The sequence below is a fragment of the Schistocerca gregaria genome, chromosome 2 (genome assembly GCF_023897955.1).
Source record: "Schistocerca gregaria isolate iqSchGreg1 chromosome 2, iqSchGreg1.2, whole genome shotgun sequence".
NCBI lineage: Eukaryota > Metazoa > Arthropoda > Insecta > Orthoptera > Acrididae > Schistocerca > Schistocerca gregaria.
This window is the reverse complement of record NC_064921.1, coordinates 332,448,353-332,736,710: the sequence shown is the minus strand read 5'-3', so window position 1 is coordinate 332,736,710 and position 288,358 is coordinate 332,448,353. Positions and strand designations below refer to the sequence as shown.

Here is a 288,358-nt window from a genome sequence, read left to right as displayed (position 1 = left end):
ACCTCTTGGTCGCATTGACGGCACTTTCGACAGTGCACGTTACATTTTAGATGTCTTACGAACCGTATCTCCACCCTTCATTCGATCCCTGCGAAACCCTACATTTCAGCAGGATAATGCACAACCGCATGTTGTAGGTCCTGTACGGGCCTTTCTGGATACAGAAAATATTCGACTGCTGCCCTGGCCAGCGCATTCTCCAGATCTCTCAGCAATTGAAAACATCTGGTCAATAGTGGCCGAGCAACTGGCTCGTCACAATATGCCAGTCACTATTGTTGATGATCTGTAGTATCGTGTTGAAGCTGCATGGGCTGCTGTACTTGTACACCCCATCCAAGCTCTTTTTGACTCAATGCCCAGGTGTATCAAGGCCGTTATTGCGGCCAGAGGCGGTTGTTCTGGTTACTCATTTCGCAGGATCTATGCACCCAAACTGCATGAAAGTAATCACATGTCTGTTCTAGTATAATATATTTGTCCAATGAATACCCATTTCTCATTTGCATTTCTTGTTGGTGTAGCAGTTTTAGTGGCAAGTAGTGTTGTATCTCATGGAAGCAATTCTCTTTATAAGACTCCTTATACAACGAAATTATTTAGTTTTTTTGCCGAAACATGTTGATTATATTGCATTATACCACTCTTCGCTTGTTTTAAGGACTTATTTGTAAAGGGCGTTCCCCATTTCATGTGACATACTTCCAGATGCTGTAGAGCGGACTAATTCGATCAAGTTTTACATAGGAACTCACGTCCGAAAACGGTTTGTTCCCATGTGGCAATGAAAACATGAGCTACGCAGTCGCGCGCTTGATGTTCCTTATGTAGTTCATCTGCTATGGTAGGTTACCCAAATTTACGCGTGGTTGGATGACATTATGCCATGTGATGCCCTCTGTTTACACCTGGCTTTTTTTATCGTGTTTCCTGGTCGATGCGTCAGTCGACATTACGGTGGAGGGTACTGTAGAAACAGGATGCCTGAGTACGCATTTGCAGAGTACACCGGTATGTTGGTAATTTGCGGCGAGGCTCCCCTAATGGAAGAGGAGCTTAACTGTCTCTACCACGAGTACTTTCCTAATCGTGTGACACCATCTCGGCTGCGGTAAAGTGGGAAATTCACAAGCGACAGAGCAAACTGTGGTGGTCGAAGAAGGTGGCGCACTGCCGTATCGGAAGGGGAAGTGCATCATCAAGTTGAAGAGAACTCAGTCACGAGTACACGTGCTACTGTACATGACTTGTATATGTCGTGTGTTCTGCATGAACAGTAACTCCACTCGTACCACTCCCAGGGGACTTCGTGCTTTGTTTCTGAACCTTTATATGGATTTTCCCCAGTTAACGTGTCGAATTTTGCGACGAACCTCATTTCAACAGGGAAGGTGGTCTGTACGCTCGAAATAGCTACATTTTGGATCAAGAAAATTCCAGCATGAATGTCTGCCCTAGTATCTGCGATGGTCGAGTGACTGGGCCGTACGTCTTTCTTTCCCTCGTAACAGGTGCCAGGTACTTGATCTTCCTGCAACAAATGCTGGCAGAGATTTTGGAAGATGTGCCATTGGACATTCGACACGAATTGTGGTTCCAGCATGACGGCACCGCAGCACATCTTGCAATCCGTGTTCGAAACCATCTGAACGTTGTTTACGGGAACAGGTTGATCGGTCGAGGGGTAGCACATGCTTGTCCTCCAAGATCGGCCATACTGAAGCCATTTAGACTATTATTTGTGTGGCCACGTCAAGAGTCTTGTTCACAAGACCCCTGTCCAGTGGGAGGAAGATCTCGTAGCACGGATCATGGCTGTCGCAGAAGTGGTTGACCACACGCCACGCATGTTGGCAGTGCACCATTTTACTTTGTACAATTGTAGAAAGCTTTGCGGTTTTTCTGAATCAACAAATCGTATGAATGTGTCTTCCATTTCTTAAATGGTGCCTCCGTTATCAAGTGCAACGTCAGAATTGACCCTCTGGTGTCTTTATCTTCACTAAAATTAAAATATCGTCATCTAGCAGATTGTTAATTTTGATTAGCAGCGCACTGAAAATGTAGCACTATCGGGAAAACACAATGACGCAAGTTCCATTTGTACTACGGTATTTGAGACAACACATTTGGTTTAGATGAACTTGAAATACCCCTATTTACGTGAACCCGTACTCTAATTGATTTTCATCATTATTAAAAACCGTGGCATCACCGAATGTGGTGGCTGTTATGAGGGGTGCAACACGGCGTACGAAATTCGGAGCTCTGTTCCTGAAGGTGCCTTGGAAATAGCATCCGGCCCTATAACGAAGGTTGTCATATTTGGGATTTTATATCTTTATTTCTAACTGTGTTTCAGATTCTACAGAGAGAATCACAAGGTTTAATATTGGGAATATCTAAAAAGAATTTTGAATTTCAATTTTATCACCTGTTGTCGGACTCACATTAATATTACCTGGCGTTCTCGTGAATCCGAGAGCAGTCACTGTTGCAATTTCCTTTTGTTTGTGAGGCTAAGTGGTACTTGCCAGTACGCCACTGCCTTTCGATGAAGTCTCGACATTTCATGGTTTCATCATAATGTTTGTCCTCCCCATATGGCTGCAACTCCATTGGAATGTTAATCTAACAGACTTCGTAAGTTGTGGGGAAAGCAGCTGCCGATGTGTGTGGGAGACGTATTGTCGTTATGGTAATCCTGCATCACTTCGTGCACGATAATCTGCAATGATGTGACAGTAGTCATGGGACAGAGAAATGTGCATATACAGATAGCGGTAGTATCGCGTTTTTTTTTCTTTTTTTTTTTTTTTTTTTTTTTTTTCTTCGTCGGGCTACTGACTGGTTTGGATCGGCCCGCCACGAATTCCTTTCCTGCGCTAACCTCTTCATCTCAGAGTAGCACTTGAAACCTACGTCCTCAATTATTTGCTTAACGTATTCCAATCTCTGTCTTCCTCTACACTTTTTGCCCTCTACAGCTCCCTCTAGTACCATGGAAGTCATTCCCTTATGTCTTAGCAGATGTCTTATCATCCTGTCCCTTCTCCTTGTCAGTGTTTTCCACATATTCCTTTCCTCTCCGATTCTGCGTAGAACATCCTCATTCCTTACCTTATCAGTCCACCTAATTTTCAACATTCGTCTATAGCATCACATCTCAAATGCTTCGATTCTCTTCTGTTCCGGTTTTGCCACAGTCCATGTTTCACTACCATACAATGCTGTACTCCAGATGTACATCCTCAGAAATTTCTTCATCAAATTAAGGCCGGTATTTGCTATTAGTAGACTTCTCTTGTCCAGAAATGCCTTTTTTGCCATAGCGGGTCTGATTTTGATGTCCTCCTAGCTCCGTCCGTCATTGGTTATTTTATTGCCTAGGTAGCATAATTCCTTAACTTCATTGACTACGTGACCATCAATCTTAATGTTTAGTTTCTCGCTGTTCTCATTTCTACTACTTCTCATTAAATTTGTCTTTCTCCGATTTACTCTCAAACCATACTGTGTACTCATTAGACTGTTCATTCCGTTCAGCAGATCATTTAATTCTTCTTCACTTTCACTCAGGATAGCGATGTCATCAGCGAATCGTATAATTGATATCCTTTCACCTTGTATTTTAATTCCACTCCTGAACCTTTCTTTTATTTCCAACATTGCTTCCTCGATGTACAGATTGAAGAGTAGGGGCGAAAGGCTACAGCCTTGTCTTTCTCCCTTCTTAATACGAGCACTTCGTTCTTGATCGTCCACTCTTATTATTCCCTCTTGGTTGTTGTACATATTGTATATGACCCATCTCTCCCTATAGCTTATCCTTATTTTTTCAGAATCTCAAACAGCTTGCACCGTTTTATATTGTCGAACGCTTTTTCCAGGTCGACAAATCCTATGAACATGTCTTGATTTTTCTTTAGCCTTGCTTCCATTATTACCCGGAACGTCAGAATTGCCTCTCTCGTTCCTTTACTTTTCCTATAGCCAAACTGATCGTCACCTAGCGCATTCTCAATTTTCTTTTCCATTCTTCTGTATATAAGTCTTGTTAGCAGCTTCGATGCATAAGCTGTTAAGCTGATTGTGTGATAATTCTCGCACTTGTCAGCGCTTGCCGTCTTCGGAATTGTGTGGATGATGCTTTTCCGAAAGTCAGATGGTATGTCGCCAGACTCATATATTCTACACACCAACGTGAATAGTCGTTTCGTTGCCACTTCCCCTAATGATTTTAGAAATTCTGGTGGAATGTTATCTATCCCTTCTGCCTCATTTGACCGTAAGTCCTCCAAAGCTCTTTTAAATTCCGATTCTAATACTGGATCCCCTATCTCTTCTAAATCGACTCCTGTTTCTTCTTCTATCACATCAGACAAATCTTCACCCTCATAGAGGCTTTCAATGTGTTCTTTCCACAAATCTGCTCTCTCTTCTGCATTTAACAGTGGAATTCCCGGCGCACTCTTAATGTTACCACCGTTGCTTTTAATGTCACCAAAGGTTGTTTTGACTTTTCTGTATGCTGAGTCTGTCCTTCCGACAATCGTATCTTTTTCGATGCCTTCACATTTTTCCTGCAGCCATTTTATCTTAGTTTCCCTGCACTTCCTATTTATTTCATTCCGCAGTGACTTGTATTTCTGTATTCCTGATTTTCCCGGAACATGATTGTACTTCCTCCTTTCATCAATCAACTGAAGTATTTCTTCTGTTACCCATGGTTTCTTCGCAGCTACCTTCTTTGTACCTATGTTTTCCTTCCCGACTTCTGTGATGGCCCTTTCTAGATATGTCCATTCCTCTTCAACTGTGCTGCCTACTGCGCTATTCCTTATTGCTGTATCTATAGCATTAGAGAACTCCAAATGTATCTCGTCATTCCTTAGAACTTCCGTATCCCACTTCTTTGCGTAATGATTCTTCCTGACTAATGTCTTGAACTTCAGCCTACTCTTCATCACTACTATATTGTGATCTGAGTCTATATCTGCTTCTGGGTACGCCTTACAATCCAGTATCTGATTTCGGAATCTCTGTCTGACCATGACGTAATCTAATTGAAATCTTCCCGTATCTCCCGGCCTTTCCCAAGTATACCTCCTCCTCTTGTGATTCTTGAACAGGGTATTCGCTATTACTAGCTGAAACTTGTTACAGAACTCAATTTCTCTTTCTCCTGTTTCATTCCTTGTCCCAAGCCCATATTCTCCTGTAACCTTTTCTTCTACTCATTCCGCTACAACTGCATTCCAGTAACCCATGATTATTAGATTTTCGTCTCCCTTTACACACTGCGTTACCCTTTCAATATCCTCATACACTTTCTCTATCTGTTCATCTTAAGCTTGCGACGTCGGCATGTATACCTGAACTATCGTTGTCGTTGTTAGTCTGCTGTCGATTAGAACAACCCGGTCACTGAACTGTTCACAGTAACACACCCTCTGCCCTTCCTTCCTATTCATAACGAATCCTACACCTGTTATACCATTTTCTGCTGCTGTTGATATTTCCCGATACTCATCTGACCAGAAATCCTTGTCTTTCTTCCACTTCACTTCACTGACCCTCTACTATATCTAGACTGAGCCTTTGCATTTCCCTTTTCAGATTTTCTAGTTTCCCTACCACTTTCAAGCTTCTGATATTCCACGCCCCGACTAGTAGAAAATTATCCTTTCGTTGATTATTCAATCTTTTTCTCATGGTAACCCTCCCCCCCCCCCCTCCCTTGGCAGTCCCCTCCCGGAGATCCGATTGGGGGACCATTCCGGAATCTTTTGCCAATGGAGAGATCATCATGACATTTCTTCAACTCCAGGCCACATGTCCTGTGGATACACGTCACGTGTCTTTAATGCAGTGGTTTCCATTGCCTTCTGCATCCTTATGTCGTTGATCATTGCTGATTCTTCCGCCTTTAGGAGCAATTTCCCACCCTTAGGACAAGAGAGTGCCCTGAACCTCTATCCGCTCCTCCGCCCTCTTTGACAAGGCCGTTGGCAGAATGAGGCTGACTTCTTATGCCGGAAGTCTTCGGCCGCTAGTGCTGATTATTTATCAAACTTTACGCAGTGGCGGGGATCGAATCCGAGACCGAAGACGTTTTTGATTATGAACCAAAGACGCTACCCCTAGATCACGGGTACTGGCTAGTATCGCGTACACAAGTTATAAATGGTCAACGCATTGCCGGAACTGTCATTTGTTTTCAGGTAATTCATGTGAAAAGTTTTCTGACGTGATTGTCGCTGCAACAAAGGAATTGAAAGACTTTAAACAATCGAGCTACAAGAATGGGACATTCAATTTCACAAATAGTTAGGGAATTCAATATTTCGAGAACCACAGTGTCAGGAGAGAGTCGAGAATATCAAATTTCAGGCATTACCTCTCACCATGGACAACGCTGCTGTGGACGGCTTTCACTAAACGACCAACAGCAAAAATGGTTCAAATGGCTCTGAACACTATGGGACTTAACTGCTGTGGACACCAGTCCCCTAGAACTTAGAACTACTTAAACTTAACTAACCCAAGGACATTATGCTCGAAGCAGGTTTCGAACCTGCGACCGTAGCGGTGAAGCGGTTCCAGACTGTAGCGCCTACAACCGCCGGCCACTCCAGCCGACCGACCGACAGCAGCAGCGTTTGCGTATAGTTTTCAGTGCTCACAGACAAGCAACACTGCGTGAAATAACAGTAGAAGTCAATACGGGACGTGCGAAGAACGTGTCCGTTAGATCAGTGCTGCAAAATTTGGCGTTAATGAGCTATGGCAGCAGACGACCGACACATATGCTTTTATTAACAGCACGATATCGCCTGCAGTGCCACTCCGGGTTTGGGGACCATATTGATGGACCCTAGACGACTGATAAACCGTGGTCTGGTCGAATAAGTCCCGATTTAAGTTGGTAAGAGTTCATAGTAGCGTTCCAGTGTGGCGCAGACCTGCACGAAGCCATGGATCCAAGTGGCCAGCAAGGCAGTGGGCAAGCTGGTGGCGGCTCCATAATGATGTGGACTGTGTTTACAGAGAAATGAGTGAGTCCTCTCGTTAAACTAAACCGATCATTGACCGGAAATAATTATGTCTGGCTATTTGACGACCATTTGCAACCATACATGTTCCCAAATAACGATGGAACTTTTAGGGATGATAATGCGCCACGTTACTGCCTCATAACCGTTCGTGATTATTTTAAAGAACTTTCTGGACAGTGCGAGCGAATGTCCTAGTCACTAAGATAGCCCGACAGCAATCTCCTCGAACACCTATGGTAGATAATCGAGTGGCCAAGTCGTGCACAAAATCCTGCACCGCCAACACTTCCGGAATTATGGGCGGCTATAGTGGGGGCATGGCTAACGATTTTTGCGGTGGAATTCCAACGACGTGTGCTATACGCCGAGCAGAAGGAAGATCAACACGATATCAGGAGGTTTTCCATGACTTTCTGACCGTCAGTGTATATAACAACATGAGTGTCTCGGGACATACAGAATTACAAAAACGTATTGGACGCTACACGCAGATTACTTACCATACACTCCCAGCGCTTCATAATTAAGTCAAAGGAATCACCAACATGGTGTTTGGGACGTAATGACGTTTAAAGTGGCAGTCTCATGTCGTTGATTCAATACTCTTGCTGCAAGTGACTGTGATATGGTGCATTTTCCAGCACTTGGTAATAAGATAAACTTTCGTGACTAATTACACACATGTAGCGTTGACCCCATATGCATTCGTCAGAAACTCATGTTCTTCTTACAAATTAGTCTCACGATATTAATACATCTTTCAGGTTTTCCCACTAGATCTGAAATAGCTTAATACTGATATAAGTTAAAGAAAATCATATATATAGCACAACGGTGTGGTTTAAGTTGACCAGGTGTACTAAAAAAGGAAATTCAAGTGAAATTTTCAGATATCCACAGATCTATACCTTAATGACATACCTTAACATAAATAAAAGAAATTCTGAGATAAATAGGGGTAAGTACCATAATAAACGGTTTGGGGTAAAAAAAAAAAAAAAAACATCTACACACCTATATCTCCACTCTCTCTGATGGAATAGGGTTGTGAGCGTGAGGGAAACTACCAAATCTATGAATTACTATTTCACCCAGGTAGCGAGTAAACTGCACATGATTCAAAATACGAAAACTAAAACTTGCGAGAAAATGAATCATGTTACAGATTTGCCTCGGAACTATGATTACACGATGTGGTTGACACTTGAGTGTCGTTAAAATAAAAGAAATTCTGAGATAAATAGGGGTAAGTACCATAATAAACGGTTTGGGGTAAAAAAAAAAAACATCTACACACCTATATCTCCACTCTCTCTGATGGAATAGGGTTGTGAGCGTGAGGGAAACTACCAAATCTATGAATTACTATTTCACCCAGGTAGCGAGTAAACTGCACATGATTCAAAATACGAAAACTAAAACTTGCGAGAAAATGAATCATGTTACAGATTTGCCTCGGAACTATGATTACACGATGTGGTTGACACTTGAGTGTCGTTAGAGGTGGACGACTCTAGACGAGTCAGACAGTCATAATGTTATCACGTTATGTCGCGGAAGCGCGGAAGATGCTTTGAATCTTTACGTGTCTTACACGGAATTGTGTGAAAATAAATCTTTCACCATAAGAAAATTGGGAAAGAGTGCAAAATCTATACTAGTCGAATAGGCACACGAACCACCCGGACATGTAGGACTGCACCCCGGATTAACAGAGATTGGAAGACACCGAGAAGAAAGCGACTGTACGAGAAAGATGGGAACAAGATTATTTAAAACCCATTTCAGATAAATGTGGCGGGGCGGTATGCACAGATGAAAATGTGAGTGGTATACTCGGTGAGTTATGTGATGGAATTAAATCAGTGTAAAGGAAGAATTAAAGAAATTCCTGTATTCACATTCTCAGAACTAAATTCATCAAAAGTGAACTAGTGTGACCTAGCACTGTGAAATTTTTATGACACAAAAAGTAAGCTATGAACATATGTCTGCAACTATCCCTCTCAGAAATATCTCGTCAACATCATGGAGAACATATTAAATTATTTCTTTCAGCAAAAATAAATCGGAATCCGTAAAAAATTCCCCAGCAGACCGGTATATAGCTTTGATGGCTGCAACGTCCTTTTTCCATCAGATCCGTGGAACCTCGTTCAGCAGAATACTCATTTTCACGCTGGCGATATCTCGCGTTCGACTAGGAACACAAAACCTCAAACGGCAGCTGAACGGTCAAATTTATCGCATCCAAAAGCGTAAATCGATCTCGCCATTGCGAGAGATACCTCGTCCCACGATTTTCAATCTCGCGAGAAAGGCCTTCATTTACGAAACGTCAGCGAAAGAAGAGTTAGCATTTTATAAAAGTGCTACTGCATTTTACAGAGACGTGCGGCAATATTTCACGTAGCGGCGGCGACCGACGATAAAAAGCAAGAGCTGATGACGTCGTCGTTCTCGTGTCTGTCCACAACGCCTCACTCTACAGGCGCGTCACGTCGTCACCGAGTGATGAAACAGCTGAAAGCCCAGTGGTGACACATCTCAGGGCTACGACGGACACTTTATTGGAAGTATCAACCAGAGAAATGACAGAGAGAAATACGGTAGGAAGTAGCTCCCACGATACTAGTCGAGAAATCAGTGGTCGTTTCGTCGAAGTGGAAAGTTAAACAAATGAAAAAACCATCGGACTGTTCTGTGTGTCAAGTTTGAGCAGACCTACCAAACTGAGGACAATGTTACATGTATTGCTTCAGTTTGGTGCAGCAGGCACATACACTCATGGAAATTGAAATAAGAACACCGTGAATTCATTGTCCCAGGAAGGTGAAACTTTATTGACACATTACTGGGGTCACATACATCACATGATCACACTGACAGAACCACAGGCACATAGACACAGGCAACAGAGCATGCACAATGTCGGCACTAGTACAGTGTATATCCACCTTTCGCTGCAATGCAGGCTGCTATTCTCCCATGGAGACGATCGTAGAGATGCTGGATGTAGTCCTGTGGAATGGCTTGCCATGCCATTTCCACCTGGCGCCTCAGTTGGACCAGCGTTCGTGCTGGACGTGCAGACCGCGTGAGACGGCGCTTCATCCAGTCCCAAACATGCTCAATGGGGGACAGATCCGGAGATCTTGCTGGCCAGGGTAGTTCACTTACACCTTCTAGAGCACGTTGGGTGGCACGGGATACATGCGGACGTGCATTGTCCTGTTGGAACAGCAAGTTCCCTTGCCGGTCTAGCAATGGTAGAACGATGGGTTCGATGACGGTTTGGATGTACCGTGCACTATTCAGTGTCCCTTCGACGATCACCAGAGGTGTACGGCCAGTGTAGGAGATCGCTCCCCACACCATGATGCCGAATGTTGGCCCTGTGTGTCCTCGGTCGTATGCAGTCCTGATTGTGGCGCTCACCTGCACGGCGCCAAACACGCATACGACCATAACTGGCACCAGGGCAGAAGCGACTCTCATCGCTGAAGACGACACGTCTCCATTCGTCCCTCCATTCACGCCTCTCGCGACACCACTGGAGGCGGGCTGCACGATGTTGGGGCGTGAGCGGAAGACGGCCTAACGGTGTGCGGGACCGTATCCCAGCTTCATGGAGACGGTTGAGAATGGTCCTCGCCGATACCCCAGGAGCAACAGTGTCCCTAATTTGCTGGGAAGTGGCGGTGCGGTCCCCTACGGCACTGCGTAGGATCCTACGGTCTTGGCGTGCATCCGTGCGTCGCTGCGGTCCGGTCCCAGGGCGACGGGCACGTGCACCTTTCGCCGACCACTGGCGACAACATCGATGTACTGTGGAGACCTCACGGCCTACGTGTTGAGCAATTCGGTGGTACGTCCACCCGGCCTCCCACATGCCCACTATACGCCCTCGCTCAAAGTTCGTCAACTGCACATACGGTTCACGTCCACGCTGTCGCTGTCGCGGTTCCTGGTGTGTCCGCTATGCCGTGCGTGTGATCATTGCTTGTACAGCCCTCTCGCAGTGTCCGGAGCAAGTATGGTGGGTCTGACACACCGGTGTCAATGTGTTCTTTTTTCCATTTCCAGGAGTGTATTTTAAAATACGAGGGGCGTTCGTTAAGTAAGGCAACACATGTACTCCTTTGCCAGTTCCCGTTGAAAAAAATGTGGAATTTGTTGTGGGACTTCGTGGTATAATCCCGCGAGTGCCTATAGTTTCATGCGGCGCTATACGTACCTTTCGGAATGGCGTCTGTAACTCAGGTGCGTTCCAAGCAGACAGTTGTCACTAACTTTCCTTTTGCGAAAAAGGTCGCTTGCAGAATGTTTACGGAGGCGTGGAAGCGAACAAAAGCACGGTTAATCGTTGGGCGAGGTGCCTGTCATCATCGCAACAGACCTGTCCGATCTTCGGCCTGCTGGCTGGTCGCGCACAGCTGTATTTCCTGCAACGTCGGATCGTACGGACACTCTCATTCGAGGTGATCGACGTATCACAGAGAAACTCCTCGCTGCTCAACTGAACGTCTTTGTTGGCCTTGCTGACACACTCGTACATCAGTTGGGATACTTAAAGGTGTCTGCCCACTGGATTCCTCACCGCCTCACAGGTCATAAAGAGCTACGTCGGACCATCCGTGCGGAATTGCTTGCGCGTTACGATGCTGATCGTGAGAATTTTAAGTCGAACAGCGTCATAGGCGATTAAATTTGGGATCATCTCTTCGTACCGGAAACAAAACGGCCGTCCATTCATTGGCGTCACATCTCTTCTCCACTGAAGAAAATGTCCACTGCCGAATCCTCGGCTGGTAGTCGCGGCGACGGTCTTCCGGGACTGAATGGGTTATTCCATTTGATTTCTGCCGTCATGGTGCAACAATAAACTCTGAAGTGTATCAAGCTACCCTCAGGAAACTGAAGAAATGACTCAGCGTATTCGTTGGCACAAAAATACAAACGAACGTCTCTTTCTTGTCTTTGTCCATGACAACGCAAGGCCTCGCCCAACACTGCTTTCCCGACAGGAATTCACAAAAGTCATTAGAGTGCTTTCGTCATCCATCTTATAGCCCGCATCTCGCACCTTCCGAATTCCGTCTATTTGCCCCAACGAAAGACGACTCTCAGGAAGCAGTACGTCAGTGGCGGGTAGATTATTGATGCACTTGGCTCCGACACCAGCCAGTAGAGTGGTACCATGCGGGCATACTGACCCTCACACTATGGTGACGTAAGTCCGTCTCACTGAACGGATATTTTGTTGACAAATGGAGTTTCGTATCTAGAAGGGTGAAGAGTTATATCTTATATTGCAATACTGAATAAAATCAACTAGTGTTTAGAAAAAAAAGTGTTGCATTACTTATTTAAAATTCTATAATTTCTGGTTTTGGTGACGCTAACTCATGAAACCAGGAGTGCAAATCAAATATGCGTAATTCTAACCAATGAAACGGTGTAATCATTGAGTATGTCACTATATCTCTGCGAAGGGCAACTACATCTGCCTATATCGGACCTTACCAGCTTAATCTTCTGGGTACACAATGTAATAATTTGGGAATCTATTCCGGCAGAGTGTCGTTCTATAAGCTGTAGGATTACATACATGATTTTATTAATGTCCTCAAATGTGAAACGAATAAATTGTACTGAAATGGGGACAAAAATCAACGAAGATGGAAAGACAAGAACTGGTATCATTTACAGATATGAATCGTCAGTGTGACGAGTATGGAAACGGTAAATTGTCTGGTTGTAGTGTTTCGATATCATAAGTGGAAAAATCAGTCATAATGAAAGAATAAGACGTGGAAGCGCGGTCAAACAGCCGGTGGGTAAGGTGACTGTAGGAATGAGAGAGGAGAGGGACAAAATGAATTATGCAATAAATTTCAGCTACTAACAGCGAATACACTGTACAGACATCACAAGAGGAGGAAGTAAACTTGGAAAAGGCCAGGAGATATAGAAAATTCCAGCTGGATTACATCACTGTCAGATTGAGATTTCTAAATCACAAACTGAACTGTAAGGCGTTCGCAAGAGCAAATATACACACCAGTCACAAGTTTGGTAATGATGAAGAGCAGGTGAAATGTAAAAGACTAGTCCGGAAGAATCATTATGCAAACATGTGGGATACAGAAGTACTTAAGGATCTCTACGTCTGTAGATAATACTAAATGAATATCAGAGAAGGCTATTAAGTGCAATTGAAAATATGTCTTTAAAAAGCAATTGCAGGAATTGGGAAGAGTAACATACGTACAACGAAGGTAAATGCAAAGAAACCTTAAGTAACAGAACAAGTAAAAGCAAAATATCTTCAAGGAATTTCAGGAATAGAGAAATACAAGTCATTTACGAGTGAGATAAATACCCTGCACAACACAATTACAGGATAACTCTTTCGAAACTCCTCAGTTGTCTCCGACTGCAGCGAGAAAATTTGAAATTTGGGTCAAAGATGCCTACGACTTTGCTTTGCAATCGTGCAAAATCATGTTGCCTTGCAACAACGCCCTCGAGCTACACGACACTTAGACTGCTACGTGTCAACACTGGCGAAAAAAAGGCCAGAGCTCAGAAGGTTGTGTGAGGTATAAGGCGAGTTAAGGGTGTCACATTAGCATGAAATTTCTCCACATTTCTGTCCAAAGCTATCGTTGCCGTATCATAGGATTGTAAGGTCGTCACACCCTCCTCACCCACGTTTCATCTCTTCTCTTGACGCATCTGCGGCGGAGGTCAGAACCACGATTCACTGAAATCACGTGGTTTTCTTATGGGTGGCCGAGGAAAGCATTTCAGACAAACCGTCGCTCAGAATCGACACGAAATGGCATCAGAGGTTGTATGAATGGTGTCAATGGGGCGACGCACACATTTCGCAATTAGAAACGACATTTCTCCGTGTGATGAGCAAGAGGACCATATTCTTGACAATACTCGGCTCTCCTGACACCCTGGTACAGTTCAGTACGTCTCTAAGGGTATCATGGGTCAGCAACACAATCGAATGTGAACTGACCCCCTTGGAGTGTAGAGTTAACGCAATTTTCCCTCTCAGCCACTAGGAATAGTCCAAACACATGCCACGAAATGCTCCTCGACTGCCTGAAGGCACGCAACCCCTTCAACAAACCCTTCTATTCCGTATGCAAGGCGCTAGTGCAGCAGTGGATAGCCACTACGTTGAAATGGTGCCAAACTGTTTTTACAGGTACCATTTTAATACATTCAATAAAGGACTTGAAGAAGTGCGTTGGCGTAGAGGAACCCTTTGCTGTTCTATTCCTACACTTATCAGTGTTGAACCTCATGTGATAAACGACGGGCAAAGAGATTATAACACCAGAAATGGCTCACTTCAAAACAATGTTTCCCTAAAAGACCATAGTGACCACCAATTTAGACGTTCCTTCAGGCAGAAGGCGTCGCCACAACCGACACACAAAGAGAATAGTCCCACTGCAGGCTACAGCCGATACGGCGGAAGCACACCGAGAAACATTGACAGAATGTTACGTCGACACAAGAGTACCACCTGCTGACCCAGATTATGGGCAATAAATAATCATCTGAGACTCTGACAACCTCGTGTTTGTTACGTGCTGGGCGACTGCGGAAAAAGCATACGACGGAAAATATTTGCAAGAGTGAAGAAACGTGTACTGCCCATAGATGCCACATTACATCTGCAGCAGTTGCTGAACAATGCCTGGAGCCAAATGGCTTCCCACTTTTGGGATACTCTGGAGAACAGATTTCAACAAAAACAGGTTCTGAAACTGTTGCAGAAGCAGCGGAAGAAGTCCTTAACACACTACCTTCAACTAAAAACGCACACCAAACCAGCAACCACCTGCTATCTCAAACACCCATACAACGACTGTTGCAGAATCTGTTTTATACTTACCTTAGTTAATTATTTAAATTTTTTATTTGTTATCAAGTGTTTCAGTTTAACCAAACAATGCTATATTGTTCATTTATTTAATTTTAAACCTAATCTTTTTGCAACGAAACTTACTGTATCAAACCCAAAAAGATGATATTTACCTGTCGAACAAACGCATGTAACAAAGAAAACTAAATGTAGACCTCCTTCGCTGCAAAGCGCAAACTGTACACCTTCTAGCTGTATATCTGCTTCCCCACGACACGCTAGAAAAGTAACATTGTCATGTCAGCTAGTTTAACTCAAAGCTCATGGATTTTTGCACAGTCGAAAATTCTTACTGCAGCTACTAATCAATAAAGATGAATGACCAACAGATTTTGACGCAGCCAGCAGGACAACCATTGTAACACACATTTAGATGAATCACCAGAACTGGAAACAAGCCCACAATCTGTGATGTTGTTAGCTCAGGATAGTATCCCTGGCGAACCCTAAAAATTCGTTCTACCTTGGCAGCTCGTGGAAGGCGAACCGCCTGTATCAGAGACCAGCAGACTACTGGCTGGGGAGAAATGCTAAGCGGACTACTGGCAAACACGGAAGCTACCGTAATACGGAATGTCTGAGCGTGTAAGTCTGCAAGCGAAGCAGAATGACATTGTGGAAGGCCAGAGATACCGCCGTACTGGTGACAAAGCTGAGTTTCGTAAGGAAGGCGAGGTACATCGCAACAATAAGTATTCAGGTGCAAAGACAGCAGAAAAAAGCCTTTGAAAGATGATGTACCGAAAATTTGCAGTCACTAGGAGAGCTGACAGTGAGGTAAAACCAGAAAACATGATATCAAGCCATTCCCACCACCGCGGGGCGCACTGGAAGCGCCAACAAAAGCATTCAGCCCCTTTTAACAAATGTCTCATTGCTGATTGCTGAGTGCTGATTGCCGACTGCCCAGTGCATAGTCTCAGCTAGCTGTGTCAAATCGTCTATGGAATAATGTGTCCAGCTGGAAGGACACAGCTGCTGACAGATGCACTGCCAACTTATAAAGCCATACTGATGGGACGCAGAGGCCACCAACACCCTGCAGGTCTGCTGGATACTTGATCTGCTGTCCGTCGTGTGTCTTCGAGAGTGTGGGCACCATTGCTGCTCATCTCGTATCTGTAGCAGACACAGATGCTGCTCACTCTTGTATCTTAAATGGGGACTGTGAGCCAACCCCACCATGCCAGCGAGAACTTGATTACTAACAGAAATTTATAATCTGTAATAATAATAATATCAACAATAATAATATGTATAATAATAAAATAATGGAGGCATTAAGAATGATACTGATTCATTTGGCAAGTTGGAGACTTAGTTAGTATAAGAAGAAGTGGATGGGACATTGAAAGAGAGGTGGATTAGAATGAAGGTGATAATGATAAGTCTGTAGACAAGGATAGAGAAGAACGGTAGGGGAGGGAGAGTTGATGGGAGTGAGCAGGAAGAAGAGATAGGTGTTTTGATAGAAGGAGGGCCGTTACCTGTCTTTTGAGATAGTAAATGGTTGCAATTTCTATAATATTTTGTATAAGATTCTCCGAGGTCTGTTTCCTGAATCAGAAAGTGATTTAGAGAGCATGGTGGTGTATTGTATAGGATTTATGAGGCTTTCATGTCATATTGGTACATTGGCAATTCAGAAAAATCTAATGGCTCTGAGCACTATGGGACTTAACTGCTGAGGTCATCAGTCCCCTAGAACTTAGAACTACTTAAACCTAACTAACCTAAGAACAGCACACACATCCATGCCCGAGGGAGGATTCGAACCTGTGAGCGTAACGGTAGCGCGGTTCCAGACTGCAGCGCCTAGAACCGCTCGGCCACTATATTGGCAATGTATCGCCCTAGGGATTAGGTTCACATCAAGTTGTATGTGTCACTGTTTGGGCATAATGGTAGAATATCACTGAAATCAAAGATGGACAAGAATGTACCCCTGAAATGTTTTGCTTTTAATGAGCCAGGAAGAAAGTATTTTATGTTTTGGAAAAATACTTGACACACAGCCCTATGATTGTCTTCGTCAAATACTACAACAAGATATCTGAGGAAGTGGAAGGTACTTCTGCGTTGTTTGAATATAAATTAATAAGTCTTTAATGGTCCGGTTTTCCCATGTGCATGATTCTTGGGTCGAGACTCCTGAGTGCGAAACTTCGACGTCCACGAGCGCACTTTGCAGATCGATTTACAGAGCTGGAGGCCACCAGATTCCACTGTTGATGGACGCCTGTAACATAGCAGCCATTACCCATCGCCTCACTATTCAGGACGACTGCAAGCTGGCCATCTGCTGGAGACGAGCTGCTAATCCACTAGCCCAGCTGAAATGTGCCGCTTTCGAAGACAATCTTGCATTACTGCCCAGTAAATATGCTATTGTCAATAATGTTTTCTTGGCACTCTTAAACACGACTACGTTCTCATCACAACATCCTGGGCGGCTCTCCCCTGACAGCTGTAGGAGTCCAACATTGGACTCTTGCATCTGGTGTCAGCAAGTGGTTGCCAGTGGTAGAGATTCGTGGTGCTACATTCACACTTTTAGGATAACACCAGCTGACTGCCTACGCAGCTTCGATGAGAGGTCAACATCTATGAGGTGAACTTCCTAACAGTTCTGTGTGGTGAATGACTACTATTTGTTTGCTTTCTTGTTCAATATTTTCTCAAGGTCATGTTGAAACATAGGGACCTTCACAGTGTCGCTTGTTACGCCACATTAAACTACAGATTTGCCTCTGTTCCTTGGGAACACAAGAGAAATTAACTTTCATTCAGTGAGGTGTCTGTACCGCAATTTATCTGCGTGTGACTAGCTGTGTCAGCAACGTGTAGTACATGTAGAAGGGTTGATCACGAAGCACATCAATTCAAGAAATCTCGTTGGGCTATGATACAACATAAAGATTAAGTTTCGTTTAGTTCCTTTTCTGCCTGTTGTGTGTGCATACAACGGCAAATGGATTTTACACACGTGGCAGAAACGGGAATAGCGACTCTGTATGAAACGGTGGAAGCTTTGAAGAAGCAGTAGCCGCTTTGTTACAAACTACAGCGCAGCAGGGGCAAGAAGCCTTGCGTGGTAGAACACAGCAATGGGAAGCCGGCTGGTACCAAGGACTGCTTGATTCAGGAAAAATAGAAATGTGTTGAGTTTTTCTTGTCATTCCATCGATACCAGAGCAACCAACCTCATAAAGCCATTGTCGTGGAAAGCAACCGAGGATGTACCTATTTTTATTAGCCATCTCAAGGCTGCCATCAGACTGAGATAATGATTGGAAGGAACGTCCTTGAATATGGCTAGATTAAGATTAGCGGGTGACGCTAAGAAGTACACTACGTGCCACGAGAACATCAGTAAGGCCCAAACGTTTGATGAAACAGCTAGCGACCTAATCCATTGCCGCCAGAAACAAAACAGTGATAGGTTCTTTAGGGAAAAACACAATGGACTATTGCAGAAGTACGGCGAATCGGTGCAAACCTTCTCAGACAGTATTACGAAACTGAACTCAAAACCATATGAACTAACTCAGAATGAGGAGGTCGGTAGAGTGATCTGCGAGAGGAAGAGAATAGCGCTCTCGGTGTTTTAAAGTTATTTCTGCTGATATGTCAAGGAGGGGACATGGCAAGGAGGGTCAGAGTGGAGAACCCAAGCGCTGCCAAAAGGATTGCGTCAGTGCGAATGTTACGAATGTTGGAAGGTAGGCAATGAGGCGCGTGATTCTCGGGAAGAAAGCCCAGGATAAGCAATTTACTAACATGGGGCGAGGGGGGGGGGCTCACCTGTCGGACGGAATTCCCAGCAATACATGAGACTGCTGAAACTTATGCAAGGATAAAGTGCATTTGCATTACGTCACAAAGTGAAACATTTACAGGAAAATAATAGAGAAGCAATGGAAACTTTGTTACTGCAGTTCATGGATTTTTTCAGCCTGATGCTCTATTACCAGGAAAGCCACTCACACAATACAGAATACCAACAGGGAATAATGCTCTATGTACAAGTACTCTTTATCAAGTTCCGAAGTGTATGCAATCGATAATGGAAATATTTATCGACTATTAGTTAGCTCACAGGGTGATGGTATTATTGAATGTTGAATGTAGTGATGGTCCCTGGGGGGTGGGGGGAGGAAGAATCCGTCATTATGGTCTCGAGAAAGTAACCAAACGGCACTAAACAATACAGATTTAGCTGGGAATACCGATACCTTAGTGCACTAACGATAAGTGATGCATATACGTTATATAACAGAGACTCAAGACAACTTGGGTCAGTATACCTTTTTCTTCACAATGCACTTAAAGAACTGATATCGTCAAATAGAAGTAGCGCCAGAGATTCTACCGAACACAGCTTTTTCCGGCCCAGGATGTCATTTTCAATATCGGGGAATGTCATTCGATCTCGACAATGCACCCGCCACGTTTCGGCGAGCTTTGGATGGTGTACTTAGGAGACTGAAACCAAAACAAAGGCGAGCACTGACAGCAGGCCCAGTTTTGATATTTCTCAATTTTGAAAAAGAATTTATTCTGTTTTGTGTAGGTAATAAGCCTCTTGGATGTGTCCTAGGACACACAAAATGGTAAAGAGCATCCTGTAGCGTGCACATCCCAAAAACTGTACAAAGCAAAGTCAAATTATTCCACGACTGACAAGATGCTAGCAGTAATGTATGGTATTATATACTTCCTCTTATGTATACGACGAAAAGTCAAAGTTCACGATAATCTCAGTTGATTATTAGGACTGAGGGGCACTTGCAGCAGATTAACAACATGGGTACTAAGTTCGAGTGAATTTGATTACACGGTAATTCACAAACTAGGAAAGAGGTATGCTAGCGCTGACAGGTTAAACAGAAAGAATGCAGTTCTGCAAACACTTTGCAGGAGCCTTGCTAAAATCCAAAAGGACTGTGACAGACCTGCACTTTTAGATACCTGAAATAATTGATTACACTTGATAATAACGCCCCTGTTGTCTGGGAAAAAGTATCGATTCCAAAGAAGAATTTAAATTCAAAAAAATGTATAGTCCGTAATAATTGATCCATTATTGAGCAACTACTTCTACTCAATAGTGATAGAAATAAATGTGGCAAATGATAAAAATTGCAATATAGATAGCGAAATTTCGGTTTAAACTAAATTAATAGGAAACGGTCGCCAACTTACGGTGTGCGCGAGCAATATTATATAGCTGTTAATCAATTTGGAAAAGTATTTATAATAATTAATGCTGGACAATCAAGCTGGAATGGGAACAATAACACTTACTCCATCTCAGATTAAAAGTCGCGGGTAGCAACATAAAATAAATCTAATCATGTATTCAGTAAAGCAAGTTGCATTAAGCATATCCACTTGACTGCTAAATGTTTGCCACTCATGTTGCATATTGAATAGCTTCCATCAACCTGCCATCATGCCAACTCTTAATATATCTGCTGATGTAAATGTTCTTAAATAAATACACTAAAGTGCAAAAGAAACTGGCATAGGTATGCGTATTCAGATATAGCGACATGTAAACGGGCAACGCCTGTACAAGACAGCAAGTGTCTGGCGAAGTTGTCACTGCTGCTACAATGGCAACTTTTCATGATTTAAGTAAGTTTGAACATGGCGTTGGGGGTCAGGGATTTTCTCTGCCTCGTGATGACTGGGTGTTGTGTGCTGGTCTAGGTTAGTTAGGTTTGAGTAGTTCTAAGTTCTAGGGGACTGATGACCATAGATGTTAAGTCCCGTAGTGCTCAGAGCCATTTGAACCATTTGAACATGGTGTTGTAGTCGACACCCTAGCCATGGGACACACCATCACCCGGGTAGCGATAAGTTGGGATTTTGCCGTACGACGATTTCACGAGTGTCGAGTGAATATCAGAAATCCAGTAAAACACCAAATTCCCGACGTCGCTGGTGCCGGGAAAAGATCCTGCAAGAACGGGACCAACGACGGCTGAAGAGAATCGTTCAGCATGACAGAAGTGCAAACCTTCCGCAAATTGCTGCAGATTTCAGTGCTAGGCCATCAACAAGTGCGAACTATTCAACGAAACATCATCGATATGGGCTTCCGGAGCCGAAGGCCCACTCGTGTGTCCTTGGTGAATGCACAACCAAAGCTTTACGCCTCGCCTGGGCCCGTCAGCACAATATTGCGCTGTCAGTGACTGAAAATATGTTGCCTGGTTGGACGAATCTCGTTTCAAATTGTATCGAACGGACGGACGTGCACAGTTATAGAGACAATCTCATGACTCCATGCATCCTGCATGTCATCAAGGGACTGTTAAAGCTGGTGGAGGCTCTGTAATGGTGTGGGGCGTGGAAATATAATTGGAGTGATATGGGACCCCTGGTACATCTAGATACGACTTTGACAGGTGACATGTGAGTAAACATCCTGCCTGATCACCTGTATTCATTCATGTCCATTGTGCATTCCGATGGACTTGGCAAATTCCAGCATGCCAATGCGACACCCTACAAGTCCAGAACTGCTACAGAGTGGTTCCATGAACACTTCGGCTTGGCCATATCTGAGACTGCCTTGCAACGTGCTGAGCAGAAGAGATCTCCACCCCCCATCGTAGCTTTACGGGCAGCCCTGCTGAAATCATGGTGTCAGTTCCCTCCAGCACTAATTCAGACATCAGTATGCGTGCTAGATGGTGCCCTACAAGATATTAGACAGGTGTACCAGTTTCTTTGGCTCTTCAGTGAATTTTCTGTTAAGAAAAATGTGTGTTATTAGCACATACTTCATTAAATAAATACTCATTAAATTTTGCATAACACTGTTTGTACTCTGGAAATTAAAGCAGAAATCACACAAAGAAATAAATCATTTCGATTTACAATAATCTTTAAAGACTCACTGAAATTACTTCATCATAATCATATAATATTAATACTGGTTATTTAAGTGGGGATTTCTATGAGCAGCAAAATCCAGTATCTTTAATTATCGGTCTTATTTATTTTTGAAGTTTATGTAACATTCAGTTTTTTAACAAATTGTCAAAAGTGCATTAGCTCAGCTATTTTAGCCTTCTTATTGTCAACAAGGACACTCGGTTTTAATTAGTAATGACAGTATAGGGCCCTACTTGGGAACTGTTCAAGTTTAAGCACTTGTAACGCAACGTTAACTTCAAGTTGGTAGTTATTTACGAGATGCAGCTACTACGCTGCATAGCCTCGATACACTTGTGAATATTAATGTAGGCCTGGTCTTACTTCAGTAAGTGGTGGCTATAGTTGGAGTCACTAACGACGGCGGTAGAGTTTAGGCGTCACGCATACTGCGACAACCTATGAGCGTTCAGTAGTGTTTTGACCTCTCTGATCTGAATGCCGTAGCTAATGCGAGCATTAAGCATCATCGTAGAGAGTTGCTTAGTAACGTTGTAAATTTCTTGCTAATTGTTATTGTTGATGTTGGTGGTAAGTGATAAATTCTGCATAAACAAGCGAGAGACATAATCTGCAGGATACACGATTCCTTCAAGTGGAAAGCACGCCCATGCGCTTACCGCAACTGTCGCTTGATATCGTCAGCAGTGCCATCCCCGTTCATGCCTCGACGGGCGCGAACCGCACTGCGGTGCAGCGAACCGTAATAATCACCGATAAACGATGGAAAATGGCTCATCTTAGCGTAGCTTTGCAATAAATAGTTCTGAGCACACAGGGTTGTTCCTTCATACTAATTCCTCCTGAGGCTTTCTGCACTGTGTCCCATCAGCACCGTAATCATGCCTGGGCATTACATACAGTTCTTCCATTTTCGTACCTTGCGGTGTGCCGCACTACAAGCCCTAGAAACCACTGCGCCTGAGCGCTTCTGTCAGACTCTACTGCACAAAAAAAAAAAGGTTCAAATGGCTCTGAGCACTATGGGACTCAACTGCTGTGGTCATCAGTCCCCTAGAACTTAGAACTACGTAAACCTAACTATCTTAAGGACATCACACACATCCATGCCCGAGGCAGGATTCGAACCTGCGACCGTAGCAGTCGCACGGTTCCGGATTGCGCGCCTAGAACCGCGAGACCACCGCGGCCGGCCAAAGCCCGTCCAGTTCTTTCCCTATGACTGTAGGAGACAGAGATAAGACTCCTACAGTATTGTACAGTTCCTTGTGGTAAATGTACACAGAATATTCAGTCCATGAATGTAAGGAGTCGGCCGGGATAAAAAACTGTCATCTGCTGTCAATTAACTTGCAGTTAGTCTAAAACAGACTCCAAAGCAAAATAACAGTATATGACCCTCTTGGAACAGTGTTTGAGGATGTACTCCCCATCCAAAGATTATTCCTGTGCTTTGAGTTCTCTGCATGGACACTGCTGTTCCTTTTAAATCTGTGCATCGAGTCAACCACATGTTTCATAAGCAGCTGTACATACTGCTTGCCAAATAAAGATCTATTTGAATTTCGTCAGTTAATCCTGCGAATCAAAGCATGCAAAGTAAACAGATATCGGTGTGTCGCTGCACTGATCCTCTGTAGCAGGTTGTGGACTATATGGGACTCACGAGAATTTTACACTTCCTTATACATTTCCTTTGTTTATTTCTTTCTTTTTTCTTTGAGTACATAGTCTTTCTGCTGGTTTGGTGCTGTCCCCCTTTCTCTCCTACCTTAGGCTAAGGTTATCATTTTTGCTTAACTGCTTCGTTACTGCGTGTATTATATGACAGTAACATAGCTGCCATATTTGAAGCGAAGTCATTAATCAATATCAACGGAAGGAAATTCACAAAATGAACGGTTAGCAATGCGTGTTAAAACGCCGGGTCCGGAACGTGGAGGTGCACCGGCTCCGGATGCGGCTTTTAATGCCGAGGGTCGGTCTGTTGGCCAGGCTGGAGGTGGTTTTCAGGAGATTTCTCACATCCCACTTGGTGAAAACTGGCCTGGTACCCAAGCCCTGCCTCAGTAAGACGATTCGCAAACATCAGAAAAAAAGTTTCTTTCCTTTTCACATGAATAAAACTACGAGGGAACAATTGGGGTAGACTAGTACTGTCCCAGAGAGTAACGGGATGGCGACAGGAAGGACATCCGCCCATCCCTTAAGTTTTCCATGCCAAATTCGTTACTAACCAGGCCGACCTTACGCCGATGCGGGACAAAGTTGCTAGAAAAAGAAGAAGAAGAGAAGGAAATACCTTAATACCGATCTCTAGGGAATCTACATGTTAATGAAATCAAGTGGTTTAAATTATAATCGAGATGCGCTGTTTTAAATCATAGTAATACGCTGCTACGACCACTAACAGTAAAAAAATTGAAACTCTTGTGGCAATGAGGTGTGATTTGAATGTTTTAAAGAGAGATCTGTTGCTGTGTTAGAGCCACTAAATTTATTTTTCCGCTGAACTGTTATTAAAATGTGCTGATTTGGTTTTGCGATTCCGTTTATGGGTCCAACTAGCACATCGTATTCTGAAAATACGATGCAGCGAACGCGCAGTTGTAATGTTTACAGCGCCGATCAAATTTTATGATGTGCCAAACGAATGCGAGTGCCAACAATTTTTAGAGTCCATAAGAGGTCCCAGAAGGCTCTGAGTCACTTTTTTTTTTAATTTGCTTTATCTGCCACAGAGAAGCTACTCCCCAGCTGAAGTACAGTTGTTCCGCGGGCCAGCAAATGTAGCAGCGGAAATTACGCGATGTCTCGTGGAAATGACACGGGCTGTCGGCAGTATCTGCGCACATGCGCAGTGCAATCGTAAGGGTAGCGCCTGTCTCTGCGGCGCGTTATCCGTCACATAAAAAGTCCCTCACCGCTGGCAGTCCGCGATTTAATTCAGAGGAAGGCTGTGAAACCGAAAATGTGCTGGCGCGGAATCAAAAGGAACGGCGCGCGTTATGACGCCATTTGGCAGGTCTGCTGCCACTGCCGACACTGTGCTGCTCGCGGGGGCTGTGTAGGAACGCTTTCGCCTCTTTGTGGGCCAGCGATGGCCAAAGCATTTGTGCGGAAGTACATTCTGGGGCACGAACGTGACGCAGGGTGTATGCCGTAGATTCTTCTAGCTTCTCGTCCGGACCGTTCTATATGCTATGGGGAGCTGCAATTCAGGTAATTGTTTCAGACATTAAGAGAGCTTTCTCACCTCTTTTCATCAATATTTGCACTAGTTTAATGCTCTACTCCAAATACCTCAATTCCTTTTTTTTTCTTTTTTGCATATCTATTTCCTGAACAAAGTGTTATAACGGATGTAACGGGACTTTGAATTTCGCTGCGCTACACTCGTTCCCTCAGACATAAATTATACCGTCGCAGCGGTATGAGCGCTCGACGGCAGAGAAAATACTAAAATTGTAACTCTTTTTTTTTCTGTCCGTTTCTTTATTGTCTCTCGAGAGCGGAAGCTTAATGCAGACGTGATCTGATGAAGACGAAAAAAACTTTTTAATGTATGGACATATTGTGGAAGTTGTTATGACATTTGGAGGAGGGAAACAACGTAAAATAAGTTGTATTTAATATGAAGACGGTTTTGTATACATTAGAAATTCCTGGACAATGAAACTTACTGCAAGATTTCGGAGCAGACTTTTCACGCAGAAATGAAGTAGGAGATTTTTGAAGACCTGGGCGCGGTACGAAAGAAGACATGTTACACATGGTACAGAATGAACTCTAATCTACGCCATTTCCCCCTGCTACTCACATTTATTATTCTCTGTGTTTTTTAAAATAAATTTTGTAGTGGAAATTGGTTTGACTTTTGCTCAGAAACGCCACAAGGACCACCCCAACAATAGCTTTTCCGAATCCCTAAGTCCGATAACTCTTCTGTAATATGGAGTCTGATTTGCATTTCATTCTTTCCCCTTTTCACGGTCATTAACGATTTTAAAATCCTCTTTTTACTCATTATTTCTTCCCACATTTTTAACCTTTTCTTTTCTTCGCTTTTTCTTTTTTATTAACCACTACACTGTGTTAATTAAAAGACCTTTGGTAAATGATACCGTCTAAAACATGTGACTAAAAGAGCTACAGGGTGTTTCAAAAATGACCGGTATATTTGACACGGCAATAAAAAGTAAACGAGTAGCGATAGAAATACACCGTTTTTTGGAATATGCTTGGGACAACAGTACATTTTCAGGCAGACAAACTTTCGAAATTACAGTACTTACAATTGTCAACAACAGATGGCGCTGCGGTTTGGGAAACTCTATAGTACGATATTTTCCACATATCCACCATGCGTAGCAATAATTTGGCGTAGTCTCCCAAGCATATTGCAACAAACGGTGTATTTCTATCGCTGCTCGTTTAGTTTTTAATGCCGTTTCAAATATACCGGTCATTTTTGAAACACCCTGTATGTGTCTAGTTGCAGCCACAATTATTTAAAAAATCAACGACGACGGAAAACCCCTTCCAAACAACAAAAAGTGATGAATATGAGGAACTCCTTTTGAAATTTTAGGAAAACAACGAAATTGAACTTTTTTATACAGTTTTTCTATTTTTCAGAATATGTGTCCTCAGAATTTATACAGTTGTGGATGCATTGAGCCAGTTCTGGAATATTTTCCACTCTAATACTGGTGCTTTAGAAACATGGTTTCATTAGCATTCATAAGCTTCTTGGTGGAAACTGCAATCTTTGCAATTTTTGTCTAACAAAAAATATAAAAAGGAAGTTGTTAGGAACTAAAACAAGCAAAATCAGACATTAATTCAATGTTTTTGTGCATGAAGTAATCAATCGTCCTACCTGTTATGTGACAGCTAGCATATCTTGATGAAGAATGATGTGATGAGCCGTGACAGGGTTGATGGCGGGCGTCGCCGTCCGAATTGCTGGCGCCGCTAGCTCGATCTGTCGTATGATGTCCCTCTGGTTTGAGGCCACTAAGATCTTTGCTCGAGGTTGTTGATGGGGCGGGGGTACGTTGTAGCGTTGCGAGTTGAGGAGGGGCCACGGAGCGAGGAGGACGATACGGAAGTTCCGCCCGGCGAGGAAGACGATCACTTGTGCAAGCGTCTTGGGCACGGATTCCGGCAAATGAGTGATGCGCATATTTGTGGACGGATTTGAATTCGTGGCTGACTTCGAGTGCCGTTTTCGAGCGTAGCCTGGCCAGCGAGCTCTGAGATGTGGCACACAGTTGCGAGAGTTGAAGCCAGTTTAATTTTAGAACTGTCAAACTTCATCTTCGATTCGTGAACTTGAGTTAAGATTTGGATTATGAAGTCTTAACTTTCATTTTCTTACTGATGTCTATAGGTCAGCTGCGATCACTGCGATTTCTTAGCTGACCTATTTCACCGCTAGGTGATTGCTTGAATTGTGGTTGTTATTTGCTTTTCCTGGGTCGATATTGGCCTTCATTGTTTGTTAAAAGAATAATTTAAAGTGTGTGATCCGATGGTGTTTCCTGAGCCGGAGCGGTAATGTGTTTCTCCAATGCTGTGGTTTGAGCCTCACCTAGATGGTTGAGTTTTAGCCGACCTCCCTGCCAAACGTCTTCGAACACCAGATAATTACCTTTCTCTTGCAATATGGCCAGACGCCTTTTCCATGATACCTTCGGGCAATGCAGACATCATCGTTATCTTAATTGTATTGGAACTTCTGAGGTTATGTTATTAGGTTTGGCAGCCTAGATTTCTTTCGGCGTTTTGCCGTCGTTGTAGAGGCGGTATCTTGCAGTAACGCGGGTGTAGAGTTTCGCTACTTTTTATTGCTTTCACGTAATTGACCTTGCTATCTTAATATTTCTTTTACCGGTCTATACCCAACGAAATGGGCCATGGAAGGCCGGTTGTCTCCTTGTAGACTTTCTTGGCCTTCCTGTTTGGTGTAGTCTTGTGCTCCTTACGTATAAGCCTTCTGATGCATCTCTTGTGAGGAGGCAATTGAAACTCTTGGTCACTTAAATGAAGCAGTTGTTCAAGTAGGCCTACCTGTTTTCTGTTTGGTAGTCTTACTTAAAGAAACTAAAGCTTTTATTAAGGGAGGCGTACCTATTTCCTATTTGGTAATTTTACTAACCTGAAGCTATTATTAATGAAAGCCTATATGTTTCTATTTGGTAATTTCGCTTAACTGAATCATTGAAGGCCGTTTGTTTCCTATTTGGTAATTTTACTCAACTTAAGCTGTTATTAAAGAAGGTCTGGCTATTTTCTATTTGGTAATTTTACTTAATTCAAGTTGTTATTAAAAAAAAAGTGTGCCGTGTTCTATTTTGGAAATTTTCCTTAACTGAAGCTGTTATTACTGAAGGCCTGCCTGTTTTCTATTTGTTACTTTTACTCAATTGAAGCTGTTATAATTGAGGCCCTACCTGTTTTCTATTTGGTAATTTTACGTAACTGAAGCTGTTTTTAAAGGCGCGCCTGTTCCCTTTAATTAAACTCAGAGCTATTTCATAATTTGTATTAGCTGAAATTCTTATTAACCTGTTTTAAATTTCTCGATTATTGAGATCTAGTATCTTACTCAATATTTGTTATAATTAACTGAAATTGTCATTGCCAGAGGCTTACCTGTTTCGGAGGTATTTATGACAATAATGTAGTAACAAGTAATGATACATGATGGTACATGGGCCCAAACCTTTCGCCCTATATCCCATATCCATACCTGTGTGTGTCAGTGATGTATTATTTGTTCTTTACCTGATTTCGTAGATGTGTGAAAATATGTTGTCATCATTCACTGCTGTCCACTCACGTGCAGTGAGCTTGAGTTCTGTAATACTTTGGAATTAGTCTCATACCAGTGAAAGGAAAGCTAAATGATATAGTCTCTGAAACTGTTACCGACTATAATATGTACTCTACGTCGCAGTTTCCCCCAGTAGATGACTGTATCTTTCAAGGAAAAGTGCCCATACTCTAACGAAAAAAATGTCCAGGGCGGGTCGAGCAACGAGATGATGAAACAATCAATACACAGACCTTGAGCTATGCAATGACAATAACCTGCATTAGTAAGACTCTAAGACATATTTCGAAGGCTACGACGTTGTTCTCCTTTAGTATCTCGCAGGGACTAGTATCTTTGAGGGGAATGACGTGATATATGAGCACGGAGGTAACGAGATGTCGTTCTGGCATTAATACGCTTAGTCTTCTTGGGTGTATAAGCATTTGTTAAAAGATCCTCGGGCTTTCTCCAGGAGTAACTCCTTGCCTTTAGCTGTCTTTCCTTCCGCCAGTCGGCTTAGCGTGTGGTTGCTTGTTAACTACTTTTTCGTCTTAGTGTTCTAAGGTTCTGACACGGGCGCGAAGGACCCTACTTGTTTTAGCACCCTAAAACAAAATAAACAAACAAACCTGAAAAGTGATTTAGTGACAAAATATAAACAAATCATTCGAAAGCGGCAGTAATACTCATGTATTAAGAGCCTCGTACACAAAAAAATCTTGCGCTACAGTGTTGCAACATGCTTCTGTAGGTGCCTAAACATAATGACAATTACAGGTAAACAACGTTAGAACAATCCATACTGAGTTGATGGAAGTGCAAGGCAATAATGCAACATCAAATGACACGGTGGTTGCGTGGAACGGATGATCTCAGCGTGTTCAAGAAGTCTGTATGCCGCAGAATGAGGTGACAGATAATAGCACTGTGAAAAGCCGGAAATCGCTGCAGAGGTATTCCTGGTACTCGAAAACCGGTGTATTACAATCAAGGTAGTAGTGGAAAAAACAGGACATCTTGCACGACATTTTGAACATGAGAAATGTCATCGCCTCGTGTTGGTTCTGTTAAGAAATGTTGCTGCTGTGTAAGGTCAATGCGTAACTTCAGTTTCAGAATGACTCCGAACAAAGAATTGAAGCAAGCAGTGGAAAAATGTGGATTCTTCACTGACTGAAAAGGGAGAGCCCCAACAATGATCACACAACATCGTTGTTTGCAGCAGCCAAAGTGTAGTGCTAACATATTGTGGACATAGAGAACAAATCCTCACAGGAACATATATTGTAATCCCTTGAATAGGTTACGAAAGGCTGTCAAGACAAAGCGCAGCGGGGATCCGTCCAAGGTGTGCTTTTGCTTGACAACACTCCAGCTCATCCTGCCCAGTCACAAATGCTGCTTCTTTGGCTATCTAATTTTGCCTCTTACTCTTCCCGCCAGAGTAATCTTCCGAGATGCCATTGATAACTTGTTCCTCTTTCCTTTGGTAGATTGCATTCCGTGATTGAAGATGTGGCGATTACCGGGTGGAAACTTTCCTGAACAGAAGAAATGTATTCTACAGGACGGGCCAGATGTCATGATCGAAAAGCATTCAAGTAACTTGACATATGGCCAGTCGAGTGATTTGTCTGACTCTGGGTGAGTAATGGCAACTGCTTGGCAGATCCTACCTGTCTGCACTGACAGTGTGTGGACTGGTAGGTAGTGGTAAAGGCTAGCCAATAGTAGTTCATGTGAAACCATTTCCTCCAGACCACTCACGTAACCATTTAAAGTCACCCCCACATGGCTGAATAGGTCATGGCGGACGAGCTCAATCAGGGGGGGGGGGGGGGGGCGACAACTGGTTGGCCGTATTGTTTTGAATCTTTTTAAGGGTATGTGTGATGAAGCGTTTTTAAGAAAATAAAGTTTTTGTGTTTTGTGCAAGCAACAGTAACTGGTCTTGACCCCTTTCCACAACGATAACCTGATCCGCTCTGTCCGGCGAAACCAGATATAAATATTATCCAGTTGGGACGAAATCGGTAGATGTGATGTACGTGTACGAGCACATACGAAAAAATGATTACAGTTTCAGGAAAGTTGTAGGACTTATTCAGAACAACGACCTTCACAAATTCAACAAGACTATAAGGCGTTGGTCGAGCTCTGGCTCTTATACAAACATCGGCTTGGCACTGATTGATGAAGTGTTACGTGTCTTCCACAAGGATAATGTGAAAAATTCTTTCCAATTGGCTCGATAGATGGTAAAATTCCCGAACTGTTTGAACGGCCTTGCCCATAATGCTGTTAACGTTCTCCATTGGGGAGGGATCCGGCGATATTGCTGGCCAAGGCAACGTTTGGCAAGCACGAAGGCACACAGTAGAAACTCTCGCCGTGTAAGGCAGGCATTATCATGCTAAAATGTGAGCCCAGGATGGCTTGCCTTGAAGAGCAGCAAAAAGGGGTACAGAATATCCTCGACATACCGTTCTGACGTAAGGGTGTAATGGATGACAACCAAAGGGATCCAGCTATGAAACGAAATGGAACGCCAGACCATCGTTCTGGGCTGTCGAGCCCTATGTCGGGCGAGGGTCAGCTTGGTATCCCACCGGTGTCTCACGCGTCACTACAGAGATTGTCGCAGGCTGTTGGGGCTCAGTACGAAGCAGGATAATTGTTGGAAACAATGATACTCCAGTCAGTGGGATTCCAGTCCGAAGATGTGTCTGGAGTCTCCCCGGACAGTGGTAAGCTACCAGCCTGACTGTCAACCACCGGACGGACCGATAACAAGGAGTGATGGTCCAGGATGCAGTTTCTTCTCATAGCAGGGCCTCTTTGCTTGTCATCCCAGACTCACTTAACAGCACAGCGGTGCGTCGACGATATTGCACATCGCATTCGGTTGCCCTTCATGGAAAGCCATCCTGGGCTTATATTTAAGCAAAACAATTTCAGCCCGCACACGGACAGGGTTTCTACTACTTGCCTTTGTGCTTGCCAAACCCTGCCTAGGGCAGCCATGTCTTCTTATCAGTCCCCAATTGACAACATTTAGAGCATTATGAGCATGGACCTCCAGTCAACTCTTGATTATGACGATCTGACGCACCAATGGGACGGAATCTGCCACGATATCCTTCAACATGAATCAAACAACTCTATCAATGTCACGCCGAATACCTGCTTGCGTAAGTGCCACAGGATGACCAGCGCGTTATTAACTTGCTCAATTTGTGTAGCTCTTTCTCTTGAATAAACCGTCCACATTTCTGACATTGTAATAATTTGTTTGTCTGTAAATGTACATCACACCTACCATGTTTGTTTGGTTTCTTATTTACTTCGTGCATCAGTATATCTTCAGTTTCAATTTAAATTAGCAATATTTTACGTTAAGCTACTTCGCCTGGGTGGCAGTAAACCGATTCGTTGATAACAAAGGCATACATAAGTATACACGTTTTGATTAATGTGCTTATCTGTAGTACCATTCGTCTATAGCGATCAACAGGAACATAACAGAAGCACATCTGGACCTCTGCTTGTACAACAGTGTAACAGACAGGTGGTATCCGTAATTCATCAGTCGACCATGTATCTCACTGTGTCGGAACGCTCGTAGGTGGAGTTGGGCTCATTGGAGCTTACGTGCTATTCGTGCATAATACAGACACATCGATTAGAGACACAATGGCTCAAAGAGACGAACACTACGTACAGGAATTTTGCTTTGCTTTTCAAATGAGCACAAAGTTTCCCGTTTTTCTGGTAAAGAGCGTTCTCATGCATTAACAAAAACGTGATGTTTCTTCCAGTATTTTGAGCACAGTAATGTTATTATGACTTGCTGTTGCCTGTAGAGGACAATTTCGCTTGGTCGAAGCAGAAAGTATAAAAATTACGTTATTGGAAGCGAAAACTGTGTCGTATAGTATCACTTGTTGCTGTGTTACAGAAATGAGTGCCTTCGTAACAACTGAAAACAAAATTTGAATTGTATCCAGGACAGTTAGCTAAACTTAATTTCTTTCTCTGAAATGGCTATACATTGATGTTTTGGTTAATTCCAACCTGTTTATCAGCTTTTAATTATATGAACAAAATAGTATAAAGCACTCTTTCGTATTGTGGCATGCATCAGATGAAACTAATGGAAGTTATCTGTATTTTAGTTTCAGATTGAAAGATAGCGTTATTAGGCAGAAAATGATAATTAAATAATGACAGCTGGTATAGCCTGTTTCATTCGCAAAATTATACAATTCACAAAACTATACGAGATCGCTGTTATTTCCTGATCCACAATGCTGCCTTTCCGCAGCTTAGCGTTTTGCCACTTTTAAGTACCTCGTGTGAAGTCCATAAACCGTGAAACAAAATTACGAACCTAAACAACAATTTGCAAAGCTACGTACAATCAAATGACTTTGGTCTGGGCGTAGTTTGTGGTTACATTGTTAGGATGACTTAGTGACTGCTTGTACTGCCACAGAGGATCATTAAAATATGATCTTTCACTGGCTAAGTGTTATGGGATTTGCGGACAGAGCCTTCTACCTCCCATTTATTTTATCCATAATTCCGTAAATAAATTCATTATGTCCAGTCCTTCATGAACAATTACAGTCCACCGTATGGCTGTTGCAACAACCACTTTAATTTAAAACTACTCTGGAATGAATTGTACTTCCATACTCTAAACTAGCTGCTTCAACTGTAGATGAAGCTATTGCAGATGATAGTGGTTCAAATGGCTCTGGGCACTATGCGACTTAACTTCTGAGGTCATCATTCGCCTAGAACGTAGAACTAATTAAACCTAACTAACCTAAGGACATCACACACATTCATGCCCGAGGCAGGATTCGAACCTGCGACCGGAGTGGTTGCTCGGTTCCAGACTGTAGAGATTCCAGATATAGGTGACATCGAAACAAGTTCAGCAGAGTGTCAGTTATCCAGGTGATCTGTGATCGGATCTGATTTGGACAATGAAATATCCGGATCACTGGATAAACCGTTTTTTCAAAGAAAAAGCTTAATTTGTGTACACACGCTGCCGTAATATTAATTTCAGGACCACAAAACAATGTTTAGATTTTGTACATTAATGTATTTAAATACAGTGTCAGTTGTTGAATATGCAGGTCATAATTAGTTGTTTAGCTGACTTCAATCTGTGACCGGATCTGATTTGGACAATGAAATATCCGGATCACTGGATAAACCGTTTCTTCAAAGAAAAAGCTTAATTTGTGTACACATGCTGCCGTAACATTAATTTCAGGACCACAAAACAATGTTTAGATTTTGTACATTACTGTACTTAAATACAGTGTCAGTTGTTGAATATGCAGGTCATAATTAGTTGTTTAGCTGACTTCAATCGTTTTCGTGCTGTTAGGTCTCGCATCCACTTGAAGGTGAGCACCTGTGTGTTGTAACACTCAGACTGGCACTCCATCTGTGTTAGCGCAGCGTTAAGACACGCAAACGCCTCACTAGCTGACGGACCCGCATCTGGTTCCGTAGCAACGTCATCCTGCTGGCCATTAGTTTCTTCTCTCAGACATTGAATGATTTCATCGTCACACACTAAATTGAAACACACACACACAGACATACACACACACACACACACACACACACACACAGAGAGAGAGAGAGAGAGAGAGAGAGAGAGAGAGAGAGAGAGAGACGGAAAGTATAGCAACAAATCAGTGTATTCATTACGGTCCCTACACACAGTGATGTAGACCGCATTGAATGACAGGCACCACATGTAAAACAATGATCGTATTATGCGTATAATAGTGCACTTACTGTATTCATTGTTCCTTGTAAGTGCTTGGCTTTTAATACATTCGCTGCAGATTGATTTTATAACAATAAAGAAGCGTACAGTGTACTGTATACTGTCTAATTATGGACGAAACCAGCAATTCTAGTCGTAGGGTACACATTTTCCCCTCAAAGCCATTCGGATAATTGGTAATTAGAATAGCTCGAGTTCGGATAGTTTCAGATCCACTGTACTGGTGAAAAACTGCAATTATTTTATGCTACTTCAAGCGTTAAGAAGAACTCTGAAACTAAATGTACGTTATTAAAGGAACAAGCATGTACATCAGAATGTAAGGCACAATCTCGGGTAAATTCAAGCTCATGTCACACTGGGTGTCATTGTGCGAGGTGGTCCAGCGGAAAGGCTCTGGATTAGTATTTAGGATGATGGTGGTTCACATCGTAGTCTGGCCATTTGAATTTAGGTTTTTCCTGGTTTCCATAAATCACCTAAGGCAATTCTCAGGATGTTTTCTCTGAAAGGGCATGACGAGTTTCCTTCCTTTCTCTTCGTGAACGTCGTGCTACTAGCTGCTTGTGAATTTACTCGTATATCTGTGCAAGGAAACCCTGATGCAAATTAACCACCTTCGTGACCCACTCACCTCGGCGACTGCAAAGGTGGGCCATACTTCACATTCTTAATTGTTGCGAGTGTGGTGGATGGTTGCAGCAGTGGCTGTAAATTCGGAGTATGTCTCGGCATCTGTGCTTTAAATCAGAGACATTCATCTCTACAGTACTCTGCCACGGCCTGGAGCAAGTCAGCTCTTCGACAGCCCTACAGCAAGTGTGTTGTTGATGGCATCCCTGAAGCAAGTGCGTTGCTGATGGCATTCCTGAAACAAGTGTGTTTGTTGTTGATGGCTTCCCTGAAGCAAGTGTAATTTTCAGTGACTTTCCTGCAAGTGTCGTCTGATTTTACGTTACAGACCTTAGGTGGTTCTGCCAGTGTTGGTACCTCGACAGCCAATTGCAGGAGACCTAGCTAGTTCTGCATGCTCTCATGCATTACGTCATTCTTAAGCATTAATGGTATGATGAGGGAAAGAAAACAAAAAATCACTCCCATTTCATAACAGATATTCCAGCCATAGCCAACCAGAAGCCTTGCTCAAAGGCATGGGCAGGAAAATGCGCCTTCTACCAAAGTAATTACTGTGAGCAAGTCAGAGAACCCCTTTTTCAGATTGTAATTGATATTGCTGCACAGTTAGGCAGCATCGAATGGCTGGTCCTATTGTCTGAAGCTCTGTGTTTAAAACTAGCCTTCGGATTTTATGTAGTAAAAACGATTCCTTTTAGCATCTCACACTGTGCAGTTATTATGAAACACAGTCTACCATCTTCTACACTCCAGAGGTGCTAACGTACGAGGCTGCCAGTTCCCTTTCTATACCTGCATGGCGACAGCTTTAAAAGCACCAAACAATTTTGCAACACTCCGATCCTTCGCAAGGTCCTGTAGGCCGACTAGTTGGTCGACCCCACCAGCTGAGTGGGTCGGCCCAAATCCGTTTGCCTCTGTGTCGGCGATATTACAGTGGTTGTGTCTGTGGTCTAAGTGCATCGTTTGCTGGTGGACCTCAACCTGCTTGCCCTGACCAGTACCCGCCAACTTCCACTTCGTCAGTGAAGGCAGGTAGCGTCCCCCACGCAATAACAGTGTGACCACACATAGTCAGATGGGTCGGCAACCCTCTCAGTTCGAGAGGTCGGCCGACTAGTCAGAGTGCGAATGCAGCTTAATTGTACCTATACATCGGCCAACCAGTTGTCGCCCCCCCCCCTCCCCCCGCCCCTGATTGAGCTCGTCCACCACGACCTATTCAGCCATGTGGGGTTGACTTTAAATGGTTACATGAGTGGTCTGGAGGAACTGGTTTCACATGAACTACTATTGGCTAGCCTTTACCACTACCTACCAGTCCGCACACTGTCGGTGCAGACAGGTAGGATCTGCCAAGCAGTTGCCATTACGCACCCAGAGTCAGACAAATCGGCGAGCACGTCGTTGAGTCAGTCAGTACAGTGGTCAAACTGTGGATGGCTGGCTTAAATTAACTTCCCTGTTGTGAGCCTACTGAAGTAAGCCCCATACATGCAGATATAATAGATCTCTCTCGTCATATTAAAAGGGACGGAGATGAAGAGTTAACTAGCAGTGCACTCATTGGCAGCAGCGAATGCTGTCTGCAATTGTCATACAGTGTTAAAGCGTTGATTTACAATGACTACTGGCGTCTGTGTATCACATTATAGGCTAAGTGACAGTTTGGGCATAAAATCCCATATAACAGACTGTTTCATAAAGCTTGTTGCACTGTTTCAAAAATTCTATAGGAAATTTTATAGATGATGGTTTCTACTAGAGCGTATGCCCGAAAACATGGAAACAAACAAACTATTATGTATCATGCAGTTGTGCAGATGTCTGCTGTGTGCTCAATTGAAGATGCCCTTTTATATGACAAGTACAATGTTCATTATACTGCAGCTGCACAGGAAGTTCTGATGAGCTAGACTAAAGTTACATGTGACGGTATGGTGACTCATAACTGTAAACGGATATAGTAGGAAGATTCCTCTGATGGCAGAAAAAGTCTAAGCAGTCAAGTCTCACGTCCACCTCAATCTGTCTATCATTCTCCTGAAGCTGCGGCGAAATTGCGGATAGCATCACCCTAAAATAACATGTCACCGCAGATGTTCTGAGGAATATCTTCCAAGAACTACAGGAGCATAAATTTCAGGAAAATCAAGTACTGTGAACCATTAGGTGGAGTAAACGATTGCACAGCTCAGACACTTTCCCATATATCTACGCCTTAAGGATGCTAATGTCCATATGAATGTATAGAATGAAGATTTACTTCACCGCATACGGCCGCAATTGGCATTAGACAGATGCATAAGAACATGTGTGATGACTGCCTTGTTTCAGCAACGCTTTTAGCGAGGCAGCTATAAATCCCTCCTAACACATCCTTCGACATGTCAGGCGTAAAGTCATAGTCGATCAATGTTCCGTTGTCGATGCCTCTGAATCTGATAACCTTCTGGAGACAAGAACAGTCATCAACATCTGCAACGATGTTTGTCCTCTTGAAAATGCTTTCGATGTTAGTCGATGTCAGATAACGAAATGATGAGGGGTACAAAGCCTAACTAGCAATTCTGTCATCTGCAGGCGTTGTAGCATGAAACAGCGTTAAACCGTCTGATATATTTCAACTCAGTCCTTGAGTTTACAAGACCTTCTGTTTCCGGCTGCTTTCAGCTCGTAGGATCCTCCAGCTTCGAGGAAGAATCAGCCTTTCCCATGGAATAGGCACTCTAACGTCTGCCCAGAAACACAGTTTACCGAAACGACCGAAGCAAAAACGAATCAGTCCTGCCAGCCTAACTGGGGGTCGTGCGGGACAAATGAAAAGCATTCCGCTGGACAGATGGACTGAGCGTCCAGTTCAGACAATACTATGCGGAATGCTTAACAATATGGAGAGTTATTAACATGCCAAGAAGAATCTGGGCAACCTCTTTTTGAAATTAACGTTTCTCCCTTTTGCTGGACAGCACTCCAAATTCTGATAAATTACCTCTGCTGCGCCTGAAAAACAAAAATATCCACATCAGTTTTCCATGGGAAGGACAGACCGAAAAATACCTAAACTCACAATAAATCCCAGAACTGCCGTGATAACATATTTCGGGCTCGATTCCATTTCTCATTTTGGAGGGACAGGTAGGCCTTTCCAGTGAATGGTCGAATAAAGTGGACAGATGGGGGACAACGAGGTTCAAAGACAAGAGAGGACATTCTCTGAATTAAGACTCATCGAGACTTCTCCATTGGCGCTAGTCTCAGGACTGCTGCGACTTTGATAATCAGATCTGGACTTCGACCTTAAGTTTTATTTAGCAGTTCTCGGAACTTGGGTAAATTTCTCGCGATCACGTCTGAAAATAAGACTGGTCCCGCGGCCGTAGTCAACCCTGTCATACGCCAGCCAGCTGTATACTGTAGCTTCCAGCTGCGCAGGGTACGGTGACGTCACGGAGATTCATTGCAGACACGGTAAGCCTACACTGCAGACACGGTAAGCCTAAACTGCAGAGCGATCCTTCGACGACAGGAATTTTAGTTGTCTTTTCATTTTTATGTTTTCGCATCCTCAAATCTCTCATGGTAATGTGCGCTAAATGCAATGCTTTGCATCTTCCTTTCTTTTCTTTTCATGGTAAATTAGAGAAGAAACCTTAACTAAGCGCTGCTCATGTGTCGCTTTTGAAACGATGAATGATGTCTTGGAGATCATGCTAATAAGATGATTTCCTTTGTCTTATATTAACACAGATGTCGTGTACTGAGCTCACATAATTGTGCTTCTTAATATTTTGAAGAAAGCGTAGTTGAATTAAATTTACTACTTCCAAAAGTAATTTAACGTTATCCCATATAGTTTTTCCAGCAATACTCTGATGACAACTACGAATTGTCGTACTGAATAATTTGCTCTTTGGTTTGTATTATGAAGGCAACGTCTTAGAAATATATTTCCGTCTGTTATTAGTGAATTAATAAATGTATACTATTAGCAGATCAAATTGTTTGATTTAAGTATTTTTTCCACCGTTATAATTAAACTGCCAACGTTCTCTAAACATAAATCACCATTTAAATTAACGCTGCCTGCAAGCACCAAACTTGTATTGATAATCGCTCTAAGTGTTTCACGAGGATGTGCTACCGTATTCTCATTTGCCATGGTAGTACCGGCAACCGATTTTATATACCTGTCCGCGGAGGTTCGTAGCAAGTTACCGGTTGTATTTCCGAATAAGGCCGCCTTTTGGTATACTAGCCCTCTTAAATGGGTGTAGTCTGCACCGAATAGAGTGGATAGAGGTGGATAATTTTTCCATTACGGCTGGTGTTTTCTAGCATTTCCAAAGCAGTGCCTGCTAGAGAAGTTGTGTTAGCGGAAACAAGATAGGCTCAGTGGATAAGAGTGAATTATATTTGCCGAAAATGCTATATGTTTAAAGGCTTTCAGCTCGCGAAATGGAAGAGGAGGCATGCAGTCCTCTGGGGCGAAGGTGGGTCTTTACGTGATGTGAGTCTGATTGTTCGTGATGAGCCAAGTTATTTCCGGCCGTACGGGAAGCCAAGAGAATATCAAATAAAGTGCCCGTTCTCGGACGAGAATTTCAAGTTGGCATGTTGCCATGTAAAGGGTGAGCACATATTCAATAGGCAGAACTTAAAATTACGTTGTGGAGCCAAGTGGCTAGCTGTATGGTGATGGTTGTTATTTCTGACCGGCGGAAGATAATTTGACTAAAATTGATGTCCTTTGCGATTACGTGAAGAGCATAAGTTCTGGGCAACGTGGGAGGAGATTTAGTATCATTAGTGATGCAGGAAGCTCTCATATGGCGAGAGGTGGGAACAAGTGATGCACCCAGGAACATGGTCAAAAATTGTCGTTTTTGGATCCAGACGTGATGGTGTGGGGAAGCAAAACTTTGAATGGGCATGCAGATCTCAAAATCTTTGAACATGCTACACTCCCCAGTGGACGACTTTGTGACAGTATACTCTTTTCAAATGTGAGTCTTTACAGGATTGCATCCGACCATGACTTCATTTTTATGGATGACAATGCGTGGCGAATCGCACAACACGGATGGGGGAGCTCTTCGAAAGAGAGAGTAATGGACGAATGAACTGACCTTCCCGTTACCCAGACGTGCCGGTTGCGTTGGGGAGCTGCATTGCAGTATATCCACACACACCAGCGACCATTCAGAGCTTGTCAATTGTGCTGATGGAGGAGTATAACGCGCTACAACAACAAGTCGTAACCAGCCTTGTGGCCAGCAAGGCTGCACCTGACAGAGCTGGCATTGCCATCCGTGGTGATGGCACACCTATTAAGAACAGTTTCCAGAGGACCGTCATAATTTGCGATGCGATAAATTGCGATTCAGTGTAACTAATGTCTTTAAAAATAATATCAGTTTTATTCGTCTCATAACGCATTTGTTTCAATTAAATTTTATACTGTGCTGTAGCAGTTTTTTCTACGCATGAACCAAGTTTCATCGAGATATGTTACTTGCAAGGGATACGTAATGGGGAAGTCACTTTCGCCATTAAGTTTTGCATTTCATGTACACTCCTGGAAATGGAAAAAAGAACACATTGACACCGGTGTGTCAGACCCACCATACTTGCTCCGGACACTGCGAGAGGGCTGTACAAGCAATGATCACACGCACGGCACAGCGGACACACCAGAAACCGCGGTGTTGGCCGTCGAATGGCGATAGCTGCGCAGCATTTGTGCACCGCCGCCGTCAGTGTCAGCCAGTTTGCCGTGGCATACGGAGCTCCATCGCAGTCTTTAACACTGGTAGCATGCCGCGACAGCGTGGACGTGAACCGTATGTGCAATTGACGGACTTTGAGCGAGGGCGTATAGTGGGCATGCGGGAGGCCGGGTGGACGTACCGACGAATTGCTCAACACGTGGGGTGTGAGGTCTCCACAGTACATCGATGTTGTCGCCAGTGGTCGGCGGAAGGTGCACGTGCCCGTCGACCTGGGACCGGACCGCAGCGACGCAAGGATGCACGCCAAGACCGTAGGATCCTACGCAGTGCCGTAGGGGACCGCACCGCCACTTCCCAGCAAATTAGGGACACTGTTGCTCCTGGTATATCGGCGAGGACCATTCGCAACCGTCTCCATGAAGCTGGGCTACGGTCCCGCACACCGTTAGGCCGTCTTCCGCTCATGCCCCAACATCGTGCAGCCCGCCTCCAGTGGTGTCGCGACAGGCGTGAATGGAGGGACGAATGGAGACGTGTCGTCTTCAGCGATGAGAGTCACTTCTGCCTTGGTGCCAATGATGGTCGTATGCGTCTTTGGCGCGTGCAGGTGAGCGCCACAATCAGGACTGCATACGACCGTGGCACACAGGGCCAACAACCGGCATCATGGTGTGGGGAGCGATCTCCTACACTGGCCGTACACCTCTGGTGATCGTCGAGGGGACACTGAATAGTGCACGGTACATCTAAACCGTCGTCGAACCCATCGTTCTACCATTCCTAGACCGGCAAGGGAACTTGCTGTTCCAACAGAACAATGCACGTCCGCATGTATCCTGTGCCACCCAACGTGCTCTAGAAGGTGTAAGTCAACTACCCGGGCCAGCAAGATCTCCGGATTTGTCCCCCATTGAGCATGTTTGGGACTGGATGAAGCGTCGTCTCACGCGGTCTGCACGTCCAGCACGAACGCTGGTCCAACTGAGGCGCCAGGTGGAAATGGCATGGCAAGCCGTTCCACAGGATACATCCAGCAGCTCTACGATCGTCTCCATGGGAGAATAGCAGCCTGCATTGCTGCGAAAGGTGGATATACACTGTACTAGTGCCGACATTGTGCATGCTCTGTTGCCTGTGTCTATGTGCCTGTGGTTCTGTCAGTGTGATCATGTGATGTATCTGACCCCAGGAATGTGTCAATAAAGTTTCCCCTTCCTGGGACAATGAATTCACGGTGTTCTTATTTCAATTTCCAGGAGTGTATTTCCCAAAGAGTTGAAGGAGAAAATATGTACCTCAGAACTACAGTGGAACAACTCTCCCTGGTAATGTATCATTGAACTGCATTCTGAGGCCTACAAACAATAATTAATGTACACTTAAACTTACTCACAAGTTAATTGCCCAGAGATGTACCAATATTTCTGTACCTATCGTCCACTAAAAGAACAAACAAATTGTGTATTTGATTTTTGTTGCGAGTGACTCACTACAGACACCTTTAGGTCATGTAATCTGTTAACAACCCAATACACTCGTATTTGAAAATTATTGGTTCGGTGCCCAGATATCATGAAAAGGCATGGCATGGCAGGATAGCTACGACATGTATGTTTGTCCACAAAGAGTCTGTAAAAACAGCCACTGTACTTTTGAATTCAAAATGGGAATCTATCTAGTTTTCTTTGAAATATCAGACAGTCCTTCTCCGGACACGAGCAAGGTGGGGCGGTGGTTACCACACTAGACAAATCTTTGGGGAAAAGGTGGTTCGAAACACCGCCAGGCCACCCAGATCTTCGTTTTGCACCTCTTCCGTGAATCACTTAAGGCATATTCTTAATGAATCCTTCAAAGAGAACACGGTCTACTTGCTTTCGCGAATGCAAGTTTGGGTTCTGTCTCTAATGACCTCAATGTTGATGGGAATTCGAACCCTACTTTGCTTTACTTTATTTTCGTTTACGATGCTTCTGTGTTAAACCTTACTTGCTACGTTCCGTCTAAAATATATAATTGTAAGTTTTAAGATCTGTGGAACGCCCAGATTATGATAACAAATTTAAGAAGGACAATGGTACGCAAATACGCAATGCATGAATTGTGTTTATGAAAAATACGGGCAGGATATGGTGTACTGCGATGTTAATTAGGTTTAATAGCCGCCACGGCCAGCAACTGGTACCTTCCTTAAAAAAAGAAAAAAAAAGGTGGGCTTCATGAATTGGGACTGTTAGCGTCTACGACAGCAGCACAAAACTGTTTCTTATTTTTCCTGTCCGTTTCACAGAGAGTGTTGAAACATACCATTAGAATGGCCAGTTCTTTTTTTACGTTTGTAAGACGAAGCCGCATCGATGGTGTCTACCTTGGCCCTTATCTACGACTCCCCTACAGGCCTTACAATAATGACAAAATAATATAGTGTGCACTTTTAATGTGTAGATTATAATCCTTACGTATCACCAAATTATACGAGATTATAACACGTTTCACGCTTACTGCAGCAGCAGTTAACAGCATCCAGTATTCATTCCACATATATTTTCACGCACAAGAGAAATGCTGAATTCTCCAGACATCGCATTAGAGATTCGTTAAGTTGTAGAAGCTGGTTCTTAGTAGGTTCTGCACGTCAAAATCGGTAATATACATTTCCGCTGGGTGGTCGTTTCAATACTACGTCACAATTCGAATGGGAAGTAGTTCACTACACTTCGGCTTCTTTTAACTTGTCGACAGAAAACTTCGAGACATTAGAACGCTGCCGTGTGAAAGTAATATGGGAATGGCATGAAAAAGCTATCGAAATTAATCGGTGGGAGCTGCATATTTGTGTTGTACGAAATTCAGGAGCTCGTAAGACTGTGAAAAGGGACTGTCACTGGGGGCATATTACTTGAGGCAGATTCTGGCAGAAGTTGCCCTCATTAAAATTTATCTGTTTGTGGGGAAATTGTCTGTTCTTAGTTATAGTATGTTTAGGGATATTTTACTATCTTTAACGATAAGGAAGAATTTTTCAGTTAGTTTACACTGCTTTTCTGTCATAGGTTCTCAGACCTCCTTCGTCTGTATTACAGGCCTCTATTGGTGTGGAAATTAAACACGCTGGTCCACGGCCAATAGAAACTGACAAGACTGCCGGGAATTATGGCAGTGTCTAACGATATTTAGGGCCTGATTGGTAATAATGCGCAACGGATTCTTTTGGAGAGATCAATGAAGGACTTTTCCGCCATAGAACGCAGCATACCTATTGGCAGTCTGTGCCACTAATATTTATAACTGTTAAAGGGGTATAGGGTTTGTTCAAGGACAGCATATTGAAGTTATTCTGAATAAATTTGTTTCATTTCTTCCATAGATGTTTCTCCTAATTTATTATAATGTTGGGTGGAAGTGAAGCCTCTTATTATTTTACACAACTGCACGCAACATGTACGCTATTTCTGCAAAAGTTGGGATTCTTAACAGATGGGACTGCATCTCATCAGCCACTAGTAATGTTCCCGTTACTTTAATACTAAAACACATAGGACAGGATTAGACAAAAGCTCAAACTAGCACCTAGTGCACAGATTCAATACTAGCATGCAATAGGGTGAGGACAGAGATCAGCTTGGCATTAGATAATATAGCTTTCTTTTCTATACTGCTTTCCTGTACTGTATTGCAACTTCAGTTAGAATTTAGCCAGTATCAAAGGATACTGCATGTACACGTGGGTTCAAAGTGGCTTTCCACATGCTTCCAAATGCTTACAAGATTTTAATCAAACGGTTGAAACTTCGTAAATGCCTGTACCGCGGGGCGGTAGAGTTTATTTAAATAATCTATTACTTCTACTCGAGTTTCTCTATAGGTGAACGTAGTTGCCTTGTCACTAGTTCGTCACACGTGGAGCACGTGGCCCCTATTTGTTATACACAGAAAACACACATTAAAAAACCAATAAACCCTTCCAAAATTCCTAACACACATAAATAAATTAAAAGTCACACGGTTTGTTACCTAACTTTATCGCATAGATGGACAATTTCACTATCCAATCCTAACTTTGTCTACCACGTGGCGTAAACACAAAGATATACATATATCACTCTTAATACACAAAAATCATACAACAGAAAATAATCCAAATAACCATGAGCGGAATCATTCGTTTCCTATTCAACGCTGTGTTGAAAAAGAGTGGATTAGTCGCAAATGTCTAGTATTCCAATACCTTTTTCGATTACCAACCGAGACAACATGCTGAAGGCATGTCCACTCGCTTACCCTTTATTCGCAGAACAGCCACTTACCATGGCGGGGCTCCTGAGAGCCTCTGGTATTCGGTGGAGGTGTAGCCTGAACAACCTCTCCCCGCTAAACCCTATGTTTTCACATTATCTTTTGCCTGTGGTCGTCTCTGCCACCCAAGCCCAAGGAAACGAAGTTGGCAATACTACAACCTACCAAGAGTTGTCTGCTTCCAAATTTATGGCTAACATCGCTTCAGGAAAGATGGGAATAGGTTGTAAATCTACATCTACATCTCCATTTATACTCCACAAGCCACCCAATGGTATGTGGCGGAGGGCACTATGTGCCACTGTCATTACCTCCCTTTCCTGTTCCAGTCGCGTATGGTTCGCGGGAAGAACGACTGTTTTAAAGCCTCCGTGCACGCTCTAATCTCTCTAATTTTACATTCGTGATCTCCTAGGGAAGTATAGGGGGCATCAATATATTCGATACCTCATCCAGAAACGCACCCTCTCGAAACCTGGCGAGCAAGCTACACCGCGATGCAGAGCACCTCTCTTGCAGAGTCTGCCACTTGAGTTTGTTAAACATCTCCGTAACACTATCACGTTACCAAATAACCCTGTGACGAAACGCGCCGCTCTTCTTTGGATCTTCTCTAACTCCTCCGTCAAACCAATGTGGCACGGATCCCACACTGATGAGCAATACTCAAATATAGGTCGAACGAGTGTTTTGTAAGCCACCTCCTTTGATGGACTACATTTTCTAAGGACTCTCCCAATGAATCTCAACCTGGTACCCGCCTTACCTACAATTAATTTTATATGATCATTCCATTTCGAATCGTTCCGCACGCATACTCCCAGATATTTTACAGAATGACTGCTACCAGTGTTTGTTTCGCTATCATATAATCATACAATAAAGGGTCCTTCTTTCTATGTATTCGCAATACATTACATTTGTCTATGTTAAGGGTCAGTTGCCACTACCTGCACCAAGTGCCTATCCGCTGCAGATCTTCCTGCATTTCGCTACAATTTTCTAATGCTGCAACTTCTCTGCATACTACAGCATCATCCGCTAAAAGCCGCAAGGAACTTCCGACACTATCTACTAGGTCATTTATATATATTGTGAAAAGCAATGGTCCCATTACACTCCCCTGTGGCACGCCAGAGGTTACTTTAACGTCTGTAGACATCTCTCCATTGATAACAACATGCTTTGTTTTGTTTGCTAAAATCTCTTCAATCCAGCCACACAGCTGGTCTGATATTCCGTAGGCTCTTACTTTATCAGGCGACAGTGCGGAACTGTATCGAACGCCTTCCGGAAGTCAAGATAAATAGCATATACCTGGGAGCCTGTATCTAATATTTTCAGGGTCTCATGAAAAAATAAAGCGAGTTGGGTCTCACACGATCGCTGTTTCCGGAATCCATGTTGATTCCTACAGAGTAGATTCTGGGTTTCCAAAAACGACATGATACTCGAGCAAAAAACATGTTCTAAAATTCTACAACAGATCGACGTCAGGGATATAGGTCTATAGTTTTGCGCATCTGCTCGACGACCCTTCTTGAAGACTGTGACTACCTGTGCTCTTTTCCAATCATTTGGAATCTTCCGTTCCTCTAGAGACTTGCGGTACTCGGCTGTTAGAAGGGGGGCAAGTTCTTTCGCGTACTCTGTGTAAAATCGAATTGGTATCCCGTCAGGTCCAGTGGACTTTCCTCTGTTGAGTGATTCCAGTTGCTTTTCTATTCCTTGGACACTTATTTCGATGTCAGCCATTTTTTCGTATGTGCGAGGATTTAGAGAAGGAACTGCAGTGCAGTCTTCCTCTGTGAAACAGCTTTGGAAAAAGGTGTTTATTATTTCAGCTCTACGCGTGTCATCCTCTCTTTCAATGACATCATCATCCCGGAATGTCTGGATATGCTGTTTCGAGCCACTTACTGATTTAACGTAAGACCAGAACTTCACTCGATGCTCTGTCCCTACCACACGTCCTAAACATCTGAGTGTCCCAGTCTATATCTGGTAAATTGAAATCTCCACCTAAGGCTATAACATGCTGAGAAAATTTATGTGAAATGTATTCCAAGTTTTCTCTCAGTTGTTCTGCCACTAATGCTGCTGAGCCGGGAGGTCGGTAAAAGAAGCCAATTATTAACCTAGCTCGGTTGTTGAGTGTTACCTCCACCCATAATAATTCACAGGAACTATCCACTTCTTCTTCACTACAAGATAAACTACTACTAACAGCGACGAACACTCCACCACCAGTTGCATGCACTCTATCCTTTCTAAACACCGTCTGTACCTTTGTAAAAATTTCGGCGGAATTTATCTCTGGCTTCAGCCAGCTTTCTGTGCCTACAACGATTTCAGCTTCGGTGATTTCTATCAGCGCTTGAAGTTCCGGTACTTCACCAGCGCAGCTTCGACAGTTTACAATTACAATTCCGATTGCTGCTTGGTCCCCGCATGTCCTGACTTTGCCCCGCAACCGTTGAGGCTGTTGCCCTTTCTGTACTTGCCCAAGGCCACCTAATCTAAAAAAAACCGCACAGCCCACGCCACACAATCCCTGCTACCCGTGTAGCCGCTTGTTGCGTGCAGTGGACTCCTGACCTATCCAGCGGAACCCGAAACCCCACCATCCTATGGCGCAAGTCGAGGAATCTGCAGCCCACACGGTCACAGAACCGTCGCAGCCTCTGATTCAGACCCTCCACTCGGCTCTATACCAAAGTCCGCAGTCAGTCCTGTCGACGATGCGGCAGATGGTGAGCTCTGCTTTCGTCCCGCTAGCGAAACTGGCAGTCTTCACCAAATCAGATAGCCGCCGGAAGCCAGAGAGGATTTCCTCTGATCCATAGCGACACACATTATTGGTGCCGACATGAGCGACCACCTGCAAATGCGTGCACCCTGTACTCTTCATGGTATCCGGAAGGACCCTTTCCACATCTGGAATGACTCCCCCCGGTATGCACACGGAGTGCACATTGGTTTTCTTCCCCTCTGTTGCTGCCATATCTCTAAGGAGCCCCATTACTCGCCTGACATTGGAGCTCCCAACTACCAGTAAGCCCACCCTCTGCGACCGCCCGGATCTTGCAGACTGAGGGGCAACCTCTGGAATAGGTCAAGCAGCCATGTCTGGCCGAAGATCAGTATCAGCCTGAGACAGAACCTGAAACCGGTTCGTCAGACAAACTGGAGAGGCCTTCCGTTCAGCCCTCCGGAATCTCTTTCGCCCCGTGCCACACCTTGAGATGACCTCCCACTCTACCACAGGTGAGGGATCAGCCTCAATGCGGGCAGTATCCCGGGCAACCACAGTCGTAGTCCGATCGGGGGATGCGTGGGACGAGCTGGCCGTCCCCGACAAAACCCCCATCCGGACCCCCACAGAGTTGCCCATTGGCAACAGCCTCAAGCTGTGTGACCGAAGCCAACACTGCCTGAAGCTGGGAGTGAAGGTATGCCAACTCAGCCTGCATCCGAACACAGCAGTTGCAGTCCCTATCCATGCTAAAAACTGTTGTGCAAAGAACGTCTGAACTAATCTACAGATAGCGTAAACAAATGGACACAACATTTAAACGGTTATTAAAATACAAGATTGTCTAGTAAATGCAGTAATGCTGCTACTTAAGCACTGCTGACACACTGCTAGGCGGCGGAAGGAGACTACGCGATTTTACACTATTCAGGTACTAAAACGCGATGCTACAACTCTCAGATACTATAATACGCCTGAAATTTATGAATGAAACAATACAAGTACCAAAAACACGCAAAGAAATTTAAAATTAAACTATGTAACAAATGAATGAGCTAGGAGTATACGACTTGTTGCAGCAGCTGCTTATCCAACGGCGGCAGGGAGAATATTTCATGTGCGTGAACATATTAACATTAAATAAATATTTTACAACATAATAAACATTCAACATAATAAATCAACGTTCCATCCTACATCATGGGAGTTCCGTGGCGCCCGCGGTGGGGCCGTGTTACGAGAGAGAGAAAATCGGCAAGTGACCGCACTCGTGAATGCCTTTGCGAATTTCATCCCGTTTTCTCAGCAGGGCAGTAACTATGCCTTGTTGACAGGCCCTGAACGATATACACAATATCAGCATTTGAGAGAGGAAGGGCAGTTGAATCTTTTGGCGTTATCGGCGAACTGCTTGACATGTGGACTGGAGCAATACCACTATTCGCAATGTTGGTAGTAATGGATGAACGATGGCCGAACACAGAATCTATAAGGAAGCGTTCGACCTAGACGGCAGAACGAGACATCTGAACAGTCTTCGGAGAGGCACCCATAGTAACGGATACATCATTATCGTCGTCCTGAAGTTCAATTGGTGCTCCAGCGATTACAAGAGCTATTAATAGACGGCTCCCACAAATGGGATGAGCTCACGGGGCCCCTAGCACCGACTACAATTGACCTTAGTACATCAACAAGCCTATCTGCAGCAGTGGTGGGCACATTTGGTCTTGAATCTCATTGATTGTAATAGAATTGTCCTCAACGATGAGTGTCACTTCGAAACGAGTCTGCCTGGGACAGCGGTGTGATACCGCCCTACTGCCCAACAACCAACAGTGATGCTCTGTTGTGCCATTTCATTTCACAACAGGAGCCCTTTGGTTGTTGTCCGCGGCACCCTTACAGCACGACCGTACGTCGACAATATTCTACGCCCCGTTTTGTTGCCATGAACGTACATTTCAGTAGGACAATAGCAGCTCGCACACGGCGAGAGATTTTACTGATAGCCAAACTACATTTGCCAGCAGGATCGCCGGATCTCTCCCCATTTAAAAACGTTTGGAGCATTTTGGCCTGGGGCCTCCAACCAGTTCAGGATTTCGACGATCTAAAGCACCAGTTAGAAGCAATTTTGCACTATATCCCTTAGAAGGAGATCCAAAAACTCTGTCAGTTAATTCCAGGTCGAATAATTGTCTCTATAAGGGCCAGAGGTCTAGTAATTGGTTACTGACCTGCTGCAGAACTTGTCGTCCAGGATACCGGGCAGCATACATAGCACACTGCCGTTGGGCATTTTGATCACAATTGCCCTACATCAATACGATATCGAACTTTTTGCAATTGGTAAACGGTCTATTTTAACACGGGTAATGTATCACGAAGCAAATACCGTCCGCACTGTGGGAATGTTACGTCATACCACGTACTTTTACGAATGTGCCTATCACAGCGCCATCTATCACAAAGAGAAAAAAATGGCCCAACTAAAACATTCATATTTCTTTACGTGCAGCACCAATATGTAATAAAAATCGCGGTTCCTATTTTTTAAAAAAAAAAAAAAAAAAACGTAATTGAAATCAGTTTGACCTATGGCAGCGCCATCTAGCGAGCCAACAAGCTACACAAGTTTCGTTCTGTGTAGTTTTTTCGTTTAACGCTTATTTCGTGAGATATTTCACCCGGTCACGATCAATGGACCACCATGTATGCTAAGTGGTATTTGTTCTTTCGGACATCGGTGACCAAGAAGCTCGTTACTATCTTAGTATATGGAAAACTCTCACTGTTACCGCCATAGGCTTGGAGTTGTTCAGATTTGAGCAAGATGCCAGGACAGGATCAGCGAAGAACCTTCACCTATGCACACTGTATCAGCAAACGCCGACAAAGATGACGAACACTGGTAGACGCTTTGAATATCCGAGATGCAAGCAGGGTGATGATTCAGGCAGGCGTCATAATGCATTCGTCGGCCATTACCACTGACGCGGTCAGGAGGTGCACCATGATGATGCAACTTTGTTACAGTCCCCCAGATCCTCACTGGCACACTTTATGATACAGCTTTGGCGTCTGTATTGGAGGAGATTACGAGTGATGATATTGAGGATTTCCTTGCCAAGGTGGAAATCAGTAAATCACCAGGACCAGACGGTTTTCCGTTGGAATGCTATTTGTGTGAGTGTCTGATGGCAGTGCAGTGGAAGGAGATGTACCAAGAAGTTCTGTCATTAGTGGACCCCATTCCGCCAGCTTTCCTGGAAGATCTCGTTATTTCGGAGCCCAAACCCGCTGCAGGCTCATGGATTGAACATTACCGACAATTCACCCTCCTCAACTGTGATTGAAAGATATTCATGAGAATGTTGGCGAAACATCTTAGGCGAGTATTGCACGAAGTTATCTCATAAGATCAAACACTTTTGGTGGAGGCGGGAACACTAATAGCCAAACAGCCTTCAACGCCTACCGAGATGTCATTTCCCTGCGTTCAGCCTGGTGTTTGTATGGTCCTCTAGTCTCTGCGGCCTTGTTGGCGCATTTGATACAGTGAATCAGTCTTTCCTGGCTGTCATAGTGTATCGGATGGTATTCCCAGCTACTGTTACGCATGTAATTATGTGCATTTCCGACAGTGCCTCGACGAGAGAGATGATTAATCATATGACACATTCCGATCCTACATTCGTTCCAACAGGGCTGTCCTCTCTCAATGATCCTCTATGCAGTAGTGATGGAGACACTTCTGTGTGGGCTTTCTAGTGCCGCGATTATGCAGATGATCTAATCTTTTTCGATCATCTTGAGGTGAAGATCCAAATGGTGATATGACGGACTGAGCAGTATGGGTATGCTTCAGGCAGCAGCGTCAACATGGCCCAGTCTTGTGCCATGGAAGTCGGTAGAGGGCTCCGAGAGGGGAATGAGGCCTGACTGCAGACGATGGACACACTATGGTGTTTGGGCATCGTATTTAAGAAATATGTCCGCCGTAAAAGGCCCTGGACTATAACCACCTTTTAAAAACTCTCCACATGGGCTTCTGAGGCCATCACGAGCAAGCTTTATATTTGGTGCAAAGTGTCCCCTTCATTAACAGCCACATGGCGTTCCAGATACCTCATTTGGCACAAATACTACCAACGCCCCCAATGATGGCACAGGGGATCCATGTGGCCTCTGGCTACTTTGATAGTAATTGACTTCTCTTCAATATATGATGCCCTCACCCTTCTCCCTTGCAGTGGACGTCTAGGAATTATCAGCTTTCGAACATTTGTAGCAGCCCTTTGCATGAGCACCATATCAAGATGTGGACCCATCGTCGACACCATATCACCGGCTTCCTCATTGGCGAACTGGCGCCTCGGTCCTGCCTGCCCTTATTACGCTCTCTCATATCATGCCTGCACTCTCACATCAAAATATTCTTTCTCGGTTGTAGCTATGTGCACACGAGCCTCCCCTGTACCGGGTCTCATAAGGCATGACCAGCAGTGTGGCAAGCAATCCACCAAAAATATTTTAGGACGGAGGTCTGCGTCATCTGGTACCTCGTCATCAACGGAAAGTTACCAAGGCTGCACAACATTGCTGTTGCCGACTCCCCAATGCGCATGCGGTGTCATGCAATAGGCACAGATGAACATCGCATTGAATGTAGACCTTTTGCAGATGTGTGCCTTCAAATTCAGAAGACGCTTACCTTCTATCAGTGAGTGCCACCCCACATTATCGAACCCAGAATGCTGATTCTCCCGATTAACTTCTGCTTTCCCAAATCAAAGACGCGCCCGAATAACTGGACGAAATGACTTTCTATGTACTACCTTTTTCGGGACGATCTCGAAGAGGCACTTGACTTTTGGGCTTTCTTAGAGGAACGACACTATCAATTGCAATACATTTCCAGGTATCGTCGGACCGCTTCTGACAACTTAAACAGTGTATTCAAGGATCTCCATCGTCCACTGCAGAAGGGCAGTACCGGGTAAGAGAAATTGATTCTGGTGGACACTGAACTGAATATCGAAATGGACAATTGAACAGGACTGTATTCCGAAAAGACATTCTTGATTCAGTAATTTTCGTTCTTGTATTGTATCATCGGAAGGATAGACTTAGTGTGATTGTTATCTGTTTCATATTTTTGCTAATAAAGTGCAATGCTGGTCACAAAAAACACTATAATTTAGTAACAAAAGAATCTCTTGTTCGAATCCTCTTAACAGCAAAATTTTTTATCTTTTCTTACTGTCATTGGAATTGCATACTTTTGTCAAATGGATATTATACTAGAAAGAAAAGTCGTAGAGCACTGGACAAGAAAAGGTTTATAGAGCAATTGCAAAAAAAAGAGACTGAGTCGTAGTGTAATGGATAATGCCGTGTTATGTGGTATCACAGGATGTAGGTTCAAGTACTACTACATGTTACTGTTTTTTTATTTCATATTATTAATAAATTCTGGGACTTCTTTATGAACGTAATACAGGTATGCTGTGTAATATTCGATGTTATATAACATTTCCGATAAAGAAGGAAGAAGTAAATAAATAGTTAAAGGGTTATTTCCGAATATGTAGCGATATCTGAGTGTATTCTTAGGCAGGAAGCGAAGAGGACAGTTTTAATTGCTGCGACAGAAACGAGTATCAATAAAATTCATATTCTTTCTTCTCGGAAATATTTGGATCTTTATTTCCGAATATGTGGTGATTTACGAGTATGTGGTTAGGCAGGAACCTAAGAGGACAGCTTAAATTGCCGCTGTAAATTTTCGATTATGTGGCGCTTTACGAGTGTGTGGTTAGACGGGAACCTAAGAGCACAACTTAAAATGCTGCTTCTGAAACAGTTTGCAATAACATTCGTATTCTTGCGTATCACAAATATTTCACGAATTAACACTCATCTAGCAAGACTTCCTGCGAACGAATGGCACTTCCGGTTGGTACATTTCTACCACTAAATACATGTGTCAGCTGTTACTCATGCGCGAAAGGCCCGCATGGAACGCTAACGAAAGTCTACAGCTGTTTCTGCGATTGTCGGTATTGCGTGCGACGTCAAAATTAAGACATGTTTGCAGGAAATGCTGCGAAATGAGTGTTACCCGTGTCTCTTTGGTGACAGAGGTAGGCAATACATCCCTGATTCGAATAATACTTTATTTACAGAACTTTGAAATATATACATATCTTAGCAGTGCATAGCAGATAAAAAGAGTGTTTACATTTATAGACAGTATTACGTAAATTGAAATTTAACATCCAATTTCGCATTTACTTAAAGAAGAACACATAGAATGAAATGAACATTTAAACAAAGTTAGCCAAACGATGCAAAGAATACTATTTGAATCGATCCACATTGAGCTCAAAGCAGAGAATCGTCACGTGTTCTCTCACAGGGTCTGAAGTTTCGTATACAATGCAAGTTCAGATGGTTCAGATGGCTCTGAGCACTATGGGACTTGACATCTGAGGTCATTAGTCCCCTAGAACTTAGATCTACTTGAATCAAACTGACCTAAGGACAAGACATACATCCATGCCCGAGGCAGGATTCGAACCTGTGACCGTAGCGGTGGCAGGGTTCCACACTGAAGTGCCTAGAACCGCTCGGCCACACCGGCCGGCTACAATGCAAGTCATCGGAACTGCAGCGCCATGAAGGCGGCATGCAACAAACGTCAAATTTGCATTACGTATACTACAGGGTTGGATAAATGATCAATATTTCATCGCAACGGCTCGCTTAACTACCTTGAGCATACATAGAAAGATTATGCAGCTCATTTCTGCCTCTGAAATCGCTCTGAATAGTGTCTGAGAGGTAGTCAGTTTATTACGATAGTGAAACATCTACAGGCACGTGGCGCAATTACTGTGGCAATGTCTTGACATATCGAGAGCACAGTTTACCATTCTGTGCTATTGCTGCTTGAGTTACTTGGAGTGAGGACCGCAGGGCTGTGGGGTGGGGATGATCGAAGCGTCAGTGTGATTTAGTAAGCTACGTCTGTCTCCTGGGTGAGCAGTCCGGTGAGATGGTCTGGTTTGGCGAAGCCGGTTTTCCAGGTAAACGCCACCTCTCCTCTGTAACCGTAAGATGTGGACGTGTCCCAGCGACGACCGTAGGGCGAGGCGGTTGAACGTTGTGTGTCACAATGAGTGGGAGTCTTGATCTAGCCATCCAAACTGCAGAGATTGTACAAACGTAAATGAAAGAAAATCTCAGTTACAGTGTTTTCTGCTTGCTGATGTAGTGGATGTCTGTTGAAGTGGAACAATCAACGGGAAATCAACAACGCTGTTTTTGAAACAGTGCATACGGATGTCTCATATGAAGGGGACCATTAGCTGTCCAGTCGCGTTCTCCATGTCTCCATGATTTGCCTTCCCTATCACTACACCGTATCTACCATAGATCTCCATGTAGTATTGGAAGCAGTCGATGAAATGAAGCGTTTTCAGAGCAGATAGTTTCTCATCAGCTCCTACTCCCTTAGTGCCCTACAGACATTTGCAGCAAATGCACCCAACAGTGGAAATGGTCCAGTCGATACAAAATGCTCTTTTCCTGACAGCAGTGGAAGTCAGATATAATCCTTCTGGCTTTGAGAACGCATGATAATTTGGCGAAACTAGCAAGAAGACAAATCAGCCAAACAAAATTGCAGAGGAACAATGTGAATTCCAGTGTCCATTGAAGCTGTCATAATAGGAGTGGCTGGCAGTGAGTTTGGTGAACCTGTATGTTCTAACAATGTTGTTCCTCAAAGCAGTCACTCCGCAGGCAAAAGTGTTACTCTTACTTTTTTTCAAATAGAGGTCTGTGCACTCAATCATAGATTTGATGCTTTGGCGAGATGTTCACCGAGCCTTTCATTCTGTTGCTTAGAACTCAATATAAGGCACATTTTAATTGAGTGCATTTTATATTGCGATGAGAGGGCAGAAGCACATTTGTCGGGGACCTGTCCTGCATTTTGACAGAGGACAAAACAATTGTGTGCTGCATAGGGAGTGGTTCATCCCTTTTATTCAAACGATCAACCAGCCATAGCTGTGTGCAGTACAATTTTTTATTCATTCCGCTGATTTTTTCTTCCATGAGGGCTCCTCTCAACGCTTTGCAAGATCTTAACTGCCCAAAGGGACACAAGCGAAAGAGGAAAGACATGTGGTGTATACCGCCTTTGGAAATCGCCCTTTAGGGCCAAGACTGGCCAGTCGTGCAAGATGTAATGAAGGGAATACTTGTGAACATTAACCGAGATGGAAACATGTAGTGAGTGTTTTGAAGAGACATACGGAACTGTGTCTTCCTTTCAGTTTGGGTGCTGTGTGCCCTGCTCGGAGCGGTTCCTCTTTGCACCAGCAGCAGGGGATGACACGAAGGACGGAAGTGGGGAGTTGTCGCGAGTAGTGCGACCGTTGTCGACGCTCTATGGCTGGTGTGGACGTGGCCTCGATAAGGTTACTGGCGTCGGGACGTAATAGTGGTGTCTGATTCAAGACGTTACGAAAATTCTATCAATTTTGTTTCCTCAGCGTTACCAGTGTGGAAGCGCGACTGAGTCCCAGTACCGGAGTGTTCTCGTCGGAGTGTGCATCAGTCAAAGTAAGACCGATCATACACCTTTGTTTAGCGGTGGTTGACATTGACATTCCGCTAAAACGGTGATTCTGTAACCCGGCCATATTGCTGAAGTTATTCATCGTGACTACTGTTGACTGTTCCTATCAGATGCTTTGGTATTCTCTTCCGTTTCTTCCGCTGTGTGCTGCTGGGATCATTTCAGTGTTAATATTCAGCCCTATGTATTAGAAATGGATTCTTGTTGTCTTGTGGTTGAGTCGTGGTTTGTTAGAATCGATAACCAGGATGTCCCATATCACTTACGACGCACGTCAAGCAACCAAGATAAATGTGACTTAAATTTGCATTTGTGTAACATGGTTCAAATGGCTCTGAGCACTATGGGACTTAACATCTGTGGTCATCAGTCCCCTAGAACTTAGAACTACTTACACCTAACTAACCTAAGGACATCACACACATCCATGCCCGAGGCAGGATTCGAACCTGCGACCTTCGCAGTTGCGCGGTTCCGAACTGAAGCGCCTAGAACCGCTAGACCACCGTGGCCGGCTTGTGTAACATGTTTGTCCTGTTTTCTAAGAGATTTTAGTTCATTAGTAAATTTATTATTTTATACTTTAAATTATGCAAAACTTGTTCCGCCCGTGAAATGAGGCTTTGACATAGGATGTTCTTTTTTTGGGGGGGGGGGGGGGGGAGGGGGCTCTGGTCAAGTCCTCGTTATGTCATATTAAAGGTCTGTTAAGTCTCTCAGCAATCGCAACAGTCATATGGGGTATATCTAATTTATTACTTAGGTTAATTAATAGTAATTTTATTCGGTTCATGCAAGTCCACTCATTTCTTGAGTCACTAGAAGGTCTTCTATTTTCTTTACTTTTATTCTGGAAGTGTGAATCCCCGTAATCTGCAAAGATTTATTTACAGGTCTCTTCCTATATGCCATTACAGTTGCCCGGCACCTGCTGGCTGTTACGATATCTGTCGTCACTTGCTTGTTCTTCGGCCAATGGCTTCAAGTAATGACTTTAGCACCTTTTGGAGATCAATCTTACCCCATCTTTATCTGCCTCAGCATTAGGGAGGGGTTTTATTACTCAAGCTAGCTTTAGGCCAACGCTGGTCCGTTAGGATTCCATTCATCTTATCATAGTTTTATATAGCTCTAGAGAGTAACTTATTGTGGTTGAGTTTATGAAGTTGATTTTACACGGCCAATGTGATCTCAAAGTGATGGTTTTAAGAATGTAACCCCTTTTATATGCTGAATTTTTCAGGGTGAAACACAGTTGTGTTAGAAGCCTGTTTATATATATTTATGATATCTGTAAATTTATAGTGCTATTTCTATGATTTCATGTACATGCCCCTTTTAATGGGTGCTAGATTGAACCTGTCTTATTTAGTGTTTAAGAAACCCTACTGAAATATCTCCCAAATTAAACTAATTGAACTGGTTTCCTATAACACGTGAATTTGCTTAGTTCTCCATGTTCTACAATTTATCTCGACGAAAAGTGTTTCAATGCTATAATGTATACCTGTCAAATCTGAACCAAGTTGATCTGCATTTCAACTTTTTATTCTGTAATTTTCGTGGAATTTAAAATTTATAAATTTGCGAGCCTTAATCTGTTTTTTGTAAACTGTTGTCATTATAGCTGTGACCTACCTGAAACAAGTAATTTTTGGTGTTTTAACTGGTTGTGTTGCAATTAATGCAAACTTAAAGTGACGCTTGTGGGTGATCCATATTCTCCAGTTCGTCATCCTCAGTAATGTTAGGATGAATTTTTTTTTATTAAAGCTTGTGTTAAGATTTTTCGGTGAGTGGCTGGGAGAAAAGAAAAGGAGGCGCTACACATACAGTTGATTGACCGTGCGCGATCGTTCAGTCACCTCATAGAGTTAGGGTTGGGAAACGGACTTGCTTGCGCAAAGTGTGCATAGGGACTTAGCAACGACGTCTGTAGTACCGGAGACTGTTGGGATGAGACCACTATCGCGCCTTCTGTTGACGCCACTGCAGAGAAAGAGAGAAACAGAGAGAGGAAGAGACGCACAGAGCGGAGTGCCTAACGTAAACAATGGACATTGGACTACCAGAGAGCACTGTGTCATCTCTTTAGACGAATTCCGTTCTTCCTAGAGAGCCAGATGTATGTGTGTAGGCAGTTAGGAGATTCACACGTTACCAGATAGCACTAGAGAGAGGATTTTTAAGGTGCAGCACCTTTCCAAAAATATAGCTATTCTCATACATGTTGGTTACTATAAGCATTTGGGGACATGAAGCAAAATAAACATTTTGTTGCCCTTTTTGTAATTTTACTATATTTTGTTCTTTTTGCCTTCTACTTCAAGCTTCAGCATCTTTCATTTTTATCTGTGTATTTAATATATAAGGCAGATTTTTTTCTCTTCTCGAACAGGATTTTAAGACTGTGTTTAATCAGAAGTCAGCAACGATCAACGAATAACAAAATATAATTGATGTAAAGCAACAGTAATTATTCATACCCAGAGCAACAACGGCCAACCTCAGCAAAAACAGTCACAGTACAAATGGACAACTTGCTGCTGTGAAACCAAATAAAGTTCAAATAAGGACGCTGCAACCGTTGAAACCTGAATTTAGTTAGTGCTGGCGTGAATTTATTGGTTCCTATCGGTTCACTATGTACTATCTTGTTGGCCATGTTAGTGTCTTACCAGAAGTAATTTTTCACAACAAAATCGTTATGAAATGGCTCTGAGCACAATAGGACTTAGCTTCTGAGGTCATCAGTCCCCTAGAACCTAGAACTACTTAAACCTAACTAACCTAGGGACATCAGACACATCCATGCCCAAGGCAGGATTCGAACCTGCGACCTTAGCGGTCTCTCGGTTCCCGAGCATAGCGCCTAGAACCGCTCGGCCACCCCGGCCGGCGTTTGAATTACATCCTCGAACATGTGGGAGCCCTTGAATGCACTGCCTTTTATTTTTTTAAACTGTTCTGTTGTTGGTACTTGTATGGCTTCTAGCTGGTTTTGTGTTTTAAATAAGAGTTGTTTTACTCTTGAGGTCTTCAGCCTAGTTTAAGGTATTCTTTCACGTAAGCCCTTTGGCAATTAAAATTTTTTTTGAATTTTTATGTCTTCGACCTTGAGCTGATTTGAATTTAAATTGTTTACGTCAACCTATTGAATTATTAAGTCTTCGGCCTTCAGTCTGTTTGAGTTTCAGTTGTTTGTTCTTAAGGCCTTCAGTCTAAATTAAAAAACTGTTTCATGCAAGAACTTTGGTATTTAAAAAAAAATGTTTGGAGTTTTAAGTGTTCGGCCTTCAGCCGATTTGAATTTAACTTGTTTACTTTAGCCTAACTGAAGAACTGTTTTAAAGATAAGACTTCCCCTTTTGAAATTCTGACTATGCTTGGGTTTTAAGTTATTGGCCGTCAGCTGTTTTTAAATTGAAGTGGTGTTCAGCCGGTAATTAAGTCCCAAAGATGAAATCAGTGTGTTTTAAAAATTTTTTTGGCTCTTGTAACATTTGATCAAATAATAAAGTTGTATGTTCGAGTGTAACTGACAGCATCTTATTTTTGCCCCTTTCCCCTGTTTATTCTATCTGTGCTATCCTGCAGGTTAAGTGGGGCATTTCAGTAATCCATTACAATAGAACCATGTGTAAGTGACTAAGGAAGTAAATGCAGCTGTTTTAAACCCAAAGAAGTGCTCTGATTAGTACCTTTTTCATACCGTTTTTTATATGCCTCGAAAACTTTTTGTTCATTTTCTGACCGTAATTTGCACCTTAAGGGTCGCTGATCTCTCACACGTTAAAACCACTATTCATGTGCTACTTACAAGTCTACCAGTTGCTGGCCACAACTGATGAAGCCGTGGCTCTGAGTTGAGGCAGCTTGGAATGACATACACGAATCTCAATTGGACAGTATACCCTGCACGGCTAGAGCCGTTGTTGATGGCATCTTTGTTACTAAAGTCTGCACCTCGAAACACAGTCATGTATCCTTTGTACCATACTTATACGCACAATAAGCAAACTTTTGTTATTTGCTACCCTTCCTGGTGTTGCAGTTTCATCCGCCAGTATGTGTATTTTAATTTTGGTATTTGCTGCCCTTCCTGGTGTTGCAGTTTCATCCGCCAGTATGTGCATTTTACTTTCGGAACTGGCGGTGCCTTACAGGCGTTTCGGAGCGCCCCCTCAGTCGAGACAGAGCGCGGCGCCGGGCGGCAGGTGCTGCCGGAGCTGCGCGGCGGTGTCCGTGGTGGGCGGCAGGGCGCCGCACGCGGACACGCGCAGGTAGGCTAGTCGCGGCGCGGCGCGGCACGCGGCCTGCAGCGGCTGCGGGCGCAGCTCAGGCGTGCGGCACGCGCTCAGCACGCGCAGCTGCGGCCAGCCGCCGGTGCGGCGCAGCAGCCGCGACAGCCGCTCGGCGGGCAGCCGCGGCGACTCCAGGAACACGCCCTCCACGCGGCTGTGCGCGCCGCCGTCGCCCGCGGCGCTGTCCGGGCCTGCAGCACAACGCATACAAATACGCGTGTGTGTTGTAAAGTACGGTGGTCTGTTCAAGAACAGGAATAATTGACACCATACGGTAACGACAGCCGTAAAGTACACCACTGGCCATTAAAATTGCTACACCAAGGAGAAACGCAGATGACAAACAGGTATTCATTGGACATATTTGTTATACTAGAACTGACATGTCATTACATGTTCACACAGTTTCGGTGTATAGATCCTGAGAAAGCAGTACCCATAACAACCACCGCAGGCCATAATAAAGGCCTTGATACCCCTGGGCATTGAGTCAAAAAGAGCTTGGATGGCGTGTACAGGTACAGCTGCCCATGCAGCTTCAACACGATACCACAGTTCATCAAGAGTAGTGACTGGCGTATTGTGATGAGCCAGTTACTCGGCGACCATTGACCAGACGTTTTTTGTTGGTGAGGGACCTGGAGAATTTGCTGTCCAGGACAGCAGTCGGACATTTTCTGTATCGAGAAAGGCCCGTACAGGACCTGCAACATGCAGTCGTGAATTTTCCTGCTGAAATGTATGGTTTCGCAGGGATCGAATGAAGGGTAGACCCACGGGTTGTAACACATGTGAAATGTAACGCGCACAGTTCAAATTACCGTAAATGCGACCAAGAGGTGACCTCAAATCATCACGCCGGGTGATACGCCAGTAGGGTGATGACGAATACAAGCTTCCAATGTGCGTTCACAGCGAGGTCGCCAAACACCGATGCGACCATCATGATGCTCTAAAGAGAACGTGGATTCATCTGAGAAAATGACGTTTTGCCATTTGTGCACCTACGTTCGTCGTTGAATACACCATCGCAGGCGCTCCTCTCTGTGATGCAGCGTCAATGGTAACCGCAGCCATGGTCTCCGAGCTGATAGCCCATGCTGCTGCAAACGTCGTCGAACTGTGCATATGGTTGTTGTCTTGCAAACGTCTCCATCTGTTCACTCAAGGATCGAGACGTGGCTGCGCGATCCGTTACAACCATGAGGATAAGATGCCTGCCATCTCGACTCCTAGTGATACGAGGCCGTTGCTATCCAGCACGGCGTTCCGTATTACCCTCCTGTATCCACCGATTCCATATTCTGCATCTCGACCAACGGGAGGAGCACTATCGTGATACGGTAAACTGCACCGCGACAGGCTAAATCCGACCTCTATCAATATCGGAAACGTGACGGTACGCATTTCTCCGCATTACATAAGCCATCACAACAACGTATCACCAGGTAACGTCGGTCATCTGCTGTTTGTGTATGACAAAATCGCTTGGAAACTTTCCTCATGTCAGAACGCTGTAGTTGTCGCCACCGGCGCCAACCTAGTGTGAATGCTCTCAAAAGCTAATCATTTGCATATCACAGCAATTTCTTCCTGTTGGTTAAATTTCGCGTCTGTAGCTCGTCATCTTTGTGGTGTAGCAATTGTAATGTCCAGTAGCGTATCTTATCAACAAATGCTCGAGGAAAGATACTCTTAAGAGAAAGAAAAGCACACCACGATGGAATAATCTGAACGAGATGGAAATCGGTATATGTGCTGTGCTTGTACAAGCAAGTTACTACAATTTCATCAAAGTAAATCGTTGATCCGCCTCTGGCCCTTACAGCAACCAGTTACTTGGCTTGGCATCGATCGATAGAGTTGCTGAGCATCTTCTTCTCATCACTGTCTGGGGCGTCTCCAGGCACGTCTTCAGCATGAAAGGTCATTGGCTGGAGTATAAATGTCTTCAGAGATGAGTCCATCTTCGAAATAAGCGTCGATGGCCAGCAAATACGTGTCTGGAGGCTCCCCAGACATTGGCGGGGTACAAACCTGACTACAGCCTGACATCCAGAAGTGACGGTCTGGGGGCCCATTTCATGTCATAGGATGACCCCTTTAGTGGTCATCCGCGGTGCCCTTATCGTACAGCGGGATGTCAGCAATACTGTACGCTCCACTCTGTTGGCCTTCATCGCAAGGAGTTCCTGCTGCTGGTCTTCGTGCTTGCTAATTACCACCTGGGCCAGCGAGGCCGCCAGACCTCTACTCAATTGAGAACGTTTGGAGCACTATGGGCAGGGCCTTCCACCCGTCTCGGGATTCCGACGATCTAATGCGCCAATGGGACAGAATTTGGCACGATATCCTCCGGAGAATATTCAAGTACACTACCAGCGCCAAGATGAATAACTGCTTGCATAAGGGCCAGAGGTGAACCAACACGTTATTGGTTTCCTCAATTTGCGAAGCTCTTCACTTGAGTAAACCATCCTATTTTCTGAAATTGTAATCATTGATTTGTCAGAACATGTACATCACATCTTCCGATTTCCGTCCCATTGGGCTAATTCCTTAGAGGTGCGTCGTTCTTTTTTTTGTCTGTGTATATAATATTATCGTACCATGTGTACCTACACAGTATTAATAATAATTTTGCTGAGATTATTTTTCTGCTCCCTGACAATGTTTTGCTTCACTATCTGTTATATACTGATATCTTCATCTTAGAACAGCACTTATATATTACGTCTGCAATTATTCATTGTGTACATTCTAAACTAGAATATTTCCTACGATATTTGTCCTGTACTGCTCCCTCTACCTCAGCGGAAGTGAGCAATTTCTATTGATACTCTTACAAGTTTCCAGTAATCTATGTCTTTCACAATATTTGCGTTCTATGTCACAGGTGAAATAAGCAGCGGCTATGATCATTCTTACAGCACGTAGTATGAAATAAAATCTTACTTACGACAGAAAAAGTCTGATGGTTTTGCATTTATTCTAATCTCAGTACCACCAGTGAGGAATAGTTTGTTTCAAATAGTTCGTGTCAGTTGTCGTCCGTGATCATAAACATGTACCTCTGCTAATCTAATAAACCATCTATACTGAAAGATGATGTTCTGCAAACAGTGTTTGTGGAACACAGTTCAGGCTTTGATACAGGGATGAAACCAAAAAATTGGCACCCTCATGCTCCGCAAGAATTATATGTTTATTCTCTCACTCCCTGTTATTTGGTCTTTCGGAACTGTTTCACAGCTGCAGACTGGCTACAGTTATTGGATCTGTGTAGAATGGGAGCCTTACATTCACTTTTTAGAAACTATGCTAGCGGAGACAGGGACCATTAGCTAACTGATAATAGATTTCCGAGGAGAAGAGTTTTAGAATTTTTTCTGCAAATTTTTGGTTGGAAAGAATCTAACAGAGTCTTGGCGTTAGCAAAGAGAGTTTTATACGAACTTCCGAGAGAGCAGGGAGGATATAGCTCTGCCGAGGGCACTCTGGTTAGAAGGTTTGCCGAAGTACCTCTCTTTTGATACCTCTGAGAGAAACACGGTGTTCCCCCGACAATCTCTCAACGGCCGGTTACATCTCGGGATTTTCAGCTTACACCACGGTGAGAATCAGCAGCACAGGAGACCGGGTAAGAGAGTTAACAGATGTTGGATTGGCGCGACATTTGAACTGAGCTAGTTTCCGGAATCTTGATCTTTTTGGTTAGATATCCATGGCTCATTAACGTCACAGTTAGCTATGGTAGTTGCTCGTGGCGTCCTAGGCCTTGTGACGAACTCTTTCTTTTGACAGTGATGTGTGAGCTTCCTTGTTCCTGTACTCTTTGGCAGGTGAGGCAAGTATTAGCCTAAATTGCCCTTTGCATACAGGATAAAGATTAATTGTTTCACTTGCTATGTATGTTATTTCTTTCGTATTGTGTATTTATCGATGTTGTGTAATAAATAGACGTAAAAATGGGCCAATATTTTATTTCAGTAGATAGACAAACCCCTTTTCCAAGTGTTCATTAATGTTTTTTGAAAGAACTAACAAACCAGACGGGTTTCTCAGTGCCACCGTTTCCATCAGGTTACACCGTTATGCCACGGTTTTGATTTCCTCAACGCAGTTCGAGGAGAATGAGCTTTTGCTCGGTAGGTTAGGTCGATGCAGATGATTGTGGTTTCCAGAAGGCATACCAAGCTCGGTTGGCGTCTTTACACCTGATATATTATTTTTCGGAATGCTCCTTCTGACATAAGCCGTGGACTTCGGGAAGCTATTGTGCTTCTTGTTAATAGTGGGCAATGCTTCTCTACAACACAATTCCACAGTATGAAATGTCGTGTGAAGAATTTACTTACACTTGATCCAATACATTATTCTAAAATCCCAACGGGAACTAATATTGGGACTTCAACACAATGATTCGGAGTTTTGGATGACATTTCAGTGAAAATTCCCATAATTTTGCTGATCGGTTTCTGGTCCAATTGCAAGATATTTCCGCCGGCCCCATCAGGACGCAAGTTAACAAGAGTTAACGGAAAGTTCCAAGGCCTCTCCAAGGAGATGTAACCAACCTGATAAGTTCTGGTTCATATGCTCACGTTGCAGAGCTTATTGATTGTGGGGTATATGGAAAAAGGTAAGAGAGTTTCAGATATTAAACACAAAAGAAAAATCGATCAAGGTATGGTTCTCTATATAATCCTTCTCCTAGCTTTGATATATATCGAATAAAAAGGGGAAGTTAAGTTTCACAGGTAGTAGCTTCATGAAAGGAGGCTGAAACAGAATGTTCTCAAGCATATTTTTCTCGCAGCTTTACTGTATCATGTACACTAGTGGTTCTGATAGGGTTTCTTGACCAACCCCAACTCAGCGTCTCCCCTCCACATCCCCATCCCTACCCGCTGTCATCAACTCAGATCTAACTAATTAAAACAAACTTATAGTTCACTTTATACACAAATAATAGTGTTCAAAAATTATTTCCATCACCACAGCTGAAAAAAGTTGGTAACTTGTTATACGTAATAGCTTTATATCAGCATAAATTCAGCTTACTTTTGCTCAAAAATATTTCACTGATTGATCCACTAGCCATCTTTTCCTAAAAAATAATTCACAGATGCCATATTACTCGACACATGTTTCCAAAATTTGATATGTTTTACAAATTAGCATTGACTGCGAAAAGGAAAAGTGATATCTTAATTATCTGAATATCAGAAAATAGATGAACAGAAGACATAGTAACACATAAATTCTGATGGAGTACATTCGAGGGAATAAATAATTCAAGCTTCAGTTACTATGTGATATAAACAGAGAACGCAGTAAAACTATGGAAGGTACACAAAAGCTGTAAATTCAATGAAATTTAATAAATAAATAATAATAATAATGTTTGATAGAATATTCAGATTGATTCGTGTGATTAACTGTTGTCTTATACCTGGTCAGCTGATGGCAATTTCGGTATATTTAGATCTATGTTCGTTAACCAAGACTGAAATTACCTTGATCAAATATCTATATTTTGAAACTCGAACTGGGAACCCGAGTTTGTCCCGAGTTGGAAAACCTTATTCAACTTGCATCTCGCTAAGAACTGGCACAACACGCCGAAGACCTTCTCCTCTAAGGTGTTAGCTAGAAATCTCTGAAGAAATTGATCACTTTCAAAGACTGTAGTAGCATATAGTTGAAAGAAGCACCGGCCGGAGTGGCCGAGCGGTTCTAGACGCTTCAGTCTGGAACCGCGGAAAGAAGCCTGTAACTTCGTGGCCATGTTCCATGTCAGTAACCAGTTCTTGCAACGTCCGATGGAATTCTCATACGTCTACTGAAAATGGAATGAGTGTGGTCGTTGGTATTACAGAGGTACGTGTCTCGTAACTTCCATGGTTCGTTGATGTGTGAACAAAGGATAAATCAGCATTGATAGTCTGGCTTCTTCCGATGAATTTCTGGAGGAGTCTAAAGAGTATCGGACTTCAGTTCGACTTACGATGTCTGTGTAAGATTCAGATTTCGTTTGAAGATAGGCATTGTGAAAATGTTGCAGATGGAATCCAAACCAACAATAGGTTTAGCGGACGAAATAACCTCGGCAAGTCTAACAAGAACAAAAATAATTTGGAGGAGGATCACGCAATGTCTCAAACACATTTTGAGCAACTACATGCACTCTTCCATTTCGGTGGTCACAATTCCTCCATTACATTGCTAGAGTAACACCACGCTTCATTGGCTATATTTATCTATTCACAGTTTTGCCATACAGATTTTGTGTTTTTCAAGAAATGCTAAGGCTCTCCTTTCATGTCAAAGACCTTCGAGATAATTATTCTCGAGACTGTGTCTTTTTTCAGAGAAACAAATTTAGTCACAGCACGTGAGCCAGGTGCCGGCATTGCACTCACCACTCTTTTAAAAATGAGCCATACAAATGTGGGCCAGATGGCAAATGATTTCCCCCATTTCACTATTATTGAGACATTGTAGGAAACAAAGACATTGGCTGTGTTTATCAGACTTCGATTTTAGGGCTTGGGAAAATGTAAGGGACTTACCATAATTGGCTGGATGCAACTTTTCGCAGTGACCATTTTACTCTGGAAGGCCTAATACCTTCAGTGGAAAATATTGTGACAAATTAGGTACAACGGTAACTGCCCACATTTAGCCGAGTTAATGTACCCATTTTTCCAATGATTATTCGAATATAGACGGTATTGGTAATGCCTGTGTCTCCTCCTTTCCTAGAGTTTGTCTCGTACTTTTGCGGCCGCTATTTTCGTGATTTGGCGTTTTCTATTTTATTTTAACTTTGTGGCTGGGTGTTCTTCCTGTCGTCACAGTCGTTAGGACGAGACGAAATGTGCGCCATCCAGTGTGTTATCGTACTGTAACTATGCCTAAACACCAGACCCATTTTGGCCTGTGTGTATACTCCCTCATCCCATGGTGGTCCATCGAATATTCGCACAAAGCACACACAACGATGCTTCATTGCTTCTAAATTGGTGGTCCATGCGGAATCACTTTAGGGAATTTCCTTGTCAGATCTTTCGCTGAACGGTTGAGGGAGGTTATATTCAAGTCAGTAACACACTACCAGCTGTGTAAGACTCTTCGGTTATACACGTAATTGTATACAGCCGGTGATGATTACAAGCTCATGTCCTGTTAGCGTGGCGTGGTGTCTACATGAATAGAAGTTCTGGCGTGTTGCGCAGTAGCGAAGTAACGGCTGCCATGGGTGGCACTACGACATCCGCAGCTGCTGCTGCCTTGTCTGCAAAAGCTGATTGTCACGGGCAGGCAGCTCGTCTTCCGCATGGCTTTGCAAACGCGGTGCTGGGGCAGTGGCGAATTGGGCCAGCATGAGCGGCACGGGGCACTGTATCTCAATGTACGCGTGGCGACCAAGGAACTGTCATGAATGGAAAATCACGCAGTATCGAGCCGAATGGCTCGACTGAATGAGACATGTCTTGTACCTGTGTACGCGTAAACTGTGCCTTTTAAGTATTTTGCTCGAGTTGGCGGTGCTGTCACGTCGCATTAGTTACCTCAGCGCTGATACAGCGCAATACATGTCCTCGCGGTGCAACACAGTTGCCAGAGTGATAGCTATGTCATCAGCTCTGAACAAATTCCAGTAATAAACAATGAAAGTAACTTTACATCAGTTTTGCTGTAGTTGTCTTCACTGAGCACTGCACGCAGAAGTTGATGTCTCAGACTGTAACTAGAGCTACACAGCTATGGAGTGACAGTAACAAATCAGTCACCACCCTTAAACAAATGCAGTATATGCATTTGTAATTCATATTAAGAGAATATAAACATACAATTACACTCATGATAACTTACGCACAAAATCCTAAACAAAATCCTATGCCCAGATCAAAAGTTCATTCGAAGGGCGCTGGCAGGCAGGGCTTCGTTCTGGCAGTAAACACCCTTAAACCACTGTAGACAACTCGGAGGCAATTTGAAATCAACTTGAACGCATCGCGACGCAGACTCGAAAGCAGCTCGCTGACACAGGGAAGTGCAGCTCACTAAATACCCCACGAGCAGGATACACGTCACGCTCTATCATAGAAAAGTAGTGTGGCTACGTTGTGTATTACGATTACGCTGTTTACGCCTACCGAGTAGGCTGCCATGCAGGAGGGCACAGTGTCCGTAAGGTTCAGCAGGCTTTAACACTAAAAAGAAAATTGCTTTAGAAAGTGTTTTTGTAGCTGTATGCTCCTTTTAAGTCTCTGGTCTCATTTTTAAATTGAGGGAATCAAAATATATTTTTGTCAGTATTTGGTATCTCGATGATATCTGTTACCACACCGGTATGCACGAACCTAAATTAATGTACTTTTTTGGCAACTATTAAATAAAACAATATTCATCAAAATAAGCATACAAAATAAGCATAACCCTCCATCCAATTGCCCACTACCGCCCCTCCCTATGCCTCATACCCAATGGTTCCAATGGCTCTGAGCACTATTGGACTTAACTGCTGTGGTCATCAGTCCCCTAGAACTTAGAACTACTTAAACCTAACTAATCTAAGGGCATCACACACATCCATGGCCGAGGAAGGATTCAAACCTGCGACCGTAGTGGTCGCGCGGTTCCAGGCTGTAGCGCCTAGAACCGCTCGGCCACTCCGGCCGGCCGCCTCAAACCCACTAGTGGGCGAGAACACCCATGTTGTTCGAGGCAGTGGTTCTTCACTGCCCTAGAGTATAAAGTAAGAAGGCTGTTACCGAACGCGGCGTCCCAGAAGCAAGGCGGCAGCGCGTGGTCCCAGCTGAAGTCATCGCCATCCGCGAAGAAGAGGGTGCGCAGGCGCGGCAGCATCCAACGTGGCCGCGTCAGACAGCCGTGCTGTGCGCACGCGTGCGGAAAGGCCGTGCCGCAACCGCTCAGGAGCAGCCGCTCCAGACGCGGGCAGCGAGCCGTGATCTCGTGCGTGTCCACATTCTCCATCACCTGCCGCAACCACATCCCACTCTTGGGACGACACTTAACACAAAGAGCAAACATGTACGTATGTGCACAACGTCACTGTCTCTGAGATCTGCGAAACAACGTGCTTCACGTTTATGGATATATAGTTATCGATACTAGAGAATCGAAACTTACCGATCTCTGGAACCTGGATCACAAGTGGTATGGGGATGCCCGTTGGCTAGTGAGTGAAAAAGTACTTATCGGTACGCTTGTTGTTGTCTTCATAAACTGTTTAATCTCCAGAACCCTTTTTGATAGTATGTTCATCGAATTAGTTATGTTGAAGGGTGGCAGTAGAGGTCGAGGAAACGTAACCCATTGTAACGTACGCTTAAATGGTGCTAATAGGGGCTAGAAGTGAGATATGCTATACTTTTTTCTTTAAGGCGATCGACAGAAATCATATGGGACAATGGCTGATAAAATGAAAGTTGATAAACGTTAGCTCGACAAAGGAACATATTCATTAACTCAAGACATAATAAACTCAGTGTTAATCATAAACTGTTTAATCTCCAGAACCCTTTTTGATAGTATGTTCATCGAATTAGTTATGTTGAAGGGTGGCAGTAGAGGTCGAGAGGAAACGTAACCCACAGACACGTAGTTGTGGCACAGTGGAACGTATGGCTTGTGAGACGTTTTCCTGCAGTGCTGTCTATAAATAGTCCAATTTCGAATCTATATGAATAGTACGACAACCAACAATTTGAAAAACTTTGAAACAGATGGAATACAAACCTAAGACATCAAAAGTTCCGACTACCCTATCAGTGACCGTTCACCTGATATGTAGGGTCATTAGCCATATCAATAATGCCATCATCCACGCGTTACAAGCCACACCATCTCCTATCGCACCTTTAATCAATCTCTGAATCATACTAAGAATGTTACCCACCATTTGTCAGATGTGTGACATATTTATTTTGTAGTGCGTCCATCACGCATTTGGGAACACGACCGTACCATTCTCAGTACTGACTCATGAGACAGTAGTACGATGATGTCACAAGAGATAACCACAGAGTAGTATTAAGACGAGGAATTAGTTACTTGAAATGTTTAAAAATGGCCTCAAAATGAAAGATATGCAGCATTTCAGAAGAAATTACTCAAGTTTAAATAGGAAGAATGGTCTCAAATTCCGAGAAATTTACGGAAAAGAGCATCTGCCTCTGAACTGACTACACAAAAAACGGCACACACACACTCCTCGCACTTGTTAAAAAGTGGCCAAATATCTTTTCATTCCTCCCTACAAAAACTGTTTATGTCAAAAACTGGGCTGTCTCGTTAGTAACTTCTATCTCACATTTATAAATTTCATTGTGAAATACAGTATATAGCATTTAATATGAGAAAAAATAGACAAGATACTCGCTGTAAATATTTAAAAACCGCCTATAAAACGTAATTAAAAATTAAGAATACGTAATTGCCGAACATGAATTCAATTTTAAATATTTTTCTGTAAAACTCCAAAATGCAAAATAAAAAGTTATTCTTTCTACTCCTGTCGCTTGTCATCACCATCATATGGCAGCATTTGTAGTTTAGTCATCGTAACGTACATCGTGTAAGACATAATGGACCCTTAACTTAATTAATTTTTGTATCTAATTTTCCTATGATACTTGGCAAGTGTTAAAACGTTCTTCCTAAGTTGGAGACATCTGCTAAAATACGCCACAACACAAAAAATACAATGTTTACGTCGTCAGTGATATTTACACACACACACACACACACACATGTTGTTTATATCATGGGATTATAGATTAAGCTGCATTAGTTAACATTCGATGACGGATCTGTGCACCAGACTTGGTGTAGGGGCAATAGAGACTCAAATAAATTACTTTCCACGTATAAATAGTTTTGTAACACATGTCAACTGTCATACTGTTCATTCAGCGTTTGAAATGTTAGCAAAGATACGTCATGAATACAAAAACATGCACTGATAACGTCTTTTTTTTCTAGCCCTTTTTCTACAGTCGCAGTTACACGAAGTGCACAAAACGGCAAAATGGCAGTGGGTCTACAGAACATGAAAATGGAAATTTATTTTGTGTGAGTGAAAGTACTGTGTGCAAAAGCCTAACACATATATAACGAAGAACGTCAGGAATGACGTAAGAAACAGTAACTTTACCATTGAAGATGATTTAAAATAAAACAAAATTGTTTTTGGTCTTATTAAGACTTTTATTAGAGTCACAAAAAAGTTATTCTATTTCAACATTTCTACTCCTCAAGCCACCCAACGGTGTGTGGCGGAGGGCACTTTACGTGCCACTGTCATTACCTCCCTTTCCTGTTCCAGTCTCGTATGGTTCGCGGGAAGAACGACTGTCTGAAAGCCTCCGTGCGCTCTCTAATCTCTCTAATTTTACATTCGTGATCTACTCGGGAGGTATAAGTAGGGGGAAGTAATATATTCGATACCTCATCCAGAAACGCACCCTCCCGAAACCTGGCGAGCAAGCTACACCGCGATCCAGAGCGCGTCTCTTGCAGAGTTTGCCACTTGAGTTTGTTAAACATCTCCGTAACGCTAACACGGTTACCAAATAGCCCTGAGACGAAACGCGCCGCTCTTCTTTGGATCTTCTCTGTCTCCTGCGTCAAGCCGATCTGGTACGGGTCCCACACCGATGAGCAATACTCAAGTATAGGTCGAAAGAGTGTTATGTAAGCCACCTCCTTTGTTGATGGACTACATTTTCTAAGGACTCTCACAATGAATCTCAACCTGGTACCCGCCTTACCAACAATTAATTTTATATGATCATTCCACTTCAAATCGTTCCGCACGCATACTCCCAGATATTTTACAGAAGTGACTGCTACCAGTGTTTGTTCCGCTATCATATAATCATACAATAAAGGGTCCTCCTTTCTATGTATTCGCAATACATTACATTTGTCTATGTTAAGGGTGAGTTGCCACTCCCTGCACCAAGTGCCTATCCGCTGCAGATCTCCTTGCATTTCGCTACAATTTTCTAATGCTGCAACTTCTCTGTATACTACAGCATCATCCGCTAAAAGCTGCATGGAACTTCCGACACTATCTACTAGGTCATAATGTATATAACTAGAAAAAATGAAATGTTTCCAGCAAATATCATAATACTATTTTGCACACATGTATCCATCAAGCTTACGTGTAAAAAATGACAGTGAACCCTAAGGTAAATGTCCCATTGCTATTTCCAATCTAAATAGTCACAATTAACATTGTATTATTAACATTATTAATTAAATGTCAACTAAATATTAATATTATGTAGTAAAAGTAACCTGATGAGGCTTATAATTACAGAACTCACATATTAGTTAAAATACTATGGAAATACATAAACAAATGAGCAGTCTGAATTACTGCCAGCTACTAGAAGGATGTAATTAATTACGGTTTGTAGGCCCACTCTTTGTGTGTGGCGCTTTGTAAATTTAATACTTCGACATTTAAATTGTTATGTGATGATCGCCAGTGTTACAAAGGTATCTCCACGTACGATATACATAAAGAAGGTTGTTATTTCTTTCTGTGGATATGTTATTAGTGGTTCGTCGAATGTATTGTCGTTATTGACGTTTTTGCAAGCTTTTCAGTATGTTTCACATTAACAAGTTCCATTTTGGGGTGATGAATATCATGCATCATATTCTGAATTAGAGGATACAATTGATGTTATTAACACCTTAATTCTGCATTTTATTTGTATGTGAACTAGGTGCAGTAGAGGTTGTACAGATTGTATTTTCTGTAACGAACACAAAATCTAATCAAAATACACACTGTAAAACCACATTCACACACAACACAGCCAAAAGACAAAACGAATTGGCGAAACAAGATATTAGGAAGGAAGGAAGAACGTGTTTTCTTGTGTTTTTGTCGATATCTTACCCTAAAACTGCATCTCTTCAAACGACACGAGCTATATCTGCATACATCAAAACATGGCCAAACTCACTGCTGAAAGAAGAGAGAGAGGAAATACTGCCATAGACCATGTCGCAACAAGACACAGATGCTAGGTCTAAAGCATTACAATGAGATATTGGCAGGAAAATAAAACTATTTATCATTTATTGGGTACCAAGTATACTTAGGTTGCTTACCATATCGTACAAGTTCAATTAAAGATGTCTGTGAACGGATAGTCAGACTTTGCATCAAAATAAACTTGTAGTGTTCCTCAAAATATGATAGATTTCGACCACTAAACACTGATGGCGCAGCTGTCGTCAGTTAATTGTGTTACAGGACAAAAAAGCATGGTTTGCATATTTGCACAACTACTGCAAGACATTACTTAGCGAACACTTGCAGATCACCAGAGCTCGATATCTGTCCCACACTTTGCATACAAAATGGACATTCAAGAAAAGACTTTCCTCGTGCATATTATTTGTATTATTTTTTTAAATATACATGGCTTGCTTATTGGCGCTACTGAATAAATTATAGCTTAGTTGATGAGTTTTCTTTGTTCTTAGTACCACAAATTAAATTTATTAAACTTCAGAAAAACGCAGCAAAACACCACGAATACTACAGCTACTCTAACTTACAGCTCAAAGTGCACCTGTCAACCAGAGTAATAAAGTAAAGATCTTAAACCCACAAATAAATTCGTCAAAAACTCATCTCTAAAACCAAAAGTTAGATATCAGTATCATACTTTGCAAGTATAGTGGCCTCCAACTTAATCATTTCCACATCTAAATTGTTTGCATCACTTATTAAAATACATGGAGTTCACTTGTTGACACTACTGAAGTAAATTATATGTTAGTCGATGACCAAACTTAAAAATTAGAATCATGCAGTAAATCCATCAAAATAGGTTGCCTATGTTGCTTCTTTGAATTTTACAATGAGTATTTTGGGTAGAGTTTGGCGTTATTTGGTAGTTAATCCTGTCTTTAAACGTTTTACAGGGGCTTGGAACCCTAATTCTAACTGATAATTATTGCAGTCTCTCATTAAAGTTCGTTTTGTACTTAATCTCTTCAATCCATAGTTCAAATGCAAATAAAAAGCAACATTGTGCTGTTAACATAATGGACAATATTTTTTAGTGTAAAAAATCTTCCATCTCCTCTACGTTTGTGCTTGTTAAGGTGAAATATTGCCCAAAAATTTCTAAAAACGTCAAGGACATACTATTGTAGCACTGATGACCATTGTAGCACAATTCAGATGTGGAAATATGTATCTGGGGGGGGGGGGGGGGGCACTGTACCTTACAACAAGAGCAGGCACAAAAAATGGAATGAATAAACATTCTTGCAGTAGCTGGAAGTAATTCACACAGCCTATCAATATATGTGTTACTTGGTTAGCATTGTGTTTTAGCTAAGATCAGATTTCTGCAGTTATAAATCAACATAGAACATATTAAAATTTTGTACGTGGCTGGCGCAGCAAACTTTCATTGAAATCTTCTTGTAGAAATAGTGAACAGCCAATCAGTTGCAAAGTGGAAGGACTATTAAAACCCCTTTACCATGGTTTTATAAAAGAAAGGTTTCTTCAGAAGGAAATATTGACAACGTAAGCCAGTTAACAGTGATTTTACTGGTCTGAATAATTCCAAAACCAGGTACGGCTATCGACTATATTACTCTGAATAATATTTTGTACTCAGGATGTGTGTGTGTGTGTGTGTGTGTGTGTGTGTACTATCATACTTTGTTTTGAGTACAAAAATTTATCAGACTAGTAAAATCAATAGCCACACCTGTTTCGAGGATTTCCAACGAAATGTTTATATGTGTGTATACAGAAACCACCTTTCAAACCTGGGCACGGAGTTTTTTTTAAAATTTTGTACATGGCTGGAGCAGTTACTGTAGAATGAAATGTTCTTGTAGAAATAGTGAAGTTTTATTCAAAACCCTTTACAATGGTTCCAAAGTTTAAATAATTTACCTGCCCAAGTCTGAAAGGCTTTTCTACATGTATGGGCATTCCGTCTAAAATTCTCAAAAGAGATATGGCCATCAGTTTTAAGATTTTTTATAGACACTGAAAACATGTAAAAAGGTTTTAATAAAACTTGCATTTTGCAACTGATTGGCTGTTCTCTATTTCTACAACAACTACAGCAACAACATTTTATGGAACACCTTAGACGTGGAAATGTTTAATTTGAGGGTGTATTATGCCTTACACCAAGAGTGAGCCTAACAAAGGGAATTAGTTACATCTGTGCAGTAGCTGGCTGTTATTCAGACTGCCTATTCCTTTGTGTATTTGTCTGCTTAGCGTAGTATTTTAGCTAACGTGTGAACCCTGTAGTTATGGTTCTGCTCGAGTTAGTTTTACTGCATCACTCCTATAGTCCTACCTGAAATGTCAACTGTCTGCTTAGAATGTTATTTGTAATTATTTAACCATTGAAAAACATAGGAACTTTTACTTTAGATTTCGCAATCATATCTTAGGCATCAGTTTGATCCATATTTGTGTGGAAAGTAGGATTATGACGTTTGACTGAGACAGTGAGTTTTTTGTATCGCTGACCAATTTCTGCGGACATTTTAAAAGTTAAGCTACATTACGACACTTTACAAGAATAATAGAACAATTTATATGTGATAATATTCTTCTGGGGTATGCAGCCGGATCATAACGTCTTCATGACACAATATTTCCGCGGTCCAACTGGCCACCATCTTCAGGTGAGAGTGCTGGTGCACGATCTCACCGGAACTGACTTCCCAGCGCAAGCGGCGGCCCCTATATAGGCCGCAGAAGACCCACAACGCGTGCGCGAGAAGGTGCCGTGACCGCCCTCTAGCGCAGTAGACATACCCCGCCGCCAGTGATGGAAAGAGGTGAAATCGAGATATCGCTGTCAAAAATTAAAAAATAAAAATAAATAAATTTTTTTTATTCCGACGATAGAACCACAGACCGTTGTTTTTTAATGTCAGATAACACTGGGTCCCAAGTCCTACTTAAAAGAAAACCCTTGTCTCTATTAATAAGATTGTCAGATAACCGAATCTCTATGGATTCTTTTAAAATACAGTCCCAATAGCGAGATGCAGGGGCAACCATTTGTGTCTCGTCATATAGTATTCTGTGTCCCTCGGTGAGACAGTGTTCCGCCACTGCAGACTTCTCAGGTTGAAGCAGTCTTGTGTGCCGCTGATGCTCAACACATCGCTCCTGAATGGTCCGGATTGTCTGACGAATGTAAGTCTTTCCACAGTGGCAAGGGATCTTGTAAACACCGGGCTTCCTCAAACAATGGAGAAAGCTTGACACAAGAATTGGACCATCTTAAGATTGTGTTCAAGCAGAATGGCTTTACAGATAAACAGATCCGTCGTGCTTTCCAGTTTGGACCTTCGCCTGAACCACCAGAAGATACCTGCAATTCGGTAGCTTTTCTGCCTTTTGCTGGGAGCATTTCCTCGCAGATAGGAAGGATTCTGAAAAGATATCACATCAAAAGTATTTTTCGTCCACCACCCAAGATTAGAGCGCTCCTTGGCTCTGTTAAGGATGACTTGGGTTTGAGGAAGCCCGGTGTTTACAAGATCCCTTGCCACTGTGGAAAGATTTATATTGGTCAGACAATCCGGACCATTCAGGAGCGATGTGTTGAGCATCAGCGGCACACAAGGCTGCTTCAACCTGAGAAGTCTGCAGTGGCGGAACACTGTCTCACCGAGGGACACAGAATACTATATGACGAGACACAAATGGTTGCCCCTGCATCTCTCTATTGGGACTGTATTTTAAAAGAATTCATAGAGATTCGGTTATCTGACAATCTTATTAATAGAGACAAGGGTTTTCTTTTAAGTAGGACTTGGGACCCAGTGTTATCTGACATTAAAAAACAACGGTCTGTGGTTCTATCGTCGGAATAAAAAAAATTTATTTATTTTTATTTTTTAATTTTTGACAGCGATATCTCGATTTCACCTCTTTCCATCACTGGCGGCGGGGTATGTCTACTGCGCTAGAGGGCGGTCACGGCACCTTCTCGCGCACGCGTTGTGGGTCTTCTGCGGCCTATATAGGGGCCGCCGCTTGCGCTGGGAAGTCAGTTCCGGCGAGATCGTGTACCAGCACTCTCACCTGAAGATGGCGGCCAGTTGGACCGCGGAAATATTGTGTCATGAAGACGTTATGATCCGGCTGCATACCCGAGAAGAATATTATCAATTATTACGCCGGGAAAGCCTTCGTAGTCACAATTTATATGTGGTAAATAATGGACTTGTTACGCTGTTGCGTCTTACACCATGTGTGGTACATCGGTCTAAATTTGAATGTTTCAGTAGCACAGCTTAACTTCAGTAAATTCGTCGTATAAACATGGTGTGTGTGTGTGTGTGTGTGTGTGTGTGTGTGTGTGTTCTACTACCGCTCTGTCAAAGCAACCTTTTACTTAGTAATACTAGTGTGCTAGCTGCCACTCATTTTAATGAACTATAGCACTAAAAACAAAAGCAGTAAACAAGTTTTCTGCTGAAGTTTAATATCAGCGCAGATTCCGCTGCAGAGTGAAAATATCATTGTGGAATTTTTCTGCTACTGTGGACTGCATAAATTGTAACATTCAGTTGTATCATACCAACATACATTTTGCTAAGAAAGACTGCTTGTGTCACATACTGAACTTTATTGTTAGTACATTTCATCTCCCATTTGCTAATTGTATTCGTAACTATATGACATTTGCTATAAAGTACGTGTACTAGTATAAATTGCACTTTCCAGAAAAAGTTAAAAACAAGCTTTGCTTATACAAAGTAATTATGAATTACAAATATGAAGTCGCTGAATATAAGTTTCATTTTAAATAGTGTTCCTCAAAGCTTTAAAATGTGGAATAAAATCATCTGCTGCTTTATACGTGTCTTGCTTGTCATTGTCAACAGAGGACACTGTTCATAGATCAGTTTTTGTGCTATACATGGCGCAAGGCACAACAGACCATCAAATCACTTATTTTACACACATAATTAGTTCTGTGATATATGCCAAGTGTCACATTGTTCTTTCGAAAAGTCTTCAGAAGGACATCAACTACAGAGAAAATATAATGTTTCCATGAATGTGTCACAGTTTTACTTTCAACGCACACACACACACACTCTCTCTCTCTCTCTCTCTCTCTCTCTCACACACACACACACACACACACACACACAATGAAGGCAATGGAACACCGCAATCTGACAGCAGTATGAAGGCGGAAGAATAGAAGGAGAGATCTGAAAGGCACTTCGACAATGTAGTCAATAGAGGCTGTTGTCAAGATGGGATTGAGAAAGGATAGCAAAGGAAGCAGGGCTGTGATCTTTTTAAAAAACCATCGTGGCTAGAGTTATGAATTTTCACAGCCTTCGGTAACAGATGTGTGGAAATTGAGGTCCTGTATTTAAAAGAATGAAATCTAAATAACTTCGCCTTCTCTCGGTAGTCTATCATATTATGACTATGCCGTAAATAATTATGTACTCATTTGACTGTCCTAGACCTCGAAACTCAGCAACTGCTAGGTCGCATTTTAGACTTCAGAATGGAACTCATGAAACTGTGCTTCGTAGTGTAAGTGCAGGAACTACACTGAGGTGGTTGTTTGCAGTAAACTGCGTCGTCAAATTGCCGGAACGCAACTGTGTGAGTGGATGCGGTATGTCGTATTTCCTGCCTGTCCGTAAAAGGGTTTCCATACCTGCCAGTAGCAGACAGCCTGCTCTTGGAAGCTGGCACCCCTACTTGCGGACGAGTACGATTTGATGATAGACATGACATGGAAGCTTAAGGTGATCTGGATTTGTGAACGCCATCTAGAGGATGCTGCTCGGAACTAGAGGCGCCAAACTAGTGCTTGTGTGGTGGAGGCCTCTGTAGTACTGTTGTGTGCCTGTTGAGCCATGTACACAATAGTATGAAAGCATATCCACTATAGCAATTATTTTTCTTAACATGGTGCCATTTTAAGGATTTCTGTCGGAGGTTATGTATTTGCTTGTGTGTGTATGTGTGTGTGTTTGTGTGTATATGTATATGGAGTGAGAGAGAGAAAGAGAGAGAGAGAGACTACACGGTTCAGAGCAAAGATCTTTGAACATATCATCATTTTGCGTAAAAATCTAAGTATGACGCCAATTCTAGAGAAACAAGTATTTTTTCGGCAATACTGCGTATATTCGAACTTGGGGCCATTTACGCAATTCAAGTAGTAAACTCCTTGTTTCAGTACTGTACTGAAATGGACTGAGAAAGGAGGATGGGAACGGGAACGGTGAGGGGGTGGCATACAGAGGGAGTGTGGATTGTCACGTGATTATGTTGACGATGATGATGATGAAATGAAATGAAATGATGGTACGGCACTGTTGGCCGGGAGACCCCATGCGGGGTGTTCGGTGGCCGAAATTGAAAGTATTTTTTAGCTGACGCCACTTCCGCGACTAGCGAGTCAGTGATGATGATATTATGATGAAAGACACCCAACACTCAGTCATCACGAGGCAGAGATAATCCCTGACCCCGCCGAGAATCGAACCCGGGACCCCGTGCTCGGGAAGCGAGAACGCTACCGCAAGGCCAGGAGACGAGGACATGATGATGATGATGATGATGGTGATGATGATGTAGTAGTAGTGATATAGGTGATGCCGTCACTGACAACAGTGGTGACACCACTGGTAAGAGTGAAGACATCACTTACAAGGTTGGCAGGCCTTATTGCTTCATAGGATTGCATTTCTTCTATTAGAAAGTGTTTCAAAAAGTTGGTAGCCGTGCTACTAACACGACAACAAGAAAGAGAACAAAAAGCAAAACTGTACCAAATACAAGTTCCTAAAATCGGGAAACGACTGGGTAATTTGCACGCTACGCTTATGTGTGTTCACACTTTTTTCTTACATCAGACCTCTGTCTGGTTTGATGCGGTCTGCCAAGAATTCCTCTCCGTGCCCCTCCCTTCATGAAATACAACCAATGCCCTTAATTGTTTGCTGGATGTATTCCAGTCTCTGTCTGCCTCTACAGTTTTTACTCTCTTTACGTCCCTCTAATAACATGCAAGCTTTTCTTAATGTCTTAACGGGTGTTCTGTCATTCCGTCCCTTCTTGTAGTCAGTGTTTTCCGTAAATGCCTTTCCTCACCGACACCATGGAGACCCTCCTCACTCCATACTTTAAGACTCCACTTAATTTTCAAAATTGCTCTGTAGCACTGCACCTCAGATGCTTCGATTCTCTTCTGTTTTGGTTTTTCCATAATCCATGTCTACCATTCTATTCTGTGCTCCAAATGTAGATTCTCAGAAATCTCTTCTCAGATTTAAGGCTAATGTTTGACACTAGTGCACTTCTCTTGGCCAGGAATGGCCTTCTTGCCAGTGATAGTCTGTTTCTGATGTCTTCCTCCCTCTGTCGGTCAGGGGTTATTTTGGTGCCCAGGTAGTAGAATTTCTTAACTTCATCTACTTCGTCATCACTAATCCTGATCTTAAGCTTCTGTTCTCCTCATTTCTGCTATTTATCATTACTTCCGTCTTTCTTCAATTTCCTCTCTCCATTTCTATACTTCTTATACTACTAGAGACTGTATTTTTTATTCACATTGACTGAAAAAAGCAATGTCATCAAGAAATTTTAGCATCGATAACCTTTCACCTTGAGTTTTAATTACACTCTTTAACCTTTATTTTATTTCTTCATTATTTCTTCGTCGTAATGACTGAAGAGAAGGGGCGAGAAACTAAACTATTACCTTGTCTTACACTCTTTTTAATCCGAGCAATTAGTCCTCGATCTTCCACTCTGATTGTTTCCTCGTGGTTCATCTACATTTGTATATTATCGGTCTTTACATTTAGGTGAGTCCTATTTTTCTCAGTTCGAACAAGTTACACCTTTTGACATTGTCGAACGGTTTTCGCAGGTCGACGAATCCTATGAACGTTTCTTCATTTTTCTTTAGTTGGGTTGTTGGGTTGGGCTGTTTTTGGGGAAGGAGACCAGAGAGCGAGGTCATTGGTCTCATCGGATTAGGGAAGGAAGGGGAAGGAAGTCGGCCGTGCCCTTTGAAAGGAACAATCCCGGCATTTGCCTGGAGCGATTTAGGAAAGTCACGGAAAACCTAAATCAGGATGGCGGGTCGCGGGATTGAACCGTCGTCCTCCCGTATGCGAGTCCAGTATCTAACCACTGCGCCATCTCGCTCGGTTTTTCTTTAATCTTGTTTCCATTATAAATCGCAACGTCAGAACTGCCTCTCTAGTGCCTTTACCTTCCCTGAAGCTACTAACACATCCATAATTTTCTTTTCCATTCTTCTGTATGTTATTCTTGTTAGCAAATTGGATGCATAGGCTATTAATCTGATCATGCGACAGATCTCGTACTTATTCGACAGGAGCACAGGAAAACTCAAAAGATTACTTCATATGTGTCAAAGTAACGAAATTCAGATACATTGCCATTTCATGACATAGTAATGCAATACATATTGTTTGGCGTCCTCTATCTAACAAGAAGTTTGATTTTTATTTTCGCGTCACATACGACTCTCCCTACATATATGCCAATTTCTCCTCCTAGTGGTTATGTTAACCGCTGCCCAGTCTCACTACTCTTGAATCTGTATGAAAAATGTGTCGCGGATTCAAAGGAGAAGAATGAGAAAGAGTTCCCATACCCATGAAAAATCATGGCTGCACATAGGTGCAGTAATTAATTTATTATACGACCTATTTCAGTCATAAACACACCTTTTTCGGATGTGACGTAGCAGTCAGGTCCCTTTACTACTAAAACTGGGTGTGCAACCTGAAAATAATGTGAATCCCCTTAGTATACATCTGTTGGCGGTTTGTGGCAATCGTCAGTGCCAGATCGAAAATGGACCTGCACTATAAGCTCTTAGTGTCCATTGCCTAACACAGACCATCACTAAATTTTACATGTCTACATACGGCGTGTTACGAGTGCAGGAGAAATTATTCCCAGCAAAAACCGCAAAACTTTGTGTTAGTGTTAAATTCTGACATATCTACAGCAAAATCGCTGAGGTTTCGTTAACTTTAAATTGGAATGGGAGACAACATAAAGTTTGAATCAGTCAACGAGAAGCTTTCAAATATTGAGCCATGAAAAGAAACAGAGACAGAGAGTTGGGCAGGCGTCTTGACAAAATCCTTACAACTGGCACCTACAAACAAAGAAATTTGTTGGGAGCTCAGACCAAAGAGTGAACGTTTTGGCCAAAGGTGCCCTAGACGTGCTCAACGGTATTAAGGACAAGTAACATAGTTCTGGATGGTGCTAGTGAATGGAGTGCGCAAACACTCTTACATCCGTAGACTGTTCTTCAAACCATTGTAACACAGATCCAGTGCGATGCAGTGGTGCAGCCTTTTTCTTACGATATAAATTACCTGCGAAGTTAGGTGGACGAAAAAAAGGGTGCTTATCGTTGGACGTCAGAATGCAGTACGTCCGTAGACGGAAGACGGTGGCAGTAAAGCCAAGGACATTTCATCTGATGTAAACATCGCCGAATGAGACAGCCTCTATCGATTGTTTGAGTGGAGTCCTGCTTGTAATCGAAATATAACGCTACAGGTGGCTATCAAGACATTCGTAGCATGTCGTCAGCCTGTACAAACGTGTCCCGGAAAACTTCATTCAGCGTAACCTTTCTCGACGTCTCTAGGACACAAGTCGGACGAGGTGGCGCACTGCTGACACGTTTTGGGCGAACAACTCATCAAATTCTCGTCCGCCCATATACATTTATGTTTCCCCGTTTAATTAAATAGCTTAAGAGAAATGCCACGATGGTTTCTTAAAAAGAACACAGCCCTGTTTCCTTCGCTATCCTTTCTCAACACCATCCTGCCCAGAGGATGGGATTGTGTGTGTGTGTGTGTGTGGGTGGGTGTTTGCGTGTGTGTGTGGTTTAGGCTCTCGGCGCCCACGAAATGGATCTGATTAAATGTAGAAAACGGGATAAAATGAATGAAAAGCGGTCTGAGAAAAAATCGCGTTCACCCTCGCCCAGTCTCATTAATTGCCAACCGCATAGTTACATTAACTCACACAATGTAAGAAAGCGTTAAGAATGGTGAGCGGCTCGAAAACTATTGCTTAAAACAAAAGTAAGACTAAAGGAAAACTGAAATAAATTAGCAGGAGTATGTGACTGGTCGACCACTTACAAAAAGCACGGATGGTCGAGCCATCCGAGAATTACATTTAGATACACACCCTGAAATTTGCAAAAAAACCCCTAGGTCGTCTACACTCTGCTTCAAGACAGCGACGGTTGACGGGGACCCTTCATCAGCACGTAGATTCTTACGACGGCTGCAGTTTTATGAAAATAGAAGTTTTTTGTCACAAAAGCCAGCTACGTTGCAAGCTAGGTATATATTTTAACGTGTGAAATAATTATACTGTATACGGGAATGACAGAAGAGAATTTCTGTTAATAATGTGATGAGAGTCCTGTGAATTACATGCAGTACGATAAGTTGTCGAGACTTAACCACATTCTTGGGCCGTTCCCTTGTTTCCAAATATCATCACGAACAGTACGATTGTTTGCCTGACATCCTAAGATGACTTTTGTAACTAACGCGTCCTAATACATCGGTATCGATGAAAGATGAGGTAGGGAATACGTGAGGAGGTTATTGTCTAATGGTAAACCCATTTAATAATTGAATCTGTGTTCCGATATACTGTCACTTCGTGTATCTTAACGTGAGCAGTTCTCAATCAGTTATAACAAAACGCTTTAAGATAATGTCTTCAGTTGAATCAATGCCATTCATAGAGGTATTTTACCGTTGTTCTGTTCAAATAACAATGCTGAATGAGCCATTAATAAATTGCCCTTAGTCCTACTACATAAATTTGTTATCGGTGAAATCCGATATCCGGTTAAGTTCGGTCGGCCACCCCCAGAGAGAATTAATGGAGTACGTGACGCTGATTTAGAGCGACATTTATATAGTGCGTTGCCAGGAACAGAAAAATTGAAACACAGTGTGGTCCTGCGTTTAATGAAATGACCTTCCGGAATAGGATCCTGTTATCTGTCCTCCCGATCCATTTCAGTACATGGAATAATGGGAAACCGCTTTTAAATGCACAATGACCGCGCCAGTTACGCGTATTCAAGCATAATTTGACCGAGTTACTATGCTGTAATTTATCTAGAGTTACGTCTAGTTTTATATTTTGTATTGCTCAATAAAATTAGTGATAGACATGACGTGGTATGAATTTCATTTAGAAGTGTTCGGTACAGTAAAGAATCGTGAACATACAGGGACTAGTATGGCTCTGTATCTGTTCCGACTAATACTACACTCATCTTTTCTATTTCCAAGTTATTTGAGGTTAGAAAAATACAGATTCTAGGTTGCAGAAACTATAGCGGCAGATTTTCACAGAATCGCTCATCTTTTCGATCACACTCATCATTTATAGAATCTGCTTATCCAGTCGTACGAGGAAGGTAGTTCAATATTTATAATAATATGTTGCTGTATACAGAGGTAACTGATCCCAGCATTAAGTGGCATAAATTAGGTCGTGTAGCGAAAGTCAGAGATTAGCGTTTCCTGTGTCTGAATTACACAGAATACTTCGTGGATTTTATAAAAAAACGCCCATGATTATATTCTTTCGTCCGCTGGAAACTTTTCGGCGAAATACACTGCAGAGCCAAACAAATTGGTGCACCTAATGTCGTGTAAGGCAACCACGACCACTCAGAAGTGACGCAGCACGACGTGCCATGGACTTGACTGATGTATGAAGTAGTGTTGAATGGAGCTGACACCATGAATCCTGCAGGGCTGTCCATGAATCCGTAAGGGAACGAGAGTGTGGAGATCTCTTCTGTATAGCACGTTGCATGGCACCACAGACACGCACAAAAATGTTTATGTGTGGGGAGTTTGGAGGCCAGCGAAATTGTTTAAAATCAGAAGACTGCTCCTGGAGCTACTCTGCAGCAACTCTAGATATGAAGCATCGCATTGTCCTGCTGGAATTGCCCAAGTCCTTCGGAAGGCACATTCGACATGAATGGACGGAGGTAATCACACAGATTGCTTACTTAGGTGTCACCTGTCAGAGTCTTATGTAGAGGTATCAGGGGTCTCGTGTCGCTCCAACTGCACATGCCCCAAACCATTACAGAGTCTCCACCAGCTTGAACAGTCCCTGCTGACACTCAGAGTTCATGTATTCACTGAGTTGTCTCCATAATCGTACACGTCCTTCCGCTCGATACAGTTTTAAACGAGACTCGTTAAAAATGCAGCAATGTGCCGAAGTGTTGTACTTCTGTCACGTTGAACGACGCTCTTCAGTCACCGTTGGTACCGTTCTTGCAGGATCTTTTCCCGGCCACAGCGATATCGGAGATTTGATGTTTTACCGGATTCCTGATGTTTATAGTGCGTTCGTGAGATGGTCGTACGGGAGAATCCTCACTATACCCCTATCTCGGAGATGCTGTGTCCCAAACCTCGTGCACCGACAGTAACACCACGTTCAAACTCACTTAAAACTGGATAACCTGCCGTTGTAGCAGCAGTAATCAATACAACAACTGCGCCATTCACTTGTTGCCTTTTATAAGCGTTGCCGACGGTAGCGCCGTATTCTGCGTGTTCACATATATCTGTATGTGAACGCGCATGCCTATACCATGTTCTTTTGCGCGTCTTCATAAATACAAAAAAAGGATTTCACGATCTGTCTGATGCAGTTCGATACCAAATAACACAAATGGACTGCACATCACTATTTGTGGGCATCTATATGACGTATCTACATATTCCAAACCACAAAGCCGGGTGAGGATGATTGCAGGGTACCTACACAAGGAATTTCCGTGACAGGAAAGAGGACTTCTCGCATTAGCTCAAATACTTCACGACAAATGTCTTGTTTTGTTGTTGTCGTTGTTGTCGTTGTTGTGGTCTTCAATACTGAGACTGGTTTGATGCAGTTCTCCATCCTTCGCTATCCTGTGCAAGTTGCTTCACCTCCCAGTACGTACTACATCCTACATCCTTCTGAATCTGTTTAGTGTATTCATCTCTTGGTCTCCTTCCAATACTAAAATGGTGATCCTCTGATGCCTGCCGGCCGGGGTGGCCGAGCGGTTTTAGGTGCTTCAGTCAAGAACCGCGCGACCGCTACGGTCCTGCCTCAGATATGGATGTGTGTCATGTTTTTTGGTTACTTAGGTTTAAGTAGTTCTAAGTTCTAGGCGAATGATGACCCCAGATGTTAAGTCCCATAGTGCTCAGAGCCATTTCAACCATTTTTGAACCCAATTCTATTCCATACCTCCTCATTAGTTACGTGATCTACCCATATAATCTTCAGCATTCTTCTGTAGATCCACATTTGGCAGGCTTCTATTCTCTTCCTGTCCAAACTATTTACCAGTCTATTTCCTTCAGGCCCTACCTTATGTCTGACGAGACACAGTACCAAGAAAAAAAAATTTAAAAAATGCATAACGATCAGAAGTACAGAGAGGAATAAGAAGAACATGAAGGTCAAAGTACGGTACACATTTTTCCGTAAAACTAATCATAACTGTCAAACAAAATTTTCATCTGCTCCCCCCCTCTCCCCCTTTTTACCGCCAATGTCTCTTCTGTTGTAATGTTAACAAGGATTTCGCATAGTCAGTAACCAAGACTGGTATGAAGAGTTTCAATAGGCAATCTACGTCACAGACCTAGCACACTTCGTCTGACAGCGCGAGAGGCACGGTAGATAGTACAGGCTTATCTTCGGAGCCCTAGTGGCGCAGCTTGAATGGCGACGCGCAGGGGACTTTGTATCGGGTGGCCGACGTGAGCGGTGGCGAGGACAGAGGCCGTGGTGAGGCGAGCGGGAAGCGCCAGTAGTTCGGCGTGCCTGCTGGCCGTTGGGCCTTGTGTTGCGAATCGTACGGTTCATTGCTTATTTGTCTCCCGAAAGTGCTGGCCGTGTTTCCAAAAGTGATGTGGACGAGGCAAGTCAGCTGATCGACGCGGGCACCCTCTGAGGGGAGCAAGTGGGAGGAAGGCGTTGGCTGCACTGCCCGGGCTTCGGACAACACCGGAAATTATTCTAAACTTCTGACTCCTTACAAGATCTTCCCCATGAGTGAGCCTAGGAACTCACAGTTTTCTCGGGGGTAGTTTTACCCGGGGAAGTGTCATTTCTGCGCTGTGAATACGTCTCAAAGTTTAGTGTTCTTAGTATCCATGCAGCTGCGGTAGGAGTCGATGTTTTGGTCATTACTCTATGACTTAGCGAGCTGCATTGCCTCCCAGTTTTTGCTTCCTGTCAGCCTCCTTACTTAGTGGCTGCCACCCTTGTACCGCCTCCAAATCTGTATGTTAATGCCAGATTTACAGCACGGGCCGCTTCTAACCACCTTCCGTTTGGTCACACTGGTGTCTCATTTGCCTTAAAGTGTAATAAGCTATTGTGTGAAGTTTGTTAAATTTTATCGTTTTCCTGTTTACTTGTCTTTTATGTATTATTACTGAAGTGTTGTGTTGTTTCCCAGCCGGGACTGACATGTGTCACGAAACTGAAGTCTCACTCTAGTCTACAGTAATTATCGCGAACCATTAAGTACTGCCGCCCGCGAATAATTTTCTGGTCCAGATTTCCTATAGTATTCACGCACGTGAGCTGAATTCCATTCTGCGTCGTTCTTTCCCGTTCCACGGTACGGCGAAATATTTTATTCGTTTAATGGCTGGAGTTTGAACTTACTCCAGTTTACAGGGATCAAGTGGACCGGGTCCATTCCAACCTGCTAAATTTGTTAGCTCGATTTGAGAGGGTTCCTTGTCAGAAATTACACTGAGTGCATTGACATCAATCTATTTATTAGTATTATTATTATTCTGTTGGTGCTTCCTGCCTAGTGTACAGCCCGAGAGTACTTTTTTGCAATTATTCTATAATTGGTACACGAATTTCCCAATTATCATGGTAGGCTCGGAACAGAATTTCTTTGGGCATTAAGGTACTGTCTGACGCAGCCTTTTCTATTTCCCCATTTTTTTAACCTGTTTAACTATTAATTACAATATGCACACGCATATAGTCAAATGAGTCTACTACGTGTTTTATAGAAAGTGAGAGCCCTAATTTTAAGCCTTCGATTTGTTAATTGTCCTGAGATCGGATCACCAGGCACTGTTGCTCAACTTTCTTTATATTGTTATTTGAAAGAGGATTTGGCAAAATTCTGTTGATTACAGTTGGGTTAAATTGGTCTGGAGACCTTTGCTTTTCTGATTTATAGTTTTGGAACTGATATTATTAGTCCCCAGTTTTTAAAGCTACAAAATGTTTTTGGATATCCTAGTGACAATATTCAGTATTAATTGTTTATGTTATTGGACCTTATTTGCCTTTCTAAACCAATTTAATGTTTTAATAACAAATGTAATGTTTCCTTTTTAAGTGAAATGCCTAAACTACTAGTTAAATTACTTTCACGTTTCAGTATTTATATGTGTTTAACTGTTGTATTAAATTGTCATACCTTGAGTGTTAACCTTAGTACCTGTGTTTCACCATATGTCTTTCGGGGTTAATAAGCGTTGTTTTGTAAACTTATCAGTGTTGCGGGTGACTTTCAATCCCACCCTTTCCCAGTCCTTCTAATTGCATGGAACCAGGCGCGGAACATAGTGCCACACAATAAACTGTAGTCGCCACTTGCATCCTAACTGGTTGTGTCAGTTGTTCTACGCTACATGTCTGATTTTGAATGTCATGTCTAACACTATGTGGTGGTGTCTGAAGATTTACAACTTGTTTTTCATCCAAATAGACCACTATTTCGTTGGAAAGTTATTCTTATAAGAAGTAGGAAAAAATTTGCTTTTCATATTCCGCTAAACCATAGCATATAAAGCACAAGTGGAAATCTAGCTTCGTCATTCGGCACCGGATTTCCTCACACAAATGAATGAAAATAATAAATACTTTTGTTTAAACGTTCTAAAGCCACATGCAGTTCTTAATTTCTTCTTCACTCGTTGTACGATTACGCAATTCTTAGACCACTGGTATACTATAAATACGGAAGCACCATATCTTCATTTTAATAGCCACCAGTTAAATATAAACATAACAGCAAGTCAGGTCGTATGACCAGCTACGATTAATACAGCTCAATTTACAAAAATTCTTCGATGGAACATTTTTCCGTTCAACCGTCTGCACATGTGTACATCTTAATACTAAACATCCGTTTAATAGTACTTGTGTCTTTTGGGATAAAATAAGAAATTTTATTAATTGTTACTTTGCTGGGAATCTGTTAAGGGCTACCTAACGTAAAATTGATCTAATGCCGAATGAATGAGTTAATACTCCTAAGGTCTTCGATGCCCTGATTAATAATGTCGTATGATTAGCAGACAGACATTTCGAATTCTCACGCTAGAAGGCGCTTTTACAACCAATAGCTGTCTGTCGAAGGGAGTTTTTGATCGGCTTGACACCCGAACCCCTCCATAGGATCCCATGGAGGAAGCACCTGTACTCAGTTTTTATTGTCAGCTTTCTCCATATGTTCTTTTCTTTGCCGGTTCTGTGGTAAACATCCTCATTCCTTACTTCCTCAGTTCACCTAATTTTCAACATTCTTCTATATCACGCCATAACAAAACACTTCGATTCTCTTCTGTCCGGTTTTCTCATAGATTACGATTCACTACCATACAGCGCTGTGGTCCAAATTTACATTCTCAGAAAGTTCTTCTTCAAATTAATCCTATGTTTCATACCTGTAGTCTTGGGATGCTCCCTTTCCCAGTGCTGGTCTGCTTTTTATGTCATTGCTTTGTTCGTCACGGGTTATTTTCCTTCCAACGTTGAATAATTCCTGAATCTCGTCTACTTCGTGAGCACCTATTTTGAAGTTTTCTCGCTATTCCCATTTCTACTATTCTCACTACTTTTGTACTCAGTCCGTATTCAGCACTCAATAGGCCGTTCATTCCATTCAGTAGATTATACAGTTACTTTTCACTTTCATTTAGCGTATCTGTGTCATCAGAGAATTTTTTCATTGATATCCTTTCACACATAATTATATTCCCACTCCTGAACCTTTCTTTTATATCCGAAATTGCTAGTTCGATGTATAATTTGAATAGTAGGGGTGAAATAGTATACTCTTGACTTACGCCCTTTCTAATGCGATCACTTCCTTCTTGATCTTCCACTCTCATTGTTTCCTCTCGATCCTAGTACGTATTGTTTACTTACCCTCTTTCTCAATTGGTTGCCACTATTTTTCTTGCACCATTTTGGATTGTCGAACGCTTTTTCCGGGTCGACGGATCTTATGCGTGTAATTTCATTTTCCTTCAGTCTTGCTTCCATTATTAAGCACAGCGTCAGAACTGCCTGTCTGGTGCCTTTACCCTTGGTAAAGGAAAACTTCTCGTCATCTTACAAATCATTAATTTTCTATTCCATTCCTTTGTATATGGTTCTTGTCAGCAAGTTAGATGCATGATCTGTTAAGCTGATTGTCCGATATATTTTTTCCTATAGATTTCGGACATATCTGCACTTCTGAACTGTATGGGAAATATTTCTCCAAAAGTCTGATGGTATGTCGACACTCTCATAGTTTCTATAACCCAACTTGAACTATCCTCTGGTTGGCATTTCCCCGTGCGATTTTAGAAATTCCGATAGCGTATTCTCTGCCTTATTTCATCTCAAGTCTTCCAGAGCTATTTTAAAATGTTTCAAATGGCTCTGAGCACCATGGAACTTAACGTCTGAGGTCATCAGTTCCCTAGAACTTAGAACTACCTAAACCTAACTAAGGACATCACACACACACCCATGCTCGCGGCAGGATTCAAACCTGCGACCGTAGCGGTAGCGCGGTTCCAGACTGTAGCGCCTAGAAACCGCTCGGCCACCTCGGCCGGCAGTTCTTTTAAATACCGACTCTAATAGTGGATCCCTATGTGTACCACATCGATTCCTTCTTCTATCAATTCATCAAACAAGTCTTCCCCGTCATAGAGGACATCAGTGTACTCTTTCCACTTACCCGCTTTATCGTCTGCTTTTAACAATGGAATTCGCATCGCATTTTTTAATGTTTCTAATTTCACTAAAAGTTGTTTTGGCTTTTCTATATGGATGGGCAGTCCTTCCTATCATCAGTTCCTTATCGATTTCTTCACTTCGCTTTAGCTGCCCAGCTCTTACTGTTTACTTCATTCCTAAGAGATTCATATTGTTGTACTCCTGTACTTCCCTTAACATGTTTTTATCTCTCGCAATTAAAGTATCTCCTTTGTTACCCAAGGGCAACGGCCTTGCCGCAGTGTGTACAACGGTTCACGTCAGATCACCGAAGTAAAGCGCTGTCTGGCGTGGCCGGCATTTGGATGGGTGACCATCCGGGCAGCCATGCGCTGTTGCCATTTTTCGGGATGCACTCAGCCTCGTGATGCCAATCAAGGAGCTACTCGATCGAATAGTAGCGGCTCCGGTCAAAGAAAACCATCATAACGACCAGGAGAGCAGTGTGCTGACCACACGCGCCTCCTATCCGCATCCTCAGGTGAGGATGATACGGCGGTCTGACGGTCCCGATGGGCCACTTGTGGCCTCTAGACGGAGTGCTGCTGCTGCTGTGCTGCTTTGTTACCCAAGGTTTTCTCGCAGTTACCTTTCTTGCGCATATGTTTGTGTGTCCAACAACAACGGCTGCTCTACTCTTGATGATTACTAAATTGTAGTTTGTTCGCTATCTGTATCTGGGTAATCATTACAACCTAATATCTGATTTCGGAATCTCTGTGTGATCATGATGTAATTTAGCTGGAATCTTCTCCTGTCTCCCGGTCTTTTCCAAGTATACCTCTTCCTCATTAGATTTTTGAATAGATATTCGCAATCACTATCTGAAGTTTATTGCCCGTATTCTCCTGTAACCCTTTGGTTTATTCCTTCTCCTGCTACCGCGTTTCAACCCTGGATGATTATTACATTTTCATCTGATGTTACACACATAATTACGTGAAAGATATCCTCATATTCCTTTTCTATCACTTCATCTTTTGCTTGCGATATTGTCACGTATACCGTAACTATTTTTGTTGGTCTCAGTTTGCTCTGAATCTGGCGAGAGGAACCCTATCACTGGACTGTTCCAAGTAGCTCACTCTCTGTCACGCTTTCCTCTTCATAAGGAATCGTACTCCCGTTATACAATTTCCTGGTGCTATTGACATTATCCTGTATCTGTCTGACTAAATACCTTTATATTCTTAGCCGCGAGGAGTGGCCCCGCTGTTTGAAGCGCCGGGTCACGGTCTGCGCGGCCCCTCCCGCCGGTGGTTCGAGTCTCCCTCGGGCGTGGGTGTGTGTGTTGTCCTTAGCGTAACTCAGTTTAAGTAGTGTGTAAGTCTAGGGACCGATGAGCTCAGCATTTTGCCCCCCTAGGTATTCACAGACACACACACACACACACACACACACACACGCACGCACACACAAACACACACACCATCTTCTTTCCATTGCACTTGACTGCCCCCACTATATGTACATCGAACCCTTGATTTTATATTTTCAAATTTTCCGCCCTCCCTGCCACTTTCGAACTTCTGACATTCGATCCTCCAGTTCATATAATGGTACCCAGCGTTGGTTATTCCAGATTTTTCACATAATCATCTCCCACTTGGCAGTCCCTTCCCATCTAATCTTTTATCAGTGGAGAGATTACGATGGTCAGTTTTTACAATTAGAGAACACATGTCTGTTGACAGACCTTGCGTGTCTTTAATGTAATGGTTTCCACTGACTTATGCATCCTCATGCCGTTGATCATTGCTGATGCTACCGCCTTTCCGGAGCACTTTCCGACCTCTAATGCTCTGAAAATCTGTCCTCTCCTCCGCCCTCTTCGACAAGACTGTTTGCAGGACAAGGGTTGCTTCTTATACCAGTTGTCTTCGTCTGCCATTACTGTCGGTTTTTATTCCAAATTTAAAGATAGGGCGAGTTCGAATGCGAGAGTCGGAATGTTTTGATCACTTGTCAAAGACGCTAGATTTTCTTTCTTTTACCAGACTCCAGGTAGTTCCGTAAACTAGACAATGGTGTCCCTTTACGTTTACGTACCCAAAATCCTTAGTTCCGTGCATAAAGCTCTCACAGTGACAGCCATATTGCTTACATATAGTCTCCTGATTCAGGAAATTGAAGTCGAAGCTGCCACATTTTATCTGTCGTTGCTACACCTTCACTACGCAGAATATTGAGCCGTGCGCGACTCGCGGTCATGCCGTTTACTGTTCGTCATCTTGTTTTTAAGGTTCTGTCACCTCCTTCTTATTCATTTTTTTAGGGGGCTTCACTAAGTTCCTGATTTGCTTTCCCGTGAGTGGCAGCAGCAGCACTTATCGATAAGTGGAGTGTCGTACTATCTCTGGAGCGACTGTTAGCATTTCCGGGTAGTCGTCTGTCGGGAGTTCAGTCGGGGACGCAGCGCCAGTAAGGCACATACAGCCAGTACTTGCCGACCGCTGTCTACACGCATGAACTGTCTAACGGAAGGAGATTAGAGCGGGAACGACCGCTGGTTGGTCGTTCAGTTGGTCGGCTCACTGAGTGATGTGTATTTGGTCTTTTGACCGTTTTTAAGATTAGGCCTTCAACTGTGTTTTATTTAAAATTCTTGTGGGCACTGTATTTGGGCCTTCAGCCGCGTTTGTTTTAAAATCTGTAGCTTTCAGCCCGTAATGTGTAAATTCATGTCTGTAAGGTTCCTCCTTAATTATCTTGAAATCTTATAATGACCTTCAGCAGTACTGTGTAAATGCTTATCTTAAGGCTTGCCTTTAATTAGTTTGGATAATTATTTAGGCCTTCACCCGTCAAGATATTTGAAGTTTTCTTAAGATTTTTTTCTGTTGTACTGTGTAAATGATTGTCTGTAAAGGTTCCCTTTTGTTACGTTAATATACATTATTGGCCTTTCAGCCGAGGAATTATTTAAATTTTCATTAATATGGCTTTTAGACGAAACTTGTAAATGCTTGCCTTTTAAGAAATTCCTTTGCTGATCTGAAATATTATTTAGGCCCTTAGCTGAAGAGATATTTTACTTTTATTTAAGTAAGGCCTTCAGTCGTTTCTCCAAATCCCTGTGTTTTTAAAGGACTTCTTTAGGCTTCATTATTCAGAAGCTACTTGGGCCCTTAGCAGTTGACTTATCCTTGTTGTTCTAAAGAGAAAATTGTGTATTGGCTTTCGAGGAATAAAGTTGTGATTTTTTCCCCTTTCCACAACCTGAACCGCTCTGTCATGCAAAACAAGATTTCAGATAAACGACCAAAATTTCACACGAAGAACAGTACTGATTGCCGCAGAAACTGATTTAAACGTTTTTCCTTGATGTATTTGTAAGATAACGGATGGAGGACGTACAGATATCAACTCGTTTTAAACTTTCGCGCCGGTCAGGTCGGTATTACACCGTAAAAAATCTTCGACTGATACCTTTCATTAAAGATATGTTAGAAAACGTTTGACAGTGTATTTTTATCATACCTTTTATAAAAGTTAGAGCGTAATAGTTGTTTTTAAAGATCTTTCAAAGAACTTTGGCACTGTAGTACTGGCGTAAGAAGTGATTCTGCTTAGGCCCAGCTCTGGAAGCTAGGTAATCGGCAGCGCGCCGGAGACACTAGATGCGCGGACGATTTCTCTGCTATCAAGACGCGTCACATCTCCAAGAGTGGGACGAAAGCGACTGCATCGTGAGAGCACCCACTGAAATAACATATGTCAGTGACAAAACGTTTGAAATTTGGTGTCACACTATCCAGTGACGCTACATTAATTTCAAAGCTACCTAAGCGTAGCTAATCTAACAGTAGTCACAATGTTTTTGTACGCTAAAAACTACGGGAGCTAGAGGAATATTAATAACTGTTATTTACTCTTATTCCTTTTAGCGATTAACTACGTGAGAATATGATGTGCTACGCCCTCCAGTGAGGTAGAAAATGAAATATATACTTTTATATTGCATCCCATGAATGTCATGCTTCAGTACATAAAATAGTTTTAACGCAGCAACAATAAACAAAATTTCTGTTAACAAGTTACGCTAGAATACGCAGTTCTCGACAATAACCCGTATGATGATGTCAGCACAGTGTAGGCACATCCAGTTCTCATTTCATATCTTAGTAATTATGTCGTATCCAGTACTTAATCACTGAAGCACCAAAGAAACTGGTATACACAAGCGTATTCCAATATAGAGATATGTAAACAGGCAGAATACGGCGATGCGATCGGCGACACCTATATAAGACAACAAGTATCTGGAGCAGTTTTTAGATCGGTTACTGCTGCTACAATTGCAGGTTGAAAAGATTTAAGTGAGTTTGAACGTGGTGTTACAGTTGATGCACGAGCGATGTGATACAGCATCTCCGAGGTAGCTATGAAGAAGAGATTTTCCTGTACGACCATTTCAAGAGTACCGTAAGTATGAGGTTCCGGTAAAACTTCAAATCTCAATCGTTGCGGCCGAAAAAATATCCTGCAAGAACGGGACCAACGACGACTGAAGAGAGTCGTTCAACGTGACAGAAGTGAAACACTTCGGCACATTGGTGCATGTTTCAACGAGTGTCGTTTAAAACTGTATCGAGGGGGAGGACGTGTACGAGTATTGAGACAACTCCATGAATCCATGAACTCTGGGTGTCAGCAGCGACTGTTCAAGCTGGTGGAGACTCTGTAATGGTGAGGGGCGTGTGCAGTTGGAGCGATACGAGACCTCTGATACCTTTATATACGACTCTGACAGGTGACACCTATGTAAGCATCCTGTCTTATTACCTGCGTCCATTCATGTCCATTGTGCATTCCGACGGACTTGGGAAATTCCAGCAGAACAATGCGACGCTGCAAACGTCCAGAATTACTGCAGAGTGGCTCCAGGAACACTCTTCTGCATTTAAACACTTCCGCTGGTCTTCAAACTCCCCAGACGTTAGCACTGTTGGCCGTATCTCGGATGCATTGCAACGTGCTTTTCAGAAGAGATCTCCACCCCTCTTTACCGAGCGAGGTGGCGCAGTGGTTAGACACTGGACTCGCATTCGGGAGGGCGTCGGTTCAATCCCGCGTCCGGCCATCCTGATGTAGGTTTTCCGTGATTTCCCTAAATCACTCCAGGCAAATGCCGGGATGGTTCCTCTGAAAGGGCACGGCCGACTTCCTTCCCCATCCTTCCCTAATCCGATGAGACCGATGACCACGCTGTCTGGTCTCCTTCCCCCAACCAACCAACCAAAATCCACCGCTTAGTTCAAATGGTTCAAATGTTTCTGAGCACTATGGGACTTAACTGCTGAGGTCATCAGTTCCCTAGATCTTAGAACTACTTAAACCTAACTAACCTAAGGACGTCACACAAATCCATTCACGAGGGCCGGATTCGAACCTGCGACTGTAGCGGTGGCGCGGTTCCAGACTGTAGCGCCTAGAACCACTCGGCCACCCTGGCAGGCCTAACCCCTTAGTCCTCTAATGGGTTTATGAATAGCCATGCACGATTTATGGTGACAGTTCCCTTCAGCACTACTTCTCACATTAGTCAAGTCCACGGAACGTCGCTTGCTCACGCTGGTCCTACACTATATTACGCAGGTGTTCCGGTTTCTTTGCCTATTCAGTGTCGTATTAGGTAGGTGTACCAGTTTCCTTGGCCGTTCAACGCAATAGCAATGTTACGGTTGTTTACATCGGTCACCAAAAATTGTGTGGGTGTGGTGCGATTCATGAATATCGTGAGGGAACCAGGGGAAAGGTCTTCGAAAGAAGATTTCATTTTAAGTGATAAACATGATATCTTCATCTATACGAATGATTTTCAAATGTCTTTTATTAAGGAAATGAGAACCGATAGACCTGGAAAGCAGGGTACAATAAATTGAATTGAAGAACAAGAACATTTTTATAGATGAATACTTCTGATGAAGTGAATGTAAAATTTGAACGATGGGCATAAAACTGAAAGCAGGGCGGTGACGGCAGCGAGATGCGCCAATGCTTTGGATCCTTAGACACACATCGACAATGACGGTAGTATCTGAGTCATAGTGGTGATTTATGTGAAGGTTTGGCGTAGGCAGTTCTAGACACAGATTTTGAGCACCAGGACGGCAGCGAGGAGTGAGAAAGGCTATACCGCAGCGAGGTGTTGGTGTTTCATAGTTTGTTGATGATAGCTGCTGGCGGTCTGCTAGAACTTTAAATGTCGATAACTGTTAGACACTCAAATGAGTAGAAAATTTCCTTTTTGCTGAGAGTCGCGATGTGCTGCAGTCTTATAAATAGTGATGCACTGTTTTCCTACAAACTTTTCGCACTAATTAGAAACTAAATAGATATTATCGGACAGGTTTACTTCTGCTACTCAGTGACTATGATGTTCTATAGTTAACCTTAATATCAGATTTTCTTAAACTGAAAGCGCTTTCGTTCTTTGAAATTGAGCGTCCCATTAACTTGATATGACACTTTGCTGTGTGCTGGTCTCATGCATCACTAACATTACTGTCCTCATTTAGGAACCTTGCAGACAAATTGTTACGTCAAAACCACTTTAACTTTATTTCTTTTAATGTGAAGTTAACCTTACAAGCGATTTCAGTTTTATTTCATGAAAGTAAGTTTCTTCAGTTCTCAATCTATCACAAATGTTTATCGTATTCATGGTTCTATCGTATTCCATGGATATTATTTACAAATGATCCTATACTTTGGGGTTCTCACCTACTGCCAAGGCACTCAGTAAAAATTCAACTATTCTATAGTCAACTTGCGCAAAGGGTGGTAAATTTTATGATTTGTAACCGCCCTTAGATATGTTTTCGGGCCATGTTCTTTATCAGGACGCACTTTTAGCGTACCCTTTACTACTCCAAACACAATTTTAACACTAAGCTGCCTCGCAAGAAAAGCACCCAGATGGGGAGGAGCAAACGATATGAAATTTCATGGGTTTAGAGGGTAAATAACGTTATTTCAGTGACTATGTGATTGAGTCAAATTTACAGACAACTAGGTCCTCTGATTGGTTAGAAATGGTGTCATATTGGTGTTGCATATTCTCGTGAGGCAAGCTGGTCCGCAACTATTGTAACAGGTACTTGATAGTCTGGGTACTAACATGGGAAGGAGTTGATATTCGAGCTGGTCCCACACACGCTCTATCGGGGACGGATTTGGGGGTTTGCTGGCTACGGGAGTACCTCCACACCACGAAGACATTTCCTAGGGACACTTACAATGTGTGTACAAGCATTGTGTTGTAAAATCGCACCACGTTACTGTCGCAGGTATCTTGTGAGTGCTCAGGATGTCCGTGACATAATCATTGTGGCGTAAAGTCACTACCAGCAGTGACTGATGCCTCTCTACACCATGACATCAGGACTAACGCCGCTGTGCATTTCCAAAACATTGGAAGAATGCAACCTCTCCCTAGATCGTCGCCATACTCTCTGACCATAGTCATCCGGGTAGCGCAGAACCGCGATTCATCGCTGAACACAATATGACAACGTACACCATCCGTCAATGCTTTACGGTTACGGCATTGCTCCAAACGTAGTCGTTTGTGTTGTTGTGTGAATTGCATCCTAATTACAGGATGGTGCATGGGGTGGCAGTTCCCTTGATCGGGAACTAGTAACCTCAGCCAAAGGTGCACGGTGACACAAAATGTGTTTCTAGGATGGCAGACCTAGATACGGAGGAGTCACAGTGTGTTTGGTGCGCAGTACGGAGATCGTCCCATTTGGTCGTCATACGTGGGCGACCAGAAACTTGACAACGATAGGCCTGCACTGTTTGTTCGCGACCAGTGCAACACGTTGCAGAGAATGTACTATACATCTGGATTCGTCGAGCCGACCAAATGAAGACCCTCAATGAGGCTTCTTTTCAACTCTGTCAGATGCTGGTAATGCTGCCTCACCTGAGTTCTCCGCGTCTCAGAGAATGTGTCCAGAAGAAAGGGATTACTAATTTGTGGTGATTTTAAAGTGAATTTCTTGAAGGGCTGTGACAAGATAAGTGATTTGGAGTTGCTTTTATCCAATTATAACTTGGGTCAGTCATAAACTACAATAACCGTGTGGCTCAAAATAGTAGCAACACTACAGGTAACACAGTCATCAAGAAGCACAAGTTAAAGAGAGACAAGCCTGTCCAGTCTTAAACGGGTTATCAGAGCTCGATTCATTTAGGCACGTTACGTAACTAAGCTCTATGCACTCGCGCAGTTCGTTAACAACTTAAGAAAGGAATAGTTCTCATGAACTACAAGCTATACCTAATATTTTACTGAAAGTTTAAAAAATCTTGAGTCGGGTGAGATCTATAATCAACCTAATGCTAGCTATAAATTCAACACATATATTAATATTCATACTAGTTTTCCCACACAGATAATGAAATGCAATAACGGCACATCATTAAAGAAACCTTTGAACCCTCCAGGTATCAGAGTCTCTTCACACCGAAGAAACCAACTGTACGAAACAGCTAGTACAATTAGTGACTCACAAATACCTTCTTACGGTAAACAGTAAGGTTATATAAAATTGGAAATTCTAAGAAATATCCAGGAGTACGTACATCTTGTCTGAAACACACGTCAGGTAACAAAATCAAATTAGTAAGACAAATTTTTAATAGAAAGAAGGGGAAAAAGCCATAGAAGAGGACACTGTTTCTGTTAAACAGAACTTTGACATTGTACAAAACAGGCGTGTGGCAGATATTTTAATAATATAATCAGTATTTAGTATTGTGAACAAGGAGACAAGGAAAGAAGCCATAGAAGATGGCACTGTTTCGATTAAAGAGAACTGTGACATTCCGAAGAAAATGTGTGAAGCAAATATTTTTCGTAATTACTTTTTAAAAAATAGACGAGAAAACCTGAGCAAGTAGTTCAAACGATAGAGCAAAACAGAACACTGAAGAGGCAATACAGAGGTCACTCAGTGAAACAGAAATTAATTTCACATTCCAGCTGAAATAAGAAAGATCATGACGAATAAAAAAAGTAAAAGTTGATATGAGATGGATAATACGTATCTCCAATATGAATAAAGAGTTGTGGGCCTATTATAAGGTTTCTCGCTTATTTTTGGAATTCGATTAGAGGGATGTAAGTTATCTTTTTCGTGATGAGTCATACTCCATACTTCTACGTCGTTTGTATTATCAGACAGAAGATTCTAACAGTCAATATGTCACGCCACAGAGGTTCTGATTACAAGCAGTATGATCTTTGGCTATTTAGCTTTCATGAATGTTAAGTGGGAGAGCTTGCTCACTCTGCTCAGTGGTCTGGAAATAACTAGCAGAATACTGAGATGGAAACTCAGAGGAAGTTGATTTTGGAAATATTATTTTTAAAGACTGATATTAAAAGTGTCAATATCTTAGCGAAATTTTGTGACTGCATTTCTTGTTCACGTGTAAATTGTGTCGAGATTCTGGAAGGTATATTTCGGTATGATTTTTCTCCACTGATGCATATCGTTTTGTTTGATTCTCTAGAGATGATTAAACAAAATTATCTGCTCACATGGACTGGACTAAGAGCTATAGATTCAACAGTCATTTACCATTTCATTAACATATTTCACGGGAAAGTTATATTTTTTTATATGAGAAATAAAAAAAGATTGTTGTAAGAGAAAAATTTCAGATTTATAATACAGTTTTAAATTCTTCTATATCATTCATGCTTTTCCTTGCATTGCAGGTTTTCTTTAGACAGTTTGCCGTTGCACTGCATTTTAACATTCACCATTTTCGAACTGTACCGAATTTCCTTGCCCAAAGGTGAGTCACTAAAGTTTGTTAGGGTAATTTAACATCATTGTTACACCACGATAAGGTTATTTAGAGTCATCAGGGTCAGCTCGGCTAAAGTTTGATTCAGATCTCATTTCTTTTCTGAGACATCCTTAGTCTTACAGTGCGGTGTTACATGTTCTCGTGCGTGTCATTAAATGTTCCGATTTTTACTTAGTCTGGGTTCACAAAATCTTTCAAATTTCAGTTTCTAATTTCATGTTCGAATTTTTAATTGTCAGTTTTGTGTGTTATAGCTGAAAGACACGTACAGTGACGCAAAGCGTTGTAATACTGTTCCTTGCACTGCACAATACAAAATTTCACATAATTTTTTCAGTATACAGTTTGTTTTCTAATTATAGCGTTTCAGTAAGCACACCACTTGCATTGTTCAGTTGAAAGAACGTTCACATAACAGGACATACACACATGAAAGTTAAGAACAGGAGTCCAGTATACACTAAAGACCAAATAAATCAGTAACACTACAATATATAATGTTATTACTCACTTAAGTAATGCATGATTAATGCAGTGTTACTTCCACGAAAATTGATGTATGCAATTGTTAGTCATCTGTACAAAAGGGTGACTCAACAGATGTCAATAATTACGATCCAGTGTCACGCCACCTTGCCTCATTTTAAAACTTTTTGGAGAAGGTAGAGCCCTCCAGTGTTGTCAGCCTCCACATAATAACAGGACAGTTAGCTAATCACAGCCTGAATTTCGAAAGGGTCATTCTGCTGAGTCCGCAATGCTCAGCGCATAATAAAATATTTACTGATGAAATATCACCATCTATGACATTTTCTGACTTATCAAAGACATCTGATTGTGTCAAATAATATTCTGTTATAGCAGTTAACTTCTTAGGGACTTTATAGTTTAGGAAACGCCTCATTTAGTTCTTATTTATGAAACGGAATGCAGTAAGTTTTCTTAGGCTGTTCGGGTAATACAAAAGGGATGCCACATTATGTGCGTGTGAAAGTCATAATGGAAATCGCGCAGGGTTTGATCATTAGCCCACTGTTGTTCTAGCTTTATGTTACCGATCTGTTACGTCATTTGAGCAGGAAGCATACTTAGTCTTGTATTCTGATTATACAAACATTGCTCTGAATCCGAGCAAAGAAGATTCAACACAGAAAATAGTAAATGGTGTTCCTGTGAAAGTTACTGGATGCTTTGCTCAAATGAGCTATTTTTAAACGTTGGTCAACCCCTTTTGTACTGTAAGAAATATCCTACCACCTATTAATAGAGTATACCAAGAACGAAATTCAGCATAGTAGAATATTCTGTCTTGAGTGTAAATATTGATGGAAACCTAAATAGGAAAAACCATACAGCAGACTTGCTAAAACATTTCGATTCGGCTACTTTTGCCGTAAGAATAGTTGCCAGCTTTGGGCATATAGAACTCAGTAAGTTAACATATTCTGCATATTTTCATTCAGTGATGTCTGGGGCATATTTAGCCAAAACGTATTCATTTTGCGGAAGAAACTAATAAGAATTTTGCGCATAGTATGCACACGTAGATGTTGCTTCTAATCTTTAAGCAGCTTGGAATATTACCAACAGCCTCACAGTACATTTGTTGGCGTATGAGCTTTGTTGGCGACAGTGCACCTAAGTTTGAGAGTAACAGGTATATTCACAAGTACAGGACTGGAAGGAAAAATGATCTGCCTTGCACTTTAATGAATCTAGCTTTTGTATAAGAAGGGGGTGAAATATGCAGCCATAAAACACTTAGTTAAACAACCAATGGGAATATAATGCCCGAAATATAGAAGTAATATTTTCAAATATAAATTAGAGAAGCCTCTTCTTGACAGCTCCTACTATACCAATGAGAAATTCTTCAGCAGTAGTGGTCAATTAAAAAACTATAAATCGCCAACACTTAGTCATATTTATTTTTGTTTTTCCTTAGCTGTACATAAACTGTTCTATGTTTATTGTGTTGAATCGTTGCATTTTATAACTTTTATCGTACATCATATCTATGGAACAAGTAACTAACTAAAGAACTTCGCGGAGATCGCTCGACATCTTACACTTTCAGCATCAAGCCTGGTAACAACACTAAACTCGAACAACACTATTGTCCTCTGGTGGTCATCGTACATGACATGGACAACTGCATTCGTAACCATTTACGTACCTTCTGATGGCGTGTTCATGTACTTAGTTACATTGACATCAAGGCACATTTTCTGGGTGTTTATATTTTTTATTAAGCAATTTTAGTAACGGAAAGGGAGAGGCGAGATCAAAGACTTCAAATTGCTTTCTGTTCCTATTCACGGTCGTTTTACAAATACACAACCATTTCTCCCCATTTCCGCCTGGCTGCACGGAATACACATTTAATTCTGAAGTTATCTACAACTCACTGATATGTGGACCATGGCTGATTCCAAAGTTAACGCAGAGTAGGGCAACAGATGAAATGTACTCTCTTTGCCGCACTATCTTTTACCTCACTTGTTTGCAATTTGATTAGTCATTTAGTTTGGAATGTGGTTAAGCAACATTCCCTTCCATTTAGTTAGTTTCAGTATCTATTAAATTCTACTATTAGCTTAGTGTGAGAAACTGTATACAATGACTGACACCATTCGGATGTATGCGGATTTCAATTGATGACGTCAGATTCCTTTTTGTTGTTGTTGGGCTATGCTGGTGTAAATGATCTTGCGGTATCAGGCATAGATTTTTCCCTATTATGTATATTTAGGAATTTCACAAAGGTCCTGTGAAATAAGAGTTTTGATATTATTACTGTGTCTGTTTTAAAGATGTATTGACCACAATGATACAAAACTTTGGTAAGATTAGTGGATGATAGTATTCCTTTCAAAGAATAAAATTATTTCCTTGAAACTGCACAGTGCAGAAATAAATAAATAATTCTTTTAATCATAATCGGAGGGGAACTACAGCAAGTTTATCGTCGTAAGGAAGGTTCCTTACATGGCTACTTGCGTGATTTCCATAAATGTCCTGACTGGTTTGATGTGGCCCGCCACGTATTGCTCTCCTGCACCAGCCTATTCATTTCAGAGTAGTACTTGCAGCCTATGAACTGAGGAATTAGTTGATGAATGTGTTCCAATCTCAGTCTTCCTTCACAGTTTTACCCTCTACACAGGTCCCGCTACTTAATTTGATGTTATTCCTTGATGCCTTAACAAACATCCGGTCATTTTGACCCTTCTTGTCAGTGTTTTCGGTATTTACTCTTTACGTCATTTCTGCAGAGGGCGCTCTCCTTCCCTATATTAGCAGTCCACTTAATCTTCAGCATCCCTGTGCAGAAACTCACCTCAAACGTTTCGATTTTGTCCTTTTACGAATCTCCCACTGTCTTTTTTTCACTACCAAACAATTCCGTGCTCCAAACGAACCTTCTCGGAAATTTCTTCCTAACGTTAAGGCATATGTCTCATACCAGTAGACTTCCCTTTCACAGGAATACCCTTTTTGTCAGTTTTAGTCTGCGTTTTGTCCTTCTTGCTTCTGCCGTCATGGACTGTTGTGCTTTCAAGGTGCTCTCCAGTTCTGATGTTCAGTTTCTCGCTCTTCTCATTACATTTGCCTTTTTCCAGCTTACTTTCATTTCGTTGTCTGTACTCATAAGTCTGTTCATTTAATTCGAACAGCTCTTGTAACTCAACTTTAGTCTCACTAAAGACAGCAATGTCGTCAGCTTATCTTATCACTGTCATCATTTCTCTTTAAATTTTTATTCCAATTATTTTATGGTGGTCATTCCTTCTTCGATACATACTAACCTATCTTCACTCTCATTCCTAGTGCCTTGCCCCATTCTCCCGCAACCGTCTTCCAATCTCTCATCATTAATTTTCATCTCCGTATACATACTGAATTACCCATTCACTTTCTCGCATATATTTTCTCTACCTCTTCAGCTTCTGCTTGTGACGTTGGCTTCTATACCTGAAGTGACGTTGTAGGCCTCGATTTGCTCTCTTATTTCACGAGAACAACCCTATCATTGAATGGTTCAAAGTACTCTCTCTCCTACTTTCTTATTCATGTCGAATCCTACTCCCGTTGTATCATTTTCTGCTGATTTTGATGTTACCTTATATTCGTCTGAAAAGGAATTTTTATCTTCTTTCCGTTTCACCTCACTGACGCCCACTGTATCAAGACTGCGCCTTTGCTTTTTCTCTTTCTAGGTTTTTCACTGCGTCCAATCTTCTGACATTCCATGCTCCATGTCGTAGGATGTTGTCTGAAAAGTAACTCAACAGACGTTTTTCGAAATATAATAGGGTAGTCATACGCTGGCGACGTTCTACAATTTCAGTCATAATTAAGAAACGTATAGGTATAAAGTGTGGAGGGTTGACATTTTGCCACTATGTATTAATGTTCAACTTCCTGTGCTGGTGAAAATAATATACACATTTGGTGAGAGCAACCAAATATGAAGTTATCTTGTGGGTTTAATGCGTTTCTCTGTGTCTTCTGAAAATAGCAGAAACGGGGAGAATTTTTGTTAGATTTGACTCTTTGTTAAATACTGTAACGTTCTCTGGCAGCACGCATACAAAGTGAAAGTTAAAAGAACATTTCGATGTATGATGCTCACTGAAACAAATATTTTATATGTATTTCTCTTAATTGAAATTCAAAAGGACGCTTAATTTTGTGAGGAAAAATATAATTATAAATTTTGGTATTATAAATGATTATTCAAAGGGCGTGAAATACTATCTGTGGCGGTGGATGTTAAAACCGCCACAGAAGAAACGATATGTAATCAAAATGACAATGACTGTACAAGAATTAGTTAAGATATAAATAGACAATACATTGTAATGGGATCGCTTGTCTTCTGCACGGACTGAATGGGAGAGGAACCCGTGCTGTCGCATTAGGGTCTTAAGTAGTCTTCATTTGTTATAAGTCAATGATCGACGCCATTTGTAGATGGGATTGTAAAAGGTGTGTAAAGATTTTAATTGTTTCTGTTAAAATATATTTATCTAGAAAAATCTGTTTGTCACAATTACTGCGAAGTTCGCACCGGACATTGCCCATTTTATTTAAGAAATTTCAGCATTTTATTGGATATCGCTGGCGGTGCGGAGCAGTCTGCAGCAGCGGCAGATTTAAATATACGATCGCAATAACGACCACATCCTAAAAAGGGTACAGGTAGAGGTGAACGAAAATAATAACGTGTTTCTTTTCACAGCATTCCATACACAGGATAAAAGGAGATTATAGATTTTATCTTGTGCATTCATAGGTGGATACAAGCTGTAGCTTTTTCATTCAAATATGTGATAAATCCTGAAAATATCGTAAAGTGTATTTAAAACTGGATAATTTTCATGAGAGCTTAGCAATATAAAAAAGACAACATTTTCATATGGTAAAGATGGTATTATGCTTCAAAGCTAGTCTGGGTATGTCCAGTTAAACAAAAATCCACTGCAACGTGAAAATGTTTGCTAAGTTCGATGGACCATAATATTTTCATTCTTGCACAAACAGCTTTAGAACTTGAGTAAAAGTAAAACTGGAATCATTATTTTGTAATATTCAAAGAAATTCATTTAAAGATGGCACCCTTATAGGATCAGTTTGTTGTTCATCTGTCTGCCCGTCTGTTAAGACCCTTTTTTCTCAGGAGCAGTTAAATGTATCAAGTTGAAATTTATGTCAAATAGGTCTATGGTCCCTTGTCAACGTAAAATCTTTAAGCTTCTAAGTTAATATAACCGAAATATACGGCTACTTATGTCATATATTTTTATATTCGCAAACTTAGGTAACGAAGCATAACGTTTTTCTAGATCACGTGCTTACTGTCAGATATTTAATAGATTAGCTCATTTGTGAACTTATCAGTCGTTTGTCGCCGTTATATACTTGGGAAATCGATTCTTTAATGAATCGAGAGTGACAGTCAACTAGTATGTGTCTCACAAGGAGACCACACGGTAGTCGATTTATCGGATTTGTGTAGTCTTTTATGTATGTGGTACTGTTGCATGCATTCCGGGAATGTAGCGTCCGTATCGTTATCCAGAGATCTTATGTCAAGTCTGTTAGTGGGCTCTTAATTACCATCATCTTAGCACTAGAAGTACCGGACTTCGCCGAACCCTAGTAGTACCATGCGGGTAATTTTTGACCCACACTAGAAAACAATTGTTTCATTCGTATGCTGGTGGTGTTTTGAGTGTCTTCATATTGACAGTACGTCTCTAAAATGCATACTACACTGTCAAACGTAAATTTTTAATTTAAATTTTACGGAAGAAATTCCACAATCTTTCATAAATCGTCGTTAAAACGAGTAAGTAAAACAATGTTATAATGTTTTCTTTATAAAAAGACTGAGACAGAATCAAGACATATTGTTTATGTGAGTATTAATAGTATTTTTACTTTTAGTGAAAAATAAAGTAAGTACCAAATATTCGTGAAATATTCTAAAATGCTCTGCGTATTTTCTTGCTTACTGCAATCAATGAACTAAAACACAAGAACAAATAACTAGCTAGTGTCTGAAAACCAGTGTTGCTGATATTAAACTGCTTCAAAATAGGTATGGGTCAAAAATGACCCATTTGGTGCTACTGGTATAACAGGTATATTTTTCATAATTCTAGGTGCGCTAGGGGATGAAATTTTGGTGAGTTGTGTTACCCCATAAATGATGAGAAGTCACGGGAGCATTTGGTTTTGCGATGATTATGGAGGCGGCTACGGACCTAAAATGTTAATTACTAGCCACCGCAGAGTTTTGGTCATAGTGCTGGAGCTGGTGGACAGGTGGTATTCGGGCGACTAACAAAGGGCGGGGCTGACTGCCGGCGGTACGGCTGCGTTTGCGAAGGAGCAGCGGGCTGCAGTAGTGGGTGTGGAGCGGCAAGCAGCTGTCAGAACGCTACGTAGGAGCAGCGGGTCGCATGGTGGAATTAGGTTTCGTCGGTTCAGTATGTTCCGTTTTACGGAATATCTTGCAATGTTGAGTCCACACGCCGGTCTGCTTGCTACCACCCTCACCGATGAGCCACTTTATTTGAACGTTAATAGTTGTTCTTCGGTTCTCACCAGCCATGCTTACTATTACAGCGCCCTGTTTCCTTACACGACGTCGACCTAATTGTTATTTCATCTGGCTTTGGTGTGTCCCCTTGTTGTTAGTCCCCTTCTGGATGTCACGTTCTATAGAATTTATTCTTCGCTTCTTATAGTAGGTCATTTTAACTCAGGATCTTCTCCTCTGAACCGAGGCCGACTGGGAAGATTTTGTGTTCACCGTTTCGGTATGGTTGAGAGTAACCTTACAACTCTGAACTTCGTTTAAAATTTGTGAAGTTTTAACCTTCCTTTAAGGGTGGCACAGTGTAGCCTTACTGTTGTCAAATTGTGAATATTTGTTTAAGGTTTGAAAGTTTTAATTTCCCCTAAAATGAGGGTGCAGCGTAACTTTACATTTTGAATATTTGCTTGAGCTTTTGAAAAGCTGTTTTTAAATTTATTTTCACAGGCACCTCAGGTGATTTTTACTGTTTTATGTTCTTGTTAGTGAATGTGTTAAACTTAAGCCTAAGTCTTGATCATTTGATTCACACTACCTTGTTCATCAGCAGACGTAAATGTATGATGTACTAATTAATATTTGGTGAACTCAATCTGTTTGTGTAATATTATTGAAGTTATCGTGCGCGTAGTCCGGTGCTCCGGCGAACTAAGGGGATGAACGTGAGACCACCATGTCGTGCATTGTTCTTAATATTGTGAAATTTTCCTTTTGTCTAATTATTGAGCAAATAGCTGATGACATCGGAGTCTTGTTCTACAACAATTACACTCACGTAAAACTGGTTCTGTGAAAATGCTTCTCACTACCACGTGTTGTTGAATCCTAAGTGAAATCATGGCTCCTGTGTGCATGCATGTGCAATTATCGGAATTTTCTCAATTTGTTTGCACTGAAAAAGTTTTTGTAGTTTTAGATTTCAAATCAAGTGACGTTTTGCTTTAATTAAAGTCTGTCTAGGCATTTTTTCTGACTCTCTGTTTTAGGATTCAGATTGTTAAGCTTGTCTGACAGATCATATTTTGCTTAATCGTTTTATGCATGCTATAAGTATATTCCGTTTTTAGTGCCTTGGCAAAGAAAAAAATATATATATTTTTCATATATCCCCGGCTTGCATTCAGTACTTCCATTCCAGCGGCCAGTATCCTGCTTACCTACCTTATCAGGTACCGGGACATGAAATTCAGAACTCAAATTTAATCTCGCGAAGTCTTTAGATGCTACGCTCAAAAAATCTCAAGAAAATCGACTTCGAAGTTTTCCGACCACCTCAAATATGCTGGTCGAAGGTCGGTTTGTCTCCACAGGCAGCATGGCCCTCTGATAGAATGCTCACCTAGAACGTAGGGGATCTTAGATTCCTGGCCGATGCAAATTTGTAAACAACGGTGCATCTTCTCGTATAATTTCCGTGAAGCATTGTGGCCCTGCGGTTCTAGGCGCTTCAGTCCGGAACCACGCGACTGAAACTGTCGCAGGTTCGACTCCTTGGGCGTAAATGTGTGTGATGTCCTTAGGTTAGTTATGTTTAACTAATTCTGAGTTCTAAGGGACTGATGACCTCAGATGTCAAGTCCCAGAGTGCTCAGAACCATTTGAACTGTGAAGCACAACATACGCTGAGACCGGAAAAAAATCAGTAGCTGTCGAAACTGGTGATCACTGAATCGAGTCTTGTTTCAGTCATTATTTCTTACGTTACTTTCCGTTTCGTTCAAGTACATGCATCACTAAAATATAAAATTCATCATATACATGCTGATTAACATATAGCAAACCATCGTTTTTTTTATGAAAAACGCAGGCCTTCTTATTTACAATAACGCACTGGGCACAAAAATTCCATTGTCATCGCACATATAAATTCTTAATCCCTGAATTTTTGGTAAAGGGTGTTTAAATTAAAAGAGAGTTAAATTTTTTTCATCCTTACGTATTTCGTGCTTCATGGAAATGTTTATGCAAATGCAGAATGGTGTAAAACTTCATCATAGCCACTGATTGAATTTGGGCCACGGACGTGGTAGGCGCGTAGTACACAAGCCTCATCAAAAATAGGACACTGTTGTACGACACTTGTGTCCAACCTGTTAACTACCTGGAGCACAGCCGGCCGAGGTGGCCGAGCGGTTCTAGGCGCTACAGTCCTGAACCACGTGACCGCTACGGTCACAGGTTCGAATCCTGCCTCGGGCATGGATGTGTGTGATGTCCTTAGGTCAGTTAGTTATAAGTTCTAGGGGACTTATGACCACAGCAGTTGAGTCCATCAGTGCTCACAGCCATTTGAGCCAACCTGGAGCACAGCGGAAGAAGACAAGTACATCTAAGTCGCACATAATGTTAGCTGAGGCAAAAAAAAAGAAATAATAACAAGGAACCCTCGTGGACCATTGATAGAATAACATCGTGCGGGGGGAGTTTCAAATTGAAAATACTGACATTATGTTTTATGGAAGTTAGTTTTTTACCGATCGTGTGTTAAATGCTCACTTTATGGTCCGCTTACACCCTGAGCGCCGCGGTTTGGAGAGTCGTGTTCTAGGGTATAAGGCTCGAGCGGAAAACTTGATTTTCTCGAGAATTTCTGGAGTTGCATCTAACTGCTTCGGGTGACTGATACGAGGATCACTCCAAAATAAATGCACACTATTTTGTTTAAATCCATCTTCTATTCTACATGTTTGAAAGTTTTACAGTGTGTAGATACATCCCTTAGGAACAATATTTTTATTTCTCCATGTAATTTCCATTCCTCTCAACTGCCTTACCTCGTCTTGGAACCAGCACCTGTATACCCGCACGGTAAAATGCTGTACAAACCTGTTAGAGCCACTGTTTGGCAGCGTGCACAAGGGAGTCATCATCATCAAATCTTGTTCCACGAAGAGAGTCTTTCCGTTTCTCAAAGAGATGATAGTCACAATTCTTCCAAGAAATTCATCTCCACCATTCTCGTACTGTTCCAAGAGATCGTTGCATACCGTTTTTATTGTTTCTTTATGAGCCACTATCAACATCCTGGGAACCCACCTGGCACAAACCTTTTCCAACGCCAACATTTTCAGCATTCTCCAAACACTTCCTTCCCCTATCCCAACGCAGCATGACAATTCGTTTACTGTGATGCGTCTGTCAGCAGACAACAATTCGTTAACTCTCTGCACATTGTCTGGAAAGTGTGCCACTGCGAGGACAATCCTCAGTATTGCCGTGCCCGCTTTCATCACGTAACCTGCTTCCCCACGGACTAACTGTACTGCGATCGATAGCAGCATTGCCACACACCTTTTTCAACGTCTTGTAGATGTTTCCCACTGTCTCGTTTTCACAGAACAAGAATTTTATGACAGCACGTTGCTTCTGACCGACGTAAAGTATAGCAGCCATCTTGAAGACATGTTGTGACGGCTCCACTGACAAGAACTGGTTGAACTAAGTTTGAAAACAAGCGGGAAGGATGTATCTACACACTGCAAAACTTTCACACAAGCAGAATATAGACTGTATTTTTACAAAAATAGTGTGCATTTCTTTTGGTGCGACTCTCGTATTTGAGTTTTGAACCTCACGTACGACTGAAAAAAAAGTACAAATATCCGATTGGGTTGCAAGCCGAGGAGCAGCCACTGGACTCAACGGAGCGGCGCGGGTGCACTACGCACCTTGAGCTCTAGCGAGACGAGGTGCCGCTGGCCGTGCGCGTCGAGCAGCGGCAGCAGGTCCTGGAAGTCGAGCAGGCTGCGCTCGCCGCTGGTGACGCAGGCGACGCTGAGTTGGCGCACGCGCCGCAGCCGCGCCAGCGCCTCCAGCGCGTCGTGCGGTGTGTCGCTGTCGCAGCGCACGCGCACGCTCTCCGCCTCAGGGCACAGCCGCACCGCCAGCGGCAGCGCGTCCCGTGGCAGAACAGCCTCCGCCGACCACCGGCACCGCGTCTACGGCAGTCACCAGCGAACGTCCTGTCTGTCTGCACACTTAACCGACGACAGTAGCTTGCGGCATTTCTTACATGCTGCCTACAGTGTACACATAAGATAAGCATACACTTTGAACATCCCATACTGAAACAGCAGGACAACTGTATTAGGTCACCAGTAAGCAGAATGACTGTTTACACTACTGGCCATTAAAATTGCTACACCACGAGGATGGCGTGCTACAGACGCGACAGGAAGAAGATGCTCTGATATGCAAATGATTAGCTTTTCAGAGCACTCACACGTGGATGGCGCCGGTGGGGACACCTACAACGTGCTGACATGAGGAAACTTTCCAACTGATTTCTCATACACAAACAACAGTTGACCGCGCGTTGCCTGGTGAAACGTTGTTGTGATGCTTCGTGCAAGGAGGAGAAATGCGTACCACCACGTTTCCGACTTCGATAAAAGTCGGATTGTAGCCTATCGCGATTGCGGTTTATCGTATCGCGACATTTCTGCTCGCGTTGGTCGAGATCTAATGACTGTTAGCAGAATATGGAATGAGTGGGTTCAGGAGGGTAATACGGAACGCCGTGCTGGATCACAACGGCCTCGTATCACTAGCAGTCGAGATGACATGCATCTTATCCGCATGGCTGTAACGGATCGTGCAGCCACGTCTCGATCCCTGAGTCAACAGATGGAGACCTTTGCAAGACGACAACCATCGGCACGAATAGTTCGACTACGTTTGCAGCAGCATGGACTATCAGCTCGGAGACCACGGCTGCGGATACCCTAGACGCTGCATAACAGACAGGAGCGCCTGCGATGGTGTACTCACCGACGAACTTTGGTGCACGAATGACAAAACGTTATTTTTTCGGATGAATCCAGGTTCTGTTTACAGCATCATGATGGTCGCATCCGTGTTTGGCTACATCACAGTGAACGCACACTGGATGCGTGTATTCGTCATCACGATACTGGTCTATCACCCGGCGTGTTGGTATGGGGTGCCATTGGTTACACGTCTCGGTCACCTCTTGTCCGCACTGAGGGCACTTTTAAAGGTAGACGTTACATTTCAGATGTGTTACGACCCATGGCTCTACCCTTCATTCGATCCCTGCGAAACCTTACATTTCAGCACGATAATGCACGACCGCATGTTGCAGGTCCTGTACGGACCTTTCTGGATACAGAAAATGTTCGACTGCTGCCCTGGCCAGGACATTCTCCAGATCTCTCACCAATTGAAAACGTCTGGTCAAGGGATGCCGAGCAACTGGCTCGTCACAATAGTCCAGTGACTACTCTTGATGAACTATGGTATCGTGTTGAAGCTGCATGGGCAGCTGTACCTGTACAATCCATATCAACTCTGTTTGGCTCAATGCCCACGCGTATCAAGGCCGTTATTACGGCCAGAGGTGCTTGTTCTCGGCACTGATTTCTCAGGATCTATGCACCCAAATTGCGTGAAAATGTAATCACTTGTCAGTTCTAGTATAATAAATTTGTCCAATGAATACCCGTTTATCTTCTGCATTTCTTCTTGGTGTAGCAATTTTAACGGTTAGTAGTGTACGTCTCGGTTCTATAGTCAATCATAAGTTGCACACGTATTTACTTTCTAGTTTCTGCATGTTCACGGTCCAGAAACACTGCGTCCGACTACAACGTGCGGTAACCACTCAACAGACGGCTGGTGGTAGCACTACCAGTGGAATGGATACAGTACAGTCGCTGTTGCAGTGTGGAAACGGAGCTATCTTCCTGGCGTCCAAAAATGGTTCTGAGCACTATGGGACTTGACGTCTATGGTCATTAGTCCCCTAGAACGTAGAAATACTTAAACCTAACTAACCTAAGGACATCACACAACACCCAATCATTACTATCTGGCGTCCAAAAGCGCATGATCATTGACGTTTGGGCCAAGGGCGGAAATATTTTCGAAACGACTAAGTAAGTAAACAGTTCACTTGCCGCTGTGATATTGTGCATGGCAAAACGGCGCTATACAATACCGGCGCCAAGGTAACTGCAGTGCATCAAGGGCTATACATGACAGGGGTGAGCGACGTACATGCAAACAGACGCCCAACTGAGCCTCAAACGAACAAATAAGCTACAACAGTGTCTCGTAAAATATCGTTCAGTGAACATTGTTGCCTGTGGGCCCCTGCAGCAGGTGCCTGGTTCATGCACACATACTCATAGGTGACGAAAGTTGGACGTCCACTAAGTGGCGACATGTAGCCATTGCCTGGTACGTTTGCATGGCGTTCCCTGTGGAGCACAAAAGTTCAACGCAAGTACGTCTTTATTCTCCGGGACCAAGTCCACCCCTACATGCACTTCATTTCTTCTGGCATAGTGGCATCTACCAACAGGATAATGCAGCGTCTCACACAGCTCGCAGTGTATGTGTGTGGTTCGAAGACCAGCCAGGATTAGTCTACTGTATTCCCTTGGCCACCAGCCACTACTGCCCTCCCTCCCCACCTTCCTAGGATTTAAACCCAATCGCGAATCTGTGACCACCTTGATCGAACTGTTCGCCTCACGGTTCCTCAGTCGACAGACATAGCGCAACCATGGACTGGAGTCGGCAAGGCTCCACATTCCTGTCGGTACATTCTGAAACCTCACTCTCTACAGAGTGTCTCGCATCAGTCCGAGCTACAAAAGGTGACATGTGGCTGGACTGTATTAGGTATGTGCCTCGTTGAATGTCAACTTTCCCTCGTCCATCTAAATATCTTCTGTCCACCAGGTCAACATTGTTTCTGGTATTCTGTATGTGCAGTCACGAAATGTCACGCAACCATGGCGATTTAAAATGTCATTAAATTATGTGAGAGCCAAGTCATGCCACTCCACTTTGAATGCAAGACGGAATACTGGGGATCAGTAGAACATGATGGACTTGAAGAGACACCAGGACATCCTTTGCTCTGTCGGCGGCTGGCGATACGAGTCTGCTGTCCGAAAGGTGGAGATATGCCACGTTCGGTGCTCTTTTGTGATACAGCAATATATTTCTTGCGGTTCCTGTTGAGCATGAATGTGAGATGTCTTGAGCTGCGTGTGTGCGTGCGCGCTTATATATATATATATATATATATATATATATATATATATATATATATATATATATATATGTGTGTGTGTGTGTGTGTGTGTTTTACACAAAGCGCTCCCGCGGCTGCAGTGCAAATTATTGTTAAGTCTGCCTGCTATACCACTGGTATCATATTTACAGGATAGAGCAGACAATAGAACTGTGTAGTGTATATTGGCAATTACTGTGTGCAAGATTACCTACATTATAACTGCACAGCCATTAAGTGACTTTGTGGGTGTTTGGTTATACTTGGTTCTGAGTTCACAGACTAAAATTACCTTGACCAGTTTATCTGCAGTATTCATTGAACTAATTTGAATATGTTATCAGCGTTGCTTGCGTATATGAGCAATGAAATTGTTATATGGTAAGCTAGGCCTAGTGATAACTTTGATTTCTTGTCATTCTGAACTCTGGCAGGGTCTGTGGACACCATTAACTAGACAAAACCTTCTTGTGTACCTCTTGTATAGCGCGATTTCTTAGCTCTCGCGTTCAGTTTGTTTTAGTTTATTGAGAATCTTGTGTATCATTTTTTATTCAGAGACTTTGTCCGGTTTACATCAATTCACTTGTTTGTAATAAGAAAGGTTATTATTTATTTTATCTCTTGGGACTTGCTTTCTCATCTACGTTTTTAAATATTTTTGTGATGCCTCTCGTCGATTGAGCAAACCTTTTCTTACTACTATATTTTCATGTTGCCACTCTGCTGGTTGCTTCATAATTCTTTTTTTGAAGTTTCCAAGTTTAATACACACATCAAAAAAGTTTTGCATCACCTCGGTTCTCGGAGTTCCGGAACCTGTACAGAAAATTGGAATAGAGATCAACATAAACACCGTTTCCGCCCTTTTTATTTCTCATGAGGACCACACATTTCATCTTGTAACACCATACAGCGAGATCCTCACAGGTGGTGGTCCTGATTTCAGTACACACCGGTACCTCTAATACCTAGCAGCACGTCATTTTGCATTCATGCATGTCTGTATTCGTTGTGACATACTATGCACAAGTTCATTAAGGCACTGTTGATCCAGATTGTCCCACTCTACAACGGCGATTCGGCGTAGATTCCTCAGAGTGGTTGGTGGATCACGTCGTCCATAAACAGTCATTTTCAATCCATCCCAGGAATGGATAGGGTTCATGTCTGTAGAACTTGCTTTCCACTCGATCCGAGCTATGTCGTTATCCTGGAGGAAGTCATTCACGAGATGTCCATGAAGACGAATGCCTCACCAATATGTTGGCGACATGGTTGCACTACCGGTCGGAGGATGGCAATCACGTGTCGTAGGGCACCTTTCATGACCACCAGCGGCGTACGTCGGCCACTCATAATGCCACCACAAAACAGCAGGGAACCTCCACCTTGCTGCTCTCGCTGGACAGTGTGTCAAAGGCGTTTAGCCTGACCGGGTTGCCTCCAAACACGTCTCCGACGATTGTCTAGTTGAAGGCATATGCGACACTCATCGGTGATGAGAAGGTGGTGCCAATGCTGTGCGGTCCATTCGGCATGTTGTTGAGCCCATCTGTACCGCGCTGCATGGTGTCGTGTTGCAAAGATGGACCTAGTCAAGGACGTAGGGAGTGACGGTGCGCATCATGCACCCTATTGCGCACAGTCTGATTCGTAACACGACTTCCTGTGGCTGCACGAAAAGCATTATTCAACATGGTGGCGTTGCTGCCAGGGCTCCTTCGAGCCATAATCCGTAGGTAGTGGTCAACCACTGCAGTAGTAGCCCCTGGTCTCTTGTATTGAGGTAATTTCTCTACAACCTAAGAGTGAAACTGCCACTGTACATGACTTACCTGATCTAAAACCGTACTGCTCCTCAGCAACGGTTGTAATGCTATTTATTTTATGTTCTGTCACTGCTGGTTTGAGTTTAAGAATCGAACTAAGTAGATTTATCCCTCTATAGTTGGATAGGCCTTTCGTATCTTCTTTTTTAATTCATGAGAAATGTGATATGAGTTCTCAATTCGTTTGAAATTTTGCTACTAGCTATAACATTGTTAACAAACTTCAGTAATTGCTCATTAAATGGATATCAACCATACTTCAGCAAATCATTGGGGATCGTAACTTTCCCCGGAGACTTTCTGTTTTTAATAAACCTACAGTTTTTTTAAATCTCCATGTAAAACAGTTACATCTCCGTTGAGTGGTGTACTCATCTCTGATCGTTCTTAGTTTTCTTGTGATTTTTTACCATTAGACAACTCTGTCAAATACTTAACCCGTCATACCACTTTTATGTACTGTATTACACTTTCAACATTTATTTTAATTCTGTCCTCTGGTTTGGATCGTTCTCCGAATTTGCTTCTGCAGCCCATAGGAGCCATTTTCTAAACTATTAGAAAAATTTCACCAACTATTCACTAGTCCTCAGTGAATTTTTTTTTTATTAGGAGGAACACTGGGAAATTTTCTAATAGTTTATAATATGACTTCTGTGTGCTACAGAAACAAATTTGTAATCATCATAAGACTCGTGTTTTGAATGCTTTATATTTCAGATACGCATATCTCTTATTTTTGTACATTTCTTTAATTTCTTCGTGAATTGATGGTGTTCCTTTAGCCTCTGGTGATCCAGCATCCTATTCTACAATGAAGATGCTTTGAAGGCCTGAGGATGGAAAAGGAAAGACTCCCTCGGTTCTCCAAACCTGATATCGTCAGGTTCGAAAGAGGAAGAGTTGGCCAATTAAGGCCGACAGGAAAGCAAAGTATTTCGATAGTGTTGAGCCACAGTCATGCAATACTTTCTAAAACAGTAAACCGCCATTTGACTTTGTATGGCTATATTTATCTTCTATATTATCTAGAGTTCGGCTTTTATGTCTTTATCAAGTACAATGCTAAAAGATGTTAGACAATTCTTAACCGCAAAAGAGCCGAAACAGAAGATAAACTGCTTACTACCAAGAGAGGAGCTCCCTACGGTAAAAAGAAATTTTAAATAACTTGATTAAGACTTAATAATGTTCTACCCAATTATCACAAGTAACGGTTATAGCGGCGAGCAGCCCGTTTCGGAACATCCAAGACGAGTAACCGTCATTAACACAAATCTTGAATTTTCTTATTTCATGTAAACCTAAACAGGACTGAGCTTTGAATGTGCCGCAAGTAACTTCAAGTAATCAATGCAGTAGTCAGTAGCAACACACAACAGACACAATAACGGCCTGAAGGTGGTCTATGATGTTTGGTTTGTGGGATGCTCAACTGCGCGGTCATCCCAATGTTTACACAGTTGAGATCTGTACATAATCCCTTCTACTTAATGCACGAGTGAAGATGATGAAATGACGAGGACAACACAGACATCCAGTACCAGAGCAGAGAAAATCCTCTACCCGGCCGGGAATCGAACCCGGGATCCCATAATCCAGAGGCAGCAACGCTAGCCACTAGACCACGAACTACAGACAAAGTCTGTTTATGTAAGGAACTACATAGCCAGTAAACTGTATCTATTAACACTGTATAGGGGGAAAAGTTAGTGATTTTTATCTTTGGGAGACAGCAACTAAATGAGCATTTTAACACTGGTTACCTCACTCAGACAAATATCAAAGACAATTTCCAATCAAGTAACTACACATTCACAGTAACAGATAACTGCTAGTTGTAAGTTTGAGAAAAGTGAGTGACCCAAATATTTTAAGTAAAAAGCAGGATCGGTTACAGCCATGAAGTAATATACTACTGCTAATGACGCTGTCACTATGACTTCAGTAGATAAGGGCGCCAAGATAATATCACGAACTTGAGGCCTTATTTATAATGCACAACCTTCAAAAGGACACAATATTATGCAACGAAGTCAGATGGAGGAGAACGTTCCTCAATGCAAGAAAGTACTGGCTTCGATAGCAAACACATTTGATAATAATAATAAAATGGCACCTGAGGGTCACACAGTTTAGTCTCATACATCAGTTAGTAATTTAAACGCAATCCTACTCTAACCTACCCTAAACAAACAAGATTAAATAGTAGCAGACGGTACCAAATCATTCACTTTTTGTGGCAGCAGCAACAGATAAATAGCGAAATTCGTGCAATGAGAATGACCACTCGTTTAATATCTTCGCACTAAATGTTACAGTCAGTGGACTAAGGACAAACTGTGTTAGTCACGGTTTTGGTGGTTCAGAAACTTAATGCTGCAACTGCCTGAACCTTGTGACACCAACTACACACACGAAAGGAACAACACAGAACTACTGGAAATTCACAATCGCCACACACATACGCACACAATATAACCGCTCGCTACTATTTTAACAGCAGAAGAATGTAATATATCTCTACATGCCACTAAGAGCTACGCGCCTCCAGTAATCAAAGTACACAATAATGACACATGGCGAAAAGAATGCTGACTCAGTAGAGACCGACTAAGTCTACAGTTCTGTTATTCACCAGAAGGTGGAATGGCGCGTCTGCTCACCGATCCTTAATTCAAACTTGAGAGCCACAACAGACCTCGCAATCCCCAGTCTCGACTCCATACATAGGCGCTGCTCATCGGAACGTACAAACCTCCAGTGCCAAGGTTTACACACGTGGTCGCGGTCCCCTCAGTTACACTACTAATTGCTACACCAAGAAAAATACAGATGATAAACGGGTATTCACAGGACAAATATATTATACTATAACGGACATGTGGTTACATTTTCACGCAATTTGGGTGCATAGATCCTGAGAAATCAGTACCCAGAAGAACCACCTCTGGCCGTAATAACGGCCTTGATACGCCTGGACATTGAGTCAAACAGAGCTTGGATGGCGTGTACAGGTACAGCTGCCCATGCAGCTTCAACACGATACCACAGTTCATCAAGAATAGTGACTGGCGTATTGTGATGAGCCAGTTGCTCGGCCACGATTGACCAGACGTTTTCAATTGGTGAGCTATCTGGAGAATCTGCTGGCCAGGGCAGCAAACTAACATTTTCTGTATCCATAAAGGCCCGTTCAGGACCTGCAACATGCGGTCGTGCATTATCTTGCTGAAAGGTAGGGTTCCGCAGGGATCGAATGAAGCGTGGAGCCACGGGTCGTAAACATCTAAAATGAAGGTCCACTGTTCAAAGTGCCGTCAATGCCAGCAAGAGATGACCCCTTATTATCACACCGTGTGATCCACCAGTATGGCGATGACGAATACATGCTTCCAATGTGCGTTCACCGCGATGTCGCCAAACATGGATTCGACCATCATGATACTGTAAACAGAACCTGGATTCATCAGAAAGAAAGAGGTTTTGCCATTCATGCACCCAGGTTCGTCGTACACAATGGCAGGTGCTCCTGTCTGTGATGCAGCGTCAAGGGTAACCGCTGCAAACGTCGTCGAACTGTTCCTGCAGATGGTTGTTGTTTTGCAAACGTCCCCATCTGTTGACTCAGGGATCGAGACGTGACTGCACGATCCGTTACAGTCACGCAGATAAGATGCCTCTCATCACGACTGCTAGTGGTACGAGGCCGTTGGGATCCTGCACGGCGTTCCGTATCACCCTCCTGAACCCACCGATTCCATATTCTGCTAACAAGTCATTGGATCTTGACCAAAGCGAGCAGTAATGTCGCGATACGATAAACCTCAATCGCGATAGGCTACAATCCGACCTTTATCAAAGTCAGAAACGTGATGGTACGAATTTCAACTCCTTATACGAGGCATCACAACAATGTTTCACCAGGCAACGCCTGTCAACTGCTGTTTGTGTATGAGAAATCGGTTGGAAACATTCCTCATGTCAGCACGTTGTAGATGTCGCCACCGGCGCCAACCTTTTGTGAATGCTCTGAACAGCTAATCATTTGCCAATCACAGCATCTTCCTCTCGGTTGAATTTCGCGTCTGTAGCACGTCATCTTCGTGGTGTAGCAATTTTTATGTCCAGTTGTGTATCTTGACCTGTCGCAGACGGGCATCCGGCACAGACACTCCAACCTGCTGTAATATCGCTACTGGCCTCCAAACACATCGAAACTGCTGGCGCATATCAGAAACGGGTCAGATGTAATTTATAATAACTGGTAGGATCACATCTTCGGCATCTCATTATCGATCCATAACAACTGCATGTCATAAAATGACATAAGTACGGTAATTCGTACTTATACTCTACCATACGTTTTTAGTCATAATCATGTTATAGAATATAGACCATTCTTTGATTTAAATTCTGAGGAAGACACTCATTGCAGTGTTGAAACCCGGTTAATTCGTTTAAATATAGTGACCGAGGGCCGTTTTTCTTTCAATTGTGAAGGTAAAATGTTTTTCTATCACCAAGATGTGAAGGGAATACCGCAGGATGGACGACCTCAAATGGCGTGCCTAGGCGAACCAGCCAGGAGCGGCACGAGCAGTGCTACATAGCCGCTGTCAGTTAGGCGCCGAGGTTGAGCTCCGTTACAGACTCGCTCCCTGGTTGAGCTACTCGAGTGCTCCATTATAAGCGGCTCAGCGGCGCCATCTATCTGCCGGCGGACGCGGCTCCGCGCCGTTGCTCAGTGTCAGGGCACGTGTTATCTATGGGCGCGCATAAGACGACGGCGCTCTCCGGGGGTGACAAGTGCCGCGGATTCCGCCCTCACTCCCTCCCCACGTCCCGGCTAAGGCCTACTCGTTTTATCTCCTTCATTGCCCGCATAAATTTCGCCTATGATGTTTGAACGGGCTACGTTATCAGCATTACATTTCGCCTAAGAAAAATTTATGAAGGTGTTAAGACGCTAGAGGCAATTTTCTGTGACCTTCCATGCAATATTGTGGTGTAACTACGACACTTGTTGAATATTACAGATCTTGAAGTTCAATGCTTAAAAAGTGCTTTATAATTTAAGTTGTCCATAACTGCTTTCACTTGTTCACCTGGACTTATTCTGCATTCAACCATCAAATGTGGCATTTAGTTTTGCTTCATTATTACTATACAAACATTTCGAACATATGACTGATATTTCCAAAGATGCGCCGGATAGTAGACCTTTATATACACTGAACCGCCAAAGAAACAGGTACAGGTATGCATATTAAAACACATGAGATATCTGAACAGGCAGAATACGGCGCTGCAGTCGGTAAAGCCTGTATAAGACAACAAGTGTCTGCCGCAGTTGTTAGATCGGTTACTGCTGCTACAATGGTACGTTGTCAAGATTTAAGTGAGTTTGAAAGTTGTGTATGGTCGGCGCACGAGTGATGGGACAGAGCTTCTCCGAGGTAGTAATAAAGTAAAGATTGTTCCGTACGACCGTTTCACGAGTGTAACCTGAATGTACGAATCCGGTTAAACATCAAATTTCCGATATCTCTGCGGCCGGAAAAAATCCTGCATGAACGGGACCAAAGGCGACTGAAGAAAACAGTTCAACGTGTCAGAAGTACATTCCTTCCTCAAATTGCTTCAGATTTCAATGCTGGACCATCGACAAGTGCCAGAGGACGAACCATTCAGAGACACATCATCGATATGGGCTATCGGAGCCGAATGCCCACTAGTGTACCCTTGATGACTGTACAAAACAACTCCTAGCTCGGCCACATCAATACCGACATTTGGCCGAGCGGTTCTAGGCACTTCAGTCCGGAACCGCGTGACTGCTACGGTCGCACGTTCGAATCCTGCCACTGGCATGGATGTATGTGATGTCCTTAGGTTAGTTAGGTTTAAGTAGTTCTACTTTCTAGGGGACTGATGACCTCAGATGTTGTGTCCCTTAGTGCTCAGAGTCATTTGAGCCAATACCGACATTGTAATGTTAATGTTTGCATACATTTAGCTTGGTTGGACAAGCCTCGTTTCAAATTGTATCGAGCGGATGGGTGTATACGGTTATGAACCCTGTATGTCATCAGGGGATTGTTTAAGCTGTTGGAGGCTCTGTAATGGTGTGTGGTGTGTGCAGCTGAAGTGATATGCGACCTCTGATACGTCTAGATACCACTCTGATAGGTGACATGTACGTAATCATTCTGTCTGATCACCGGAGTCCATTCATGTCTATTTGTGCATTCCGGCGGACTTGGGCAAATCCAGCAGGACAAAGAGACACACCACATGTCCAGAATTGCTACAGTGTGGCTCCAGGAACACTCTTCTTAGTTTAAACACTTCCGCTGGCCTCCGAGCGCCCCAGACATGAACATTATTGAGCATACGTGGGATACCTTCCAACCTGCTGTTATATATGTATCCGTTTTGTTGGTATACACTGCTGTGCCAGTACCTTAGTCTACCTCTGTCTCCTTGATTCGTCTAGAAAAGGAAACCCTTAGGCTCTTTAAAGTGCATGGATTTTTTTATAATTGTGAAACTTAAGATATACCCAATATTCGACTGCGTGCCGAAAAGTAACGCCTTTGAACTTTTTATTCTCTTCGTAGTCTTGGTGAGATATTTACATGTCATTCTTATTACTGGATCGTCTTTCCCGCTCCAGTGACTCAAGATGAACTTTCTCCCTGTAGAGGTCTCAGTATTTTAGCTTGTAATTTGACGGCAACTAACTGAACTTCGTCTGTGCATGGGTGACCCTCAAAACACTGAAACCATGAATTGGAAGAGTTCATCCACACACGAAGTATCCTGTGCTTCATCATGACAATGCGAGACAACACACGAAATCTGGGGCATCTGCAACAATCCGACGCCTTCGGTTCCCTGTCAGAGATCATCCACCATACAACCAACTTTGACCCATTCGATTTTCATCTGTCTCCGTAAGTTAAAGAACGTCTTCGTGGACCGCAATTTCATAGTGATGAAGCAGTTCAAGCAGAGGTGAGGTTTTGGACCCGTCAACAACGACAAGCATTCTAAAGTGACGGTAACAACAAACTTGTCTCTCCTTTGGAGAGAGAACGTCACGAAGGTGACTAAATTGAGACATAAATAAGTAGATGGTGAATAAAGGTGTAGAATGTTAATAAAGGTTGTTTTATTTAAAACGCTTTAAGGGTTTTCACATAAAATACTCAGAGGAATTACTTTTCAAGATGCCTTCGTATCTTTTCGGAAGAATCGAAGGTACTTGGGGTGATGAAATGGGCTTGTAAGCCACATTTCTTTATTACTTTATAATTGTTTTGTGCGCACGTCTAGTGGCTGTCGGCGTCTACAAAGGTGCTCACGACACTAGATCTCAGCCTGTGCTCTTTGAGTCGACATGCGGACAGGCGACAAAAGTAACTTCGGGAGTTCTTGGGGTGAACACAGAGGAAGCGCGAAGCACAAACACGTTGAGCCCCAAAGTCCTGTTCCCTTGTCTGGGAACAAAGAATGCAGACATGAACGGCGTCATATGGACTTTTATTTGACGTGACAGATAGCCATGTTTTGTGTGTGAAATGATATGTTGCAGATAATTTTTGATAATATTACTGACTGCCCTCTTTATTCCAGTGGTTCTGAGCTAATTCACTTTATATATTATTTTTAGAATCAATTAGAAATTTGGTTGGAATGATATAGTGTAGATTGTATAAACGGTTTCTCACGAGATGGCCATACAGGCTAGTGTATCCACACGATACTTGCCCTCCGCGTCTGTGCAGAGTGTTTAGAGGCCACCAGAATTTCAATTTGTTTCTGTTTGTGTATTACAAGAAGTATTAGCTTGAAAATGTTAAAAAGAACTTATAGATGAAATAAAGTTTCTTAACTTTTTTCTCTTCTCTTTGACAGACGGTACTTTGATCATAGTGTGAAGTTTAAACAGTGAACTCCCATACAGTTGATGGCATGTCCACTGCTGATTAGCTCGAGCAGCATCACTGTTCCCTCAGCTAACTTCTTGTTGAAATAAAAAAACTGTTAGATAATTAAATTTTGGTCCACGAGTGACTCCATCGGAATCACAGAGACACCTCCTCATTATCCATTCTCACTGGTCAACCTTGTATATTCTGAGAAACATAGTTTATTATGCTATCCTTTTTTTGTTACAACTGTTCGCGACCGCAAGGTGAAGCTTCTTTTTTTTATGCTTCGTTAAAGGTAAAGACTGGAATTCAGTCAAGGCCTGTAAGAGTAGTCAATAGTGAATTAATACTTGTAGACAGACCAGTGGAGATATATCTATTATCGCTGTCAGATGCGGTTATCTTGTTTCGATTATATTGCAGTTTTCGATCTAATAAATACAGCATAAACGCGTGCTTACCACGGGTTGTCCCTACAAGGATAATCCCTTTTACACTAAAGAGTTTTCTTTTTTTCTTTCTTATGCTTCAATCTTCTGACCTCTCCGGTTGAAATCTCTTCATTACATTGGAGAGCTAGTACCCAACATTCTGTTGGATAGATTCCAGTCAGTAGTAGCTAAATTCTATCTCTTTATCAGCTTTGTGGCCATCAGTTTTGATGTTAAGATTATCGCTAGTCTTATTTCTGCTACTTCAAGGTACATTCTTCGAACTCTGATTACCTTTAATCCATATTCCATGATTTGGAAAACTGTTAATTCCATTTTGTATGTGCTATAATTCTTTCACCGAGGATAGGAATGTCATCAGCCAATATTACCATAGATCTATTCACCCTGAATTTTAATCCCACTCTTGAAACATTCTCTCATTTCCGCTATTACTCCTGTTTTTCTCAGGATTCTGAACGTCTTGCAAGATTTTACACTGTGGAATACTTTTTCCAGGTCGATAAATCATAGGAAACAGTCTTGATTTTGGTTAAATCTTATTTCCAATATCAATCGCAAAGTCAAATTTTTCTCTCTGGTGTCGTTAACTTTCCTAAAGTCAAATAAATCGCCATCTAACAGACCCTCAATTTTGTTTTCCGCGTGAGATGTTAAGCTGATTGTGCGATAGTTCTCGCACTTACGTTTCCTTGTTATCTTCAGGATTGTGTGGTTGATTTTTTTCCAAAAGACTTCTGGTACGTTTGCAGTCTCCGAATACTACACACCAACTTGGTCGTTTCATTACAGCTACCATAAATGATTTTAGAAATTCCGAAGAACTGTTGTTTATGGCTTCCTACTTGTCTGATCACAAGTTCTGAAAATCTCTGTTAAACTCTGACTCTAATACTAGATCTTCTACGTATTCCACATCAATTCCCATTCCTTCTCCCGTCACGTCGTTACACAGTACCTGCCCTCGTAAAGGCTTTCAATGCACTCTTTCCACCTATCCGCGCTTTCCTCTGCCTTTAAGAGTGAAGTTCATCTTGCATTCTTCATTTTATCGCCTTTGGTTTTAATTCCACCGAATGTTACTTTGACCTTTCCATGTTCTTAATCTGCCCTTCCGACAACCATTTAGAGAGTATAATCACGTATTACATGCTTCCAGGGATCAGCCTTTTGAATTAATTAATTTGTTACATTTACACTCTGACTACCCCTAGGTCAGTTCCATTATTAAACCAGAGAGATAGCATGAGAAACAGTTGGGTTTCATTTGAGAACTGTAACTAGAATTTTAAATTAATGAAGAATTTCCACATTCGTGGGAGAACCTTGAGATAGAAATTTCGTCAAAAGAGTCCACCGTAACGAGAAACGTCTTTGCTTAAGTAATTGCCTCCCCAAATCGTCTATCATATACGTGAAAATCCCCTATTTCACAATAACACAAAAAGAGCTACAGTTAATTGGATTCTTTCAATACCGTCCCTGAAACCTATCTGGTAAGGCCCCAGTACGGCACATCGATATCAAATTGCGGACAAACGTACTGTAGATAGTATAATAGACTTGTTGCATCCTCCACGTGTCCTGCCAACAAAGCGCAGTCTTTGATTATCGTTCCACACAACATTCCCGTGCGATGGTTGTAATTCAGGTTTTTCTTAATTGATATCGATAGTGGCTGGTATTTAGTTGAATCGATAACCTTAAAATCAGCTTGACTTATCGTGTGGCCGAAATTTATCAGATGAACACAAAGTCCTTCAACGACGTGGCGATAATGTTCTCAACTTTATTCATAAATTCCCGTCTTGATCGCACATTACTACTCATTTGAAAACGACTGGTTCCGGCTTGAATCCATCGTCCAGTCTGTTACAAAATGAGAATAAAAACAATACTGTAACAATAAACTGTTCAATAGGGTGAACGCCAAGTATAGAGAAAAAAATCTAGAAATGGGAAAAAAGAATAACGTGGCCGAGTGTCACACCCTACCATTAAGTTTATTCTTGCACAATCATCTACGACACATATTTTGTACACGCAGGTAGATGAGCTAGTACTAGCAGTTGCCTGAGGGCGTCCTCTACTGACGCAAATACGAACTGTAGGTGGTAGATGGAGCTAGTGGTGTGGTAACGCAAGTGTCTAGAATCACAGATTCAATAGCTGAAAATACGATAGTCATAGTCATTAATTAAAATGGTTTCACAGTGTAATGTGTGTTTATCAGTATACTGTTAGCTTAGTGCTTGAACATGAAGACGATGCTCTCAGGCCACAGCAACCAATTGCTCATTTACCTGCTATTACAAATGATTTGATGTTTATAGTGATGTCACAATGTTTACATACAATGTTATGTTAGGCAGCCATATTACCCTCTTTATGCACTCTTCGATTTTTTCTGCAGACTTGGCGTTCAGTCAATTGAACCTATTAATTTAAAGTAATGGTTTTTCTATTTTGTTCAAGATAGCATAATAATAGTAAACTGAAGTTGATCATCGTGTAATAATTTACGATGTACACGGGCATTTGTGAATGAAATAACAGAAATTTAAAGTAATTCTTTGTTAATCTTGTGGAGGACCTCACAATTTTTATTATTCAGCATTAGTTGCCACATTTCGCCCCTTAAATATATCCTGTGTATTTCATGTGGCAATTAGTTTTGGAATTCTGATGACTTTACTGAACTGTAAATGACAGTATTATCTTGTGTGGAATGTACCTGGGCTGCTGAGAAAGTCTCCGAAATCGTTTATATAAAGTACAGCAAACAGATTATAATACGACCTTGGGAAACAACTGATTTCACTTCGTTCCTGTTAGATTACTTCCCGCCATTTACAACGGAAGTCACAGTGCCAGTGGCACAACAGGAACGACACTGCATAGGCATACAATTTCATTAGACGTAGCTTTCGAAAAGAGGTATCAAAAGCGTTCTGCCAATCTAGAAATTTGAAAGCCCTTGTCGACATCATTAATTACTTCGTGGGAAGAAAGTGCCAGTTGTGTTTCACACAACTACATTTTCTGACTCTGTGCTGGTAAAGTGCAGATAGTTCGTTTCCTGTTAGGTACATCATAATGTTATGATACAGGGTCACAGTCATAATATATTTCCCTAAATTGTGATCGTGTAAGTGTAAATGTAAAACTGTAAATGAACAACAGCATACTGGGTGATTCAGCTGCCTCTACTGCCGATATTTACGCAACGCGTGGTGGCTTCAAAAACCATGTGCTAGATTTTCAAATTGTCTCACTTCCTACGGAAAATTATTAGGCCACACAAAACGCGAACTAGGCAGTTTTGTAAGAAATTTAATGGATATGTATTTGCTGGAGGCCATGGCTTTAGCATTATTCAAGAAAAGCTTTGTAAGTTTTCATTGATTAATTCGAAAAATAAAGCCTCTAGTACAAAATTTCCTGTTCATTTTTCCTATAGGACTAATACATGATGGGGCAAATACAAGTGGTCGAGTGGATATAATGAGCATCCAGGTCATCTGATCTGTTAGTGTCCCAGAAGTGCCAAGAGATGAATGGTGGTCAGTTTTAACTATAGTCAGGTCAGTATTGATTTCCTTTCTCCGCTGTGTTTCTTGTATCCCGGAACTTTGTTCTGTGGGCACCACCCTGTAGTTTTCATGTAGTGACGGAGAGAATTCGAGAATCTCCCACCTGGTTTTTGAAGGAATTGTGGGTCACATATACCTATTGGTGGGAACAGCTCAATCATCGAGTATATTCCAGAATTATCCAACAAATCAACGTCAGTTGCATGAACCCATAATTCAACAGATTATTTTTTTTTCCTTTCTCGTTTGCTGGTATCCAACCTTTAGGTACGGACTTTTCGTCGACTGTGAGGTTGTATATGAACTGTGAAATTTGTTGCAGCTTCTACAGTAGAATCGTAACGGAAGCTAATTTATTAACCGTCTGGACAGGAAGATTTGTCTTTAATAAGTGATATACTTCCAAAAATCTTGTGACGCAGAAAGTCATGAGATATGCTTAGTGATAGGCTGTGGCAAGTTATTTAACGCCCACCGCGGTGCTACGCTGTAATGTTACCAGCCTTGTCTTGTGCAGGATTTCTCCGCTAGAGAGACTAAATATGTAAACTGTTTGTGAGCTATACTCAGAAGTAATGTTGTTTCTGATTGTAGCTGCTAGACGTTAACAGTTGAAAGTTTTCTCGTAACGTCCTTGCATGCTGCCATGTAAAGCGCTCATTTCTTTTGCTTACACAAACATGGGGTAGGGCTGTTCAGTTTGCTTCACCCTAGACGCTGTGTTAATTCTCTATGGTATTCAATCCCCTAAGAGTAGTAGGCGGCATGGAAGCGATATCGTCTCCCGTGGCAGACGCTTTTTACTTAACTGTAGCATCATAATTGATACCTTGTCGTAGGAATAGTGAACGTTTTGTTTTTTAATTGACCGTAAATTATTTCTCGCCTAGCTATCTTCGTATTGTATATTACTGCTGCTCACTTGGACGTACAAAACACATTTTATCGCTGTGTTACGTGAAGAAATACTGAAGGAATCGATAGAGGTTTGCAGTTGTGAAACAAAAATGGAACCGCACAAAATCGATTTATTTTTGGTTGGGGCACTTTATACACAGGGGCGCCCACTCGATGGTAAAATACAAAAATTATAAAAATTCAGACTGAAAGGACACGTTAATGTAGTGCATTTCAGCATGGACGGTGCGTTACAGCATAATAATAATAATACTCAGATAATACTGTTTATCGTAAATATTGTTTTTTTGTTTAATTTCTTAAATTTTTTTGAAAGGCTAACGCAAATATACGGAACATATCCGAGATTTTAACAAATTTGTCTTCATGTTAATGGCGGCATCTCCTTTAAGCAAGTTGAAGTTTAGTGTTGTGAATACTGTCCAGAGGTGTCTCGCGACGTGTGGCTTGCACTGCTCTAGTTCATATGAGGGGATGACATTTTATCTGGATGTTTGCCATCAGGACTCCTGGGGTATTTACTACTAAAATTTTTCAGTAAACCAGCTATGACAGACCACAATCATGCCCCTCACGTACTCAAGCATTTCGCTCCATTGCTACATTCTGAAATATAGCACGTCTTTGACAAAACAGATAATGACTCCAGATTCAACCAACTTTCAGAGATACATCAGGATTTTTTGAGAGTTCTGATGTAAGGAGCACGTGGCTCAATAGAAAGGCGCCATTTCATTTTGTCACTGCTGCTACTTCTTTCCGTTTACTGTGCAAAAAATTTATGCACATCAGTAAAAATCCATGCTGCACTTTAAACGGACGTGACATTAGTCGTGTGATAGCGATATACACATAGATAGATGGCGGTAGTACCGTCTACACAAGATAGAGAAGGGCAGAGCATTGGTGGACCTGCCATTGGTACTCGGCTGATTCATATGAACAGGTTTACTACATGATTATGGGTGCACGGTGGTAATTAACAGACATTGTAAGCTTAATGACAGTTGGAGCTAGACGCATGGGTTATTCCATTTCGAAGATCGTAACGGAGTTCAGTACTCCGAGATTCACATTAACAAGAATGCGGCGAAAATAAGAAATTTCGGGAATTACCACGGACAAAGCAATGGCTGATGGACGTAACGATCGAGAACAGTAGCGTTTTGGTACAATTTTCAGTGCTAATTGAAAGCAATAATGCGTGAAATAACCACAGGAATCAATGTAGGACGTACGACGAACTTATCCATTAAGACAACGCGGCGAAATTTGGCTTTAATGGATTATGGCAGCTGGAGACCGACGCCAGTGTCTCTATTAATAGCTCGATAACGCCTACAACGGCTCTTCTGGGGTCGTGACAATATCGATTGGGTCTTAGACGACTAAAAGACCACGTCGTAGTCAGATGAGTGAGGTGGGTGAGAGCTAATGCTAGGTTCAGACTGTGCCGCAGACTCCACAGATTCCACTGGTACGTGGCCCCTTTCATACGACCTTGCACAATCCATACCACCAATATTATCAGGACGGAGAACGGGAATGCGAATCATGGTATGCATACTTTGATTTACACATACTTAGCTTATTAATATAAGGTTCATTCAGTTAAGTCGCCACAATCTTCAGTACAATGCATCAATTAATTAGAATAAGTTCTTATTATCAGTTGTCAGAAAGCAACAAGTACAACTATAACATGCATATGAAATCAGTTAAGAAACAACCAGCAAACACAGTATTGCCGTGGCTTCGCTACACGTAACGAAAGCTTACAACTGACAGTACAGTTCCTATCGGAGCGGGCCAGCCACTTAATAGCATTTGATTACTACACGGAACAAACAACACTTGAAACCCACGTGGTTAACCACAATTCACTAGAACATGAATATGTAACGGAAGCAAGAAAGACTGCCATGAAACAAACGCAGATTACTTACGTGATTACACAATGTAACTTACATAGAGAAGTGGCATCGACACAACAGGCACTGTGGACTGTCTATTTCTACAGAAACAGATCACTGCAATTGGCCCAAAATTACGTGACAATCGATAGAGACAATTTAATTACTTTACACCTGCTCTGTCTGCTAACGTTTACTTAGTAGCAAGTTTATATGTAACCCAAAAAAAGCATTTGCTTAAACATCAGAAAATCACAGAAAATCATAATCACATTACAAAACGCGTCGTACCAACCTTGGCGGAAAGGAAACATATGGTAAACTTTGGATATGGGGTCTTCACCCAAAGCAATCCAGCCGTGGGAGGGATACGTAAACACAGCAGGACCTAGGCTGCGGGTTACATCTCACTCCCCGCCAAGGCGTTGACACTTACAGCAGCTTTCACAAACACAGGACAATTGCAAATCTCTCAAACACACACAAAAATACAGGGCGGGGTCCTTGCACCAGACATACGTGTATTAGTCTACAAAAGGTTCCGTCCACAGGAATTCCTGACCTTTAAATTGAAACCATTTAAGGACGGTTCACCGATAATAGTAATATCACTTAGGTGCAGTTTTCAATCACTTAATACCCTTAATAATCAATTAGAGAACAGCCAGTACAGTTATAACTTAGACTTCACTGCGAAGCCAACACTTAACCAGCTCACACGGAGCTCATCCACATACATTTCGATTAACGGCTGTGTAAGTTCCTCAATCATCTACCTAGTGAAACGCCTCTTAACACGTCTCTCAGCCACACACACTAAAAGCCAAATTACTTGATGTTTGCACACAGCACAGCTCAGCGGCTCAAGCAACTTAACCTCTTTACTTCAGGGACCTTTTTATTGATAGAAATCATGAAACTTGGATCTCCGAGCTGCCCCAAAACACAGACTTGCCGACCAACACAACTCCGCGGCACATCACGCTGATAGGGCACACCCGCTCGCAGTCGACACTGCTTTCTAAAGTCTCTCAATGTTTTCTTTTCGAAAGTTGACGGCCAACTCTTGAAGCCAGCCATCCGGAAGAAAGGCAAACGATATCTAGAGATCACATATAATCTCCAAAATCGATCGCAACGATATGACGAGCGTGCCCGGTGCTGGCGCCAGTTCGCCACGACTCATCCACAAAGCCATGGACCCTGGTTCCCAACAAGGCACTGTGCAAGCTGTTGGTGGCTCCGTAATAGGATGGTCTGCATGTAAATCGATTACTGACTGGCAATGTTAATGTTCGGCTACTTAGCAGAGAATTTGCAGTCATTCATGGAATTCATATCCCGAAACAAGGATGGAATCTGAATAGATGACAATGCGCCATGTCATCGGGCTACACTTGTTCGCGATTTGTTTGAAGGACATTGTGGACAGTTCGAGGGAATAATTTGGCCACCCAGATGACATATATTTGAGACGTCAGATCGTCCAAGAAATCCTACACCAGCAACACTTTTTCAGTTATGGACGGATGTAGAGACAGCATGACTTTCAAGGACTTGTCGAGGCCACGCCACGCCGAGCTGCTGCACTACGCCGGCTGCAAGGAGGTCCTACACGATATTAGGAGGTTTTCCATGACTTCTGCCACCTCAGTGTACGTATGATGTGTCTGTGGAGCAAAATTTTCTGTTCGATAACATTAACGCCCTTCACTCTTTATCCACAAGGTTGATTTCTTCCAATGAGAGAACGTAGGGTGGAAATGAAAAATAATGGAAGGATATTGCTCTGCAGAATTTTACACAATTCAAAATTTGTTTCTAAGGCGCGATTTAAATTATTCATAAAAAAGGAAAAACAAGACGTCACTCTTAAGGGTACCAGGACGTGAAAAGATCCATGCGTACTTTATCACTGGTAACATAGTACTAGAAATAATACCCGAAACAGAAATGAGCACTACACAAAGCGGACAGATGGCAAACGATGTTTTGCTAGAGTCAACGGACCATTACCAAGCCACAACACTTTCGTCCATCGAAGGCTATGGTAACACATACGTATTTGACAATTCGACAGAGGAAGTCATGAGACTGACGAATGGTGAACTGACTGAATGGCGCGCTTAATAGACAAAAGGGAAAGAGGATAAGTGTTTAGCGTCCTAACAGCACAGAAGTCTTTAGAAACAGAGCTCAAACTGGAATTTAGGAGGCTTTGGGAACTTGGGTAATATCCATTTCCGTCACCGTACTGAGTGTCCAGTTGTTAACAAAGCTTTCGACACAGTTGATTATGTCTTAATTACCCCCAAAATGGCAATTCGAAGTTCAAGACCTGGTGTAAGGGGGGGGGGGGGGGAAGGGGGAGTGGAGGAGGAAAGCAACTACGCTATCCGGACCGGACAGCTTCCCATTCTTCTTGTAGTGATCACACAAAACCACTGCTACTGGAATAGTACAGAAACATAGAAACGACGTGATAGTCGCATGCTTGATCATATATACAGATCCCAGTTCAAGCCTGCAGGCTACTCTGTTGCATTTAACTACAAACGGCTCCTGTGGAATTTTTTCACCTCGTTGGAAGTAACAGTTGTTGTGAAAAGTGTTCTGTGTTATTGTTAGTACATTATGTTGGAGCTAAGCGAATTCAAACATGGGCAAATTGTTGGTGTTCGTATGGTGAGTGATTCCGTGACCAAAGCAGCCGAAGTGTTTGGTGTTTCAAGAGACATGGTGTCGAAAATCTATGCCGCATACTGCGGAAGCAGAAGAAAGTGTATTCGCTAAGTCACAATGCTAAGGAAAATTGGGGTCATCTTGACGAATGGTCATTCAAGAGTATTTTGACCAAAAATTAGAAGCCGATAGTTTGAAATCCACTGCAGAATTGAATGTCACAGTCACGAACCTTGTCAGCACCAAAACAACACGAAGGGCGCTGTGTGAGTAAGGAACTAAATGGCGATCTGGAATTCCAAAATGACTTACCGGCGACACAAATGCCTGTAACAGAAAACCGCACTGCCAAAGCCATAAAACCTGGAATATGGAGCAATGGATTTGGTCAGATGATTCTTCTTTCACACTGCAGCTTCTGATTTAGTTTACAGCCCAAAAGTTAAACATGGTCTTAGTTCTCTGATATGTGCTGGCGTGTTACATGGACCTCAAGTTTTCTCTATAAGGGCGTATTATGTGACCATTTCGGCTGATCACGTCCATCCGAAGGTACAATGTTTGTTCACCACTTGCGATGCTGTTTTGCGAGACGACAGGTTCCCTGCTCACGCAGCTCGCATCGTTACAGACTTGTTTCTTGAACTTACCACTGCTTCTCAGGAAAAATTATACGAGATTTCAATTACAGCCACGTAGGACCCGTATTTATCCATTCCGAGACGACTGCAAGCTGTTGTGAATGCCAAAGGGTTTCATCCACTATATTTGGCATGGTAAGGTGGTGCGTTTTAGTGTTTCCATGTTTTAGTCCACCTCTTGTATGTTTGCAGAGCTTTTATCTAAAAGGTATTGATATACATAAACGATATTGTTCCCCAGTATATCGATACATCAATATCGAAATGGAAATACCGAGTGCCTACATTTTTATTTTACATTATATTTTTTTCGCTATATTCGGTGAATATTTGATATTGTTCTTTCGAAATTGTAGTAGAATCTAATTTTATTGCACTGTGTGAAAGAGTCTAACTACTTTTTGAGCTTTCGTCACGTCCAGTCCTTCTTTGACTAAATGAAGCAAGTGTAGGTGGCACAAAGAAGATGTCCGATGCGCTGCCGGGTGGCTGTGGGAATGATACAACAAGATAACCAATGTGGAGAAATAGTACTCCAGTTGCGTGAAAAATCATTTTTAACGCAACCAGCATGCTACTTCTTCACAACGCCATTCTTCAGAAACAGTTGCTGAAACTGATGAACAAAAATCTAAGTGACAACATAGGCCTCTCCGGCGGGTGGAGACGTCTTAGGGAAAATGTTGACGTAATCGGCGCTCGACACTACTAACAGAAATCGCAACATTTAAACTCACCACGCAATTTTGACACTATGACTGCTAGGTCGCTGGTCTTCGTGGAAGTGAAGAAAAGACAGAAGTCGACATGAAGTATTCTGAAAAGACCGATATGTGAAGAAACCCAGCGACGGACCTATCGGACGCCTTACATTGTTAGCAAGGTGGTTATCGCCACGCGTAAAGGTGCTTCGTTTTCCTTTCAGTTCTTGCTGTAAGTGCGATAAGCAGACTGATAGCTTACCGATGTACAGAATACCCAATATTATATCAATAGCCGGCAAGGGTGGCCGAGCGGTTCTGGCGCTACAGTCTGCAACCGCGCGACCGCTACGGTCGCAGGTTCGAATCCTGCCTCAGGCATGGATGTGTGTGATGTCCTTAGGTTAGTTAGGTTTACGTAGTTCTAAGGGACTGATGACCTCAGAAGTTAAGTCCAATAGTGCTCAGAGCCATTCAACCATTTTTGAATAAATTAATACTTAATTACACAGCTCTGAAACCAGCAGTATGTTTACAATGTGCAGCTGATATTTTTGTAGGCTGGTACGTCGACATTTTTTCCGTTGATATATCTACATATAAATACTTTTCTTCTACATACCGACAGCTGATATTGATATTTTCTTTGATACCGATGTATCGGATTCCCGATACTTTTAAAAATATCAACAGTCCTACTTAGAACTCGCCCTTCATACCACCATTTGGGACACAGTAATTCAGATGACCGGGTGAGGTAGTGAGACTTTGGTGGCAGTGCTATTCCGTCGCAGGGCCTTACCACGTGGGAGAAGTCGACGTCTAGGTTGGTGAGGCGGTACTGTGGCAGGCGGTCTCCGCGGCGCGCCTGCTCGGCGTGCAGCGCGTGAAGGGCGCGCACCAGCTGGTAGTGGCGCAGCAGGCGCAGCGCGGGCAGGCCCCGCAGTAGCGCCTGCAAGTCCTCCAGCGTCGCCCTGGCCGCCCCCAGGTGCAGCTCGCTCAACGTAGCGCCGTCCGCATGCGGTCGCGGCTCTGGCGGCGGAGGGCGCTGTCTCCACACGTGCAGGCCCCTGCAGTGTCATTCAGAGCGACAGTGTCATTCAGAGCGACAGGTGGATGGAATATAGCCACCAGAAATCATGACTGGGCACAATACTATGTTTTATGCTCACGTCCCTTAAAGTATATACACTACTGGCCATTAGAATTGCTATGCCAAGGAGAAATGCAGATGATAAACGGGTATTCATTGGACAAATACATTATACTAGAACTGACATCTGATTACATTTTCAAGCAATTTGGGTGCATACATCCTGAGAAATCGGTACCCCAGAACAACCACCTCTATCCGTAATAACGGCCTTGATATGCTTGGGCACTGAGTCGGAGCTTCGATGGCTTGTACAGGTACAGCTGCCCACGCAGCTTCAACACGATACGACAGTTCATCAGGAGTAGTGACTGGCGTATTGTGACGAGCCAGTTTCTCGGCAACCATTGACCAGACGTTTTCAGTTGGTAATAGATCTGGAGAATGCTCGCCAGGGCAGAAGTCGAACATTTTCTTTATCCAGAAAGGCCCGTCAGGAAGATGCAACTTGCGGTCGCGCATTATCCTGCTCAAACGTAGGGTTTCGCAGGGATCGAATGAAGGGTAGAGCCACGGGTGGTTATACATCTGAAATGGAACGTCCAGTTTTCAAAGTGCCGCCGTCAATGTTAACAAGAGGTGGCCGAGAGGTGTAACCAATGGCACCCCATACCATCACGCCGTCTGGTACGCCAGTACGGCGATAACGAATACGCGCTTCCAATGTGCGTTCACTGCGATGTCGCCAAACACAGAGGCAACCATCATGATGCTGTAAACAGAGCCTGGATTCATCCGAAAAAATGACGTTTTGCAATTCGTGCACCCAGGTTCGTCGTTCAGTACACCATCGCAGGCGCTCCTCTCTCTGATGCAGCGTCAAGGGTAACCGTAGCCACGGTCTCCGAGCTGATAGTCCATGCTGCTGCGAACGTTGTCGAACTATTCGTGCAGATAGTTGTTGTCGTCTTGCAAACGTCCCCATATGTTGACTCAGGGATCGAGACGTGGCTGCACGATCCGTTACAGCCATGCGGATAAGATGTCTGTCATCTCGACTGCTAGTGATACGAGGCCGTTGAGATCGTGCACGAAGATCCGCATTAGCCTCCTGAATCCACCGATTCAATATTCTGCCAACAGTCAGTGGATCTCGACCAACGCGAGCAGCAATGTCGCGATACGATAAACCGCAATCGCGATAGGCTAATATCCGACCGTTATGAAAGTCTGAAACGTGATGCTACGCATTTCTCCCCCTTACACGAGGCTTTACAACAACGTTCCACCAGGCAACGCTGGTCAACTGCTGTTTGTGTATGAGAAATCGGTTGGAAACTTCCCTCATGTTAGCACGTTGTAGGTGTCGCCACCGGCGCTAACCTTGCGTGAATGCTCTGAAAAGCTAATCATTTGCGTATGACAGCATCCCTTCCTGTCGGTTAAATTTCGCGTCTGTTGCACGTCATCTTCGTCGTGTAGTACTTTTAATGGCCAGTAATGTATTCATATATTATATCCTCTCTAAGATGACACTGGTGGACCAAGAAACAATCGCTCGGACAAGTGGTATAAGTCAGGGATTCAGTCTTTCGCCCTGCAGTTGAAATCTCTACATATAATTGATTAACTTCGATGGGCAGAGAATCCACCTGTTTCAGTACGCACGCTCTATTACGTCTAACCTCTTGTGGGAATCTCCAAGTAGCGGGCATGGAAGACGTGGACAGGAACTGGGGGTACGTAGCGGTAGGTGTGTGTGTGTGTGTCAATCGAGAGGAATGCTGAGATAGCCCGCGTGGCTGCCATAAACACAGTGCCCGGATGGCGCCGTGGTTAACGCAACTGCCCAGAATACACATTTGAAGTTCGGTCTGGCATATATTTGTACTTGACGTCGCTGGTTCTGCATCACGTCACGATGCAACTGACATCAATAATCCATTCCTCTTCATTTACTTTCTCTCTCCCCCTCCACCTTCAGTTTACGTGTAATACGATACACAGAATAAACAAGGACGGAAATGAAAGAAAGGTTTAACAGAGGGATTAAAATTCATGGCGAGAGGAAATCAGCCATTAGATTCGTTGACGACATTGCTATCTGCAGTGGAGGTGAAGGAGAACTGCACAATCTGTAGAACGAGAAGAACAGTCTAATGAATACACAATACGGATTGAGAATAAGTCGAAGAAAGACGAAAGCGATGAGAAGTAGCAGAAATGAGAGTAACTTAACATCAGAATGAGAGATTTGAGCCGGGACGCCATTTAGTTAGTAAACTTTTCAGGTCTGGCGCCACTGGCTGAGGATCGACTAGCCCTCTTACGGCCCCATTGCGAATATCTATGAAGAAGAGCTGGTTTCTGTGGGTTGTGTCCTTAGAAGGTCTTTGCTTGCTGATGGATATACGAGGTTCACTGGCCCGAGAGTCGGACACTAAGTTTGGGGATTGGCAGTAGCGTCGTGACAACAGGTGATCACGAGGTCCGAGCAGCCGAAGTCACGAGCTGCCCAAGGAGGGCCTGCTTAGAGCGAAGATACCGGAGTACTTCACCGGGGCCAGCGTCGACCTCAAGCAGCAAGCCGACATCCCGCTTGTTGGTTGGCAACTTTCGTGTCGGACGACCGCTCGTGGCCTGGCTGCCCTCTTCTACCTGGCTTTCATCGGCACCACTCAGTAGCCGCTGCGACGCACCGTGGATCCATGGAACTGCTTGCTGATAAAGGGGAGTAACAGTCTGTAATCCTCGTGGTGATTTGCTTCATTGTCTACCTGTCTCCTTATTATTTTCTGGTTTGTACTGACCCCCAGAGTTTTACTCTGTCGGCTCTTTGGTCGTGAATATAGGCAGTAGTATTGACCAAGACACTAATGGCCGTCTGAAAATGTGTCCCACTATTATATAGCCTTTCCTCTCTTGTTTGTACCATATCATTAATGTTCTAAGTAATCAGCTCTTTGCCGAAAATAAAGCCGGAAAAATTATACTATGACACAGGTTGCCGTTAAACAAAACAGGGGTCTTGTTGTCAGATTTAGATGCTAACCGGTTCAGTTCTTTGATTGTAATTACATTTCTCAGTCATTAGTTATAATCTGAACAACACGCTGTACTAAGCTGTTCGTTTCTGTGTTTGAAAGACCAGATCATTATTCGTGAATTTTAGCTGGATCTTGTGGTTCCTCGGAGTGAGTTCTCACTCACAAGCAATGTTTTAAGATGTTCCTTCAGAGCTGTCTTAATAACTGACAATCAGTTTAACTTCGGAAATATTAATAGCCAGCTGTCACCGCGGCTTTAATCAAGATAAAATTGTCAAAAGGGACGGGGTGGGATCCAGCTGCACCTTGGTTGCCGATTGAAATTAATAGGCTTGTTGCTTTGAAGTAAGCCTTATGATATTGTTTGCTAATCTATTTAACCTTTAAGCACAGTTGTTCATCTTACCGCCAAACCTTACGACATACAGCTTTCAAATGGAAAGTTAAGTCATCTGTTTTGAGTAACTGAATCACTCTGGTCATTATTGGTGCTTTTGTAGTTTTCATGTGTTGCGGAAAGGCATTTAATAAGACAGACTATGGCCAGCGCGGTAGTAAACACCGTTGTTTCACTCCATTCCGGGTGGGCTGCACGTCCAGCCGTCTTGTAATCAACGTCATATTGCTTGCTGTTTTGAAATACAGCACTTCAGATTCCTTTTTCAAAAATTAAAAGTTTATTCAACTTAAGGTTTAAGATCAAAAGAGTTTCGTAAATTTGTTCATTTCCTTGAAGAAAATTTTATGGTTAAATGATTCGATTATCCGTAAAACACAGTTTGTATATAGCTAAATAAACAGGTTATGTGAAAAGAAAGTTATATTGGTGGGTACTCCCTTCCACGTTTTCCTTAATTTCATTAAGTACCACGTATCACTATTCGATGGACACAGGGTGCTCATGGCCTATATCTCAGTCTGTATGGTTCATTGTCCATGAAATAGCAAACGAACAAGTTGTTACACGACTGAAAGTACAACAAGGACAATATCCAATAACGTTGAATTATATCTCAACACTTGATATCAAGGTTTTGTCTTGTAAAGTATCAGCCTGCCTTTAGCAACTGTTACTTCATGATAATATTTCTCATCGGTAGAGAAGCTTTCAAGGATCCAACTAAGAGACAATGCCAAGAGAGCCAAACCTTTTCATTATTACAAGACGTATGTCTTCTGCCAGTTGACTTCAAATCAGTTTGCCGTGAGTGAAATTTGTGAGTTGCATTAACAGGCTTTCGGCATGTTGCCCAGCTTTAATAAAAAAAAATATTTGTTACAAAAAGGTACTTATAAGCTTTTTTTATGCTGGTGTTAGTGTTATGTACAGGCCTCCCTCATTAGTGAGTGTGGTCTATCCGTTTAGTTTCGTGACACATTATGTTATTTTGTGAAGATTTTTTTTTGGCAGGAAGCTCTATTTGGCAGGTGTATCCCTGTTCTTGTTTTCGTATTTTGTCTGATGCAGTCTTAACAGTTGTCACCATAAAAGAAGGACGCGCTCTACATTGTCCAGTCACATTAATCTGATTACCTGTTAGAAGTCTTAATCACTACATATTGCGACGTTGACCGCTGTGACAAGTGCAGGAAGTCAGGGAGGTTCTGGAAGATACTGACAGGTATGTGGAGCAATGTACTGGCCAGCTGCTCTAGATTTCTAGGCTGAGCATCCATAGAGCGACTACCAGCCATTGAACTCTCTGCGGTCGTATGGATGATGTTCTCCTGAAAGTGGACTGGAAACCAGAAACCGGATAATAGTTTTGATGGTGGGAAGACGGAGGAACTGACTGATCTGGTGCTAAGTGCTAGGCTCATTTCATTCCGCAGCCCAATATAATATATTTTACAATAATGGGGATGTGCTATGAGCCATTTTCAGCTGTTGCGCCTGCTCGGTGATGACGAAAAGGTCGAAACTTATGTAGTTACCTGCTAATACTTACCTATATCTTTGTCGTCTTGTGGCATTCTGGTTGGCGCCTTACGAGGCTGCCACACGCCGTACAGCGCGATACTGCGGGTTGTCGTGACTAGGCGCCTATAGCTCTGCAACAGCCCAGAGTGCCTGTGACAGCCGCTACAATATCTGGAGGCCGGATACATACTAGAGCCACGTGATACTGGAATCTCTGCCTGACGACCTAACCGAGCGTCAAAGCAGCAACTCGCCAGTCAGTGCGAGTTCCTGTTATCGTAATTTAAACTCTTCGCGTGCCGCTGTACTTCAAATGTATCCTGCATGGCAAAACGGTGCTATCCAAAACTAGCGTTGACGCAACTGTGGTGCATCACGAGCCATAGATGTCAGTGGTGAACGAAGGTTGCAGACAGGGGTGATGGCACGTAGACGCGCAACTGCACTGGCGATGACAACGGTTCTACTGCCGAGCGCTGCGATCAGACCGTACTTCCGATGTTGAGTCGAAAAGTCGCTGTCGAAACTGGACTTCGCTCTGACTGGTGTGCTGCTGGGCTGGCACTCGTCAAGGTCGTCCGGCGGAGAAATATTAGGAAGTGATTCCAGTGTCATGTGGCTCGAGACTGTATCCGGCACAAGTGGCGCCTCCAGATATTGCAGCGGCTGTCACAGACACACTGGGCTGTGGTAGAGCTGTAGGCGCCTAGTCAGGACAACCCGCAGTACTGGACCGTGCAGCGTGTGGCTGCCTCGTAAGGCGCCAGCCAGAATGCCTCATTACGACAAAGAAATGGGTTAGTACCAGATTATTAATGAGAAGTATTATATTAGTTTCGACCTTTTCGTCATCATCGAGCAGGCCCAACAACTGCAATGGCTCATAGCACGTCCCCATTATTGTAAAATATATTAAGTAGGGCTGTGGAAAGAAATGAGCCTATCGCTTACCACGAGATCATTCAGTTGCTTCGTCTTCCCTCTGCCAAAACTATTCTCCAGATTTTCGTTTCCACTCCACTTTCAGAAGAACATAATCCCCACGACCGCAGAGATTGGATTGGCTGACTAGATTAACTAAACCGATCAAGCATCACAGTTGCTGAAAAGAATAATATTGAGAATAATAGAAAACAAAATCGGAGATTTGCTAGATGATTATCAGTTTGGCTTTGGGGAAGGTGAAGGCAGCAGAGAGGTAATCCTGACGTTGCGGTTGATAATGAAAGCAATAATTTTAAAAAAATGAAGACATTTTCATAGGAGTTGCCGATCTGCGAAAACCGTTCGACAGTTTGAAATGGTGCAAAATGTTCGAAATTCTCATAAAAATTCGAGTAAGCAATACGGAAAGACGAGTAATATACAATATGTAAAAAAAAGTCAAGAGGGAACAATAAGAGTGGAAGGTAAAGAACCAAGTGCTCGGATTAAAAATGGTGTAACACACGGATGTATTCTATAGCTCCTAATGTTCAGTATATACATCGAAGAAGCAGGGACGGAAATACGACCTAGGTTCAATAATTGGATTAAAAATCAAGGTGAAAGGAAATCAATGATCAGAGTCGATGATGACATTGCTATCCTCAGTGAAAGTGAAGAACGGATACAGGATTTGCTGAATGGAGCGAACAGTAATGAGTGCATAATAGGGACTGAGAGCAAACAGAAGAAACACGAAAGTAATGAGAATTAGCAGAAATGAAAAGACAAAAAGGTTATCAGGGTTGGTATACGCTAAATAGATGAGTTAAGGAATTCTGCTGCCTAGGTTACTAAATAACCCATGACGTCCGCAGCAAGGAGAACATAAAAATAGAGTAGCTCTGGCGGAAACGCCAATCATGTCCAAGTGAAGTCTGCTTAAGCAGACAAAGGCCTACAAAAGCCTTAATCTGAGGAAGAAATTCAGAAAATGTACGTTTGGAGCACAACAATGTAAGGTAGTGAAATACGGACATTGGGAAATCGGAAAGGAAAAGAATCGAGGCCTTCGAGTTGTAGTGCTTCAGAAGAACGTTAAAAATCAAGTGGAGGTAAGGAATGAGAAGGCTTCCCGGTGAAAGAAATATTTGGAAAACACTAACAAGAAGAAGAGACAGGATGGTAGGACATCTGTTACGGCAACTAACTCACCTAACTTCCGGTACTAGAGGGAGTTGTGGAGGATAAATGTGGTACGGGAAAACCGATGTTGAATACATCCTGTAAATAATCGAGGGAGTATTTTGCAAATGCTACTTTCAGAAGGAGAGGTTGGCAAACGAGAGGAACACTTGTCGGGTCACATCAATCAGTTCAGAAGACTGTTGACTGAAAATAAAAGAGATATTGTAAACATGGCACATTACATGAAGTAGCAGAAATTAAGTTATCTTAAAATATTAAAATCGTGAAATGATGGATGTACAACATAAGATATTGAAAGGAAGGCGAAACGTTTCCAATATCTTATGCTGTTTTACTATCATAATGGGAAAATCGACTCACAATGTAGGCTCAAGATTTGTGCTCTTTACGAGGACGACGCAGTAAGGCTGAAGCATGTCAAAAGTGGTTTATTCGATTTCTAGCCGGGAATTTCACCTTAACAGAAAAACCGAAATCTGGACGGCCCACGGTTACAGACGTGGAATGACAATGCTGGTGCTGGCATTGGGTCTCTATGTCGCCGTGCTACTGTAGCCACAAACTTGAAGAAGCTGGGTTACCTAAAAATTCCTTCCTGATGAACTGGCCGAAACGAATTTTATTCAGCCCGGGTCCATCTGTGACTCCTTATTGAGATGCAATCAGAATGCTCGTTTTCTAGAATGGCTCGTATCTGTTGATAACACGTGGATCGTCTACAACGTCCGGAAGAGCAAATCGTGGTGCAAGGCAGGGGAGCCACCACTATAGATCCCAAAACCAGGAGTGCATCCCAGAAAGCTTCTGCTAAGCATCTGGTTGGATTCCAAATACGTCCTGTATTACGAACTTCTTCCGTATAAGACCATCTTTTCCGAGAAATACTGTTCGCACTTGGAATATCTCAAGGCAGCCACTGATGAGAAATTACCGGATTTGGGGTACGATATCGTCTTCACCACGACAGCGCCACACCACATACCTCTATGGTCACTCAACAAAAGCTACGCTCTTTTGAGTGGGAAGTTACCCCCACCGCCGTATACGCCAGACTTTCCCACTTCCATCTATTCCGTTCACTGCAGAATTTCCTAAATGAAAGCGCCACATTTTTTCCAGTGGAGGACTGCTGACTGAACCTTGAAGAGTTCATCAACCGGAAAACCATCACATTGTGGAAGAATAGCATTTATAAGCTAGCAGTGTCAATATATTGGGTATTGCTCTTCCTAGTTAGGGAACAAAATTTTTCCTTACAAAACCGATCCTCCTTATTACTTATACGTATTTTGCGCGACCTTGTATGTGAAGTGTGTAAGCAGACAGGCCGGCAACCTCTCTGTCGTAGCTGTGCTGCCGGGAGGTGTGTTCCCAGGCGTTCTTTGTCATTACACTGTAATGAAAAACGAACGAACTAATGTGACAACCCAGTACCATAAAGGTACAAAACAGTTATATAATTTTAGTTTTGTGCCACTCTTCAAAGAACTATTTAGTGTTAGCGAAATTTACAGTGACCTAGTTAAAAAATTCCGATGGGTTCAAGGTGTGGGAACTTCAGGGTACGTGCGATTATCGAACATCTAGCAGTTCTCGAAACGTTGGAACGTGTTAGATTCGAAGCTCTGCTCGACCCTACGAGGCAGTTGTTCCAGATAAAGTTATTAAGGCGTATTTCGGCCACTGGATTGCTCTTTCTTCCACAGAACGCCGTGCGGGGTAGTCGCGCTGTCGGGGGCAGAGGCGCCTTGTCAAGGTCACGGTCCATGTGGCAATCCCCCACCCCCTTCCCCTCCCCACCCCCGATGGAGGTTCGAGTCCTCCCTCGGGCATGGGTGTGTGTTGTCCTTAGCGTAAGTTTGTTTAAGTTAGATTAAATAGTGCTTAAGCTTAGGGACCGATGTCCTCAGCATTTGGTCGCATAAGACCTTACCACAAATTACCAGAAATTTCCATGCACAGAACATAATGATTATATGAATATCTGACGAATTCATTCTTCTTCGGATTAGTAAATTACTTCATGACAGGCTGATAAACATCGAATAAAATTATGGAGTTCCTTTCCACTCAAAGATGTTGAGTAGCTGATACGCTTCAGACGACCTGCTGGAAGAACAATACGTAAAATAAAATTAGATTCTAGTTGATCATTTCCATGGAAGAAAAACATGATGATAACAAACTTCCTGCCGGCCAGGTTGGCCGAGCTGTTCTAGGTGCTACAGTCTGGAACCGCGCGACCTCAACGGTCACATGTTCGAATCCAGCCTCGGGCATGGATGTGTGTGATGTCCTTAGGTTAGCTGAGTTTAAAGTTCTAACTTCTAGGGGACTGATACCCTCGATGTTAAATCCCATAGTGCTCAGAGCCTTTTGAACCATTTTTAACAAACTTCCTCCTTGCGACAACAATATAAATGTATACATGAGAGAAACACGTTCAAATTCTTTTACATGACACGTAACAAATTTCCTCCTTGCAACAGTAGCATAAATGTATGAACAACAGAATCGTGTTTGACTTCTTTTACACGACAGTTATAATACCGGGACGTTATGAACGTCGTATTGAAATTAACGCACCTTTCGTGGACACTGTAACGCACACAATAGTAACAGTAATAAGTGGTAGCGCCAGATAATGAAGTGGATTTCGTCATAGATACCTCAACAGCGTTTTGCTACACAGAAACCATATAATTATATGTATAAAACTTTAATAAACAGGCTCCGTCACACATCATGCAGTGATCACGGAGGATGTTCCTAATATTGAAACTAATTCCTCCCTTTCCAACGTCCGTAGCAACATGTATACCACAAAGATTTATTTCGCGCTTCTTTTCAATCTACACTCGACAGTCTTCGCTAGAATTAAATTATTTCGTCGTAGATCGCAAGCTCGCGGAAGGACACAGCGATGGCTATCTGATATATAGACTACGTGAGAAGAGAATTGGTAATTTTGGAGCCGCGTCCCACCGTGGCTGCATGGCCCTGGTTAGGCGCCACTTGCAGGCAAGAAGCGTTATAAATTAAAAGATAAGGCGCTCCAGGGATGATTTGTTCCGCCAGATTACCAGTCTGGCCTCGGTTGGTTTGGGCTGTCTGCTCAGAGGACCTGTTGAGCGCACGGCTACACACACACACACACACACACACACACACACACACACACACATACACACATACACACATCTCCTACACCATTGTCCCACGCACCGCTTCATCTGGATTACTGAGGTTCTCTGACTGCCGGACGGCAACAACTTATACTTCCGTAGAAGGTGTGTGTCTCGTGTTTCCTACTGATCCAATGAAGTAAACATAAAAGTCTTGTCCTGTACGGCATGTGAACTTGGATCGAGACAGGTAGTTTGGTAGGAAAAGAGGGATAGCTGCGAGACAAAACAGACTGTTAGCATTTACGAATACAAATTATCTTGTTCCTTCACAAGAAAATTATTATACTTGTAGAGTGTAACACGTATCTCTAAATGTACCTCACCACCTCAGCTGCTGTTTGTAAAATAAACAGCTGAGCTCCACGTACTTTATCACCTGACAAGCACCTATGACCTCATGGAATAATATGGCATAAATAAAATCAGTTTCAGTATGAGTAGACAAATCAACCCCAAGATGCTTATGATCTTTTCGTGACTTTTTCCACCGGAGCACATCCAATAAGGCTAATAACGGTATTTTCTAGACAAGTGCTGACGGTAACTACATTTTATAAAGGACGCCACCTACTTATTCTGAGTGAATAATCTCGAAAAGAACTGTGGACTGTGCTCATTAATATAGACTGTTTCACAGGGAAGTTTTATGTATACGACCTATAAACGTTTCGTGCACATTTGCTGAACAATTACTAGCTAAATTCCGTCACGTCGTTTTTTTGTCTGTATGTGAGAACTAACGACAGAAACTATTGTAGAGATTTTGATACTGTTTTCAGTAGTACAGAGATTGATTCACGACTAAGGTTTATATAATTACAAATATTTAGAGCAAATTAGCTAAACTGTGATAAATTAATTTCCGTCACGTCGCGGGCTTCTTTACATGTGTAAGGCAATCTCAGGAACATCTGTACAGAGTTTGAAATGGTTTTCAGTAATACGTAGGATAATTGACGTGGAATGTTTCTGTATGTAATTTATTACCACTACACCAGACATGTCGTCCGGTTTTAGATAATCCGTGATACCAGCGCAAAGCCGAGATGGATCGGTAGTTTACATGTACTCGTACATTTTGGTACCAACAGCAGTTGCAGCACGAACGTATGGAACATTTAAAAATTTATTTTGCTGTCGCCAATCTAGCATACAGCTTATAGAGGTTGTGTGAGCGAATGTCAATCTGACTTCTTTGCAAAAACAGACATAATGTCTTGTGGGATAACAGCAATCAGTGATTTTATAATGTTACTTAAAAACCGTCTTGATTGCAATTTTTTTGTGAAAACTGCTGTACGGGTTACTCCTGTAACTGAAATATCAGATCTGAAGATGGTTCTGAATGAACAGAAACCGGTAATATAAATAAAAAAAATTGCAATCAAGACGGTTTTTAAGTAACATTATAATCTGACTTCTGTCTAGACTTTACAAATACAACACATAAGTAATTGAAACAGGGAAACAGACAGTTTCGGAGATAGACGGTAAACACGATGTAATGTACTTCCTTTCACGTTGTAGTCGTCTGCGGCAGTAATGAATGTCGAATCCAGAAACTAAAAATATTATGGTCTGTGGCAGTAATGAATGTCGAATCCAGAAATTACAACTATTATAAAAATATGTTTCTGCATGTAAGTTCCGCATCTCCTCGTAAACCGTAGGATTGATCTCTACCAAACGTGGTACACATATAACTTCCCATCTCTAAAGAAATTCTCTGGCAGAGGAACCACTTACTTCCTACTAGGATGGAGACGATTGACCGAGAAGGGTGTGGAACGGACATCAGGAGAGAAAGAGATGGGGAAGGAGGATTTTGAAGCAGATAGGGAAGGATGAGGTGGGGGAAAATTCAGAAAATAGGAGATCATTGGAGAGGAGAATCAGAATACAGAAGGGACAAAGACAGATAGAGAGAGAGAGAGAGAGAGAGAGAGAGAGAGAGAGAGAGAGAGATGGACAGACGGAGGATCAGGAGGAGATCGAAAGAGAGAGGGTGGGAGGAGATGGAAAGAGAATGAGGAGGAATAGCTGGAGGGTGATGGTGGGAGGGGGAGTGGGAAGTTATTATCCAACGGTAACTGGACATAAGAGTACGATGCGCATCCTGGAAAATGTCGGTACTGTTCTCAGTGTAGAGAGGGTAGAGATCGTAAATTATGTCGTTCATCAGTAAATAATATCCTTTTCTCTCGGTTGTTTAGACGAGAGGAAACATACCGATTGATCGTCGACTGTACTTCTCTGCTTTCTTAATTTTTTAAAAATTAAACCACTGTATTCTTTTACTTGTAACTTCTTTACATCAACCGAACGATTGCGACCTGACCATGGAGCTGCGGCAAAAATCCACACACAATGACCATTTCATCTTCATGATATACCTGCGACAATGAAGACAATATAAGAGACTTCATCTGAACAGTAGAGAGTACAGTACGCAACTGAGAGCTATCCACACGATTCGTTTCGCAAATAGTGGCTTCATTTTATATTCGCAAGATTGTCACTTTCATGGTAATGTAATACCCTTGTGGTGCTTCTCATGTTCTCTTCTGTACAACCGCTACAGGACATGTGAGTGTATAATGGCTGCCACGTGGTAAAACATTTGCGTAGACACCCTGGCTTGTGGGAGCCGCAAATTTAAGCGTATCGCTACAGAGTTACTTTCCGCTGAGATTCTTGAACCTGATTGTATATGATAATGCCCTAAACGAGAATCTACGAAAGTTGTCGAATACAAAAGGACCTACACCGAAGACTGTGATACTTTGGAAAGGAAAACTGTCTCTTTTCTCTTAATTGTCTCTTTTCTCTTGATACCGCATTCCTCCTCGGTGACTGAATCCTCACGGCTTCTTAATACGCTAAATCATTAAATTAGTTCCGAAGAAATCACTTTATCCTCTACTCTAGGGTTCTTCCTAGACTCACAAAATTGGTTCAGACATTAAGAACGTCAACTGATACACAAACAAGGATATTGGTAATGCATAATAAACAGCTGCATCCGCAGATTAAAAAAACTGCTTCTCCTAGTTGTGTATATGGAGTGCGGGGTCTTATTAGAATTATTTTAAATCAGGTTTAAGTCGACCAGGAAGCCCAGTTACTGTACTGTAATAAAGGCAATAGTAATCAGTCGCAAATAATGTTCATTGCATATGCGGTTTTTTTGTTTAGTTACGTGTTCTATTGATCAATAGCATTGAAAAACTGTTATGATGTGGAACGTGTCAAATGCACAATAAATGCACACTGGAACAAGTTTTTTTTTACATTATAGCCTTATACCTAAATATTTCTATTATCTATCCCATTCCTTTAAATGGCACAAAATGATATATTATATCTCCACATTTATTTATTCATATTCAAAAATTCATCTGTGGTATAGAAGGAGTTGTCAAGGAGGTATGATTTCATTTTGTTTTTTAAACTATTTCTGCTGTCAGACATTTTATATCATCTGGTAATTTATCAAAAACTTTTATGGTAGCATATTTTACCCCTTTCTGTGCCAAAGATAAGTTAAGTAAGGATAGTGTAGGTCTTTCTGTTTTTCTGGTATTTTAATCATGAATGTCGCTGTTGATTTCAAACTGGTCCATGTTGTTGAGAAAAAAATTCATTACTGAGTAAATGTACTGTGAAGCAGTTCTAATAATTCCTATCGTTTTAAACAGATGCCTACAAGATGTGCGACTATGAACCCCACACATTATTCTAACTACTTTCTTTTGAGCAGTGAATACCTTTTGCCGAGGTGTTGAGTTGCCCCAGATTCCGTATGATATCAGAGACTCGAAGTATGCAAAGTACGTTAGATTACCAATTTCTTATTCTGATTGCAAAAGTATCTGAACCTAGTCACTTTAGGAGATCCAAAATATGAGTTTTCCAATTAAGATTCTCATCTATATGTATACCCAAAAACTTAGTAAGCTCTACCCTGGCTACTGACTACTTTTGATGTGTAATGTTTATTGAAGGAGTTATACTTTTTGCAGTAGAAAATTTGATATGCTGTGTCTTTTCAAAGTTAAGAGCAATCCCTTCACAGAAAACCAATTAATGACTTTTCCACAGACCTTATTTGTATAATTTTCTATCGGAGTTTCTTTTACTGGATTAATAATTACGCTTGTATCATCAGCAAGCAATGTCATTTCAGCACCTTGTTTCACATAAGAAGGGAGGTCATTCACATATATCAAGAACAGGATGGGACCCATGATCGAACCTTGTGGAACACCAGTTAGATGAAGTGGCAAACTCTTTTGAATCACTTGAAGCATATAAATAGACTTTTTTGTACCTGTTATTTAGATATGATTTAAACCACTCACATGCTGTTCCATTTATACCATAGAATTGTAATTTCTCTAACATAATGGCATGGTTCACACAATCAAATGCTTTGGATAAGTCACAGAATATTCCTACTGATGACATTTTACTATTTAAAGACTATTATGTGGGCAGTGAAATTGTATATTGCTGGCTCAGAGGAACAGCATTACTGAAATCTGAACTGTGATTTACTAAGTATTCCATTATTGTTGAGATGGCTAACCACTTTTGAGTACATTACTTTCTCAAAAATTTTAGAAAATCCTGCAAGCAAGGATAATGGCCAGTAACTATTGGCATCTGTGGTTTCCCTGTATTTATAGAGAGGCCTGACAATGGCATATTTTAACCTGTCTGGAAAGATACCCTGAGTCAGTGATGCATTACATATGTGACTCAAAACATCAGCTGTAATTGCTCCACATTGTTTTAATAACTTGTTAGAGATTTCATCTACTTCAATAGAACATTTAATTTTCTAAGATTTAATAATTTTCCTTATTTCACAATAGGTTGTTAGATGAAACTTAATCTGACTAATTTTTTTTAAACTGACTCTTCCATGTACTGCCTGGCTTTTTATTTTGAACTATTCTCACCAATTTTTTCTCCTACACTTAATAAGTGATTGTTAAATAAATTGGATACCTATGTACTGTTCGTTATAATGGTCTCATTCTCTTTAACAGTAATACTACCTACGCCAGTGGTTACATTTCCTGTCTCCCCTCTAACAACATTCCATATTGATTTGATTTTGTTGATGGAGTTGTTAATTTCTTCTCTAACATACATATTTCTTGATTTCCTTACAACTTTTCTCAGTAAGTTACAATAATTTTTATAGTGTAAAAGTACTTATGGTTCTTTACTAGTTCTTGCTGTCTCATACATTTTCTTTTTCTTTCAGAAGACACTATAATACCTGTAGTAATCCAAGGTTTCTTTGAAAAGTTTGTGGTGTTACATTTACTAATGATATTTGGAAAACAATTTATCAAGAAATATGCTCCATTTGTCATTAGCATTTGGCTTATTATATACATCTTCCCAGTTTACATTTCCTAAACTGTCTCAGAAGTGATCTATAGATATCGGGTTGACCACCCTCGTACTTTTACTTAATGGTATCTGAAGTATAGGCCCTGTTAGGTTTTGTAAGTTAATCAGTTGTACATCATGATCAGATAATCTAGTTACCACAGGGGAAGCATGTGTTTGTTCTACATCCTCTTGCTGTACAAATACATTATCTATTAGACTACTACTGTCCTGAGCTACACGTGTAGGGAAATTGATCACTGATTCTAAGTTAAATGTTATTAACAACACTTCTAGTTCACTTTTCCTATCACAATTGCTTAGAAAGTTAACACTGAAATCACCACAGATTAATAATTACTTCTTTTTGTCTGACAGACAGCATAATAGGGAGTCTAACGTTTTTATGAATAGCTCCCAATCTCCTAGTGGAGACCCATACGCTGTTGCTAATATCAACACAACATTATCTAGCTGAATTTCACATGCACAAACCTCAAAGCGGTGATCAAGACAAAGTTTGCTTACTTCAACAGTTGTGTATTTATACCCTTGTTTTATGAAAATGGCAGCTCCTCCTTTATCCATACTAGATCTACAAGTGTCAGATGCTACATTATACCCATGTATACTGACATTTTCCATCCCCACATTTCCGTGGTGCACACACAGACTAAGTATATCAATCTCATTTTTTTTATTTATGAGATCATTTAAGCACTGTCATCTCATCCACTTTATTATTTATTCCCCTGATATTTTGGTGAAGTAAGTTGATACCACCCTTAGCTTTATCCCTGTTTTCTATGCATGAAGTTTCTTTTCTTCTATTTTCATTGGTTGTTGTCTGTTGTTTCGTGTTCCAGTTTGGTAAAAAAGCAGTTGACAGCTGCCCACGTGGCGGTGGTGCTGCCACGGCGTGCCGTACCTGAAGAGCGCCTCAGCCTCTGGCAGCCAGGGCGGCTCCTGTCGCTGGCGGCGGCCCTGCGGCTGCCTGCGGCCGGCCTTGGTCCGCTGCGTCTGCGCATGCGCCTGCGCCTGCAGGTGGTCCAGCAGCAGCGGGCGGCGGCCGCGCATCGCCAGCTCGCCGTCCAGGTCCACCGTGCTCACCGATGCCGGCGTCCACTGCAGCAGCGTCTCCAGCGCCGTCCCAGACTTCCACTGGCTCACCAGCAGCTGCCGCACTGACTGTGCCGTCAAAGATGCCGTTAGCTGACAGTCACACTGAACGCGGGACAAATGATGCTTGAAGTATCCATCCACTCATTCACAAATCGTGTTCTCCAAATCTCACCATGAAGTACAATCTTCAAGAACACTGGACGAGTCAAAATATGTATTGACAGACAAAAGAAATGTCCGGTCGCTTCGTCTGTACATTACCAACAAATTATTGACTGTCTATTTATCGTACAACAGCTATTTGTGTATCAAGGTCCGATCGGTCGCGAAATGGAATCCACAATAAGAATCAGATGAAGCTTTGCAGAAATGTGTTGGGCAGCGTTTCTTGTATTCCCATCGGTCGCATCACGTCTCTCTTGAAAAGGAGATAAGGAATTTTTACTGTCCATAATACAACACACAGTGACAAAAGCAATTAGGAAAGGCTGTAAGGAATTTTTATTGCCTGTAATACAACATACAGTCAACAGTAATCCTTATTTTACAATTGTTATTACCTACTTTGGCCTCTATAGACAGGTCCACTTCAGCATTCAGTTTCTTCTTTCTTCCTGTAGACAAAGTAAAGGGCTTGTCTGGAAGCAATGTACCATAGGGAAGCATAGATAACAGGCCTGTTCTCTCCGCTATACTCTACGTCTTCCACGTGTTTACGTACCACTGCAATGCCTGTGCGATGTGGTTATCGTCGCCGTTGGCGGTGCAGTGTTCCTTTGAAAGCAACAGACATTGACCTTGCTGGCCAATTCAATATCCAGCGTCTTATTGTTGGTCCAACTGTCTTTCGTGGACTGAGAATGCAGTTCACATATGATGTTAGTGCTGTTTTTGGAGGCAGTGCTTGTTTGACCTTGGCTGTGCTATGGGGAAATCATGTAGATTATGGAGGTCTTGAAGCTTTCCCTGAAGCAGGTTTTAAATTGACCCCACTTTTAATGTGTTCTTTTAGTGCTATTGCTGCTAGCTATTAATTGGCATATTACTTTCTGTCAGTATAGACAGTAAGGCTTCGCTGATGGCTTGAAGGACGTGGACTATAGCGGAGAGTACAGGCCTACTAGCTAAGGTTCCCTGTGGTACATTGATTCCAGACAAGCCCTTTAGTTTGTCCACGAGAGGCCAGTGAGCACGTAAAGATGCCTAGAAAGCAGTACCTCCGGCCACGTAAGGGGGCCTGCTGAGAGATTTCGCCAATTTCACGCAATTCCATATTCATGGCAAGTAGCGGTTGCACACTGCAGGGACAATGAAGACGCTCCTGCAGGAAGTGTTCCATCACCCACCTTACAGCCCGGACTCGGCTCTTCCTGACTCATTTCTGCTCAAGTGAACCGCTGGCTGTGAAAAGAATATTTTATCAAAGACAACTAGCAGCAAATTACCTTAGGGAATTGGCGGAGGGTACTCCAAAGTTGGTAAAATGCTACGACAGTGTCTAAGTCGGAGCAGCGACCTTGTAGAGAGCAACTGGAAGGTGTAGCTAACTGTTGCAAGTAAAACAATTTAGCTTTTCACTGTCGTTACCATTTCGCGACCGAATGGAACTTTATTAGCCAGAGAGCCCTCGTATATGGTTCATTGGGCACTGAAACTACTCCAGCAGAGGAGCTTAGAAAAAAACGTACGTGACATTTTATGCGTATTAGGTAAAATACAAATGTAAAACATGCACTACAATGAACAGCAAATAGTAAACCCATAAAATGTAAGGTAGATTACCGTAATTTTGAAATCTGGAATACAGATAGTAATTAAAATAATTATAAAAGAAAATCTATAAAGACTTCAAAATTTAAAGGTATAAAATACAGTCACCTCACAACATCCAAAGGAAGTGCTTTGAGAAAACTACACCGTCAACTGATATGAGTGGCTCGCGTCATGTACATAGAGGCCAGTCTCATGTTACGCATATAATTAACTGTTGGTCTGGTAATCCACACACATTGATATATTTTTAACAATATCTGATATATTGTAGTCAAGAATCTTTTCATATGAGCAATACGACCAGAGGTCTGAAGGAGGGTCGACACACAGTGTCGTACAAATGAATAACAGTGTATGGTATCCCATTTTCCTTACCTTGTGTACTGCGACATTATCTGTGCCCTCACTAATTAAATGTTTGCTTGTCTTTCATGATGTAAAATGCGTCTCAGGTTTCATGTAAGCCTCGATTATTTGTCGACTGTGGTTAGCAGGTTTTAAATTGACCCCACTTTTAATGTGTTCTTTTAGTGCTATTGCTGCTAGCTATTAATTGACATATTACTTTCTGTCAGTATAGACAGTAAGGCTTCGCTGCTTTCCGTGCCGGCCGGAGTGTCCGAGCGGTTCTAGGCGATACAGTCTGGAACCACGCGACCGCTACGGTCGCAGGTTCGAATCCTGCCTCGGGCATGGATGTGTGTGACGTCGTTAGGTTAGTTAGGTTTAAGAAGTTCTACGTTGGAGGGGACTGATGACCTCAGACGTTAAGTCCAATAGTGCTCAGAGCCTTTTTTTTTTTTTTGCCTCCCCTTTTGATAAGTAACGAAAGCTTGTAGATAGGAGTGGCACTTGTGTATGTTCTATTAACTGATGACTATGGCTCGCTGTTCCATGTTACCACTTCCATTTCCCCACTAAATTTAAATCTAGCTTGTCACTCATTTAAAATTAAACTTTCATTGCGCTTTACGGTTTATAAGATAATTTTATATCGCAACTCCACTCAGTTTTACAGCAGTTCTATACCGACCTATTGAATACTCTCCTTTACTACGCACAATGCACTTTTAACTTATTTCGTGTATTTTTATATAATTTTTTAGGTTTTTGTTCTTTTTAAATGTAAACCACTAATTCGAATTGCGAACGGCCTGGCTACTGGCCCTGCGTTCTTCTCTCCGTCAATAGATGGCAGCAGTTTTGCCACTCTGGTTACCAATTTGCTTCCTCGTTCGCATCGGCTACTCGCTGTTGAGCGCTAGGTAGCACACCGCGCCTATCACACGTCCACCGCGGCCCTGAGGGGCCACAGCACATTGTTAGTGTCCTGGTATTTTTTGTATGTTTCCGTACTCAGGCAGTCGCCCGTAGTCCTGTCTAGTGTCACTTCCGCATTGAGATAGGTTTCACAGCACCTAGTCAGACCGGCGGTTTCTACATGGTTTTTAAGAGATTTTAAAACTTTTCTATGAAATGTTGTGTTTTTGTGCGTATTGTGGCGTGTGTAAATTATCTCTCGTGTCTCGACATTTCCAGCACGACCCCTGAAGATGGACTTTCAAGAGCCCGAAACCGGACGTGTTATAATAATAGAAATTTACAACTGAAGCCGTATTTTCAACCTCTGGTATCTTGCGTTTGTACACGTTACTATGAAGAGGAGAAATGGGACAGGTGCGGGGTGTGCTGTACTGCAGGAGGTGGGGCTGTTGCTCGCTGCACTATGTGCTCGTCTGCTTGTTGACAGCGCTCTGCGGTGCTCTCGCTGTGACCGCGCAGGCAGCCAGCAGGCAGCGAGTACACTCGTGGTGTTCACTAGCAGTGCAAATGTCAAGTGGAGTGGAATGCGTTTCTAAAATGTCAAATGTATTTAAATATACAACCCGTGAAAACTCACTGCGGTCAGTTAACGGTTTATAATAGACCTTCCGTTTAACATAAATCTGTAATTCATCATAGATGTCACAGTGTTTTTCCTAATACCGTTGTTAAACAAATGTCATGCACTAATATCCGATTGTATAACATCATCTCTCGACTGATCTTTGATCATACAACTGGTGTGAAAAGATTGCTTTTATTCGGCATGAAAATTTAAATGCTTTCAAAATTTAAATTACCTGAAGTTACTGGGATACAGTAATACTTCACTGCCCAGTCACATTAATGTGACCGAGCGAGGTGGCGCAGTGGTTAGACACTGGACTCGGGAGGACGACCGTTCAATCCCGCGTCCGGCCATCTTGATTTAGGTTTTCCGTGATTTCCCTAAATCGCTCCAGGCAAATGCCGGGATGTTTCCTTTCAAAGGGCATGGCCGACTTCCTTCCCCGTCCTTCCCTAATCCGATGAGACCAATGACCTCGCTGCCTGGTCTCCTTCCCCAAAAACAAAATTAATGTGATCACCTGTCTAAAGCCCTAATAAAAACTTTCCGTGGAGTAGACTACTGCGAAACGTGCAGGAAGAGGGTCAGTGAGTTTTCTGGAACGTATCGACATGTATGTGGAGCAATGACTCCAGTGCTGTGGCCAGCTGCGCTAGGTTTATCGGGTCAGGATCAATGGCGCCAACAGCTCTATAGAGGTGGTCCCACAGATTCTCCATGTGGTTTAAATGTGGGGAGTGTGGTGGCCACGGAAGTAAGGCAAACACATCCTGGTGCTCTTCGAACCAAGTACATACACTATGAGCTGTGTCACACGTAGCATTGTCTTGCTGGTAGATGCCATTGTGCCGAGAAAGAGCAAACTCCATGTAGGGGTGGACATGATCCGCAAGGACAGATGCATTCTTGTGTTCATCCTTTGAGCCTCCCAGAATGACGAGATCACCCAGGAAATGCCGCGAAGACGTTTTCCAAACCATAATGATCTCTCCTCCCAACTGGGGCCCTCCGATGATTGTTGCAGGGTGTTTCCTTTTCCTTCCAGATGAAGCATAAAACGTGATTCATCGGAAAGGTCACTTGTCGCCACTCAGTCGACAGTCAGTTGCGGTACTGACGTGCAAATTCCAGCCTTCGTCGCCGATGAACAACAGTCAGCATGGGTACATCAACCAGGCGCCTGCTGCGAAGGCCCGTATACAGCAACGTTCGTTGAGGAGACACTGATGGAAGCGCCTTGGTTCATCTGGGCGGTGTATTGCTCAACAGCCGCACGTGTTTTCGTCCGCACGCATCCGCGCTGCCGTTAATTTGCCCTTATCGTCCGTGGCCTTTGGCGCACCACGTTGCCTCGGCGCCGATTTTGGATAGCGCCTTTTTACCATTTCGATAATGCTCCCACCCTTGACCCGAAAACCGATGATCATACTGTTTTTGATATTAGATATATTGCTTTATTTCCGGATTGTGGCAAAGACTGCACCTTTCCATCCGGCACACTTATATGTTCTCCTCTGTTAGTGCTGCCACAAGCTGTTCACGAATGTTTACTGCTCGACGTTGAACATAGATGGTAATCACAGTAACGTGACTCGACTCTCTATTTTTAAATTTTTGTTTCTTCTCGACTCAGTCATCCAGCATCAGTAATACAAATTACCTTATTTTTAGACTTTTAAATACAGGTGTTTGTATTTCTGTGACAAAATATTTGCGTATGCGCTTTTCAATTTTACTTAAGTATTGAACGTTTGTGGAACGGAATATGAATAGCTGCTCTAGTTGCATGACTGCTAGGGGATCAGGGTTTATATGGACGACGCCTGTCATTCACATCCATTCACAGTGTGTGACCGAGCGATGTGGCGCAGTGGTTAGACACTGGACTCGCATTCGGGAGGACGACGGTTCAATCCCGCGTCCGGCCATCCTGATTTAGGTTTTCCGTGATTTCCCTAAATCACTCCAGGCCAATACCGGGATGGTTCCTGTGAAAGGGCACGGCCGACTTCCTTCCCTATCCTTCCCTACTCCAATTAGATCGATGACCACGCTGTCTGGTCTTCTTCCCAAAACCAACCAACCAACCAACAATGTGTGACCTGAAGCATCACAGGCTAAGACTGTATGCTGGACTGGGTTAGAATCTGGGACATTTAATCTGGCTGAAGTTTCAAACCAGCCCACAACCCGCTACAAACTAGAAATTAATTCTGGAAGTTCTGATTTTCTCCAAGTACGTGCGGGTAAAGTGCTGGTTTCTTCATTTGGTAAGACATCATGAACAATAAAAGCTTTGATTTTGACGTAAACCATATTACTTCACTTTAAACTTTTAAATTACTTTTATAATTGTCTATATTGTGGATCTGCATATGATGAGTGATGTCCTGAAATGGTATTTCCTTATCGAAATTATTTTTGTGTGCATGGAAAGTAAATATATAAAAAGTATATGAATAGTCACTGACTCCCGCTCAGTTCCCAGCTGACACTATCGTTTCCAGGCCACTTATATCGTGCTCATTTACTCACGTAACGATCCCCACTCAATTATTTCCTTTTAAGTGAAGCAAGTAAGACTCTCCAGTTTATTATCAATATTTCATTTAAGTTTCTCTCATCTTGAGAAGTTGGGTGTAATATTGTCTGCTTCAGATATTTCCTTACTTTTCAACTTTTCCTAAAGATAGTTATAATTATTGTTTTAAAATAAATTCAGTAATAGGATCTACATCTGCCTCGGTTTCGTTTTCAGTTTCACATTAAGATAATTTTTCCGACTCTACAATTTCTCTTTGTAGTATTACCATTTACTAACAGTTTCATCATCCATTAGAGCTATGGCTATTTGATATCAGTATGTAAGCCAGATAATAAAAGACAAATAATTAATTATTCATCAAAACTGTCTGACTATAGTCAATTCTTTCATTAATAGAAAGCATCATGATAAACAGACGTTACACTGCTTTACAAACATGCAGAATCCAGTGCAGCGCAGCTCTAGCGAAATTATAATAAATAAATAATAAATAAGTAAATAAAACAACAAAAATATAAATCTGACGCTTCTATTTTTTTCTCTCACAAAACGATAACTTATAAATGGCTGACACGAGTGCTGTAATTCGAAAATGTTTGGCTCCAGAATCGTGAATTTTTTTTTAAGTTTTGTCTAGCCGCTACCAGGCAGTAGATGCAAGCTAGGCCGACACGCTTACATACGTAGTAAGCCGTTGGGGAGTATTGTTCACATTTCTTTAAAACAGTCCCGACAGACGGGGTTTGCGAAATGGGTCACAGCCTAGGCCCATTGAACTGCTTGCGCTGCAACACAGTAAGAGCAAGAGTGAGGCAATATTTTCTAACTCTGAGCACTTGTGTGCTACCGAGAAACTCACACGTTACAAATTTAACCGTGCCTATCAACCCGTGCTCCATGAAGAGCCAGCTACGAAAAGCTGAGAGGATAAGTATGTGACTAACCCACTCGTCTCCCCCGTCCCTCCCCAGGAGGGAAGCGTAGCTATAAGTACGAGGGCTGTCCAGAAAGTAAGTTACGATTGATCGCGAAATGAAAATCACTGTGAAAATCAGAAATGTTTCATTTGTAACAGTTAGCTACACCTTTCAGCTACTTCTCTACGTAGTCGCCGTTCTGACTCAGACATTCGTCGTAGCGTTGTACCAACTTTCCAATACCCTCATCACAGAAGGCAGCCACCAGTGCTTTCCACCAATTCTCTACGCTGGCCTAAAGCTCGTTTTCTGTGCCAAAATGTTGTCTTCACAGCCAGCGGTTCGATTGGGCAGAGATGAAACTTAGTGGGAGACAATTACGGTCTGTATTGTGGGTAACCAAACATTTCTAATTAAAACGATGCAGGAACATCTTCATTGCCACTGCAGAATGAGACTGAGAATTGTCTTGAAGAAGAAACCGCACGACAGTTATGTAATGTTGGTTACATAGCTTCAGGGGAAAATTCTCACCAGGCAATCGTGCTTGGCGGGAGACACTATTTTCTATAACATCTTAACGCGCTCACTGAGAGCTCAGGAATGAAAAGAGTGACATAATTCTACCTAGAGTCATACTAGAGACGCTGCCCAACACATATTTGCAAAGCTTTATCGGATTTTCATAGTCGTTTCCATTTCGCGACCGATCGTAATTTACTTACTGGACAGCCCTCGTATGTTGTGCTATAGAAGAAAACTGAAGTTTAGGTAGTTAGATCAGGTAAGTAACGAGAAGGTACTGAACAGATATAGGGAGGAAAGAAATTTGTGGCACAACCTGACTAGAAGAAGAAATCGGTTGATGGGACACATTGTGAGACATGAAGGTATTATCAATTTAGTATTGGAAGTTTGGGCGGTATAAATCGTAGAGGGAGACCAAGAGATGAATACAGTAAGCAGATCCGGAAGTGTGAATTACAGTAGTTTTTTTAGGTGAAGAGGCTTCCACAGCATAGAGTAGCATGGAGAGCAGCACCAAACCAGTCTTTGGACTGAAGATCACATCAATAAGATGATGATGTTACGTTTGTGCGGCGCTCAACTGCGCCGCCATCAGCGCCCGTACGAAGTCCCAGTTTTTACTCTCTCCAATTTTTTTACTCAGTCCAATCGAGGCCCTGTCATGAATGACGACGATGATGAAATGATGACAACAGAAACAGCCAGTCCTCGAGCAGAGAAAATCTCCAACCCAGCCGGGAGTCGAACCCGGGACTACGTGATCTAGAGCACGAGAAGCGAACACAACAACAATACGGACGTAAGTAATCTAACTTGGGGGTCTAGGCATTCAGTCGTGCAGCTTTTCTATCTGAGTCTTGAACCGGAGACATTGACGGACTTTTGAGTTTGAGGGTAACCACCGAAATCGTTGGTGATAATCTGCTAACTGACTGCCTGCTGGTTAACTCGTCAAAGTTTCGGCACGGGGCTCACTGTAGCTATGAGTGTGTGTGATTGCGCGACTGTAACGTACAATGGGAGCAGAGTGTGATTTTTGTGCTTTCAGTTCTATTGTTCTTGGCTGGTTCAAAATGGCTCTGAGCACTAAACTTCTGAGGTCATCAGTCCCCTAGAACTTACAACTACTTAAACCTAACTAACTTAAGGACATCACACACATCCATGCCCGAAACAGGATTTGAATCTGAGAGCGTAGCGGTCGCTCGGTTCCAATCTGTAGCGCTTAGAACCGCTGGGCCACTTCGTCCGCCTCTAGGTTGGTGCTCTCTTATACATCACAGAGTGAAGCACATTTATGTTGTGTTTGAACTTTATTGTATACGAAGTGTTTTCTTTATTGTTTCATTATGTTATTGTCACTTTCAGAGATGCATCTGTTCTGGAGAAAATGCTCTTGAATTATCATTAATCATTGTGATTCAATTGATGATACTGTGTTTGTGAGAAAATACATAAGGTTTTAATGAATGCTTACATAAAATTAGCTCACACCTGCACACCCCCAACCTAAAGATTCCTACACTGAAATTTTGCAGCACACATTCTACTATGTTTCCTGGTGACTCTGTGAGTTGTTTCCGCCCTAGAACCGTCCCGCCTCCAAGGAGAAACAGGAGCGATACGTAACTGGACAGCGGGCCGCGACGATCCTGAGGAGGTCGCGCTGCCAGGCGACGACGGCGGTCTCTGAGCGCGGCGTGAGGAAGATGAGCCAGGCGTCCCTCCAGCAGGCGGCGGCGCCGTCCCCCGTGCCCGGCAGCCGGCCGCCGCTCGCCGCGCCCAGGGCGCGCAGCTGCAGCTCCTCGCACAGCCGCGCCCCTGCACAGGCAGCGCTCTAAGCCTCTCAGTGTAGCCAGCAGAATACTTCAATACATCTCAGTATGTACACTTTGACAACAGTAACTAACAAAATTTCGCCATTTATTGTGTATTGCTAAGTTTACAATGAACCATAACACTGACTCAAAGTAGTTTCACTGATAAGTTTGAAAAAAAATCTGCACGAAATTATCAGTGTCATCTTCTGTTAAGAAACAGGTGCCCTCACGAGGAAGACATATCGCAAATAAAGTGGTTCACATTCAAATTTAAACCACGATAAAGGGTTTTCGGAAAATCCAGTTACAAACATCTAGGACTTCTAGAGGCGAGTGAGCACGTAATATTTTGAATAGTAATCAATATCCGGAAACGTAGAATTCCCTACTACAGCCAGTAAAATTGCTACACCACGAAGCTGACGCTCTTTAACCGACAGGAAGAAGATGCTGTGATATGCAAATGATTAGCTTTTCACAGCATTCACACAAGGTTGGCGCCAGTGGCGACACCTACAACGTGCTGACATGAGGAAAGTTACCAACCGATTTCTCATACACAAACAGCAGTTGACTGGCGTTGAGTGGTTAAACGTCGTTGTGATGCCTCGTGTAAGGAGAGAAATGCGTACCATCACGTTTCAGACTTTGATAAAGGTCGGATTGTAGCCTATCGCGATTGCGGTTTATCGTATCGCGACATTGCTGCTCGCGTTCGTCGAGATCCAATGACTGTTAGCAGAAAATGGAATCTGTGGGGGCAGGAGAGTAATATGGAACGCCGTGCTGGATCCCAACGGCCTCGTATCACTAGCAGGCGAGATGATAGGCATCTTTTCTGCATGGCTGTAACGGATCGTGCAACCACGTCTCGATCCCTGAGTCAACAGATGGGGACGTTTGCAAGACAACAACCATCTGCACGAACAGTTCGACGACGTTATCTGCAGCATGGACTATCAGCTCGGAGACCATGGCTGCGATTACCCTTGACGGTGCAGCACAGACAGGAGCGCCTGCGATGGTGTATTCAAAGACGAACCAGGGTGCACGGATGACAGAACATCATTTTTTTCGGTTGAATTCAGGTTCTGTTTACAGAATCATGATACTGGCATCATTGTTTGGCGACATCGTAGTGAACGCACATTGGAAGCGTGTATTCGCCATCGCCATACTGGCGTATTACCCGGCGTGATGGTATGGGTTGCCATTGGTTACACGTCTCGGTCACCTCTTGTTTGCATTGACGGCACTTTGAACGGTGGACGTTACATTTCAGATGTGTTACGACCTGTGGCTCTACCCTACATTCGATCACCGCGAAACCGTAGATATCATCAGGATAATGCACCACCGCATGTTGCAGATCCTGTACGGGCCTTTCTTGATACAGAAAATGTTCGACTGCTGCCCTGGCCAGTACATTCTCTAGATCTCCAACCAACTGAAAACATCTTGTCAATAGTGAGCGAGCATTTGGCTCGTTACAATACGATAGTCACCACCCTTGATGAACTGTGGTATCGTGTTGAAGCTGCATGGGCAGTTGTACCTGTACACGCTATCCTTGCTCTGTTTGACTCAATGCCCAAGAGTATCAAGGCCGTTATTATGGCCAGAGGTGGTTGTTCTAGGTACTGATTTCTAAGGGTCTATGCACCCAAATTGCGTGAAAATGTAATCACATGTCAGTTCTAGTATAATATATTTGCCCAGTTATCATCTGCATTTATTCTTGGTGTAGCAATTTTAATGGCCAGTAGTGTATGTATGATAGGTAGGTACGCAACATGGTAGTTATAGTGACTTGGGGATTCGTCGGATCGGCTGATATCATGCCTACTGACTGGTTCGAGCCTCATTCAGGTGTCTGTAAGTGGTTGACTACACGTTTATTGAATACACTGACATGATCCTTCTGAATGGCGAAGTTCACGGTAATGGAGAAGCTGCTCGTCGCCTTTATCAAGATCTTCTCCAGAGCGTTTGACTCCATCGAATACTCTCTTCGATAGAATTACGCAACGGTTTCGAGAAAGGGTACCTTCACCGTCAACAGACGTGATCGCGATGTTCCAAGGAGACGTCGGACACCCGAATTGCAAGAGGTAATACTATACCACGTTGAATAACACCCGTCGAAGAGTACACGAGCAGTTTCTTTGGCTTCTGAAAGTGGTCGCGTTTCAAGTGGTTGTAGCACGAAAACGGTAAGATTCCGGACATAGATTCCAATTCAGAATATTATCTACTCATTCCCCACTACAAGTTGTAGAAGCTTGTACCGGGAATTTCAAATCACCCTGTGTAAAGACAAGATATAAAAAGCATCTGTTACGAAAGAAATGAGTGACTGTACATTAGTATACGTTTGCCGAATATTTACTGATTGCTACCCATATCCTGAAAAATTGGGAAGAGTCTGTTATTTTGCAAAGAGAAGGCATAGGGCGGAAGTTGGATATACCTGCAGAACTTGAGTTCTTTACACATATGGAACTCAGCGACGGAAATTTACTGAATGACCAACTGCAGCTTCCTGCCAGACAATATGGCTGCACGCTTGTACTGTGCATAAAATCTCCATACGACTCCCTGTAGCGTTTGAGAGTTGCTCACAGACATTATTTGTGCAGACGTGTCCGTTCTCCCGTTTTATATTTTGTAAAGACAGTTATTTTATGCATTCTTGCTACTGTACGTTTTTCACTATACGTTGACCCATTCACTAATCTCTCTTATAGTTTTACTACAGGATGTTCAGGCATTAACTTTGTTGCTGTACGCACGATAATGTACAAGGTTCTATTTCTGAGTCACTAAATTTTAGTTTATAATAGCGTCCCTTAACATTCCTTCTTCTTCACTGTTCTCTCACTGCACCAGCCCCACCCCTCAAGGCAATTCCACTTGCTGGCCGTTTATGTCGCAAGTGTACTTCTAATTCGGTGACCGCGCCAACTGCCTTGTTATCTGGTTTTCACGTTCTCCTTTTTCTGCCAGTCGGCGTGCAACTAATAACATGGCCTGGCGTTTGATTTCAATGGTTTCATTTTGAAATTTTAACTGTTCTTACTTAACAAGTTCAGATCATCGAGACCACCATAATTAATAATGTATAGAACGAGTGCGCTGACGGCATATATCCGTTGGAAAAATGTCACATCGCTTCATTATTTGGTCCCTATTCCAATGTGAAATTTTAATAAGTACTAATTTTTATTCTTTTCGTCATGTTTTATGATATATCTGATTTCCAGCACTTTTGTGGTTATCTAGTCTCAGCATGGCGAGTAATTTTGACGTGTGTTTCCGTGTTCGTAGATATTGCTGTTATATTGTCTATAGGTTATACGTATTTCTGAATAAGACATGTCTACGTCCGTCGAAACCATGTTTAAAGTTTGAATAAAACAATATTTTATGGTAACTGGTTGGCTGCTTTGCGTTCATTTACTTATCTCTAAACGTTGCTACTCTGCAGACATATTCAAGATACATAAGATACTGTATGCTATATTTGCAGCCACTTGAGTATCAGTCAGTTTCATGACATTGATAAAATGTGAAACTTCATTGTGCATGACCATCACCTGTTTATTTTTGTGCTCTGTGCTGCCGGTTTCGAACCGAAGATCATTATTAAGCCGAAGCAAAGCGTAATCAGCTAGTCGACTGCATTTGAAGTGAACAACCTCTCCGTGGACAGAACAACATAGGGTCTGTTATAGCAAATTTAAGGACATGCACGAGACGCTCTCAAGACGATCAGACATTTCAAATTTATTTATTTCATAAAATGCAACTTCAAGCAACTGCTGAATCTGTTCTAAACGTTTCACTCATAGGCCCATTTGATACTCAGATTAGCATCGATCACTGTGGTAGTATTTGCAACGGTAGATACAGTAGCTACATTATCTGCGTCAGTCTCCTGCAAATTCAGGATGTTCTGTGACCTCTTCGCAGCAGTTTATTATACGGTCAGCGAGAACTTGATCTGTCATTGACCCAAACTTCCTCCATGATGTCATTCGTATATATCTAAAAGAAATATTCACGAATGTCTATATAGGTCCTCAATAAGTAAAAACCAACCAATGATGACTAAAAGCACTTCTATCACAAACAACTGTGTACGTAAACTGTTTTTTATCATGTTACACATTTTCACTAATTATCCTACAAGTGCGCTCTCAGCAGGAATAGTTTACATTATTTCAGTGGCTAACATATCGAGATAATTCGTGAAACAGTATTATCTGCAATGTTCATCCTTCAGAAGGAAAATTTCACAGCATATAATCAGTAAACAACAAACAGGAACAAAATTCAAAATTCAAATGCTTCAAATGGCTCTGACCACTATGGGACTTAACATCTGAGGTCATTAGTCCCCTAGAACTTAGATCTACTTAAACCTAACTAACCTAAGGACATCACACACATCCATGCCCGAGGCAGGATTCGAACTTTCCGCCGTAGCGGTCGCGCGGTTCCAGACTGTAGCGCCTAGAACCGCTCGGCCACCCCGGCCGGCTATTCAAAATTCACTACAATTTGTTTGCGTCTATGGACGGCGTGAAAGTATGCATACCACGACTCCCACATTGATTTTCATAATGTAGTAGGTGGTCCTGTGGATTACACATACCGTCAAGACTGAACCTATACGCTAGCTGAACACAAAACCACCTCTAAAGACTGATCCTTCAATGACCCTCGGTAAATATTCATATCCTTACTCACTTGTTCGCTGATGTCTCAAGCTTTCCGACTTAGAAAGATACAGGTAATATTCACTCCAATGAAAGAAACTATTGTGATTATATTAACACTGATGTCTCAAGCTTTCCGACTTAGAAAGATACAGGTGATATTCACTCCAATGAAAGAAACTATTGTGATTATATTAACACAGATAAATATCTGCTTTCAACTCGTCCGCCTACAGTCAGCGTAGTGGCATTGCTACCAGAGCGCCATCTGTGGGGATGCTCATAGATAGAAGCTCAGTGTAAACGTCTCAACTTACCACCTTGGAGGCGACTACTACCACCATCAACACGGCACATGGCTTTGTCACACAGATAGCAGCCTACCTGAACTCACAGAGGCAATTCGACGAATGAGACTTCAGAACGATTTTTGACCACTTCCATCGGATCCTACTGTGTGGAGATCTAACTGTGAAGCATTATGGGCGGAACTCTCGTCGTGACAGCCCAAGGGTAGAGCAACTAGAAGTCCTTGAAAAACCCCTGGGCGCTATTACTTTCAACCGTGATGATCTGACACAGGTTCCACATAAAAGAACCCATCGCCATGATGTTCTTGATGTGGCAAAGATAAAGAATCTCCACCTCCAACACGTCACCGTAGTTGACCTCACCTCGGAGTACCACACAGTCATTGGCGAAATCAGGAACGCCCACATCTGTGGTCACGAACTGAAATCAGTACGCTGAAGACGCTGTTAGACGTCTCCACCACTCATAGGACTAATGTGGCCACGTCAGCTCTAACAGAGAAAACCAAACGAGCATTCTGACAAGCGTCAGTTCGCACTACATACCCACCGCGGCATCATGAGACTTTCTTTCCCTTACCGCAAGATCTCAAGACGCTCAAGAACAAGGCCTGATCTCAAGACGCTCAAGAACAAGGCCTGATAGCGATGGCAACAGTTTTGCAACTGTGCTGATCACAGGGAGATGAAGAGACTGCAAGGGGTGTTTCACATCCGAGCTATCGAACACCGGTTAGAAGTATGGGAGGACATCCGGAGGACATCCTGCTGTATAGGAGCAAGTAGAGCCTCATACAGTCCCTCCTATACCTGCGACCTCCAGAGCCAGCAGGCCAGATTTACCTATCCTTTAAGCAAAGTCGAAATCTTCGAGGCCCAAAATACAATACTTCGTAATGGTGTCGATGAAACGTGGAATGGGCGCGACAAGTGGTGCAGGATATCAGTGACGCTGCTCTTCCAATGCTGCCAGAGCTGATAACACCTGCTGAAATAAATAACCTGACACACAGGTTGAGACACCATTCAGCCCCTGGCAGAGACAGGGTGACTAACATGCGGATCAATCGTGTACGAAGAAAGCAGTTGATATTTGTCACCTATATCATCAAGCAGTGCCTGCTCTAAGATATCAAGACCTTGCAGATCAAACATGTATCAAGAAAGCAGTTGGTACTTGGCAGCCAGAACTGCAACAAGTGCCTGCCCTATTTCCCATCGCAGTGGAGGATCGCTCACGCAATCCCTCTAAAAAAGACTGGCAGAGATGTGGCTCTATCAACCAAAACCAATCAACATGCCATCCACGTTATGAAAACCTCGAACGGCTCATCGTTGTAAGACTGAATCAACCAGTTCTGGACAATACTTTATCAGTGCTCGTCAGGGTTCTTTCCAGCGGAAACTGTCCGCAGAACTCTAGCTTCTATGAGTGACAGAACATATTGCTTTCAACTTTTGAACCGTGAATTTACTTTCAAATTTTTTCTTAAAGAATTTACTTTATTTACTAGCGATTCACCAAGAACATTAACACACTTAATCACAATAGGTGAGCGTGGAAGTACTGGCCAGGAAGTAACAGATGGAAAATAAAATTTCCTTTAACAAATGTGAATTTTATTCCTAAAAGCATATTCAAAAACAGTTTTAACATTACAATCAGAAAGCACCCTCTAAATGTCAAGTTACAATTATTCAGAGGCAGGTTTTTTTTCTATTTTTTTTACAGTAGGAGCCTATGCATCCCGTAAGAGGGATGGAACTGGTACAAACACTCACACTAAGAAATTATTTTCCAACAAACGTGCAATCTTTTTTAAAGGACTCTTACGGTGGTAGGGTGGCAACTTTATAAAGATGACAAAATGAAACCCATGAAATTCACTTACATCAAATGTACAACATGCTCTACATTACACATATACCGCATCGCAAGATGATAGGCAAGATAAAAACGTATTTCAGGAATTAGGTCTTTACCTTAATTCAATAAATTCGTTAACACCGAATCCGACAAACATGACAGAGGCAGCAATTAACGTAGGGCAGACAGACAGACAGACCTACACTAACTGCCTAACAAATGCGGACGACAGACAGACGAGCAATCTGGGGACGAGATACCGACCAAGAAAAGAAGTAGACTTTAACAACTAAATGAAAGAACATATCACGAATCACTTAACTTCTAAAAAAATTGCGATGTCTGGCGAAGACTTGGCGCAGCATCCCCAAACGCACTCCCGAACCGTCCGCTGGCAGCCGCTTCAACGAATGCATGAAGGCGCGCCGTTCTCCCGTCTCACGGCGTCGCAGCTCGCGCCGGCCAGACCGATGTCGTGGGTTGGCTCCTGTTGCTCTCGTGTCGGCCGCGAAGCCACTACCCCTCGCTATACGGCGTGGCCCACTACACTCACGTGGCGACCTCCCATGCGCCGACGCTCCAGGCGGACAAGTCATCTGGTGTCTCAGTGTGCGACCGACCAACTGGTCGATCCAACCGCCAATGCCCACTTCCTGAGCAAACTCGAGCAGACTGGCGGCCTAACACATACTGGCACTCCGGACGACAGACAGACACTGACTGCCCACACTGAGCCGGCAGACCAACTGACTACACTGGCTGAGACTGACTGACCTAGCTGAGATACTGCCTCCGACTGACACCTTAATGTACGGCAGACCGACAGATAGACAGACACTGACTGCCAGACCTGACTGCCAGACATGAGCCGCCTGACCGACTGACTAGACTCAGCTTGACAGACTGACCTGGCTGACCAACTGCCTCTGACTGACTGACATTTTTTTTTCTTTATTGTGATGCGAGGGCACAGGTTAAAAGTCGGCCACAGTAGTAAAGACACTCTGGAAAAACACACTTAAAACCCACTTGGAGCACACATGACGAACAATAAAAGTGCCAGGTGGTACCTGCCGAGGGAAAGGTCGCATACTGAGACACCAGACGACTTGTCCGCCTGGAGCGTCGGCGCATGGGAGGTCACCACATGCGTGTAGTGGGCCACGCCATATAGCGAACCCACTGATGCCCCTCGTCTCTTCAACCCGCCGCTTCCCCAGCTACCCTTGCTCTCTTGGTGGGGAGAGCAAGGGGCAGCTGGGGAAGCGGCGGGTTGAAGAGACGAGGGGCATCAATGGGTTCACAAAGAGGCAGGAGACACGTGGGGTGGGAGAGGAAGAGGGAAGACAGGGCAGGAGGGAGTGCAGAGACAGTGGAAGGAGGCACAAGAGATGGAGGGGGAGTAGGAGGGGGAAGCCGCTCAGGAGGAGGGAGGGGGAAGAAAGGGAGCGCAGAGGAGCAGGCAGGAAAAAGGGGTTAGAGTTGGTAGGAAGGGTAGATGTCAGGGTGAAGCTCATCATCCGGGAGGGGTAGACGGTGGAAGTTGTGTTGGGAAATGAGATGGAGGGTGCAGAGGAGGAGGCAGGAGAAAGGGGTTAGAGTTGGTAGGAAGGGTAGATGTCAGGGTGAAGCTCATCATCCAGGAGGGGTACAAGGTGGAAGTTGTGTTGGGAAATGAGATGGAGGGTGCGGAGATGGAGAGAGGGTGGGACACAACAGTAAAGGCGCGGCAATTGGTTGGAGGTTGAGAGGATGGGAGAAACCAGAGGGGAGGGGGATCAAGATGCCGTACAATATAAAGTGTGCGGATGTGTTTAAGGATAAGGAGAAGGTGGGAGAAGGGGATGAGGTCGTAGAGGATGCGCGTGGGGGATGGAAGGCGGATGCGGAAGGCGAGGCGGAGCGCATGGCGTTCAAAGATTTGGAAGGCTTTATAGAACGTGGGAGAAGCGGAAATCCAAGCGACGCTGGCATAACAGAGAATGGGTCAGATCAAGGATTTGTAGGTGTGAAGGATGGTGGAAGGATGTAGACCCCACGTCCGGCAGGACAGGAGTTTCATGAGGCGGAGGCAGTTGTGAGCTTTGTTTTGGATGGTAAGAAGATGGGGAGTGCAGGTGAGGTGGCAGTGGAGTGTGACGGCAAGGTATTTGAGGGTAAGAGTGAGGTGGATAGGATGGCCATAAATGGTGCGGTAGAAATCATGGAGGTGGCCTATGTTGATCGCCTGGGTATTGGAGGGATTAACATGGAGGAACCACTGCTTGCACCAAGCGGTGAATTGGTCAAGTTGGGTTTGGAGGGCACATTGGAACCGTTGAAGGGTTAGAGTAAAGGGCTAGGAAGGCGTTGTCATCATCGAACTGAAGAAGATGAACAGGAGGGGGAGGTTTGGGCATATCAGCAGTGTACAGGAGATAGAGGAGAGGGGAAAGGACAGAACCTTGGGGCACGCCGGCAGAAGGGTAGAAAGTACCGGAGTTGGAATTGTGGATAGTCACATAGGAGGGACGATGGGAGAGGAAGGAAGCAACGAGTTGGACGAAGTTGATGGGGAGAGCATAGGTCTGAAGTTTGAAGAGGAGCCCGGGATGCCAGACACGGACATAGGCGTTCTGGAGATCAAGGGAAACAAAGATAGCGGAGTGACGGGAGTTAAGTTGGAGGGAAAGTAGATTGGTAAGTTTAAGGAGCTGGTCGTCGGTGGAGAAGGAAAGCTGGAAGCCACATTGGGTAAGAGGAAGGAGGCAGTGCTGGTTAAGATGGCGGTGAATACGGCGAGAGAGGAAGGCCTCGAAGACCTTACTGAACTTGGAGGTGAGGCAGATTGGATGATAGGAAGAGGTATCAGAGTGGGGTTTGTTAGGTTTAGGGAACAGCAGGGCACGGGAAGTCTTCCACAGGTCGGGGTAAAATCCAGTGGAGAGGAGGACATTGTACAGGGTAGCAAGGACAGACAGGAAGGATGGAGAGGATTACTTGAGGTGACGGTAGGTGACGCCATCGTGACCAGGGGCAATGTTGCGTTTGGCGCGGGGGGACAAGTGTGATGTCTTGTGTGGTGATGGGAGTGTTGATGTCTGAGGGGGGCAACTGATCCAAGTACTGGAAGCTAGGGGCGAGTGGGGACAGAGATGTCAATGCGGTCGAGGACAGCGGGGAAGAGGGAGTAATCAAAATGGGGATCGTCAGGAATGGAGAAGACCTCAGATAGGTGGGAAGCAAAATGGTTAGCCTTACTGAGGGTGTCAGGAAAAGTTCGATCGTCATGGAGGATGGGGTAATGTGGGGTAGGATGGCCGCCACTAAAGTTGTGGAAGGCTGACCAGTACTTGGAGGAGTTGACAGGGAGGGTGGAGTTGAGGTGTGTGCATGTCTGGCGCCAGTCCCGGAGTTTCTTTGCTGTAAGAAGTTTCCAGATGTGGCGCTGTAATTGCCGGTGGCGGGTGAGTGTATCCCAGTCCCGGTGGAAGACTCTGCAGGAGAGACGCTCAGTAGCTCGGTACGGGCTTTTGTTAAAGTTTCGAGAACATACCTTCACCGAAGAGTCAAGCAGTATATTGCTCCCTCCTACGTATATCTCGCGAAGAGACCATGAGGATAAAATCAGAGAGATTAGAGCCCACACAGAAGCATACCGACAATCCTTCTTTCCACGTACAATACGAGACTGGAATAGAAGGGAGAACCGATAGAGGTACTCAGGGTACCCTCCGCCACACACCGTCAGGTGGCTTGCGGAGTACGGATGTAGATGTAGATGTAGATGTAGATGAGTGTGCAGGATTCACGCAGAAGAAGGACGGCCTGTGGAGGAAGTGTAGGGCGGTGAGGGTGGATGAGTTTGGTAGGGACATGAGTCCCCACAGCGTCAGTGATGGTCTTCTGAAGGAAGGAAAAGGCATGGGTTATGTCATCAGGGTGGTGAAAGGAGAGGGGGTGGCTTTCGACCTGTAAGGCAATGGATTCCCGGTACGCATCCCAATTGGCTAGGTGGTAGTCATGGACAGACTTTGGAGGGGGAGCTGGGTGGGTGGCTGCAGTGGTCGGACGGGTGGAGGAGATGGTTAGAAGGACAGGAAGATGGTCACTACCGACATGATTGAGGACATCAACGGCGATGCGACCAAGGAGATTGGGGAAAGCGAGGATAACATCAGGGGTGCAGTTACTTTCAGGATGGGTGTGCTGTGGCAGAAGAACAAGGTCACCATGGAGCATGGTAAGGAACTGATGCCACCGCTGAAGGGCGTGGATGTTGAGGTCAGCAGCGATCACATAGGTGGAGAAGGTATGGTCAACATGGGAAATAAAGTCAAAGGGGAGAGGACCTGCGGGGCGGATATAGATAGTGGCCCAGGTGACGGTGCGGGAGGGAAAAAAGTAGGCTGAGTAGAAGGTGTTCGGTCGGTTCATTGCGGAGGGGTTGTGGCCAGAAAGGGAGATGCTGGAGGTGGCCTATAGCGACCCCACCTTGGGCTAGGGGAAGGGGATTGTCAGTGCAGTGAAGGAGATAAGGTAGGTGCGGAAAACATGGTGGGGTTGGAGGAAGGTTTCATTAAGGATGAAGGAGTCAACCTGGTGCTGGGAAAGGGTATGCATGAAGAGGTATTTGTTTGCAGGGAGGGAGCGAATGTTGAGGTAGAGGAGAAGATACTGTTGATGCGCCAGAAGGTTGGAGGTGGGAAGGGTGCGGGAAGGGGAGAGAGGGGCTTAAACGAGGGTGTCGAGGTGGGTGAAGGGAAAGTGCGCCTGGTTGTGGGAGTATGTGGCGAAGGTGTTTAAGTGGAAAGCAGAGCGGTCAGCAAGGGAAATCTACTGGAGTGTGTGGGGGCGCTGGAAGGGGTGGATGTTCTGCAGGACGAGGTTAGGAACCTGATGATGTGAAGAGGAGGGAATTGTTAGGGTGGATGGGTGGATCAATGGGCCGAATGGGGACAGTGAGTTCAGGGTTGGTAGGAGGGGGCTTGGCTTTGCATTTGGAGGAATAGGTGCAGTGAGGTTCATTTCATTGCAAGTGTTGCAGGACGGGGGGGTGGGGGGGTGGGAGGTGAGGTTGGGACACTGTTAAAGGAAGTGGGAGGTTTTACAATGGGGGCAGGTGGGTGGGTTCTTGCGTTTTTGGGTGAGGTGGTCATTGTACAGAAGGCAGTGCTGGCAGCGGCAGGATTGAGGAGGGGAAAGGGGCAGGTCAACTGGGTGGCGGCAGTTGAAAATCAGGGCACCCTGCGTGAGGAGGTGGCCGATGGAAGAGGCGGACTCTGTAAAGATACGCATGAGGAAAGTAGGGCCAGAGGAGTTGTAAATACGGTGGACAGAGCGGACTTCCAGGGCGGGCTGGCATTCAGTTCCGCCAACACCTCAGTCTCCGTAACCACAGGGCTTAGTTTTGTGATGACGGCTGTGCGGGTTGGCGGAAGACGAGGCGGTTGGGACTGACAAGGAGAGGAGGATGGAAGGAAGGGGGTGAGGGATGTATGGGGCCCAAAGGTGATGCAGAGAAGGCGCCGGAGGATATCAGTATGGAAGGAGGGAGAGGGAGACTTAATGAGAACAGAGTCTCTGTGAGGGATAAGTTGGGTGATGGGTGAACTGGGGATGTACTTCCGGATTTCAAGGGTGAGGGTGCAGGCATCCAGCATCCAGGAATTTTGGATCAGGGTTGGCTAGGACAGAAGTATACAGGGAGAGGGCTGGAGAGGAGATAGGTGGGTCCATAGCAGAGTCAGTGGGGGGGGGGGGGGGGGTAGTCAGTGAATTTTTGGATGAGGGGGTAGAGGAGAGGTCGCCACTGGGCCGTTTGGAAGATTTTTTGGCGGGTGTGGCCTAGGAGGAGGGATGAGGGACTGGATAGGTGGTGGAAGGCAGGGCTCTCCTGTGAGGCAGTAGCACGGGATGAGAGGGCAGGGCGCTCTGTAGCAGAGACTATGGCGCTGCAGGCGGTGAATCAGGCAGGGGAAGCATTGGTAGTTGCAGGGGGAGGGGGGAAAGTTGTCTCGGAGGGCAACAGGAGCTGGAGGGGGAGTGGGGGCAGGGGCAGGGCAGAGGCAGGGGCAGGAGCAGCAACAAGTGCAGTAGTAGGGGTACGAGCGGGAGTGACATACAGGTGGGGATACAGTGATGGAGATGAGGTAAATGGGGAGGAGACGGTTAGTAGGGAAGGTGGATGAGACAGGTTAATCCCAGAGGAAGCACTTCACAACGTTACAGTGGGGGCAGGTGAAGGGGAGGTGTAGATAATGGTGGTAGTTGGGGCGTCCATGACTGCAGGCGACATCGTACACCGAGTGACGGCGGCAGAAGAAGCGGCGAGCGAGAGGCGGCGCCACTGCCAGCAACGGAGGGCGACTGCTTCACACTATGCACAGTGGAGAGCTCTTCAAACAGCAAATTTTACCATGGCTCAACCTTAATAAATCAGACTACACCTCCACACTTTCTTGACGTCGAGAAGGCTAATGTTCATGTATGGAAGGAAAAACTACTTTTCAAAATTCGTAACTTGGGAAAAAAGTCACCCATGGTCCGTGGAACTCTTCTATCCCTAACGTTTCGTCCAAAGTTCGTTGGACATCTTCGTAGGTGCTCCTGGTTTTACTGAGTCTTGCTGAACAGCTGAAACATCTGGTTGTGAAAGCCTTAATTGTATGACTGTCATCCATGCCTCTGTCTCATCGACAGCTATCTTCAGCATTTGCAACTCCTAGTTAAGGTCGAAGGGCATCACTCCAGCTAGAAACACCTCACGGACGGTAGTCCTGAGGGATTGGTACTGTCACCATTACTGTTCATCGTGTATATGAACTACTTCAATTGTGGCCCAATTCGCTGATGATACCGCCAACTAACGAGCAGTCGCCAAGTGGCTGTAGTTATTAGGGGTCTCCAGCAACAGTTTCCTGCCACCGAACGATGGGCTGCAGACACTGCAATGACCCTTAACTCTGTCAAGATCAGCGTTGTAACGTTTACATGCTGGCTCCCTGACATGCGCAACAGGTTCACCTTTCACCATAGGGAACCAGAATGGGTCTCCCATATCAAATATTTGGGGATCATCCTGACACCGAACTCCTCTTTAAACAACATGTCCAGGAGAGGAGCGTGCTGATCATTCACCTCACCATACAACTGTACTCACTGTTTGGTACCACTGATTGCAAGTCAACCCGAAATTTCGTCTCGTTCGAGCTACACTCCTCCCAGCGATCTTGTACAGCTTTTCTTCATGACGAGGAGCACTTCCTCCCAATCTCCTATCAAGTCAGCGACTTCAGAATTGGTGCTTGGGTGTGACCTTGGTGGCACCGAAGTGGGCAAGAATCCTAAATCTACCAGCCTACTCCTCAAGAGTTGATCATTTGCACCTCACGCAAGTTGCTGGATAAGGTCGAACTCCTGTATACGCACTCGGGATATCTGGATTACCCGGACTGTCATGCCTCAGCGCAGGCACCTCATTACAGTGTCTCGTGCCATCACTGAATTCCTTCAATAAAGTCAACCACAGTAACCCACATAAGGAGTAAGGACGATGAGATCGCAATCTTTATAATAAATAGATATTGTTACCCTTCCACCTGAGACATGGAAGTCCAGCACTTCAGTTTCACCACAACAAAGAGCGAACGTGTGAAACAATCAGCCAACCATTGCGACGGAAACGCACTCGTGCTTCCTACAGAGAACTGAGCGAGTTTGAAAGAGGTGAAACTGTCGTCTTCCTAGTGGTAGGATGGTCTTTTCATGTAATTTCCACACAACATGAGCTGCTGAGTTGTCTAACTATGCTGGTATCAGTGGTCGCGTGAACATTCTCGCTCCCGTTGACGTGATTCTGGAGATCTAGGCAGCACAGACGCCTGCCAGGATCTTCATATTGTAATGGCAGCTGTGATAGATCGTACATCAGTAGAGATAAGAGGGCTTGTGAGCCCAGACGTGCAATGGGACCAAGAGCAAGTACACTTCTGGGCGGCCACAGCATCGACGTGCACGGCTAGACTGGTGTCGTCAGAGGATGACTTGGAAGATGGAATGGGGCACCATGGTCTTATGTGATGAAAGTAGATTCCGCCTGCATGCAGATGATGTTCGTTTGCGCGTACGTCTCCACGTAGACCTGGTGAGACCTGTCTCGTTAGGCCAGAGGAGGACTGTCTCGTAGACTGCATTCATGAAAGACACACTAGCCACACCCAAGGCCTTCTGGTCTGGGGTGCGATAAGCTACAACTCTCGTTCACCTTTTGTGTTTCTGGAGGAGACGCTAATCAGTGCACAGTATGTACAGAATGTTGTTAGACCCGCTTTTTTTGCCATACTTGCATCAGGAAGGTGATGTGTTGTTCCAACAGGGTAATGCTCCCTCATACACTACATGAAACTTAATATGCCTTGCAAGCAACTTCCCTTACCAGCACAAACTCTGTACTTGTCTAAAGTCGAGCACGTGTGCGACTCGTCAACCAGCAGCTGTTACAGAACTACGAGGAAAGGTCGAACAGGCGTGGCATAGCGTGTCCCAGGAGAGTATTAGCCATCTGTATGAGCGACTGGATGCCATAGTCACCGCCTGCGTCTGCGCCCACGGAGGATACACCACATACTAATAAAGGAGTTTAAGTATTGGTCGATGGGCGGTACCTCAGAACCGCTCGTCCTATTAGCCTGCAAATGTAATCGTTTCACATATTCTTTTTTTTCTTCTTTTGGCAATGTATATATGTGCCTTGTAGTTGTGACAAAGTCACACAGGAAGACTGCGTCCATATTGCTCAACTGCAGTATTGGTCACTAAATAAGATGCCACCCACTCATATACCATTGACTTTGTCTGACGCATTTAGGTAGAAATGATCCTCAGATTCTCCGTAAAAGATACATAAATAGCCAATAACAAAAATGTAACTGGACGAAACATACAACAAAAGTATGGGGATACTTGTAGTTTCATGCTCTTGTATATTCATTGTACAGTTACATTTTTTGTTATTTGCTGTGTACACACCCGAAGATGTGTTCTGACACAAACACGGCATATGAAGTAATTGGATTTTCAGCTGGTGGCTTTTTATTTGGTGGCAAATACAGCAGTTGTGCAATACTGCTGTTGATTGTTGATTATATATTTACCAGTGACACGGAAAGTGTTAAGAAGGTTGGGCCGCACCAGTGGTCGCAGACGACACGGGTTAGGACGGCGAAGCACAAGGAAAATTACGTTACACATAATTAGCTTTCATTAGGAGTCAGTTTTTTTAGAGAGTGACACGCTGTATTTTCTTGTGAAGCAATGCCAAGATTGATGTGCGATAGTTGAGAGTCAGGGTTGTGATGGGAAAATACACATGGTAATGTCATTAAGATTATCGCTTCAGAACCGAAGAGATTAGAACGGAAGAGCGGTTACTTGAACAACGGGAGACATCATGGCAAATTTGCACTGATGCCAGAGTTTTTTAGTAAACCGTTGGAACCAATTCTACTAGGGTAACGGGCTTGTCCGGAAATTGTCTTCCTGAAGACTGTAATGCAAAAATAGAACTGAAAGTGAAGAAAAAGTGGCTGTGTATTTGCGATAAATGTCATGAAAATTTTTTACAGCACTAATCTAAACGTAAATTTCATTATTTTAATACCACAGAATCTATGATAAACAACATCAAAAGGAAATTTAGAAAATTATTGACAATTTTTGTCAAGTAACCGTGAGCGCTGTTGCAAAACTACCGTAGACTACCATAAGTAAGTGTGGAGTACTATAGTTTTGCTAGTAGCTTTGGTCAGTTAAGGTCGTACCTGCGTTACCTGTACAATGGGTGTGTTTCATACATAACGGGTGTTAGCTTATAACAATTACTTACTTTGCATGAACGATTAGTGTCCTACTAGATACCCCTAAATACCAGGAGCTGTGTACCGCCTAGAAACTGATAGGAGATATAAAGCTGTGAGTAACCTACGGAACATTTGTGTTGTACGTAGTTATACTCCTGTCTGCCACTTAAGAATAAACAGTATTTATAGCAAAACTGAGTTCGTCAGTGTTTAATACCGGATTCATTTAAAAATTGTTGATTGGTAACGTGAAACATGAGGGTGTTGTAGTAAAAATAGATAAAACAAAACATATTTTTGATATAGGACTAGGAAACAGAATTTCTCCAACAAGAAGGTAAAATTAAAAGAAGGACAAACAAAACACAAAAAATAAATAAAACTTCACTTACATACTTCGTAGAACTTACATGAAACATGTTTCTGTTATTCATAAACAACTGTTGCATTTATCAATACTACCAGGGAACTATTGCTTTTGATCATGATAAAGATAGTTCTGTTAGGTAGAAAATGACTTTTTTATGTTTGTGCATGCAAACTATACTTGCATCAAAAATAGTTGTTTTGGTTACATAAAAGCGCTGAAGTTACGGGGTCATAATTAGGAAATGCCATTTATATTCTGTAAGGATATGTAATACGCAATGGACTTTCTCTTTTACACGTTCATTTATGTTTGTTTCCCTACCAATTATATCAGCACTACCGGTAATCCTACGATTTACTTCGTCATTTATGCAGTGCACAAAAGCAACCAAACCATAGTTTTGGTAGAGCGCCACTCCAAGCGTAAGGCCTAACAGTTTAATTTGAAGTGAAGTTTTCGAATTATTAAGAAGGGTCATGAATGAATTACTGTCTACCGGACAGCAACAATGAACTGGAGTATCTTAAGAAGGAGGTATACCGTAGTCTTGAAATGGTGGACTCTGAATGCACAGGAGATATTATTCAGCCTGCGGAACTCCGTGACACGCGCGCAGTAAACTGTGTTCCCAACACTACGTGGCGCAGGTGGAAGCAGGAGCGGAACTGCGGCTGTCCCGTCTTGACCCTTTGTTCGCCACGTTGTAAAGAAAGAAACCCATGAATCTCAAAAACACGCCTGTACTGGACTGACAACTTTGCCTCGCCTGCACCACGATGTGCAATTTGCGTAAAACTCGATCTGTGGATCCCGTAACGCTCTTTGATGGTATCTAAGTGGTGCACCTGTTACGCTTATTTCACTAAAATTACTGTACCAAAGCACTTTTACAAGCGTAAAATGTAAGCAACGCTTAAACTGCAGATCAGTTACATCATATAAAATATCTGAGAAGCAGCATCCGGTGCACCAGTCTAATGCGGAATTGACAACTAAATGGTAAGGGTGGCTGACCCATCAGTATAAAAGAGCGCGGGGAGTGTTGTCAGTTGTTTCCTAGCAGCAGTAACAATAAAACAGAACACACTATACCCTTGGGATATCTGACGGAAGGGTCTGAGCTAGCCGAATGCCTGCAGAACGTTACCTGATAGTGCTTACTGTGATGTGTGGAGGAGGTGGTGTTATGATAAGGCGGTGTGTTCCCCTTATTACCCTTAAGGAACCGCTAAATGCGGAAAGGTACGAACGTATTTACGGGACTGTGTCCTGCATATCGGGTTAGAATGACAATGCACTCTGTCTTAAAGGAACATTTGTGAGTCAATGGTTTACAGACAATAACTTCCGTGAAATAGTCTGGCCTGTCAAGAGTACTGACCTTAATCTTATGGAGTACTTTTTGGAGGAGAAAATGTCAATTTCACTTCAAAATCCAGCATCCAATACCACAGGTATCGGCTCTTGGGGAATAATGGTCTGTCAGTTACCTCACTGAAAGCATTTGCACCAGAGTTCAGGAGATTACAATGGCGAAGACTGGCCACATCTCTATTAATTTTCACTAACATATGTTCGAATACTTTCTATCGGATACTATATACCGAGGTGACGCATATGTCGTATCCAACAACAGGAATTTTGAAATATAACAACTGCGCTTCTCTGAGTTACAGTTATGCATGTCTCTTGATTTACGAGTAAAACCACTAAATCGTGGAAAGTGGTAGTGGCTAGTTTCAATAACTGAAGTTAAACAACTTTGCAACTGAAAGTGGCATATTTTACTTGGCACTTGCAGGATTATTCACAGTTACAGATCTTAACTAATATACCTCAAATTGCACCAGGTGAACCAGACCCGAACTGCCACGAAAGTTCAAAGGCTATTTAGGGATGTTTTCTGAGTATTTTGACACAGCATACCCGATGTTCTGTTACAGAATAATAATGAAAATAAGATTTATTCGGTTTCTTACCCGAATTACATTCATTTCCATGAAAATACATTTACAACAATGAAAAGCCACTAATATCCAGTTACCAAATGTACAACACAAAATACGAAGTAATGTAACAGCCCTCAAACGAAATATGAAAGCTTTTAACGTAGTGACTTCAATCTGTTCTTACAGTATATGTTACAGATGTAACAAGTTCAGAATTGATCCTTGGAGGTATCGCTCAAAATGGCGACTACCGTGACCGCAGTGGAGCGTACAACTGTCAGCCATCGACTGAGTCGCGCGTTCAATGGCTCTAGGAGTTTGGATTACAACTTCTGCAGTTTTCACACGCTATGGAAACCATAGCAATCAGAACAAGTGACTATCGAGCAGAGTATAGCGAACTGGGCTCTTCAGATACCCCAGGGAAATACACTGATGCAAAAAATGAAAAAATCGCAGCGCCAAAACATAACAAATGTATAGTAATGAAATTTCGGGAATACATTTCTCTAGGTACAATATTTAAGTGACTAACATTGTCAGTTTACAGGCTAACATAAGCACGAGATAAACCATTGCAAATGTGAAATGCCGGTACGTTAATAACATATCTAACTGCCAAAAGTTTCGATACAAGCGTGCAAACGTGCATCCATTGTGTTGTACAGGTACCGGATGTGAGTTCGTGGGATGGAGTTCCATGTCTGTTGAACTCGGTCAGTCAATACGTGGAGGGTTAGTGCTGTTTGTGGATGACGCTGGAGTGTTGTTGGATGATGTCCCATATGTTCTCGTCTGGAGAAAGGTCCAGTGATCGAGCAAGCCAAGGCAACATGACACTCTGTAGAGCGTGTTGGGTCACAACAGCACTATGTGGGTGAACGTTATCTTGTTGGCAAACACCCCCTAGAATGCAGTACATCAATGGCAGCACAACAGGTCGAATCACCAGATTGGTGTACAAATTTACAGTGAGGATGCACGAGATAACCACGCCCAACACCTTATCTCCAGGTATAGGTCCAGTGTGCGTAGCACACGGGTAATTTGGTTGCAGCCCCTCCTTCTAACCAACACACGTACATCACTGGTTTCAAGGCAGAACCAGCTGGTTTCGGGTCAGTGGAATGCACTCGACGGGGCGTCTGGCCCATGCCGTCCTTGTAGTGATCAATGTTTAAGAGTTCGTTGTCCGCCCCCAGTAGCTGAGTGGTCAGTGCTGCAGAATGTCAATCGATTGACGGCTGGGTCGGAGATTTTCTCCGCTCAAGGACTGCGTGTTGTGTTGTCCTACTCATCCTCACTTCATCCCCCTCGACGCGCAAGTCACCGCCCCAGTCACATGACCCTGATAGCTGCGTTGTCAGCGCAATGGAATGTCATAGCTAACGGCCCGGATTCGATTCTCGGCTGGGTAGGAGATTTTCTCCCTCAGGGACTCGGTGTCGTGTTGTCCTTATCATCATTATTTCATCTCATCGACACGCAAGTCGCCGAAGTGGTGCCAACTCGAAAGTCTTGCACTCAGCGAACGGTCTGTCCGATGGAAGGCCCTAGCCACACGGAATTTCTATTTCCAACAGTTCGTTGTGTCACTGTGGTGCGAACTGCTGCTCAAACTGCTGCTGCAGATGTAGTACAATGCGGTAGAGCCCCATGCTGAACACGATGCTCGTCCCTCTTGGTACTGCCACATGGCGGTCCGGCGCTTGGTCTTTCTCCAATCGTACATTCTTATGGCCACTGCTTTCAGGAGAATCGTACAGTGGCTACTTTCCTCCCAGACCCTCTCCAATATCGTGGAAGATAATGCAGCGTCTCGTAGCCCTGTTACAAGGTCTCATCAAATTCAGAGAGGTGCAGATAATAGCCTCTTTGTTGCCATGACTAACATCAGCCCACACGTTCAATCTCAAAGGTAGTTAAACCTCACGATCGTTACTGTGCGTATTTAAAACAAACTTGATTGGCGACCTCGTAGCACCGCTAATAGAACCATTCTTATTTTAATGGGCAGTATGTTTCAGATGGAGAAACCTTTCGTTTATGTCGCACAACTCCTTCTTGGTGTTGCGATTTTTTTCCATAAGTGTTTACTGGTGTCATGTATAGGCAGATCATGTAAAACACCACTGTGACGAATAGTATGCGCAACGAGCGCTCCGCTACCGACGGGTAACTACTGGTCATTTCTATGATGGAATTTGTCTCTCAGTCCTACCAGAATCATTGGACTTATCCAGATGAGGACGCCAATTGGATCTATCTGTAGAAGTCACCTTTTCGAGGCCATATCAGGACAACTGGTCTATGCTCCAAGCCCTTTCCCTGAGTTACTACCAAGACACAGGATGTCTCCAGCAGCATGGCCGATTCTTACCCAGGGGACAGCGACTCGAACCGGGTGCAAATCAGCCATTGTCCACCAACAGCATTATCTCAGCGTTGTGGGTAGTCATCGACCACGCAGCTCTGAAGTGGTTGTTGGTACGGGAGAACACATCTGGGAGACTGACAACATGGGAGAGTTCGAATACTAAGAGGCATACAAACCAAGGAAGAAGCATGGGGATGCAGAAACATTAAGCAGGAATCTAACTTTGTTGAAGACTCTTGGTCATGGCCTTGTGAAGTGGCGGGCAGCAACATTATTGTAGCAGTACAGGACGCAGTCGCAGTTTAGGATGTGTGATGGACGGTTGTGCAAGCAAACGAGACTAGAGCTGCAGGTAGTAGAAGCAATGAAGTTTAAGTAGGATATTTTACGGGAAGCAGATGATCACCCGTTATCTGCTCACGGAAAATGCAGGGAAACAAACAGAACAGTGTCCAAAGATACTGGTGAAGAGGATGGAAAGAGGTCGTAGACCAACACACGAGAAAAGTGTGCACAGTGAGCTAGGCTCAAACGTAAACACGTACCGTTGCAAAGTCTAACAGAAGCCTCGAAACCATTTTTAGCGTTTGGGAATGATATATTAGGACCGTTCGTTGTTAGCAGGAAAGCGACTCGTGTTAACAATAATACATAACATTTCGAAGTCTCTGCTGGGATCTTCTTCGCAATGTTTCGGTGTCCACTATTGCTAGACACCGTCCTGAAGAAGATCCCAAGAGAGAGGTCGAAACAATGATTATTTTAGAAGCATCCTCATGAAGGTTCCAGCAGAGGAGTAGAAATGTTGATCATTTTAGAAGGAAATATGACGTGGACTAATAACCCAGAATATTTTATCTTAAGTGACAATGGCCATGAAAGACTGCAGACTTACAAAATAATACATAACTTTTCTCAGTACATGCTGCCAAACAGGCATACAGTGACAGTTGCACAAGCAATGATTAACAACAGAATGATTGTCCGGAGTGTCAAGTATGACAATTATGGACCAGGGCACAAATTTCATGTCGGACTTGTTGAAGGAGTTGTATCGGTTATTCCAGATACAGAAGTTAAAAACTAGTACTCTTCATACATGGGCCAACATTAGAACACAAGAGATATATAGAACATTTCGGAAACTGTTAAGCTACTGCGTGAAAAAAAAACATCATATAGACTGGGTTCACATCTATGATATATCGTGTCAGCGTATAGTTCGAAAGTACACATAAATACTGAGTTATCCCCATACGATTTGGCGCATGTTTGAAAAATGCATCATTCTTCGATTTGAAGAAGACAAAGAAATGGCGCACTTCAACTGAGCAGTTAAGCAGCAAGCAGAGCAGTACAGTATGCGAGAAATATGGAAACGAGTACAGAAGGAGGATATGAAGGCGGCAGAGAAGAACGAGAAATCAGTGAGCGTGTGGCAGTATAAAGTAGGACAATGGGTGATGCTATCCAGTCCGTTCCAGTCCGTACACCCCACAATGGCAGACGAAGAAGTTCATCACAAGGTATCTAGACCTCCAACAGGTGGTGGAGATTACTTTGCCAATCAAAGTTAAATTTTAGTTCCCAACAATAGTACATGTTCGGCATTTACGACCTTGTCGAGGCAGTCCAGAGTCGATTCCTGGAGATTCAAGGATGGAGGTGGTAAAGAACGAGAGTCGAAGGAATGAGACGAAGAGAGAGGAAGGTATGGTTCAGCCTGAACATGAAGCACCTTATATGTTAAGATCAAGAAGATTAGGGGTGTTGTCAGGGATTCCTTTAGTTTATATGTTTGCGTTATCTGTAGAACTATAGTGAATTGATGTTTATTAGTGTAGGTACTTTTTCTGTTATTTTGTTGTTGGGGAATGGACTTTTTACTGTCTTAGTATCAACCATTCGAGGAGACAATGGGTGATATGTGGCCCTGTGCTCAGGTTGTGGTACGTCAAGAGCAAGAATGCGAGACGTAGCATTATTCCATTTTGTCGACTGGTCAATACTTGTTGGAGTTACAGACAGCACACGGCCTGAGTTAGACCTAATTATGGAATCCAGCAGACCAACTTACCCTTCACTTACTACGTAGCATCAGTAAAAATGAAAACTGACTGAGGACTGTTGTATTCTATAACTCGACTCCCAGTTTAAGAAGATAAGTTGAAGTCACTCACACGCACCCCTTGAAGTGGGAAGTTTTTGGAAAATTCGTGCAAGTGAGAACTCACGGGATATTATTAATTTAGGATGATAGTAGCAAGCATGGAGTAATGACGGATGAGAAGTTACAAAGAGGGAAAATCAAGCTGCGCCCGACGATGGTAATACGAACCAGCCAGAGCACATGTGCAATGCATGTGTTCTTAACTAGACCAGAGGGACACATTGTTCGAAGATGTTGTGGAATGCAGGTCCCATTTCCAGTAAACAGATTTTCATTGGTTTTACTGCACTTACGACGATAAGGCAGTAGCAGCGACATGTTACTAGCATGGAAAATCTACGGGGGCCCTACTGATTAAACTTAGGGAAGTGGGCTATTAGTGGGACCGTATGAGATGTAACTGAGACAACATCCAATCTACCAGCCACGATTACGGAAATAATGCAAGTGAATAGCCCGCATCCACAGTTGTGCTGGCCACATATACCTTTGGAGCTACTGCCAGCATCAAATACAGCATCTCTGAATCAAGCTCTAGTACCTGAACCAATCCTCTCCAAAGATCGATTTATTGCCTCGCAGGAAGGTCGCATCTCAACTCAGCAGTTATGCAGCAAGCAGAGCACTTCAGAGATGGACAACGACGCGTAACAGTGATTTTGAGCGCAGTAATGCCATGTGTCACAGTGGCTCTAATACTGCTGTGTGTGGATTACATTCTTTTGAGGTGGAAATCCGACCATCTGCATAACCCAACAACAGTCGGGATTGCAGTAGACTAGAGCCCTAGATTGTTAGAGAGAGAGTGTGTGTATAACCTTACTGTGAATGCAGAAAAGATGTAAATTTAAGATTAAGAGTAAAGGACACAACATGACAAGCCGTGAAAGTAGAATTGCCAAAAGCGCAAAACAAGTGAGATAAAAAAATGGTTCAGATAGCTCTGAGCACTATGCGACTTCTGAGGTCATCAGTCGCCTAGAACTTAGAACTAATTAAACCTAACTAACCTAAGGACATCACACACATTCATGTCCGACGCAGGATTCGGATCTGCGACCGGAGCGGTCGCTCGGCTCCAGACTGTAGGACCTAGAACCGCACGATTCCCGGCGGAGTCAGGGATTTTCTCTGCCTCGTGATGACTGGGGGTTGTGTGATGTCCTTAGGTTAGTTAGGTTTAAGTAGTTCTACGTTCTAGGGGACTGATGACCATTGATGTTAAGTAACATGGTGCTCAGAGACATTTGAACAATTTTTTTTTTATTTTTTTTTGAACCGCGTGGCCACTCCTGCCGGCAAGTGAGATAAATAGTCTAATAAGCAGCATAGTATGTAAAGCTGGACGTATTATCTAAACCCGGGTTGGTTATAAATTTTATGTGTATTTTGTACAAACTGGTTTTAACTTTCTTGTTTCGTAGAGGGGGTAATGTATAGCATACCGACCATAAATGGACATATTATTGTGAGCCTTGCATAATCACTTGGAAAAACTCGGTTGGACTGTAAGAACTAAAGAGAAAGGAAAACCTCGTGCTAATCTAAAAACGCCGATTATCCAGTTTTCAATAAATTTAAAACCATAGAAACTCAAAGAAATCTGAAATGTAGTTAATTGAAAAATATATTTAGTTTCGTAACATCTATGTATTGTAATAGAGGGGCCATATTCTTTAAAATATCTGACAATGAATTGTGTCACTAGTGTAAAAGAAGAATGGTCTTCATTCTATTACTTCTGTTCTGGAAGCGAAAATGTATGGACGGATTTTCTTGTAGAGGTCGATGTGTCTAAGCAGCTTATCGCAATATAAATACTAAAACCAACTGTATGTCCATTTCATCTCCCTCTACGTGAGATAATTAAGAAAATAATAACATAAAAATCTCATATGGAAGTTCTTTTGGCCATCTGCCTTTCGTTTGTTGCAGTGGCACACAGGCAACCATTACGTTAAAATTGGAACCGTAGATTATTCACAAGCTTCACTCGAAAAGACATGCGGACGAAATAACTTTAAAGAGTACTGCGTAATATTTGAAAATTATTACATTCAAGCCAGCCTGATTACAATTTGAGTTTAACAAAGAATAAATTTCAAGGCTCTAGCCTGTATCAAGAGTAACAACTTTGCTGAACAATATTGAGATAACAGCTTCCATTAAAAAGTTAAATTCTTTTTCATTAAGTCACTGAAAAGCAATTCACGGTTAAAACCAGTCTTGGAAAGAATATTACTTTTATCATTGCAACAATAAAGCTGCATAGTTGGTTATATCGTCTCTCTCTTCATGGTGTTGTCTTATACCGGCAATATTTATACATTTCTGTTTGACGAGAACCTTGTACAGTATTAGCTGGGAGCGTATTTATCTTCAGAAGCGAACTTCCGCAAAGCACTACTTCAGTCAATTTTTGCGGACAAAGCCCATTTCATTGGTGACATCATATGAAATGAACGTGCGAAAACTCACGCGAACAAGTATCGACAGGAAACAGGATCGACACAAGTAAAGGAGAGATGGCGATGTATCCTGGGTGGTCTACTGCAAAAGTGCTGGCAGCTGACGAGTACGGGGTGTTGTAATATTTCAACAGGGCCAGTGCAGCGAAGTCGGCAGTACTGTACAGACTTGTGCATCAAGGGGCTAGGCACATTTCTACACTGACAGTGGCAGTTCTGTTTTAAAGTATGTGACTAGTATTGGCATATACAGTGATCAGCTGGAACATTATGACCACCTACGTAATAGGCGGTATGTGCACCTTTGGCACGGGTTAACACCGTTCACATGACGTGGCATAGAAGTAATGTAGCCTTGGTAGGTCGCTGGAAGGATTTGGCTTCACATCAGTACCCACAAGTCACTTAATTCCCGTAATGTCGTCCTCTGACGACACGTTCAACCACGTCCAACATGTGTTCAATCGGATGAAGATCTGGTGAGTTTGGGTGCCAGCATATCAACTGGAACTCGCTACTGTGTTCCTCGTACCACTCGATCACACTGCTGATTTTCTGACATGGCACCTTATCTTGTTGAAAATTGCCTCTGCCTTCAGAATACATGGTCTTCATGAAGGACTGTACGCTGTCTGCGACCAGTGTATATACTCCTTGGCCATTATGGTGCCTTGAAAGGGCTCCACTGGACCCATGAATGCTAATGTCGATGTTACCCATATTATAACGGAGTCGCCGCCATCTTGTCTCTGTCCAACAGTACAGGTGTCAAGGAGCTTTTCCTTCGGAGGACAAGAGATTCGTGTCGGGTGTCCACAAACGGTTACAACATGCACCATGTGTGTGTGTGTGTGTGTGTGTGTGTGTGTGTGTGTGTGTGTGTGTCTGACAAGCAGTGATTCCTCGGCAGGTGACGCCGCTGTCGCCTGGACTGGTTTATATTGATAGTAGGTCGCTGGTCATAATGTTCTGGCTGATCAGAGTATGCACAACAAGCGTCTGCTGACGACTCTGAGTAGTGGACATATTTGTAATGGAATTATTTTTAAAGTTGCAGCTCTGCTAAGACGATAGTGATATGCCAGACAAGAACGCCACATAGGTCTGCCAGTAAAAGACACCAGTTTCGGGTTGTGGTGAGGCAACAGCCACAGCGCAATTGGACCAAGTCATCTCCAGCAGTACGGCTGACTCCTGCAAAGGGGACAGCAGACCGCACCCCACACAAGTCAGGCGCCTCGGGCATGGATGTGTGTGATGTCCTTAGGTTGGCTAGGTTTAAGTAGCTCTAAGTTCTAGGGGACTGATGACCACAAATGTTAAGTCCCATAGTGCTCAGAGCCATCTGAACAATTATTTCAGGCGTCGTTAGCCATCGTCGGATGGGCGTATCAGCATGCTGGGCGTCTACCACAATGATGCAGCCGAGCCTAACCCGGGGCTGTAGCAGATACACCATAGCTGACTATGCGCCGTTTGTACAGGGACCGCCCGACCGGTTCACGTAACAAGGGTCACGAGGCTCGAAGGTGTATCTGCATCAACATCATGCGGCATGCAGGCGACCAGGCCAGCATAACTCAGCTGATAGCCAGACACTGACCTGGCGTATCGAGCAGAGCAGATGGATCAATGAAGAACTTTGTAATATTTTCAGATGCCTCTCTCTGGACCCCTCTCGCACTATCATGGCTCATAGACGCCCTGTGCTACATTGGTCCAGCTATAAATTGATGAAAAGTTTACTTAGTTTCCATGTGTCTCGGTTTCGTTTGACTACCTTTCACGGAATTAACTTTCATACTGGAATCATGTACTCAATGCAAATGAGTTTTTTATATCATCCAAAGTAAATGAACGTGTAAGGGAGCTTGCGGTCATGTGATTGAGGTTGCTGTCTATCACATGTAGCCTGGGTTGAATTTCCGGCCGAGTCTGGGATTTTCTCCGCTCAGGACTGGTTGTATATGTGTGTGTTGTCCTCAATATCATTCCATCATCATCGACGCGCAAGTCGCCATAGTTGCGTCAACTAAAAACACGTGGACCGGGAGGCGGAATTCCCCAGAAGTGGGATCCCGGCCATAAATGACATACGCACATTCAATTTCTTAGTGAAAGTATTATCTGGCCTTAGAAAACGTTTATGAGACGCCTTGGAGTAGTTTTCGAAGAGGCAAGCAATATGTACTCTGAACATAGTGTATTTCAACGCAAAAGAGGATCAGTAGTTACCAATGTCTCGGGAAACCTTCGTATGCGATCTCGCGAATGTACGATTTAGTAGTTGCTGAAGTCGAGTGGGGTTATTTCGTGAACTTAGAGTGGTGCTTGAAAAGTGAAGGTAACACTACGCGAACATAGAGTTCAGTATTGCCATTAGCTTGGCTCAAGACTATTTTTTCTAATATCTTACGAGTAAATCGACAGATTAAAAACAATCAGGTCGCATCGTATAATTTCGAAGCCTACATTGTGGTGGCGTTGAGGCCTTCCCACCTGTGATTCCAGCATGCAATGTTATTTGTACGATTGCTACAACCTGCGGTCGATGGAGAAGAAATCCAGTGGAGGCAACAAGATGACTATACAAGATAAGAGGTAAACAAACCTGTCCCAACTCACGCTAGGAGACGATTTGGGGAAAATTCTCTAGTTCTTGTAACGAATTACTCAATGCAGCCCCTGCGTGCAGAAAAAAGTAACTTTCGCTGTTAGCATGTTGGGTGTATTAACATGCCATGGCAGAAGCATTCTGTGTCAGCTTGCCAGATCCAGAATTAAAGTTTTATTAACCCATTTTTGTGATCTGGTTGGTTAGTTTATTAGGAGGAGGGGACTGAACAACAAGGTCATCGTTCCCGTCGTATTAGGAAAGTATGGGGAAGGACGTCTGCCGCGTCCTTTCAAAGAAACCATTCTGGCATTTGCCTGAAGCGATTTAGGGAAATCATGGAAAACCTAAATCGGAATGGCAGGACGTGAGTTTGAACAGTCATCCTCCCCACTGCGCCACGTCTCGCGGTTTCAATAGTTTCGGGATAAATGAGTATTCTTCAGAAGGAAAGGGGTTCGTGAAGTCACATATTGATATAAACGGATGTTGAAACCATCAGGCTCTTTTTCCTACGGCTTCAGCATCCATTTATGTCAGTAAGTGATTTTAGGATTTTATTTTTCTTCTGCTGAAGACAAATTTATATTCGTCAAAACCGTGGTAAAAGGTTTATGAACCTTTAATTCAACAATTGGTTGGCCGTTATTTCCAATCCTATCAAGCAATAAATTCACCGTTGTTTAAGCAGAGCCGTATTTAAACCTGTAAAAATTTTGGAATTAATTATTTAGTTAGAAAGATATAGGATCTGGTACAACAGTGTTGACAACTGATTTTAAAAACGTCTGTATCCAAAAATATCTTATGTTGCTTGCGGACGTTATGGGGTAGTCTTGTTACCAACATACCTATAATTGGAAACATTTTTAAAACTATAGACCGTTTGCTGTGAGTGTGCGTCGCTGTACGTCTGTGCGAAATTATTTTTGGTATGGTGAGAAACTTTTTTATTTTCATCTTTGCTTTCTTCCTTCAGTTTCTTTAAAAATTTCCTGGAGATGCTCTCCTTGTATCCATTAGCTGTCGGTACCGTAACTGTACTAAAATCATTCTCTATTCTTTCAGTGGAAGGTTTACGGTCGTCACACAAACTGATGGATGAAAGAGCCACAGAATGTGAGTCCAGTCCAGAGATTGAACTGAATAAAATCTCACACGAATTAGAACTCTCCCTCCTCACTAGAGACAAAAACAAAGAAAAAGAGAAACAAAAGAGAAGAGCTTCAAATAAACACATTCAGTGAGTCTCACTGTATTTCACTTCTCCTTCCCCCCATTACACATGCTAAAATTTACGGATTTGAATGTTATACAACCCTAGCAGGAGGCGCAAAGTCAACAAACTACCGAAATAGCATTTTTTTTTCATCATTCGCTGCCTTTCTCTTTGATGTTATTATAATTGAATTTCAATGGTTTCTACCGCCGCCTGACACAGCATTGCTAAGTGTTACAATAAAGGAATCGCGTTTCTTACAAGACCATCTGCCTGATGTTAGAAGTTATGCACTCGCTGCAGTAACAGTATCAACGCAGAGAGGGCCTATGTAAGCATGTGCACTGTAACATCTACAGCGAACATCATACTAGAAGCAATATCAGTCCATACCGACATGTGGGGAAAATAACAATATGGAGTATTTATCACGTTATGAATACTTCACTTATCAGGAGATAGAGACACCCCTATCATAATTATATCGCTTTTAATCCTTGAGGGAGCCGCAGTGCTAAGATTGATAGAGAATAGCTGTTAAAACGACTTCATTCAGAATTTTAACTGACCTTACTATAAACAGTAGAACCCCAATACAATTTAATCCCGCCCATGATATCTGCTCTGCTATTTTCAATAAAATGGAGATGTGCAACTGCCTGGTATGAAACCACGACTTCTGCTAGGAAAACACTATTGTGATTGAGGACAATGACGTGACAGTTGGGTTTGAGTGTTTAACATGGATGAGCTCCAATCCAATCGTAGAATAAAGGTATGTAATAAATACATACGGCAAATCACAAATTCAGGCGTGAACTAAGTTGTCAGCAACCACCTAGTATATTTTATAACGTGTTCAGACATACGTCTACGAGAAACTTTTCTATCCACTTTGAGTAAAGAACGTGGCCTTAGCCGGCTGGATCTACAATATACATCCACAAAATGGGTCTTGATTTTGATCTTTAGCAAGACTAAGTTTTTGAAAATCTAACGAACATTATTTACGATATGCTTGACTGTACTCTTTGCCAATCACGTCCGTATGATGTCAATTAACGAATAACTCGCAGAACAGCTACTGTGTGATTTTTAACAACGTTATGCAGTTTGTATACTGTGATAATAAGAAAACACCAAAATAGACTGGGTACAAATAACCCATTCTAATACTTAGCACAGAGAAAAGCTTATAAATCGCGTTCTGTCAGTTTACAATTTTAATTATCTGCCTGTAAACTAATTGGAGAGATTTAATAACCTTTTCATCAAAGATGACGTAGGTATTACAAAGGAATGTTATATTAAATAAGGGAAAACATACTTCCCCCAGGCCGGGATATTATTCTCCACAATATTGATATCACCGAAATAGGACTGGTAAAGAATGAATCTATTGCACCGATTTACATAATTCCCCTTTATAGAAATCACGTCTTTAAATGTAGTTACTGTGGTGTCTATACGAAAAAGAAAACTAGAAATGAAAGAGATCGATGTTAAAAGAACGGAAACTGGACAATATGGCGAAAATATGTCGTAAAGGACGAACATAATCTGCGACTGGGAAAAGAACAAGCTATTACAGGTGTGCAGGCAAGGCGTACATACTGCTTTAATCACTGCGTAATCTGACTACGACTAGCGAATATGAAATACTTGCATTTACTGTTAATAGAACTGATAAGCGGCCATACGTTGGAGTCCGGGCCGAAAGTGATGGATTGGAGCATTTCTGATACGTTAAAGGAAGCACGAAAAATCTGTTAATAAAGCTCCAATGCCATGTGGAACAGCTTACAGGTGATAGCTGTATTGTATCAAAATGTGCGGGACTGGATATTACGTACACAGCAACCACACAACCGCTGGGAGAGCTTAAAGCCAACGGAATAACAGCATTAAATGGCTGCTCATTTGCGGAAGTTGAAAACATAACGTGCTGCAGAAGAGATGGTAGCGTACACCAAGGAAGATGCTAGTTATGTTATACAAGAAATAAAAGGTAAAAGTAAAATTGCCGAATGCTTTCTCCTAGAAGAACTGCTCCAAGGAAGAGAGCTAATTCTCAAAACTATAAAAGAGATAGTTTTCAGGAAAAAACTTAGATATGTATTGAAATTCATACCAGGAAAATTACTGTTTGGAAAAAGAATTGGAAGAGTCCAATGTAGATTTGAATTACAAGTTAAAATTTAAACTAGACATTATTACAAGTACACCAAATGCAAATAAAGAAAGATTTTTTTTTTCTTTGAGTGAATGCACATCCAACAATTACTAAAGTTTGAGAACATATTATGCTTCCTTATTCGCTGCCATGCCAAAAATCCTAAGCAGGCTCCCATTTACGATTATCTATATGTGTGGGAGGTGGGTAGTTGCATGACCTTTAAAAGTAGCTCGAACTAGGTAGCTGAAAGCGGAGAAAGCCCTTGTACACTGAAGAGCGAATGAAACTGCTACACCTGCCTAATATCGTGAAAGATCCCTGCCAGAACGTTGAAATGCGGCGGCACGACGTGGCACGAACTCGACTAACGTCTGAAGCAGTGCCGGAGGGAACCGACACAGTGAATCCTAAAGAGGTGTCCATAAATCCGTAACAGTACGAGGGGGTGAAGACCTCTTCTGAACAGCACACTGCAAGGCGTCCTAGATATGCTCAATAATGTTCATGTCTGGCGAGTCTAGTGGCCAGCAGAAGTGTTTAAACTCAGCAGATTGTCCGTGCAGCCACTCAGTAGCAATTCCGGAAATCTGGTGTGTCGCATTGTGTTGGTATAATTTCTCAAGTCGGTCGGAATGCACAATGGACGTGAATGGATGCAGGTGATCAGACAAGATGCTTACGCACGTGTCACCTGTCAGACTCGTGTCTAGACGTAACACGGGTCCCATACCACTCCAGCTGTACACGCTTCACACCACTACAGACGGTCCATCAGCTTGAACAGTCCCCTGCTGACATGCAGGGTTGTCTCTATACCCCTACATGTCCATCAGCTCAATGCAATTTGAAACGAGACTCATTCGTCCAAGGAACATGTTTCCAGTCATCAATAGTTCATTGTCGGTGTTGACGGGCACAGGCGAGGCATACAGCTCTGTGTCGTGGAGTCATCAAGGATACACAACAGGGCCTTCGGCTCCGAAAGCCCATATTCGTGATGTTTGGTTGAATGGTTCGCACGCTGACATTTCTTGATGGCATAGCATTGAAATTAGCAACAATTTGCGGAAGTGCTGCACTTCTTTCACGCTGAACTATTGTCTTCAGCCTGCGTTGATCCCGTCCTTGCAGCATCTTTTTTTTTTGGCCACAGCGATGTTAAAGATTTGAAGTATCACCAGATTGCTGATATTCACGGTACACTCGTGAAATGTTCGTAAGGGGAAAATTTCCAACTCATCACTACCTCACAGATGCTGTGTCCCATCGCTCGTGCGCCGACTATGCCACCACATTCATACTCACTTAATACTTGATAAGCTGCCAGTATCAGTAACCTTTCTTACAGCAGAACCAGGCACTTATTGTCTTATATAGGCGTTGCAGGCCACAGCGCCGTTTCTGCCTGTTTCCATATCTCTGTATTTGAATACGAATGCTTATACCAGTTTATTTGGATCTTCAGTTGTAGCTACGAGGCCGCACATTTCCAGTTTTTCTTCCTTTTATACATAAAAAAACATAACGGTGCTTAGGGGCTTATAGCTCCAGTATACAGACAGCGTAACACCAACCGTAGGCTGCCCTTTTCTGTTTGCAGAGAAGCTCACCTTTAAAACATGACATCAGGCTGCTATGGAGCACTTCCGAAAACCGGTGTAAGCTGGTATTCCTTCACTCTTAAGCTCTGCGGACGGTTGTTATGTTGTTATCGCCAGATCTTTACTTGCAACTCGTAAGTGTTGTGATAGAACATTTGTAATCCAAATAAAACGTACCATAGAATCTTATAGCTGGGGTACCTGTGCAAGAGACCTTAAGTGTATTATATTAAGCTAGATGTTATTAAAAGTACACCAAATGAAATTAAAGAAAGAATTGTTTTCCTTTCGTGAATGCACATGCAAGAATTAGTAAACCTTAATGACGCTTAAACACCATCTAAAATTATTTACGATGTGCTACGTTGTACTCTGCGTCAGATGCTTCCGCTTGGTGACAGTTAACGTGTAAGTTGCAACAGTCGTTGCTGTTTGTCTACTGGCGTACAGGTCGGGCATTAGCAATCTTCTATTGCATCCGTCTATAATAAGCTACTTTGCCTCTGACAGAAGTGCTATGTTAAACACAAGGGGGGGGGGGGGGGGGGCGAAGGGGGGGGGTAGCTTGTTCTTAGCAATAGCGACAGCAGTACAGTCCGTCCGTATCGGTTTGGTACTCTGCCACACACGAATATATCATTAAATTATTCTATTATATTACATTATTAGTCACCGTAATTTTTATGGGATATGTTAAAACGTCATTAATTTACACACAGTGCGCGTTGTATTCACATAGTGTTCTCACGATACTACTCTAGGAATCCATATGAAGGGAACTACCATGCTTCGGTACTTGTGTCACGTCTTTCTTACGTGGCCTCCAGTTGCAGAGTTGGTTGGCTAATTTGCGGGAGGAGACCAAACAGCGCGATCATCGGTCTCATCGGATAATGGAAGGATGCGAAAGGAAGTCGGCCATGCCTTTCAAAGGAACCATCCCAGCATTTGCCTTAAGTGATTTAGGGAAATCACGGTAAACATAAGATAGGGTGGGCTAAAAATGGCTCTGAGCACTATGGGACTTAACATCTTAGGTCATCAGTTCCCTAGAACTTAGAACTACTTAAACCTAACTAACCTAAGGACACCACACACATCCATGCCCGAGGCAGGATTCGAACCTTCGACCGTAGCAGTCACTCAGTTCCGGACTGAGCGCCTAGAACCGCGAGATCACTGCGACCGGCTAGGTTTGTCGGACGCGGAATTGAACCGTTGCCCTCACGAATGCGAGTCCAGTGTGCTAGCCACTGCGCCATGTCTCTCAGTAATTGCACCTTAAAACTTTTATAATATATTATGCATGTCAAATCACACGCCCAGGAGTACTACACATATTGATAACCACCTTATAGATCTTATAAAGTATCCAGACATGTACCTACACGAAATTTTTTGCGTCTTGTTTCGCTAAAGAACATGGTAGTACCAGGCAGGATACCATTACGGATTGGATCTAGTTGGATCTCTGTGCAAGATTTTTTCGGTAAGCACGCAACTACCCGGTTACGGAATATAATTACATCAAAGTAGTTACTGGTAATTACTCATCACTATTGCTGCCGTAATAACACTATTTTGTCTCCGTTTTCCGTGTATGAACATGTCGATATCTTCGTTTCTGCAAACCGGTATTGTCATGGTTGACACTGCAACTTTCAGGTACAATACGTAGTTATATTTACAGCCATTTTGTTTAAGCTTCGCTTATTGAAAGTTCTAACATGCAAAATGTCGTTGAAGACTTGGTGTTAAGCGTATATTTCAGTTGAGATACTATCATGGGTTAGCAGAATCTCTAACGTCATTTCCGGCTGTGACACACTAAAATTTAGAACACGGCAGTTTAAACATAACTGAATTACTTCAATACGTGTTATGGCATTTGTTTAGCCTATATGTCTTTGGAGGCTGGCTTCAGCCGTATTTCTATGGTTTATTGAGCTTGAAAGGCGTTCGAAATCGAATTTTCGTAGCAATTTCGCTTATATTACAATAAACATGTGTTTTAATGAGTTACACAGACAATTAAGATGCTCAAATATTTAATTTGTGCCGGCCGCGGTGGTCTCGCGGTTAAGGCGCTCAGTCCGGCACCGCGTGACTGCTACGGTCGCAGGTTCGAATCCTGCCTCGGGCATGAATGTGTGTGATGTCCTTAGGTTAGTTGGGTTTAAGTAGTTCGAAGTTCTAGGGGACCGATGACCACAGATGTTAAGTCCCATAGTACTCAGAGCCATTTGAGCCATTTCATTTGTGCTTGCAAAGTGTGAATGCCCTTGCCGTATAAATAGTTTTTCCGAAAAAAGACTCTGACTTTATCTTTAGAAAATTCTCATGTCTCAGTGTTACTGTTATGTGTTTACAAGCTGTTCAAGTTCTTCTACGGTTTAAATGATATTTAGGTGACCATAGCACCTTATTCTACTCTTCCATAATAAGAAAATTGTATTGCGTGTAGCATTTTTGGAGGTGTTGTTGGTTTCAGGACTTCACGTATTAAGAAGGCACTGCAGTGTGGATATCCCACTTTTCACGTCGCTGACATATATTTAGAATATTGAGGGCAATAACAAAAGGCAAATACAGTCTATAAAGCTTTCAGAGACGATCGTGATTGAAACTGCTATTATCTACATGGCTTCCATTAGGCCTGTGTCATTTTTAATAATAGCAGTAACTTTAAGTCAATATCATCGATTATATTTTTTTGTGAAAAATATAAAGCATTACCTCTGTCCCTCCTAAAATGGCCTCCTGCCGGAGGTTCGAGTCCTCCCTACGGCATGGGTGTGTGTTTTGTTCTTAGCACCGATGAAGTCAGAAATTTCGTCCCTTAGGAATTCACACACACACATGGTGGTTTAGAATCATTTAAATGTTGCAATACATATTTCCAGTATGTGCTGTAACTTACAGCAAGAGTAGACCTAGTTTACAGACATTAAGTCTGTGTATTTGCCTGCTTCGGGCAGCGTTTTTTGATTAATGCTAATTTTTCAGCAATTATAAGCCTTGTCATGTTATTTTAACGACATCGACTTATTAGGCCTAGTTTCCAAAATTTTAGATGTTATTTGACATGGATATTTAGCAGCTTTTTACACAGTTTAGCATTTTGGGCGCTAATTTGGTGAATAAGCGTGTATGTGGAAACTAATTTGCGCTCTTTTACGCTGCAGTATTGTGATATCACTTTAACTGATTTGAGTCTTATCATTTTAAGCATTAACTACAACACCGCACTTTTAGAGCTGCAGACGTATTTTGCATGCTTGTCCATGAGAGTAACGGAAGATTTGTTTTGTTTACATTCATCCACAAAATGGCAACAAAAGTGTCCGCAGGATAACTGTTGTTCATGAATTTATCCTGAATGCAGTAGAATTCTAGAACGTGTTCTACATACGGCACATTGACCCTATCCATGGAAACGAGCACTGGCTCCAACGACGTCAACCATGCAAAGTCCAGCACCTGTTCATTGCAAATGATAGCCATAATGCAACGGAGAAAAATATTCAATAGCTTTCAGTTGAGTATGATACAAACATCCACTAAACTTTGCCACACGTTTGTATTGGTGACCTAACCAGGATGTCGCTATGGAAATTTCTGGACACGCAGAATTTACCACTCTCGTAACTAATATAGCTTTCTGTCCCAGAGTACCGTATTGAAATTTTGTACAATGTTATGTATTAATGAGTTTTGGATACTAACAGTTATATTTAGACATTTCGCAGGTGATGTCGATACCTACGACCAAGCGTCTTCCTACTGCAGTATTTTACAGTTACATCTCTAGAAAATGTGAGTTTCGTGGAACTAAAGCTTGCACTGAGCGAAATGTGAAAATGTAATTAAATCTGAACACAGTCTTTATAACCCATAAGTCAATGACTAAGTCATGCTTAGGGACAAACAGTAAGTGAAAAAGTGAACTTCAATGGTCAAGAACAGCGGCACGATTTATGATAGAGTTTCTTGACTGACGAATGTGTGTAGACAGAGTGTTCCTAAAATGTAACTAGATGATAACGAAGAAGTGACATTTATATCATAAGCGTCGAATATTATGCAGCTCCTCAAATACCGTACCATTAGAGGCCATACAGAGAAAACTAACAACAGCTCCCCTCGGTTCATACATATCTGTAACGGAAACTTAATAGATGGCGCAACAAATAAAGCCCCTACTAAACTGTTATCAGTAGGTGTAAGGTCTATACATGTGGACGTATGGCGTGCGGCTGGTTTCCCTGCTACGGTAGCAGCTGCGTAAGCTGCGGGCCCGGCCACGTACGACCTACCTCCCTGCAGGATGCAGATCGTTAGTGACTCGCAGCGTGTGCAAAATTACGAGTGCTGCACGCGCTTAATGATCTCAGACGCGAGCGCGCAACGTATATGGAACTTGCAACCATCAAACGAGTCGAAAAAGAAAGAAAATAATGTGGGAACGAGAAGAAAAGTGGGTGTACCAGTGTTACACCTGCAGCTTTTCCTTATGGTGGAAGCGTGAGGTATGTCACCATTCATACTTCGGTTTTGATACCCAAAAAATGACACGTACATCTAGCACCTTATTTAACAATACGTTGACATTAAACATTTTACCATGGGTTCTTTAATCATTAGAACTCCCACATATACAACGGCTTCAAATGTATGACTGATCTAGAAATGAGTCGATGTGTTAAATATATCATGTTAAGCATAGTTGGTTGGTTGGTTGGTTTTTGGGGAAGGAGACCAGACAGAGTGGTCATCGGTCTCATCGGATTATGGAAGGATTGGGAAGGAAGTCGGCTGTGCCCTTTCAGAGGAACCATCCCGGCATTTGCCTGGAGTGATTTAGGGAAATCACGTAAAACTTAAATCAGGAAGACCGGACGCGGGATGGAACCGTCGTCCTCCCGAATGCGAGTCCAGTGTCTAACCACTGCGCCACCTCGCTCGGTAAGCGTAGTGTGTGTATGTGTGTGTGTGTGTGTGTGTGTGTGTGTGTGTGAATTTCTAAGTGACCAAACTGCTGAGGTCATCTGTCCCTAGACTTACACTCAAACTAACTTACGCTAAGAGCAACACACGCACCCATGCCCGAGGGAGGACTCAAACTTCGGGCGCGAGGGGCCGCGCAGTCCGTGACATGGCGCCTCAAACCACGCAGCCACTCCGCGCGGCTCATGTTATGCACGTAACTGAGAGACTGTTTACAAAAAGTTTTAAATTATGTTTAAAATTTGTTGGACGTCCCTAAGAGCTTTCGTTATGAAATAATGGGTGCGAATACCCGGATAATTTACGGTCTGTTTTAAGTAAAATGTAGTTTCCAACGGATTTCACTGTTTATGACGGGACGTCTGATATGTGTCTCGTGTAGCAGTATAATTTTGCCCGTACGTTCAGTAATATATGTGGACACTTTCTGAAAACTGTGACGAATAGACTTATCAGTAAAGAAGTAGTAGTTTTAAACGTCGTGCCTGATGTACAAGTTTTACTCCCTGACGTAATAATTGATAATCTTTTTTCATTTCATTATTTTGTGAGTGACTTTAGCTAAAAGGATCTTCGTGAAGGTTTGAAATTACGTGTAAGGTTTTTTAGATGTCTTTAAGTGTTCTCAAATATTTGATGAATGTAGTCTGCGTAATTTAAGCGTCATGAGTTAGGCTGTCTCTAGTCATGAACACGCCTTCTGACTATAATGCTTATTAAACCTGTAATATGAGATTACCCAGTTTAATGAGTAGATTATCTCAGCATTTCAAGTTTGTAATTCGGTCATTACTTATATGAAGTAGTGAAAATAAAAAATTTGTAGTTGAAAAATGATAAGAATCATTCGCCTTACGTCACCCCTTGTCTAAAGCAATGATCTCTGTATGAGATCAACCAAATGGTGAGCTACCGTTTACGTGGCAAATATGGCGTTCGGCCATCTGTACCGAACTCATTGCTTAACTCTATTATTATGTAATACGAGAGGATCGCACACAACACTAACAATTCTGAATGTGCGGAGAAGCAAAAAGAGTCCAGCACAATTCGAAAAAAAAATTAATTGAGAGGATCGTGCACAACACTAACCATTCTGAATGTGCGGAGAAGGAAAACGAGTCTAGCACAATTGAAAAAAAAAAAACATTAATTACGAAGTTTATGTTGATTAATAATTAAAGGCGAAACAATCTCACCAACGGAATAAAAATTGTTTATGAATTCAATCACGCAGAGAAAACAATGGCCTTACAGTCTTATTAAATTCCTTTTAACGATCCAGAGTCTCCTAATAGTCGCAAACATATGGATTCAGCTGCGCTGAAGTCAAGCATCACGTGTGAAGCCGAATAACTTCGAACTCCTAATGTGATCTAACTTAGCGAACCTCGTTAACCGAAACTGTCTTCAGACATTTCCACGTTCCCCTGGTAAATAATAGTAGCCAATCGCTGAGAGTTAAAATGCTCAACACGCCGAAATTCTGTTACTTCTGCAACATCGGAAAAATACGCGAAAAAATTATAATCGCAAACAGATGTGCTGAAAAAGTGCGTTTGGTACAGCAGCCGAGTTTCCGCCCAAATAGTGATGCAAAACTCCCTCCTGCCACAAATGACCGAGACATGCCCAAGACAGAATATCACAAACCCAACCGACCACCAAAAGACCACGAGCGTGGTACTGATATACCCTTGGTTACATCCCAACCCTTTTAGTCTCATTCTAAATGTCAAATAAGTTGTCGTTCAGAAATACAAGAATTAAATATGCAACCAACACATGAACAGAGGCAGGGCTGCGATAAACATAACAAAGCTCAAAAACAATAACGAGATTGAACTTTATGAAATCTCAGCCGAAATTCTGAAATATAGAGGTCCGGACATAGCTCATTACTTTACTGGACTGTCGAACACTTGTTGGCCAACAAGACACGTTCCAGAAGACTGGAGACGTGGTATCGTTGCTAAACAAGCGAAGAAAGAAAATGTAATAGTATGCACAAACTGGACAAACTGGAGACGTATGACACTTCTCTCCGCACTAGGCGTCTTTCTTCTAAAAGGGGTACAAGTAACAGTAAGTTAGTGCTAGCTTTCGGAGTGGGAGATCCTGCTACCAACGTATATTTATTCTGCGGAATGTAGCAGACCACTGCATAGAATTCAACAACTGACTACAGCTCATAAATTCTGTTGCGAATATCTTATTTTGCTTTATATATCGGAATCATTGTGCGATATTATAAGCATAAATGTAATTCCTGATCGTCTCATTGATGTTTTCAGCAAACTGCACCAAAACCCGATTTGCCGTGTAAGAATAGAAAATCAAATTCCCCTTTCCTTAGCATTCTAACAGGAGACAGAATCATGCATTTTCTCTCCATTCCTTTTCATATGGGTCGTATGTTTCATAACGAGGCAACTATGAGCATCAGTTGGAATGAGCAGTATAGGCTAACGGATCAGGATTTTGCTGACGACATCGTTTCTCCGGCAGCAGGGCCACAAAGTTTACAATTCAAGCTTCCCATCTGGATTGAATGACCAGTTCTGTAGGTCCAACAATATATTGACAAGACAAAAGCAATTTACATGAAAAGTGGAAATGCATTTATTCAAATTATAGTCCCACGTACGGTAGTGTAACAGGCATATCGATTTCTGCATCTCGATAGCCTTACATGTAATAACGGAGATGTACATACAGTCATCAGCAGTGGACCTGGGAGAACTACTACAGCATTCCAACGAATAAGATGCATATGGCTATAAGATTCTATAAGTACACCCGCGAAACTTTTGGCTGAAATCCTGAATCATCCAACCGATGGCCATATAAATACGTGAGACATGGAAAACTACAGAAAAACCAGCACACAAGCTCAATATTTTCCACCAGCGATGCATCAGGCGTTATCGCGACCACGTTTCAAATGAAGAAGTGCTGAGAAGTATTCTATGCAGCCTACACAAAATCGGTTCTGAAAAAAGACTGGAGCTTACGGGGCGTTTTATATGCATGAATTATGAAAGAATCCCCCAAATCAGCACTGTTGTGAAAGCCAATGGATGGATTCAGACGTAGACAAAGACCTCGTAACATCTGGAAACGAACTTTTGCCAAGGATCATCTACACACGGGCAAAAAGTTGGCGTAAGCTGGAAACCTGCCAATTAGTAATTAGTAGAATTCGCTGGAGAAAACGTGGGGTCCAATATACTGCCTGACACTGAAGGAATGAAGACAAAGTACGCAAGCTTGCAAACTCAGAAACTAAATTATGTTTATTATTTTAGTTACTAAGTTCTTAGTATTTTATGTATTCATCTATACGGTGCCCATAGACTTTGCATTTCTCATACCAATTACAAATGATTTTAATATGCCCATTTTCATAATTCAATTATTTGTTTTTGGGTCATTAGCGTTCTTGCAGGTTTCATGTGGTCGGCCACGACATTCTCTCCTGTGCCAATCTCTTCATCCCAAAGTGGCAATTTCAACGTCTTCGATTATTTGTTGCATATACTCTCGGAAAAAAACCACAACGCTAAGGAGCTGTGCATCATAAACGAAATTTAGTAGTTGTGAGTTTGCAAGATGATATCTCTTCAAATTTCTTGACAGTCGCATAAGAGCGGTGTTATTAGCGTCAATATGAGAATGCAAATTAAGTTTGCTTTAAATATTCGCTGTAACGATCGTGGCGTATTTACCTTTGAGTTTGCACGTGGTTAGTTGATGTTACTCAAGAATGCTTTTATACAACAAAAACACTAGTATCACAAACTCACTGAGTTTCAACGAAGTCGTGTAACAGGGCTACAAGAAGCTGGATGTTCCTTCTGCTTTCTTTCAGAAACGCTTGGCATGAACCCATCTACTGTACATGTTATTGGCAGCGATGGTAACGAGAAAGCATGGTCGCGAGAAAGTCGGGTACTACCAAAAGCAAATACCATCGTGCTCTGAGTATGACTCTGGCGCATCGTACTGCAACTGCAGCAGCAGTTTGAGCAGCAGTTAACACCCCTGTGGCATAACGAACTAATACAAATCGGTTACTTCAACGACAGCTCCGAGCCAGACGCCCAGTTGCGTGCATTCCACTGAAAACCACCACAGACTGCGACTTCAGTGGTGTCAAATGAGACCTTATGTGGGGGAGGGGGGAGGGAAGGGGGCAGGTGTAGGGTCTGTAGTGCTGGATCACCAGATCTGTCTCCTACCTGATGATCCATTATCTTCACTCTTAATACTGACAATACGGCTAGCCCAGTCAAATTTTGTAATCTGGACCTGTGCGAACCTAGGAGAGACACTCTCTGACATAGACTTCCTGATAAAATTGTTGTTGCCATAAAATTATTTTTGCCCCTCATTAATTCACAGGCTCGTGCCATCATCTGGTATAGTACATTCAATTATTTCAATCTGTCGGCACGGGACAGCGACTGCCCAAATTATTACGAAGGACAGCGTGGACTAGGGGATAGCTGGACGGTCTAGCGAGTCTTGTCACGGTCCGCGGGGCTCCCCCCTCCACCCCCCCCCACCACCCGTCGGAGGTTCGATTCCCCCTTCTGGCATAGGTGTGTATGTTGTCCATAGCGTAAGGTAAAGTTAAATTAAATAGTATGTAAACTTAGTGACCGATGACCTGAGCAGTTTAGCCCATAAGATCTCACCACCAATTACGAAGGAAAATCCTCAACAAGCCGTATGGTTTGACAAGTTATTTTATTTAGACAATCAGTTTCGGCACCTCAATAATGCTTCTATGCACTCCATGTACAGATAATTAGATATGTCAATATTTGTATAATTTGAGCCATCAGTATTTGGATTCCGTGAGTTCGTATCTGGCGTGTTTACTTCGAAGACTTGACAACAATTATTCTTGTCAAGGCCTTTAATTAAAGACTCCTCACACTCACTTTCGTCACCTGTAAAACAGAAATAATGCAAGTTTGGATGCTTCCATTAAACATTCTGGCGGTTACGCCAGTTATTAATCTACCAGCAGAATGAATTTTCCACTCTGCAGTGGAGAATGAACTGATGTGATACTTCATGGTAGATAGAAACCATGCACCCGACTGAGACTCGAACTTGGGACCTTAGGCGTGCAAGTGCTTACCGACTGAGTTAAACAAGCAGGACTTAGGACCCATCCTCACAGATATACTTCTTCATGTGAGGGTGGCTCTTAAGTCGTACTTGCGTGGCTTAATCGGTGCCGGCACGGTAGCTCAGCGTGTTCGGTCAGAGGGTTAGCTATCTTCTGTAAGAAAAGAAACTGAGTGAATGGAGAAACTAAGAACATAAACGGGCATCATCGGATGTCCGCCCTGAACAAATTCAACGAACAATATAAAACGGAATGAAAACAACTAAAAAAATTTGTAAGCACTTGCCCACGAAAGGCAGAGGTCCCGAGTTCGAGTCACAGTCAATTAAACATTTTTAAAAAGCCGGGAAGTTGGAATGTACGAGCATTTCACGTTTCCAATGGCTTATCTCGCTTTTATATTAACCTGTGATCCTGCAATGTGAATGACTGGTATTAGAAAATTGTATTTCCAAAATTTCATTACTCTACATTACCTGTTGGTGTTGCGATTTCTTTTCTGTCAGTGTATTTCATTGTTTTCCCCTACTGTTTTACCATACAGTACAATGGAAGATATTCCCAGGTTTCATACCACATGTCTTAAACCCACGCTGTCCATCTTGTCAGTGTTTTCGATATATTCCAACTCTGCAGAGGAGCACCTCATTTCTTTCCTTATGTCTAGATAATTTTCAGAAAACCTACGTAACATCTTAGTCTCAAACTCTTCGTATCTCATCTATTCATGTTTTCCAAAAGTCCATGAATCACTCGCACACAGTTATGTATTTCAAGAGGCCATTATCAGAAATTTATTTCTGAATTTAAGGCCTTTTTTGATACTACTGGACTTGTTTTACCGGAAATGCCCCCTTTATCCGTGCTAACCTGCTTTTTATATTCTCCTTGCTTTGTCTGTCGTGTAGCAGAATTACTTCACTTCGTCTACTTCGTCTACTTCGTAAACCAAAGTAGTATTAAATCAAAATTGAGGATATTTTGATTTAATACTACTTTGGTTTACTCCAATTCCATACTCTGTGCTCATTAGAGCATTTTATTTACCGGGGCCTGTTATTCCTCCTCGCTATCACACAGCAATGGCATTAGGGAATCTTGTCATTGAGATTCCTTTCACCGTGAACATTAGTTCTACTCCTGAAACTTTTTTTATTTTCTTCATTACTTATTCGACGTATAGGTTGAACTTCATTTTAGAATGCACGCATTCTGTCTTAGATTTTATATTTCGAATTCTTTATCATGCTCTTCCAATGAAATATCGACTAAATATATCTTACAGATACGTATCTGAGATGTGCAGATAACGAGATTGTGGGATTACACAGTGCTTTTATCATAATACATATATCTGTGTTCAGAGTTAAGTTTTGGTTCACTTATCATACCTAGAGAAATCAAAATCTACAGTCACGTCGATAATATGTGGACTAAAGACAATAATGTTCACTGCCCCTATCTGTATTGCGTATCTGTTGCACGTATCATTGGTTGTTAAAGTCATTGGTTGTTAAAGTATCTTATCGTGTGCAATAAGCTTTACAATTACAATTCTGAAAACAGGAATAACAGTAACCACAGCATTCAGAACTTTTAATGCAGGAATATCTGCAAATTGCCAATGTGTTCTTCTCATTAAAGTACCTAATTTTGTGTTTTCAGACTTTTTATAACTTCAGTCGATCAACTCTGAAATCATTTTGAAAGTAGCACTATCGCTCTATGTTGGGCTAATGTGTTCATATTAAACCTTAAACATAAATAAAAAAATCAGCGTTAAGGCCTAACACAAGTGCAGAAAAGTTTTAGACTTTGCCAAAGTTTCCAAGATTCTCTGCTCTGCTGGTGGTTGTTGTAAATTATTCGTGTCCTTATTTCAATTAAATAGCTGGTAAGGGAAATACAGTTACCAACATTAAAAGTGTGAAATGATGTGCAATATTTTCTTGTACTATGACTGGTAAACAGCTACATGTACATCAACATCACACGCTACTACCTACTTTGTGGACTGAAGTGAAAGTTGCATCGGGCACGACAGTCGCTATACCCACCCCTGCTCCTTACATGGAAAGACCAGGGGTAATTGTGAGGGCCTGATAACCTAATTTTTCCGACACAGTTATTCCAAAAGATTTATGAGAGATAAAATAAAAAGTTTCTCTCCTGAAATATATGCTCAAGAGATTTTGACGTCAAGTTTCTCCCTATGCAAATTTTTGTAGCATTTGCCACTGCCGCTTATGAACGTGCCCATGACACAAACAAACGTATAACGAAAGATGTAGTTCGATGTTAGATCTTCTCTACCTCTTCTAAGAAACATAGCTTGCAAACATATCTTGTGACAGTCCCAGTCTGAAACACAGTATTCAACAATAGGTCCAACAGGGGCTGTGCAAGCGAACTCTTTCGTACAAGAACTCAGATAGTATTCTTCCAGCAAAACCAAGTTTGTCTCTTACATTCCTCATCGCTTGATATCTTTCGCCGACAAACATTCAGTTGCTCTGGGGAAACGCTCAGAGATACTCGACATTGCCACTGTTTCCAGAACTAATCGCAGATCTCAGTCAGTCGACATCGGTTATCTACTCAATTGCACTACACAACATTTCCTGAATAAACTTTCACTCTGCTACGATGTACGCGCTGATTTAAAACTCATTGGTAGAATGAAATTCTTAAATCGATCCGGACACGAACGCGCAACCTTCCCCTTTCACTGTTAAGTGCTCTACGGCTTAGCTATCCAAGTGGTGTTAAGGTCGGCGCACGAACGATGGGACGCAGCGTCTCCGAGGTAGCGATGAAGTGGTGATTTTCCCGTATGACCGTTTCACGAGTGTGCCGTGAATATCATGAATCAGATCAATCTCCGACATCGGTGCGACTGGAAAAAGATCCTGCAAGAATGGGACCAACGACGACTAAAGAGAATTTGTTCAACGAGACGGAAGTGCAACCTTCCAGCAAATTGTTCAGATAACTTACGGGTTTGATGCCGGGTGACGTCACCCGGCAGCAAACCCGTAAGTTATTTAAACATTCAATTTGCCGGGAAAAGTTAAGGTCTCACCTTTCAGAAAATTGCTGCAGATTTCAATGCTGGACCATCAACAAGTGCCAGCATGCGAGCCATTCTATGAAACATCATCGATATGGGCTTTTGGAGCCGGAGCCCACTCGTGTACTCTTGATGACTTCACGATAAAAGCTTTACGCCTCGCCTGAGCCCTACAACACCAACACTGGACTGTTGATCACTGTAAACATGTTGCCCGATAGGACAAGTCACGTTTCAAATTGAATCGAGCGAATGTGTACGGGTATGGAGGCATGAACATTTTTGAGCATATCTGGGATGCCTTGCAACGAGCTGTTCAGAAGAGATTTCCACCCTCGTGCCCTTACAAAATTATGGACAGCCCTGCAAGATTCATGGTGTCAGTACCCTCCCCGCCTCCACCCCACCCCCACCCAACATCATCCAGCACTACTTCGGACTTTAGTCGAAACCATGCCACGGCGTGTTGCGACGCTCCTGCGTACTTGAGGGAGCCGTACACTATATTAGGAAGGTGTTTCAGTTTCTGTGGCTCTTCAGTGTATAAACTTATGGAAAGTAGGATATTACGGTGAAATGGCTTAGCTACAGCCTTGAATATTGTTCCGTGAAACTGTGTTAGTACTTATACATAGACTGGCGAATTAAAATATAGCTACATGAACTTTTTATGTGACATTTACTTAATATCGAGCTTTGCACCAGGCGATCTTTTGCAGGTGTTTCTATACGCCCCACGAAGTCTCCAGCAGCGTCACCAACCTGCTCACAATGGAGTTTCTGGGTATTATGACGTTACACATTACCAAGTAAAACATTTGTTGCCAGGCATATGTACCCTGATGAGCTAAACCATTATTAGTTTTACAGTTTGTTGCTGCAACTTGCGAGCTCTATACAGCAGCCATTCTACATGGCGTTAGCTCGACAAATCCTTGGTAGGCTTCTGGAAATATGTGGCTCCAGATGCCTACGAATAGGCTCCCAGGACCATAAATTACGGCTCAGTGGTTTATGACTTTGAGCTGGCGCCCAGTAGTGTTCCAGATGTGTTCCATCAATTTCATATAAGGCGATTATAGCATCCGAGACATCAAGAGGTGTTAACTACCGCGCTACGCAAACTACTATAGCACGATTCTGGCTTTGTGGCACAGAAAGTTATCCTGCAGGAATATACCATCACAGTCGAGGAAGACTTGAGGAATGGGTGGGCTGCAATAATGCTCACTTGGTTCAGAGCTTTCAGATGCAACCACAGATCCTTTGGAAGCCCAAGTGAATAGCATAGTAGACTGAGGATATAAAAATCGTGGGCTAGAGATATGCACAGTACAGTGGCGGTAGTATCGCATAAGCAAGGTATAAAAAGGCAGTAAATTGGCGGAAGTGTCAGAGATCAATGTCGGAGTAAGACAAACGTATCCATTAGGACAGTGCGGTGAAATTTGTCATTGTCGTGCTATGGCAGCAGACGACCAACACGAGTGCCTTTGCTAACAACACAAATCGCCTGCAAGGCCTCTCCTAGAACCTAGAGGCTGGAAAACCGTGGTCTGGTCGGATGAGTTCCGATTTCAGTTGGTAAAAGGTGATGGTAGCTTTCGAGGGTGGCGCACACTCCACGAAACCATGGAGCCACTTTGTCAACATGTCACCTTGCTAGCTGGTTGTGACCCCACTTGGGTAGTGCTTACATGAAATATTGACTGGAAATGGTTAGCTGTTCCTGAACGCCATATTCAAAACAACTATGGAATTTTTATGGATGATAATACATCATGTCACAGTGCCACAACTGTTCGCCATTTGCTTGAAGAACATTCTAGACAGTTCAAAAGAATGACGTGGCCACTCTGATCGCCCAACATGAATTCTCGAACATTTAATGGACATAATCAACAGGTCACTTGGTGCATAAAATCCTTGCCCGGCAACACTTTCATAACTATGGACGGCTACAGAGGCAGCATGACTCAATAATTCATGATTTCCAACGACTTGTTGAGTCCATCCAAGGCGAGTTACTCCACTACGTCGGACTATAGAAGGACCGACACGTGTTATGAGGTGTCCCATGTCTGTTGTAACTTCGGTACACTGCATTCGTGGCGCAGAGCACGTTTCGAGCAGCCGTTCACCTTGATGACGTAGTATCTGGACGAAACGATGGACCTTGCGACCTGCTGAACGATTCGACTGGGCCACACGTTTCCATTGTCCTACCGTCCTATGGCGATCGTCCCGTACCCACTACCATCTCAAATGACTCAGTCTTTGACTCAACAGGCCACACGCATGAGTCACCTATGGAGTATCATGATCAATAGTGTGTGCTTGCACCAGCATTGCTTCGTCATGAGACGTGCCACAGCAGGCGAGCCTCCACGTTTCGTGATTAGGCGTTGATGTCCAATACCTTGTCCCCAAGTCGTGCTTCCAAGTTCTTCAAGCAGTCTTTATATAAGCCCACGACAGTAGCTCTCGTGGAGTATATCAGATTCACCGTTTTCCATACTCCGTGCCCAACAGCCTGCCCCTTTTCAAAGTCGTTTGTGTGATTAAAGTTCCCCATTTAAGGCCAACAGCGTCACCGTAATAATTGCCGACTTATTTCTGTTCGCTTATGTTCATCCCTTACTTCGTCACTCGTTTGCTACACTATCAATCTCGCGGTCAGCAGTGTTATAATATTTTGTCTCATCGCCGTGTATCGTGCACAGCAAGTATTCTATCAGCCAAGTTTGAACTTCGCTGGACTCTACAATCGTTCCGACGATACCTCCCCATGCTAGTTGCTGATAAGTCTTCAATCCAGTCTCATATCTTTTTGGATATCCGCATGAAGCACTTCTTATACTAGGTGACGGTGTGAAGCTGTATCGAACCTCTTTGGACATGGAGGAACACGGAAACCACCAGAAATCGATTACGTGCAGATTCCTGGAGCTAGTGAACCTTCGAGGTCAAGTTGTGTTTTACACTATGGCTACTTCCGGAAGCTACGTTCGTTTTTACATAGAGATAGATACCCAGGACAACACGTGCTCCGTAATAATACAACGAGCAAAGAGATAGGTCTGTAGCACTTATAACCATTCACCTTGACTGGTACAATGTGTGTCTTTTGTTGCGTCTCGCGGCTCGCTCCATTGCTGCATTCTTCCATTGTCCTACGAAAACTAATGCTAAAAGAGGGACACTTCATCGGTGTAATCAATGAATAATCTAACGGACACTTATCAGATCCGCACTTATTTCTGTAACCGTCTTTTTCATCTCCGCTGGCGGCCAAATGTTGGAACAGCGTTGTAATCTCCTTCAGAAACTATTACACTTCAGTGTACAATTGGTCATCTTCCGCTTCGCTGCAGCAATGGTCAACAACGAGTTCGAAAGATGGCTTTGATCCATTGATGTAGGACGCTAACTTCAGATTTTTTGTGCTAATGCCTCAGAAGGCGTATACAAAAGAAGAAATGTTCCACCGCAATACATCAATTGCTTCCCGTTTATCGCGACTTACGCTAGATTTGATTTCGTTCGTTCTTGTTTTTTGGCGGTGATCCGAGTTCGTCTGAATCTGATATGTAGTTTCCTCTGCATTCGTACTTTTATTCTAACGCTGCGAATGCACTTTGTTGTGTCCTTCCTATTTAAGATTCTTACTAAGATTTAATTCTCTTATTTAAAGATTTGTTTGTAATTAAATTAATTAACTTGTGTGGGTCAAGTCTGGTTTTATCCGTCTCCTTTTATCGTATTTCAGATAATATGACCATCCTGCTTGGCAACATAATGTTAATGTTACACACACACACACACACACACACACACACACACACACACACACACACATCTCAGCAAAAACGTTATGACCTCTGCCCACCACTACGTGCATGCCGCAGACACCTACGGGGATTCACCCTAGCGAAGATATATAAAATAATCCATTCAGATAAGCGACTTTGAGAAAGGGTAGATTAATATTCTGCAGAAACAGTGAGCGAGTGTCTCAAAAACAGCGATGCTGGTCAAATGTTAACGCACTATTGTCGTTAGCATCTATGAAAAGAGGTAGAAAATCAGTGAAACTACCATTGGGCGTAAATGGTTGGACGTACACTACTATACACAGAACGTGGGGTCCGGACGCTTGTGTGCTCTGTAAAGCAGGATAAATGGTGATCTGTGGCATATCTGCTGAAAGAGCACTTTGCTGTTGCACGTACAAGTGTTTCGGAGAACACCATTCATCGTACATTGTTGAACCTGGAGCTCCACAGCTGTCCACTCTTACATTTTCACATGTCGACCCAATGATGTCGTCAGTTACGATTGCAGTGGGCACGAGACCATCGGGATTCGACTGTTGATCAATGGAAACGTGTCCGTTCCTTGGTTGAATCACATTTTTGCTACACTTGATTGCTGGTTGTCTGCACAAAAGCCCTCATAAAGATGAGCGGTAACTCGAAACGTGCAGCGCGCCATTGGCAATGGTTGGTAGGAGTAGAGCTAATCTATATGAGACATTCTCCTCCACTTGAAAGGGATCTGTGGTAGTGAACCAAGACACTATAACACCTGCGAACAATCTGCATCCCTTCATGCTTGATGTCTTCCACGACGCCGGTGTCATCTTTCAGCAGTATTATTGTCCGTTTCCCCGAACCAGACCCGTGTTACAGTGATTAGAGAGCATTGTAGTCAACTCACGTTGATGTCTCGGCAACCAAATTCGCTTGACGTAAATCCTACGGAACCCATCTGGTTGCTGTCGGGCGCCGTTACTCTTTACGCAAATAAGCGGCCCGTTTTTTACAAATCAGCGGCCCGTTTTTTATGCAAATTACATGACCTGTGCTTTTACCTCTAATGCCACGTGCCTCCAAAAAGCTACCAACAACCTGTCGGATCCCTGATACGTAGAATCAGCGATATATTTAGTTTCATGAACGGACAAACAAGCTATTAAGCAGGTGGTCGTAATGTGCTGGCGCGTCAGTATTTATAAGTAGCGGGCACAGGAAACGGGACTTGCCATGTTTAATGCAGAAGTTCAGTGCGCAGCACATTCACTTTGTTTACGCCATCCTGTTCTATACTAAATTAAATATCCTTCTAAAACACGTTGAAAGTAATTTCCACCGGTGAGTGATTTTTCATAATGTGTTGGAGCTCACGTTTCTAGTGCACCTGTTGAATCTGAGTCAACGTAAAACAACCTCGTTAGGTTCACAAAAGCGTTCTGCTTTGTGGATTACCGAGCGTGGAAGTCATATCAAATTTAATTTACTTCTTGTTAAACTAATTTCCGGAGTGGTCTTTTTGCAAGCCTTTGATTACATTTTGTCTTTCTCTCTCTCTCCTTCTCTATCTCTCTCTCCATTCATTTATTTTTAAATTCCTATAATTCATTGTATGGAGGTGTGGTGATTGTAAATACCCAGATAACGTGGTGTATACTTTAACACGCTGGTCAACTATCTCTCCAAGGAAGCAGCTAACTTTTCCGGTACATCATAAAAGTCCTAAGCTGTCGGTTCTAATATCCAGTAGCTGTCACACAGCTGCTGTCGGATGAACATCTTGTTGCTCTTCTGTATTATGCAACAACACTTTATCGCCTTGTTTAAGCGTACCTCCACTCTGTAAGTAAAAACAGAGCCCTTTAAGGATCACTTTGTCGTCTGTCTGTCTGTCTTTCTGTCTGCCCTTCTTATTAATCCTTCTTAAGAATGGATAGACGAGTGAGGTTGAAATTTATCTCACACACTAAACTCTATAGTCCCTTGGCGAGGTAAGAAATGTAAGCTTATACTTCAGTGCATACAAAATATGCAGCCATTTATGTCACATGTTTTGATGCTAGCAAACTCATTCATCAAAATCGGTAGGCACTTCCCGTTCACCTAACATCATTAAATTTGGAAAGAAGCAGGGTCTGTAAAGTGAAAAATCCTAAAGTTGTTGATATGTAAATTATATCACAAGAAAAAAAATTATTTTTTCATTTGTTATTCGACTGTCTGTCTGTCCGTCTGTTAAGACCTCTTTTCTCAAGAACGGCTGTGCATAAAAGTTGACATTTATGTCACATACTAAGATCCATAGTCCAATTACGGTGTAAAACATATAAGCATCTAAGTCGATTCAATCAGAAGATACGACTATTTATGTTAGAAATTTTGATACTTGTACAGTCTTTCATCAAAACCTACATGGTAGTTTCTGTTGATTCAGGATCATAGAATTTGGCATTAGGCAAGGTTTCTTGCTACAAGTACCGGAAAAATTCTAAAACCGTTAAATTGTAACTACATCATACGAAAACAATTTGTCATTTGTTATTCGACTTGGCGTTAGTCCATGTCCTAAGCCTCCTTTTCCTCAGGTACTGGTGGATGTATCAAGTTGATATTTATGTCACATACTAACGTCTATAGTCCCTTGACATTGTAAAAACTATAACGTTCCAAGTTTTTGCAACCAGAAGGTATGTCTATGGATGTCATATATTTTGGTAATCGCAAACTCACTCATCAAAACCTAAAATTTACTTCAGTTGAACTAGAAATTGGGCAACAAGCAAAGTTTCACAATACAAGTAAAAGAAAAATTTCGAAAATTCTTACTTTTCAACTATATTGTTGTCATTTGTTACCCGTATGTCCGTCACTCCATGTGTTAAAATCCCTTTTCCTCACGAATGATACACGTAACAAGATGAAATTTATATCACATTCTGAAGTCTACGCTACGTTGACTGTGTAAAACATTTAACATTCTACGTCAATGCATTCAAAAGTCAGATTTTGACGTCTTGCCAGTATGGACATCGATAACAGGCAAAAATCGTCGAAATTCTCGATTCCCGGGCAGAAGAACTACGTATATACTTAATTTTGTACGGAACTCTCGTTGTGCGTGTCCTTTCACTTATTCGGATTTTTTACATCATAATTTCTTCCAGTGATTGAGGACTTCTCTGTTTCTTCAATATATATCTCCAGGTCCATCCTGGACACTTTTTAAACAACTGTATTCTTGCTCTGTGTTTTTCGCTGTTTTGCTCCATATTTTTCTTAGCAGCACAGACGAAGCCCCTCCGATCGGAAGTAAAGCCAACAGAAAGCCTATTAAAAGGAGTGCACTGTCCACTTAGAATTGAATATAACTTAACCTTAATGAGGTGGCGCAGCTAGGCAATAATACGTCGGATGCAAGTCAGGTTTCATCCCCGTCCAGCGCTTCTGATTTAAGCTTTCCGTTGTTTCCCAATATCACTTCGGTCTAATGCTGGGCTGGTGCAATTGGAGATGTCCTATATCCCTCCTTAACATCCCCAAACAAGTTCCAGATCCTTCTCTAAAGGCCATTTCTTTAGAATGTGGAGCAAAGAGAAGAGATGTTGGTGAAGAGTAATATGGACGAGAAAAAGGAGCTGCCTGACGTTAAAAATGAGGAGGAAGAAATAAAAAACAAAATCTCATATAGGAAGCCATCTGACACAAGATTTACGAAGCAATGAATGTATCAGAAAAAAGTGGAGTGGCACAGGCGAAGGAGCCTTCTTCTGTAAAGATCTTCACAGGAATTAAATATTTATACGGAAATGAGGAAAAGTTCCATTTATTTAAGACATGATTGTACTGTCATTTTTCACAGCTACACGCTACACGCGAACTGAATAGATTGCTATCGCGAGCGATGATACAGATTACTGCTGCTACGCACGTGGATGAGCTGCCACTATTAGGAAACAGACAGTGAATATGGCCACACAGTACGTCGCTACAGATACACTGGTCGGATGAGGAGCTGAACGGGGTCATAGATGTGGAATATCATCCAACATTGAGGAACGAAATGACTGCTTGTTATGTATCATATATTCAGTATTAGAATCAACTTTTACCATAATTAATACTAGGGGCTGTCGTTAAAGATTCCTTACTATTATTACAATGTACAGTAAAATAAGAGTAATAAGATAAAACTGATGGTGCATGCGCTACCACAAAGTACGGATCCTTCCGAAGCCGTACGAAGTTTTTTGGAGCTCTTGTTTGGCGCAATAGAAGTCAGAAGGCATTAGGAGATACTCTCGGTCTTAACTCCGTGTCAGATTTGCTCTCTGTTTTCATGATTCTAGAAAATCAAGTGTATTGAATTGAGTAATTCTGTTCAGCGTGTTCACCATAATGGCATCCCGGAATATTATTTAAATCGGATTTTCTACGTGCACGTTCAGTCACATCCACATAATTAGAGTGGTTGCTGCTTCGAACATTTTCTATGTCCCATTTTACCTGCTACTTGGAACCGCATCAATGAAGGCACTGCACAGAACAGGTACGACGAAGGCTTCCCGCCGATTCACAGAGCTAATCCAAGGAAGGTTTGTCTTCCCTCCGCAGTATCTGGTTCAAAGGAAAGGTCAGCTTATCAGTTTTACTTTGAAAACCCCTACGAACTCGTGGCTACTCTGAGAGAAATGTATGGTCATTTATTGCACCAGACTAACTTGCACGTTTCTGGAAGGGTAAATGTGAGGCACAGCACTGTAAGGAGTGAAATGTGGACCAGTATAAATGAAGACAAGAAACTGAAAACTTATGAACTGTGATACGATTTAAGAATAATGTGGACAGATAAAAATGATGCGGGTAGTTGGTGAAAGAAATATGTGGAAGACTATTTCCAGTAGAAGGCACAGGGTAATAGGATGTTTGCTACACTATCCAGTTGTAGATAACCTATCTCTGGAAGAAGCAGTAGAGATTGATTGTTGCAGTAGCAGCCACAGATGAGGATACGGAAAACAGTTCATGCAGGAATTGCGTGCAATATTTAAATAGAGATGATAGTAAAAGTTAGATGACAGAGTCAGACCAGTCTGAAGGCTGACGACAGAAAGGAAGAAATAGGAAAAGCAATTCCTACTTAGAGCTACTTCATCTCTGTCGGCTTCGGTGGTGAGACTGATACGAGTACAATTTTGTTTAACGAATTCTAGTTTTTCCAATTCTCCAGGGGCACATTTGTAGCTAGTTCCGCCTCACGTTCCCTTCTCGCAAGTGTAGTAAGACTCCTTAAGAATGTGTACAAAATCCCTTGAGACGAAAATGGCGATTACTAGAATTCTTTCCCTTGTATTGGGAAATAGATACAGTATACATTCGAAAAACAATTAATTTAAGCGCTCTGCGGGTAGACACGAGTTCTTTTTGGATTATTCTTCTGTCATGAGAAATTGGGCGTCAGCTATGGTTTTTCCGTATTCCATCGCAACAGTATAAATTCTGTGACGAAGATTAATACACTATGTGATTAAAAGTATCCGGACACCCGCTATAGCATACGTTTATCGTATTAGGTGCATTGTACTGCCACCTATTGCCAGATACTCCATATCAGCGACCTCAGTAGTCATCGTGAGAGAGCAGAATGGGACGCTTCGTGGAACTCACGGACCTCGAACGTAGTCAGATGACTGGGTGTCATTTGTGTCATTCGTCTGCACGCGAGATTTCCACACTCCTAAACACCCCTAGGTCCACTGTTTCTGATGTGCTAATGAAATAGAAACGTGAAGGGACGCGTACAGCTCAAAAGCGCACAGGCTGCCCTCGTCTGTTGACTGAGAGAGACCGCCGACATTGAAGAGGGTCAGAATGTGTAATAGGCAGACTATAACCAGATCCTCACACAGCACTTTCAAACTTCATCAGGATCCACTGTAAGTACTATGACAGTTAGGCGGGAGGTGAGAAAACTAGGATTTCATGGTCAGGGCGGCTGCTCATAAGCCACACATCACGGCGGTAAATGCGAAACGACGCCTCGTTTCTGTAGGGAGTACAAACATAGGAAGATTGAACAAGGGAGAAATTTTGTTGGAGTGACGAATCACGGTACACAATGTGGCGATCCGGAGTGGGATGTGGGATGCCCGGTAAACGTCATTTGCCAGCGAGTGTAGTATCATCAGTAAAATCCGGAGGTTGTGGTGTTATGGTGTGGTCGTGTTTCCCATGGAGTCGGCTTGCACCCCTTGTTATTTTGCGTGGTACTATCGCAGCACAGGCCTACACTGATGTTCTAACCACCTTCGTGCTTCCCACTGTTGAAGAGCAATTCGGGGATGGCGACTGCATCTTTCAACACGATCGAGCACCTATTCATAACGCACGGCCTGTGTCGGACTGGTTACACGACAATAACATCACTGTATTGGACTGGCCTGCAAAGAATCCTGACGTGAATCCTATACAACACCTTTGGGATGTTTTGGAACGCCGAATTCCTACCAGGTCTCACCGACCGACATCGTTACCTCTCCTCAGTGCAGCACTCCGTGAAACTTGCGCTGCCATTGTGCTTCCAGCACCTGAGTGAACGTATGCCTGTAAGAGTGGAAGCTGTCATCAAGGCAAAGGGCGGGTCAACACCATATTGAAATCCAGCATTACCGATGGAGGGCGCTAAGAACTCGGAAGTATTTTCAGCGAAGTTGGGGGTTGTTTTGGGGAAGAGGCCAAGCAGCGAGTTCATCGGTTCCATCGGATTAGGGAAGGTTGGGGAAGGAAGTCGGCCGTGCCCTTTCAAAGGAACCATCCCAGCATTTGCCTAGAGCGATGTAGGGAAATCACGGAAAACCTAAATCAGGATGGCCTGGCGCGAGAGTGAACCGTCGTCCTCCCGAATGCGAGTCCACTGTGCTACCACTGCGCCACCTTTCAGCGAAGTGTCCGGATACTTTTGATCATATATTGTATGTGTACAATTGACACAGTTGAGAGTTATGACAGTAGAAACAAAAACGGTTAATACGGATCTACAGAAGAGCCGATAGCGAATGGGTTGTTACGATTTACCATTCACTTCAGTAAATTGTCTTAGTAATTAAAAATGTATTTGAAATGTGAATGTCTGGATTAAGTCCCCATCTAACTTTTCTCAGATTTCACCCATGGCCTACCGTAACAAGTCAGGCAGTGCTGCTGCAGCACGTTGTATGTTACAGTTTACTATACACTCGTAGGCATTAAAAAGATGTTTCCTGTGTCGTCCTCCCATATGGATTCAATCCTTCATTTGATTCTGCATTGAGCTCATAAAAATTGACAATAGTGTAGTATTTGTTGCTCTAGCTCTTCAACCGTATCACCAAAAATGCTAAACAATTCACTTTTAAGATGATCCCTGAAATAAAAGTCCACAGGATTGAGGTGAAGTTATATTGGGGGCCAAGGTGGTACATCTTGTATATGTTGTATTAGCGCTTCAAGTGTGGTCGTATATCAGAAGATCGATGTGCCGGTGCCCCATCATTTATGTACCACATTTCCAACAATGTTCAATGGGAAAAATCAGCGTCCAGTCAGATGGAACCTTAATCGAACAACTGAAATTTCAGATAACTTCGAACTTGGGCAACATTTCACGATGAAGTCGTGGTTCGTAAACGCACTCACAGTTATTCTGCAAACGCCTAGTTGGTAAGCCCTTGATTGCTGATACATAAGGAATTGTTTCTAATCGATACCAGCAACAAATCTGTAAACCTGTCGTTTCTGCCTGTTTGAACACGCTTCTCCAAAACCACTTGACGAATTTTCATGAGGTCGTCGCAGGTAACTTGAGCATATCTCGGGCCAAAGCACCGACTTCATTTCATCGAATTCGGATCATAAAATAAAACCGTAATTCTAGTTTCATCCGTACTAATAAATGCGAAAAGATATATGTCTGTTACTTCTTCACGAACAACAAACCGGACCGATTTCGAGTATATCTGGTATGGACGTAGTTTGTATCATAAGGAGGAACACAGGCTACGTTAGTATGCTCCTAGTACAAGATACTTACTGATTTGAAGAAAGTAAGCAAATTTGGATTGGAATAATGAATCTTTCAAATTGCTTTTCACTCTTTGACTTTTTATCTTTATTATATTACTGAAAATCAGCAGTAATGAGTATAATGCTTTCACAATCTTCAGTGTGTTTAATCCATACATACACATTTTTTCGCATAATGTACACGTTGTATAATCTATAGGTGCTTCATGATGCACAAAGGTGCGCTCCAGCCAGTAAGCACTGCTCAGCAGAGCCGCTGTTCATACTGAAGCGCCACGCGGAGAGGCCGCCCGGTTTGATGAGCCATGTCACGGATTGCGTGGCCCTTCCTACAGGAGGGCGTGGGTGTGGGTGTTTTTTTTAGCGTAAGTGCGTTAGCTTAAGTAGTATGTAAGTCTAGAGACCGATGAGCTTAGCAGTTTGGTACATTAGGAATTCACACACACATATACTGACGCATAGTGTGTTGGTACAGCTTGGGAGGGGGAGAGAGGAGCGTACATCACGAAGAGGCAGTCAAGTGAAGGCAGCTGGTGTTATACCACCAACAACGCTTCCTCCCCAGGCTGTCTACTTTGGAGGTTTTGGGATGGGCTTAGCCCTATTTTCTATATGCCGATTTTCATACATTTGCGAGTTAGAAATTTTAAACAGCTTGATTAGAATGTTGGGGTATGTGTTTCTTCCGGCTTTTAAACAGATATCGCCTGTGAATTGACTATGGACACGTGATGACGCAAATACAGTTTGGGTAACTGCTCGTCTTCCATTTACGATTCTTAACAGTCACAGCGATCCTTCTTATTCATCATGTAACATTTCGGCAGTGGATGTATTTCAAACACGGTGTTGTACTTCTGCAATGAACCGTAACGTACTAAAAAAATTCTCAGACTTAAGATAATCTACACACATCACCCCAGTTCCCAGAACTCCAGAAGATAGGTGTTGACTGTGGATATTGGATCACAGACACAGTCCCTTTGTTCAGAGATGTCACTAACTCCGCCCAAAGATCTAAACAACCATGCTTTATAAGCGCCTATTAGACGGAGGGGTTCCCACAGCCGATCAGTTCCAGTCATTCGACGAGGAAGGAGGTACACGGCTTGCGTTGTCTGTAGTTCAACCATGCCTGGACGGTCAATACCGCGGTTCGATCCCGTCCGAATTGTTACTTTCTCCCAGGAAGGTCTCTCCACAAGGGAAGTGTCCACGCATCTCGGAGTGAACCAAAGCGATGTTGTTCGGACATGGAGGAGATACAGAGAGACAGGAACGATCGATTACATCCCTCGCTCAGGCGGCCCAAGCGCTACTGCTGCAGTGGTTGCCGCTACCTACGGATTATGGCTCGAATGAGCCATGACAGCAACGCCACCATGTTGAATAATGCTTTTCGTGCAGCCACAGGAAGTCGTATTACAACTCAAACTGTGCACAACCGGCTGCATGATGCGTAGCTCCACTCCCGACGTCCATGGTGAGATCCACCTTTGCCACCACGGCACCATGCAGCGCCGAACAGATGGGCTCAACAACATGCCAAATGGACCGCTCAGGATTGGTTCAGATGGTTCAAATGGCTCTGAGCACTATGGGACTTAACAGCTGTGGTCATTAGTCCCCTAGAACTTAGAACTACCTAAACATAACTAACCTATGGACATCGCACACATCCATGCCCGAGGCAGGATTGGAACCTGCGACCGTAGCAGTCACGCGGTTCCGGACTGAAGTGCCAAGAACCGCTCGACCACCGCGGCCGGCTCAGGATTGGTAGCACGCTCTCTACCGATGAGTGTCACATATGCCCTCAAGCATACAATCGTCGGATACGTGTAGGGAGGCAACCCGGTCAGGCTGAACGCCTTAGACACACTGTCCAGCGAGTGCAGCAAGGTGGAGGTTTCCTATTGTTTTGCGGTAAATGCAAAAAGGGAAACTGCGATGACGTTTTCACCAAATGCGTCTAAACAGGACCAAAGTGTTGCTATTCTTTAGTTGCCCGACAAAGTTCAAACTCCGGTGGACATCCTTTGGAGAATGAAGAATGTGAATGGGACAGAATCTCTCGAAATACGCCGTAATTGAATAGTGACCCCTGGGATGCTGCCGCTTCATGATAACACAAATGTCGTAACGTAGAAATTACTCTAGCTCATCTGGGAGACGTTCGAGTCTTGATCTCAACACAGCGATTATCATGCGATAGGTCCTTTAAAAAAGGCCTCGAAGGGTCGACGATTCATGTCAGATTATGATGCGAGCTGATAGTTACGGACTCGCGCAGCAGAACAAGGTGATTTGCCAGATGGTTATCTTCAACCTGGTGCGTTAATGGAAGGATTTCCTCTATGCGCACGTGGATTTTGCCTGCTAGGAAAACCGGTTATGGATTGTACAACCTTTGAACGGAAGCTTTTTGTTCGCCCCTTATGTAAATCTTTAAGGGGCATGCATATAATTTAGCAAAATTCTCGATTTCATATAACACACTCGCATGCTCAGAATGCAGTCAAATGGGGGCCACTGCTTTTCACACGTTAATGGTGGCCATCGCTGCGTAATACGGCTTGCTATTCAATACACTGAACGCACCGACTGTATTCAGCATTGCACACTGTATTGAATCACTGGATGTCGGGAGGCTCACCCTAAGCGCCGCCGTGTTCAAGATGGACGGAGGTACCGACAGTGTGGGTAGACAGTTGAAGAATTGCCAGGAACGACGGAGAGACGGCAGAGGTAATTAAAACCTTACGACTATCGTTCTTATTAACACTCATATCAGCTATCGCTATTAATTCTGAATAGTATACAGTAAACAATCACTGTGTGAAAACCGGAAAAGAAGAGAATCGAAATATTTGTGATGTGATGCTACAGACGAATGCTGAAAATTAATTCGACTGATAAGGTAAGTAATAAGGAGGTTCCGCGCTGAATCGGAGAGTAAATGAACATGGGGAAAACACTGACAAGGATAAGGGACAGGATGAGAGAACACTTGTTCAGAGATCAGGGAATGATTTCCATTATACTACAGAGACCTGTAGAGGACAAAAACGATGGGGAAAGACACAGGCTGGAATATGTCCAGCAAATAAATGAGGAAATAGGTTGCAAGTGCTACTCTGAGATGAACATATTGGCACAGGAGAGGACCGCATTAAACCAGTCAGAAGACTTATGACTCAAAAACAATAAAAAAATGTGTATCATAATTAACAGCGAAAACTGATGTGAGTGTTATTAAGAAAGACAGTCATAAGGTTTAAACTACCTCCTCCAAGAAAGGCGCCATCTTTAGGCATCAGTTACGTAGCTTCCTGTCATTCACATAGTGTGCAAGACTCGCCTTCTTTATGCTCGATGCACTGGAGTGAGTACCAGTGCGTACGTTACTGCTCACCTCATATTGGAATTGTTTGATTTATTCAACACAATGGATTCGGGAGGACCTTATCCAACTAGCAGTTTCTTGTAATTAGTATGTCATCATAAACAGTTCAAATTAATAAGGAAGCACCAAACGTGCAAGCAAATACGAATTATCCTTTGTACATCTCATAGTGACGCATAATACTCTTACGAATTATTCATTTTTGTTAACTGCTGGTTAATAACCCGCGTACTAATTCGTGGTATAGCTGTACTACGGCTTCAGAATAGATAACCTGACGGAACAACAGCCACACTTCATTGGTAAGATGGTCAGAAATCGTGTCAATACACGCACGGCGACACCGCAGCGAAAATCATCGCAGCAGGTACTAGACTGGAGGGCAACCAGTACCAGCGTAGCTACAAATAACAGGTAGTGATTTTCCTAGGCAATAAATCAGTGGTTTACGATAAACCTGGTAAAATAAAGGAATACGGTGGAACTGTTATTATTGACTGAAGATTTGCACAGTCAGACGCAAGGGTTGTCGACGGAGAGTAAATAATTTGTTAGTTACGGCTACTTCATGTTTGGAGTGACCAAGTTCGAGAAGAACCGTCACCATTACAACACAAATACGGATAAGTATTTTGTGTATGTGGTGCTGGTTAGCTCTCTTAAATATCAAATTCAGACCATAATGACCCAAAGATAATCTGAATTTGTCTGAAATCGCTAGTGTAAATATTTGGTTACTTTTGTATAATGAGATGCAGTTCTCAAAAAAGGAATAGTGATAGTTACCTATACAGGGTATCGCATAAGGAATGGTAATTATTCAGGGATTTGACAGGACCGACCACTAGAAGTAAAAAGTCTGGTAAACATGGTATCTAAAGTGGATACCTAAAGCTATGAGCATTGTGAGATGCATCTTTTCTACTGAACCAGTGCTCACAGCTCTTAAGGTATGAATCTTACAGCCCATGTTTCTTTGTAAATTTTTTCTTGTTTCGTTCTGTACTATTAACACGCAAAATATGGAAATCATAGAACTTGAGGTAAAAAAGATTGTTTCACAGTATAGCACATGATGAAGTGCCCATAGCTCCTAAGATATGAATTTTAGAGCCCATGTTTACTGGCGATGTGCTGTTTCAAATTAACACTGCTGCCGTATCCCTCAATAGGTATGTAAACGTTTGAGACATGTCAGAGACAGCAAACACCTCATGCGAGCAATCGGCCATAAAAATACTTATATAAGGATTTTCTATATCAGTATCCGCATATGCGCATTAAAATGAATCAGTAGTAAAAGGGTGAATATTTGTGCCGGATCAGATTCGAACCTGAGTCTCACATTCAAAGCGATCGGTTGCCTTAACTTCGTCGGCCAGCAGCGAAAGAAGAGACAACATATATATGGTGGCGTGGACCAAAGACCCATTCCTTCAGTGCAGATTCACGCCAAGAGCTACAGTACACACACCATCAGATTATTTGACTTTTCGCTCTAACGAAGTAGGCAAGTGTCAGCAATATGTCTCAGGGTCTTATCGTGGCGTGTTTATCTTCTGCCGATAGGTTAGGCGATAGAAGTGCGACTTGCACGCTTAGAATAGCAGATTGACGGTGACTAGTTTTAAACAGAACTTGATTAATTTTCACACATATTTATTAAAATAACAACAAGCATAAAATTACTTAACTTGATTCTGGATGCTATTTACAATTGACAATCTCAATTTCCTTTGGTATTGGTAAGTTAATCTTATTCTCATATATATCTCTGATACTTGACAAAAGCTGGCCAGAATGGCCGTGCGGTTCTAGGCGCTAAAGTCTGGAGCCGAGCGACTGCTCCGGTCGCAGGTTCGAACCCTGCCTCGGGTATGGATGTGTGTAATGTCCTTAGGTTAGTTAGGTTAAATTAGTTCTAGGTTCTAGGCGACTGATGACCTCAGAAGTTAGTCGCATAGTGTTCAGAGCCATGTGAACAATTTTACTTGACAAAAGTGTCTATACATTTATCTTCATGTCTATGTAGATGAACATGGTAATCCTGGTCAACTGAAACTTGACTATAGATTGGTACAGACAAACTCGTCCAGACTGGTGCAGACTAATGCAGACTGGTGCAGACAAATGCAGACTGGTACAGACTGGTGCAGACAAATGCAGACTGACTAATCGGAAGTCTGTACACTCTTTATAATACATCGCGCGTTCATGTATCACTGCGCGAGTGTGATCCGCGAGGAGAAAAGGTTCTACGTTAGCAGCAGTCTCATTGGCTGCGTTACATATTAATACGCGGATCGGCGGAAGCTGAATTTGGTCCGTCTCTAAGGCAGCGCCATCTCGTAGTGCGGAGACAGACGAGTGCTGCACCTGCGCTGTTGTGCTTAGCGGGGCGCGCTCTAGTGGGAAAGTTGTGTACGCGCTGACTAAGCGGAACTATGTACACAACAGTAAGATGGGAAAGGTTCTCGGATGTTGAGCACGTTTCCTGGAGCACCTCCTGTAAATTTTCGTCCAAATCCTGTTTCGTAGCAAAACTCTCATAAAAGTTTTCACGTCCTTAAAACCATGTGATCTTTCTCGAAATGGCTTCTGCATGGCAGGCTGACGGCAGCTGTTGCTAGGTTTGCGATCTCGTGTGTACGCCCAGTGCTCTCACGAATGTTGCCTCGCGGCGATAGACGACAAACAGCTGAGACTATCGAGCAGAATTCCCTCGCCTCGTCCTCACGCTGAGCCTCAGTATGTGTGTGTCTATTGTTTCAAAGTCTATTTCTGAAAAGCTCTAGTAAAAAACGCTGCTGGCTTGCGATACAATCCGTCGTGTGTCCGACTCAGCCGTTATCAGGAGGCCCAGTTAAGACAGAAGCTGCCCCGAGGTGTCGGCTGCGCCGTTCGGCAGGTGCGGGCCTCGCTGCGGCGGCGGTTTCGGCGGCCCTCTCCCTGTTGTCCGGCGGACCGCTGCGTCAGTAGCGGCGCGGCGCGGCGCGGACCGGCGTGCGCCCGGGGCTGATTGCGGGATTCCGGCGGCCACGTCGCTAACAACATCACCTGGCGGGATTCCATTTGATCTTGCCGCTAATTAGAGGCAGGGACAGGCCGGCTCAATCCGAGGCCGCCGCCGGCCCTGGCGCGCAGTGCGCCGGCCCCCGGCTCTCTGCCCTGCCCCGCCCAGCTGCTCTGTTCCACTGTGCGCGCTCTCCCGACAGCTGAAACCGTTTGAGCGGAGCGATCGCTTTCACCCCCAGCACTGGACGCGCGCCGACTTCGCCCGCCAATACCGGCTGATAATTGCGAGCCGCTTTAGGTTCCCAAGCAGACAGCACATATAGTTCACCGTGCAAGTGATATGATACCGAACGCAGAATTCAGTGTGTAATAACCCAAATTGGCGCGCAGAGCGAAGCTGAGACACCAGTACTACACAGCTTTGAACAAAGACTTGCAGCAGGTTCCAGCGCATACTTAGCTATTCACATACGTATTTCATGGGCTAAACTACGTTTCTAGCATGTGTGGACTTAGAGAAAGCTTTTGACAATGTTGACTGCAATACTCTCTTTCAAATTCTGGAGGTGACAGGGGTAAAATACACGGAGTGAAAGGCTATTTACAATTTGTACAGAAACCAGATGGCAGTTATAAGAGTCGAGGGACATGAAAGGGAAGCAGTGGGTGAGAAGGGAGTGAGAAAGGGTTGTAGCCTATCCCCGATGTTATTCAATCTGTATAGTGAGCAAGCAGTAAAGGAAACAAAAGAAAAGTTCGGAGTAGGTATTAAAATCCACGGAGAAGAAACAAAAACTTTGAGGTTCGCCGATGACATTGTAATTCTGTCAGAGACAACAAAGGACTTGGAAGAGCAGTTGAACGGAATGAACAGAATCTTGAAAGGTGGGATAAGATGAACATCAACAAAAGCAAAACGAGGATAATGGAATTTAGTCGAAGTAAGTCTGTTGGTGCTGAGGGAATTAGATTAGGAAATGAGACACTTAAAGTAGTAAAGGAGTTCTGCTATTTGGGGAGCAAAATAAGTGATGATGGTCGAAGTAGAGAGGATATAAAATGTAGACTGGCAATGACACGGAAAGCGTTCCTGATGTAGCGATTTTTAGCATCGAGTATAGATTTAAGTGTCAGGGAGTTGTTTCTGGAAGTATTTGTATGGAGTGTAGCCATGTATGGAAGTTAAACATGGACGATAAATAGTTTGCACAAGAAGCGAATAGAAGCTTTTGAAATGTGGTGCTACAGAATAATGCTGAAAATTAGATGGGTATACCACATGACTAATGAGGAAGTATCGAATTGAATTGGGGAGAAGAGGAGTTTGTGGCACAACTTGAGCAGAAGAAGAGATCGGTTGGTAGGACATGTTCTGAGGCATCAAGCAATGACCAGTTTAGTACTGGAGGGCAGCGTGGAGGCCAAGAGATGAATACATTAAGCACATTCTGAAGGATGTAGGGTGCAGGAGGTACTGGGAGATGAAGAAGCTTGCACAGGATAGAGTAGCATGGAGAGCTGTATCAAACTAGTCTCAGGACTGAAGACCACAACAACAATATTTCAAGGGCCTTAAATGCAGCCCAGACAAAATCCATTACCACCTCACTTTTAAGCATACAGCATCACATCTTCAGCCGCAAATTTTTATCTATTTATTATGCACCCCCTTCCGATGTCACATTACATCGTCATCAGACGCCATGACGAAAGTAGACTGGATGAAATCCAGTTGCATGTAATAATTCTAGCAGGCACAATAAGTTACCGGTGTCCGCAGGTCTCTGATACAAATGAAGTGATCGCACAGTACATGTGCCGATAACTCAATGTACGGAATAATCACTTGCTTTGTATCAGAGTTTGCGTACACCGGATATTTTTTTGTGCCTTCTGCAATGAATACATCCAATTGGGTTTTATCCAGTCTACTTTTGTCAATGGGCCTGATGACGATGTGACGTAATATCAAAACTGGTAGCGTAATAATGAGTTACAAAAATGGTTCAAATGCCTCTGAGCACTATGGGACTATGGGACTGAGGTCATCAGTCCCCTAGAACTTAGAACTACTTAAACGTAACTAACCTAAGGACAACACACTCATCCATTCCCGAGGCAGGATTCGAACCTGCGACCTAAGGAGATGGGACAGGTTGGTAGGACATCTGTTAAAACATCGGTTAAATCATCAGGGAACGACTTCCATGGTACAAGAGGGAGCTGTAGAGAGCAAAGGAAGACAGAGATTGGAATACATCCAGAAAATAATTGAGGACGTAGGTCACAAGTGATACTCTGTGATGAAGAGTTTGGCGCATGAAAAGGCATAAAATCTGCTGCAATTTCTAACAGGTGAGTTTCGTTGTATTTGATACTGTCATAAAGATGAATTTAGACAAACGCTAAATGTAAATACAAACTTGCTGCAAGAATCTCAACAAGTAAGATTTTCTTTTTAGTCTTTACTATCATGGGTAATAGTAGAATCAAAACCTCAGAAGGGTGATTTCTCCGATCTGTTGCGGTGATGAAAGGACACAGGAAGATAAATGTAGACGTGTGGCAGACAATGTTTATAATTTAAATGGAAAAATATTAGAATATCGGTGGAAACGGAAATCTCGTTATACCGAATGAGCATTTAACGTTCGTCAAAATCGATCCCTGTCCTACAGAATTCTGCAGAGCTGGCTGACGAAAAAGAAATAAAGGAAGAAGTTTGTAGCTTCCAACAGTCCGAATTTATTAAGATCTTCTAATGTTGTTCATAACGACTTTTTTGGTATCTTCACGTATGCACTGAGCTCCATATGACACACTACGAGATGTACCAGGGAGCAGACTCTTCTTCTAGGGCACCGTCCACCTCGTTTACTGATATATTTTCTGTTATTGTTCCAGTTATGAGCTGGTGCCTCGCGAGTGGCATAGATTTCCAAGAACTGTCTAAGTATGTACCGCACTACAACTCTGACATGGCACAAAGTAGTAGACAATGAAGTTAACATGTTTTTCAACAACACCTTATTGCATATGCTTTTATAAAAACCACACGATTATTTCAGAATGGATTGAGATAAAGCTTCAAAACTTTCAAAGTTTACTAAACAAAATTCGAGGTCTAGGAGCAATCCAAATCTTAATATTACTCATAGTTGCAATGTCTAAAACTTTGATAGAAATTAAGAAACTTAGTAAACTCAACTACAAGCTCGAAGGCGAGGGCAAGGACTGTTCTGGCAGTTCAATAAAATTTATGGGAAGAAATTTTAGCCGGAAGAGTGTCAAACAGTTCACTTGTTTGGAATATAAATTGGAAAATCAATTTTCATCACAAACGCTAAAATTATTTATGTATTAAAAGACACAGTATCAGGATATTATCAGTTTGTCAAAAAAGGAAAAAAACGAACATCTGACGCAGTCTGTCACGTCACCTTTCATGAATCACACGAAGGAAGTCCAGAAGAAGCTAGATCTCATATAACTTCAAACAGATTTCTTGTTAAGGTATGCACTCTCCACTCTCTATGTATCTGGTCCTTCGTGTCCAGAGAAAGTATCCTTAGTCTACACAATACTACGAGCGAAATCATTGTTCTGTTCTACCAGTTTGTGGACGTCTGCCTACCGTGAATGCATCTGAAAAGGAAACAAGGTATTCAAAGCTGAACCACAGCACAAATGTGTTCGAGTGGTTATACCTAATTAAATTATAGTTTCAACATCAATTACGCAATGAATGAAAGTGAATGCCACTCCATCAACATAATACATTGTCCAACCAAGTTAATGTGACAACCTGTCGGAACCCTGAATAACCACCTTTTGTAGTACGGACCGCTGCCAGATAGCAGGTACTGACTCAGTGAGTTACTGGAAAGTACGGACAGGGAAGCATAGCGATGCCGATGACTCCAGTGCCGTGGTGAGGATCCATCATGCCGCGAATAGTCCGATCAAGGTGGTACCACAGATTCTCGACTCGTTTAAATTAGGTGAGTTTGGTGACCAACAGGTGCAGTAAATCCTTCACTGCGAGGTGTGCGACAAGTTGCATTGTCCTGCCGGTAGATGCCATCGAGCCGAGGATAAACAAACCGCGTCTAGAGATAGACTTGGTACCCAACAATAGACGCATACTTGTGTTTACCCACTGTGTCTTCTAGAATAACGAGATCGCCCAGAGAATGTCACAAAAACATTCCCCAGGTCATAACGCTTTCTCCATCGGTCACAACCCTTCGGACGACTGTCGCAATCCGTTTAATTTCAGACGCGTCAACAGTTGTCTTTCCCAACATAAAACGTTGTTCATCTGAAAAGGCCACCGTTGCCATTTACTGGGCGTACAGTTGCGGTACTGCCGTGCTAATTCCAGCCTTTGTCGGCGATGAACAGCAGTTGGGATGAGTGACGAGCCAGGCGCCTGTTGCGGAGGCGCACCAACGTTCGTTGATCGGTCGTTGAGGAGACTGGGCTGTCAGTTACTCGACAGTTGCACGTCTATGCACCTCTATACGTCTCCGCAGGCGTCATTCACTCCTTTCATCAACGGACGGTGGTGCACCACAGTTGACTCGACATGGGTAACGCCATTTGACCACGCGCGGTATATTTTAACCACAGTTTTAAGCTAACAGTTTACAGACCTAGCCGTTTGGGAAATGCTTCCACCTTTGGTCCGAAAGTGCAAGATCATGCCCCATTGGACGTCGGATAAACAGCTCCGTTTCCGCATTACAACAACGACTGCGCTGTTTTCCGCGTCGCTCCGACGCACTTTATACAGGGTGGTCCATTGATCGTGACCGGGCCAAATATCTCACGAAATAAGCATCACACGAAAAAACTAGAAAGAACGAAACTCGTCTAGCTTGAAGGGGGAAACCAGATGGTGCTGTGGTTGGCCCGTTAGATAGCGCTGCCACAGATCAAACGGATATCAACTGCGTTTTTCAAAATATGAACCTTAATTTTTTATTACATATTCGTGTAGTACGTCAAGAAATATGAATGTTTTAGTTGGACCACTTTTTTCGCTTCGTGACAGATGGCACTGTAATAGTCACAAACGTATAAGTACGTGGTATCACGTAAAAATCCGCCAGTGAGGACGGTATTTGCTTCGTGATACATTACCCGTGTTAAAATGGACCGTATACCAATTGCGGGAATGTTGATTCGTGGATTCGTGTTGATGTATGGCTATTGTGATCAAACTGCCCGACGGGTGTGTGCTATATATGTTGCTCGGTATCCTGGACGATACCGGTGTCCGGACGGTTCAGCGGATAGTTACGTTATTGAAGGGAACAGGAAGTGTTCCGCCACGTGTGAAATGTCAACCTGCTGCTGTCGTGGCTAATTGGAACATCAGTGGAAGACAAAACGAGCGAGAATCGGGAATCTCAAAAAATGTTGGTGTTGAGAATGCTACATCAACATCTGTTGCATCCGTACCATATTTCTATGCACCAGGAATTGCAAGGCGACGACTTTGAACTTAGTGTACAGTTCTGCCACTGGGCACAAGAGAAATTACGGGACGATGACAGATTTGTTGCACGCGACTATTTAACGACAAAGCGTCATTTACCAACAGCGGTTACGTAAACCGGCATAGTATGCACTATAGGGCAACGGAAAATCCACGATGGCTGCGAAAAGTGGAACACCAGCAGCCCTGGCGGGTTAATGTATGGTGCAGCGTTATGAGAGGTAGGATAACTGGCCCCCATTTTATCGATGGCAATCTAAATGGTGCGATGTATGCTGATTTCCTACGTAATGTACTACCGATGTTACTACAAGATGTTTCACTGCATGACAGAATGGCGATGTACTTCCAACATGATGGATGTCCGGCACGTAGCTCGCGTGTTGTTGAAGCGGTGTTGAATAGTATACTTCATGACAGGTGGACTGGTAGTCGAACCACCATACGTACCATGGCCCGCATGTTCACCGAATCTGTCACCACCGGATTTTTTTCTGTGGGGAGATTTGAATTATATTTTCTATCGTAATCCACCGACAACGCCTGACAATATGCGTCAGAGCACTGTCAATTCATGTGCGAACATTACGGAAGGCGAACTACTCGCAATGTCGTTACACGTGTTGCCAAATGCATTGAGATTGACGGTCATCCTTTTGAGCATTTATGTCATTAATGTGATATTTACAGGTAATCGCGCTGTAACGGCATGCGTTCTCAGAAATGGTAAGTTCACAAAGGTACATGTATCATATTGGAACAACCGATATAAAATGTTAAAACGTACCTACGTTCTGTATTTTAATTTAAAAAACCTACCTGTTAACAACCGTCCGTCTAAATTTGTGAGCCATGTGTTTGTGACTATTACAGCTCAATCTATCACAAAGCGAAAAAAATGGTCCAACTAAAACATTCATATTTCTATAGGTACTTCACGAATAGGTATTAAAAACGCAGTTGATATCGGTTTTACCCATGGCAGCGCCATCTAGCGGGACAATTATAGCGCCATGTGGTGCCCCCCTTCAAGCTAGACAAGTTTCGTTCTTTGTAGTTTTTTCGTTTGACGTTTATTTCGTGAGATATTTGCCCGGTCACGATCAATGGACCACCATGTATACCCTCCACATGTCTTTTTCTCATCACCCAGTGTTTATATTTATATGGAGTAACGCAGGAAAATTTGCTATGATGGATGTATTTTATATACGATCTAGGATTCTGTAATAGGTAGAAACAATACTTCTTTCAGAGTAGTGACCCAGGCCATATTACCCGCGCAGTGGTGATAAAGTATATGAAATTAGATATACGTCTGACTTATGCAACGAACGCACCCCTTAAGTTTCAGAATACCCCCATCCACCAACATCTACATGAAAATATATAACAAGTACAGCTACGTACTCTAAATATTATGAAGTCCTCTAAAACATATCAATGTATGTACAGGCAGCTACTTGCTGAAAGCGATTCTGTGTGTATTTTCATTCAGTATGTATCACGTAAGACGTACACCCGATTTATTTCGTCAACGGTTCGAGATATCGAAATGAGGATTCCGGCAAATGGTTGTACGCTAAGGGGCATGCGTGTGTAATAGCTACTCTCAACTCTTGCACCGATCGAGATACTGAATCAAGTACTACTTCTTACAGCATTGTACTTTCTCCAACTGCACCCGAAAGCGCTTAAAAATACGACTACAGATATAATGATTGTTAACATTGAGGTTGAAACTCCTCACAAAAGAATACGAGAAATACTGTGAAATTTTAAGACTGATTGGCTGGAACAGGCTATAACGTCGTGAACTCGCTCATGACAGGCAAGCCCTTCAACAGTTTACTTGTTTGCGATGCACTACCATCAACTCTGTTGTCTATAGGCAAGTCACTTATGGTTAATCTTTCTTTGCGTGCAGCTACGCACACGAGTGTGGACAAGTTATAAATGCTATATTTATGCGACGAACGTCTAAGAAATGCTGTCGAATCGATACAGCGGTATAGAGATGCCTATTTTGACTGACGCCATCCGTCGCACAAGAAACTTGCACGAATCATTAGGTGAATAATGCGAACAGTAACCTTCAACGTCAAACAGAGGTTGAGGATGAAGACTGCAACTGACAAAGAATATGAAGAAGCTCCCCAATCTGGCACAAGTCGTATTGCCAAGGAATGCGGAATCAGCCACACGTGTATTTGAATCTTTTATTGACATAGTTTTCGTCTTTATCTGACACTACATTAGGTACTCGGAGAACGTGATTTCGAACGTTGTACCGAACTTTATCGGTTTGCTCTGCACCTCGATTTGCTCTGCACTACATTTTTGTTGTCGTTTACAAATTGTAAAGTACATTAACACAACATGTGCTACTGGTAAGCTGAAAATCAATGCTAGCTTCGTTAGATACAACACCAGTGAACACGGAGTGTAAAAATATGATACAGCATCATGATAAATTCGATGTAGGACCTCACATTTTTCCAGTGTTGTTAAATGGAACTACGTACGCACTCTTTCTTACGAACGTTCTACCTGTTCCTCTACAAGAGATGCAGTCTATCATGGTGCCCCCATAGCTTCAGACAATACGCGATGTCGAATCGCCGCGCAGGCAGTGGCGTATCAACCATCGTACTATTATGTGTTGATCTGTCTCTCGAACTGCTACAGTAAGTCTGCCATTCGGTCGATGGTAAACTGTTTAAGCAAATGGTGAAGTAAGGTTTAAAACTACATTTCGTTAAAAAAAGTATTTAGTCCATGACGAACAATCCTTTCGGAGGAACATCCAAAAGTGAGCGTTAGGTACCAATCAGTCGTAAAGTTCTTTTTATTTAGAACACGGGCGTTTCGGTATATAAGAGCCCGAAACTGTAGTGTTCTAATTGAAGCAGCGTGTGTGTATTGCGTAATAAACCGGGGCCTAGAAACGACCGAGAGGCTTCGTCCCGCCGCAACCCTTAGTGGTTTACAACCCCACTACAGGCCACATCAGTACACCCACCCCACTGCCGCCCCACACCGAACCCAGAGTTATGGTGGACCTCCCCGGGAACGTCTCATACCAAACGAGTGTAGCCCCAAGTGTTTGCGTGGTAAAGTAATTATAGAAGACGCGTACGTGGAAAAGGTGTTTGAGCAGTGTAACAGAGGGGGAATAAGAGGAACCAGCCCGCATTCGCCGATGTAGATGGAAAAGTGCCTTAAAAACCATCCACAGACTGGCCGGCACACCGGACCTCGACATTAATCCGACGGGCGGATTCGTGCCGGGGACCGGTACGCCTTCCTGCTCGGGAAGCAGCGCATTAGACCACGCGACTAGCCGAGCGGGCATATTTAAGCGGTACTTTCAACCTCTGCTATTTATTTTATGAGTGACATGTCGTCAGTCACTCTGAATGAAATATTTATTTTATTTACAGCGTATTCTGTCCGAAGAACGATTTCGAATAGTATCTGTAGACACTTTAATCACAAAGCGGTTTTTTTGTTTTTTAACCTCTAAGAAGAATTGAGGCGTCTCCTGTCAAAGACAGTTTATTTTTTCGTGAATAGGGCTATTTATTACTGTTAAATATGTAAGACTGACATCTCTGTTACGGTTTTGAGAAGGAAGGAGCAATGCGGAGGGTTTAAACTGCCCGACGACACTATAGCTGTTTCCACAAATTTGACGTAGTCTTCCGAAGCCCCACCTTATGCGCCAGAAGCTAGCGTACGCTGCAGTTCATTTACAGACCCTATTTTTATGTCGTAAAGGAAATGAGGTTCCATCTTAGTAGCGTGACTTGGCTTGCTGCACATAACGTCGGAATCAGCCAAGAGAGCTCTGCTTGGCGGGATTTAGTCCGCAGTACCGTCTCTGGCGACACTGATTTCTAATATTAATATATTTCTCGGAGTCTTTTGTTAAAGATTTCACCGTCAACATTAACAAGTGCTATATCATTACGATTGTCTTTTCCAGAGCTGTTGAATGCAGTTAAGACAATTATTCGTTTCAATTAATATAACCATACTTGTTTCAATATTTGTTTAATACTAGAGTTAAGAGAAATATTCAAACAAAATCATATGAGCCCCTCACCACGCTATCAATTGCGTGAAACCTTGTTTTGATATCTGGAACCGTTACCGAAACTGTGTTATGAAGCTCACTCTGTACATGCGATCATGACATAATAAATTGTTATGCTAATGTTGTGTTATCGGTCTATTTATATGTCAGGAGAAATGCATTTGATTTTATATTTTGAAGCTCTATAGTAAAAGGCAATCGTAAATATTACATTCACTAATAATTGGCTTTCAACAAAGACAGTGAAAACTCTGACATGAAAATAGTGAATAGTAAGACGGCTGTGCGTTACATCACAAATATGACCCAACAGAATAATGTCATAGTTCATAAATGCCTTAAGGTTGGAGAACAGAGAAAAAGACGCACGTAATAAATGAAAAAAGTCTCTCACAGGTCTAACGTTTCCTTTGTAGTGGTCATAAAGTATTCGACGCTAGTGACATTCAGAGATTGTGTTCAAACTGCCATGTAATGGACTCTGTTCTAGAAATATTGGTGAAAATGTCGTCCGTTTACATTAAACCACAGATGACACCTGCTTGCTAATGTCTGTCTAACGCGCTCAAAACGACCACGTGTTACACGAATAAAGGCTCCATCTTCAGCCAAAAAGGCAACTCATACTTCTGGAGTGTATAATAGTGTCTCGTACAACAAACGCTTCATTTTCTCTAACGACAAAAAAACTACAGATCCTTACTCGAAACTGATAACAGGATACTAATATACTTATAAGCAATCCAGCGCACTTCGACTTTCAAACGGCTGCTGAAGTACATGAAGGTCAGCATGTCTCCATCCTATGCATAGATGACGTCATCAATGATCTTAACCACATGATGACATCAACATGGCGGTGGGTAAGAAATTTAAAAACTGGAAGATGGCACAGAAGAAAATTAAAGAAAAGAAGAAAAACGCAAGATGGCAATGTCAGGAAATTTGGAAAAAAAACTGCATAATGATGCCGACAGGAAAATTTTAAAATTTTTCAGCAAATCACGCAAAATAAGTGCGAATCGCGTTGGTGGAAATCTTTTCGTCCAGTTATAGCACATAAAAATGCAACATGGTGGCCGTGGCAAAATTTTCGTTAAAATAAAACAATAAATAACAGTGTGGTATTTTATCTAAAATGAAGTATGTCTCCTCAAAACTTTCTGATTATTTTTGGCATTATCTTCAAAAGCATCCAGTTTCCACATAAACATAATTACATTAGCTTCTCAGCTGAACTGGCATCAAATTTAACACTATTCGATTATTTATTAAAATTACATAAACGCCTTTACACACACACACAAACACACGATTTCAAAAGTACTCATAATTTTTCCAACATAAAAACCTTAACCATCCAAAATTATACGAAACCTGTAAATTTCATATCTCTGTTTTCTATGCGGCACTAGAAAACTGTTTACAGAAATAGTACCACAAACATCTATATCACTTGTCAAAATTACGTCAGCACCTAAAATAGTGCAGTGTCAGTGTACTGCATCACAGCAGTAACAGCAACAGAATTATATTCTGGTGTAACTTACAGTTTTCCGAACATCAAAGATACGCAAGCAATCAGAATTCTACCTCATGAGTACGTTCATCTCTCTTTTATACTGCACTAAAAATGTGTATGAGACATATAAAGGGCGATCAAAAGTTGTCCGTTCGGAGGCCGAACAGTCCATAATCGGTTTGCCGATCAGGCAAAAGCGCCGTGAGCACTGAGGCAGCCGTCTCACCGAAGCACCCGTTTGAAGATGCCCGTTTGGTAAAAGCCCGTGTCATCCTGAGTGAAGAAGTTCACAACTGCATATCCGCGTCCGATAGGAATCATCGACCCTACAAGCTCTTGTTTAAGGGAACGAAGACGTCATAATCTCATGGCGAGATTTCAGGACTACGGGGCATAAACAACTGAGCAAACTGGGTTCCGCACAGGAATTAGCACAACTGACCATATCGTCATTCTATGTGGAAAAATTACCAGAATAGCTGACAAGGAGTTCAAAACACAACTAAGCCTTGCCTTTAAACACTCCTGGAAATGGAAAAAAGAACACATTCAAGCGGGGTGTCAGACCCACCATACTTGCTCCGGACACTGCAAGAGGGCTGTACAAGCAATGATCACACGCACGGCACAGCGGACACACCAGGAACCGCGGTGTTGGCCGGCGAATGGCGCGAGCTGCGCAGCATTTGTGCACCGCCGCCGTCAGTGTCAGCCAGTTTGCCATGGCATACGGAGCTCCATCGCAGTCTTTAACACTGGTAGCATGCCGCGACAGCGTGGACGTGAACCGTATGTGCAGTTTACGGACTTTGAGCGAGGGCGTATAGTGGGCATGCGGGAGGCCGGGTGGACGTACCGCCAAATTGCTCAACACGTGGGGCGTGAGGTCTCCACAGTACATCGATGTTGTCGCCAGTGGTCGGCGGAAGGTGCACGTGCCCGTCGACCTGGGACCGGACCGCAGCGACGCACGGATGCACGCCAAGACCGTAGGATCCTACGCAGTGCCGTAGGGGACAGCACCGCCACTTCCCAGCAAATTAGGGACACTGTTGCTCCTGGGGTATCGGCGAGGACCATTCGCAACCGTCTCCATGAAGCTGGGCTACGGTCCCGCACACCGTTAGGCCGTCTTCCGCTCACGCCCCAACATCGTGCAGCCCGCCTCCAGTGGTGTCGCGACAGGCGTGAATGGAGGGACGAATGGAGACGTGTCGTCTTCAGCGATGAGAGTCGCTTCTGCCTTGGTGCCAATGATGGTCGTATGCGTGTTTGGCGCCGTGCAGGTGAGCGCCACAATCAGGACTGCATTCGACCGAGGCACACAGCGCCAACACCCGGCATCATGGTGTGGGGAGCGATCTCCTACACTGGCCGTACACCTCTGGTGATCGTCGAGGGGACACTGAATCACGGTACATCCAAACCGTCATCGAACCCATCGTTCTACCATTCCTAGACCGGCAAGGGAACTTGCTGTTCCAACAGGACAATGCACGTCCGCATGTATCCGTGCCACCCAACGTGCTCTAGAAGGAGTAAGTCAACTACCCTGGCCAGCAAGATCTCCGGATCTGTCCCCCATTGAGCATGTTTGGGACTGGATGAAGCGTCGTCTCACGCGGTCTGCACGTCCAGCACGAACGCTGTTCCAACTGAGGCGCCAGGTGGAAATGGCATGGCAAGCCGTTCCACAGGACTACATCCAGCATCTCTACGATCGTCTCCATGGGAGAATAGCAGCCTGCATTGCTGCGAAATGTGGAGATACACTGTACTAGTGCCGACATTGTGCATGCTCTGTTGCCTGTGTCTATGTGCCTGTGGTTCTGTCAGTGTGATCATGTGATGTATCTGACCCCAGGAATGTGTCAATAAAGTTTCCCCTTCCTGGGACAATGAATTCATGGTGTTCTTATTTCAATTTCCAGGAGTGTAGGTTTTGAGAAGGGATTCAAAAGTAGGAATGAATTTCTAATTGAGAAATGTATAAAAGAAGGTGACTCTAAATCTCAAAATCGATTTTCAGATATCCTAGATGAAGCAATGTCTAAACTGAATTAGAAAAAAAAGGAATCCAAGTAGTGGCAAAGAGGATAAATAATTTCAGTTTTGCTGACGATTTTCTTGTGTTTACAAATAATGCAGAGTAACTCCAAATGTTAGTAGCTGACTTTCTGTTAGTCTGTTATGAAGTTAGTTAAAAATGAACTATTATGAAACCAAGGTCATAATATGTAAACAGATAACGGGGGTTATGTATATGTTGGACGTTTTTCTTTTTGAGTCATCAGCCTTGCTTGACGCAACCTATCCCGAATTCCTCTCCTGCGGTAACCTCTAAATCTCAGAGCAGCATTTGCGCCCTAGGTTCTCAAATATTTGTTTGATGTATTACGATCTCTGTCTTCACCTATCCCACGAATTTTTACTCTCTACAGCAACTTCTCTACCTATGTAAGATTCTCCCTGAAGTCCTAACACATGTTTTATCATCCTATCCCTTCTTCTTGGCGGTGTTTTCCACATATATTCCTTCGCTGATTCTATTGAGAATCTCCTCATTCTGTACCTTATCAGGCCACCTGATTTTCAACGTTACTCTGTAGCAACAAATCTCAAACGCTGAGATTCTGTTCTGTTCCAGTTTCGCCACAGTCTATGATTCACTGCTATACAATGCTGTGCTCAAAACGTACGATCTAAGAAATTTATTCCTCAGATTTAGGGCTATGTTTGATACTTGTAGTTTTCTTTTGTTCAGGAGTGCCCTCTTTGCCTTTGTTAGTCTGCTTTTTGTGCCTTTCTTGCTTCGTCGGTCATGTGTTATTTTGCTATTAAGGCACAAAAGTTCTCTAAATTTTGTACATCATGATTAACAATTTTGATGTTCCCATTTCTGCCACATCTCTTTACCTCTGTCGTTTCCATGTTTATTCTCAATCCATACTCTGTACTCGTCAGATTGTTCATCCCATTCAACAGATCCTGTAATTCTTCCTCGTTTTCACTGAGGATAGAAATGTCATCAGCGAATCATATTATTGATATTCTTTCACCCTGAACTTTAGTCCCGCTATTGAACCTTCCTTTTAAATCCGTCATTGCTAATTCGTGTATGGACTGAATAGTGCGGGAGAAAGACTGAATCCCCGTCTTACAACTTTTCCAATCTGAGAACTTCGTTCTTGGCGTTTCCACCCTGCCGGCCGCTGTGGCCGAGCGGTGCTAGGCGCTTCAGTCTGGAACCGTGCTGCTGCTACGGTGGGTTCGAACCCTGCCTCGGGGTTGCATGTGTTTGATGCCCTTAGGTTAGTTAAGTTTAAGTAGTCCTCAGTCTAGGGGACTGATGGCCTCAGATGTTAAGTCTCATGGTGCTTAGCGCCGTTTGAACCATTTGTTTCCATCCTGTTCTTCCCTCTTTGTTATGCACACATTGGAGGGTTGTTTTCCTATGAATTTCAAACATCTTGCACCATTTCACATTGTTAAACGCTTTTTCTGGGTCGACAAATCTTATATGCGTTTCTCGGTTTTTCTTAAACTTTGCTTCTAGTGCATCATCAGAACTACCTCTCTAGTGGCTTAATATTTCATAAAGCCAACTGTCGTCATCTAACAGATACTCATTTTTTTGTGTGTATACTTGTCAGCAGCTGTCAAGGTGGACGTGCGAGAGTTAATGTACATGTCTGCAATTGCTACCTCTTGAATTGTAGGGATGACATTTTTTCTGAAGTCTGATGTTAGTTCGACAGGCCCATAATGGTACGCATTAACGCGTCACGTTTTCTCTGTTAGCAAAGACAAGGTCAAACGGAGGTTAAACCTCATTCGTGTTGCGAACTCGCTCTTTATTTTAACGGAACACACTAAATTACATTTATTAAACATTTATTGGTGGAAAAACCTTCAACTACATTGACTAATAAGAAACAGAATAATTTACAATCATAAAACTATACCAGATTAATTAATAGCAAACAGAATAAATACGCCGTCCGGTGTGGCCGAGTGGTTCTAGGCCCTTAAGTCGGGAGCCACGCTGCTGCTACGGTCGCAGGTTCAAATCCTGCCTCGGACATGGGTGTGTGTGATGTCCTTAGGTTAGTTAAGTTTAAGTTGTTCTAAGTTCTAGGGGAATGATGACCTCTGATGTTAGGTCTTATGGTGCTCAGAGCCATTTGAACAATTTTTAGCACAAATTCAATAATAAAAAGTATAGCAGTTAAATAAAAGAGGTAAAGTTCTTTCTTGAAAGGAACTTCAAAATTTACAATCCAAATTAGAACTATATTCCACAAATAAGTGTCATATAAGTAAACTACTATACTGCTGGACAGCGGAGGTGCGCAGGGCAAGCAAGAGAAATAAGATGACAAAATTAATTTTCAGCATTGAGTCCTGAATGTTACAAATAGTCAGTGAGAACCTTTATGAAAGCCACAGATCTTAAATCTCCTAGTGTTTGGCCAGTTGAAAAACCGACAGTGCACGCAAGAACTAAGATTAATAAACACTGAGTTGATTGAGCCAGACTTGTATAAACACTTTTAAGTAAATAAATCTAGTAATAGCTCAATTGTTAAATTAGCCGGTTAACAATTTAGGAATTTACATGCCCCAGAAATAAAACAAAATTTAAAGGAGATCTGCAGTAGGCGCGCAGTGATTAACATACAAATAAATACATCGATGTGCTACACAACCCTGTCTGGGCAACGCTCGGAAAGATCAAGTGGTGGAGGACCTGGTTAGCTGTTCCGTTGGGTGCGAACTGAGTTCGCTTCCGGACGCTGCACCTGCTCTATTAACCAGGCAGATTCCGCGCAAGTCCCACCAAAAGAAACACAAAAGGTAGCCTAATTAACAGAGTTTCGTACAGGAACTGGGTCATTCGTCTACTGTAGGCCAAATCCCGGTTCACGACGAAATTACAGCAATAAGAGAAACAAGTAAATAATAAGTTAACTGAGATAATCAACGACACTTTTAAGGCGACCAAAACCTATTCGCAGGTGCTAATACAACTACCGACAGGGAACCTCGACCGTGAACCACAAATTGTAACTATCTCGCACCAAGTGGGCGAGGGGCAAACAGGTAACCGCCACGTTGTATGGAACACCAGACCACAAGCTAACACGCTCTGTTGGCTAACGAACCCGTGCCGAACAGCAGATAGAACATTATCTTTCGAATAACATTACAGCCACGTATAAAATAGTAGTAAAAACACGAGGTAAAGTCCTCACTGAGAAAGACTTAATAGCTAAGATTAAGACGCCCCAAGCGCTAGAAAAAAAAAAAAAAACACTGTCAAACTTCATTGTATGAACACCCAATAAGGCAGCATATGAAATAGTGCACTTCGCTAATATTAGAAGCAGGACGTGGCACGTGAAATGAGCCCAGTTTATATATAAATGCACGCAGCCACAAATTAGACGTTTTACAGTAAATAATACTTACATTGGAACTTCAAATAAAGAAACAAATTCAACAGTTTTACAGATGTGCACGCACAACTTTCCTGCCTAGACGCAGAAGCGGCATTTATAACCAGAAGTCTGATATGGAACCGGGCATGAACCTTGAACAAACAAGCAGAAAACTGCTGAACTAAACAGTACAGTAGTCGTACAGGAAATTGCGATTGTAGCTATGGTTAGTGCCGACGTTGGCTCACTCGCATCTCATAAACCATATAAGAACTCATCAGACAAATCTGCACGACGATCCACGTAGGACAGTGTGGAGCCGATAAACAATTTCACCAAAGCGCCCCAGACGTCCAAGTCCAAATCTTTGCAGCCGACGACAACTGAGGTGATAATGCTTCATGATCCAGGCAACCGCCTGAGTGTGTCTTCCTGGCCGGCCAGGGTGGCCGAGCTGTTCTAGGCCCTACAGCCTGGAACCACGCGACCGCTACGATCGCAGGTTCGTATCCTACCTTAGGCATGGGTGTGTGTGCTGTCCTTAGTTAGATTTAAGTAGTTCTAAGTTCTAGAGGACTGATGACCTCAGAAGTTAAGTCCCATAGTGATCAGAGCCATTTGAACCATTTTTGTGTCTTCCTGATACCGCTGCCACGGTTGCACCGGCCATCAATTTCCGGAGCACACTCGCCTAACCGTCAGGTTCCAACTGGGCCACGAATTGTTTCACCTTCCCGATCTCCTCACGAACTGCTCTTTCCTTAAGGAAAGTATCTTGTATTAGAGACGGTGGCCTGACCTACCAACAGCGTAACGTTTCACATAGGTTGTATACACCAACTTAAATATTCAAATGGATTTCAAAATTCCGATGGTATTTTATCCATCCCTTCCGTCTCCTTTGGTCTCAGCTCTCCCGAGATATTTTCAATTCTCACTCTAGTTCTGGATCCCATACATCTTGAATGTCGACGCTCACTTCTTCTTCTGTCACGTCATCAGAGAAGATACCCGCCGCCTCGTAGACGGCTGGTTGGTTGATTCATTTGGGGAAGGGGACCAAACAGCGAGCTCATCCGTTCCATCGGGTCAGGGAAAGATGGGGAAGCAAGTCGGCCACACACTTTCAAAGGAAACATCTCGGCATTTACCTGTGGCGAATTAGAGAAGTCGAAGAAAATCTAAGTCAGCATGTCTGGACGCGGGATTGAACCGTCGTCCTCCCGAATGCGATTATAGCGTGCTAACCACTGCGCCACCTCGCTCGGTCGCCCCTCTCAGACATGCCTTCTGTTTACGCTTTGCACCTATCCATTCTCTCCTCTGCGTTTAAGAGAATAACGTCTTCCGTTATCCAAGGCTACTTTGCTGTTATCTTCATTTAACATTTGTTTGTCTGTCCAAAATTCGAGACTGACTTTCGTATTGATATCTACTTATCTTCAAATGAAATGCCTACTCTGGTATTCCTTGTTTCCGTATTCATATCATCAGTGATCTTTAAACGCTTATCGTCATTCCTCAGTACTTAAGGATCCCACTTCCTTCCACGCAGTTCCTTCAGGACTACTCTCTTACACTTCAATCTGCTCTATAGCGTTAGTAGATTGTGATCTGAGTCTGCATCTGCACCTAGTTACGACTTACGATCCAATATCTGATACCGAAATCTCTGACAATGCTGTAATTATACAATGAAGGCTTTCACGACCGGATGGTACAGTTGTTGATAATTCTTCCGGGCTATATGGCCGTGGTCCATGGAATTCTTCTATTCCTAACGTTTCGTCCAATACTACGTTGGACATCTGCAGATGTATGGCTGGTCTTGCTGAGTCCTGCCGACTGACGAGTCTGGCGTCAGAGAGCGGCCTAAATACCGAGGAAAGTGGGCGTGTTCTAGCTTGCACATAGTAGCACAGAGAAAACTAGTCAAAGATAAAATGTAACTATCGATAGTAGACGGTCATAGATAAAAATCACTTATCGATTCTTTAACGCCACTGGCCATATCTCGCTTAATTTTAAGGAATCTTCTTTTCTATTAAAATTATCTTCATGTTTATAAATTTCAATAGCCTCCCTATAAAGTCGTGGATAATAAGTTCGTGGTAGCACTTAAAACTGTAGTTTCAGAAAACTTAACTACATGGTCACCTGACTGAAGTGCATGTTCCGCAACGGCCTATTTATCTATTTTTCCCAGTCGGCAAAGACTTTTATGCTCCCTTACCCTAGTGTTCACACTTTTTTTGGTAGTACCAATATAGACCGTGCCACAAGTACACGGAATTTTACTCACACCGCTAGATGATAATGGTGGCCTTCTATCTTTAACAGAACGAAGTACTTGTCCAATTTTTTGGGTACGTTTGAATACCGGTTTCACTATATGTTTCAGCAAAATTTTGCCGATTCGATCTGTGACCTTACTACTGAAAGGTAAAGACACCGTGTTCTTCCATTGCTGTGTACCATCCTTGTCTTTTGGCCTGCTATAATTAGGTCTTAAAACTCTATTAATTTCTTGGATTGAGTTCCCATTCTTTTCGAAGGCCTGTTTCAGATGATTCAGTTCCGTATCCAGATGTTCCGGCGTACAAATCCGTTTTGCCCTGTCCACTAAACTTTTGATTACACCTCTTTTTTGTTGTGGGTGATGACTGGAGTTCTTATGTAAGTATCTATCAGTATTTGTTCTCTTGCAAAAGACTTTATGTTTTAGATTGCCATCGGTCTGTCTCATGACTAATACATCGAGATACGAATTAGCCTGGTCTTTATCCACTTCAATGATAAACTGAATTTTAAGGTTTATACTATTAAGATAATCAAAAAATTAAGCCGGAGTCTTCCCATGTCTCTGGGAGGTTTTTGAGTATAGTTTCTCCTCTTGTGGTTCTTGAACAGAGTGTTCGCTATTACCACTACAATTTACTACAGAGCTCAGTTAGTCTTTCTTCTCTCTCATATCTACCGCCACGCCCATACGTTCCCATAGCCCATTTTTCTATTTCTTCTCCTACTACCTTGTTGCAGTTGCAAGTGAGTACTAGAGTTTCATCTCCCTTTACATACCTGAATTACTCCTTGAATACCTTCATATACTTTCACTGTCCCTTCGTCTTCTGCTTGTACGTAGGAATTATTATCTGAAGTATCTTCGTCAACGTTGGTTTGTTTTCGAATCTGATAATAAATCACTATCACTGAACTGTTGACATTAGCTCACTCTATGCTCTACTTCACAATCACAACAAATCCTAAACACATCAATATTTCCTAGTGTGGTTGATATTACCTTATCTTCTTCTGATTAGAAATCCTTTCTCTCCATTTCACTTCACTGATCCTGACCCTTTGCGTTTGCGTTTTCAAACCATCTGGATTTCCCTCTTCGTTCCAAATTATGACATTCCACGCTCTGATTCGTAGCACTTTGCCCTTCCGTTGGTTATCCAGTCTTTTTATTATGGCCACCTCTTCCTTGGCAATTCCCTCCCTTAGATCCGAATGGGGGACTAGTTCGAAATCTTTTTCCAATGGAGAGGTCGCCATGACACTTCTCCAAGTACAGGCGTGTTGTATACATTCACAATATGCCTTTCATGCAATGGTTTCCACTGCCTTCTGCGTCTTCATGCTGTTGATAACTGTGGATTCATCCGCCTTTCAAGGGCAGTATCCCACTAAAAGGGCAAGGGAGTGCCCTAAATTTTTGTCGCTCGTCCACCCTCCTCGACAAAGTTGTTGCCAGAACGAAGGTTTCTTAGGCCGGAAGCCTTCGGTCGCCATTGCTGATGATGTTTACTATAAAATTTTAACAGTTGTTGAACTTAAACCCCGGACCCATGACATTTCGGTTACTAGTCAGGGGCTCTACCCCTAGATGACGGGTGTGTTGGAAGTACAGAACTTCAAAGAGTCACAGAGTATATCAATTGCGGTCAACTTGAAAATATGAAGAAGAGTTAATACCAGAAATATTTCCATGTATTTAAATTTTACTGGCGAGCTTACAGAAGATACTCTTTAGTTTTCAAATGTAAGATGTCGGCTGAGCTGAGGAAAGTTTGCGAGCAACGTATACTACCAGGAATACGTTATGGCTATGAGGCATAGACACAGAGTAGCTCAGAGAGGAATAGAAAGACCAATGTCCGACAACTCAAAGAAAGGCAGAAAGAAAGCTATAGATATCAGACGTCACTGGAAAGAGTGAATATCTTTAAATGACGAAGCCTCCAATGATTTTGGATAAAGCGATGCAAGGCGAAAGCTTAGGGCCCATGCACCATCACGTCTTTTTCTGTTACTGCTATACTGACGCAAATACCTCTGAAACAGGCGGGCCTTAGGCAATTACAATTTCAATGAACTACAACACAGACTGAGTAAGATATCTGATCTCAACAATAAGCCAATAAAAGATGTAAGCCTTGAGTTAATACGAGTTTCGTCTAAGCCAAATTGTGAAATAGCTCTTAATTTAATTAAAAGGCAACAGGCAGGCCTTAAATAACAAGAGCTTCAGTTAAGTAAACTTGCCGAATACCAGCAGGCAGGCCCTCTTTAATAATAGTTCCAGTGAAGTACGACTACCACATAGAAAAAGCAAGGAGCACAAGTCTACACCAAACTGGAAGACCAAGAGAAGACTTTCCTTCCAAGACCCCATTCATTGGGTACAGACGGACAAACAAATATTAACACAGGAATGTTAATTACGTGAAAGCAAAAATAACCAGCAAACAGTGTACACCCGTCGCTGGAAGATACTGCCTCCACAGTGACGGCAAAACGCCTGAGAGAAAACTAGGCTGTCAAAACTAATTACATAGCCGCAGCAATTTCAAATTTTGAAACGCAGTCATCTCCTAAGACAATATAATTAACAGAGCGATGACGTCTGCAATGCCCGAAGGTATCTCGAAACCGGCACATGGCCTTATTAGAAGAGAAAGGTAGTTATCTGGTGTTCGAGGACGTTTGACAGGGAGGTCGGCTAAAACCCAACCATCTAGGTACTGCGTGACGACGGGAGAGGGTTGGGGTGGGGTGGGGGATGGAGGGCGGGGGGGGGGGGGGGGCGAGAGGGTGCATTCCAGCCATAACATAGAAGAAACACGTTATTGTACTGACTCAGAAAATAATATAGGGTCACACAGTTTAAGATATCCTGTTAACAAGCAACCAAGGACAGTATCAACTCAGGAAACGCAAACAACAGCCACAATTCAGGGAACCAACCGGTGGTGAAATAGATCAGCTAAGAAGTCGAAAAGATCGCAACAGATATACAGCTATCAATAAGAAAAGACCTCAAAATCCAAAACTTAACTGAAGTTCACGAATCGAAGGTGAAGCTTCCCAATTCCAAAGTGGGACCAAAATTCATCACAGTGAAAATGGCTTCAACTCTCATAATCAATAATATATCATAATCAATAAGAAAAGACCTCAAAATCCAAATCTTAACTGAAGTTCACGAATCGAAGGTGAAGCTTCCCAATTCCAAAGTGGGACCAAAATTCAGCACAGTGAAAATGGCTTCAACTCTCATCGGTGTGCCACGTCACAGAGCTGGCTGGCCAGGCTACACACAAAGACGGCAATCGAAGTCAGCCACGGATTAAAATCCGCCCATAAATAAGCCAAGCAACGACTTTACCGATTCCGTTCCCAAGACGCTTGTGCAAGTAGTCGCCGTCGGACTTCTCAAACCGTCCTCCTCGCTCCGTTACTATTCCACAACTCGCCACGCAAAAGCACACACTGCCCCTATCAACAACCTCGAACAATCATCGTAGTAGCCTCAAACTAAACATCACACAACTGATCGAGATAGTGGAGCTAGGAATTCGAAAGGTGACGCCAAGGCTCAGGTGGATACATCCTATGACGAAGGCGTGACAATTGTTAAAGTAAATACTAGAGTGGAGTCCAGTGCACCAAATTGACCGAGGGAAAGTCCACCATGCAGGTGGGACAGATACTTAGGAAGGGCAGATTGATTCAATTGGCAGCAGAAAGCTCAGAAAATCACAAATGGAGATATGTGCTTGGACCCATATTCACACTATTACTCACATTTTCAGATATACGCCAGCATCACAGATAGCTTCCTCTTACTACACAACGCCTTGCATCTTATGCTGTCATGCAGTGGAAATATATGAATTTAATACACAGTCTTATTCATCTTCGATATCTTTTTAAATGGCGTCTGCAATAAGAGGTTAAGAAAACTTGAATAAATACGTGAGATACAACGATGAGGCAGTACATTATGTTTACCTGTTTAGTCGCGAGCTGGTCCACTGTTCAAATACTGTACAACAGCGATTCTGGTTGGCATCGATTGTAAAAGTCCTTGAAAGGTTTCCAGAAGTATATAGCACTAGATGCTTGCGCACAGGTCACTAAATTCCCGCAAATTTTTGTGACGGTCGTTCGTGGGCATGCAGCTGGCGCCCGGTATGTGTTCCATTTGTTACAGATCAGTCACATTTGCTGACTAAGACAGACATTTAAGTTCACTATCATGCATCTCAAACAACTGCAGCACGATTCTGGCCTTGTGTCGCGGGGTGTTATCCTGCTGGAAGATGTCATTACTATCACAGTAGACTTCAACTTCGAAGGGATGCAGGTGGTGCACAATTATGTTCACTAGTTTACTGCTGTCTTGGTGTCTTCGAGTACTACCACAAGTCCCATAGAAGCCCGACTCAACGTACACCATAGCGTAATTCTGCTCTGACCGTCCTCCATTTGTGACGCGATGCATGCTCCAAAGAGCTATTCGCCTGGATGAAGGCGTGTACGGACAAAACCGCCCACCAAGTGTAACAAAGACGGGTCCGCAGCTCGTGATCTGGCGGTAACGTTCTCACTTCCCGCCTATGGGGTCTAGGGTTCGGTTCCTGGTGGCATCAGGGATTTTTTCGGCCTCGAGATGACTGGGTGTTGTCCTTCATCATCATTTCATCATCATTAACTCTCAAGTCGCTGAAGCGGCAAGGACTTGCAATACGGCGGCCGAACGCTCTCTCATGGGGCCTCCCGGCCAACAATGTCATACGGTCATTTCATTTCAACAAAAAAACGCGATTTATTCGACAGGTGACACTTATCTATTGATCTACGGTGATAACTCTGTTACGCTGTGGCCACTGCAAACGTATCTAACGATGTCGTTGGGCCAGCACAGGAATGGGTATGGGTCTTGTGATGTGGAGCTTCATGTTCAACAATGTCCTTTGAACAGCGTGCTCCGACACACTTGTGCTTGCAGCAGCATTGTACTCTGTCGTCGTATCTACCACAGATCGATGCCTATCCTGGATTACACAGTGGGGGATCCTCCGACCTGTGCGTTATGTGATGAGACGTGGCCATCCAACACCATACGGCTGACGCGTTATTCCACCAGCTTTCAATCACTTTCCGTGGGTGCTCCCGACAGTAGTACGCCAACAGGCGACCAGCTTCGCCGTTTCAGTGATTTTCGTTCCAGCCTCAGCGCCACAACAATGTGCCCTTTTTCGAAACCGCTTATAACAGTGGATTTCCTCATTTGCTGCCCATATCTTCGCTATTTTGACTTCCCATCCGTCCCTCTTCCGCTTACGTTCTTTCCTTCCTCCGTCATGTGTCCGCAACGCCACCAGAGGGGATTCAACCTCGCTGTTGGTAGTGGTCATAATGTTTTGGCTCGTAAGCTTATCTCCAGCTGCTAACGAAGTTTTAACAACTACATCTGCCTTAATGAAATTGAACTGACACGAAACTCCGTTTTGTGAGCAGTTGCATCTTAATAAACATTGTTGATTCAGGTGTTTTAACATGGTCAGCTAGAGCCTTATTGTTTGTTGGAGGAGGAAAATCACATTCCCTTTCTAAACTCAGGTCCGATTTGTAGTGTGCTAAATTTTCAGAAATTTTTCTACTCAATAATCTTCAGCTACAGCTTTCTCGGCTTTATTTCCAAAACCTTTTGATTTCCCTTTAGCTTTGTCTGGCTCATTTACGTATTTCATAACAATCGGAACATTAAAAAATATTGGGAATTGGGTACTATTGGGGCAATGTTCGTCAGTTTACAGCGTGCACCCAATCATCCTTGATCCTGCTGACTAGTGTTATACCAAATGCATGGGTTTATTCATCAACGGTCAAAAAGATACTGTGCTTAAAACCGTTAACAAATAACTATGTGGTACAAAGTAGGGCTTGCCTTGATGTTGTGTAGTTATTAGTATGTCAGCAGGAGCAGTGAAACCAGCAATTAACTGTGATCTCTACTACAGCTTTTCTAACAGCAAACACTCTGTCATATGGTACATGCGGCCTCCCGGATCCTTCATGTGTAACACTGCACCTTGACAGAGTCATTTTCTTTGGATGTCTTTGGAAAGACAATTTGGTGCACTTCTTGCCACCTTCTGAAATGGTGGCAAAACCGTACACACCTATGAACACACATACATCTGCTAAGCCCTGACCTCCTGTGACCACCACTTTGTTATATTTGCATTATAATTTTGCCTGTTCGATCAATTACCTTTTCAAATCGCAATCTGTCCCCAAGATGCAATATCTCTTGTTTCATGAATGAGATTTTCACTCTGCAGCGGAGTGTGCGCTGATATGAAACTTGCTGGCAGATTAAAACTGTGTGCCCGACCGAGACTCGAACTCAGGACCTTTGCCTTTCGCGGGCATGTGCTCTACCAACTGAGCTACCGAAGCACGACTCACGCCCGGTACTCACCGCTTTACTTCTGCCAGTACCTCGTCTCCTACCTTCCAAACTTTACAGAAGCTCTCCTGCGAACCATGCAGAACTAGCACTCCTGAAAGAAAGAATATTGCGGAGACATGGCTTAGCCACAGCCTGGGGGATGTTTCCAGAATGAGATTTTCACTCTGCAGCGGAGTGTGCGCTGATATGAAACTTCCTGGCATATTAAAACTGTGTGCCCGACCGAGACTCGAACTCGGGACCTTTGCCTTTCGCGGGCAAGTGCTCTACCAACTGAGCTACCGAAGCACGACTCACGGCCGGTACTCACAGCTTTACTTCTGCCAGTACCTCGTCTCCTACCTTCCAAACTTTACAGCAGCTCTCCTGCGAACCATGCAGAACTAGCACTCCTGAAAGAAAGGATATTGCGGAGACATGGCTTAGCCACAGCCTGCGGGATGTTTCCAGAATGAGATTTTCACTCTGCAGCGGAGTGTGCGCTGATATGAAACTTCCTGGCAGATTAAAACTGTGTGCCCGACCGAGACTCGAACTCGGGACCTTTGCCTTTTGCGGGCAAGTGCTCTACCAACTGAGCTACCGAAGCACGACTCACGCCCGGTGATCACAGCTTTACTTCTGCCAGTACCTCGTCTCCTACCTTCCAAACTTTACAGAAGCTCTCCTGCGAACAATGCAGAACTAGCACTCCTGAAAGAAAGGATATTGCGGAGACATGGCTTAGCCACAGCCTGCGGGATGTATCCAGAATGAGATTTTCACTCTGCAGCGGAGTGTGCGCTGATATGAAACTTCCTGGCAGATTGAAACTGTGTGCCCGACCGAGACTCGAACTCGGGACCTTTGCCTTTCGCGGGCATGTGCTCTACCAACTGAGCTACCGAAGCACGACTCACGGCCGGTACTCACAGCTTTACTTCTGCCAGTACCTCGTCTCCTACCTTCCAAACTTTACAGCAGCTCTCCTGCGAACCATGCAGAACTAGCACTCCTGAAAGAAAGGATATTGCGGAGACATGGCTTAGCCACAGCCTGCGGGATGTTTCCAGAATGAGCTTTTCACTCTGCAGCGGAGTGTGCGCTGATATGAAACTTCCTGGCAGATTAAAAATGTGTGCCCGACCGAGACTCGAACTCGGGACCTTTGCCTTTTGCGGGCAAGTGCTCTACCAACTGAGCTACCGAAGCACGACTCACGCCCGGTGATCACAGCTTTACTTCTGCCAGTACCCCGTCTCCTACCTTCCAAACTTTACAGAAGCTCTCCTGCGAACAATGCAGAACTAGCACTCCTGAAAGAAAGGATATTGCGGAGACATGGCTTAGCCACAGCCTGCGGGATGTTTCCAGAATGAGATTTTCACTCTGCAGCGGAGTGTGCGCTGATATGAAACTTCCTGGCAGATTGAAACTGTGTGCCCGACCGAGACTCGAACTCGGGACCTTTGCCTTTCGCGGGCAAGTGCTCTACCAACTGAGCTACCGAAGCACGACTGACGCCCGGTACTCACAGCTTTACTTCTGACAGTACCTCGTCTCCTACCTTCCAAACTTTACAGAAGCTCTCCTGCGAACCATGCAGAACTAGCACTCCTGAAAGAAAGGATATTGCGGAGACATGGCTTAGCCACAGCCTGGGGGATGTTTCCAGAATGAGATTTTCACTCTGCAGCGGAGTGTGCGCTGATATGAAACTTCAAGGTAGGAGACGAAGTACTGGCAGAAGTAAAGCTGTGAGTACCAGGCGTGAGTCGTGCTTCGGTAGCTCAGTTGGTAGAGCACTTCCCCGCGAAAGGCGAAGGTCCCGAGTTCCAGTCTCGGTCGGGCACACAGTTTTAATCTGCCAGGAAGTTTCATATCAGCGCACACTCCGCTGCAGAGTGAAAATCTCATTCTGGAAACTTCCCCAGGCTGTGGCTAAGCCATGTCTCCGCAATATCCTTTCTTTCAGGAGTGCTAGTTCTGCATGGTTCACAAGAGAGCTTCTGTAAAGTTTGGAAGGTAGGAGACGAGGTACCGGCAGAAGTAAAGCTGTGAGTACCGGGCGTGAGTCGTGCTTCGGTAGCTCAGTTGGTAGAGCACTTGCCCGCGAAAGGCAAAGGTCCCGAGTTCGAGTCTCGGTCGGGCACACAGTTTTAATCTGCCAGGAAGTTTCATATCAGCGCACACTCCGCTGCAGAGTGAAAATCTCATTCTGGAAACATCCCGCAGGCTGTGGCTAAGCCATGTCTCCGCAATATCCTTTCTTTCAGGAGTGCTTGTTCTGCATGGTTCGCAAGAGAGCTTCTGAAAAGTTTGGAAGGTAGGAGACGAGGTACCGGCAGAAGTAAAGCTGTGAGTACCGGTCGTGAGTCGTGCTTCGGTAGCTCAGTTGGTAGAGCACTTGCACGCGAAAGGCAAAGGTCCCGAGTTCGAGTCTCGGTCTGGCACACAGTTTTAATCTGCCAGGAAGTTTCATCTTTTGTTTCATATTTGAAATCTTATATAATTATTATGTGAGCTGTTTCTTTATCTTTCGAATGGTTATAATTCAACTGAGAAGATATTCTCATACGAATCTTCTCATACAACCGTTATGTATTTCCCATTATTACTTTTGACGGCCAATTAACACTGGCAGGTTGTTTGCAATATGTTGTAACAAAATGCATTTTATATTCAGTTATAAATCATCGAACGAAATTGTGTCAAACTGGCCACATAGTTAGACACTATTACAGAGAAATTTTAACAAACAACCTATTTTACTATGAAATTGCAGTCCGCCCTCGGTAGCTCAGTGGGGCAGTTGGCCTTTGGCTGTGCTGCGGTGAGGACGCGCTGTTTGTGTTCCTGCCGCGGAGAGAGCGGTTGTGTTTGTTTACATCGTACTCGGCCGTTTCGCGCGTGCCGTACTCAGCATATAGATCACTATGGCGCACCAATACAGAAAATCGACGCTCAAATTTACGTTCCGCTACGAATTTGCACGGCCCAAAGCACTTGAAGTCGAACGATTTCTACGAGAAGAAGTTAAAGTCCCAGTGACTGACATTCTCGGCACTCACTTGTCCACTGTAACTAGCATCGTATGTGTCAAGATCATCAACGACGCAACATGTGAACGGATACTTCGGGACACGAAACAGGGCCTCCGTTTCTGCCATGCTGATGCAATGTGGGGACTGTGCAGGTCGATTATTCTGGAATGGGACTTCGCACGATCAGAATTTTCGAACTTCCTTTCGAAATACCGGCGGAGGACGTCGTGACAGCGCTGCGCCCCTACGGCACGGTCCATGATCATATTGCGGAAAAATGGACGCAATTCCATACGTATCCTGTTCTGAACGGAGTCAGCCAGGTCCGAATAGAACTTAAAAGACATGTACCTTCATATCTGAATATCGGTGGCTGCCATCCACGATGGGCAACCGAAGACCTGCTCTGGTTGTGGGAAGGAGGGACACCTCAGATCAGAATGTATCCCACGTCGAATCACTCAACTGCCGCCGGCTGACGCGGACCCGCCATCGCAGCCGACGCTGCTTCCCGTGACTTATGCACCAGCCCTCACGACAGCTACCACTTCACCACGACAGCCGACCACTGTTGGGTCGCGGCTCCATCCTCCAATACAGGGCGATGATGACACACCCGTTCTACAAGCTACGGATTCAACTCCGATGCCGCCGGCCCCGTCGACGGATAACAACATACATGACGATAACATGGCCGTAGACTAGCTTATAGTGCCTACGGCTGGCTTTGTGCCGGAACGTCGTGAATCTGTCATCGTCTGACACAGAAGGACACACCAGGAAGCAACGCTCTCCGAAGCGACGGAAGCGGAGGCGTAGAGCAACTTCCGAACGGGATGCGACACAGCCTCCAGAGGACGACGACTCCACCTTCAATGACGACGCTACCACAGAGGCAGCCACCATTTGCTGCAGTGTGTCACCACCGAACGGAACTGAGGACACATCACATATATCTACAGTGGCAAAATCGGATGCCGATATGCAGGACAGATACTGCCCACCACCTTCTGGAGTGCAAGCACCCATGCCGTGTCCTGAGGAAGCTAGGGAAGCCGATCTTGCCCTGAGTTCCCCGACGTGGGCGGATGACCACGACGACGATCGAACCATGCAAGTTACGGCAACAGAGCCCACGCCGTTGGCGCCGGCTCTCTAGAAAGGACTGCGGGCGAGGTTGGGGGTCGTGGAGGTGTCAATACAGTCAGAATCGTCATAGGTCTTAATGGATAACAACACCTGCGGTCCGGCAGCAAGCCTATCGTATCGCCACGCGTAACATCAACACGATACGAACGGCATGGAAGATCCAGTTGCTGCGTGAGATGCTTCGTTCTTCGGATGTTGACATTGCCTTGTTGCAAGAAGTGTATATAGCGGCCCTCCCCGTTTTCTACGGTTATGTGACATATGTGTCACCGGCGGACCGGAATAGCAGCGGTACGGCAATACTAGTACGCGATGGAATTGTCATCGAAGAAGTGACTTACCTTCCGTCAGGAGGGGAGCTGGCGATCACAGCACTGGGCACGCGCATCATTAACATTTACGCTCCATCAGGAACTGACCAGCGCCGCGAAAGATCGCTGTTCTATTCGGAGGATACCGCCCCACTTTTTATAAGCCGCTTCGATCAATATATCTTCGGCGGCGACTTTAACTGCATGCTCCACCCCAAAGACCAAGTCCCACATATCTCGACTTGTCAAGAACGTCGGCTCCTGGTTCGAGATCTGCTTGTCACCGACACGTGGGTGACAGTGCACGGTGACCGGCCCGTGCCGACATACCTTAATAGTCACTCAGCCAGTCGCCTAGACCGCATTTATGTCTCACGAGCTCTAGCGCCGGGAGTATTGGACGCCGAACGTTGGCCGCTTGACTTATCCGATCATAGCGCTTTCATATGCACACTCACTCTACAACAGCAGCGGATATGGCGCAGCCGAGGACCCTGGAAGCTGAATGTGGCACATCTTCAAGCCCCGGAATGCCGTCAGATCATCGCCAACACATGGCTGGATTGCGAACGTCGTCTTCCCCGATACCCTTCGACTCTAGCATGGTGGGTGGACTGTGCAAAACCAGCGTTTCGGCGTGTGCTAACACAATTCTGAAAAGATATCGCAGCTTGGAATCGTCACACATTGGACTTTAATTACACGATGCTTCGCGAACTCGACAGCCAACCACCATCTCCAAATCGACAAATGGAAAGCCGCCGAATTAAAGGTAAAATATTGTCTCTTACGAGGAAACATTTGGAGGGGGTCGTAGTGCGATCTTGACGTCAAGACCGAGCGGAAGGAGAAACTCCGTCTATGCATCACATCGTGCTCGACAGCCGCCGACGCCGACAGCAGCTGATCACAGACCTCGTTTTGCCAGGTGGTAGGGTCGTAATGACTCAGGCGGCGGTTACAGAGGCCTTTGCACATCACTATCGCCGGTTTTACGGCAAGGTGAATACAGAGGACGAGGAAGCGGACGATCACGACATACTGCAGCACGTGTCGCACACCCTCGACAATGTAGCAGTGGCGACGCTGTTATGTGGAATTACACTGGACGACATCGAGGACGCGCTTATCAAAGGAGCACTCAACAGATCTCCCGGGCCAAACGGACTGCCATTCGAGTTTTATCGGACTTTCCGCGATCTAATGATCCCCCGGTGGATCATCATGTACCAAGAACTGATGACCCCCGGTTCCCACGTGCCACCTGCATTCGTGGAAGGTCTCCTTATACCGATACACAAGCCTTCCAGAGGTCGGACGGTCGAGGACTACAGGCCCATTACAATGCTCAACGCGGACTATAAAATCTTCGCCCGACTACTCGCCAGCCGCATAAAGAAGGTTCTGCCCCTACTCCTCTCAATGGAGCAAACGACACAGGGCGGAGTGACCAACATGCAAACGGCAACCAGCGAATGCAGGGATTTAATAGCCATCGCCTCATCCTGTCGCCTTCGAGCTGCTCTGATCTCCATTGATTTCGACCACGCCTTCGACACAGTTCACCACAAGTTCCTTCTGTCCGTTATGGTCCGCATGGGCTTCCCACCTGACTTCCTCGACAGCTTTCAGCGCTTTTTCCGTGGAGCTGCATCCCGTGTACTGGTCAATGGACGGATTGCGGGTCCCTTTCCGATCCGACGGTCAGTCCGCCAAGAATGCCCACTCTCCATGATCCTTTACGCGACCGCACTCGAACCACTTGTCGGAGGGTTGAAAAACAGGCTCTCGGGCATGTCATTGAGGGATCACACATTTCACTGCAGGGTATATGCTGATGACCTTCTATTACTTGTCCGATCTGGTGACGAGGTACGCTCGATGATACAATGGATCAATCGCTATGGGTTGGCAGCGGGCAGCCTCATGAATGTGGCCAAGTCGGCAGCGATGCCCATTGGGAGAGGTCTACAGGAGGGCGCTTTAGCTCCACTCCCACTAGTTAACAAGATCGGGTTCTTGGGCATAACATTTACACAGGATGTGCGCCGCACGGCTGCCATGAACTATGCAGGCAATACGCACAGAAGTTCGCCGGAACATACTTCGACGGATGGACCTCCTATAGCGTGTGGAATACCTCAACCTTCACGTGGCGACTAAGATGATCCACATGGCCTAGGTCCTACCGATATCGACAGCGATGGCACACAGACTGCAAGCAGCGTTTGGATATTACCTTACCGCCGGACACCTATTCAAAGTCCGCTACGAAACACTCACCCTCCCTCCGTGTGGTGGCGGACTGGGACTTATAAATGTACGAGCGAGAGCTACAGCGTTATACTTGTGCAGAATGATGAAATTGTGGACAAACAAAGGTGCTTCCCTTACGGGACATCTGTTACAGGAATTGCTGCCGGCGTCTCTTCTGCTACCTGTCACGGTTGCTCACATTACACCCTCACTCTCGCACCTCTCGGCATTTATTACTGAACGTGCAACCAGACCTTCCCAACACTCGCACTCCCAAGGCGAGAGGCGTTTACAGACTGCTGCTAAGGTCCATCCCTCGCAATGTGATTGAGAGGAAGGGCCCTATGACCCTGTGGCCCGCGGTGTGGAGAGCGGTCCAGAAGCCATTCCTCCCCACGCGGGTACGAGCCGCGTGATACCAGGTGGTGAACGGGAAGTTCGTAACACGACAAAGACTGCACGCTTTGTCCACGTTGCCACCTCGTCGATACTGAGGAACACCGTTTAACATGTGGTTCGGCGTTAGAGGTATGGCTGCTAGTGCAGAAGTTCCTCACCTGCTACCTACGAATCGCGCCTCGCACAATTGAGCCACTGCTCCTCCTTTGTCCAGAGGATACTTATTTCCCACCTGCGAAGACTCACGCTCTCACATGGTTTACAGGCATGTCCACATACTACCTCTTTCGAGATGATGAGAAGATGGTGCTTGATTACTGGCAATTTCTCCAGGACAGTCATAGCACACTTGAGTGTATGCCCCGATACCGACAACTATTTGCGAACTATTTGCACAGTGTCTTCGATAACTCCCCTCACAGTTGGGGAGTACCGGACAGAGGATGACCGCCTTCATGGGGCTCCACACGCTGCGAAATGTTGTACCAGTTGTGAACATGAAATCTGTACGCATATGGGCCATGCACATGGAATGGCGTGCGGGATTTGGTTACATTTTTCTTTCTTTATTATCTATCATCACACTATTAGTTTCAAATTCTATCTCATAGTTTAGAAGGAACTCTTATTCTGTTGTCTCTACGGATGTACATTACAATTTTGTTTGTCGTAACTGAAAGACGCCTTTTTCCATAAAAACAAAAATAAATAAAAATAAAAATAAAAAAATTAAAAAAATATATAAAAAAGTGGTCAGCGTGTCGGAATGTCAATCCTCATGGCTCAGGGTCTGGGTTCGATTCCCAGCTGGGTCGAAGATTTTCTTCGCTCAGGGACTGGGTGTTGTGTTGTCCTAATCATCATCATTTTATCCCCATCGACGCGCAGGTCGCCGAAGTGGCATCAACTCGAAAGACCTACACCAGGCAAACGGTCTACCCGACGGCAGGCTTTAGCCACACTACATTATTTATAATGAAACTGCAACAAATTAGCCGATCTTACATCAAAATATGAGGTGCGTCCATCATTCGCCTTCATGGCTACTTGAACTCTGTAGGTGACACTTTCTATGGTATGTCTGAATGTTGGAGGAGGAATGGCTGCGAATTTTTCTTCAGAAGCTGAAGCCAAAGAAGGTAGTGATTAATGATACAGGGGTCTGGAGAAACGTCAACATTCTGACTGACTCAATAGCTGTTCCAGTGGATTTATATCAGGACTCCGGCTATACCAGTCAGTTTCTAGAATGTTACTGTCCACAAACCATTGCATCATAGAAATCATTTCATAAGGGTATGCATTGTCACACAAATACATACGATCTTCATCTTCATACTGTTTCTCTACTGTAAGCAGTGCACAATGCTGTTCATACGTTGGCACATTTAATGTTTTTTAAGTGCAGTAAAGGGATGAGGTAACTATGACACAACAATCCCGTAAAATAACACCACCTACTCCATACTTCAATGTTGTCCCTACATACGATGGCAGGCAACATTCTCCATCAGACTGTCGAGGGGTAGAGCATTACCAAGACCAACCACTCAAAATCACTTATTTCCAGTCAATGATTCTCCACTGGCATCGCTCTTTATACCACTTCATGCATCACTTAGTATTTAAGTCACTGAACTCTCCTGATCAACAAAGTTTGCTGCTACCGCTTCTCTACTGACAACACAACACTCACAGCCTTCTTTTAGTCTGCTAGGTTCACCTCCTGTGACATATACTGCTCAATTCCACACTATATGGAGATGTCTGGATACTTTTATTCTTTTTACCAGATAGCGTATGTTACAGCAAAAATGTAACAAATTGCTCTCCATATTACAGGAATAGTGTAACTACTTGTGTGTGCTGCAAGAAAACAGCAGCCAAATCCCCTCCATACTGCAGTAAAACTGTAACAGATTGATCCCTGTTGCAACAAAACTGTAAACAATTCCTTCAATGTTACCACAACGCTGTTACAAATACCATCGATGTTACAATAACATTGTATTAAATCGCTCCCTGTGTTACAGCAAAGCTGTAAGAAATTATCCACATTACAGTAAAACTGTAATGAATTGACCATGTTACAGTAAAACTATAGCAAACGGCCCTCGATCTTATAGCAGAACTGTAACAAATTACTTTCCACATTATAACTCATTATAACTGAACTGTGACAAGTTTCCTACGCTATAACAAAATTCTAAGAAATTACCCTCTATGTTACAGCAAAACTGTAACAAATTAACTCACATTCCTGCCAAACTGTAACAAATGTCAGCCTCCTGATATTCACAAATTGGAAATTAAACGTAGATTCCAGACACGTGCACAGCTGAGAAGTTCATTATCACTGTACTCATCCAAACTGAAAGATAATGATGTATTGTTTCTGGAAAAAATAAAACATTGCATTTTAAATATTTACATTCATTTACATTTCTCGGTAGGTTATCAGGGGAGACTGACTGTTTAAGTCATAAATGAAGAAATAACGAAATCATATAAATGTGACGGATGTAGCAGTGACTGCTGGAAATATCCGTTGAGCAACTTTACCGTACTGTTCATTCTACTAACATTAAACTAGAATTCTTACATTACCCTCATACAATGCAGTTTGCTTACGTATTGTGTTAAGTACTAAACTGTAAAGTTACAAGTATTTAATTACTGGCATTAGGAATGATGAAAATCGAATTCCACGAAACGAGCAAGCGTTTGCATACGCAGCTAGCTCTAGGAAGTATATCCTACCTATCTATTTATTTGCGGACATGGTCAGAAGTGTTACGTACCAACCCTGTATCAGGCGGCTGGTTGCAGAATTTCATAATTGCGAGACCTCGTTCACTATGTGTACGTTGCAGTAGTGTCAACAAGCACGAAACGAAACGGGAGCGGTTCATCACATTAGCAGGTCATGCGGAAAGCAGGATAGCAGCGCTTTGCGCAAACTGGGTAGCTAGCATCAGCAGGAGCTTAGTAAAACAGTGCGACTGAGAGGTATCACGTAACCTTGTTACTTGAAGTAAGAAGCCGCATCGCTAACGCAAGAATCCATACTGAATGTTGTCACGGATCCGTCTGTTGGTATAAAAAATGTATTAATGAAATAGAGCGACTATGCGGTCATTACAAGTGACGCTGGATCAACACTAGCCGATATTTCACACTATAGAAACTCCAGCTTTTGTTCCGAGGGTAGTTGGTCGGAAGGATCGATGGCGTACAGGACATGCTTACTCGATTCTCTGTCACGGTATTAACGCAGGGTATAAGTCTGTTGTACATTTGCTGCTCGTATTCAACACCGCCAAAAGCCGCCGGATAGATGTCTTCCTCTCCGTAAACACCAGTCACGAGTTCGGCGCTGCTAACAGCTTCCAACTCAGATGAGAAGGCCTGGGGGGGTCTTCCGTGTCGACTTAGGCCCGGACACCAGCGTTCCAGGCACTTCAGCGGAGCCACGTGGCCTTCCTGCACGGCAGGCCACGGTCGGAGCACTTCTCGACCACACGGCAACCGCCATCGCGGTTCTGAGAGTAGAGATGAGCCACAGTGACGCGAGGGAATCGAGGACCTCCTAGGCCGGCGTGTGTAGGCCACACACGCACGCACCTACTTCTTCCAGTGCGGAGGGTGGGGACGCAGCATCCACTTCCTGAGTAGCAGCAGGGCGGTTGCGACGCACCCGGACAAACATCGGCAGAGGACAGCCGTGGCATCGATAAAGGAGAGATGTATTTCGCAGAACTAAAGGGTTAAAAGTCACTCTTCTTTCACTGCGACGACCAGCTAACACAGGTTACAACCATCTCCTCTTACCAGAGGAACCAGCAAGTGGCGAACTGGGAGAGTGCCTCCTGACACACCATCCATCTACCTCCCAATAGTCGCCTCGTGCAGAAGATTAACTACTGTCAGCTTTGATATGTCACCTTGATATCACGGTCAGAGCCGCAGTTTGCTTACTGTTAGTGTTGTATGTTGGAAAACCCGTTTATAAATGGTCACGCACAGATTTGGTGATAAAGACAGGCCTATCACTGTCGCATCAAAACCGTATTTCAAAGCTCAGTGTAACTATGCACAAATAGAGAAAGAGGCACTGGCTATTGTGTATAGTGTCACCAAATATCACCGCTATTTCTACTGCAAAAAATTCTCCTCAGCCGGATTAAAAGCCATTGCAGTCCTTGTTTAATCCGATGAAGCAGGTTCCTGTACGAACTGCCCAAAAATTCCGTTGTGTATTGTCCGACGGCTGAACATGGTAATGCGGGCGCACGCTCACGTCTTCCGATTGGCCGTTATAGAGACGTTTCAGTTCCATCTTTTAGTCATATCGATGCTCGCGATTCTGAATTGCTTCAATCCTTTCGTCTGAACTACACGGAAACTGCAGAGGCCGTACGAGCTGATTCAGATATGAACACTTTGCTAAAATACATTCGCACAATGTTGGCCTCTCTCACTGCGATGCACAAAGAACTCTGTATTGCGCCGATACTTTGCACGTCGGCATAACCTCACTATACAGCAAGGTGTGATTCTTGTTCAGAATGACAGTGGACAGTCACGTGTGTTGATCCCCAAAGCTTTTCACGAATAAGTGTTGCAGTTACTTCACCAAGGACACTGGGGGATTGTCCGTACGAAACAGTTAGCGCGTCAACACTGTACTTGGCACAGTATGGACACCCAAATAGAACAGACGACGTCACAGTGTCACGCAAGTGCAGAAAATCAGTCCGCTCCGCCACGAATATTCTCCGCTTGTCCTAAGTCGCAATCACCATGGCAATGTGTGCACATAGACTTTGTGGGTCCCTCTTGGAACATTCGTTGGTTGATTGTGGTATGTAGCACAGTTCTGGCGTTGTTCTCTATTTTTCGCCTCGAAGGTTTGCCTGAAATCATAGTGTCGGTCAATGGCCTTCAGTACACAGCTAATGAATTTGAAAAATTCTATGAAGGCAATGGCATACTGCACCTAACTAGTGTAACGTTCCATCCACACTCCAAAGGTGAAGCGGAATGTTTTGTCAGAATCTTCAAGCTGTAGAAGGCCAAACTTCGCACCGCACACACCATAGACAAGGCATTGCAACTATTTCTCGCCTCCTATCGTTCGCATCCACGAGATGGACCATCGCCGACAGAACTGCTACACGGCCGCCTCCATGGGACACTGATCCAACTGCTCCACCCCCCCTCCCCCTTTCAGCATCCGTCGCCGAAGGAAGGCTGCAAGTATCGCTTCGTGTCGCATGATATTGTGTTTTGCAGTGTTTTTAGCTACAGCAGACGGTAAACGCAAGGCGAGATGCTTCGTCGACTTGGCGCATGCATGTATCTCATTACAGGTCCTAATGGACTGCACCGTCTACATGAAAATTAAATTCGCCACTGTCGTGTACACTGTGATCCTTCTGTGGCTCTTTCCCCAGATTCACGGATCCCGAGGACAATGCGGTTGCAGTAGCCACCAGAGGGTGTCATCACGTCACCGCCGGATGACCCCGTGGACACGGAGCCTTCGCCTCCTCTGCCTCCTCTCGTTCAACCGAAGTAGCTGGATCCGCCAGCGCCGACGCCTTCTACAACTTGTTATAGGCTTCAAGAGGTGGACGCGTCCCCTTCTAGGCGTTTTCCGGGGGACGTTTCCGCCAGAGCGAAGGCCGGATGGCGGGGTGCGACCGGAAGTCTGACATCCCCTGTAGCCACAGCTTCTGCTCCATCAGAGCGACCATGCTCCTGCCCCCATCCCCCCCTCCCCGCCCCTTTTCGTGCTGTATATACGACGACGGTCAGTAACTTTCAAATGCTGACTACATGTTACATCTTCATAGGTAGTAAAATAATTAATAGCAATCATTTAACAGTAAATTTGAGTCTGTAAGTAAGCTTTTTCTCAAATGTTTCACAGCTCACGCTTTTTTCGCCAATGCATTTGCTTCTCAGTTGGACATAATATGGCATGCTTACTGATTCCTTTACACAGACAGGCATTGAGAAGCCTGAACTTGCTGACTAAGTATTTCTCTTATTGGCACAAGCCTCAAACAGTCCTCCTTGATTGTCACGTTGGAAAAACAGGATGTGCTTGGAGCATGCGAACGTATTGACTAACTGAGAATGGGAAAAGATTATTACAATGTGAGGCAGCGACTAGTAGCACATTGTTAATGTTGAGACATCTTAGCAATCGTTCAATACCTTCCTTTTTGACGTGCACACAACTCTCCAAAAGATGTGGATCTGACGTATTGTGCTATTCACAGCCTTACGTATTGTACTATTCACAGCCTTCACTTGCTAACATGTATGCAGTATCAGCTGTCTCCGAAAAATTCCTGACGAAATTCGGAGCAACAGTCTGTTGTTGTCGTTGTCGTTGTCATCATCTATCTGAAGGAGGGCAAAGATCGAAGTCCAGTTTGAGGTCTTGGACCAGTTACTGTAGGCTAAGCAGCATGGAAAGTAAGGATACATGGTGTGATCTAACATTACAAATTCTCACGCCATGCGAAGCAAAACATAATTGTTCTGTGTCCATAAGTAGTTTCAGTTTTCCATTAGAGGTTTTCAGACATGCTCCCATGCGAAACCAGGTGCGATTATATAATGATCTCGGCCTAGTTCATACGTTTCAAGGCAGAGCGTCTACAGATTGGCACATTGGCCAGAAGCAAGAAGACACAGTAGTTCCCAATTCTCTTACATTCAAATAAATTACACACTTTGCGAGCCGTTCTGTAATCCAGTTATTTGATTTTCCTTAGACCTAATATAATACAATTTTTATTGAGATGTTTGACTCTTATAATTGTCAGGGATAATGATAGAAGTTGCGGCCATGGTACAAATTTTAACTGACTTCTTGAGATCCTATAATTATTTGATTTTTGTTTAACACTCAACAAGCTTTTGTATGTTTCAACTATCGGCAACAAAAGAAGTTGTTACTCTCGTACTTACAAGTGAAGACGACTTTCTTATAGATCAGATTAAATGGTTCCCTGTCGAGGGATGTTATAATGTAAAGTCAGTGCTGGCATGCAAGTCGTGAACGACAGAAAAGACAAAGTTCTGGAAAGAGGTCAGCCAATCGCACGTTGACCGACCTGCCTCCAGGACAACAATGCAACGGCAGTTGCCCCTGTATGAAGATGGCATACGCGCCGCCCCCGATTGGTGGCACCCACGTCGATACCGGCTTCAACGTTAGCCACTTCGTTAGACGACACACCGTAGCCTCTTCATTAGGAATCTCTATGTAGCAGAGTTACAGATCAGCAGTCACTGCAATACAGTTGACAGGCTTTTGTTAGAAGTGGTCGCTAGGACCAGAAGTGTTACTTGTGTTTTTCTATTCTGAAGATGACTCATTATTTTGTATATCGCCCTTTGCTTGCGACACATCTGTGTAGTTGATCGTGTATAAAGGGCTACAGGAATTCTCAGATCAAAGTTAAGTAATTACTTGCCTTGTTGTAATGAAACTCATTAATACTAGTTCTTTGATTGTCTGTCTAACGAACCGAGTATGCAGGCTTCCTAGACACAACATGGGGAATACTCTTGCTATTTTCAACTTGTGTGGTTTTGAATATGAGACACATTTTTCTGGAGATCATGCCTGAAAGTCTAAGGAATCGGGAAGCCAGAACTGCATGTCGGTACGACAACCCACTGCGAAAGATTTAATGAATATTTTGTATTCCTCGATCACAGAAACATAGCATGGACTCATTTCAGTTACTTCTTCCACTCTTTTTGGTAGATTCATAATTATTAAACAAACATTGTAATTCGTTAGACAGTGAAACATAACAGGTACCATAATATTAGGTCAGTAATTTAAATTAAGTGTATCATTTTCATTTCCACCAAATCTGCTCTTAAAATGGCAATGATCTCTATGTTTGACATCGTCGGTTTCAAAGGTAAATTTATGACGTCTCTTCTTTTTTTGGTAATAAAACCTATTTGCTTGTTTGACTGCAAGAGGTCTTTTGCGTTCTGCAAACAAATACAACTGTTTGCTAAACTATTCGCTGCAATCTGCACCTCAGTACAATTCACAGATTATTCGTCACTAACAGCAGCGCACATAGAATACACTACTGTGCTGGTTGTCCATATGTGCTTCGTTGCTAATGCCTGGCTGCAGGATGCATTTGATGTCTGCATAAATGACAAATGGAAGTTTTAATTGTTTGTTATGTAAGTCAAATTTTACATTTTATGTAGAAGAAGGTTTAGATCGAATGGAATTTGAATTCTGGACTGTGCAGAAGTGGGGATCAAACTAACAACATCATCAACAGAAGACAAACACACTTTCAATGAAAAAAAAACATTAATGGTCCTGTAAGCAACCTTAAGCAGTATTTCACGCAACTTCCAATCAGAACTCTTGCACTGAATCAACCTTTGCCCTAATATATATAACTGGGCAACAACGTTAGCAATTTACAACGATAACCAAAAATAATCTATGAGACTACTTAAACAGTAAAACATGAGAAGACAGACAACTCTTAAACTAAACTAGGATAATAGCGCCCAACTACATACTGGTCTATTACTACTGCTGTCACCAGATAGCTACCACAACAAGCTACACACAAGTCTCTACCAAACCAGCTTTGGATACCTCTTTTTATATCCATATACATATAAACAATTATTCGTTCCCATAGGCAAGTAACAAGATGCAGTCATCTTCACTAAACAGTTTAAATAAAACATTTTGGATGAATGCCATTAATGATGCCCTGAGAGTATAGTTACACACTGAACTGCTCTCACTCACAGCACACAGACTGAACTCCTGCGTTCCATTAATAACCAACCACGCCTTGTCAAACGACCACATGAACTTCCGTGAAATATTTGTGACTAGCAAGCACATCCATTGCACCACACGTATCCTACACAGTGTATAGCATTAACCACAAAACCGTCAGTGTGCAACTGTCAGCTGAAAAAGCACTCAGATAGTGTTTGTCTTGATATGCAAAAGACCCTTACTGCACTTGGACTGGGATCACAGTCTGTGCGTTTGCCGGCCGGTGTAGCCGAGCTGTTCTAGGCGCTTCAGTTTGGAATTGCGCGACCGCTACGGTCGCAGGTTCGAATCCTTCCTCGGGCATGGATGTGTGTGATGTCCTTAGATTAGTTAGATTTAAGTAGTTCTAAGTTCTTGGGGACTGATGACAGAAGTTAAGTCCCATAGTGCTCAGAGCCTTTTGAACCATTTTTTAAATATGCCTACGTGTTGATCAGTTACAGGTTGTGTATTTAGTAAAAAATACAAAGAGATTTATAAATGTGAGTTAGTAGGTGCTATCCACCATGTTTTACACATTACAATAATAGAAATTATTCTGTGAAATAGTAGTGGTCAAGAGGAAAGTTTTGAGTTTAGTTTCAAGTCTTTCTTTCCTATGAAACATTTTGTACAACTGTGAAAGTAATCAAAAATATTGATTGCAACATCGTGCACCCTTTTCTGTACTATGCGTAACCTTAATATGGCGTAACGAACGTCATTTTTTCTGCTGGTGTTACAGTTACGCATATCATTGATCCTTTTGAACTGCAGTGCAGCGGAAAGAATGCGATTTTTGTGTTCGTTTGAAAGTGTAGAAATCATTAAATGTGATTTGTAATTAACTTATTATGTTAAAAATTAAAAATGGCTTATAATACAACAATTTTATTTATTTCATCTGAAAGTTCTATCAGTTTATAAAAGGGTGACCATTAGTCTTATACATTATAGTGTTGAACATTCTTAAATACTTAAGCTAATCTCTGCGAAATGATACTACACCCACATACAGGTTCTCAATCAAAATATGTACAATAAGCTACAATATTTAACATAAAATATTTATATTTGTGTACACGAACTTGCGCGCTCGTTCCCCTGTGTGTGTGTGTGTGTGTGTGTGTGTGTGTGTGTGTCTGTGTGTGTGTGTTGTGTGTGTGTGCATACCTAATATTGATGAGTCATCGAATACTTTTTAACTTGTTGCCAATATAAATACAGACATATACGTTTATATATATATATATGCGGAAACTCTGCAGCATAATTGAACACTTTTCAATAAGGAGCAAAAAGAACTTCTGGAAATTTGAACACGTCATTCTATACATACTGACGGGCCTGTTTCATTTTAGATAAAAAATTATTGCTCTGTCTTTGGTTGTTTCATTTTAATGAAAATTCCTGCTGCCGCCATCTTGCGTTTATTAGCACTATGATTCGACGAAAAGAATTTGGCAACAGCACAATCTGATGATCCTTTACCCGCTGTGAGTGACTGAAGAATTTCAAATGTTCCCACAAGAGCTCTCTAGCATTGTTTTAAATATCCTGACGGTACATCTAGCATTACTTAAATCTCTCATCACTGCTGTCATACATCTTTTCAAGTCCCCACCATCCGCCATATAGCAGTTTATAAATTTATCAACATCCACAGTCGTCCATCTTTAAATTCACCAGCATCCTCCATCTAGCATTCTTTTAACCTAATGCTTCTTTTTTAAATTTTCTGTCCAATTGATGATGTCCTGTAAACATATTCATTGATGATGTCCTGCATATACCGGGTGGCTATAACTAAACTTTCCTATTTAACACTTTATAACACGGAAACTAATTACTGCACGGGTACCAAACTTGGTAGCATTAATGTCTAGAGTAAGGGATGCATGATTTACATGGGTCACAGCGCCACCTTACAGTTCCAACTATGGCCAGCAGGTGCCGTGATCGGTCATCATGATAGTCTCACACACCTGACCAGTCACAGTGGACTTGTAGACGTGTCAACACGAGCTTGGACAAAAGGAGTAGGGCATTATTGATAAGCTCAGTTATCAGAACAACAGTAACGCTGCAGCTGCACTTCGAGAATGTTGCCGGCTGAAAGGATTGCAGAAGAGTCCTCTACCTTTTGTGCGGAGCATGATGAAGTGCCAATCAACTGGACGAATTATGCGTCTCTCTGGAAGAGGCCGGCGATCGGTGGCACCAAAGGTATTTGATGGAATCGCTGTCGCTATGGCAGACAACGCTGCGCGCAATTCCCTATCGTCAGGCAGTGCGCGTGTTGTGTCACGTCAGTTGAACATCCCGTGGTCCACAGTACGGAAAAAGCTTCGAACCATTCTCAAATGGTATCAGCACAAGACACATATCGTACAGCAGCTTGCAACACATGACCCACAACGGTGTGTTGACTTGGCTGTCCACATCCTTGCTCTCACTCTCACTTGATCTGAAGTGCAGCATATCAAGTGAGGTAGTCAGCATACTTACGGACATGCTTCGTTCTCCTGTACAGAATGCAATCCTGCTTTTTCAGACTCTTCTGATGTGCGCGATATTGAGCCGTTTTATAGCGGTAATGGTACTGATATGTAACGGCTATATGTACCACAGCAGCACGTGAAAAATGTTTCAGTAGAATTGATTCTCCCTCATTTATTTCGCCATGTACTTGACATTAATGCTACTAAGTCTTGTACTCGTACGGTAATTCATTTAAATAAGTTTAATTATAACGCCCGGTAAGTGATAGACGTGTGCTAACCTTCACCGACTTCAACCGATATTTGAAATCAGTGTGTGCTGGAATGTGCAGCGACACACGAATCAGGAGAAAAATAATACAGGAAACTAGCAAATTGCAGCATGTAAAAATGGATTTCATGCAGTTTTTGAAGCTGTGGAAAAGCAAATAAAAAATCCAGGTTCAAAAGGATGTTAAGTGGCTCCTGGGACTGACCTCTGACAACTTTCATGCCTGTTTCGACAGACTGGTTTACCGATGGAATAAAAATTTAAACCACAGTCAGTATTTCCTTAACGCTCGTGCAGGTACGCCTAAGTACAAATAACGCGGTCTTGTACCGTTACATTGTTGTTCACGACCTCAAGCTCGTGCACTTTCCTTCACTATTGCTTCACCTAACACTGTAATAAGTTGCGTTGTCATACGTGCAAGTAAGTAGGAGTAATAAAAAAACAAACAGCGAGTGTTTCACCTTAGTGTATAAAGTATTTTTGTTCCGTTACCTACTATGTGAAATGAGGTATAAAACGTAAAAAGTGGGTTCTTGTCATTCTGCGCCGGGCGAGATCAAAACTGAGCGACAACGAGCTTGACTATATGAAGATCTGCATCTATAGCGATACTCTGCAAATCACATTTAAGTGCCTGACAGAGGATTCGAAGGAATAGATACTATCTTCATATAGTTAAGGCTAACCGGCCATTGACCATCTTCTTCTGTGCTGGTTGGACATGCACTGCCCGAACTCTTACGGGACTCGGTAAGATTGTCAGCCGCGAGTAATGAGTGTAATGGGCAGGGTCACTACGAATGTAGTGGGTGGACATTAAGTTGGGAATGTGGGTCTCAGTGGGAGCGTGCAAGGGATAAATCCCTGCAGTCGCACTATCTTCTGTGCCCTCGGTGGCTCAGATGGATATAACATCTGCCACATAAACAGGAGATCCCTGGTTCGAGTCCCGATGGGGGGCGGCACACATTTTCAAATGTCCCCGTTGACGTATATCCACGCCTGTCGACAGCTTAGGGTCTTGATTTAATTATAAATTTAGGCTCGTTACTGAACTAGGATCCGTACCACAGAACGGAAGTGATGACGACTCTTGCGAAGATGAGGACCGTATGACACAAAGCGACCACGATTTACATCCTTAACGAGAACACCATTCAGATAATGACCGTGAACAAAACCTCTCCATTGATGGTATTTTTATTGGGAAAGATAAAACATGCAAATGGCATAAAATATGAGCTAATGCGACCACACAAACAAAAAGGAAGGAATTATAACATATGTCCTGGTCCCAAACGTATGTAGTATCCCTTTTCAGATGTTTAAGAATAATATGTGTGAAATGTGTATAAAAATACTGAGGTCAATTGCGAAAAAAATATAAAATTATCTACAAAAAATATAAATTCGATACTACGGTACGGAAAGACAATAACGATGATAAACAATATCGCAGTAAAGAATAGGGTGGAATGAAACATTCATAGATTTGTATAACTGTAGAAGATGGAAAAGGTAAGTTATTACTCGCTCTTCTGTTGTTTCTGATTCTCATGTAACTGTTGTTAGATAGACACTGTGTGTAGCGTTGAACGCTAGCAGATGTTCTTTTTGTTTTTTCGACTAGACGATAAAAAAAGATGTGTATAGGTTATTGATGGGAGTATATGTGTAAAAGTAAGTTCATTGTATTAAGAACATGCCAGCCACTAATGGCGACGTTTTAACTGAAAAGATAGAATAATTAGTATTTTCCAGCTATCAAGAAGTCGAAAGCAGTGACCGCTGACTGGCAGCAGTTGGCCGACATCACGCGGCGGACTTAACATTAACTTTCCTTACAGCTTTCCACAAGAGCAGAAGTGAGAAAATCATTTTACAACATTGTTTAATTTAAATCTGAATAGTTATATGAGTTAATTTTGTGAGATTTCAAATACTTTCAGGGATACCATTTGTCGTAGATCTGTGAACTTTGGCCTTGACTGTATTTAGATGAAAAAACAGTTATGATAATCTTGTAGGTAGTCTGGCGCTCATTTAAATTGAAAACAAACATTTATTTTAGCCGCCTATAAGATACTCGGCTTCTAATGGTCTCACGTACGTAAAGAAAATTAATGGTAACCTCGTAGTATCGAAAAGCATAAAACCAATGTAGAATAGTAAAAGATAACAGTTAGACGTACTGCCAGAGTGGTCGCAAGTGTAACAGAAGCGTTATGGACCATACTGAGCCTGGAAATGATTGACGAAATAGGAAGATACACAAACTTATATATTCAGTCGAAGAAAGGAAGTGTACAATATACCAGAGGATGATATACTAATGAAACTGCAAGGAGAGAAATAATGACACTGTTGTGACTGCAGTATATGGGTTCAGGACTAATCGTTCCTTAAATTATCTAAAATTAAATTGTTATTTATCACATTCATGTTACCTCGGTAACATAAAGGCAACTATTGATTAAACGTGTAGTAAGTATGCGGTGCGCCCGCTCATGTTATGTAAAAAATATGGTTCAAATGGCTCTGAGCACTATCTGTGGTCATCCGTCCCCTAGAACTTAGAACTACTTAAACCTAACTAACCTAAGGACATCACACACATCCATGCCCGAGGCAGGATGTTGCGATACGGCGAGAAGAGGTGAGGTTTGTACCGAGCGAGAGTCCCGGCAGCAGCGCGGCGCAGCGCATCCACTCACTGAGGCCGCGCAGGGCGTGGCCCGCCGCGTCCGCCGCCGCCGGCCCGTCCCAGTCCCAGTCCAAGGAGTCTCCAGCGCGCTCCAGCAGCCGCACCACCGCCTCCACGCACAGCCGGTACAGCCGCGGCACGTACATCTGCTGCCGCTGTTCTGCAACACACACCGAAACAAGTAGCAGTAAGCCACCAAGGTTTGCTGGCCGGTTGAATCTTTGTGCCAGTCAAGGACGAACTCGAGAGCTTCGCCTTTCGCGGGCAAGAGCTCTACCGACTGAGCCACCCAAGCAAGACTCACTACCCGCCCTCTTCTGCGAAGAGCTTCTGTGGAGTTCGGAAGGTAGGGGACGAGGTACTGGCAGAATTGAAGCGTCCGCAGCTCGTGGTCGTGCGGTAGCCTTCTCGCTTCCCGCGCCCGGGTTCCCGGTTTCGATTGCCGGCGGGGTCAGGACTTTCTCTGCGCCGTGATGACTGGGTGTTGTGTGATGTCCTTAGGTTAGTTAGGTTAGTTAGGTTTAAGTAGTTCTAAGTTCTAGGGGACTGATGACCATAGATGTTAAGTCCCATAGTGCTCAGGGCCATTTTTGAAGAACTGAAGCTGTGAGGACGGGTAGTGCGTCGTACTTGGGTAGTTCATTCGGTAGAGCACTTTCCCGCGAAAGGCAAAAGTCCCTAGTTCGAGTCTCAGTCCGGGACACAGATTTAATCTTCCAGGAGGTTTCATATCAGCTACACCAAGGTTCTGTCAACATTCAATCGACTACCAGTTGCACAAGAACTTTAAGAAAAATATGCCTCATGTACAAGGGATTCTGTAGTACTGTAGCACTATTCAACTATATGTTGAGGCGTAGGCATTTCTACTCTCTCTATACTGTGGTGTCGTATCGGACCTCCTTCCATCTTGCTCAGTGCAGCAACTCGACGTTCCGTGTACTCAGCAAGTTTCTGGAAGTCTCCTGCAGAAATACTGATTCATGTCGCCTCTATAGCCATCCATAATTGCAAACGTGTTGCCCGTGCAGGATTTTATCCACGGACTGTCCTCTAGATTATGTCACATATATGTTCGATGGGATTCATGTCGGGTGGTATGGGTGGCCAAATCATTCGTTCGAACGGTCCAGAATGTACTTCAAATCAATCACGAACAACTGTGGGCGGATGTCGCAGCGCATTATGTCATCCATAAAAATTCCATCCTTGGTTCGGGACATGAAGTCCTTGAATGACTGTAAAGGGTTTCCAAGTAGCCAAACATAACGATTTACTGTAAATGATCAGCGAAGTTGGGCCAGAGGACACAGTCCATTTCATGTAAACACAACCTACACCATTATGAATGCACCAAGAGCTTTCACAGTACCTTGTATACAATTTGGACGAGGAAGAGGTTTTCCAGTGGACTAGTTTCAAACCGATATGTTCACACGCTCAGGAGAGGCCCAGCAGGAAATGTCGTGCTGTTAGCAAAGGCAGTCGTGTCGGTTGTCTGCTGACACAGCCCATTAACTCCAAATTTCACTGCAGTGTCCCAACGAATATGTTTATCGCACGTCCTGCACGGATTCCGACTGTTATTTCATGCAGTACAGCTTGTTTGTTACCAAGGACAACTCTATACAAACGCCACTGCTCTCGGTATTAAAGTGAAAGCAGTCGGCCACTGCGCTGTCCGTGGTGAGAGGTAACGCCTGACGTTTGGTAATCTCAGCATTCTTGACACTGTGAATCTCGGAATACTGAATTCCCTAATATTTCCGAAATTGAATGTCCCATGCGTCTGAAGAAGTCTGTTAATTCCCGTCGTGCGACCAAAATCACTTCGGAAATCTTTTCACATGGATCGCCAGGGTTCAAATGACAGCTTCGCCAATTCACTACCCTTTTATAACGTGCGTACGCGATACTACCAACATGTTTATGAGTGCATGTCTCTATGCCATGACTTTGCAACCTCAAGGTAGTACGCGATACTACCAACATGTTTATGAGTGCATGTCTCTATGCCATGACTTTGCAACCTCAAGGTAGTACGCAATACTACCAACATGTTTATGAGTGCATGTCTCTATACCATGACTTAGCAACCTCAAGGTAGTATGTGATACAACCAACATGTTTATGAGTGCATGTCTCTATACCATGACTTAGCAACTTCAAGGTAGTACGCGATACTACCAACATGTTTATGAGTGCATGTCTCTATGCCATGAGTTTGCAACCTCAAGGTACTACGCGATACTACCAACATGTTTATGAGTGTATGTCTTTATGCCATGACTTTGCAACCTCAAGGTAGTACGCGATACTACCAACATGTTTATGACTGCATGTCTCTATACCATGACTTAGCAACCTCAAGGTAGTATGCGATACTACCAACATGTTTATGAGTGCATGTCTCTATACCATGACTTAGCAACCTCAAGGTAGTACGCGATACTACCAACATGTTTATGAGTGCATGTCTCTATACCATGACTTAGCAACCTCAAGTTAGTACGCGATACTACCAACATGTTTATGAGCGCATGTCTCTATGCCATGACTTTGCAACCTCAAAGTAGTATGCGATACTACTAACATGTTTATGAGTGCATGTCTCTATACCATGACTTTGCAACCTCAAGGTAGTACGCGATACTACCAACATGTTTATAAGTGCATGACTCTATACCATGACTTTGCAACCTCAAGGTAGTACGCGATACAACCAACATGTTTATGAGTGCATGTCTCTATACCATGACTTTGCAACCTCAAGGTAGTACGCGATACTACCAACATGTTTATGAGTGCATGTCTCTATACCATGACTTTGCAACCTCAAGGTATATCTATATCATTACTCGGGAATTCACAATTAAATGTTTGGCGAAGTGTTCAGAAAACCACTTTCAGAGTATATCTCTACCGTTTCAGTTCCGAATAGTACACATATCAAATGAACTCCTCAACCTCAAATATAGTTTCGGTTTTACTAGTTGAATATCCATCATTTAGTACCAACTGTGACCTTCCTCACAGGAAATTACTAACGTAGTCGCACAGCTGGGAGGATATTTCATAGGCACGAAATTTCATTAGAAGCCACTTAGGAAGAACGGTGTTAAAAACCTTCAGTAAATCTAGGTCTGGAACGAATGGCATTCCTTTCTACGTGTGAACAGAGTCAATTACATAAACAATATTTTCTGAATTCGTGCATATTATGTTCTGATAGATCTTTTTTCTCCGAGAATTTCGTAATATTCCAATACGGTAGGGCTATATTATCTCAAGTCCTAAAATAAATCTGTTACAATGAACATGTTTCGAGACTATAGGTGGTACTCAATGCTGTTACCACTCATTCGTATCCTTTAGCTTCCTTAACGGATCAGAAACACGTGCCCGCCTTCATATTGTGTTGTGGGTCCGATGTTTATCTTGATGTACTTCAATGATCTACCACTAAACATGAAAAATGATTCAAAACTTTTATTCTTTGCAGATGACACAAACGTTTTGTGAAAGACTTGAAGACCTTGAAAACCTTGAAAGGAGCGTGCAGGCATGTGTGTGTGTGTGTGTGTGTGTGTGTGTGTGTGTGTGTGTGTGTGTGTGTGTGTATGTATTGGTGGGTGTATATATCTAAAAAAGGCTAGACTACTCCCACAGACAGTTATAAATAAACCACGATAATTTGAAGACATGGAAAAGGAAATACGCCGATGCCTAAGGGAATAAAGTTAGCAAAGTTATCTGACTCGAAAACTGTTTCCAAAGCAACAGCACACTACATACATTCGTCGTATTCTGCCGCTGAATGGCGATTAATTAGAGTGACTGATTAATTAGCACGTCAGAAGGCAACTCGCCACGGTGATGCAGTTAAATACATATGGTGAAAGTATTTAATGAGATTATTGCAAATGAGTTCGTAACATGTGAGTTTAACGAAGAATTCATATACCTTCCGTGCAGTAGGAAAACTTTACAACCCCATAGAGATAATCCAATCTCCACACATCTTCACAAACCAAGAAAACATCACGGGGCTCCGTAATCCAGAATTGTAAACACAATATTAACATCGATGAACTTATAACAGCGCAGAACTGAAAAATGTAATCAGTAAAGCAATAGCCAGAATCGAAATATTAAATGATTGCAACCTTTCAGCGCTTATTTCACCTACGGAATCATACGACTGACAACCTTCACGCAGAATAATATACACAATCATTTCCATACTAATCTTGCTACGAACACTAACCTGTCTTACAGAAAAATAACTGGAGTTGGTCTCACCCAGTCGTCCTGCAGTGCTGTATGTGCTCTATACCGTGGACCTCTGACAGACAGAAACTGCTTCCTTCTCAAATAAGAAATAAAGCAAAAAGTGACTCAACACGAGACCAACGCCAGGCAAGAAAAGACGACCAGTAAGCGTAATGGCGAACTACTTTCAAACCGAGAAGTATCACATGTTTTACACCGCTAAAGAATATTACTGGTCGAGAGCAAACCCGATTCGCCAAAGACTAAAAGCTGATACCGTAACTTAGCAAAGGGGTTTCTAGAGAGCTTAATAGATATATAGAAACAGTTTAGAGGAAGAGCTCATAACGTATTCATAAAGGAAGGTAAAATATACTGTGAGAATTGAATGTGCCGAGAAACAGACACCTTTCAACCTACTAATGCTACTGTAATGCCTAAACGTTAGCACCCGCATTTCAATGAACATATTAACGCATAACTGCAACAAAAGACAGTCTATACAGGTTATCACACTGAGTTCTTGTGAAATTGATGCTTTTTTGTCCCAAAAAGGTCAAACAATCAGTGAAGTCGACCATCTGTACATACAAAACATGTCCTGAGTGACGTAATTGCGCAGAACATGGCTAAGGACTTTTATAAATTCCCAGCAAAAGGTGTGAAACCTTGGATGTGTTTTAAAATACGTCGCTATTGAGGCAGTTTAGAACCTAGATCTACGGAAATTAGTATTTGGTTTTTTTTGGTTGGGTCGGCCGTGGTGGCCGAGCGGTTCCAGGCGCAACAGTCTGGCAACGCACGACCGCTACGGTCACAGGTTCGAATCCTACCTCGGGCATGGATATGTGTGGCGTCCTTAGGTTAGTTACGTTTAAGTAGATCTAAGTTCTAGGGGACTGATGACCTCAGAAGTTAAGTCCCATAGTACTCAGAGTCATTTGCACCATTTTTTTCGGTCGGAAATAAAGTAGAAATAAAAAACATACGTGTTTCAACATTTTTGGAAATTTATTTCATTTAATCCTTACGGAGGGGGGGGGGGCGTAGTGAATAAATTTTTTCTAAATAAATTGTTAAAGAACAACTGAAGTATTTTTAAAGCCACCAATACGAAAACTGGTACTGGACTTCTCGGTTACAAATTAAAAAATGCTGTTTCAGTGATTTTGCAAATTCAATCACTGAAGGGATGAAATAGAGGATGAAACATTTCACCAATTTTTTTAAAGCTAAATCTATAAAGATTGTAATTTGGCTTTTCGGTTGGGAATTTGAAAAAGAATACGCGTTTCACTCTTTCTGGAAATTAAACTACTATAGGAATAAAATAGGGGATGGAAGATTGTATGGAAATATTTCATTGTGCAAGTGTTTTCTTAGCTAAATCTATGAAAACTTCTACTTCACTTCTCTGTTAGAAATAAAAATCTACGCATATAATTGATTTTGAGATTCAACCCCTGCGGTGGTGAAATAGGGAGTGAAATGTTTTATGAAAGTATTTCGTTGTGAAAGTATTTTTACTTAGAATATTGGTATTAGGTTTCTCAGTTGGAAATAAAGAAATAAATTCTTCAGCATTTATGGAAATTTAATCGCTGTAGTGTGTGAAAGCTTTTTCTTGACAATAAATTATTAAAAACTGCTAACACGTTCTTAAAGCTACACCTACGAAAACTGGTACTCCATCTCTCGGCTCAAACTAAGACAAATACACTACTTGCCATCGGAATTGCTACACCACGAAGATGACGTGCTACAGACGCGAAATTTCATCGACAGGAAGAAGATGCTGTGATATGCAAATGATTAGATTTTCAGAGCATTCACACTAGGTTGGCGCCTGTGGCGACAGCTACAACGTGCTGACATGAGGAAAATATCCAATCGATTTCTCATACACAAACAGCAGTTGACCAGCATTGCCTGGTGAAACGTTGTTGTGATGCCTCGTGTAAGGAGGAGAAATGCATACCATCATGTTTCCGACTTTGATAAAGGTCGGGTTGTAGCCTATAGCGATTGCGCTTTATCGTATCGCGACATTACTGCTCGCGTTGGTCGAGATCCATTGACTGTTAGCAGAATATGGAATCAGTGGATTGAGGAGGGTAATACGGAACGCCATGCTGGATCCCAATGGCCTTGTATCACTAGCAGTCGAGATGACTGGCATCTTATCCGCTTGGCTGTAACGGATCGTGCAGCCACGTCTAGATCCCTGAGTCAACAGATGGGGACGTTTGCAAGACAACAACCATCTACACGAACAGTTCGACGACGTTTGCAGCAGCATCGACTATCAGCTCGGAGACCATGGCTGCGGTTACCCTTGACGCTGCATCACAGACAGGAGCGCCTGCGATGGTGTACTCAACGAAGAACCTGGGTGCTCGAATGGCAAAATGTCATTATTTCGGATGAATCCAGGTTCTGTTTACAGCATAATGATGGTCGCATCCGTGTGTGGCGACATCGCGGTGAACGCACATTGGATGCATGTATTCGTCATCACCATACTGGCGTATCACCCGGCGTGATGGTATGGGGTGCCATTGGTTACACGTCTCGGTCATCTCTTGTTCTCCTTGGCGGCCCTTCGAACAGTGGACATTGCATTTCAGATGTCTTACGATCCGTGCTCTACCCTTCATTCGATCCCTGTTTTACCGTACATTTCAACAGGATAATGCACGACCACATGTTGCAGGTCCTGTACGGGCCTTTATGGATACAGAAAATGTTCGAGTGCTGCCTTGGCTAGCACATTCTGCAGATCTCTCACCAACAGAAAACGTGTGGTCAATGGTGGCCGAGCAACTGTTTTGTCACAATCTTGATGAACTATGGTATCGTGCTGAAGCTGCATGGGCAGCTGTAGCTGTACACGCCATCCAAGCTGTGTTTGACTCAATGCCCAGGAGCATATCAAGGCCGTTATTACGGCCAGAGGTGGTTGTTTTGGGTACTGATTTCTCAGGATCTATCCACCAAAATTGCGTGAAAATGTAATCACATGTCAGTTCTAGTATAATATATTTGTCCAATGAATACCCGTTTATCATCTGCATTTCTTCTTGGAATAGCAATCTTAATGGCCAGTAGTGTATATGTTTCACTGTACTTAAAAATCCAGTTCCTAAGGGGGTGAAATAGAGGTTGGAAATTTTAAGGTAATATTTCGCCATATTAAAAGGTGTTAAGATAAATCTATGAAAATTGGTGTTTCAGTTCTTGGTTAGATATACAGGAGTATGTGCTAGGGTATGAAAAGTTTCTATGGAAATATTACTGCAAGAACGCAAAAGTCATGATTAACATAAAGCTTGGACTCCAGGTACGAAAATCGCCTTGTGGTCAGAAGTACATTCGGAAAAGACCATTAGAGTGAAAAGTTTAGAAGGTGTAATTTCCGAACAAAATAAATATCGTTTAAAGGAAACAAAACAGCCAGGGCAAACCATATAAACCAAGCGAACAGCGGGCTCCAACCTAGTTTTAAATAATTACAACTGAGGGTAGATGAGAAGTTTTGCTTAGAGCCCCGTATTGGAAAGACGTATTTTGGGGAAGACGATAGAGTATTTGATGCCAAAATATTGCCGAACTATTTGAAGAACTCTTCACGGAGAGCAAGAGTCGAAGTTATTGCCTTGGGTTTCCAGATGACTGTCCAACAAGACATATACGGGGCCCATCGAGGGAAATGGCAACATCACGGGCTAATCGACCGAAATCGGTGAGCTGTGCACCTACGATGGCCCAGCTGCGTTAGCTGTTGATGATGGCCGTGTCACAATTTCATACTATCGTCTTTGCCCATGTTCGTCGCTACACTATTGTAAATAGGTCCTCCTATAATATGACTTACAGTGAAAGAAAGAATAATAGAGCTGTCATCCTTCTTACGCTACCGTCGCAGGTTCGAATCCTGCCTTGGGCATCGATGTGTGTGTTGTCCTTAGGTTAGTTAGGTTTAAGTAGTTCCAAGTTCTCGGGGACTAATGACCTCAGAAATTAAGTCCCATACTGCTCAGAGCCATTTGAACCTTTCTTCTTACTCGTCCCGATAGCCTAGCAGATTAATGTGCGCTTCAGGGACGGAGTGGTGCACAGGCCCAAGGTGGAATCTATCATGCAAATTTACGGCGAGGATCGGTGTGCCGGCCAACGTGGATTTGGTTTTTAGGCGGTTAACCAAAACCCCACTAGGTGAGCACCGCGTTGTTACCCCATTCCTGCCTCATTTACACGATTCGCAAGAATTTCAAAAAAATTCGCTAGCTGTCCTGTGAATAACACAAGACACAGGAAGCGGGGGTACGTGTATTCCGTCCCGGGGGGGGGGGGGGGTTAACTAGGTGGCGACAGAAAGGTCATACGGCCCCCCCTACAATTAACCATGCCAAATCCGTAAATAACCATTCAGAATCATCTCCGATGGAGGATAAACCAACAAGAAAAAGAAGAAGTTGTTCTTCCTGTCTCTTAATCCCCTTGCATTTCTGTTGCAGGGAGTGGCGTGCTTCTTATAAGGGAAACACCCCATCGCAGTCTCCCCCCCCCCCTTCAGATTTAGTGGTAAGAGTCCAGTGGACAGCCCGTTAAAAACTGAACACAGATCAAATATGAAAAGAGGAAAAAGATGTACTGAACTGTGAAAAAGAAGGAAAACAGAAACGGTGGACAGTCCAAGAACAAGGAGGGCAATGTAGACAACCTAGAATAAAAATAGCGTCGTGGTTGAGTGGTTATGGTATTACACTGTCGCGCGGGCGAGCCATGCTCTGAACTCCCTCGTGCCATTTTTTTTTTTTTTCAAAATGGTGTTACTGTCGTAGTGTAATGTCCGTTCACAATAGCGAGATGTATGGTACGGTCATATAATGATCGTAGTTTCTGCGCTACTTCTCTATTAGCAGCCGAAAGGAAGTGGCTTTTAAATGGGAGCCGCAAACGTCTGGTGTACCATACGTGTGTCATATGATAGGAATCTCTTATCGACAGCCGGCCGGAGTGGCCGTGCGGTTCTAGACGCTACAGTCTGGAGCCGAGCGACCGCTACGGTCGCAGGTTCGAATCCTGCCTGGGCATGGATGTGTGTGATGTCCTTAGGTTAGTTAGGTTTAATTAGTTCTAAGTTCTAGGCGACTGATGACCTCAGAAGTTAAGTCGCATAGTGCTCAGAGCCATTTTTTCTTATCGACCAATCTAATTTGTACGACTGGTGAGTGAGTGAGGTATGCCTCCTTGTCCGATATAGGTGCTCGTAAGAATGTGAATGTGATCATTCCCACGGAAATGATGAAAACGTAATAGTTTGTCTCATAAGTAGCAACAAATGAACGCTACAGTTTCACAATAAAGCAATTTCTCTCTGCTGTGTCAAAAAATATGTTTCTAGCGTTTTTGATTTTGCGTTCCGTTTTGTAAGTGTTGACTCTTTAATTCCTTTGTTGTAACATAGTTTCCACATGTTTATTTGTTGTTTTCATTTCTGAGGATCGCCTGTATGGTTTGTCGTCTGCTGTCACTATTCATTACATTTACGTGAGATGGTAACGTATTCTTACCGCATGACTCATATTCTGTAATCAGTGTATAGTATGACAACTGCAAAACTACAGAAAGGTAACAAAAACTTCAATGACCCGACGGGGTGTATTAATGTAAAATAAAAACAACGGAGGAGTTTTAAATCCGCAAAAAGAAAAAAAAAACATCGGAGGAGGCCTGAAGACGACCCGCCCTCTTACTTACGACGCCATTGCTGTTTCACCCAGCTCTTTATTACACGTCTGTTCTTGGACCATTTACTGTTCCAATTTTGCTTTTTTCACAATTCAGTACACATTCCTCCTGTTTTTATGCTTGATCTGTGTTCAGTTTTTGATGGGGTATCCACCGGATCATCTTACCACTAAATCCGAAGGGAGAGGGGGGGGGGGGGAGTTGCCATCTGGAGTTTCCCTTGTCAGAGATATCTATAGAATAATTACAGTCAAATGACTGATAGTTACAAGTGCATTGATGCGGCACAACCATAACAGTTTCTTACGTAATATAATATAATTTTAAACCTTTAAAATTTTAGCTCGTGTTGAATTATTCTTCCACAAAACTGTTAAGATGATTAATAACTAACTCAACGGCCATAGTTTCAAATTAAGAATCTAAAACACTGAATGGAAACAGCTGCAAATATTATGTGAATATACGGTTACACAAATACTTATTCGAATGATCTGTTTATGTAGAAAATCAGAGGTAAATTTTGCAGCAAAGGTTTTTATAAAGTATCTGTAATGATCAAAAGTCCATCGTAGTGTAATTTTGACTACGTTTTTGAATACAGTGCTATCTGTTTTAAACAAAGAAAGTTACATCAAAATATTCTCATCATTTCAGGAATTCTTTAGTTCATGTTTTATAATGCGATTCCGCTTTAAGACCAGTAAAATACTTGTTGTTTTTAATTCCAATTACAATGATAGTGAAACCAAATTTCCTGATAACTAATATTTTGGTAAAATATGATATAGGACAGCAAAGAATGAACGTAGTCTATTCCTAGATTAAAGTTTGATATTTCGGGTTGCATTTAAAGGTTTTTCAATAGATGTATCTGCATTACACAGTTAAAATGATTCTTCTCCACTATGAACACTAAATGCCGCTGAGCATTTTACGTAAGTTTTAAAGTAACTTTATCTTTGTAAATATCCTAGGGAACGGCACTGTAATTGTGAAATAGCCCATTCAATATGCAAGCGTATAGGAACACCGCTTTATAACTTCTTTGCAATGTATCATTACAGAGTATATGCACACTGTTTAATAGCCACGGTCGCAGGAAGTTACGAAGTCATGTATCAGCACGTAACATGTACAACGTTTCAAGTCGGATATGCTTTTATCCTCGGCAGCGTACTGTGTTATAGATAATATGCTATCTGACTCGAAAAGGTAGTTCGTCACTTTTTTTTTAAATAGGTCGTCGATGCAGCGATAAATTTCCCTGGGGATTAACAGCCCATATAGCCCGCCTCCCATTTCCGTCTGCGGCACAATTTTCGGCCGTATTTTTCCAAAGCCGACGGGCATTACAAGAGATCGTTTCCCGTTAGATATGGCGCACCGCTAAATTACGGCGCGAGCCGAGGCGGCAGCGGCAGCGGGCGCGCCGCTGTCTTATCGCAGCACATCTGTCCGCCGCGGACGGCCATCCGATAGCTGTCGCCATTCGAAAAACCATGAATTCCGCCCTGTGTGGGTCGGGGCGAGCTCATTTTGGATCGTTCCTCCGTCATAAAATATTCCCATGCCAACTGTGTGATGATAGTAACTGCTTTTACTGTGGATTCAACAGTGAAAATTGGAACTAATAGAAACAACTAACACAATGTGTCCCTCAGGCCATTGACTTTCATGAGCCAAAGACTCTGCTAACAGTTCATGACTGATGTTGACGAAGTACGACTCAACAGCGGTGTCTGGGCACCAACTATGTGTTTTCGTACTACATCGTAACAGCATAAATTCTGTGACGATGATTAATATAAATGGTCGACTATTAGTGACAATTTAATGCACATGTATCTCCTGGTTTTAACAACCAGCAGCAAAAGGAGAACACTTATGAATTCTCAGACTCACTTCACGGGGTCAAACGGTTTTCACAATTCACCTTTTAAGCAAAATTGAAAGAAAAATAGAACATGATCTTGGTCTCTGAAGAGCAGTTTTTAGGAGAAAGACTGAAGATTGGATTTTAGCTTGGCGTCGCCAACGAGGTGATTAAAATAAGGAGCAGAAACCCTATCCAGGGAAGGACGTTCGTTTGTAAATAATTATCACAGAATTTGCCTCAACCGATTGAGGGAAATCGTGTTAAATCTAACTCTGGAA

At 43.1% G+C, this 288,358-nt stretch overlaps 1 protein-coding gene and 2 non-coding genes across 3 annotated transcripts; all 3 read right to left on the bottom strand.

Annotated features, from left to right (window-relative positions):
* Positions 1–60,821: 60,821 nt before the first annotated feature.
* On the bottom strand, positions 60,822–287,693 carry LOC126335769 (uncharacterized). The gene is made up of 9 exons (XM_049999229.1): positions 287,600–287,693; positions 276,141–276,335; positions 258,517–258,674; positions 154,620–154,783; positions 137,610–137,877; positions 112,759–113,028; positions 69,732–69,950; positions 64,361–64,365; positions 60,822–61,122 (listed from the first exon to the last, which is right to left on the bottom strand). Exons 1-9 carry the CDS (start codon positions 287,691–287,693, stop codon positions 60,822–60,824), a joined length of 1,674 nt encoding a protein of 557 aa, XP_049855186.1.
* Positions 255,232–255,306, bottom strand: Trnal-caa (transfer RNA leucine (anticodon CAA)). Its single transcript has one exon. It is a non-coding gene; the product is annotated as a tRNA-Leu (tRNA).
* On the bottom strand, positions 255,834–255,908 carry Trnal-caa (transfer RNA leucine (anticodon CAA)). The gene has a single exon. It is a non-coding gene; the product is annotated as a tRNA-Leu (tRNA).
* Positions 287,694–288,358: the final 665 nt, after the last annotated feature.

Bases quoted from the DNA above. Each gene is read 5' to 3' on its own strand.
- LOC126335769 (XM_049999229.1), bottom strand. From the start codon at position 287,693: ATGGCGACAGCTATCGGATGGCCGTCCGCGGCGGACAGATGTGCTGCG. The intron at 276,336-287,599 runs GTAATTTAGCGG...TGTGTGTTGCAG, and splicing joins CTGCCGCCTCGGCTCGCGCC to AACAGCGGCAGCAGATGTAC. The intron at 258,675-276,140 runs GTACAAACCTCA...ATGTGTCCTCAG, and splicing joins GCTGCCGGGACTCTCGCTCG to TTCCGTTCGGTGGTGACACA.